Source organism: Paroedura picta, chromosome 4 (genome assembly GCF_049243985.1).
Source record: "Paroedura picta isolate Pp20150507F chromosome 4, Ppicta_v3.0, whole genome shotgun sequence".
NCBI lineage: Eukaryota > Metazoa > Chordata > Lepidosauria > Squamata > Gekkonidae > Paroedura > Paroedura picta.
This window is the reverse complement of record NC_135372.1, coordinates 116578906-116867263: the sequence shown is the minus strand read 5'-3', so window position 1 is coordinate 116867263 and position 288358 is coordinate 116578906. Positions and strand designations below refer to the sequence as shown.

The 288358-nt window shown below is 43.5% G+C and overlaps 6 protein-coding genes and 1 long non-coding RNA gene across 10 annotated transcripts; 3 read left to right on the top strand and 4 right to left on the bottom strand.

The window, feature by feature from the left end:
• Positions 1–30068: 30068 nt before the first annotated feature.
• Positions 30069–37576, bottom strand: LOC143836257 (trace amine-associated receptor 1-like). Its single transcript, XM_077335315.1, has 2 exons — positions 37254–37576; positions 30069–35562 (listed from the first exon to the last, which is right to left on the bottom strand). Exon 2 carries the CDS (start codon positions 35360–35362, stop codon positions 34286–34288), a length of 1077 nt encoding a protein of 358 aa, XP_077191430.1. The 5' UTR covers positions 35363–35562; positions 37254–37576; the 3' UTR covers positions 30069–34285.
• Positions 37577–60435: 22859 nt separating this feature from the next.
• On the top strand, positions 60436–98491 carry PIGU (phosphatidylinositol glycan anchor biosynthesis class U). The gene is made up of 12 exons (XM_077335314.1): positions 60436–60648; positions 62933–62997; positions 65963–66022; positions 68379–68441; positions 71407–71516; positions 72519–72619; positions 73851–73948; positions 78355–78509; positions 79982–80125; positions 84303–84427; positions 87892–88034; positions 96610–98491. The coding sequence occupies exons 1-12, from the start codon at positions 60519–60521 to the stop codon at positions 96721–96723; spliced, it is 1308 nt and encodes a 435-aa protein (XP_077191429.1). The 5' UTR covers positions 60436–60518; the 3' UTR covers positions 96724–98491.
• A 9474-nt stretch (positions 98492–107965) lies between these two features.
• MAP1LC3A (microtubule associated protein 1 light chain 3 alpha) lies at positions 107966–144416 on the bottom strand. Its single transcript, XM_077335312.1, has 4 exons — positions 144078–144416; positions 124397–124452; positions 110319–110425; positions 107966–109184 (listed from the first exon to the last, which is right to left on the bottom strand). Exons 1-4 carry the CDS (start codon positions 144382–144384, stop codon positions 109022–109024), a joined length of 633 nt encoding a protein of 210 aa, XP_077191427.1. The 5' UTR covers positions 144385–144416; the 3' UTR covers positions 107966–109021.
• A 2966-nt stretch (positions 144417–147382) lies between these two features.
• DYNLRB1 (dynein light chain roadblock-type 1) lies at positions 147383–155020 on the bottom strand. The gene is made up of 4 exons (XM_077335313.1): positions 154836–155020; positions 153742–153817; positions 151307–151474; positions 147383–147773 (listed from the first exon to the last, which is right to left on the bottom strand). The coding sequence occupies exons 1-4, from the start codon at positions 154836–154838 to the stop codon at positions 147730–147732; spliced, it is 291 nt and encodes a 96-aa protein (XP_077191428.1). The 5' UTR covers positions 154839–155020; the 3' UTR covers positions 147383–147729.
• A 2613-nt stretch (positions 155021–157633) lies between these two features.
• ITCH (itchy E3 ubiquitin protein ligase) lies at positions 157634–223145 on the bottom strand. Of its 4 annotated transcripts, XM_077335308.1 has the most exons (25): positions 223027–223140; positions 214146–214230; positions 209784–209874; positions 204086–204227; positions 202592–202716; positions 199334–199462; positions 193822–193864; positions 192540–192709; positions 191436–191670; positions 189924–190019; positions 188892–189066; positions 186996–187056; positions 183404–183488; positions 181187–181315; positions 179686–179758; positions 176817–176888; positions 175577–175665; positions 172546–172705; positions 171585–171718; positions 169656–169796; positions 167705–167825; positions 167216–167320; positions 165365–165461; positions 163164–163236; positions 157634–161126 (listed from the first exon to the last, which is right to left on the bottom strand). In XM_077335308.1, the coding sequence occupies exons 2-25, from the start codon at positions 214209–214211 to the stop codon at positions 161027–161029; spliced, it is 2712 nt and encodes a 903-aa protein (XP_077191423.1). In that variant the 5' UTR covers positions 214212–214230; positions 223027–223140; the 3' UTR covers positions 157634–161026. The 4 variants fall into 4 exon arrangements, with proteins under 4 accessions (XP_077191423.1, XP_077191424.1, XP_077191425.1 ...); XM_077335309.1 differs by lacking the exon at positions 214146–214230 and having other exon boundaries at positions 223027–223145; XM_077335310.1 differs by lacking the exon at positions 214146–214230 and having other exon boundaries at positions 223020–223072.
• LOC143836252 (uncharacterized) lies at positions 222353–234000 on the top strand. The gene is made up of 3 exons (XR_013230560.1): positions 222353–223468; positions 227589–227743; positions 232374–234000. It is a non-coding gene; the product is annotated as an uncharacterized LOC143836252 (long non-coding RNA).
• Positions 234001–241336: 7336 nt separating this feature from the next.
• Positions 241337–273942, top strand: AHCY (adenosylhomocysteinase). Its single transcript, XM_077335306.1, has 10 exons — positions 241337–241516; positions 245688–245878; positions 247033–247108; positions 251853–252005; positions 258333–258445; positions 260074–260281; positions 261437–261524; positions 263245–263362; positions 269298–269492; positions 273310–273942. Exons 1-10 carry the CDS (start codon positions 241489–241491, stop codon positions 273439–273441), a joined length of 1302 nt encoding a protein of 433 aa, XP_077191421.1. The 5' UTR covers positions 241337–241488; the 3' UTR covers positions 273442–273942.
• The last annotated feature ends 14416 nt before the right edge of the window (positions 273943–288358 follow it).

Sequence of the window (288358 nt, the reverse complement as noted above, 5' to 3'; positions counted from 1 at the left end):
CTGCCTTACCACCCTGCGCCACAAGAGGCCCTACTGATACTGATGACTAATTTTAAAGTACATTACTAGGAAACAAAAACTCTAATAATTGAGTCGGTCACCAGGTTTCTACAACTGGAAATACAGTAATGAGACTTGAAGAGAGTCCCATGAGAGGCAAACCATGAAAAGGAATGTAAATGAAATAGTTTATTCAGACCAAAACGTCTTAACAGAAAAGCTTCAAGTATGTTCCAATTAATGGATCCTTCCAAAATAATGCTTTGAATAGCTATCGATTAAAACTATCTAGTACACCTAGAGGGAGGAGAAGCATTGACTCTAATTCAACTCTTCAGGTGTGATGAAATATTTCTGAAGAAAGGAATAATTTTCCCTCTGTCTCCTGCTGGCATCTCAAAGGTTGGTGTGGGTGAGACATGCCGGTGTTGTGCTTGCACATGATATCATTTCCAGCTAGGGCTGCCAGCAGAGGGACAAGGAAATAAAATGGACTCTTGTGGGCCCCTACATATCAGGCCCCAACTAGCTGCACTCCCATGGAAACTCTTTGCTTTCTGCCAACCAAAAAAGAACAAAGTCAATAGAATGATGTCCCTTTTGTTCCAAACATTGCTTCTAGTTGCCCCATCAAAATGTTGTAAACCATATCAAATGCTGTTGTAATATCTAATATTGTCTGCTTCAGTGGAACACCTATATCCATTTGTAGCTGGAGGTCATTGATTGAGTGCCTGGTCTGAAGGCAAATTAAAAAGGGGCAAGGGAATGTGTTTCATCAGGACATGCATGCCCTTGCTCTGCCACAACCTGCTCCATCACCTTGCCCAGAATAAATTACAAGAAAAAATACCTGGCCATCAGGATGTTGTACTTTGTGTTATACCTATGTGAGTCAGGGATCTAATAGATCTTGAAGTTCTTCTTCAGTTACTTAGGGGAAAGATGCCAGAAGAATTGCAGTGAATTTGGTTAACTTGTATTGGGGCTATCCTTGCATGGTTGTGCCACATCCAGGTTTCCTGCTGCCTGTTTACCTTTTCTTTTCCAGCATCCCATAGGAAGCTGCCTTCTTCTGAGTCAGACTCCTGGTTTAGCAAAGTCAGGGCCATTCCGCACAAAGTTAAAAGTGGCTATTTGGTTGCCGTTTCAGAAATCGCTACTTAAAGTAGCGAAAATTGGCCATTTTTTGCGGAATTTGCCACTTTCACTTTGCGGCACTTTCGTTACCCACAGGTTTCCGGTCTTGGTCTTGTCACCACAAAGGACGTCCCTTTTTAGCGCTTCTGGCTTCCCATGGCCATCAATCAAACTGCAGGGACACCTTTGACCTCCACCCAGAAGCCGAAATCAGGGGGGTTCCCTAAGCTATGGGCATATTTTGGGGCCGTGACAGTGTGTGCTACTGTGCTTTTCAAATACTATTGTGCTTTTCAGGTACAATTTCCGAAAGTGATCGTGCTGGAAAGCCAGGTGCTTCCTCGCTTATTCGTTGGTATCAGTGCCCGCAAAGAAAAAAAAATGGCGAACAGTTCACCGGAAGTTTGGAGAAGAGAGCCAGGGGGGAGGGACTTTGTTGGAACCGCAACAATGTTAACGCACAGGTCTTTTTCGCTACTGTTGCAGATTGCTTGCAAGAGTGTAGTGCTTTTCGGAGGCTAAATCCACTTTTCCCGATTTCCGTAGAAGCGCTTCAACGAATTGCTTTTTGCGGGACTGTTTCAGGAGTGTGGCAGATTGTGTGCGACGTCATGCGTAACTGCATATTAATAGCGATTACAATTTGCAACCCTTGTGCAACTTTGAAATTTTGCGGAATGGCCCTCAGTATTGCCAGTCCTGACCAGCAGTGACTTTTCAGGGTCTCAGATAAAGATCTTTCAGGTCATTTTCTACCAGATCCTTTTAACTGGGAGGGCCAGGGATCAGACTTAGAAGCTTCTGCACACAGAGCCGATGCTGTACCAAAGAGCCACAGTGCCTCTCAATTACGAGCTCCATCTTCAATATGGATCTTCATCCTGCCTTCTTCCATTTCAATAACAGCTAATTTCTTTCCCATAACAGTTAATTGTTACTGTCACTCCCCCAACTACAAGCAGAGGGTTTTTTTCTCTTTGAAAATATAGTTTTGGGCACAAAGTGTCATTATCAAAATCTGCTTATTTTTTTTAATTAAAAAAAATGCTCTGGGTGAGGAGGGGGTGGCTGAAGGTCACCCAGTTACCATTCTGCACAGCATAGGATAGGCTCTGTGATTGTCACAATAAGCAGCCAATCAGCATTCTTCAGAGCAAGATTCTCCTTGAAGCAGGAAGAGCTGTTTGTTCCCAGGTTCTATTAACTCAGGAAGATCGGTATCTATCTAACGAGATATGACTAAGCCTTCATGCAGCCTCATTTCTGTTGGCTCTGACAAACCAAAGCTTGATGATATCTACGGCCCTATTTAAAATGATAACCTCCTTGGGGCAGGGACCTGTCTCGTTGCTCTTGTTGACTCCAGTTTTTGCTTATGCAGTAATTGCCATGTAGATTAATGACCTCTGTACATAATAATGACAAGTATTATTATGATAGATTATATAATCACAATATACATGTGGCTCCAACCCAGATGGAAGGACTTTTTAGTTCAGTGTTTTCCAGATGGCTCACTTAGGGCACTCATCTGCACAAAAACTGCTTTTGCTTAAGACCCTTCTACTGTTGGTGTTAGGGCTATGCTAACTGTTACGTTATGGTGTTGGTGATTATGTACTACCACCCTACCCAGAAGACCGGCTCAGGGCAGTGTACAACATTAAATACAGCAGTATAAATTAAAAACCAATACATTAAATTAAATCAAAAGTTAAAACTGAGCATAATTTAAACACTATCAGACAGCATCCTCTGGGATGTTTGGGGCAGCTTAGCATAGGAAACCGATAAGAGAGACACAGCTGGATGTACATGTGTGGTGGAACAGAGTATGCCAAGCAAGAAAATGTCCCAGTGCTCTCTGCACTGTTACCAGGGCTGCAGGAAGTTGGCTCCAGTATCCAAAATTCATCAGGACTGGCTCTCGTTTGCAGCTGGCCCTGACATGGCTGAATCCCGAATTGGCTGAGTACCAGAAGGGTAGTGCTGACTCTTGAAGGTGATTTCTTACACATCCAGGGTTAGAATCTGCCTGATCCAAATGCCCTTTAGTACCCTCCTAGATCTACCCACACACTGTTGGATGATGCTGCAGTGTTGCTGTGCTAAAAGCAATCATTTCCCACTGGAGTGACATTTCCACACAGGAAAATCCAATTGTGAATTATTGCTATAACATAGTCTGGTGTTGCTATGCAGAGAAAGCAACAGCAAACTACCTCTGCTCTTGTCTTGCCTTGAACACCCCATGGGTGGGTTGCAACTTGCCAGCACATTATTAATGCATGGCTGTTTCATGAAAGAACCTCACTCAGGAAACATTTCACCAATATGGCTTGTATGATCTCTTGGTGGATTTTGACCCATCAGTTAAGAACCACGGTTGGCTAAGTCTTGAAAGAGCTACAGTGACTTTGTACCACCACAGCAGTTTCAGCATCATATTCTTAGCAAAGTTGGAATATGCAAGGTCTGCAGTATGCATGATTGAACAGAATATAAAGAATGTCTTGCAGGGGGCATTGGAGGAGGTGTGTATTTAGAATCGTCAGATCAGAAACCACTGGAGACTTCTCACTCCTTTGAGTACACTTCCTCCCTGCTTGCCTCCACAATAGATGGAGACAGACTGTAGAACTCTCCTTTCTCTTTTTGTACAAAGTTGTTTCTCTCTTCGCAATAAAACTATTTTATTATTTTAAGCATGGTGATGCTGCACTTCTCTTTGCACATTTAAACTTTCTCTTTGCACATTCTCTTTGCACATTTAAACTTTGCCAGCAGGCAAGTAATACAGAACCATCCAACTCTGCTGTACTTGCCAGATGTAACAACTTGGAGGCTAAGGTTTAGTAGAAAGTAAAGCAGGATTAAGATTATTTTTGTTTTTGATATATTGGGGCTCTGTTTCTTACCTGCAGCATTACAATAGTGATAAACCACTTACCTTGCCTGTTCTTTGACTTGTCCTTTTCTTAGGCTTCCTTGGTGTAGTCACAATGGTTGCATCCTATCATCACCTACAGTGAAGAGCGGCACATTCTGTCAGTACAAGGGGTATTCCATTGGCATAAGAGGTTTTTATGTCACAAGGATGCCTCTTGCATTGACGGAACTGCCACTCTCAGCTCTGATCAGTCGTACTACAACCTAATAATTCTTTAAAAATAGAATTATTAAACAAACACTGGGGTTTTCCTAAAGTGGCTTGATTTCTTGGACAGGAGCAAAGTCTGTTGACTGATGAATCATTGGTTGAATCTTGCCAATTATGTTTCCCAGCTTTGAGCCAACTCAAATTTTGATTTCATCTTTGTCTACTCTAAGTGACACGTGACCCATCAGTTTTGGAAGGCTCAGCTAACTCAGTGGTAGCAACAGTAAATGCTCAGGGAGCAATCCACCAAGCCTTGCAAGCTCTCCTGAGATGAATTAGGTTGCCTGGCAACAGTGCTTGGGCCTTCAGATGACAGCTTCTAAGGCCCCAAACTTCTCTGGGAGTTCTTATGTAACTTTCAGGCAATTCCATTTGCTCCTATCAAAACTTCATTAGCCAACACAATGCTTACATACTTGTGTCAGAGACACACCTCAGCCTTCCTCATCAACACAGGAGCACTTGGCAATTTTAAGAGAGCCACATGAGGAACATGAAAAGCTGCCAGCAGCTGTTGTGGTCTGCCAAACAGGTTCCCATTGTCACTTTAGGAGCTCACAGAACTACATTGTGCACACAAGTGGATTGTTGTTCAGCTGCAACAAAGTTATGATACGTAGTTGGCAAATGAACAAAAGGCACAAGTGAGGAGTTCGGAAAGGCTATAGAGGGGATGTTTTAATTGCTTGAGAAATAAGGTGAAAAAATATCTTCATAACAATGTGGAGAGATGCCTTGGGCAGATTTTAACCTCCAATGAAGTAAAAAGACTCCTCGGAGACTTGGAGTAAATTTTTACTTTGTTTTGTCATTGCAAGGGCTGCCGCAGCTGGATGGTTTTTTCCCATGCTGTTGAGGCAAACACTAGGCCTCATGGGAGGAGAGCACACTCCACAGCTCCTTCTCACAGCCGCATTCCTGAGAGTCCAGAAAGCTGATGCTGGTGTGGGGAGAAGGTAGAAGGAACTGCAATGAGGGTTCCTGGTAGATGGTTTGGGGTTCGTCATGTTTTTCTGGAGGTGGGGGGCTGAGGCTGTTCCTTGAAGGGAAAGATCTGGCTGCAGTTATACATGAGTCTCTGTGAGAAAAAGCAGACTGTAAGCACAGTAAGTAAAGCATGCTGCAGTATAGGATTGCCAAACTCCAGGACGTGCCAGGAGATCTCCTAGAATTACAACTCATCTGCAGCTGAAAGAGATCTGTTTCCCTTCCCTAAGCCTCACCCTTCCAAGGTTTCACCCTCAAATCTCCAGGAATTTCCCAGCCCAAAGCTGGCAACCCTACAAAGTAGCATCCCAATTATATGATTGTACCAAAGGCTGCCTTTGAATGATTTCCAGAAACTGCAGTTGGCTCAAAATACCACAGTATGAATCTTAATGGTCACACCTTATGTAACCCCAATCAGTTTGATAGTTTGCACGCAAATGATTTGTTCCTCCCTGGTAATCTTACAGCAGCATCCACATGATGCTGTTGTCTATTCATACTGCCTCTGTGTTTCCTTCCACTTTGCTGTGATCTTTCCCAACCTTGCTTTGGTGTGATTCTTTTTGGAAAGCATGTTTTATTCCACATCATTGGGAAAGTGTGCATTTTTGCTGTTCCCACCAATATTGGAGCCATTTTCCTTTCTCCAGCCTCCTCTGGCTGCCATTTCCCTGCCACTAAACTACGAGAGGGCTCTTTTAATAAAGTGATTGACACAATAGAGCTGTTTAGGGTGCTAGGGTAGCCAGGTCTGTTGGACAAGCTGGTGGGGGATGGGGAAAACACTGCAGGAGCTCTAAGAAGCCTATTTGGATGAACAGAGAACTTCAAGAGGAACTAAGAAAGAAAAGGAAAATGTTCAGGAAATGGAGGGAAGGACAGAGCTCTAAAGAAGAGTACCTACAGGTTACTAGGCACTGTAGATCAATCATCAGAAAGGCCAAAGCTGAGAGTGAGCTAAGATTGGCCAGGGAAGCCCATTGTAACAAGAAAAGATTTTTCAGTTACGTGAGGAGCAAACGTAAAGTAAAGGAGGCAATAGGCCCGCTGTTGGGTGCGGATGGACAAACTCTAACGAAAGATGCAGAGAAAGCAGAAAGGCTTAGTGCCTATTTTACATCTGTTTTTTCCCACAGGTCAAAGTGTTTAGGCACATCTAGAGATGGCTGTAGCCAAAGGATAGTGTCTGGGTGGCAGGTTAACATGGATAGAGAGGTGGTCGAGAGGCATTTAGCTGCACTGGATGAGTTCAAATCCCCTGGTCCAGATGAAATGCACCCGAGAGTACTCAAAGAACTTTCCAGAGAACTTGCACAGCCCTTGTCCATCATCTTCGGAACCTCTTTAAGGACTGGAGATGTCCCGGAGGACTGGAAAAGAGCAAACGTTATTCCGATCTTCAAAAAAGGGAGGAAGGATGACCCGGGAAACTACAGACCAGTGAGTCTGACCTCTGTTGTGGGGAAGATAATGGAGCAGATATTAAAGGGAGCGATCTGCAAACATCTGGAGGACAATTTGGTGATCCAAGGAAGTCAGCATGGATTTGTCTCCAACAGGTCCTGCCAGACCAACCTGGTTTCCCTTTTTTGACCAAGTAACAGGTTTGCTGGATCGGGGAAATTCAGTTGATGTCATTTACTTGGATTTTAGTAAAGCTTTTGACAAGGTTCCCCATGATGTTCTGATGGATAAGTTGAAGGACTGCAATCTGGATTTTCAGATCGTTAGGTGGATAGGGAATTGGTTAGAGAACCGCAGTCAAAGAGTTGTTGTCAATGGTGTTTCATCAGACTGGAGAGGTGAGTAGCGGGGTACCTCAGGGTTCGGTGCTCGGCCCGGTACTTTTTAACATATTTATTAATGATCTAGATGAGGGGGTGGAGGGACTACTCATCAAGTTTGCAGATGACACCAAATTGGGAGGACTGGCAAATACTCCGGAAGATAGAGACAGAGTTCAACGAGATCTGAACACAATGGAAAAATGGGCAAATGAGAACAAGATGCAATTTAATAAAGATAAGTGTAAAGTTCTGCATCTGGGTCAGAAAAATGAAAAGCATGCCTACTGGATGGGGGATACGCTTTTAGGTAGCACTGTGTGTGAACGAGACCTTGGGGTACTTGTGGATTGTAAACTAAACATGAGCAGGCAGTGTGATGCAGCGGTAAAAAAGGCAAATGCCATTTTGGGCTGTATCAACAGAGGCATCACATCAAAATCACAAGATGTCATAGTCCCATTGTATACGGCACTGGTCAGACCACACCTGGAGTACTGTGTGCAGTTCTGGAGGCCTCACTTCAAGAAGGACATCGATAAAATTGAAAGGGTACAGAGGAGAGCGAGGAAGATGATCTGGGGCCAAGGGACCAAGCCCTATGAAGATAGGTTGAGGGACTTGGGAATGTTCAGCCTGGAGAAAAGGAGGTTGAGAGGGGACACGATAGCCCTCTTTAAGTATTTGAAAGGTTGTCACTTGGAGGAGGGCAGGATGCTGTTTCTGCTGGCTGCAGAGGAAAGGACACGCAGTAATGGGTTTAAACTTCAAGTACAACGATATAGGCTAGATATCAGGAAAAAGTTTTTCTCAGTCAGAGTCGTTCAGCAGTGGAATAGGCTGCCTAAGGAGGTGGTGAGTGCCCCCTCACTGGAAGTCTTCAAGCAAAGGTTGAATACACACTTTTCTTGGATGCTTTAGGATGCTTAGGGCTAATCCTGCGTTGAGCAGGGGGTTGGACTAGATGGCCTGTATGGCCCCTTCCAACTCTATGATTCTATGATTCTATGATTCTATGAGAGTGGGGAGGGTCCAGAGGAAAGAAATCTGGAAAAAAAAGTGATGTTTCTACATGACCCAGAAGTGACATAGGGTCGTTGGTGACAAGGGGAGACACTCTGGTTTGGGGGCAAAACTCTATGGTAGAATTAGCTTCTTACCATAGAGTTTTGTCCCCAAACCAGAGTGTCTCCACACACACACACACACACACACACACACACACATATTACCAGAATCTCTATGTCACCTCTGGGTAGCGTAGAAATGTCATTTTTTCCAAGCCTCTTCATTCTAGATCCTCCCTGCTCCTGGCAAGTCACTTCCGCTGCATTTTCCCTTTCATTCAAAGGTGGAGCTCAAGAGCTGTTTTTCTACTTTGTAGTAAGTCAAAACCAACATTCATTTTTAAAAAATTTGCTATCATAATAATGCAATCCCAAAATGAGTTGGGTGTGTATGACGTGGCTTGTTGCAAAGGGAGGAGAGACTGGCCTTGCCCACAAGAGTTGATAATTAACCATCTATTCTTGTGCCAATTGCAAAGAATAGGAAGTAACTAGTTAGGCGGAAAAGAGGATTATGGAAACAGGAGTCGTGGGACACCTCAATACCCCATGTGCAACAGCCTAGTGCAGTGTTTGTATCTTCATTAAAAAGAAAATCATCACAAGTGTGAAAAAATAAGAACAAAACCACAGAAAATACACAGGCTGACTGGAATGCAAGGTCCTTTGGATTGTACAAACAACCTTTAGCAATTCCAGATTAAGTATCCAGTGGGCAACCAGGCTGTTATCATCAATGGAGGGGAGGATCATTCATGCATGACCAACAGAAATTATTTTCACATGTATATGAGATGATAGAGGAAAGAAACAGGACTGTGTGCTCAGGTTACACTTCTGGCTTCAGTGCACTCAGCTGAAATTCAGAGGTTATGATGCTACAACTGTACCCCATAATCCTTTCAATATACATGATGAGGGGCCTTGCTCAAAGACAGTTGTGCATTCTAATCTGTCCTTCAGCTAGGAGTGGTTTAAGGGTTTGCAGTGCCCTAGCACTAGGGTCAGTTTAAGGATTCATGGGGTCCTAGATTAGCAATCATTCCACCAGCAGAGAATTTTGGTAGTATCCATGCCATTGTTTGCTCTTTCATTCCCTTCCTTCAGCCTCTATATTTCTGTGGCCACTTTCAACTCTACTGTGTTAGCCTCGTTGACGGGCAGGCAGCAGACAATACCTAGTTTCTGGACCATTGCATAGGAGAAGGCGTTTTGCACAACCACCATTAGTCATCCAGAGACTTCATAAGTACTCCTGAAGAATCTTCACCACAACTAGATGTATAGTATTGAATGTGGCTAATTGTAGAAACTCTGGGTGGTGGTTAGCCTGGATTCTGTGATTGTGTATGAAACTGAAACCAAGGACTTACTTGTGTGTTTATTGCTGGATATATTTGAGCTTTGTTTTGTATTTGAACTTGTTGAGCCTTGGGTGGGTTTTCATGGGGGATTTTTTTTTTTTTTTTGGCTTAGAATCCACTTTTTCTGGAGGTTCCCAGAAGCATTCTATTTAGGGCCTTACTTGATGATTTAAAGAGAGAAGCAGTTTAGAGTGGCATGGATGCTCATTCCAGCCCAGCAATAACAACATGAAAACATGTTCGAACATAGTGGATGGTAGTGTGACTTTTCTTTTAAAAATAGGGCTAGAATAAGGGTTACCGACTTAAGCTTGAGAAATTTTTGGCCATTTGTGGGCAGTGCCTGGGAATGCTGGACTTTGAGAGGGGAGCCCAGCAGGGATATGATGCCATAGAATCCACCCTCTGAAGCTTCCATTTTCTCCAGGGAAATTGATCTCTCTAACCTGGAGATCCACTGTAGCTCTGAGAGGACTTCAAGCCCTACCTAGAGGTTGGTAACTCCAAGCTAGATGAGCAACTCTGCTTGTATGGCTTTACATAGTGGAAGATCATACCATTCAAATCATACCATGCATCTGAAATATGGAAACCAAACAGTTGGGGTGGAACACTTTGTTGGTTTTCAAAGCAGCAAGTTCTGAGGGAGCTTTCCTGTGCTACATTAGCACTAGGAAAAGGGACAATGCTACCCAAGACATAACGTTTATTAATTTTTAAATGTTTACAAAACTGTACAGACATGAGTATTGGTGATGAGGCCACATTTCTTGTGACAAGCGATATTTTACCAGCATGGTGTAATGGTTAGAGTTCTAGAACAGGATCGGAGAGAAACAGATTTTAATCCTCACTGTACCATGGAAAGCTCATGAGTCAATTACACTTCCTCATTGTAACATATCTCATGGAGTTGGTGTTATGAAGATAAAATGGAAACAGGATAGTGATGTTGTAAGCTGCTTTGGGTTCATACAAAAGAAAGGTTATTGTGAGAAGAGACATTTGGACCTTTTGCAACAAATGAGTAAAATGGCATACGACAAATTGACTGATAATTCCCCTTGCAGTTTATAAGATACATTCTATTTTTTTTTTGGTTATTATTTTTTTAGATTGTCAGAACATAAAAATAAAGAGAAAACAATTAGAGAAAAATAAAATATGAGTATACATCATAACTGTCCAACCCTTACTCTACCTTCTATCCTTAATAAATGCGCCCCATCTAATACATTTCATAAAAGACTACCTATTGATATATTCCATATAATAATGCCAATGGTCATCGAATTCTTCAAGTGGCCTTCAATTAACCAAGCTGGTTAGTTTTGCCATCTTACACATGGCATTCCTTCTGGAATTACACTCAATAGCATACACTGAGGATACATTGGAAGTTTACAGCCCAACATCTCTTCCATCAATCTTTTTCTGCTTTTTGACATCTCTACCATACATGAAAAAGGAAACAATTGTTTCATTACATCTCCAATATTTTCAGTCATACATATTAAACATTTTACTTATTTCCTTTGGAATTATACAACATGCATTCTAGAAGAGAGCTCAGAAATCAAGACACACAGAGTAGCCACAAGGTTGCCCAAATGGCTGCATGTGCCATGGATGAATGCTGGAAACACAGGTAGGAGTTTTAGTTTGTAAATCATGTGTTGGATCCAACTAGCTTTTCTGCTAATGAAAACCAGAAAGTCTATGCTGGGGATCAAGGGAACTGCATGGATGAAAGTCATGTTGGACAAGGGAGGATTAGTTGAGACTGTATGAAAACTCTGCTTGGATCCAACAAGATTCATTTTCCATCACTTGCCCATCTCTCCATCTCCATGTCTGCACATTGTCATGAACCCCAGTTCCTGACCCACTATACATGCCCAGTAGGTGGTTTTGCCTTCCAAAAGCTCCTGAAACTCCCGCTGAGTTGTGGCATCTCCACTGGTCCTCTGAGTGGGGCACCTCCCAATCTTCCCGTTTACCTTTCAAAGGCTCATCTTACTTTCAACATCTTGCTATCTCACTTCAAGGGTAGCTTCCCCTGCTAGGCAAAACCCCAGATGGCTGGCCTGTTTTGGCACCATATCAAAGAACGCTATTGCCCCTTTCCTGTGTTAATAACAGGTTCCCACCATAAGTCAATCCCCTGCCCCTTTCACGCAGCCTAGGTATATATTCCGTGCAACCCCCTCCTTCTATGTCTCTGTCAAGATTCCTGTCTGGGAGCATATGTGATGTGTAGATCCTGAATCCTAATTCTTCCAATAAAGACTTTTGCTTAAACCTTCATCCGGAAGTCCATGAGTGATGTCGATGGAATGAGTCTGTGGGGTCACAACCGCTTGGTTCCTGACACACATTCCATTTCTTGGGAGACGATTCACAAGTACTGGGATCAGTTTGGCTGGGTCCTTCTGCAATTCTGGAAGGAATAGAGCTTTACATTCTGTTTTTCTTAGTCCTCGGAGGCTGCAAGGCAGGTCTAGCAATGCATTATTGTTATTCATAAACCAACACTTCCTCCTTCTCTTAAGCCCAGTAACTCCCAGGCCTTTTCATATGGGACCTAGAGCTGGAAAAGTTCCAGAAGAGGGCTACACCAACCAAGATGATTAGGGGGTTGGGGCACCTTTCCTATGAAGAAAGGCTGAAGAGTCTGAGACTGTTCAAATTAGGAAAAAATACCATTTAGGGAAGGCATACTAGATGTTTATACAATCATGCATGGAGAAGAGAAAGGAGATAAAGATAATTTTTTTCTCCCATAAAACTAGCAGTTGCAGGCACCCAATGAAGTTGGTGGCCAATAGATAGGGGAGCCAATGTCCAGGTGGGTCCTGAGGACCTCATGTGATTGCAAGTGCTCTCCAGACTACAGAGATCAATTCCCCTTGTGAAAAGGACTGCTTTGGAGAACAGCAGATGTTGCAGAGGCCCCTGTCCTCCTCAAGCTCTGCCCTCCACACACTCCACCCCCAGAATCTCCAGGAATTTCCCCACTAAGTTCAGATCCCTTCTCTGGTGAAAAAGATATCCCACAAAAAAACCACTTGCTGGTTCCTACAAACTTACAGTCACGCAAGTAGTGAATCAATCCTGCTTCTAACCCTGTGACACCAAAGGTTTATAAAATGTCTATGAAGAAGAAGGAGGGAAGAATATACAGAATTCTGGCTTGTGTTTCATTTTGTTTTCACTTACTCCTCCTCTACAGATACATACTGCCAAGTGACGCAAGGAATAGCTTTCGTCACAGCTGTCAGAGATCTGACAGTATTGCCAAGTGAACATGACTTGAGCAATTCCAGATTTCATCAACAATGGGTAAGGCGAGTGACATACACCCTTTATTTTCTTGTTTTAATTGGGAAATCCATTGATCTCTGCCTACTGGGAGAAGTCAACTCTCTGCCCTGGCAGGGGAGTGGCAAAATCTGGTGGAAGGCACTGGCTTTGATTGGTGGTGCACATCATAAACTGGTGATACACTATTAATGTTATGCCTGGTCCAACAAGGGTCCTTTTCTTCTTCCTCTGAAGTGTAGAGAAGCAGGCACATGGAGCCCTGACTGTTCCTTAGAAGGCCAGATCCTGAAGATGAAACTCAAACATTTTGGCCACCTCATGAGAAGGAAGGACTCCCTGGAGAAGAGCCTAATGCTGGGAGCGATGGAGGGCAAAACAAGAAGGGGACGACAGAGAATGAGGTGGCTGGAGTATATAATACTGGAATAATTATGACAGTATCAGTCAACTGAGGGATGCTGTGCTCTTCATTAAGTATCAGTGAAACATTGCCTTTATTGAAAGAGAAGAATTATTTTGATCTGCAAATTAATCTATTAACTGAATTAGAGCAAGTCAGTTTAATAGATAGAAACAATTTTAAAGAGATTTGCAGCAGCTTGAATACACACATACGTAAGTGTAGAAATGAGGAAACTTCCTGGAATGTTAACAGCTCTGATTACTGTAAGTTTTATAACATGTGGTTGAGGCTTGGACCATTGCAACATCCAGTGCGGTGGGAGGAGAAGGCCTCATACTGAGATGCACTTGAAGCTGACTGTGACTGGCCCCAGGCCACCTAGCAAGGTTCCATGTAATGCTGCCATCCTTATAGGGGCAACAGACAAGCTCTTGCCCTCAAGCCCCACCAGACCACTTTGTTTAGTGGATCCAAGGGCAGGGAGTAACAGTGCTTCTTGCCCCACAAATGCAGAAATGTATTTATGGAAAATAGCATCTCTGTCAAGCACCCCCTTGTTGTGTATGTGGATCCGCCAAGGACCGAGCTTGAGGCCCAAGGCAGGATCCAAACAGATGCAAAAGCAGCCAATGTGCTATGAGGCTTCCCACTGCGGGAGCCTATCTGTTTACATCAATCAGGTACAGCTGAGCCTATTGGGAGATCCTTTTGTGTAAAAATTGTGTATAAGTTGGAGTTTTCTCAGGGGATTTCAATCTTGTTCTTGCTTCCTTCACCATGTACACACTGCTGAGATCAATAAAGAGCTGTTTGTTTGCCTAGTAGCCCCATGTTCTTTCCTATGAACCCACATATTTTACACTCCCTGATGACATCCATGTGCCAATGTCACTTCCAGGTGACATCAGCATGTTGAGTTACATTCCAGAGTCCTTCTGGCTTTGCTGTCAGTTCAAGTCAAGCTCATTAATCTTTTAAGTAACAAATTACGGCACTACGTGAAAATTTTATTTGCACCTTCCTTGCTTTCACTGATGCAAATTGGCCTATGATTTGATCAAAGCCAGTTTCTTCTCTTTCTGGTTTGAAAATGAAAGGCAGAACACACATTGGAAGAAGATGCATTTTTCATTACTAAGGATGGCATGTCTGATTTTAATAGAAATTGCTCAGTGGCGCCCCATTCAAGTGGTGCCCAGGGCATGTGCCATACTTACATAATGATTGGTGTTGGCTTTCATGTTGCACCACAGACAGAGCCGTTGTGTCACAGGACTGCCCTGGAGGAGTGGAGAGCCACTAGAGCCATTTCTGCACTGGGAACTTTGCTGCTACAGCTCCCTTTATGGGAGCACAAATCCAGGGCAGATGTGATACATTGGGCCAAATGCTCCCCCAAGTGGAAGCAGGAAGCGGCAGGGCAGCCTCTCCCAGCTAAACTCCAGCCTGCAGCCTGGTGCAGAGCCTCCAGTGCAGAAACAGTCTAGGAGAGACATAAGAGAATCAGAATATGTAACTCTAGAAGTCTGAGGCTTTGAATTAGTGGTTAAGTCTATGGAAATGTGCAGAAATAGCAGGGCTGCCTTGTTTCTAGTTCCAGTTATATTACACCTGTAGTAGTTTCCAAATTATTTGATATATGCTTTACTTTTGGAACAATAATAGCTGCTTAATTCCCATCCTTTAAAACATTTGGCCAGACCCAGATAGCCCAGAATAGCCTGATATCATCAGATCTTAAAAGCTAAACAAGATTGGTCTTGGTTCATTTTTGGATGGGAGACCACCAAGGAATTCTAGGGCCTCCGTGCCGAGGGAGGCAAACTACCTGTGGACATCTCCTTGTCTTAAAACCCTATGGAGGAAAAAAGATTTTAAGCTATTTTACAGGAAAAGCTAAGAAACAATTCAGGTTTCTTGTTGTTGCGGGTTTCTTATTAACACTTCAAAGTACTGAATAACTATGCTGCCTCCATGTGACCGTTTATGCACTGGAGGTTTCATGCTGGGCTGCAGGCTGGAGGTTTAGTCATGGCAGGTTGCCCCACCTCCTCCTATACTCACACAGGGGAGCATTTGGCCCGGTGCGCCTCATCTGCCCCCGATTTGTGCTCCTGCAAGGGAGCTGGGGCAGTGAAGTTCCCAGTGAATAAATGGTCTGTGTTGGTGTTCATAACTGAAATGACTATCCATCTTCCATTCCCTTCCATCTTTGCTGCTTAGCGAGATTTTTTGGTATTTCATTAACCAGAAGATCAAAATGCACTTTGAAGATGAAATTATTGCTGTGCATCACTACTGAAGAAGGGGATGGAAGACTCCCCTTAATGACTGCTGCCAACTAGAATTCTTAAATTTTTTATTGATATTTAAAGTAGTTTTAAAGATCTTTTTAAAAACAGGAATACTTTTCTATGCCTCTTATTACAACTAAATATCATATCAGGTACTTTATCAACAGAACAATGGAGACTTTAACAGCAGCGTCCTGAAATGAGTTTCCTCTTTCTAAGTCTATTGAAGTCAGCAGGAGGAGGAGGAGGAGGAGAGTTGGCTCTTATATACTGCTTTTCTCTACCTGAAGGAGTCTCAAAGCAGCTTACAATCTCCTCCCAGGAACAGCCAGCTGACTGCATGTGAAGGAGTGGAAAAACCCCTATTTAATCTCTAATCCAAGACTTGGTCTGAGGGTTAACCCTTCATTGTAAACGATAAACAAAGTAAATGAAGAACTGGAGTTTCTGCTTTGGATCAGTGCTACTTTTGGAACTCTAGAAATTTATAACAACCTTTTGCCTACCTGCCAATTCCAGGCTCCATATGTTCAATGTTTTTGTAGACAAGTGGGGATCATTCCAAGAACAAAACCTAATTGTCTATTGACTAGCACAGAATGTTGAGCTGAGACCAGTCAGTGCTTGAAATTCTTTGCTGGGAGGAAGGAGATATTGTGCCTGGTCCAAGAACAATTTCTTGATACCAGTTTCCTCCTGCAGCATTGACAGCAAAAGAGCTGGTGACTGTAGTTGCTCTTGACCAAGTCTTATTGAGGACTGCATCTGAAATCAAGAAGAACAGACTCTCTTGGCTCTTTAGCAAATGGGTTCTGAAATACAAATTCTATTCTAAGGAAAATGAAATGATCAGTATCACAGGCTACTCCCACATGGCGGTGCTTTGGCTGCCTTACAGCAGCACTGTTTTCAAGAGCATTTGCATGACGTCAGCTATTTGTCACATTTCAGTATTTCCCCTGGCTTTTATTGCAATATTTCCTATACCTGGTTTGATACAATATTTTAGGAAAGATTGCAGCCAAAGTGCATTTAACACCATTAGGACGGGAAGACATGCATTTCTGGAGGCTCCGCCCACCTGTGCACCATTTTTCTTCTCCCAGTCCCATCATTTCCCCCCCCCCCCCACCACTAGAGGTATGGAGAGGTTTTAAAAATATCAGTTAGCGATGAATTGCTATAGTGCAATAATGTTACAATGATCTGTTGCAACAATGTACTCGTTGCCAGCTTTCCTTTTAAAAAAAAGATATATTGCACAAAAAGATATATTGCACAAAGAGCCAGTTTGGTGTAGTGGTTAGGAGTGCGGACTTCTAATCTGGCATGCCAGGTTCGATTCTGCACTCCCCCACATGCAACCAGCTGGGTGACCTTGGGCTCACCACGGCACTGATAAAACTGTTCTGACCGAGCAGTGATATCAGCGCTCTCTCAGCCTCACCCACCCCACAGGGTGTCTGTTGTGGGGAGAGGAATGGGAAGGCGACTGTAAGCCGCTTTGAGCCTCCTTCGGGTAGGGAAAAGCGGCATATAAGAACCAACTCTTCTTCTTCTTCTTCTGTTTAAACTCCACAATAAAGAGTTGGAGACATACTTTAAACAAATGAAAAGTGAGAGAACAAATACATTGTTGCAATGACTAATTTCAGTGCCATGGTTCTCTAGCTATTGCGGATTTCTTTTAAAGTCCTCTGGTGGTGCAGAAAGAAAAGGCAGAGGGATTAATCAATGTGAGGGAATTGCAGAGGAAACTGTTGTGTGAGTTTCCATTGTTACCATTGCTGTTACCATTGCTCTCTATATCTGTAACAGCAGGAAGAGTGACTATGACGACCTTCTAGACAGCTGCGGTCACTGCCTCTCAAGAATTTTATTGTCAAGATGGAAAAAGTGCAGAACTAAAAAATTCAAGAGACAGGGATATCTTCTTCTTAGGCTCACCACGGCACTGATAAAGCTGTTTTGACCGAGCAGTGATATCAGGGCTCTCTCAGACTCACCTCCCTCACAGGGTGTCTGCTGTGAGGAGAGGAACGGGAAGGCGACTGTAAGCCGCTTTAAAACTTCTTCAGGTAGAAAAAAGTGGCATATAAGAACCAACTCTTCTTCTTCTTTAGAGAGTTTTTGTTTGAAGAAAAGAAAATTAAGAGGAAAAATGCAAAGAGGTTTCTAAAACTGTGCAAGATGTGCAGAAATTGGATAAAGCGCATATTTTTCCTGCCTTTCATATAATGCTAGGACTCGGGATACACAATGAGGCTGATGGGATGTAGATACAGGACAAACAAACATAAAGATTATTTTACTCAAGATTCATTAACATCTGAGATTCACTGCTACAGGTGTTAATTGGCTTTAAAAGGAGAAATTTATGATGACTAAATGGATCCTCCATGCTCAGTACACTTCTGAATACTAGTTACTGGAGGGCAACAAGTACAAGATTTTACTTCTGACCTCTGCTTGCGGGTCTCTGAGGGCATCTAGTTCCCAGACTAACTGGCCCACTGGTCTTATCCAACATGGGTGCTGTTATTTTCAAAGGATCCTGAACTCCATGTAAAAACTGAAATTGCTTAGATGTTGACACACCTGTCTTTAGATAGTCACTTTCGCCTCATAGTTAACATAACTAACCACATGTGAGTTTGCTGGGTATAATATTTAATTTTGATAAGGAAGCTCAGGTCGAAAGGTCAGGCACAGCCCTTTTGGATGACAAGGTGCTACACAATATGACTCAAAGCCCCCTTAAAGAAGGAAGGAATACAGCTTTACATTCTGTTTTTCTTAGTCCTCGGAGGCTGAAAGGCAGGTCTAGCAAAGCATTATTTTTATTCATAAACACTTCCTCCTTCTCTTAAGCCCAGTAACTCCCTGACCTTTTCATAAGAGACCTAGAGCTGGAAAAGTTCCAGAAGAGGGCTACACCAGCCAAGATGATTAAGGGTTTGGGGCACCTTTCCTATGAAGAAAGGCTGAAGAGTCTGAGACTGTTCAGAATAGGAAAAAATACCATTTAGAGTGGGCATACTAGATGTTTATAAAATCATGCATTTGAGAGAGAAACGGGATAAGGAGAATTTTTTTCTCCTTCTCCCATAACACTAGCAGTTGCAGGCACCCAATGAAGTTGGTGGCCAATAGATAGGGGAGCCAATGTCCAGGTGGGTCCTGGGGAATTCCTGTGATTACAAGTACTCTACAGACTACAGAGATTGATTCCCCTTGTGAAAAAGACTGCTTTGGGGAAGAGTAGATGTTGCTGAGGCCCCTGTCCTCCTCAAGCTCTGGCCTCCCCACACTCCACCCCCAAAATCTCTAGGCATTTCCCAACCCAGATAGACAGAGGACAGGTCCATCAGTGGCTACTAACCATGGTGGATAAAGAGAAGTTTCATATTCAGAGGCAGTGCTAGGAGGCACCATCAATGGAAGGCTCAGCCTCTACATCCCATTTGTTCATCCTACAAGGTAAGTGTTTGGTTGCTGTGTGAATCAGGACTGTGAGCTAGATGGACCATTAGTCTGATCCAGCTGAGTTCTTCTAATATTCTTGTTTAGTAAGAATTTTGATTTATTATTCACCAGTGGTGTCCATTAACTAGTTTTGAACCATATTTTTTAGAGTGCTTTATACTGACTGAGACCATCCATAGGATTGTCAACGCTTGCCCAGCAATCTCTGGGAGACAGGGGTGGAGAGCAGAGACTCACGTGAATGGTATCTGGTTATGCCACAATCATCCATTCCAGCTTTCCATTTCTGGAATACCAGAAATGTTGTCCCTGCATCACTGGACACTCTAGCATTTCCCACAAACTCTTTAAGGGAACCTACCCAGAATGGTTCTTGGCAGCTGCTGTTTGTGCCATTAGAGAAAATGATTTGCAACCCAACAGTAAGCTAGAAGTCTTTGTTCAATAAACACGTTGCAACTCACTTTTTTGTTGTTGTTGCTCTTGCAGCCCTCAAAATGTCTTGGTGTTCATCTTTGGCTTGGGATTCCTGCTAGCCTTGTCCAGGAAGTATTGCTCTATACAGTAGTGCAGAGGGAAATGAACTGTGCAGGCATATTCAGAGACGATTTCCATCTTAAGAGAATGTTGATGCAGTTACTGATTTGGGGAGCTGAGGGTAGGAATTGATATGATCATCCCTATATAAGGAAAGCATGTTTCACTTATTTTAGATTATACTCCACTTTCCCCCAAAATGAGGACCCAAGGATGCTTACAGCATTGTTGTCTCTTCCTCCCTGTTCTCCTCCCAACCACTGCCCTGTGAGATCGGTTAGGCTGTGGGTATGCAATTGACTTTCTAGAGTCAAGCGGGGCTTTGAATCTGGGTCTCTCAGATCCTAGTGTAGCGTTCTAACCACTATACCATGGGTGGCCAAACTGTGGCTCTCCAGATGTTGATAAACTATAATTCCCAAGAGCTACTGTCAGCAGCAGGGGCTCATGGGAATTGTATTCCACAGACCTTTGGTGAGTCATGGTTTGACCACCTCTACATTATACCATGCTGGCTTGTATCAAGATGGAACTGGACTTGCAGAGACATCTTGGGCTACCACAGGAGGCTATAAAAGTCATGCTTCTTGAATGTAAGTCCTTGCATCTACAGAGATGGATCCAACCCTGGGTGTTCTAGAAACATTCTCCTTGTTGGTGATCACTTCAAATGCCACTAAGACATAACATTGTTCCTACAGAGGTAAGACACATGTGAGAATGGGGAGTGTCATCAGATGCATGTAGGGAGGAGTGAGTGAATGTTTTGAATTCCATCATTCATGACAGAATAAATAGTTGTGTCACACTTAGCAATGATGGGTTATCTGCCTAGAATGTTTTTCTTACACCTTTCCTCCAAGGGCTCTCCCTTCCTCATTTTATCCCCACCATAATTCTGAGAGATTTTCAGATGGAAAGAGAGGACTGGTGCAGAGAGGTTTAGACAGAGCCAGTTTATCCATGTAGCACACACCGTTTATCCATGTAGCCCTGCATTTCCAAGGGCCTTTCCCCCCCCCTCCACATGATGTCACCCACACCCAGCATCTGGCCCACTGACTGCTCGCTACATCCTCCATTTAAAGCGCGTGTTCGGGAATCACATAAAGTGTATTCACCAACCCCAAAAGCAGTAGATACCAGAAAGCAACCAGCAGGCCCCCAGCAGAAGAAAGGCATGGAGGCTCAAATATGCTAAAGTCACCTGCTTTGTCCCTCCCTCATACCTGCCTCCCTCTCCCTTGTTCCCGGGTATGGGAATTTCTTTTTTAAAATGATGATGTGCCTGGAGCAACAAATAGGTGACCATGCATGCAGGCAATGCCAGAAATAAAAGATTTTTTTTTCAAAGTTGTAACATAAAGTAAGCCACTGAAAAGTTTTCTCTCCTCCCCTAAAAATCTCTCCCCCCTGCTCCTTTCCCGCCCCAGGTCCCTTCCTCACGAGCCTTCTGCGAAGGAGCACCTGGGCCCGGCAGAAGCCTCCGCCGCCCGCCGCCATCGATTTCAGGCTTCTGCCGGGCCCAGGCGCTCCCTCCGCCACCCGCCGCCATCCTTCTTAGGCTTCTGTCGGGCCCCGGATGCCCCTACGCCCGGCAGAAGTCCACCCAACACACACACACACCCTGGTCTTCCCCCTGCCCACCCCACCTCTCCTCTCCCTTAACCCTCCCCTCCAGACCCACACAAACGCACGCACACACCTTCTACCCACACAAATGCATGCACACACACACACACACACACACACACTGCCATCTCCTTCCCACTTGCCCCCGCACCCACCTGCCCCTTCACATATACCCCTCTCCCATCCCATTCTATCTCCCTCTCTGCCTGCCTTCTTCCCTTCCTTCTTTCCTTCCTCTCTTTCTCCATCTACTTCCTGTCTCTCTGTCTCTCCCTCTCACTTACTTCCTCTCTTACTTAATGATCCCTTCCTGTTCTTCTCCCTTCTATCCATCCCTGCAAAATCCTCTTCCCCTCCTTTCTCCCTCCCACTCCTCCTCCCCTCTTCTACCTTCCTTCACGATATTCTTCCTCCCCTGTATTTCCCTTCACAGCGGGCTTTATTTCTAGTTACAAAATAAATGAAGTAAAGGGTTCTTCATTCTTGTTTGTTTATTCTTGTATAGGATCCAAAAAAAAGGGGGGGAAAGTTAGATCCTATACAAGAATAAACAAACAAGAATGAAGAACCCTTTACTTCATTTATTTTGTAATAATTTTAGTAACATTTATAGTAGCCTTGGGATGGATTGATTGACAGCAGAAGCGCAACGTGTATAAGGCACATTGCTCTCTTCTGCCACTTCCAGCAGCAGATGTGGAGGGTGAGACATGTGAAAAAGCAGCAGACAAAGGCAAGACAGCAGAAACAGTGAGGAGGGACTGGGAAGCATAATAAAATTTAGCACATAGCCATTCAGCTGGTGTAACGCTATTTTTATTGATGTGTGGAAATTGCCCAACTCTTCTTCTTCTGTTTGTCTCTTGCCTTTAAAACCCTACATTGTCACCGTAAGTTTGCTGTGACTTGATGGCATCTTATGTACACAACAACCACCTATGCATTCTTACATTTAAAGTGGTTATAAGGCATTTGATTTTGTGTGCAGTAAATTCCCAAAATCACATGTTTTTCTGATTCATCACAAGAGATCTCACCAACAAACATGATATAGGTGTTAGCTGTCTGAGTGGAGCAGATATGTTTCCCCATGAACTGCAAACTGTCAACACTCATAAGGTTAAGTAAATAGGCACCTCATCATCATCATCATCATCTTGTTATTGAACATGTAACTGTCATCAAAGACCTATGCTTCAGGAAACAAAATGTGTGACTCAACATTTAATTATGGAAATCACCAGCTTTAAGGGCTTTCTATCTTAACATCGATCAAGGGCATTGATCACTTTATTATCAGCAGGAACTGTCTGGCAAATCAATGAGACTCCAAATTGATTGGAGAAGGAAATGAAAACCCATATGCATACCTTTACAGCATAAAGGTAAGGAGCCTGGTTACCTGCAGCTTTTTGCCCTTTGGCTATTCTGATTTCACAAATAATAGAGAACATTGCTGTAGAATGGGACCAACTGCTGTGACACACAGAAGATTTCACAACACTTTATATACAATCTGCCTTATGTAAATATGCCAGATTGAAATTATGATAGACAGAAGGCTGCCCCACCCCCAAAGGAGAAAACAGGCACCCACTTGAGCCAATGGGGAATGCTTATGCCAGCATCCAACCACCTTTGAGAAGGGGAACAGAAGGTTGGAAGGAAACCCAATAGGAGCTGACTTTGTTCTATCCCAGGAAGAAAGCAGTGAAATCTCAGTGCTGGCTCAGGAGGCAGACAGAGTGAAGGGTAGCCCTGCTTGGGATAGTGCCAGAGTGGTTTGGCTCAGCTTCCAACAGAGAATAGAGTTCCCAGTTGTTAGGTTGTCTCTGGCAATTAGCAGACCTTGTACCATTAAGTCTGACTCTTGGGAAAGCGCAGGCTAGTGTGGGTGGAACCCATTGTGCATGTTAGGATCCAATTTAGTCGCTAATCGGTAGAAGCCTGTTTATACTTATGGTGGAATAGTCCTGCTCCAGCCTGCAGGCCCTGTTCTACACTGCCCTCCACGGTTTTTACAACACATGGAGAGTAATGGATTTAAACTACAAGTACAACGATATAGGCTAGATATCAGGACAAAATTTTTCACAGTCAGAGTAGTTCAGCAGTGGAATAGGCTGCCTAAGGAGGTGGTGAGCTCCACCTCAATGGCAGTCTTCAAGCAAAGGTTGGATACACACTTTTCTTTGATGCTTTAGGATGCTCTGGGCTGATCTTGCGTTGAGCAGGGGGCTGGACTAGATGGCCTGTATGGCCCCTTCCAATATTATTCTATGATTCTATGAACACATGGAGAGGCTTTTCCCTCTCTCAAGTAACCACTGCCACCACCTGGCTTTTGTAAGGAATTACCTGTGGGGAAGGTCAGGACTCCAAGCTTCCCTTCCAAATGTGTCTCTAACTGCCCAACACCTGGACATCACGAGGATCATTTATTGCCTTGTGCACCACTGTAGGAACAGCCACTTACCAACTGCCTGCCTTCCTCCTTTTAAAGCTGTGTAACCAAGAGGGTGGAGGTCTATGTGTTATGGAGAACTATTACCAGGATCAAAAGTTATAAAATATTTATCAAAAAGAAAAAATTTAGAAGAATACTCATAGCACAGCACCAGATTGAGCAATGAATTCAAAAGAAGAGAAGAGTTGTTTTTATATCTCGCCTTTCACTAGCCAAAGGAGTCTCAAAGCTGTTTGCAGTCGCCTTCCCTTCTCCCCACAACAGACACCCTGTAAGTTAGGTGGGGCTGCAAGAGCTCTGTCAGCACTGCTCTGTGAGAACAGCATTATCAGCCCAAGGTCACTTAGCTGGCTGCATGTGGAGGAGTAAGGAATCAAATCCAGCTCTACAGATTAGAGGTCGCCTCTCTTAACCCCTACACTAAGCTGGCTCTTTCACCAAGCTGTCTGTGCCTCTCTATATACATGCCCTATCAGATGTTAAAATACAGGACAGGCTCCTTGAATTAGAACAGCCTTTCTCAATTTTTTTACCATTGAGAAACCCCTGAAATAGTCTTCAGAAGTAGCATGATTGTGCAGAATGTGGTTGTGAACCACAGCTGTATGTATGCCCACCCAGGTTCCATCCTTTCCCACCCCCTCCAGGCCCATCATTGACTATTGGGGGGTCATGATGACCATATATGGTCATATCACCTGATAAATGTTTAACACACACATACAAAATTAACTCCCACCCATCCAGGAAACCTTTCAAGGCCATGAAGAAACCCCAGTTGAGAAAGCAAGGCTTTTGTTGGTCTCTACAGAATTTCCATTACCTTGAAGCTTCCTCCAGCTGTCCAGGCCAGCACATGGTAATGGCCACCTCCTCCAGGCCTCAGTTAAGAGATCTTTCTGTTCTAATGGACTCAGTACAAAACAACCCTTCCTCCTCGTTCTCTTGAGTTGTATCACCTCTCTCTTCCCCATCCACTGACCAGGTGGGCATGTCAGAGAAGCATTGCCTGGAGATTCTTTCTGGAGCCTTTCTACTCTAATGTCCTTCAAAACTGTTACCTGCAATATAAGTTTCTGTTATATGTATGTACAATTTTTATGCATCCATTCAAAAGCAATCAGTGAATCTTCTTGCAATAAAGCATGCAATACTAGCAATGAACATGAGATGGTGCCATTGGACAAACCTGATTTAAAGCTTCACAGGTTAGGCTGTCTATCGTTCCCAGTCTCACATCTCACTCCCAGCACCTTCAGTGCATTGAACATTGACTCCCCTCTCAGTGGGCCTTTGCTTTACCCCAGTTGTAGCATGAACACCCAGTGGATGCCACTGCAGTGGAGAGAAATATAGGTGGCTCTTGCACTCAGGCCTATTTATGGCAACTGTGTAGGGCAGGGGCGGGCAAAAAGTGTCCCTCCAGATGTCCATGGACTACAATTCCCATAAACCCCTGCCAGCAAATGCTGGCAGGGGCTCATGGGAATTGTAGTCCATGGACATCTGGAGGGACACAGTTTGCCCACCCCTGGCGTAGGGTTTTCAAGGCAAAAGATAAACAGAGGCCTATCTACCCCTAGCTCCCTTGGTGGTCTTCCTCCCAAGAACTAACCAAGCCCAGCCCTGCTGAGCTTCCAAGTGCTGAGAAGAGCAGACCTTCCCAGCCTCCTCCCCCACTTGAAGGTTATGTTTCCAAATATAGCAGGCGAAAACCTGGATATGCTTAGAATGAGAAGCCCACGGAGGCTGTTTCTAAGCAGTTTATTGTTTTTAAGCTAATGAACAAGTTCCTTTCTATTATTACTTTGAATCTCTGACCCTGGAAGGCAACAAAATGTCAGTCCTATACTGATTTGTTTTTGCATCGTTGCAAAAACATTGTTTTTGCATCGATTTTTAACGAATTCTGGCTACGTGCTTCTCCCCAGACTCATGGGTGTCTTTCTATTTCTTTTTTTGCTATGTCCTTGCATAGCTAGGCTAATTCTGATCCAATTTCCATCTTTGGCTTGTTAGTTTCTTTTGACAAGCATCAGATGGGAAGAGAAGAGTGAGAAGTATGAAAAAAGAAAAGATTTTTACAAGGATCAGGAAGTTGTCACTAAGTGACTGATCCAGCTTGGGTTCTGACAAGCAGCATTATGCTGGGTGTTTTATTTTCATTCCTAATAATAGCTGCGAACACCATAGTGGGCGCTGTTAACTTTTAGAAGATGTTCTGTCAGTGTGATTTTTTCAAAGGCAAGAAAAAAAGGGCTCAAGGGACCTTGGAAGGCAACTGGTGAGTTTGCAGGGCAGGACGGAGATGTGACCTGACCATTCCCAGTGCAGCCAGCTGCCTGTTTTTTAGTGCTTTGGCCAGATCTAATGGCAGCATTACTCCAACGCGTCATTTCCCTGCAGATCCTCAAATGCCATCCCTCCTAACAGCCAGCAATTTCCTTCCTGTGGTTTTGATTGTCCAAACAAGACAGTCCCTGTGTAGGATGGATGATGTGAGCAGACATAAATCAGGCCTGAAACTGGAAACATCTTGAAGCCAGCGAGGGAGCATTGAAATCTCCCTTTGGTAGTAGCCGAACAAACGCAATGAAATCAAAAAGGAAGCTGGAGAGAGTGACGCTAGGGCTGGAATTCATTAGCAACGAAGAATGACGAATGATGCTAGGAATAGGTGTGGGCCAAAGGTATCTTTCATCCATTTAAAAAAGTCCAACAACAGCCTTATGAAAGTGTTACTCAGAGGCCATGTGATTTCTGCAGACATTCAGGATTCTCCCTACCCAGAGCAGTCCTGTCGCTTCATGATCATGAAGGAGAAACTGTGAAAGTTGGATGTTCGCATATATGTGGTTGCCTGAGAGGCCTCCCACACACACTTTCAGAAGGAGTGGAATCATGTTTGCATGCTCAGGCATCACCATGGACTAGGGCAGTGGTTCTCAACCTGGGGATCAGGGCCCCTTTGGGGGTCAAACGACTCTTTCACAGGGGTTGCGGAAGGGCAACGGCTTGGCTGGGGGTGTGGTCGCTATCCACACAACAGCCTTGCAGGGTAGGTCAAGATAGAGTGTTGATCCGTCTGGAGCAGCAGAAAAGAGCGAGATCTGCATGGTGGGACAAGAGGCAGACTGAGAAACACCCCCCGCCCCCAAAAAAACAATTTATATGCAATCATGAACTATGGATCTTCACACCATTGGTCAATTTCAGTTTAATTTTTGTGAAAGAACACTTGCATAATTTTATGGCTGGGGGTCAACACAACATGAGGAACTTTATTAAAGGGTCGCGGTATTAGGAAGGTTGAGAACCACTGGACTAGGGTCATTAAGAGGCTTACCCTTTGCCTGGTTCATCCAGGCAAATTCCTACCCATGCGGCTCAATCTCCACCAGTCCTCAAAGGACCAAAGCGGTGACTGGGGGGAAAGGATCTTGACTGATGTCACTTCTGGGGGAAGAGGGTGGTTGAAGTAACAGCTTGGAGTAGAGTGACTCCAAGGCTGGAATTTTGCATCTTGACTCTACCTAGTCCTTCCTGGTAACTAACACCTGCCCTGCTCCCCACCATATAAGGCTTGCGGAAAGCTCTTTGAATGTATCTGATGACACCTGCACACACACAAAAGTTTATCCTTTGTTGGTGTAAAAGTTGCCACTGGACTCAAACTTTGTTTTAATGCTCATGGTTCCTGTATATATGGGCATCAAGACAGGGGGAAATAAACAGTGCCATAGCACAAGATCTTCAACCCCTCCTCCTAAAAGCCACTTGGTATAGTTGTTGGAGTGCGGACCTCTAATATGGCAAGCCAGGTTTGATTCCCCACTGGGTGACCTTGGGCTCACCACAGCATTGATAAAGCTGTTCTGACCAAGCAGTAATATCAGGGCTCTCTCAGCCTCACCCACTTCACAGGGTGTCTGTTGTGGGGAGAGGAAAGGGAAGGTGAATGTAAGCCGCCACTTTGAGACTCCTTCTGGTAGAGAAAAGCAGCATGTAAGAACCAACTCTTCTTCTAAGCGTTCTTTCGCAACTACAATTTCTGCCAGGTCTTTGGTGCTGCCCAAAATGTTTCAAAGGACTTGCTTATCAGAATTCTTCACTGAAGGAGTGCCTTTTCTTTTAACCATTTCTTAAGCTGCCGACAATGGCTTTTCAATGTCACACCTATCAGTTTGTTCTGTGAACAAACCCAAATATTTGCATTCCGTGGATAGGTTTTCACCTGGCCTTTCCCAAATTTGAGTCTTTGTATTCCTTTGCTGCTTTCCTCCTTACTGAAATGTGAGTTCAGGAATTGTTGTAATGCCTTCCACGCTATCTCCATTTGCATATCACAACTTTGAAACATTTCAAGGTTTCTGTCCCTTTCACTTACTAGGAAACAGAAGTTATCCCATAACCTCCATGTTGAGAAATGACTTTGTCATGGGAAAAGGGACTGCCTTATTCTGACAGGCTGGATTCAGGGACTTGATTTGGGTCCCACTGTGTCCCCATGGGTAAGCCTGTTCTTCCTTCCCCCCCCCATTGGGGAGCCAATCCAGTTCGCCCCAACATGTGATCAAGATTATTTTCACAACTTTGATTAAAGAGCTTTCCTCCCTGTCTTTTCCCATGATGTTCAAGAGCAATATAGATTTCAAAAGCATGACAGCAAACAATTTAACAATAAAAACAAGTTACATTAAAATCAAAAGTTGCTTAATGGTTTTATTGCTGATCTTGGTTTGGTTTGGTTTGGTTGTTTCTCACCTTGGGCCTAGTGTAGCGGCTAGAGCAGGGGTGGTCAAACTGCGGCCCTCCAGATGTCCATGGACTACAATTCCCAGGAGCCCCTGCCAGCGAATGCTGGCAGGGGCTCCTGGGAATTGTAGTCCATGGACATCTGGAGGGCCGCAGTTTGACCACCCCTGGGCTAGAGCGTCAGACTAGGAACTGGGAGGCCCAGATTCCGATCCCCCACCTGCCATAGAAGCTCACTGGGTGAGAGCCAGTCATGCTCTCTCAACCTCATCTACCTCATAGGATTGTTGGGATGATAAAACATAGGAAGGTAGAATGATGTTGGAAGCTGCTTGCAGTAAATATTGAAATGTGAATTTCCTAAATAAAAAGAAGTGGGCAGTTTCAGATTTCAGTCAGCCCCAGGTTTCACCTGCATTAACTCAAGGTTAAGTCAAATGTCAGGAAACGCTTCCCTAATTTAATTGCATTCAGCAATCTAATAAGCAGCAAACAGAGATTCTGCTAGTGCCTTTGGCTGTTTTCAAGGAAAGGTTCAAAGGGCATCAGTCCCTTCTCAGCCATATATTTCCTGGCAATGCACACCCAGCTTCCTCAGGGAAGAATTCCAAGGCACAATGATGGATGTATAAGGCTTGAATAGTGAGCCTCATGAGTGTAGCAGCCATGTTTCATGAATGCCAAGTCTGTGTGCTTAAGGCAGCCTTTTTCAACCTTTTGACTGTTGAGGAGCCCTTGAAGTAAATTTTCAGACTTTAAGGACCCCCTGAAGTGATGTCAGCTGGCCATGCCTCCCTGTCAGAACCCCAGAAGTGACAGAACAACCCATATCCTTTGCCTTCCTTTTGTTTTCTTCCCCCGCCTTTACTACTACTATGGTGGCTCCGCCTCATGTAGGACGGAAAGGGCAGGAGCTGAGAAGACAGTCTGACCCCCCCCCATCATGCCGCAATCAACTCCCCCCCCCTTTGATTTTTACACCCATGGCCTACCCATCAAGCCCTCTGGGCAGCCAGCACCCTTATTTGTGGCCAAGTCTATTAAGGCAGGAAGGGAAAGGCCACAGACCCCCTCTGGGGTTCCCACAGACCCCTGGGGGTCCACAGACCCCTGGTCCATGGTTTAGGATCATGCACAGCCCTGAGCTCTGATTGGTTGAAACCAGTAAGCCATGTCATAAACTAGATAAGTTTTTCAAGTATTGTTTAGCTGACTCTGTTTTACATTAGACAAATGTAAGTTTATTTTAATAAATATACATGCCATATTTTTTTAAAATGATGGTAACAGCAATTGGCAGAATCGGTGTTCCTACTCTAATTATTATGCATGTCATTTTCATTTTTAATGCAAAATGCTGGCAGGTCCAGGTGCCTTTCTTCAGTGTTCATGCAAAATGGCTCCATTTTTGTTCATGATTCTGGAAAATCTTTCTTTAGTGGAACTTCTTTGGTCTAAAACCTAATGCATGATTCCAGGAAAATGTTTTCTAGGAAAAAAAAATTATTTCCAGTACAGTCTATTCAAAGTAGTGTTCATGTTGCAGATGCCTCTTGATTAGTATGCAATGGAACCTTCTGCAGATAATTCAAAGTTAGATCATCCCCTCTGTTTTCTCCCTTTCGCAAAAAGTGCAAAAATTCAGGTTACCTTAAGCAGATTAAGTTCTGTTAGAGGAAAGTGCATCAGAGCCTTTATTTGTAAAATCTGCTTATTTACCTATTTAGATACTGGAATGATTGCAATTCAACAACCAGCATAAAACCACGATAATACCAGACCTACATAATTCAAAAAGTTTCGAATGTTAAGAGATTTCCTTCTGCTCAGCTTGGGTTTCCATATTTTAACCCAACCAATATAAGATTGCTTCAAAACAGAACAAACCTTGTCATCTTGCATAAGGCTTCATTGCTGATGGTATTATTGAAAATGAACTGTATTCATATTTTCATCAGGGCAATGTGTTAAAGATGATTATCTAAACAATAATGATTGTTTTTGTGCTGTTAATTTATCAAGAGAAAACTTATCTGCATTGTATACATTCAGAGTGGAATTTGTTATCGAGATTACCTCATACAATAAACACACCAGCTATTTTAAGCCAACCAAATAGGGAGAAAAAAAAGAAGGTAAGCCTTTGCAAATACCCAACAAATGAAAGCTCTGTCAACAAAACAGTGGCTCAGTCTAGAATTTAATTCACATCTTACAGCTTCCCATAACATTCCTTTCTTATCTGGTACACTGCCTCTCCAGAGACTTGCTACAGGTGACTTGGCCGATTTACACATGCATCACCTAAGAGAATCTCATCCCTGAATCTCTTGAAAGAAACCTTTTGAGCATACATTCCGGACAGCTGCCTGATAAAACAGCATTTCTCAGTTGCTATCAGTACCTGTATGACAATATAGTTAGTCAGGATCATGCAATGGTATTTATTTTAGTCCTAGTTTAATAAACCCCAAATACAAGAAGAGCTTGTTCCACTAATACTGAAAGCTCAGCTTTCCTATTTTTGCACATATGAAGCTACCTTCTACTGAATCAGACCACTGGTCTCTCAAGGTTGGGACTAGCTACTCTGTTTCACCAGTGGATCTCCAGAGTCACAGGAAGTTACATCAGTTCCTATTGATTCCATTTAACCGAAGGTGGGAGGGACTATGACCTTCTGCATGCACAGCAAGTGCTCTAGTAGTCTACCCCCTTCCTGTAGCAGCATTTTAAGAGCCTGCAATATCCTTTTCATTGAGTTTAAATCATGGGTATGGCTTAAGGGAGGTTAGCAAGGGCATCTGGATCCTGTTCTTAACCATTATCCAAAGCATATGTCTTGAGCAAGTTATAACCTTAACCATATTCATGATATTACCATGTCATAATGAAGAAGGAAAGCTGGGTTTTATACCCTGCTTTTCTCTATGCTAAGGAGTTGCCAAGTGGTTTACGATCACTTTCCCTTCCTCTCCCTACAACAGAACACAAAAACATAAGAAAAGCCCTGCTGGATCAGATCAGTGGTACATCTAATACAGTATCCTGTCATACAGAGGTCAGTCAGTTCCTCTGCAAGGCCAACAACAGGGCACAGAAGATAAGACCTCTAACCAGTGTTGCCTCCTGGCTCTGGGATTCAGAGGTTTAGTGCCTCTGAAAATGGAGGCTCACCAGAGTTAGCAGCCACTGATAGCCCTCTCCTCCATGAATCTGTCTAATGCCCTTATAAATCTGTTTATTCCTGTGGCCTTCACTACATCTCCTGGAAGCAAATCCCACATTTTAATCAGTCTCAGTGTTAAGAAGTGAACAGTGAGGTAGGTGGGGCAAGGAGAGTCCCGAGAGAACTGTGACTGACCCAAGGTCGGCCAACAGACTTCATGTCAAGGAATGGGGTATCAAACCCATTTCCCCAGGTTAGAGTCCATCGCTCTTAACCTATACAGCACGCTGGCTCTCTCAAGGTATTGTGATAAGAGGATGTAAAACCTTATATATTAGACAATTCTGTAGTTTCCTTGCAAGTTTCCTTGCAAGTTTGTATAGTGAAGAAATGCTCTTAGTACTAATGGCATTTAGAGTTGGGAGATCTTTTTTTTAAATCATGGCCTATTTTCCTTTGAGAGAATAGACACCTGAGTCTTGGACATTTTGGTACAGACTCATTTTGCTGTTTTGTATTGAAAATAATGAGTTGGATACAAAGTGGACTCTTCCACTGCTGGAACAGCATTTACAGTACTTCCACTGACATAAGAAGGGACAATTTTGCCAGTTCTTCTCGAGCATTGCAGACCCTTTTTACTTTGCCCTCCATACACTGGAAGACTTCTCTGATCCCTAGGAATAGAATATGAGACGGAGGACTCAGTAGGTAAAAAGTGGGAGAGGGGAGGAAGCAAAATACTTCATGCACAAACTTCTATCCACTTATTTACGTCATTTATACCCCGCTTTCCTCCCCAATGGGAGCCCAAACCTGCTGAGAGCATTCTCCTCCCCTCCATTTTAACTCAGAACAACCCTGCCAGGCCAATTAAGGTGAGAGTGTGTGTGACTGGCTCAAGCTCACCCCAGGAAACTTCCATGGCAGAGTGGGGATTCAGACCTGGGTCTCCTAGGTCCTCGGCTGGCTAGCACAGCCCTTCTCAACCTTCTGACCATGGAGGAGCTCAGGCTTGGAGAAGCCCCAGAACCAGGGTGGAAGTGATGTCAGCTAGCCATACCTCCCTGCCATGCCCAAGGAGGACCGAGGAGAAGGCAGGAATAAGCATCCAGGCTCCACCCTCTTTCCCAGGCATGGTAACCATGCAAGACCACCCCTAGGTCCATGGACGTGGCTGGTTCCCTGCCTTCACAGCAATGCTGGGAATAGCTTGTGATTGAGTCTACTAAGGCAAGATAAAGAGGAAAGGCCCGGGAACCCCTGCGGAGCCCTCATGGAGCTCCAGGAGGCCTGGTTGAGAATCTCTGCTCTAACTAGTTACCATGCAGGCTCTCATGCAGTAATTTGTGTCCAGTTCACTGTTATTAAGGATTAATGTTCATGTGAAAGAAATTATTTGCAGGATCCTGAGATTATAGAATGAGTGGTACCACTTCAGAGTGCAGGTAAGGAGTTATCTGCTCTCCCTCCACAAAAACTCTCTGATCATGGAAAACGGAACAGATCAAGGAGAAAGGTTCTAGCCTATGTATGCATGCTTGCTACGGTAATTTATCATTCATAGGGATTAAAGGTAAAGGTATCCCCTGTGCAAGCACTGGGTCATGTCTGACCCTTGGGGTGACGCCCTCTAGTGTTTTCTTGGCAGATTCAATACGGGGTGGTTTGCCAGTGCCTTCCCCAGTCATTACCGTTTACCCCTCAGCAAGCTGGGTACTCATTTTACCGACCTCGGAAGGATGGAAGGCTGAGTCAACCTTGAGCCGGCTGCTGGGATTGAACTCCCAGCCTCATGTTCAGAGCTTCAGACAGCATGTCGGCTGCCTTACCACCCTGCGCCACGAGAGGCTCTTATAGGGATTACATATGAATAAATATTTGAAAACTTCAAAAATGTTGCAATCTCTTGCAATCTGCAGTGGTGCAGCCCATTCTACCACTTCATCCCTCTGCTACATCTAGGCCTTTCTCCTCCAGGATCAAAGTACAGCAAGTGGTCCAGGAATACCTGATGCTGTGGCACACATGATGCTAAGTAGTATGGGCTACATTGGTCCTTCGGATGACAAACGATTGCACATCTCATATAAGAGCAAGATACAAGCGTAATGCATGTTTTAAAAAGCCTTTAGGAATCCACATTTGTCTGTCTGGTGTCCTTTCACACTATGCATTAGAATTCATCTCCGCAAGTCCCTTTAGACTGCATTTGGACTATGTAGATCAAGAAACTGTAATTCAGTTTATGCAAGGACAAACCTAGCACTTTAAGAAGACAAAGACAACAGACTCATGACAGCCCCCTCCACAGGGCGTTCTAGAAGAGAGCTGAGCAGAAGCAGTTTGCCATCGCCTTCCTCTCCATAGCAACCCTAGTCTTCCTCGGTGGTCTCTCTTTCGAGGACTAGCCAAGGCTAAGGCTCCTTAGCTTCCAAGCTCTAATGAGCTCAGGCAAAGCTGAGCTATTAGGGCACTTTGTAAGAAGTACACCTCTTTGCACAGGTTCAACAGCCAGAACCCAAATCACAGTGCAGCAACTGGCCTACCAGCATTGTAAGCTAAGTAGTGTGGACCTCATTCATCCATTGGGTGGGAGACCACTGCAAATTCCATGTAGGAGCAAGATATTTGTCTGGCTAAACCTCCAGAATAGCCTAAAGGAATAACTGAGCAGCCTCCACTGATAAGTGGCAGAAAAAAAGTTGTGCTGTCAAGTATTGTCCAGGCAGAACATGTCCTTGAGGATCACCACACGGGCCATAGATGTACTGTCCACCTCCACAGAGTGACTAGGGCCCTGGGAGTCTGATTTCAACACCTTCTTGCAGAACAGCTCCTTTAGGCCCTGCCGGAACTTGGGGTCCCAGATGCTATAGATGGCCACATTCCAGCAGCTGTTGGAAGTGAGGATCCAGAAAGCATAGAAGGAAAAACGGCACCACTTGTAACCTATCACGGAACCCACCACAAATACAGCAATGGGGCTGAAGGCAGATGTAAAAGCAAAGGTCAAGATGCCTATGGTCTTGGCTGCATTAATGTCTGAGAAGGAGAGCTGGCTGCCACCCTGTGTCTCTACCCCTAGTTGTTTCCGGGCCTTGCAGTACTGGCGAAGGGCGGCAAAAGTGACAAAGTTGATGATTAAAGTGCTACCCAAGAGGGAGAAATCAAAGACTGGATACAGCAGCATGATATTCCAGTGGGATTGAGCTGTCTTATTCATTGGAAACTCATAGGTGCAAAGTTTGCTGCAGGAATTGTACTGGAGAGCAATATCCGGGGAGACGAGCAAGGGGATCACTGCAATGGAGAAGCTCAAGGCCCAGGTGACAAGGATGAGCCAAACAGTCCGCCGTTTGGTGATCACTGCTTTCTTGTGCAAAGGCTTCAGCACCGCTATGCTTCTCTCCACAGAGAGCAGGAAGATGGTGGTGATGGAGACAAAGGTGGAGCCTGCAAAGAGGGGCCCGATGACCTGGCAGGTCAGCTCACCAGACTCTGCAGCCTCTTGCTCCATCCCATAAACCAATCTGTCCACCTCCCTGTATACAGAGTAAGGCACCACAATGACTCCTACGATGAAGTCAGCCAGGGCTAAAGAGGCCTTCAGGTATCCTTGGGGGCTTCGGAACTGCCTGACACAAAGGAAAACCAGGAGGCTCACCGCATTGCCAAGGCTGATGGCAACGATCAAGAGGACCATGAGGAGGATCTTGCAGACACCAATGGCAAAATCTTGGCTGCAGAGGGTGCAATTGGGGCTGCTGCCGCTGCTATTTCCCAACATTGACCACGTTGTCTCTGCTTCCCAAAGCAAACTGGGTGTGTGGCACAGTGGCAAGCCAGGCTTTCTCCCCCTAGAGTCCCATGGCAGGAATCCACAGGCTGTTTCTCAGGGCAGGTACCAGCTGATTCTTCAGAACTGGTGCTCCAAGAAGGCACGGAAGCAGCTGTGCAAATCATCCAGATGGGATCATGTGTATCAATCTGAAAGCAGTCCACAAAATTACATCATCAAGCTGATTAAGTCTCAATTTAAGAGCCATAAATCCTAAGGACACAACCTGCTGCTTTGGCAAAACAGGGCGATCTAGCTCCTTATTCCACTTGTTCCTGAGATTCTGCATAGCAAAGTGATTATTTGACATCAAATATTTATATATCAATATTGCGGTTTTTGTTTTCTGCCTTCAGTTCAGGTTTCCAGGAGCAAAGAGGACTTTGAGACAATGTTTCAGGGCTATATTTAGTTACCAAAAAGTATTGCCATTGTAAACATTGCCATTCTACTGAAGGCGACAAATTGTGCTTAGGCCTCCATTGAGAAAATAATAAAAACTCATCTTCGGGCTATCAGCTGGTATCATGTAAAAAAACCCTTATCAGTCCAAGCCTTCCATCAAAAAGATTGCTTCTCAATTGTTAGGTCTGGATTGGCCAATAATGTTAATTTAGCATGTTAGAATGGATCAAATGGATATTGTCATACCAATATATACCTTTGTTCTCTGCTGTAGCTCACAGGATGTGGCCCTTAAACATATACTTAAGCTGTGTCCACTTATTTGGTTTTTCTGGGAAGAAGTTCTTACTCATATCAGTTATGTATTAGAATACCCATTGATCTTTGACGATTCTTATGTACTTTTAAACTCTTTTGCTATCTCTTGATGGTTAACTGATAGTCAATGAAAATGGACACTTCATGCCCTTACTAAAAGACACACATTACATCACTGGAGAGATAAAAGCCAACCTCTATTTAGATGCTTTTAGATATTTGAAAACTGTTTATAGAAACTTATGTAAAGATCTACCACCACAGTTATTATATTTTTGTCTTGTCAATATGTATTTTTTAAAATCTTATTTATTTGCTGGACTTAAGTGTTTTTTGCCATTTTGTTGAACTAAATCAGCCTGGGCTGGCACATAAGTTTAGCCTGCAAGGATGCCAAGTATATGTGAGTATGGAAGGTCCCATCAGCAGAGACTCTGCCTTGAATACAAACAGTCCCAAGTTCAATTCCCAGCATCCCCAGTTAAAAAGGCCAGGCTGTAGGTGATGCGAAAGACCTCTGCCTGAAGTGCTGCAGAGCTGCTGCCAGTCTGAATAGACCATACTGAGCCTGATGGACCAAGGGAGGGATTCAGTTTAAGGCAGCTCCCTGCGCCTTGGAAGCAGAACCAACATCCAAGAAGCTCCTGCCCATGTGGTCCGACTGGTCTCAGATCTCTCTCACGCTCAGAGGGAAGGAGAACCACCACGTAGCCAAACTCCACAGAGTAGGGGTACAGATACTGTCCTGTTTTACATCACTGTTTGCTAAACAGGGGGTGTTTTACCAGAATCTCAAAGCCTTGAAATGTTGTAGAAGGGGAGGGGAGGCAGGCTCACTCTCTGTCTCAAAGGGAGGTTCGGGGGGGGGGGGGGAGCCATGTTGGTCTGAAGCAGCAGAACGAAGTTTGAGTCCAGGGGCACCTTGGAGCCCAACCAAGTTTTAGTCAAGGTGTGAGCTTCCCCGCGCATGCCCACTTTTCATTGTCTGTGTGCATGTACACAAAAGGTTACACCTCGAATAAAGCTTTGCTTGTGCCACTGGACACAAACTTTGTTCTCTTTCTTAAACACTTTCTTAACAGGAATTTATTGGAGGGAGGGGGGGAATGATGCTCACCAATCCCACGACAGGGGCGTCTGGAATACGTCGGGTCCGGGTGAAGTTTCTGTCCCAGGCCGGGAGCCACTTGGTGCCCTTATCCCAGGAGTGAGTCGCCACAGCCCGGGCTCCGGGTGCAGCCGTCGAGTGAGCAACGCGGGTTACCTCTGGAGCGGCCGAGCGGCGGGGTGGGCGCGAACTCGAGCGTGCGCTGCACGGACTTGCCACGGCGTCGTCCCCCGAGCCATAGCTGGAAAGACTTTTGGGTGCAGCGCTGGCCGGTGCCAAATGCGGGTGATCGCCTTCCGCGCCGCGGAGCTACATTGTGCAAGTGCTCGCGCCTTCGTTTCAAAGGAGCCGCCCCCGCCCCCCCCCCCCATCACCCCGCACGCCCCATGCCGTCTCTCTGCGGCGCCGCACGAAGTTCCCGACTCTTGGCCCCCTCGGGGGCTGCCAGCATCGCGCTTGCTCTCCAAAGCCCCCTGCCGTGCAAATCCCGCTCTGCCTGCCCTGCGGCCGTGCAGTCGTGGAGCTCGACGGGTGGCGAAAGAGACGCGGCGTCCCGCAGAGGCCCCCTCCTGCAGCCAGCCGAGTGGCCAAACCCGTCCAACACGGTGCAGCAGAGCGCGGAGGGGCCTCCGGCTGCTCGGCTCAAGGCAACGTGCGCTCCTGCAGCCACCCCACCCGTCTGCCCTGCAGCTCTTCCCACCAGCGCCGCGGAGGGCCACCTCCCAGGACTCCTTGGCCGGAGCCTCTCCCCAAACGGGCCACGCCCTCCAGCCCGGGGGCTCAAGGCGGGGAGGGGCCATCAGAGGATCCAGCCATTATGCATTCTTGACTGTACATCCCAGAGCAATAGCTGCATCAGTCCTTTGTCACACAAATAAAAAGAAGTCTGGTGGCACCTTCAAGATTCAGAGATTTATCGTGGCATAAACTGCTTTTGTAGATTACAGCCCACTGCATCAGATGTACCTGGACGGACAGTGCCCTTGACACTCTCCTCCCAGGAGGCTGTTCCCCAAATATATAAGGGAGCGAAATGGTGTTAACGATTTAAAAACCTACTTGGAAGAGGAATCCCAACTCAGTGGCAAAGCACGAAATGTCAGGCAACTGACTGGAGTACCACAAAATTTGGCACAAATCTTGGGCGGATGAGGTGCACCTGGGCCAAATGCTCCCCTGTGCGGGAACAGGAAGAAGCAGGGCAATCTGCCCCAGCTCAAACTCCAGCCTGCAGCACAGCATGGAGCCTCCAGTGTGGAAAAGGTGTTCTATCAAGACAGGAGACACAAGAAGATTTTGTGCTGATAGGTTAGCATGTAAGTGTGAAATGCATCAACTGGTCTTATTGGTGACACATCCTGCTCCCCTCCCACATTCCTAACACTTTGTGAATTTTATTTCTCCCCTACGAGTCCAGTCCCGTTTAGAAATGCTTGGACACTGGAGATTTCAACCAGTGCCATGTCATTTAAAAAAAATAATAAAATGGGTATTTTCCTTGGGGGGGGGGGGGGCTTTTAAAACTGCAGTATTTGAAATATTTATGGAATTTAAGAGTTACAAATGTCTTCATTTTCTACAAGCAAAATTGCAAATATAACCATTGTTTAAGAGGACACTATAAATGGATGTACCCTACAATACCGTAGCCCATATACCTATCTGAAAAGTAGGAAAATATAGGAGATAAAACAGAAAATACAAACTTTGTGCTAAATAACATAAAATATATTATTTAGTCAGAAGATACATTATTTGGTCAGAAGAATGGGCGACACAAAGGGTCAATAATAATATCGGTGTAACTAGATATATTTCCAGCTACATGCTATCTTTTCCCTGAGTTTTCCACTGAGACTTTAGTGCTACATCTGCCCTGCCTCCTTCTGCTCTTTTCCCCCTCCAGCCAGGTAAGCTATTTGATACCCAGTCTGTGGGTATCTAGGTCATATCGGTTTGAGGGAGAGGTGAAAAGGTCAACCACAGGGTCATGTCAAAAGGGCCATAGAAGGCATGGAAGCTCTGCATGCTGCCCTCATGAAGATCAGGCACCCTTCTACGTGCTGAAATGCATCTTGTATTTAAGAGCTGTTTACATCTACAGCATGCCCACCTTCACTATAAAAGCATTTCCCCTATTCTAAATGACAAAATATTTCATAAGAGTTTTTTTCAGCACTCCTCTACATTTTCCAATTCTCTATCAGAAAAAGTGGGGGTAAAGGCCTCAAAGGGGGGAGGGATGAGAAAATTTGTCTCCCATCCCTGAATTTTTCCATCTTCCCCTCAGGCCTTCGCATCCACACATGGCCTTTTCCTTTTCCTGAACTTGTGTCAGCATCCTGAACTTGTCTCAGAATAGGCTGCCTAAGGAGGTGGTGAGCTCCCCCTCACTGGCAGTCTTCAAGCAAAGGTTGGATACACACTTTTCTTGGATGCTTTAGGATGCTCTGGGCTGATCCTGCGTTGAGCAGGGGGTTGGACTAGATGGCCTGTATGACCCCTTCCAACTCTATGATTCTATGATCCTGCCCCTCTTTGTTCTCCTGTAGCTGCTCCACCCTCCTTCTCTACTTGCATAGTCCATGTTCCATCTCATCCTACTGCTAGATTGACTATAAAACAACGTCACCTTGCCCCTATGCTTCTTTTTTATCATCCTCTCTATGCTTCTAAGCCAGAATGCATTCTCTGAAAGAAAACAGTTCTATAAACTTGGGGGAATCCCCCCCAAAGTTTGCATAAAAACCTGAAAACATTGGGGGGGGGGGTTAAATCATTTCCACAAAGGAGTTGTCTGCACCTGGGCTGACAGTGAAGCTGAAGGCAGGCAGATGGGGGAATCACTGCCACCATCACCATGTGGGCAGGAGAAGCTGCTGGGCGGGTGAACAGAAGGGTTGCTGTTGCCATTGGGGGCGGGGCAGCATTGGCAGGTAGGCTGGAGATTTGCCCATGCTGTTTCCTTTGGTGGGGGGGGAGGGGAAGTGCATGGGTCACACTGCTATTACTTGGGGGTGATGTTGGTGGGGTGGTGGTGGCTGAGACTTCCCCAAGACTACCAATGGGAAGGAACACATCCTTTTGCTTTTATGTAACAAGCAAAGCAAATTCTCCAAAGCTACTGCTGTTTACTCCTACCAGTTCTTCACATTTTAAAATAATGGACAATGGCCAGTGTGGTGCCTGCTTTTCACTTAGGTAGAAAAGTAGTGGTGGTGAAGGGAGGAGGACCTGTGTTACAGGGGGAGGAGGAATGAAAGCGGAAATTTCCCTGTGAGTTTTTCACAGGTTCCCCCTTGTAATTTACTGTTCTACTCTATTCCTGAAACATCCAGTGCTAGTGAAGTGCCCCCTGTAGAGACGCTCTGCTCAAAATCCATTAGGCGAAATTAGAGGCCCTGAAGTGGGGACCAGTGGATTCTCAGCAGTTGCTTCAGCAGGTCCCAGTGGGATCCCTTCCTTGCAATCAGTATGGTCGAAAGAAAAGGAAGGGGAACTGTTCTGATGAGTGGTGTGGGAACCAGGGTGTAAGCTGCATAGAGCTTTTATTCCAACCCCAGATAGATTCAGTCCCTGCCCTCTACACAGAATGCAATTTCCGTTTGCATTTTGGGCGATTTAAAATTTCCTTCTGCAGCAAGAACTATTGATCTGGAGTGACCCTACCTTTATAGTGCAATATCCTGGAGTGCTTTTAATGCTCAATATATTTTAAAATCTGGATTGGGAAACCAAGCTCCATGGTAGAGAACCTCTGATAGGCCACACCTGGTCACGTGACACGCTTGCCTTAAAGGAGAAGCCCCTAATTTCTCTCAATTTCTGTCGGTCCTGGATTTTTCCTCCCTCCTCTGCCTTTTTCAATCTTCTCCCCCGCCCCCCCTCCAAGAAAACAAAGAGTTGTTGGCTCCTCTCCCCCCACCCTTCAAGAAAAGAAAGAAAGAGGCTTGGCTCCCCCCCCCTTCTGAACTACCCTAACCACGTGCAGAACACTTTCCTGTTTCAATGGGGAGGGGGGGGGAAGAGGAAGACCCGAGTTCAAAGTGATCTGAATTCAACAGGATTGACAATGGAATAAACAAAGTAAGTGCAGACTCTGCCCAGGACAGCAGTGTGTTGGTAAGGAAACTGATACTGAAGTACATTAAGCAGGGCTCAATATACACATAAAGGATATACTCAAATGCCTTTGAGATACAGTTAGCAGGAAGTTCTGTAACATTTTCTAAAGTCCAGAAAGGATTGCTGGTGTTTTTAAAGTTTCTTTCTGAATGAGGGACAATAGGGTTTTTTTTCTATTTGTAACTTCAGCACATCCAAATGAGTCATTTTTTCTCCATATTGTTTCACTACCCCCCTCCAATTTAGAGATAGGTAGAGTGAACCCAAATGTGAAATTATACAGGCATCTGACCGATATCTTTCTTTATGACTGTTTACACACTGGGAACTTCACTGTCCCATGTTCTGTGCAGGAGCACAAATCGGGGGCAGATGAGGCGCACCGGGCCAAATGCTCCCCCGTGTGGGTGCAGGAAGAGGTGGGGCAGCCTGCCATGACTAAAACTCCAGCCTGCAGCCCGGCATGAAATCTCCAGTGCATAAATGTTCTATAATAACTTCATGATTCACTCATTGTTCATGCTGTGAATTATGTTCTATCCCCTGGAAACTTTGATATCACTATAGCTTTTGTTAAATGCCATTCAACAGTACTTGTTCAGGGTTTTAAAAGTAACCTCGTAAATCTAGGATGACTTACCTGCAATTAGAAGTTGAAAAGGAATCAGTTAGTGCAGAAGTGCCCATTTGTTGACTGTGTTGCATGATATTAGCCTATTACATTTATGGTGAAATAAACCCATTGGTTGCCTGTTCACCTCCAAGTGTAATTCAAGGTGTTCATTGTTACCTTTAAAGCTCTTCATGAACTACACAGGTATCAGTGTCTTTGTGTATAAAAACATGCCCCAGTTCTGCTCCTCTAGTCCAGGGGTAGTCAACCTGTGGTCCTCCAGATGTTCATGGATTACAATTCCCATGAGCCCCTGTCCATGGACATCTGGAGGACCACAGGTTGACTAACACTGCTATTTACTGTCCTGATCCCTAGGATTGCACAGTTTCCCTCTGCTGGAGTATAGCTCTTTTTGGTTATGGCCCTAGCTGGTCACCCAGGGCTGACAATTTTCAGGAAAAGTAAAACAGCTTTTTAAAAGACCACTCTGCAGATGTTGAAGGCCTCTTAATATGGGTTGTATATAAGCTAAGCCTTGTGAAATTCTGGGATAGCTAAACTATTTCCTAATCTGTTACTAGTTTTTAAACTGCATATTAATTTTGTTATTGGGACATTTTGAGTTAACTTGGGATCTCCAGGACACAGGTGGATTCCAAAATTTTACTATTCCAAAAAAATAAATATCAACTTTAGGGTCTAGCTAAATTGTTTTGAGTATAAGCTATTAAGACAGAGGCAGGAGAGTAAATGCTTTCTTTTTCTCTAACAAAGTAAGAAACCTTCAGAAACCAGTTCAATAACAGCTGTTTTTTTCAAGGTCTGTATCAGCAGGGGATAAACCGTGAGGGTTTCTAGATACGGGTTGGGAAGTACCAGGAGCTTTGGTGGTGGACCCTGGGAAGGACAGGGACCTCAGTGGGACAAAATGCCACAGAGATCATGCTCCAATACATCCATTTTCTCCAGACGAACTGATTTCTCTAAGCCTGGGAATCCCCAGGTCCCACCTGGGGGCTGGCATCTCTATCCACATCACACCATATAGAGGTCTGTCTTATTTGTGAGCTCTAGATCTTTACCGAAGTACAAAGTTTGTCAAACACGATATGCAAAAGTTAAATTGGGCTTTTTATCTTGCACTTCTGTAATGTGAAAATGCCTTGACCTGAATGGCCCAGACTAGTTTTATCTTGCCAGAAGTTATACTAGGTGGGCCCTGATTAGTACGGGGATGGGAGACCATCAGGAATGTCTAGGGTTGCTATGCAGAAGCAAGCAGTGCCAAAACACCTCTGTTTGTTTCTTGCCTTGAGAATGCTGTGGTTGCATTTGGCCCACTGAGAAAGTGAAGCCCACACTCTTTATAGCACACTCTCGATTTAATATTGGCTCTTTCCCACTTTCTGTCATGAATCCACAGTGTTCATATAATCCCATTTATATGTGTGCAGATTCTCATTCTCTCTCTCTCTCTCTCTCTCTCATATTTACATGACATAAGGGAACATGTATGTCTGTTGGTCCCTTAGGATGTATTCAAAGACCTCCCATTTTAGGGGATCAGACATAGTTGTGTGTGTGTCTGGTCACTGTAGACTAGACTTACAGCGTATTTCCACACTTATTCATATTTGTACTTGTCAAGTGTATGAATCATCAGGAGATTAGTGTAGGCTGAAACCTAGACTATACATCCTATGGAGGTATGAAGGGTTCTGTGGGAAAGATTCCCACATAGCTGGTTGCATTCTCCAGTTCTGGCCAAGAGCCTAAGAGGCTGGCATCTAAAAGAGTCTTCCTTCTCAGCAAGAACATTGTAGCAATCTTGTACAAGCAGACATGGCATGTGGTTCAGGTCATGCTGGTGGCCATTGTTGTTCAAAGCAAAATGAAGGTATAGAAAGGGAGGGAAGCCAATGGAACTTTCCTGCTTCTGCCACTAAACTTATATCCTTTTTGTTTAGGCTCAGAATTTCAAGCTAGCTACAGGTTTGAACTGCTTTTGAACTGGGTCTATCTCACTATGAACTGGGTCTATCTCACAGCTCTTAAGCATATACAGCATGCATCTTAAAAAGTTTGCCTGACAGCCTCCTAAATCAATTTCCCAGGTCTTCAGAAGGCTCTAATCAGATTCTCATATTAAAATGGCACAGAGTACTGGAGTGCTTGGCTGCTGCCAATGTAAGCTTCTATTTTTGACTTTTCGTTAAGTCATGGGAGAATTGGGGCCTTGTTGCCTTAGAAAAGGTATGACCCTATACAAAGGCCCAGTACTTTTATCTTTGCTTTGAAGAGCTTGCTATTCTCTGTTTCATTATTCAGATCAGTTACTTTGACCTCTCCAACAGAATTTGACCAGTGATTCAGTATTTAGGAGGGGTTTACTTTGTGCTTCCCGTAACAAAGAGTAAGCTGATTTTATGCTCTCTACATGCCATGGACCATATATATTCCATAACATACAAAAGGAACGAACTAGCCAGTTGGAAGTTTGTGCAGGCCCTTTTGAACAATGAGACATTTCTCTAATGAAATACAGAATGATGCACTCCACTGTGAGCAAAGAACTGACTATTCTACTTAGTCACCATACAGAAGAGTCTTTAGTGGGCTCCTGCTTTGCTGTTGCCTGGGCTGCCACTCCTAAGACCCTTCTGATATTATTAGTTTGCATCAACTCCAGAGGTCTTCTTATTAACAATAGGATAGGATCGGATCCAGTGGAGGATTTGTGGGTAATTGTTGCCAATTTCCGTATTCTGTTGTGGGCCTCTGACTTCCACCTCATGCTGTTCTTGGTGCCCCATCTCCCCAAAGCAGAATTTCAGGGGGGAGTTTGGCACGCAGTGTGTGGGAGGGGGAGGCGAGGAAGTCATACGCTGGGTGAAAATCTGTTCTGTGCACAGAAACTGGAGGCTGATTCAAGCCATTATGTGCCACACTCCAGCAGGTCATGAAGTGGTCAGTCAATAGTGTTCTCAAGCCAAGGAATACTAGAAGAAGTTATAGAAGACTCATTTTGAATCCAACAGAGAACCCCATGTAGCATTGTCGGGCTAGGATCTGGAAGGCTGTGGTGCAAATCCCACCATGCCATGGACCTTTTCTGGGTGACCTTGGGCCAGTCACGCATGATGTTTTGGTTCCCCACTGAGGATAAAGGGTATAAATGAAATAAACAAAAATAAATAAAACAGATCATCAAGTAGAAGTGTCTAAAGCACCATCTGGTCATGTCACTACTGATGGTTTCAGCTAGGTGTCTCTGGACAATGTTGATGGGATTTTGTGAAAGCCACTATGCTTGGGCTTCCTGCTTTCTGGCAGGTAACATCTTAAGGTAAGGTGAGGGAGACCATCTATGTTTCCCTGCCAGAAGGCAACTTCCAGAGATCTTTTTTGGACAAAGCACTTTAGTCAAGTTCCTAGTGTGCTTTTTCTAGGTAAAATTATTGAGTGGGTGGTGGTAGAGCATCTTTAGAGTTTCCTGGATGATTCATCTACTCTTGACTCCTTTCAGTTGGGCTTCAGGCCCATTTATGGGACAGAGACAGGGTTCATCACCCTGGGAGATTATTTTGGTAGGAAGACTGCTAAAGGGAAAACTTCTCTTTTCAACTTGCTCCTTCTCTTGGCTGCCTTTGATAGAGTTTACTGTGCCATAGCCTTGAAACATTTGGAGGACAGCAGTCATAACAAATGGTGCTTAGATTACTTTTCTCTCAAATCAGGTGGCCCTCCAGATGCTCATGGACTACAATTCCCATGAGCCCATGCTGGCAGGGGCTCATGGGAATTGTAGTCCATGGACATCTGGAGGGTCACAGTTGCCCATCCTTGGTGTAGACAAGTTAGTGGCCAAGTGAAGAATTGTTGAAAATGCTCACCTTGCACTGTTATCTCTACGTTCAAGAGTCAGCTTCATTCTTTGCCTTGTGTAAGCAAAGTAGCCCTTATAATCTATATATTTTGTTTTCTTAAACATATGAGTCAGCAGTTCTTGTTGTTTCCATAGCATGAAATACATAACGTATTCGTTAACGTATGTTAAGAAAGCAGTATAGTTTGTTTTCTTAGACCGAACTTCACTGCCCCAACTCCTGTGCAAGAGCACAAATCAGGGCAGATGAGGTACACTGGGCCAAGTGCTCCCCTGTGTGGGTACAGGAAGAGGTGGGGCAACCTGCCACGACTAAAACTCCAGCCTGCAGCCCGGCATGAAATCTCCAGTGCATAAATGGTCTTATTGTCTAAGATTTGGTGTAGTGTTGAATTGGCAAATATTCGTTGGCTATATGTTACTACATTTTTGTAATGTGAACTAACAGTGAGTGTCTTGAACTCTTGTAGGGGTAGATCTTTTGATCATGATCTACGAATAAAGAATTTGCTTCTTCTGGTTAGGTGCTTATTTATTTGGACCCCTTTGACTGTACCCAGTCAAAATTATGTTTCCCTGAGCAGCAATCAATCCTGCCATCCCCACCCACCAGCCCACCCACTACCTGCTCACAGCACAGGACTCTGCTGCAGCAAGCAAGAGGCGTCCTCAGCCCTAGGGACAGCCCGCACCAGCCAAAGGGTTGGCAGGGTCATCTCCTCTGGTGTGGAAATACCTGGAGATTTGCAGAGTGGATCCTGAGGGGGAAGGGATTTAAGGCCAGCTCCAGGTAAGGAAATACCTGGAGATTTTGGGGCTGGAGCTTGAGGAGGGGAAGGACTGAGGAGGGGAAAGAGCTTGAGTAGGGGAAGAGGTTTAATGTCATAGTGGTGATTTTCTAATGATCAGGAGGTTGGCAACTCTATAACAGAGGCAGTGAATTTCTGAATCCCGGTTCTGGGAAGCAGCATCAGGGGAAGGCCTTGGCCTTTATGTTCCACCTGCTGGCCCTTCAAGGCAACTGGTTGGCTGCTGCATGCAATGGAATGCTGGACGAAAGGAACCCCTGGTCTGTTCCAGCAGGTGTCTTGTTATCATAGAATCATAGAGTTGGATGGGGCCATACAGGCCATCTAGTCCAACCCCCTGCTCAACGCAGGATCAGCCCAAAGCATCCTAAAGCATCCAAGAAAAGTGTGTATCCAGCCTTTGCTTGAAGACTGCCAGTGAGGGGCAGCTCACCACCTCCTTAGGCAGCCTATTCCACTGCTGAACTACTCTGACTGTGAAATTTTTTCCCCTGATATCTAGCCTATATCATTGTACTTGTAGTTTAAACCCATTACTGTGTGTCCTCTCCTCTGCAGCCAACGGGAACAGCATCCTGCCCTCCTCCAAATGACAACCTTTCAAATACTTAAAGAGGCTATCATGTCCCCTCTCAACCTCCTTTTCTCCAGGCTGAACATTCCCAAGTCCCTCAACCTATCTTCATAGGGCTTGGTCCCTTATGTTTGAAGGATATTGTTATATAATTAATGAGTGCTGGCAACTAATTTTAAACCATATGTATGAGGCACCTGCAGACAAAGCACTGGGATGCCTCTCATGCTCAGAAGCAATCAGCTTCTGAATCCCAGAACCAGGAAGCAACATCAAGAGAAGGACGTGGCCCCCATGCCGTTTTGGGCCTCCAGCAGAACTGGATGGATCCTTTGTGCTACAGGATGCTGGACTAGATGGACCATTGGTCTGATCCAGCAGGGCTGTTCTTGAGTTCTCATATCTCCTGCTCTAGGCAGAGATTTGACAGCCCTATATTTACATGCATAATGTGTGCTATATTACTAAGCTATGGTTCTTCTCTCCTGCCCCATGGAGGGGGTACAAGTATGTTTTCCCATGCTTATATTTGTCCACATTGGAAGGTTTGCAGTGCAATCCTGTGCAGAGTTACTCCCATCTAATCACACTGAAACCAATGGGCTTAGACTGGAGTAACTCTGCATACAATCTTGGAGGCCAGTGTGTACAATCTACAAGCAGCCCAACTCCACTGACGCAAAGTTCTGTTGATTTACACCTCCCTTTGATTACACCCTCCTTTGATTGGTAGCAAGCAAGTGCCCTTTTATGGCTGATGTTTGTGCCTAGCTTTATTTTATTTAATTTTAATAGAAGGCTCAATTATGAATAATTCCAATTACATTTGCTGTTCTGAAAATATTCAAAACTATCATTCAATGGGAACAATAAATTCTTTTTTTTAAAGAAAGAAATGGCTTGAGAGGTTTGCATAATGGGAGGAAATGAGAAGGGAAGAAGCCTCTTCACATTTGAATAGTTGTTCAATGATAGCTTTTCTGCTGTTGCGGGGACAACTACTTCATTGTCATGGAAACACCCTTGCAGTGACGGCTGTTGGTTTCCGAGCTAGCCAGAGAGACATAAACAGTGTATTTGAAGAAACGTGGTATTATTGAACCATTTCCTGATTTTCACCCTGACCTGTTCATTGAGCAAGCAGCTTGCTAACAGAAAGTAGAGCTGAATGAAAAGACTGGTGCTCTTCCCGTGATGACTTGTTTGATAGTGCTCAGTGTTGCCTGGGTGGGCACGATTGTTCAGCTGTTGCAGATATGTGCTCATCTGCAGCCCTCCAGTGGTCAAATAAGTAGGGTTGCCAAGCTCCAGGTGGTGGCTTGAGATCTCCTAGGATTACAACTCTGATCAGACCCCTTGGAGATCAGTGGCTGCTTTGGAAGATGGACTCTATGGTATTATACCACACTGAAGTCCGTCCCCTCCCCAAAGCCCACTCTCTTCAGGCTCCACCCCTCCCCACTCTCCAGAGTTGACAACCCTATGAATTACACCGGCCGTGCTCTTGAGGGTCTGAAAAATGGCTAAAGTTCATGCACTTCCCTGCATCATGGGCCCCTACAGCACTTTGGGGATTAATTCCTCTCAGCCGCTGTCTGACTGAGGTGAATGAGAGTTGGTGGGTTAGGGGAACTGGAGCCAGCTCATGGGGAAAATATCACTTCTAGTTTGGTCTTTCCACAGTCAGTAACAGATGGCATAGTGTTGCAAGCTCTAGAATGGGAAATACCTGGAGACTTTGGGGGATGGAGCCAGGAGTAGAGTATAATGCTATAGAGTCCACCCCCCAAAGCAGCCATTTTCTCAAGGAGAACTGACCTCTGTTGCCTGGAGATGAGCTGTAAACCCCTGGATCCCCAGGTCTGGCATCCCTGCTTTGGCACCCCCTCTGTGGCTTCAGCCTGCTGTTGTTTGAGTATTCAGCTGTTTTGAGTGTTCAGCTGGTTGAGTGTTCAACCTGGTTTGAGTGTTCAGCTAGGAATAGGTAACCCTGGGTTCAAATCCTTGCCTGTTGTCAAACTTCCTGGGAGACGCTGGATAGGCATGTTTTCTCAACTAACTTACCTCAGAATTGTTGCAAGGAGAAAATGGAGAAGGGGAGATCCAGTTACACTGCTCTGGGCTACCTGGGGGAAGGACGGGATAAAAATCCACTGAACAATTAAAACAGCTGTCTTTCAGTCTGTTTCTTCTTGGGCTTTGTGATGTGCCATAGCATTCCTTAGCTGAGTAACCATGCTTCAAAACACATCATAGCAGAAATTTAACATCCTGCTTGCAAATCTTTCCTGTTGAGAAACATTGCTTCATATACAAATAAAACTTGCACGCACTTGATGTGTCAGAGTGAGGCATGACCTAAATGTCCTGTGGTGGCCATTTTGTGGAGTGCCCACCATCCTGGGTCAGAATGTCAAAGGTGCCTGTATGCTGATACAGGCTGGAGACCCTGGGTTACCCTCACCAATAGTGGCTCTCCAGGGTCTTAAGCAGAGATAATTTCAGAAGCCTCTCTGGGCAAATGCCCCACTAACCTCGTCCCACTTTCTAAAAAAACAAAACTTTAAGGGCTAAAAAAATTAGCCCTTATTTCCCCTAAGGATCTCAGGATGGCATACTTTGCACTCCTATCTTCTGTCCTCACAATAACCCTCTAAGGCAAATGGGGGGGGGGGGGAGGAGAGAGAGAGAGAGAGAGAGAGAGAGAGAGAGAGAGAGAGAGAGAGAGAGAGAACATTACTGGCCCTCGGTTGCCCATCAAATTTCCTATCAGAAACTTCAAGATCCTAGTCCATCACTTTAACTACTGCATCACACTGGGTCAGTTGCTCAGAAGTAAGGGGAAGATACTATGGATATTTTCCAGGAGGCTTTATTATATAACTAAGGAGGTGGTGAGCTCCCCTTCACTGGCAGTCTTCAAACAAAGGTTGGATACACACTTTTCTTGGATGCTTAGGATGCTTTGGGCTGATCCTGCGTTGAGCAGGGGTTTGGACTAGATGGCCTGTATGGCCCCTTCCAACTCTATGATTCTATGATTCTGTGATTCTAACTAGCAGTAATTAGCAGTATATAACGCAGTAAATCCCATTGCGCAAAAAAAAAAATACAACAGGCTCTAGAAAACTGTTGTTGGTCATTTCTTTCATGCTTTGGGGCATGGTGTTGGTGGGGCAAGGCTGCAGCCCTCTCTTCCAGCTCCCACTCACTGGCTGGCTTATCTCATTAAGGCAGACCAGTAGAGCGGGCCGGCACTTCTCTGTGGTGGAAGAAGTTGGAGGGGGAAACAGCCAGGGGCTGGACAGCTTACCTGATTGGCCTCTCATTGGACAAATGCCAATCAGGTAGGCATTGAGTCAGTTGCAGAACTCCTCCCACAACCCAATCATGGTTTATTATATGTTATAATAGTGCTCTGCCAATTTTGTTTGTTTTTAAGAACATGGCCACCATTGGGAAGTGCTGGTGCTAATAGATATGGTTAAAAGAGTGGCATTGTGGCTACTAGTACGCTAAGTATACTGTTACTCTCCATATGAAAATAACGTGATACAGTTGACAAGCACAAACTGTCCAGTCTCAAGAAAAAATAACAGAGTAGTGCTTGGGCAGTAACTATGTATATAGTTTTGAATGCTGTGTTTGCTTTGATGAGGTCAATCTTACTCTGTTTTGTTCTTCCAGTTTTAGTAGATTAACAGAATGAAGAAATAAAAAACTATATTTAGATGCAGATATGACCTCAGGGGTTAAGTGGCATATCCATGGTATCCTTGATCCCCCATTTATACACTATGATAAAAATATGGTCCACGGATAACATTCACCATCAAACAGTTTATCTTGCAGAGGTTTCCAGTATATACAAACACTATAGAGAAAAGGTTAGGAACAGTATGTTTTTTGCAAAGGTAATTCAAACTGACAGCCAGAAGGAACTTAAATTGAGCTCTGTGGGAAGAGGGGAATTTTAAATGTAATGTTATAATCTTAAAGGTTTATAAATCATACTCAAAAGCTTACAAAATTAAACTCATAGCTCATTTAAAACCAACTATTAATACATTTTCAGGAGGTAGCCGTGTTGGTCTGCCTGAGAACACCTAGATCCAGCAAAACAGCTATGTTTAGTAGCACCATCAAGATTTTGAATGTTCCAAGAGTCAAAGCTCGTATCTGATGAAGTGGCTCTCGAAGGCTTATATTAGCCTTTCTCGACTTTTTTACCATTGAGAAACCCCTGAAACATGCTTCAGGCTTCAAGAAATCCCAGAAGTGGCAGGATCATGCAGAATATGGTTGGTAAGCGTAGCTATGTACATGCCCACCTGGGGCACCTCCCCTCCCCACCCGCTCTAGGCCCATCACTGGCCATTGGAGGGTGGCAGATAGACATGACCATATCTGCTCATATCATCCAATAAATGTTTAACAATTTTTTAAAAAATATATTAAAAATTAATTAACTCCCACCCATTTGAAAAGCCCTCCCAGGGCCATTAAGAAATCCCAGGAGTTCATGAAACCCTGGATGAGAAAGCCTGGCTTATAGCCTGAACATCTCATTTGTCTCTAAGCCACTACTTGTCTCAAATCTTGGTTATTAACATTTTCTAGTAGTTTTCCATGGACATGCATTTACAGTAAATATTTGCAAACATTTCTGTTGTACAGGCTTGGCTTAAAGTGGTATTGTTTACTGGTCAGTTTGGAAGAAATGACCCTCCAGTGGAAGGAGGGGATCAGGCCTGCCTGTGTGAAAAGAAAAGGCATTTTGAGTTTGGGGGAAAACAAGAAGCAAGCTGTAAGATTGACAGCTTACTGACAAGGAAATCCTTTGGGGGATACAAATGGTTAGCATTGCAAGTCTGTCTGTAGTAGTAGAAAAGAGTGATAATTCAGTAGCACCTTAAAGTAGGGATTCTCAACCAAAAACTCTTACCCTGCCACAAATTTTGTTAACTCTCTCTCTCTAGCTGATGAAAGAAGTAAACTTGCTTTTAGATATCTCCATCTGTGCTTTACTTGTAGGTTTGTAAATAAAACAACTATTATAATACATCATAAGACTTGCAGTAGACTATCACACAAAAGAAACCAAACCAGACAGCTCTGCCTCTGGAATTTCTCACTGCTGGGAAATGGGGAAAGAGAATGCAGTCTTATGTTGTAAAATCCAGCATTTCTCAAGCATTGCAATGAGTGATCAAAGGATTCTGACTCATTGTAAAACACTGTCCATTAGTGGTGCAAAAACATGCCCCCCCCTTCACTTTATCTCATGATATGGGGCAACATGTTGAGAGTACAGAATGGCTGACAGAACCCACTGACACTGACATTGCAAGCTGTGATCCTTGGCAACATGTGTGCGTGTGCATGTGTATGTGCATGTGTACAGTTGGCTGCACCATGCTTTGCACAGGGCTGCAATTTGCAAGGGGGAGGAGTCCTCTGGCGGAAGCTCTGGAGAGCTTTCTTAGCGCTACTAAACTGGGGGGGAAATTGCAAGGGTATTTTTGCCAATGTTAACATAGCTGCAACACAATCCTTATGTCCTGCCCTTCCTTGCAAATTAGCATGGTTTTCTTTTTGTGTTTCTCTTTATTTGGACCTGCATACTGGTTGTGATCCTGCACACCGGTTGACATTTTTCAAAGGCTGTCCTGTATGGATTGCACATCTCCACAAAATTGATTGATCCCTAGTAATTCTTAAGTTTGGGGTTTTGCAGAAGGTCTGTGTGGCTCAGCTGCCATATTCATGTTAGGCTTCCAGACTGACAAAATGCCTCCCCCCCACCCAAAAAAACCTTGTTCACCAAAGCATCGAAGGGGAAAAGATTTTCAAAGCTTTAGGCTTCCCATCCCAGGGCCTCTCCCTCTTTACTTCACATGTCAATTTCATTCTGTGCTGATGATCCCCTCTTTTTGGGGGGTTTGTATGCTGCATGAAAATCCTTTTTATATTTTTTGCACTAGGGATACTGCCATTTGCCTCCTCTCCAATCTCCCTTTCAAGTCAATACCAGCAAGGAACTCAGCCATGTGCAGCTCCTTTTAGACTCCCAACATCTTCTTGTTCTTTTTTTAAATTGCTAGAGTCACACAGCTCATTTTAAAAGGTATTTATTTATTAAATTTATATCCCACCATTCACGGCAAGATGTCTCATGGCACGTTACAAAGGTACATGATTAAAAAAACCCACATTAAAACAATTACAGCTCTTCGGTTCCTGGTGGCAAAACTATCACCCTCTCCCACAACCCATATGGCTACCATTCGGTGTGCCGGGGGGACTTCTCCAGCTGACAAACACCAGCAAATCGTATAAAAAGTGATAGCAGTATCTTGCAGGAGGAGCCCATCCAATTTACAGATTTAAATAAGAGCAGAAAATTGTGCTTGTACACTGATTAAAGGGGGGGATGGCAGCAGGTGCAGGGTGGGTGGAATGTCCTTGATGTGGGCAAGGGGGTGACCATGGATGGAAAGCAAAAAGGCAGGAGGGGGGAGAATCTATGTATACTTTTAAATTACCTTCGGCTTGGAAGTGTAACAAGAGGAAAATCAGCACAAAAGCACTCTCAGAAGACCCTGGGAAACCGTGAACAGAAAGTAAAGTGAGTGCTGAAGGGAGGAAAAATAAATGCAGTGCAGAAGAACAAAGAAGACCCAACAGATATGCACAGTGAAAACGAAGGAATAGGATGCACTCCCCAGAAAGAACCAGGGGTCTGGAATTCATATAGCAACATCTCTTTTGCTCTTTCCCTCTTCCACTTATCTTTTGCATCCTAGCAATTGCACCACACAATTCTACAGCATTTTGAATATCCCCCATTTATATTTTTGAACTTATATCACATAACAAAACAGTTTTATGAGATCAAACTCCAACTTTCTTTCCCCATCATTATAAGCACTTTGTATTTTGTCAATGTTTGTCGATTCTTTATGCCAATAAAAGAATAAAAGTATTCTATTCTAATAAAAGTAAAATAAAAGTATTCTATTCTAATCTCAGTTTGCATTTGCACGTTCACTTCTAAGCCCTACACTCACTGGATGCCAGTTTTGGAACCTTAGCTTCTGATTTCTGTTGAGCAGAACTTGGAATGACTTTTGAAATCATTCAATGAGAATAAAACATAATTTTTCATTTAGCATCATATCATGGAGCAAAAACACAGAACTTTGTAACACAACAGAGCAACAATCCTTTAAAGTCTAAACACTTTTCCTCCTTATAGCTTGCTACCCCCAAAGTTCATCTCTTTCTTCTTGTTGGTGGCCCAGGAAGTCTCCAGATGAATACTGGGCACCAGCTTCAAAGATGAGGGTCCCAAATGAACTCCCCAGTAGATAACACAGCTCTGAAACAATAATTCTAAAATTTACAATTTAGAATAAAAGTCTCCCTCCCATAGTTTCCATACATAAATCATAGTTACCTTACGCAAGCTGTTAATAATCTATGATTAAGATTTAAACTCTCCAAGACTGTTTATGCACTAGAGGTTTCATGCTGGGTTGCAGTCTGGAGTTTTAGTCGTGGCAGGTTGCCCAACTTCTTCCTGCACCCACATGGGCGAGCACTTGGCCTGGTGCAACTCATCCGCCCCTCATTTGTGCTCCTGCATGGGAGCTGGGGCAGTGAAGTTCCCAGTGCATAAATGGTCCAACAGGGCAATCTTGCTTCTCTCTCTTTTGTTTTCCACATTCTGCCCCCTCCTTCGTCTACAGCCCCTACTCCTTCCTGGTTCATTCTATTCCTAGCTAGTGGTCACATTAACAGCTTGTGAATATGGATACCTGACTATTTGTTAATGGCTAAATCACTGATGTTTAAGGGCCTGGACAGATACATTCACCTACAGATAAAGTGACTGTAAAAAGCCAAGTCAATATGGTCAGATCTGTGCATTACGTGGCAGTAAATGCACACACTTTATCCAAAAGCTATTAATCTGATTGGCATGATAGCTGCAGAGAAATGCAAGGTGGCACAGGCGACATAACCAGTCAGGAGTACAGCAAAGCGGATCCTTTCCGTATGGAAAGCAGGAAGGATCTATGGCAACCTGGCTTATTATTTTTTCATTAGCTGATTTGTGCAATGTTGAAATGGAAGCAAAGTCCTGTCCAGATGTTTGAGTTCTCTATCTGTTGAACATTCATAATTGGAATGCCTAACTATAGCTCTGTTTTAATGCAGGAGCAAAATGATAGTTATGTTTAACATTTCATCAAGATAATTACAAGCACTTGCGAGCTCTTAAGAAGGTCACGTACATCACATCCAGAGGTCAATGGCAGAGGAACTGTTCAATAGCAACGGGAAAGAAAAGGAACAGAAAAGGATTCTGATCCAGCAAAAGTCATTCTTGAAACCTGGAACAAGCATCATTTTAAAGCTCTTTGTGTTGCTTTACTGCTTACACAACCCAAAATGTACTGAGTACTTTTTCCTTACCATTCAGTGTAAAAATCTGCCTTCCACACTTGGACCTAAGTTCAATTAAATAGACTGAGTCAATGCAATCGACAGGTGGGACATTCAATAACCAATGCACTAGGTTTAGTGTGGTAGAACCAATCAGAAGTCTAAAAGCAGATTTGAAGCAAAACATGAGTATTAACATGACATATTAAATGTTGCAATATTCCATAGAAGAATCCTCATTCCAGCAAGCTGCAGACAGTAGAAGAACAGCTGTTTTTTATATCCTACTTTTTACTACTCAAAGGAGTGCCAAAGTGGCTTACAAACCCCTTTCCCTTCCTCTCCCCACAACAGACACCCTGTGAGGTAGGCGAGGCTGAGAGTCTCTGACAGAATTGCTCTGTGAGAACAGCTCTAACAGGACTGTGACTAGCCTAAGGTCACTCAGCTGGCTGCATGTGAAGGAGCAGGGAATCAAATCCAGATCTCCAGATTAGAGGCCACTGATCTTAATTATTTATTTATTTATTTATTCATATTTTTATACCGCCCTCCCCGAAGGCTCAGAGCGGTTTACATATAACTGAAACTATACATGAAACCACTACACCAAGGTCTAAAACAGATTAAAACCAGGAGAACACATATGACTGGGATTGCAAATTTTCATCAGACTGCAAAAAAGAAATTGAGCATTCATGCAGATGTTGTTGGGATTGGGTAGATGCGGGAAAAAGGAGAGTGATTTAACTTTTCGTTTTGCTAATGGAGACTAGGATCCTGGTGCACTTAAAAGGGGGAAAAGATGGAGTTTTAATGGATGGACCTTGTATACTAGAGAAGTTCCCTATGTGCCGAAATGCACTGTAATTCCAACACTGCTGTCAGGAATCTGTTTAATGCGAAAGAGGCTGCTTTATTTGCCTTTCATTAGGAGACTGCTCCATATGAGGCACAATATACCCAACACAAGAGTTCAGTAGTATGAACAAAATCCTTAAAAAAAAAAAAAGTATGTCCAGAAACTGTTCCAACACAATTCAGAAGCTTTGGAAAGTTTGGTTGATTTGCCACGTAAATATTTATTTTAAAATGACACTTAAGAGAGATGCACAGAGCTCGGAATCATGGCTCTTTGGCAGTGCTGCTGATGATTCAGTTGAATGTGTCTTGTAAACTGCTTTGTTGTAAAACTTGAGTTCTCACAGTCATAAGAGAAGAATCTGAGCAAATCTCACCCTGGGTAGCTTTGGCAACTGCACTTTTCATATATTACTCCTTTTGCATGTTTTTTTTCTGATTGGAAGGTTTCCAGGCTGGATATTCACCCTGAACAATGTCTATTCCCTACTTAAATCCAAGGTGAATGCAGCCCCAAGATCCGGCACGAGAAGGGGCACTGTGAAAATGGTCCACCCACAGAGATCTATGAAGCCTACTGGATTCCAGAACACTTTGGGAGATTTCTAAACATGTGTTCTATTCAAGGAACTTGCAGTTCCTTGAAGCTATTGACAAGGTTGTCCCCGACTGATCTCTTCTGACCTAGGGTGGGCTAAAAATGAGTGGGAGAGGTCTAGGTGGCGAATTTGTACTGAGTCTGACAGATCATACTGTAGAGCCTATTGTAAGACCCATAAAAGCACAGTGACAGTGGCAAAGACGGGTTACTGCTCTACTATTGTAGCATCAGCAAGTTCACTTTCATCCCAATTGTTCCAGGTAGCTCAACATTTGTTGCTACTTAAATCTGAGCCTCTAATGCCCCAGCGATAGACAATTAACTGTGACACTTTTACCTAGATTATTTTGCAGATAAAATATCTGGATGTCAGTGACCATAGGTACACCAGAAGAAAAGCCTAATACAGCTCCTGGACTACTTACAGATCATTATGATCCAGTTTCTACAATGGATGAGGCTAAGATCCTGTGAAGGCCAGTATTTGTAATCTGGTTTTAAAAAATCCCTACAGAAAACATGATTTGGCCAATTATTGCCTGGTTTCTGACCTACCATTTCTGGACAAAGCGTTTGAGAGAGCAATAACATGACATTTTATCTGAGGAAGTGTGTGTGCACACAAAAGCTCATACCCTGAATAAAACTTTGTTGGTCTTACAGGTGCCACTGGACTCTAAATTTCTTCTATTGTAGATAAAGATTACTCATCTCCTTTGTTCCTTAAGCTTCCTGATTTAATACTGGGACAAGTGTCGTGCTATCTGTAAATTACGTTTTCTTTTGTTTATGCCTTAATAACATAAAGATTATGCCTTTTTCACATTACAGATAAACTCACAATCTGAGAATCACTGGTTAGCACGATCCTACTAATTGACTGATAGTGAAGTACTAACTAGCTTTTTATTATAGACCAGTAAATTACATAGAAATGGCTTCTTTAGATCAGTAAGAACCAAGTAGATTTTTTAAAAAGTCAGGCCTGGGCTAGGCTGTGCAGCATTTGGTCAACGAGGAGGTGTTTGTCATGGCAAAATATGCAGTTTTTAAAATGTGGTGACTTTTGCTTCCAGATCTGTGCAACAAAGAGATCATGCCACCTGCAGTCAAAGCAGACATATTACATGCAGCTCTGGTCCCTTGTTAATTTAGACCAGGAGTCAGAGGTCCGGGGACTCCCAGGGGTCCGGGGGAGCTCTGTAGGGGTCCACAGCCTTTCCCCTCATGCCTTAATAGACTTGACCACAAGCTAGGGAACCAGTCCCTTCCATTGCTCCCCTGCCCCGTCCAAGCATGAATGAGTTATCTCGTGGTTTCTATGGCTGGGAGGCGGTGGAGCCTGAACACCTACTCCCACCTTAAACCATCTCCTGTCTATCCCCCCTCCAGTCCTCCTTGAGGGTGCCTGTTAATATAGTTGGTGATGTCATTTCCAGTGACATGGCACTTCTAGGGGCGTGGCAAGGAGGTGTGGCCAGCTGACCACTTCCAGGGCTCTGTAAAACCTGAAAAATTATTTCAAGGGCTCTTTCATGGTCAAAAGGTTGAAAAAATGCTGATTTAGACATTAGCTAAAGCCATGAATACGAATAACTGGTCTGTATGTATCTCATGGCACCTGACAAACTGACAGATTTATTGTAACGTACTTTGTAATTTACCTAAAACATCTCATCCTATGGTTGTTTTTCTAGGCCATTTGTTTCCAGTTTTGTTTTTGTAAAACCATACATCTATGACAACTGAAGATTGGCTTCATGCTTCTGATGAAGTGGGCATCTGTTCCACATAATATATTTCTGGTAAGGGCTTGGAGAAGTGGGTCTCATGGCTCAGCGCTTAACAACTACTCAGGGTGGCTGTCCCACCTCTGAGTGCCTCCTCCTCCAACTAGCTTGCCTGTCTGTCCAGCAGACAGCCAACTGCCTTTCGTCCCTCACCCCAACCACCCTCTCCTCCTTCCACTTGCCTCTGAGGTTGAAGGATGCAGATCTCGGCCACATGAGAGCTGCCCCTGCTGGTGAGTTCCCTAACAGCTGCCTGCAGCCTTTTCAGGTCCTGGGGGGAGGGGGATGCCATCCGCAGAGTTCTTCCACTCCACCCCCTCTAATCTAGCGCCCATTGTATTCCTGAATGCAATGGGCTTGGCCCCTAGTAAATCCATAAAAATTTATGTCACAATAAACTGGCTAGTTAAAAAAAAACAACCCTGCTGACTTCCATCATTTCCTCCCCTCAGGGCTTGGGAGTTGTCCATATAAAGGTCCCAGTAAGGGTGCCTACCATCACCAAAGCGATAAACAAACCCAGGCTAAGACTGAGAAATACATGGATAATTAAGCAGATAGATCAGGAGGAAGGCATCTCTAGCTGGGCACAGGAATGCAACCTTAGGAACATGCCCTTACATGAATTTTGAGTTGGTCCTGAAGCAAAGTTCACTGCAGAAGAAAGCAGAATGGTGTTCCAGTGGTTACACATACTTAGGGATGCACATAATTCTAGAGGAGCAACTTGTTGCTGGAAAAAAAAATTAACTTCATTTATAGTTCACCTTTCTCCCTGAAACTCAAGGTGGTTTACACAGTGAAAAAGAAGAGAAAAAAAAAGGATTGCAAAAATACAGAACACACCAAAAGCACTGTATAGGATAATGAAAGCAGGACTGCAAAATTTGAGAGCCCATTAAAAATTGTAGATTCAAATGAGTAGCCGTGTTGGTCTGAAGTAGCACAATAAAATCAGAGTCCAGTAGCACCTTTAATTAAAAATTGTATAATATAAACAACACACGGTGCAATAAAAACTGCCTAACACGGCACAGACTAAGTGCTCCCCGATTTCACCATAAGCTGCTGAGTCTCTCTGACTCGCGCAAAATTCTGACCGAATACGTTCTGACAGCCAGTTTATAGCGACGCCGGACTCCAATTTAATTTTGGTAAGCAGAACTCTTGTCGGAGCTCTGGAAAGCAACTGGCTGCTGGCCAAGGAATGGGCGATTAAAATAAGCGATTGAGTAGCAAAATACCAACCGCCTCCTAACAAGATGCCCGCTATGTGTGGATCTGAAACCAAAGCCGCTCGCTCTATCTTTAACCTTCTGATAACCTTCTGATGGAACAGCCTTTGAGAAACAAGCGGAGGACAGGGGGTAGCGCTTCGCCAAACAGTTTTTCCTTATTTTGACCCGCTCACCACGCCGTAGCCCTCAGGAAACACAGGCGTCCGTAACGCAAGGCTATCTGGGAGTTGCAGTTTTCCTGCCTATCCCGTGCAGTAGACGCCCGGCTCTACAGCCTGGCCCGCGAACTACTGCTGGCTTCAGGCCGGTGCCCTACTGTTAAGATGGCGGCTCCCTTGGTCCTGGTGTTACTGGTGGCCGTTACCATTCGGGCCGTGCTGTACCGGTCCAGCCTGGCCGGCCTCATCTCCGAGAGGGTGGAGGTGGCGTCCCCTTTAAATGCTTGGAAACGAGGTGAAGACCTGGGTCCTGGTTGCAAAAACGCAGGTCGTGCTCCGGGGGGGGGGGGGCTGCACAGGTGCAGGTTTCTTGGTTGGCCTCTGAAGGAGCCCCCGCTGGTAGTCCCACATGTGGGTCTGTCATCCTACCCCGAGGAACAAGTCCTGGAACTGTCAGTGGGGTTGCTCTTTAGCTCTGCATGCTTATGTCTTAATGATCTCTCTCTCTCTCCTTGATCTGCCTGCCTGCCTGTCTCATTCTCATCTACAGCCTTTTACCTGACAGGATTGCTGTGCCTTTAACAACTACATTATTTGCAAAATTTAAGAGTCCCAACTTTTTCCTCCCCTGGAAATACCCTAATCAGTGCAAAAGCTCTCTTTATGGAAGCTTTGCCAATTTGATGAGTGTGCAGGACAGACAAGCCTTATCAGAAAAAGATACTGGCGACTCTGATTTCTTGCTGCCTGTTTGCTGCCCGCTTGCCGTGTTGGAAGGGACTGTGAATCAGTGGTAGAGTATCTGCTTTAGGCATGTGCACTTAAAATAATCAGGTTGCAGATGATATGAAAGACTTGAGCCCCTAGACAGCCACTGTCAGTCACAGTAGACGACACTGACCTCGCTAGATCAATGTGTGTTTTGAGAAAGGGGGCTGTACAGAAAAAGTGTTGTAAGGAAGAGACACAGGAATTTGAGCCAGTGGACTAACATGTTGGGCTGACAGTTAAAATTAAGGCATTTTGAATTATTTCCATTACTCCCTTATCTGGTAATCAAGCTGCATAAGATATCCAGATGATCAATAAATATAAAGTACTAAGGAAGTATCCCTTATGCAAAATATCCCTTATATGTAATCCAGCCAACCCAGCTTGTCTCCTTATGCTCCCCGCCAGACTCTTCGCTCGGTGGGTACTAATCTGTTAGAGGTCCCTGGCCACAGAGAAGTATGCCTGCCCTTGACCTGGGCCAGTGCCTTTTCACTCTTCCGCCAAGTCTTCAGTTGAGGATGGGTTAAGATCAATGGGCCCTCCTCAGGCTCTGCTATACCATCGGGAGAACCCCTTGATGGATGTCTGTTAGAGGTAGGAGGTTTTTGCCATCTTGGTATGTAGGAGATAGACGGTTTTAGGGGATTGAGGTTTTTATGGGGATTGTTTTATGTGAACTGCCTTCAGTCAGTGGAGGAAGGTGTCCTATAAATCTAGTAGTAGTAATAATAATAATAATAATAATAATAATAATAATAATAATAATAATAATAATAATAGATTGACATCAAGTGACTTTTTGGGAGGTTTGGGGTTGGAAACAAATCCCTTGAAACCCAGTACAAAATACCTTTTGCCTACTTCTGGTCTATGTCTACAGCTGAATGTATCTGGTTGTGCTGATTTTATCATAAATAATCATGGGGCTTGTGATGCTGAGATGATACAAAACTTGTAACTAGGGCACAGATCTACAGTCTATTGATCTTTCAAAGTCAACATGCTGATCACATCTGGCTTTGGTGAAGATATTTTCAAATATCACTGGTGCAATGTATCTGGGCATTCTTATGGAACAAAACTGCATATATGCAGATTGGCACAGATACTCCTATTTTAAAAAAAGACATTAAATCATCCTTCATTTCAGCTCACATTTATTTTTTCTCACTATATTTTGCTAGTTTTGGAGTAGAAGTCGCCTGATAATGCAGGACACAAAATGTTTAGGTTGTGTAAAACCATCTCTCCGTTCGTATATAAAGCAATTTTGACGGCCTACATGGTGAATTTAGATCATGATTTTGTCGCAATCATGTACAGTTAGGAACCTTTGTTTCCTAGGTATGTTTTTGTGCTTTTGTGGTACCATAAAGTGTTGGGAGGGATGCTGTTTTGTACTGTCATTTGAGGCAAGAAAAATGAAATTTGTGCTTCAAAAAAAGTACAAGGATTGCTCATGATTTATGTATAAGACATGAATTTTGGGGGGTTGCATTTAAACTGTTTTATTGCATCCTTGAAATGTGAGATTTGCAGAATACATGGGCAGTTGGAATGCCTTTTGCTTGGGGATGTATGTATAAATCTTCAGGCTTCTTGGGAGCGTATTTGCTAAAATTTTATGCCACTGTGGGTTCATGGGATGCTAGATCCATGATTTTCTAACAGGCAATCAAAGCAGTTATCAATAAGATACAATTGTGTATGTTTTTTCTTTAAAAATTATAAGACCCTATGAAAATCAAACCCTGTGCATTACTATAACTTGTATTAATTTTGGATACCATGTGTGTGTTTTTCAGTGGTAGAGGGGCTAGCCTTGCTTGACTTGGGTGTGTCCCCATATTCTGGAGATGTCTTTCATGAAGTAAGTGTAAAGTGTTTTGGTTTGCAAAAATGCATGTGATGAAGGGCCGTCTTAACAGCATTATGGGCCCCTGGGCAAACCAGTGTGGCCCTACGACAACCACTCAAAGGAATAAAAAGTAAATGGTCAATAATTTGAAACATATTTATTTTATTGGCACTTCGACTAAACTGGTGTTAAAACATTAAAAACATGCTGTATAGCAGCAAATAATCAACATGACAAACATTTGAACAATACACAAGGCTTGAAAAACACAATAATAGTAAGCCACAATGTCCATTTGTAACATAATAACATTGCAGCAAATATTATTTTATAGTTTAGTATAGTCTAGACCAGGGTAGTCAAACTGCGGCCCTCCAGATGTCCATGGACTACAATTCCCAGGAGCCCCCTGCCAGCGTTTGCTGGCAGGGGGCTCCTGGGAATTGTAGTCCATGGACATCTGGAGGGCCGCAGTTTGACTACCCCTGGTCTAGACTACTGCATAGTTGTATTTATTTATGGCAAGTCACTTAATATACACAAATTAGCATGGGGCCCCTATGCTCATGGCCCCCCCGGGCAAGTGCCTATCGAGCTCATGCATTAAGACAGCCCAGATGTGATTTTCTATTTCCCCAATGCCTTTTTATCATAAAATTATAATAATTGTTGGGAAAATCTGTTTGCATGCAAGGACATGTCCAGTTCTGAGCTACTGTGGTGTATTGGTTAAGATTGCAGGTTTAGTGGTGCCATGGAACCCCGTCATATTCTCTCAACCTAACCTGTCTCACAGGGTTCTTATGAGGATAAAATGGAGGAGCAGAGAACAATGTAAGATGTCTCATTATTGTATTGTTGAAAGGTAGGCAGTACAGACCAGTGACTTGATACAGTACAAGGAAACTGCATGTGATGGTACAGTTGGAGTTAGCAGTATAGCTGCCTAGAATGACCCCCGTGCTTTGTACTCATGGGAATTTGCTGGGATACCTAGGGAGCTTTCATTCCTTGAGAGAACAATCAGTGGATGCTTATTTATTTGGATTTTAACCCCACTTTTCAGTGGTTAGTTGGCTTCAAGAGGAGTTCACAGGTGTCAGAACCTAATGCAAATAATGATTAAAGTGCTATGCAAAATGCTTCTTATGGAGAGAATTCTCAGTCAGGATGGACCAAGGCATGATCAAGGGGTGCCTGGCTGCTCTCCCACTCCATGGTCTTAGCAGTGACACTTGGGTTGAGGAAAGGGGACTTCATCTTCAGAATGTGCTGTCAGACCTCTAGGTACACCTGTTGTACTGCAGCTCTTTTAGAGAACTGAGACTATAGTGAGAACTAATCTGGGTGTCAAAATAAACGAGTAGTTCAATGGTACCTTAAAGAGTAGCAGAATTTATTCCAGCATAAAACTTCTTGAATCAGAACCCATGTCAGTTGCATGAACTGTTGGGGAGCGACCCCCCACCCACACTTACCAGGGAGGCTTTGCATCCTGGTGTGACTTCTGTCCCCTGATGGCAGCCTGATGCAGCTTTGGGCCTCCCTCAGCTACCAGAGATGTGAAAAGGACTAGGCAATCCAGTTGACAGGCCCACAAGGAAGCTGCTAGACAAACAGCAGGTCGTCCATTTCAGGCATGGACACATCCAGCTGTCAACTAGAGGCAGGAGGGGATGGATAAAGGGAAGCTTCTCCTGAGGAGCAGTTCTCCTTGTGAGGAGTCAAGGAGCCCTGACTGAGCCAGTGCACACTTGGGGGCCTTTAGCTGAAGATAGTGCAATGCCGCCTGCATAGATGAGATCTTGGAACAGGTGGAGTCTAACTTGGGGCAGTGTTGCTGCACTGCGACAGACCAGCTGGTGGGTGAAGCTGGGGGTAGGGGTGGGGTTGAGGACATGGCTGTCATGGAGATGAACCTGCAGGGAGGGCACAGGTGGGGAAAGTCAGAAAGCTGCCCAAACTGGGTGGATCTGTGGACTCTTTGCAATAACTGCAGTACCTCAGAGGTCCCTGGATGTGAACCGTTATCTGAACACCGCCCGTGGCGCCACGGGCGCCACGGACTAAATAAAAGAGTAAGGCGTTCTGGGGCGGGATGTGTCCGGGATGAGGAAGGGTCCGGATTGGACCCTTCCTCATGACAGACAATCGGAGGGAACAATCGGCAGGCGCGAAGCGCCTGCCGATTGCTCCCTCTGATTCCCAGCCCCAGCAACTGCGAGCCGCGCGCAGCGCGGCTCGCAGTTGCTCCTGGCCTGACGCCCGAGGGAACCCACGCAGGCCGCAGCCCCCGCGCACCACCCCCTCGCCCCCAACTTACAATGGTCTCCGCCGTCCTCGCAGCCGCTCCCGGTTCCAGGAAGAAACAGTCCACCAGCGGCCCTGCCAGCAAGCGGCCCGATGTGCGGGCGCGGCTCGCGGGCGCGGCTCAGGCGCGGCTCGCGGGCGCGGCCCGGGCGCGGCTCGCGGGCGCGGCTCGCGGGTGCGGCTCGCGGGCGCGGCCCGGGCGCGGCTCGCGGGCGCGGCCCGGGCGCGGCTCGCGGGCGCGGCCCGGGCGCGGCCCGTGCCGGTCCCCAGCCTCAGAAAGGTTGGGGACCACTACTTAGGCAGAGAGCCGCCGCCCGACAAGGTCAGTTTCTAGCGCCCGCTGTATTCGGCATACAGCGGGCTTAATTACTAGTACAAGAATAAAATGTGTTTAAGGTGCCACAAGTCTCCTATTTATTTTTACTTCCTGTATAGACTTTTCCCCAGGTAACTTAACTGCCTTGAGAGAATATTGTGAAAGATACATGAGTGAGTGGGTATCGATTTATACGTTGCTCTATACTTTTAGAAAGCAAACAGAAGTGCACTCTTTTTTTGTCATTTCCAGCTTATAGGATTTAAAAAATAAATGTAACGATAAGCTGTTTTCATTAGAAAGCACGTTGCCAAGGTTAATGGTTCTTTTATCTTTATTTGTTTTTCTTAGACACCACTAGTAATATACCTCTTTCATTTCCTGATTGATTATGCTGAACTGGTATTTATGGTAAGTGTTGCTTCTGCTTACATCTGTTTCAGAATTGCATCTTTTCCAGAGTCCAATCCTTGATTTTGTAATCATATAATGGCAGTAATGGGTTTAAAATACACATGGGATGGTACTGGCTAGTAACAGGATTCCTCCCCCCAGTCAGCATCGTTGAGCAGTGGAATAGGTTGCCAAAGGAGGTGGTGAGCAGTGGTGGTTCAGATACTTATCGTGAATGCTTTAGGATGATCCTACATTGAGCAGGGGGGAACTAGATGGCCGGTATGACCCCTTCCAACTCTATGATTCTACGATTTCTATGGTTTTGTGAAGTGTAGTGCAGTAAAGCTTCTTGAACAATGTCTTCAGTTTTGGGAACCACAGTTGAAGAGGGATTTAGACAAACTGGAGCATATCCAGAGGAGGGCAACAAAGATGGTGAGGTGTTTGGAGACCAAGATGTATGAAGAAAGGTTGGGGGAGCTTGGTCTGTTTAGCCTGGAGCGGAGATGACTTAGAGGAAATCCGATCACCATCTCCAAGTATGTAAAAGGCTGTCATGTAGAGGTGGGGGGTTCTCCATCTTTGGAAATTTTTAAACAGAGGCTGATGGAGAGGCTGATTCTGTGAAGACTTAAGGGGGTGGCAGGTTACAATGTATGAGTGAAAGGGTTGTGAGTGTCCTGCACTGTGCAGGGGTGTTGGACCAGATGACCCAGGAGACCCAACTCTGTTATTCTATTCTAAGTACTGTGCAGAATTCTTGTGATTGTGCCTGTTGTACAAAATGGATGCTGTTTGTGTGATTCTCAGGTGGCAAATGGTTTATGTGAACCATTTTCATAATGTATTTGAATGTGCATTTGGCTTGAAAATGGCTTCCTGTATCATCAGGAAACACAAATCTGAATGAGGCTGCAATTTTAAGCATATTTACTAGCAAGAAAGTACCATTGAACTTAGCAAGATTTACTAATTTAGCATACACTGTTGCTGTACACAGGGGAGGGGGAAATGAAATATTTGGACTTAGTATAGAAAGACACCTGGGCACTAGTAAACAATGTTGCTTCAGTGTAATTAAGGGATCTTGTTTTAACAATTGTGCTGTAGTTCTATAGTGACAACAACCCTGCCCCTTTAATCTTTATTTATGCGATGATCTCTTTACAGACATCACATTATGGCATACATTAAATTAGTTGACATCATCGGTTTTAACAGAATTGCTTTCAGCTACCATGGGTTGCTTGCCAGGAAAAACATGGGGAGGATTTTAGCAAAGCGAATGCATGTACCTCAGTTGTTTATAGAGTGCATACAAGAAGACATCTGCACAGTGGATGACCCCTTGATAGTTTATTAAAGCTCAGTTTGCTGTGGTGTGGGACTGTGATCCAAAGCTTCATCAGTGCTGATTGTTGTACTATGTGTATTTAGGCTGGAGTTCAGTGCTGTTAGTTGAAGTAGTATTTAACCATGATGTTGAGAGGATTTATCAATTGATATACCTGGCAAGAATTAGGATATTTTTATATTAAGAGAACCTACCTATAACCCCTTAATAATTGTATTAGCTATGCTTATTATTAATTAACACGAATCAGCTCTGGATCACAGTTTTTCCTGCTCCCTGAGGTAGGGAGTGACTTTTATGGTAAATCAGTTTTCAAGTGTTCTATCTAAAATCTTCTAAGAGCCTGCTTGTTGTAATGGCTGGGAGAGCCAACCTCTAATCTGGAGAGCCATATTTGATGCCCTGCTCCTCCTCTACATGCAGCCTGCTGGGTGACCTTGGGCTCATCAAAGCACTGATAAACCTGTTTTGACCAAGCAGTAATATCAGGGCTCTCTCAGCCTCACCTACCTCATGGGGTATGTGTTGTGGGGAGAGGAAAGGGAAGGTCTTTGTAAGCCATTTTGAGACTCCTGGTAGAGAAAAGCAGCATATAAAATCCAACTCTTCTTCTTTTCCTTCTCCAAATGCCCCAGGTGGCTCTCAATAAAACGTAAAATATAATGACAAAACATTAGTAAAATCCAGAAATACCAGTCACGCAAAAATCGAGCTTTTCCTAAGACCTGAGAGAAACACATGTTCAAGATTAATGCCTATTCTCAAAAGGTTCAGTCTTCTAGGTCTTCTCATAGGAGTCTTATGAAATGTTGATAATTCACGTGTCATGATTTTAATTTTAAAACTAAAAAAAAAAAAATCTGAAAACATTTCTGGTTGAGCATGCTCTGTTTGTTGGCCCAGGGGCTGAATTTAATTTAAAATGTTATTTTTACATTGCATCATGTTTAAAAAAACAAAACAAAAATGCTTTCTATTGTTTTTCTTTAATCAACGTGTTGATGATCCATTCTCTAGATAACAGATATGTTGACTGCTGTAGCCCTCTACTTGGCCATTCAAGACTACAACAAAGTTTTGGTAAGTCAGAAAGCATCCTTTGTGCATGTTGCTGACAGTGCATTTACTGTGCACTGTCTGCTCCTTCCCTGTCTTGATCTCTGACAAACCATTCCTTTCTCTGGTATCTTTAGGTTCTATGGGTGTCAGTTTCACATGTCATGCACAAGTGCTTCCTCTCTGCATTTTAGGGTTCCATCATAAGAAGATCCCTGCTGGATCAAACCAGTAGTCCATCTAGTCTAGCATCCTGGCTAACTTGGTGGCCAACCAGTTCCTCTGGAGGGCCCAAGACCTTCCACTGATGTCACCTCCCAGCTCTAGGAATCAGCGATTAACTGCCTCTGAACATAAAGGTTTCCTTAGTCATCATGGCTAGTTGCCACTGAAAGATCTATCCTCCATCAATTTGTCTAATCCCTCTTTGTCTGTGGCTCTCACTACAACCTCTGGCAGTGAATGCTACAGAGTCTGAGTCAGCTGAAGAAGGGTGTCAATCTGGGACTGCATTGTTAGTCTTTCACAGAATGATTTCACACTACTGGGTTTTTGGGTTGCTGGGGTTATTTTGCACGGTTGAAGGATTTCTTTTGTGCACTTAACTGCAGATAGAATTGAAGAAGTGGTTCCACACAGTGTTTAATATTGTATATCTAATTCTGAACCTGGGCTCTGTGTGGAAAGCAAAACCCAGAGAACAGAGTCACAGAATCACAGAGTTGGAAGGGGCCATACAGGCCATCTAGTCCAACCCCCTGCTCAACGCAGGATCAGCCCTAAGCATCCTAAAGTCAGTTACATCCATCAGACAATCAGGTGTGCAGACCATTTCCTCCCCCTCCCACATTTTGGTTAAAATATCTTACAGAAGCAAGGACTAGCTGCCCTCCCTCACATGAGCCAGGCTGATAGGGGTGGAGGAGAACAGGTGAGGGAGGAGGGGCAGGATCCATGACTACTATCTCCCCCACCTGCCAGCACCATAGTTAACCAGTTGAGCCAGATGGAGTGGGAGTTTCCACCACTCTTTGCTCCCAGTGTGTGAGCAAGAAGGAGGCAGGGGCATGGAAATTGCCACCACCACTTGAGCCAGTTAAGCAGAGGCCATAGTGCTGAAAGTGGACACGCAGGCAGGGCATGGATTTGGAAGCAACCCCCCCCCCCGCACAGTCCTTTCCCCCCTAGCCACATGAGAAAGACAAGTGGTGGTGGTGGTGCTGCAGGTGGGTGGGCTAGACCATGAATGGTTGGCCTAGCAAGTGAGTGGGGGGAGAGAATGGGATTCCCCCTTTCTAGTGAGCCTCGACGATCCCCTGCTTGTCACACTGAATTTCTCATAAACATCTGGCAATGCTCATCCCAATGGCAAGATCATACCCTTATGTTTAGTTGGGTCCCATCATACCCAGCAATTGTCCCTGCAAACATGTTACTTTCCAGTCACATCTAGAAATGGGAAGCTGGGTTGGGGGTGGGAAGTGGAAAAAATGGGGGGGGGGTATCTGTTATTTCCCCCTAATGTCTTTTTTTCAGTTTTGCTGATGGAAAAATAGGAAAATTCGGGGGGACACTGAAAAGATTTCTATGAAATATGTTTTTAGAATGATTGAAAGTCTTATTCAGGCAATCTTGTCCACATAAATATCTGAGGATGTCTTCAGTTTTTCCAGTTGATAAATTAGGAAGTTTTAGAGAGCACTGGGGAAGAAAAAAGAAATATACTGAAATATTTTCTCTTTTTGAATGAGGAAAAACTTTGTTATAAAAGGTATTTTGAAGATTTTCAAAGTATAGCATGAAAAAATATGAGGACTTCCTCGTTTTTCAGCAGAAATATTGGAAATTTGGGTTGAATGTTGAAAAAAAATGAAACATTACTTTAGAATGAGTGAAATACTTCTTAAGGCTAGGTAGCTAGAAGTCTAAAAACTTCTTTCAATTTTTCCAATAAAAAAGGGGAAATTTGGTAGAACATTGAAAAACATACTTTCTTCCACCCCCCCTTTTAATCAATAAAATGAAATACAAGGTTTTATTCAAGATACATAGTATGAACATTTTAATTTTTATTTAAGAAAATCTACTGAATAATAGAATAATACACTTTTTTTCTATTTACTACAGAAGCTGCTTTAAAACAGCACAGTCAAGGAGAATTTAAAAGCATGGGAGGAGATGCTTTCATTACTGCTTTTCTCTGTGACTGCAAATGCTGTCATTAATATTTAATTGCAATCATTATGAAAAGAAAAATGAACAATTACTTTTTGCTGCAAAAGATCAGGGAGTAATGAAAGTCATATGGACACTTGAAGCTGCCTTATAATGAATCTGACACTTAGACCATCAGAGTCAATATTGTCGACGCAGCCGGACAGCAGCTCTTCAGGGCCTCAGGCTGAGTCTTTCACATCACCTCCTACCTGATCCTTTTGACTGGAGATACCGGGGATTTATGCTTGGATGCCAAGCAGATGCTGTGCCAGTGAACCACACCTCATAGCCCCCTCCATTTCAAGAAAAAGATCCACTGAGGAAGGCTGGGCTTCCAGCATAGGAAGTAATTTAAGTGCTAGACAGCCAAAGAAGATTTTAAGGGACTGTAGCTCTGGCAAAACTAAGTAGAGTTTTGTCTAAATGTGGATGGATGGTTTCAAATCAGGTTTGAAAACAGATGGGAAAACAAAACAGAAAACTATGGTATTATCTGTATTTCCTGTCAAAGTAGCATGAATGTATTGTGGCAATTTTATACTAAGGAATAGTGTGGCCTTGGAGTATAGACTATTTGCTTTTTGGTCAGGAGAGAAGGTGAATGGGGGTTGGACTGTATTGTTGATTTAAGTATTTCTGTCCCACTTTTCTCCCTAAAAATACAATATAGACTTCAAAATGGATCAGCATTTCCCCCACCACTATACTGATAGACAAACTGTATGCAGATGCAAAGAGTTTTCTGACGCCAATGTTTTTCTCTCACGTTCAGTTCAAAAAACAGAAACTTCTCATAGAACTGGATAAATATGCTCCAGACGTGACAGAGCTTATTCGAACTCCAATGGAAATGCACTATATCCCTCTTAAAGTAGCCCTGTTGTAAGTATTGTCTGATACGCAGACAGTTTAGTTCTATTTTTCTTGCTCCTTATCCTGTTTTAGACATTTTATGTTTATATCCAAACATGATTTTACAAACAAGTGGTTTAAAATATGAGACAGAATAAAAAGATCAAAGAGTATTGCTATTTTGTTTTTATATACTGAAAAACCTCTCATGGACTCCCACAGTGAAACTGTATGAAAACACTTCCACATCTAAAATCATATTTGTTCAAAAACAAAAGTTAGTAAAGCCCTCTGGCCTCTTGTTTGTTTTGGATTTCTGGATAAGGTTCCATTTTTTTTACCCTTCACATTTTTAAAACTGGAGCTGAATTAACATAAATAGAAATTAGAAATTGAAGGGAGTATTGATGTTTGGAACTTGATATGTGTTAACTGCCCTGAGGCAGCGGGGGGGGGGGGCAGTATATAAATCCCTAAATAAATAAATAATAAACAAACAAATAAATATTCATTTAAAAAAGAAATGGTTATGTTGAACTGAGTGATTTGTCCACCAGATTCAAGCTAACTAAATAAGGTGCTCCTCCACTAAACAAGTTTCAGTATCTCTTCCCTCCAACAAGCAGGAAAAGAATAGAGCTTGAGGAAATACCCTGGATCAAAGAATTGGCCTAACTGCTAGGTACTGATGATTCTGCGCACCTGATCCCCTTGCTTCAACTTCTAGGGGACAATCCAAAGTTATCCTCCCCAAGTGGGGAATTTCCAGATGCTTAAAAGAAATCCCTAGATTGACCATACTGGATCTGGGATATGATTACTGATGCCAAATAAGAGTTTATTAAAATAGTAATAATAAATCCAACCTCTTGCTGGCAGAGAAATTGTCCATCGGTGTGTTGCTGTTCCTTAGATCCTGCTGAATGGAGATTGTGGAATTATTACACTTGTAATAACCCTCAGCTTGGAAAAGAGCCTCTGAGACATATTTTAAAATATATATTCTCCGCTTGACTGTTGCTTCTTTTTCAGCTATCTCTTGAATCCGTATACTGTGATGTCTTGCATTGCAAAGTCTACTTGTGCCATCAACAACGCGGTAATTGCACTCTTCATTTTGGCAACAATAAAAGGTAATGCTCTTGGGAAAACATGCACCTCTCTCTTTTGCTTTTTAATACACATGAAGGATGTGCCACTGGGTAGGATTGTGACTTCCAGGCCAGAGAGGAGTGTGGTGCCCAAACTCTCATCTGTTGCAACCATTTTTCTAGACTTAGTAAGTCTTCCTTGTTCCCCGTTGTTGGAAGGGCCCATTCCAGTTCCACTGGAGTTGAACCACAACAAAGTCTTGTGTTCTGAACAGTGGTCAGCAATACACCATCTGGCTGCATTGGATCACCACAGTTGACATAGTTTGAAGTTTCCTAATCTCAAAGTACTTGATAACAGTTTTGAATATTCTCGGTGAAGACGCAGTTATCCGATCTGCATTAAGACACATACTGTTCTGGTATACACAATGCTTTGGATCCTGAGCAACATAAATGACCCTTGCTCTTGAGGAAGGCAGCTTCCCTGCTTTCCTCATTCCCTCTGCAGACTTCTGGGCCTTTGAGATTGTGCTTCTGGAGGTCAGCTGATTCCCAGGAACAATGAAGAAGAACGACAAATGGAATTATCATTCCATCTAAGGAACTGCTGTGAGGCTGGCAGGAGGACACTTCAGGATCAAAACCTCTGTTCACACATAGACTTAATGATCTGTTTAGAAGTAGGTTAATGATATGTTGTGTATTATATGCCCAGAGGTTAGCTGAACATTTCAGAAACCTACATTTTTCTTATGCCGGAGTAGATGTTTTTCTTTTTAATTATTTTTTATTCTAGACACCTACCAGAAAGAGGGCTTTTTTGTTTTGTTTTGTTTTGCATGTGCTTGCCTGTCCTTGCTGTGTAATTCTTGCATTCTTCTACAATCCATTTCCAAGTCGACATGCATTTGCAACAAGACCCTTTGCCCTCTGTTTGAAGCTAAAATGAACTGATAGGACAGTGAAGCAAATACGTTGAAAATCTTGGGTAGCCTCCCTTTTTTAGTTATTATGGTGCTGCTGCATTCAGATATGTGAGTGACCCATGCTGGGACTGGAAAGGATTAGATGTATGTTGAAAATCATGGGGTGCAGGTGTGCCCAGAAAACTTCTACCCGAATGTGTTCTTAATTTCTGTATGTCAGAAATAATTCTCTGAGATTATAGTGTTGATGTTAACTGAAAGCTCCCATTTTTAAAGTGCTTTTGGCTTTGAAATTCTGGATTAGTCATAGTTGTATTATCCCTTTTTTTCCTCCTGTTTTGCAGGCAGTACCTTCCTGAGTGCTGTATTCCTGGCTTTAGCAACATACCAGTCCCTGTATCCTCTCACTTTGTTTGCACCAGCCCTTCTGTATTTACTGCAGGTAAATATATCCTAGAGGAGTGAGCACTTCTTTTTCATGTGGCTTTTCTATCAGGAGATGGAAAGGCTAACAAACAAGCGCTTGATGGGTACCACGGTGGCAGGGTTGCTAACATTTTGCAAGGCTTGTGGGTGGGGCGGATGGCTGGAATTGGAAAGCAATCTGCAAAAACCACGGAGCATATTCATAGAATCATCATAGAATCATAGAATCATAGAGTTGGAAGGGGCCATACAGGCCATCTAGTCTAACCCCCTGCTCAACGCAGGATCAGCCCTAATATTGTGAGTGCTAGACTTGTGTCTGTGCTGATCTGGCTCAAGAGAGGTGCCCTTTTCCCTGAGATGCCCCTCCTAAAACAATGCTATTTGCAGTGATTCCATCTGGCTTATCCTTCTGTAGCAAAAGACAAATGTGGTCACTGAAAGGATCTGGTTTCTCTTTCTTTCCAAATGTTGAGCAGAATCCTTCGGAGAGCAGGATGCCGATTGGAGTACTTAATTATTCATGTATACACAAAGCCCTGTAAAGAGCAAGCAAATGTGATCTTCCGAGGGCACGAGACACTTTCCCAAGATCTTAGGACTGATAAGTTAGACAAGTTCATGCTTTTGTTAGTCTGCAGGAGGCTGGAGCATCTGATTGCGCCCTATCACCCTAGCTGTACAGAGTTGTATACTGATAGCTCTGGCACACTGTACTCCACTATGCTGAATAGGTCACAGTGCCCAGAGTCCTTTTCTGGATTCTTGTGAGATGTAAAGACAAGTCACAAACACACTACTGGTTAGATCTGTGAATAAAATGCTGGTCCTAGCATATCATATTAAACTGCATTCAGAACGCATTATATTACCTCCCCTACAGGCTTCAGTGTTACCAACTGAAAGTTCCTCCATGGTGGCTAATCCATGTCTGTGGTAAGGATGTGCACACACACAAAAATTGTATCGTTTCAGATTTGGCCGGAAATGATTCAGACCAAATCCGGATTGCATGAATACCCTTCACCTTTTTGGATTCGGACAGATCTATTCATCTGAATCTGAAATTTTGGGGTGTTTTTTTGTGTGTGTGTGCATGTCCTCCCCCCCCCCCCCCACTTCTCGCGCAACAGAAAGCATCTGCTGGCTGAGAAAGGGAGGAGGGGAATACCTGCCAAACAACTGATAATGACAGGTGGGCCACTCCCTTTAAATACCTCCTAAGCTTGGGAAGGGATTTAAAGCGAGTGGGCCTTTCATCAGCTATTAGGCACTCTGGCCACACTGTAAATGCTTGTCCTTCGTAGGCACCTTTGTTTAAATGTATCCCCCCACTTTCTCAGGCAGCCACTGAGAAGGTGGGGGGGAGTGCATGCCAAACAGCTGACAATGTCATTATCACCTGTTCAGTGTTTATCCCCCCCCCCCCTTTGCCTTCTCAGGCATGGGCTGAATTGCAATTTAGCCACTCTGATGCAGATGGTTCGAATGCATGGAATGGTTAGGTCGGCTCAGATGAGCAAAAAAAGTACCCATATCGGCATTGATTAGTGTACTTTTCATCTTATCCAATTCAGACCGCTCATGGCTATAATATGGTAGAGGACATGGTTAGGTTTTTGCAGATGACAAAGAAGCAGCAGTTATCCACAGTCAAGTTTCGCTTTGGTTCCACTGTGTTAAAACCTATAGAAGCAAGGCACCCATGGAGGGCTCTTGATATTTTCCGGGCTGTATCTTTCTGAGTCTTTCCTGCCCTGGAGTGCTGTGAGCTTCCATTTGGATCCATTAACAAAAAGACCTCTGCTACTTTCAATAAGCCTGTTAAAAACTCAGCTACATCATCTTCCTTCAGCTTGTTCCAGTTCTGGCCATCTGATCAAGACAAACTTACTTTCATAGGTTCATGTTGGCAGTATGTTCAGTGCTCCATTGCCCCTACTGGCAACTCCTAAGCTATGCAATTGCTCAAGATGAATCTGCATTTTGCCTGGGTTTTGACCAGGGCCAGGGCTGGCCTTGACCAGGGCCAGGGCTTTTTCAGTCCTGGCCCCTACCTGGTGGAATGAGCTCCCCGAAGAGCTGTGGGCCCTAACGGAGATTTCTGCAGGGCCTGCAAAATTCTACAGGGCCTGCAAAATGGAGCTCTTCCACCAAGTGTTTGGTTGAGGCTGGTTGGAGGCCCCAGGGTATATGATGGGGTCATCTCCCTCTCCTTGTGCCTAGGCCTGGTATTAGACCAGGCCTGGATGGACATTATCCCTTATCCTCTTTCCTTTTGTGGTGCTATGACCCTACCAATGCCTGGGAGGAATTGGCTTTTACTATCGCCATCCTAATTGTTGATTGTTACTTGTTAATTGTTTAAATGCCAACTGTATTGTTGTTTTAGTTGTTGCTATAGGGGTTTGTAAGGGGTATGATTTTATGGGGATTTTATTGTATGTTGGGAATATTTGGAAATTTTATTGAATATTTTATATGGTATGAACTGCCACTAGCCAGCTTGCTGGGAGCAATAAATAAATACTAAAGTCAGTATTGCCTGCTGTGGCTACTGGCCTTTCACATAGAGTTCCCAACTCCAGACTTGGGATTCCTGAAGATGTGAGGGTGGAGCCTGGAAGAGTGGAGATTAGGGAAGTGAGGGGCCTTGGTAGGGTGTAATGCTATGCAGTCTGCCTTCCAAAGCAGCCATTGTTTCCATGAGAGGTGGGATACATTTTCAAATCAATAGTAAATAAATAAGCAAATGTATATATTTGGAGATCAGTTGTATCTCACGTGGCATCGTCCTAAAGCCAAAGCAGAGTGAGAATTTTTCATTCTTCCTTCTCTCTGACATCCTGGCAAAAAAAAAGAAAAGAAAAGATGATGAGCAGCATCAGGCAGCCCAGCCACAGACTTTCCTAAATTGCTGAGGAGTGGATAACCAGTCTGCAAACAGAGTGGGTGAATGAGAAGGTTTTTTTATAGCCTGCTTTTCACTACCTGAAGGAGCCTCAAAGCAGCTTACAGTCGCCTTCCCTTCCTCTCTCCACCACAGACACCCTGTGAGATAGGTGAGGCTGAGAGAGCTCTGAGAGAATGGTAACTAGCCCAAGGTCACCCAGTTGGCTGCATGTGGAGGAGGACTGGGGAATCAAACCCAGCCCACCAGAAGAAGCCACTGCTCTTAACCACTACGCCAAGCTGAATCAAACTGTTCAGGATCGATTTGTTTGTAGCTTTTCTCCCGAAATAATTTTGGAATGCCATTGTTGACTTTAGGTGCTTGTGGTAAGGATGCCTGTGCAAATAGTGAAAACTATTGGTTCAATCTAAATTAAGCTTCTGCTGCTGGAAAGCTGTCGCTTTCTTCCCTCCCAGCTCCGTGCTGAGGCTTTGATTTTTAATCCCGACATCTGTGCAGATGTAGCCCAGTTTCTGCTTTGGGCTAATAGCAAGCATTCCAAAAGCTTGAGAACTGCTGGCAGACCTTCTGCATCTTTTAATTATCAAGGAGCTTCATAATTTATTTGGGAAATATTTTTGCAGATTTCTTTTTTAAAGTACCCCCTTGCCTTTGTCATATTCATCCTGCCAGATTTTTGTTCAAAACGGAGGTGTAAAACTCACTGTGGTACTTAATCCTGCTCTCAGGAGAGTATGCCTGAGGCACCCCCATTTTATCCTCACAACAGCCCTGTGAAGTAGGCTAAGAGTTAGGGACTGGGCCAGGGTCACCCAGTTAAGTCCATGACTGAGCTGGGATTTGATTTCGGATCTCCCTGGTACTACTGAAACATTCTACCCAGCAAACTTAGTTTTTTAGAGACTATTGTATGCACATATATTGCTAACACCTAAAGGGTTTTAATTAAAAGCGGATTTGCTGTGTGTGTGTGTATACACACACACACACACACACACACACACACACTGATCTGAAACAACTTCTGCTATTTCTGGTGTGTATATTATCCTTCCTAATTTATTCTTTAACTCTGACAAATAAATTGCAAGAGTCAAGATCTGAACTGGGTATTTCTTGTCCTCTAGTTAAAAGTTATCATTTCTGTTACTGTTAGCCCAGAATCAGTGTAATATAGTGGTTAAGAGCAGTGGCCTCTAATTTGGAGAACTGGGCTTGATTCCCCATTCCTCTGTTGGATGACCTTGGGCCAGTCACAGTTCTCTCAGAGCTCTCTCAGCCCTGCCTACCTCCAAGGGTGTCTATTGTGGGGAGAGGAAGGGAAAGCGATTACAAGTAACTTTAAAACTCCTTTGGGTAGTGAAAAGCAGGTTACCAAAACCTGCTCTGTTCTTCTTCTTTGCCTTCACTTAGCAGTATGGGAAGTAGAGGGGTTAGATCATAAAATTAAGAGTCTCCTGGTTTTTAACTGGCAGTGAATTTTTAATGTATTTTTCCCCTCCTCCTAGCGCCAGTTCATACTAGTGAAAATGAAGAACAAAGACTTCTGGTTTTACACCCTGCAGTATGCAGGGCTGTATTTGGGAAGCCTGGTGGTGATCGTTTGCCTCTCCTTCTTCCTTCTCAACTCTTGGGATTTTATTCCATCTGTTTATGGTTTCATGTGAGTAGAACTTCCTTTTGTGCACCGGGTGTGCCCACAAATGAAACCGCTGTCACTTTCCCTAATGGCTTTTAGACAGTCGTCGTAACTCCAACAAACACTGACTCAAGCCCTCGACAGGTGACTGATCTTTTGCCTGGGTGCAGTTCCTTGTTAGTTAGGAGAGATTCACTGCTGGACATTGAGTGGGTTGAGAAAAGCTATTTTCAGTGACTGCGGATAAGCAGCTTATAAATAGAATAGACTACCTGTAAAAGTTGATCTATGGTAGCTTTTCAGAAAAAAAAAAATATTAGAGTGGTTTCTATTGGGGACTGCTCTTCCAAGGCATCCTACTTTGGGTAGCTTGTTGAACTCAGTGATCCATTTGGTGTGTTTAAACTCTGAGAACGGTCCTTGACATTTGCCTGCCCCAGCAGTGGTAGTATCAAAAGAGTTTTCTGCTGATCCTGGGAATTTCAAATAATTGTTACTTGAAGCTGACACCTGGCATAGTCGGCACCTGGTCTATGAGTAATGATGGTCCCCGGAGAAGCTAATGTCTGCAAACAACCTTAGAAAGCATACCGGTTAAACAGGACAAAAGGGTGCCATGAAAGGAAACGCCGTAAGAAACAAGAGGCTGGTTCTGTTAGAACTCTGCAATCAGAATTTATTCTGTGTTATAAATAAATGTCAGAACTGTTGTCACAAAAACATTCTGGGCATATCTTAGTCACAGATTCCTTGTCCCTTTGGGGCACACCCTTATGAATGTCTGTATGTCAAGGGAAGGTGACTTTCCGATTGCAAATGACAGGGAAGGGCCAAAAATATGCAGGGTGCAGTCATCAGGTTGACAGTCCTCCTTCTGTGCCTGTCCTCCTCTAAATTAGATCCGAATTCAGCTTGGTCCCCTCCTCCTTCTTCTAATACCTGGAGTCACAGTGGCCAGAGGGTTCATGTGTTCATGATGAATCCTTTTTCTGAGGTAATTTTAAATTTTGAGTGAGAGCAACAAAAACAAACATACCTCATCTGCTGTTTTAAAAACTTTGAGTTTATGAGAAACTAGAGGAAGGCCCAGAATTTTAATCTGACATATTAGTGCAAAAGTGGTGCCAAACAAATGAAGCATCATGTCATATCTTAATAGTTTTCCAGGCAGCCATTTCCGTCTTCCAGCAGCTACAGTCTCTCTTGTCCCATAACATGACGATATATTCCTTGGATCTGCTCTTTTGACCAGTAGGTGTCACTGTACTGCTTTTAGGAAAGAATACACAATCAATGTCATAGTGGCATAGGGACAGTTATAAGAAAGCTTCTTTAATTCGCTTGTACATGGAGTGTAGGATTTATCTAATCGTGTTTGAGAGTGTGTTGATACGTGTGCATATTCCAGCCCAGTTATGAGCTTGCTGTTACAGAACACTTTGTTACATATATATGTAGCTCAATCAGTAATTTCAATATTGCTGTATCCTTTGCAGCCTTTCTGTACCTGATCTGACCCCCAATGTTGGCCTCTTCTGGTACTTCTTTGCTGAGATGTTTGAGCACTTCAGCCTCTTCTTTGTGTGCGTCTTTCAGATCAACGTCTTCTTCTACACCATTCCCTTGGCAGTGAAACTCAAGTAAGTAGGTGCTTTATTTGGCGAAGCAACCTTTTGTTTTCCGGTGATGCCTTGATGGCACATAACCAACTCCAAGAGGATTATTTTCTGGAGAGCTGGATTGTTCCCATTGTTTTAGGTGAGCTGCACCCTGATTGACTTTGCTCTGTTTCTCTTAAGTAACAAGTCTTAAGGCTCGATTTTGACAGAGGGTTGCTGACCCTGGTTTAAGAAATACCTGGAGATTTTGGGGGTTGCTCCTGTGTAGGGCAAGGTTTGGAGAGGGAAAAGCCTTCAGTAGGTTATAATACCATAGAGCCCACCTCCCTAAAAAGCAGTCGTTTTCTCCAGGTGAAGTGATCCCTGTCTCCTGGAGCTCAGTTGAAATCCCAGGAGATCGCTATGTTTTGATGCTGGTCAGTGACTGTAAACAGAGAAACAGACAAAAAAATCCCAGGAGATCTCCAGCTACCTCCTGGAGGTTGGGAATCCTAAGCATTGATTTCTTATTTTAGAGAGGGGGATTTTTAATTTTGATTTTTATTACCTTGATGTACAGACTAAAAGTGTCCCTGGCCCCAAAAAGGTGAAACTGACCCTGGTCCCAGCCTAGTGGAATGCGCTCCCGAGGGAGACCAGGGCCTTGTGGAGCCTCAGTCAGTTCTGCAGGGCCTGCAAGTCGGAGCTATTCTGCCAAACCTATGGTCAGGGCCCAAAAAAACACCCACCAATGATGCTGGCCCCCCTGCTGGAGGAGGAGGAGGAGAGAGATGGGAAATCAGCTCCTGACTCCAACACCCCCTGCCTGGAATTTTAGTGGAGAGCACTAGCTTAGTTTTAACTGATAATGTTTTAACTTTTATTATGCTTTGTTATGATATTTTATGATGGTTTATTCTGCTGTTACCTGCCCTGAACAACAGGGAAGGGTGGGCTAAAAATAGAGTATTAATGTTGTTGTTATTAGCCTGTTTTTCGTGAATTTAATTTCAATTAGATAGCCCTTCAAATGCAATTTATGGGAACAAATTAGAACTAGTAATGAACTTAGTAGTGCAAGTCAGCACAGAAGAAGAGTTGGTTTTTATACCCCACTTTTCATCCCCTGAAGTCATCTCAAAGAGGCTTACAATCGCCTTCCCCTCCTCTCCCCACCACAGATTCCCTGTGAGGTAGGTGGGGCTGAGAGAGCTCTGACAGAACTGCTTTATAAGAACAGCTCTAACAGGACTGTGACTAGCCCAAGGTCACCCAGCTGACTGCATGTGGAGAAGCGAGGGAATCAAACCCGACTCTCCAGATTAGAAGCTGCTGCTCTTAACCACCCTACCAAGCTGACTCTTAAAAGCCAGTTGATTATATTGGATACATGGAGACTCAGCTCAGTCCACAGCAAATAAAGCTAGTAAGTTGTTCTGAAAGATGAATTCAAAGGACGTGACCTCATCAGTGAGTTCTCCATGACCAACGTTTATAAGAGCTTGTTATGGAGAGGCTCTGGGCCCTGTATTATTCTGAAATTCCCCCTCAGAGGGTTGGGTGTGTTTCATTTTTTTGTTTTTTAAAAAAATCAAGGAAACCAGTAGAATGTTTTTGCAAGTAGAGTAGTGTGAAAGCAGTCCTTCAAATCTGAACATTCCAACCTTCAGGCAAACAGGCAGAATGGCCCACGGCCAATCATGCTGGCCTCAGGTCAGGCTGCTGAAGTGGCACAAGATTAGCTTCTTGGAAGCTGACAAATCCTGCCTTTTTGCCCTCTGAGTCTGAAGGCTGTTTCCTTGTGCGGCACCATTATTTTTCTGGCATCTCAGCACTTTGTACCGGAAGCCGTGGGTTAGAAAGGGTGCCTCAGCGTGTCTCCAGAAAGACAGGCGAAGCTTCAGGGTACTGAGACTGGCGGAATAGATATCTGGACCAGCAGTGGCTCTAAAAATAAACAATAGAAGATGAGCATTTTTATTTTAGCAATACTGCCTGGGATGAATGCTTTTCTGAACTTCAGGTGCTCATTGTAGCCCTTAACAGCAATGCCATATAACTGGATAACATGGACAGTGCTTTCCCGCTTCGTAGAAATGCCTTGCCGTGCCATATTGAGTTGGAGCTGAATTACCGTGTCCAGACTGAATCATACAGAACAGAACTCTTCCTCCCCTAACCCCCCCCCCCCCTCAGTAATGTTCCGGATGTACCAAAGAACCCTCACAAAACTGTGGGTACACAGAAAGTGTGCATCTTCAGTGGGATGAGTGAAATCAGTAAACAGCCCTCACCCCCTCCACTAATTCCACTAATAGACATGCCACCCTGCCAACAGGAAAACAAATTTGGATCCAGCAGTATTATTTATTTTGAAAGATATTAATTTTATTCCACATTAGGGATGGGCATGAAGCCGCATATGAATGTAAATTACTGCTGAATTTATGGGTCGTAAACTGTTTGTTCACAGAAATACGTATCTGTCTTGGGCAATTTTCAAGATGTGGGTAGACAGTCTCAGTCAATGGCGCTTTAGTTTTTCATGTCTGAGTCCACAGAAGGAGTTGGGCAGGACTCTGTGAACAATTTTGATAGCCTGAATTTCTTTCTTCCCAACGAGGGATCTCCTTTCAGCCTCATGTAATAAGTGCCAGAAGGTTTTCATCCTTCCACAAGCTTCGAACGTTTTCTCTCGCTTTCAGAGTTGCAGTCTTAGAAGATAACAGGTGTCTGTTTGGGCCCCATGCTCTCCTGGAGTGGTGCCACATCCTCTGCCTGTCCCATGTGTTTGGAAAGCTAAGAATAGTGTGAGAGGGACACATGACCCTGCCCTGTGACTGGAGCATGATAACACCTTAGCATCCTGCAGCATGAAGGTGTCGTTCTACTTCTGTCTCGGGCCATGTTTACAAGAGCCTTCTGGGCTCGATGAGATATTCCGCAGGCTTGTTTCTGCCCCCTGCCCTTTCCTCCTTTTATTACGATCAGGACACGTGCTCGTAGACACAGCTTCACGTGAAGCGGTGCTCAAGGGGAATACAGCCGCCCACTTTCAGGATATCATCTTTGCTGTGTCAGGAGAAGAAGTTAGCCTTGTGTGTAAAATGTGGGCAGCTGGCATGGTGGGTAGGGGACCGAGTGCTGAATCTGCAGCAGGGAAGTCATAGCTATGAAGCACAGTGGGCGACCTGGGGCCAAATTACTATCTCTCCACCTGGCGTACCTCAAAGAGGTGCTGTGAGGATAAATTGAGATAACTCGTGTATTCCACTACGAGCTCCTTAGCAGAAGTGTGTGCGTGTATGCATATTGGGAGAGGTACAAAGGTAGCAGATGCCCCTAAAAAACCCCTTCAGAAAACCCAAGACCATTCAGCCCACACTGTGGTGCAGTGACAACTTTACTGCTGGAGCAAAGGCTTCAGTCTGTTCCATTTAGCCATATAGGAAATATGAAAACTGCCCCTGTGGCCACTATAGCTCGACTTTTATAATTGAGGTAATGGTGGACCAGAATTGCTCATCACTGAGGTGATGTGGATCTCTTCCGGAAGTGTTCTTGAGAACTAGGCATTGCAAAGCAATTTAGTAGATTAGTACAGAGCTGGGGTGTGCTGACTTTCCTTGGTGTGGTGGTTAGGAGTGTGGACTTCTAATCTGATGAGCCGGTTTGATTCTCTGCTCCTTCTCCATGTGCAGCCAGCTGGGTGACCTTGGGCTTGCCATGGCACTGATAAAACTGTTCTGATTGAGCAGTCATATCAGGGCTTTCTCAGCCTCACCTACCTCACAGGGTTCTGTTGTGGGGAGAGGAAAGGTAAGGTAACTGTAAGCCCCATTGAGACGCCTTTGGGTAGAGAAAAGCGGCATATAAGAACCAGCTCTTCTTTTTCTTTATTCTGGATCATAGCCCTCTTGGGTCTGTAATACTTTTACTGGAGGAGGAGCAGGGGGAAGAAAGATCTCGTTTTTACGTGATTCATGTAGTTGAATAGGAAAAAACTGTCCAGAGCACATTTGCACATTGGGCACCTTGGCAAGGTAACTTGGGAAGTAATCAAACATATGATCACCACCACAGTCTTAAGTGGCATAGGCTTCAGTTTAGCTGGAGAAGTTGGGGGTCTGTTTATGTTTTCATTGTAAAACAGCCTCAGGCATTCCAGTGGCATCAATACCATCCCATTAACGTAACAATCTTTTCATTACTTTTGTAGGGAGCACCCTATTTTCTTCATGTTTGTTCAGCTTGCCATCATTTCCATCTTCAAGTCCTATCCAACAGTGGGAGACATCGCCCTGTACATGGCCTTTCTGCCACTCTGGAACCACCTGTATCGATGTAAGTTCTTCGCAAACTGTTTCTTCTCCTTCCAGCTACTCCTGGCTCAGCCACTCTCCACTCAGAAGTTCACGGTCCCTTCCGTGCCAAGCACAGCCCAGTTTTAATTGCAGAAGACCTTTCTGGACATCCAGGGCAGTGTTTGCTCATATTCCCAGGATTCACAGTATGCTAACCATGTTGAAATGTTTGGGTCCCAGCCATCTGGTGGTTTGTTATCCTTCGGGAGTTCTCAAAGCACAGAGGGAGTCCGTTCTGTTCCCAGCAGGGGGTTCCTTACAATTTCTCAGCGTGTTGAAACAAGAGATGATTTGGGCAATGACTTGCTCTTCCCATCATGGGTCAGGAGACCAAGGGTTGCTTACTGTTGATAGCATGCCTAACAGAACAGTTATGGGCTTCTGTCCAAAAGGTATTTGTGTGTGAGTGGGATTGCTGTTGCATTAAAAGAAAGTTTCAGAGGAGAGATTCTGGTTTAGCATCCCCACAGGTTCTTCTGAATTGGGATCCAGGGCCTAATGTCATAGAGCTACACCTGCACATCATAGGGGAGCTGTTTCCTAAGAACTGGGTCATAGATGCTATTTCTTGGTGGTTCAGGTGCCCCTTTGGGAGCTCACCAGCCTCTCTGCAGAAAAAACCTGCAGATCTCATCATACATCAGGCGTAATTCTTTGAATGTATGAGCCAGTTCAGGTTGTTAGCTGGTAGAAGGTAATACCTTGCTGGAACTTCTCCCTGGCATTTTCAGGGAGCAGTCCTATGCACAACTACTCAGATGTAAGTACTTTGTTATTTAGAAAGGTGCATTCCCAGGAAAGTTCATTCTTTAGGATTGCAGCCTTTAAAAGCATTCCTCCTCCAGATCACACTGGAGCATGTTTTGCTGCAGCCCCAAACTATAACATCTCTCCAGCTGATTCAACTTCACTTTAGCTGTGTGCACTTCTTCTGCCTCTTTCTAGGTGTGCAGACTGACGATAAATCATACTTCTGGATGACTTTAACCACCTGCTGTGAGGCTATTTGCAGAGGCAAGCCATCCAGAAGCATTCAGCTGGAGAAGGCTTTTTGCTTTGCATCCAGGAGTGATTTGCCTGAGGGGCAGCCTTTGTAATAAGAGCCAGCCGGCTGTGCCCAACTGCATTTTTGCTTACGTTAGCCCATTTCTAAGGGCCAAACAACACAGGATGCTTGGCCACAAATCGAGTAGGAGTTATATGAGCCAGCTTGGTGTAGTAGTTAGGAGCATGGACTTCTAATCTGGCATGCCGGGTTCGATTCTGCGCTCCCCCACATGCAGCCAGCTGGGTGACCTTGGGCTCGCCACGGCATTGATAAAGCTGTTCTGACTGAGCAGTGATATCAGGGCTCTCTCAGCCCCACCTCCCTCACAGGGTGTCTGTTGTGGGGAGAGGAAAGGGAAGGCAACTGTAAGCCGCTTTGAGCCTCCTTCAGGTAGGGAAAAGCGGCATATAAGAACCAACTCTTCTTCTTCTCCTCCCCCCCCCCCCACTCAATTATTTCGCTTTGGAAAAACAATGGTGGATCCTAGTGTTATGGTTCTGATCCAAACCAAGTTTTGCAATATTAGGGTGACCAAGTTCTCCTTAGATATGCATAGAAAGCCATGTTGGGTCACAGTTCTCTCAATCCGACTTGTAGCTGAATGTGTCATTTAGCTTGGCCCTAATAGTGTATCTAGGTTTATTTCATTCTGAAGTGCAACCTCGATTTGCAAAGCAATTGTGTCAGTTGTGTGAAATATAATAGAATCATAGAGTTGGAAGGGACTTTTAGAGTCATCTAGTCCAACCCCCTGCACAGTGTAGGAACTCACAACTACCTGCCTACCCACAGTGACCCCAGTTTCATGCCCGATTCCCCCCCCCAAAATAAATATATAAAAAAGCACCATGTTGCTGTATTTTGAATTCTGTATTTTGAATTGTAGGTTGAATTCTGGATCAGGCTTAAGGTGTTGGTGATCACCTTTAACGCCATACGTGATCTGGGCCCAGTATACCTGAGGGACCGCCTCTCCACCTACACTCCTCAGAGAGCCTTGCGCTCTACTACATCCAACCTCCTGGTGGTCCCTGGCCCCAAGGAAGCCCGCTTGACCTCAACCAGGGCCAGAGCTTTTTCCATTCTGGCCCCTACCTGGTGGAACGAGCTCCCAGCAGAGAACCTAAACAGTTCCACAGGGCCTGCAAAAGGGAGCTCCTCCGTCAGGCATTTGGTTGAGGTCGACCAAACCACCGCTTCCAGTTGGCCGTCAAGCTCCCCGCCTCTACGACCAACATTAATCAGTTGCCCATGGGGTCCAGGAAGAGTTGAGCTGAGGCTCCCACAATTTCTATTTTATGGTGTTATTGCTATGATCTTGTTATGATTGTTATAATATTATTGCTGTTACTGTTGCCTGCTACCATGTGTTAATTGTATCCTTCCCTGTTTTCTATAAACTGCCCTGAGCCCTCGGGGAGAGCGGTATATAAATATAATAATAAATAAATAAATTTTCTTTGAGGCCATATTTAGGCTATTTTGTAATAGTGGTGTTTCATAGCAAAATTTGCTAATATATGGCGTGTTCTCATTTTGGATAGCTGGCCTGTTCCCTTAAAAAGAGGGCATATGAACAGATAAGCAATAACTGTCTTAATGGCAATTCCTAAGCTATAAGACACTGGAAGCAAAAGGAGATTTTAGAACCATAATTAATCTCAGGAAGCTGATTGAGGTAGGAAGAGGTTCTGTAATACAATTGGGGGGGGGGGGCTTTAATGAGAAAAGAAGGTCTTGGATGATTACATAGCCAGAGCCAGCATGGATACCACCTCAGGGGAGTGAGATTGACAGAGGACTCGATGGAAAAGGCTAGGCATAGAAACATCAATGAATGAATGAAGTTTTGAGAAAGTCAATTTTCCAGTTCTGGAACAGAACATTTCACAACAGAATCCTTTATCTGAATGGATTTTTACCCACACATCTAAACAGAATGCTTTACCAGTACCAGATATTTACTTGATTCTGTTGTCTTTTCATGCTCAAGAAAAAGAAAATGCCTTGCATAAACTACAAAAAAAGCACTAACATTTTGTTGCAGTTTAAACTGGGAAAAAACACAGTCCCAAAATAGCTTTCCATTCAGTTCCCCTCACAACTCCCCACCCTTACTGGGGGTACGGCTTGTGCTTTTGTCTCTTGCACCTGCCTAAATCCAAGAAGCGGGGGCTGAGGAATAGGCTCAGAATAATCCTGTCAATGCTCTTGTTGCACCCAGGAATTGCCGTTAATTATTGGTTCTCGCCAGAAAGATTTCTATAGCTGCTGTCTCTAGAACCACCCTTTAAATTACTATCTGCCACCCCTTTATAGCTGGTATGGTACAAAGGCCAGGACTCATCAGCATATCACTAAACCTATTTTAATGACGCCTCTGCTTTCTGTTGCAGTCCTCCGGAACATCTTCATCCTCTCCTGTGTACTCATCGTCTGCTCCCTGCTCTTTCCTGTTTTATGGCATCTCTGGATCTATGCAGGAAGTGCCAACTCCAATTTCTACTACGCCATCACGTTGACATTCAACGTAGGTCAGGTTAGTAAAACAAGGCGAGGAATAAGGCTTGAGAAATCTTCTTGAGTTCCTGGCCATATGGGGTGTCCCATGATGCCCCACAAGCACAAACAAACAAACAAAAGCATTGAATTCAGTATCTAATACAGAAATCAATATAATTGGAATCTGAGCTTTGATTTATATTTATTCGTACTTTACAGTCCACCTTTCTTGCTGAGACTTAAAGCAGATTGCATTTTCGAAGGGTGGCTACAAAGTGTTTCTATAATGACGGGTAAGGTTTCCAAAGGATGTGGCAGAGTTCTGATATCTGGTGCTTATATCCCTGCCCTCTGTCATGGCTAGTGGGTATGGGATGCTGGCAAAAATGTGTACACGTTGCGCATTTGGGATTTCGTTTCTCCTTTTTGGGTCCAGTTTGGCACGCACAGCAAGGAGGGGTTTGGTTTGGTCAGGGGTGGGCAAATGCTGGCAGGGGCTCTTGGGAATTGTAGTCCATGGACATCTGGAGGGCCACAGTTTGCCCACCCCTGGGTTTGGTTTGTATTTTTGGAGAACTGAGCACAACAATGGGAGGAATGCGTGATGAACTTATTATTTCAACTTGGCAAGTTAGGAGAGAAGTTGCTTTCTCTGTCATGGTGGTGTTTAGTATGCTTGACTAGTAGAGCTTTTTTGTCGGCTTCACCATCTATCTAGATCAGGGGTAGTCAAACTGCAGCCCTCCAGATGTCCATGGACTTCAATTCCCAGGAGCCCCTGCCAGCAAATGCTGGCAGGGGCTCATGGGAATTGTAGTCCATGGACATCTGGAGGGCCGCGGTTTGACTACTCCTAATCTAGATTCTTCTGCTGTTATCCAGCTCAAAACCAGGATGCATCTTAACATTGGCTTCTGTGGCCAAATTATAGATCCAAAGGAAAGAGAGGTGACCGCCCAAAAGAACACCTGAAAGGCCCTGCTGGATCAGACCAAAGGTCCCCTGAACCCAGCAATTTGTAACCCTTTATTTATACTCTGCCTTTCTGCCCAGTGGAGACACAAAACAGCTTCTCACATCATTCTGCTCTCTGTCATTTTATCCTCACAATAGCTCTGTTAGGTCAGAGTTAGGCTATGGGCCAAAAAGTCACCGACTAAGCTTCCACGGCAGAGTGAGGATTCAAACCTGAGTCTCCCATATTCTAGGTTGACCCTCTAACCATTATGACACACTAGTCAGCCAGATGACCCAGAGGGCCCACAAATACCACCAGAGGCCAAACGTTCCCTCTGTCATTTATTTATTTGTTTGTTTGTTGTGTTTTTATCCCGCCACTCCCACAAAGGCTTGTGGCAGCTAATAATAAGCCTCCCAGGAACCAATATTCACTACTGTATGCTATTTAGAAAAGAATAAGAACCCAGTAGCACCTTAAAGACTGACAAAAATTGTGACATTGATGAGCTTTCATGAGTTACTCCTCTCTTCTTCAGACATCCGTTAGTCTTTAAGACTCTCAGTCTTTTCCACGGCTACAGACAGACTAACACGGCTGCCCCATCTTGATGCGTACCATTTGGTTCTAGCCAATAACCATGAATGAACCTATCCCAGTAGCCATTGTACAGTTGTGGCCAGTTGTCTGCTTGGAAGACAGAGTATGTTGAGCCAGATCGTGTTGCATCCCAAGGTCAGGATTTCCTTTGAATTAAGCGCTCTCTTTTTATGGGAAACCCATTGGGTGTGTACAGTGCTGTCAAGTCCTGCCTGACTTACGGCAACCCCAGCAAGGGGCTTTCAAGGCAAATGAGAAGCAGAGGTGGTCTGCCATTGTCTTCCTCTGCAGAGTCCTCCTTGGTGGTTCCCCTTCCAAATATTTACCCTGCTTAGCTTCTGAAAATTAACAAGATCAGGTTATACCATGCCACCTTCCTGCCTGGGAACCAATTACAGTTACAGAAATAAGGAGGTGTGGATGTGATCATGGTCCTGTCAAATGTTGCTATCCCTGCCATATCTGAACTATCTGCAGCCAGTGTAGGATTAGGATGCGCTTCATTTGTTCTTCTTTAATTTCAGCACTTCAAGGTAGTCATCCGCTTAAGTAGCAGTGGAAATTTTGGCTCCTAAACTAGGTCCCCTATGCCTAGTTAGCTCCCATCTGTCAACTCTAATAAATGCTGTTAATTCCATGAAGCAACTCCCCTTTCCAAATTCCATCCCTACTTCGATTTCTGCCCTGTTTCAAGCAACAGCAATTATTTCTCTTCCTATTGCCAACTGCCCATTTGTTTTCAAGGTATGTCCCTGCCAAATGGTTTGCATTTTCTCCTGAAAATAACCGAGGGCTTCTTTTAATGTGAAAAAGATTGCACAAGGACTTTTATCTTGACAGTGAGCAACGTGATTAACATATTTTTAAAGGGCATCGTGCTTTGAGGCTGGAGTTAACCATGTACTGAACATATTGAGATACCTTAGAAAGAATCTCATGTGTCCTGAAAGAATAAAGAATTGCTATAAGTGCTCAGCATGAAACCAGAGAAGACAGTTGTAGGACCATGGCTCAAACACAGTGGTCCACAGCTAGAAGTGATGGGTGCTCTAGGTTTCATATCCAGTGTGCACCTTGGAAAGCATGGATTATGCAGCAAAACAAGCATTTCCTATAGACATTCATAGCAAAATAAATGCACAGAGGTTTATAGATATCTTTGACAAACCAGAATCTGTTTCTTGTTAGTTTAATGTCAGTGACCTGTTTGTCATTTAAAAGAACATGGGAGATGTCAGTGTCAGCAGATGAGTGGAATTTATGGTATGATATACAGTGCAATCCTAAAGAATTACATGCTTTTAAGGCTACTGACTTCAGTAGATTTAGAAGTTGTAACTGTTTGAAACGGCACTGCTGGAATCTGGAATCTGGAACAAAAGTGGCCAGGTTCCCCAGCATTTAAAACAGCGTCCTGTAGGCTTAGAAACGATAAGAATCTGAAAATCATGGCTAATTTTGAATTTGTTTGACCTCTCTGTCCTTAACTTGCTTGCAAATGCCATTGCTGTTATCATATATTACCACCTAAGTTTGTCCTGAGGGCTTGCAGTTTAAACAAAGAACCCCCCCCCACACACACACACACACAAACTAAAATGCTTTAGAGGGCCACCTAGAGCTGTAGGCTAGGCAAAATGTTCTGTGAAATGTTCTCAAACTGTGTTGGCAAGAGCCACCATTGTCCTTGCCTCTGTTCTGCTTGTTTACCTGCAGAAGCAAGTCCCATCAAGTTCAGTGAGGCATGCTCCCAGAATACCTTGCAGTGGACTTCAGCCTGAGTCGCAGCTGTCTACTTTATCTAGTATTTTATAAGGAAGTAGAAGGTTGGCATTGGCCTTGTCCCATCCAAGTTCACAGCAGGGAAGATACATGCAAATTCACACACACACACACACACACACACACAGAATCCCACTATAACTTTGCTAGTCCACGTCCTCGCTGCCATGTACAATCTGCTGAGCATTTTGCTTCTTTACCTTTTCTCATGAATGGTTGTGCCCTCTGGGTACAAAACCTATTGTGCTATGTCACATTGTCAGCAGGAGAGTCCTGGAGAGCTTGTCTTGCAGAGTTCCTTATTGTTGTTTGCGTCAACCCTGCTCGGCCATCAGGAAGCCAGGAACCAAACAGATGGTTTGGGTGATGTCACGTTCCTCCTCATGAGAGAGGCAGCAGTTTCCTCCTGTCTCACCTTTCAAGCTTTCCCAGTCCTCTTTCAAAACTGGCCGGGCTGGTCCATCTGTCTTCACCAGAGTGTCCTTAAATAACACCCTGAATGCCTTAAGGAAAGTGCTGAGCCCTCATTGAGCAGCCGTTAGACTCCCTGTGCTTATATTTGTTCTAAGTCACATTGATTCTGAGAACAGACCTCTTTCTTCTGACAAAATAACACGAAATGAGGAAATTACTTCTGTATCTCTTTGATGAACTAGTACATTAGGATTGATTAAATGAAGCTTCCCTGTTGCCTGTTGCTGAGAATTGTGCTTGATGGCACATTCTTGAGAGTGGATGTGCCCACTGAATAGAAAATATGATATGAATGTTGTTAGTCTCACAAATGCCGGGATAGCCCTACAAAGTGGGTTGATAAAGAGTTGGGTGAATGAGTTCATCCAAGGCCATTAAGAGAGCCCAGAGCTGTTGGGCTTTGAATGGGTGAGGTTAGTGCTACAGCCCTTTGAGCGCCACATTTTCCTTTGCTCACAGCAGCACAGTTTTGAGGAATTCAAAATCTGTCTTTGATCAAGAGGTTGTTCGCGTGTGAATTGCAGCTCCAAGGTGAGCATTCATGCAACCCTTCTTTGTGCTGGGGCAATTTGTAGTTGTCATCTTGGTTGCCACATTCTGAGACCCAGCTGCCTTGAATCACAAAGTGACCCAGAGATTCCCATGATGGTGAGTCACTTTCCAGGAAACAACAGCAAGCTGTCTCACTGCATTATCCCTTCAGTCGGAATACAGTGCTTTCCAAATGGATAAGTGCCCAGCTAAGTTAAGCTACTTCCCCCCCCCCAAATTTCCTTTAATAATTAACAGGATATCAGGTTTAGCTTCAAAGCTAATATAGTCATTGGTTGTGCCCGAATCTGCAAGTGACGGTAATTCCTGGACCACATATGAGAATCCCAAAGGAATTTCTGCCTTCAAGAGTACTTGGGAGAGGGAAGGCTTTTTCTATGAAAGCATGTTAGAAATCACCCATCTAGAGAAAATACTGCCCATCATAGTTCTAGCCCTGCTGTATTTGAATACTGACTCTTAGTCTTGAAACCTGAAATATAAAGCACAAGCCCAACAAACTGCCATCCATGCAGAAGCAGAATAGATGTTAGAATTATTTTAATTCCTTGGTCCCTTTTTTATTTGTATTAATATTTATTTCTCTGTTTCCATTCATTGAAGTGATCTACAGAGTATCGATCTGCATACTTAGGGACCAAAGGCTTAGATACTCATGTAATGTCAATGATTTGAAGAAAGATTGAGTGAGAGGGGGGCTCACAGACCTGTACTTAGTGTGTGCCCTCCAAAGCAAACTCTCATTGATCAGTCCTTGCTCTGAGAGTAGAAGAGCTGGGAATAAGGTGTCCAGGTCCCCCCTGACCACTGGTAGGGGATGGAGGATGGGGTTGCCAGCTCCAGGAAGCAGGAACTCCTGGAGATTTGTGGGTGGAGCCTGGAGCAAACAGGGGCCTCAGTAGGGGTACAATGCCATAGAGTCCAAAGCAGCCATTTTCTCCAGAGGAACGAATCTGACCATGAAGTGTAATTCTGGGGGATCCCTGTGTCCCACCTGGAGGCTGGCATCCCCAGTTAGGAGTGTTCTAGCAGGAGAGTATCGCAATGGAGGAGGAATTTTCAGCCAGAATTTGGTTGGTAGACTGCCCCCAGATGAGCAGGGTCAGGATCTTACCTTACGTAAAATGGAATGTTTGTTTATCAATGAAAGTTCTTTTAAGTACTATACAAAGAGTCAAACATGGGCAAGCCACTGCAGGGATTGCTGACAATTTAAGAGACTCTGCAGAACAGGAAATAAGAATCAGTGGAAGCTTGGAAGCCATTTTAGACGCAGTGAGATGGAGTGTCCATAATGGAATCTGCTGTAGGAGAGAGGAGTCCAGCAGTGGCCGCTGCAGTCTGCAAGGCTGATGGGGGATGGCCAAGCAGTTTCCGGAATGGCCACTGGTGAGGTCTGCTTAGCCGTTAACAGAAGGTTGGGGTGGGGGTGGAATAGCTACAGCATCAAGAGATGAAGCAGAAATATAGCAGGGAAAATGTAACCGTTAGAGGGAGTGAAATACAAAACAAGGGAGGAAGACAGATGAAGGGTGGATTGAAAAACATTAGTTTCCCGAGATTAAACCCTGCATGGATCATACCGCTGCAGATCAAGAGTAATTATAGACAGTTTGAAATGTGCATATAAATGAAATGGAAGTTGTAGTTATAAAATCTACTTTGAAGGAAACGTTACTGGGAAACCTATTTTCTCTTCCAGAAGTGAATGTAATTATGCCTTTTTATCGTTGTCATGGTTGTCTGAGTTTGTAGAGATTTGGCAACAAATCTAACCTTTAGCTGATTTTATTTGCAACATCAAAACTCCCAGTTTTGTAATGATGCTTATGTTTATGGTTATTCTCTCAGCTCCTACTAGCGTATGTGTCGTCGTCTCCCTATTTCTCTTAGCTTCAGAATGTTAATGTGTATGCCCCTCGGTCTGCTTTTCGTTTTGTGCCATCATGGGGTTTCTTTTAGCCACTTTTGCACAGGAGAGGTGTGGCTTTCGGATATTAACTGTAAGAGGAAAAACCAGGTCAAGTGCAGAGCTAAAACCCCAGAGAATAAATGCAGCGTGCTGGAAACCATTAAACCATTTGCTGCTCCACTGGAGAAGGAGAGGGTGCCTATAGTCTGCATGCAAATAAACATGAACACGGGAGGCCTGGCCCTCCCAGTGCTACTTGTATTCAGCCTGCTGTTGCTGAGTATAAACAGTATATGCTAACAATGGGGGGAAAGGACTAGTGAAAAGGAGCAGGGGAAAATAGTCTCTGTACACAGGGTAGTAGAAGGCCCTGGCTGTATGCATCTGTGTTTTGTACGGAGGCCCTGCAGCTTCATCAGATGGCGTTGTATGGTTTTTCATTTGCCCCTCCTTTGGACGCAGAGGCTCCTTTGTGCGTCTGAAGTCTTTCACCTTCACTGCAAAGAGGCTTGCCTTGACTATTTGTAGATGAACAGATTGTGGATGGAGTGTTGCTTTAGAACTAGGAGCACTGCAAGTGAAGGATCCCCTAGAATAACTATACTCAATGTACCTTGTCATATACATGTGAGACAGACTGCTAGAACATCCAACCAAGAGAAGCATGTGCGTTCATTTGTTCCCTCTTGAATGTACTGATTCAAGCACACACAAAGGAGAGGATTATATTTCCTTTTCTTGCCCTTGACAAAGGTCAAACTTTCTAGCAATTAATAATGCCTTAGCGATCCCCAACCTGTGGGCTGCGGACCACATGTGGTCCTTCGACTCATTGGAGGTGGGCCCCGAAGGACGCCTCCCCCCCCCGGCCCTTTACTTCATCCCCCCCGGCCCTTTACAACATTGTCTCCCATCCCTTGTCATTGTCTCCCATCACTCCCAGATGGGACTATCTCGTTGCAGAGAAACAAGCTCAGGGTTCCCATTGATTTGTCATTGTCCTTATGTTCATTGTTGTGGCGTGTCTGTATCTTGTTTTGAAGGGATGTTTAAACATTACCATAGCGATCAGAGAGCGTTAGGGCAGTGGTTGAGAGTAGAGGAGTAAACTACCCCCCCCCACCGGGCCTCAGTAAAAGGCGTTGAGTGGTCCCCGGTGAATGGTCCCCAGCGTTGAGTGGTCCCTGCTGATAAAAAGGTTGGGGACCACTGCCATACCTGACAAAACGGGTATTTCATTGGTTCAGTTACCAGGATCCCCCATAAACCCTTTGGGCTATCCTTCTCACATTTTTTAGTCTCTGACCCCCTTCAATTGTGCCAGGGCCCCACTGGGAGCCATATGCCCCCTGTTGAGAATGGCTGTTCCACTCTTAGCTTAGGCCGTTTTTAACCTAGTTCATAGCACAAGTGGCCAGCCTACTGCAGGGGGCCCTGAAACCTGGGAAGAGCTCCTAAAGGGGACGTGGGCAAAAAAAGGTTGACAATGGCTGACCTAAATCAACTCCCAGATCAGTCCACCGTTTCCATACAGTGGTACTTTAAGTTTTTTCTCTCGGCTTCCGTCACTGATGCCCACCTTGAATTTTGCCTCACCCCCCATCTCTTGCTTCTCCTGGCAAGAGATTGTGCAGGAAGGGCATTTTGTGTTGCTCACACACTGTTTAAAAACAGGCAGACGACTGTGCCCTTGATTTTGCTTCAGGACAGTTAGGTTTTTCAGAAGTCATATGGTGATATGCCGGTGTTGTTAGTTCTGCTTTCTGGAGAAAGAAGGCAGACTCCTTGTGGTGGAGGTCAAAGGCACACCCTAGCTGGACAGAATGGTAAATGAGGGAAGTGTTTTAAAAACACAGCTATTCTTTCTGGGTGTTTGCTGTCTTTTCAGAGCTGAGCTACATGAATAACAAAATCACCTCACACACCTTTTCTTCTGGAAGGCCTACAGGAGGCAGGGCAATTAATGCCTTGGAATGCTTCTCCATGTAAACAGTCCCATGTAAGAGCTCTTGAGTGGTCTGAGCATTGTGGGGTAGATATGAAACAACACAACATCCTTTGTTTTTTTTGCTGCGCCACACTAACAATGGCCGTTCCTCTGGAATTAGGTTAATGGCTTTGTCATATTTATGGTAGGAGTCATAGTTTAAAAGAGAACCTTTGTGGGTTTGAGGGAGTGTTTGTGATTGTAACCATAGACTTTGGTCTCTGGATATGTTTTGGATAGAAGACATCAAACATTGCCAGAGTTATGACATGGGCAGCCTTGGTTTGTACATGTATTCATTTTGTTTTGAAAGGGCTGATGCAACTAACGCTTGGCTTCTTCTGCAGATTTTGCTCATCTCGGACTACTTCTATGCCTTCCTGCAGAGGGAGTACTACCTCACTCATGGACTCTACTTAACAAGAAAAGATGGGACAGAGGTCATGCTGGTTCTCAAATAATCCCGGTATCCAACACAACCTGGAGAACAGACAGAACATGCTTGGGGTGGGCGAGCAGTTCTGACTGCTGGGAAAGTACCTTTTGCAAGTGAAGAAAGGGCTGCAGTTTGTGTGGGAATAACCTAATTTATACACTGGAACAAAGAGTTTGATGCAAAGACAAGAAGTCTGCTTCTGTGGATCACGGTCTCTTTTGAAGCTTCTACTTCTAACCATATTTTTGCAGAATCCAAGTCATCAGCTATGAGTGATTCATCAAGAGTTGGAGAAAAGCATTTGGGCTGCAGCAAAGCCTGTATCTTATATACAGGGACAGACAAGGCCATAGATGAATATTTGTACAATTTTTGGGAATGCTGTTGGAATTGCTATTCCTCTTTCCAGAAAGGAATAGCCTCAAAAAGTAATTATATGGTTCGTCCTACCACTCTTCTTTCTTTTCTTGGACTGGAGGCTCGCCTGCCTGATATTACAGGGTTCCTTGGGCACTTGAAGAAAGGGCATTGGGCTTCATAGACTGGAACACTCCACTCACACTGGAAAACTGGAAGCCTCAAATGTTCTTCTGTTTGTGATAAGTGTGGTTGATTCAGGGTAGCAATTCGGAATGGAGCTGCTGTCTGGACCATCCTTGGAGACGTGGTGTCAACTACCAAACCTTAGATGCAGTCAACAGAAAAGAGTTGGGTGGAGTTTCCAGATAGATGGAGCTTACTCAGTGCTCTTTCACACCATTTAGAAAGACATTTGTGGGAGGTCTTGGAGAACAGAAATCTGAGTAACACACAAGAGGCCCATATGATGTGCGTCGACCAGAGAGGCAACAAGCAGACTGTGTAATCATTTTCGTTTTCAAGTATCATAGGAGAGTTTCTCCAGCCTTCCCAACTCCCCACCACCACCATTTTGGAAGTCTATTATGTGTTGTCTGATCTCTGGGATTTGTTGCGAGGTGCTGGAATGTACAGAAGTTTGGGCCTTTATAAGGGGAGCACCAGCTTTCCCTGGGCTCCTTGGAAAGGTTTTGTGGCAATAGACCATTGCAAATACATACCCAAAGTGAAACAAGTCTATTGGCACCCTTAAGGCCAACGAGGTTTTAGTCTGGGTAAAAACCTGTGTCCAGGAAAGTTTATACCCTAAATAAAACACGGTTCATCTTAAAGGGGCCACTGGATTCAAACTGTGTTCTGCTGTTTCAGACCAACACAGCTACCTTACCTGAATCTATCTACTCAAAAGTGTTACTCGCACAGCAGGATAAGCATTCATTTAAACATGATTGTATTAGAAAAGTGGTTCTGCAAAAATGGCTGTCCCATCCCACCTGCTTTCAGTGCAGTGCAGTCAGTCAGATCTTTCTTCAGTAACCAAGACACAGATATTTTTGTTTGTTTGGTAATTGCTGCTATTTTTAACTTCTTCTGACCCAGCACAGCTCCAATTGGCTTCTTTCTCCGACTTCTGTTTTGCCAACCCCTGTGTTTCCCTTGCAGGGAAGCCGAATGGGATCCAGCCAGGCTCCCAAAGCCCTGAAGACTTTTACAAGGCTCAGCATTGTAAAACACGTCACCCTTTTATCCGATAGCCGAAAAGGTTGGACGTAGGCCCACTGTACATATAATGCGTCCTTGCCTCATTGCCATTTTTGCAAAGCCATTCTGCAGGGCACAATCTCCTTTCTCTTCCAATGAATTTCTGATTCAGAAATTGTTTATAAGGGATTTTTTTTTAAGAAAAATAAAATATTCTCGCCTTATTGCACTAAGTGATTTCTAATCCAGTGTCCAGGCCAGAGGGGGGAGGGGAGCTTTTAAATAAGTAGTAGGGATGGGCTGGGCTCATCCTTCTCCAATAACAATATGAACACAGGGCCAACCACCTTCACCCCGGCCTGGGAGCCACCTCGGTGGCTGTAGTGCATTGCAGTACAGTGCACAGCAGGACATGACCAGCTTTCCCTCCGGGACTGAGAGCCACCCACATGGTTGCAGGTGGCTGTGTATCCCCATGCCCACCCTCCCTCTGCACAGAGACAACATGATTAAGGGGCAGGTCCAACCCACCTTCCCAGCGTCCAGGAGCCACTAGCACAGTAGGTGGCTGCATCTCCCCAGGCCCATCCTCCCTCCATGGATGGACAATGTAACTGCAGGTTCAACCCTCCTGCTCTGACCAAGCAGGCAGGGCAGCAGGTGGACATGCACAGATCGATGGCGCCTCAGAGGAGAAGCAAGGCAGTTGAGGGGAGGCTTAAAACTAGATGTGGAGACTGGGGCACTAAAATCACCCCCAGTCACTCCCTGAGACTGGAACAAGTCCCCCAAGGCAGGCTGAGAAACAGAGTTCACCTCCCAAGGAGAAGCAGTGCGGGAGGAGTTCAAATAGAGAGCAGTGGACAGTAAAGGCAAACACAGATCACCCCTAAACAAAAAACAGCCCAGTCTTTGTGTGGATAAAATGGCAGAGAACTAAGTTGAAGCTCCCACCCCAAATTCCCAAAGAGCAATCTCTTGTTTTATTGCAACCCAAAGTGTATGTGTGTGTGTGGAACAGACTGAAAAGAAAAAGGGAAACCACCAGGGAATCAGACAGGAGGAAAATCCTGTTCCACGCAAATGCTATGTGACGGAGGAATTCAATCCTGATTTTTCTCCCCTTTGCTACAAACAAACAAAAGCCGAATCACAACAAAGAGGGCAAAGGAAAGTCCCCTGACTGAGTAAGCTAGCTGAGCAACCCCCCCTCCCCATTCCTGGAAACCAAACTCTTTCACAAGTACACCCTCTCCATCCAAAACCACAACATCACCAAAGGGAACGCACACTTGATCTATATTTATAGTCTAGCATTTTCACGCCACAGTTTTTTCGGGGTGGGTTTTCTTTCCCAAGCTGTTCTCAAAAGAGATTTCTTCGGTGGCCACGTGTATGCCGAACGTCTCCTGACAATTTTAGGCCCAAATGATAGCCTTGGAGATCCACACAATTCATTTGTATTTAATTATAAATATTTTATCCTGGACTGTGAGGGCTCTTGAGTGGTCTGAGCCTCCCGAGCCTGGATCTGGCCAGAATTTGGCACTTGTTTTGACCTGTCATGTGGTTTGTGCCCATCCCCAATAAGGTGAGCTTCCGGTAGCCAAGAGCCCTGTTGCAAGATACTGTAGCAAGGACACTGCTCTCCAGGTAATTCTAAAGGGCTGCTGGAGTCAGGCGTCTTCTCAGGTTATGCCGTGGAGGATGGATGGGTGGGTATCATTGCAGCACGAGTAGTAAATTATGCATGCTCTTTATTTTCTTCTGTGTCCTATTTGAAGTTGTGGCATTTACTTTGGGACTAGAGCCTGTTAACACTACAAAGCTTTAGCTGGAAGTTATTTCTTTGTTGTGTAGCCCAACGGTTTTTGTCTCAAAAAGAAACCTGCAGGTGCTTGCATGTATTTGTTATTCAAAATATTTACATCCCATTTTGCTACGATGGCTGCATTCAGAGGTAAGCTTTGCTTTGGTCACTGAGTGCCAGAATTTAGTTCTTTTCTAAAGCCCAGTTGGCATCCCCTTTACATCAGACTTCTCAAGGTAAGCCATTAGGCAATTCTTTTGTGAATAATCTTCCAGACTGCAGGCACCCAAAGGCCATTTACCTCGCTACCACCCCAAGGCAAATCTGCCATGGTCCCATCCCACGTTGATAACATTTCTGCAATTCAGAAGCCAGCATGAACTGTTCAAAAGATGTCTTCAGGGCAAATACTTTCAAGATCACTCAAGTGATTCAGCAGAGTCTTAATACTGGGTGGGGAAGAGATGCTTTTCTAGCACCAAGTGAAAAAGAAACTTATTGGCAGTTCTGAGAACCACACAAGGAGTCTACTAGGATCCAGGTGTATGTGGGATAGTATTGCTATTGTCCTTTGGCAGCCTGACATCTCATAAATGAGATGGAACTCCTGCCAAAAAAAAAAGTGTGCTGGGTACCTAACTTTTCCCTATGGCATCAAGGAATACCAAGGGCATAATGTGATAGCCATCTTGGGAGTTTCCTGTCTCAACTCACATCTTTCCTATGAGTGTCAGCCTGTGAACTGGAGCAGATATAAGGAAACTTGTAATCTGGCCACCCCTGGTCACACATCAAATATCCCTAGATGTTAGTGGGAGAGACAGCAGAGGCGGTAGTCTAATTGCCAACATATCTAGTTCTACCCAGTTTGACAGAGTATATTAGCAAAGTTAAAGGTAAAGGTATCCCCTGTGCAAGCACCGAGTCATGTCTGACCCTTGGGGTGACGCCCTCTAGCGTTTTCTTGGCAGACTCAATACGGGGTGGTTTGCCAGTGCCTTCCCCAGTCATTACCGTTTACCCCCCAGCAAGCTGGGTACTCATTTTACCGACCTCGGAAGGATGGAAGGCTGAGTCAACCTTGAGCCGGCTGCTGGGATTGAACTCCCAGCCTTATGGGCAAAGCTGTCAGACGGCTGCCTTACCACTCTGCGCCACAAGAGGCTCATTAGGCATCTCTTATTGTGAAGAGTAGCAATTAAACACGGCAGTCTGTTAAAACACAGTAGGTGCCCTTCATTTGAAGCAAGATGTTTCCTGTTTCTGTGGGTAGCCATGTAGCATAAGCCCGGTTTTGGCACGGTCTAATAACAAAGTCTAACAAAATGGCAGCCTTGTCTGTAAGTCAGCATTTTGTTGAGTAGCAGCTGGATTACATGAAGATGATGCAAGACTTGTAGAAAGTTCATTTTCTCCCCAAAAGATCCCTCTTTCAGAAATGGAATGGTGGTGAAGCATGCTACCCTGTTGCATCTGACTTGTGGTGACCCATAGGATTGTCAAGGCAAATATCATTCCAGCGTGGTTTGCCATAGCCTGCCTCTTCCTTGGTGGTCTCCCATTCAAATACTGACCGAGGCTGATCCTTTTTAACCTTCAGGATCTTATGAGACCAGGCTAGCCTAGGCCATGCAAATGGAATAGTCACTGATTATTTTTCTCTTTGAGAATCAGAAAATGCTAGGGGGAGGGGGGTTGTGTGTGTGTGCGTGTGTGTGTAATTGCACTAATGTGTATCAACCGATAATTAGAGTGGATGTCTTCATGACAGGAGGAATGAATGCTATGCCAAGTGTCCTATATGGATGTTGTTCATTTACTGGATCTGGGGAAATTAGAAGGTTGCCTTGGGTATCTATGTACTGGCTAGTGGAGAGTGCAATGCTCCACTGAGTGCCTTAAAACCTTTGAGTTAAATGTAATTAATAATATTTGCCCTGACTACCACAGCTGTGTCCTGATTCTATGATTTTGCCCCCTACATTTTCTTCCTATTATTTTCCCCCTTCATTTCTATCCTCTTACATCCTAATCTGGACTGGCATGCAGGAGGCCTGCATGCTACAGTGTCCTGGTACTGAGCAGTTGCCATAGCATCAGCCATTTTCTTTCCCATGTGTCTGAAGGGCTTCTGTGTGTGCAACAACAAAAAGCAAAGTGCCCTTCTTTGGTGGCCATTTTGAAGTGGGATGTATATATGCTAGAAATAAATCTGAAATGCCCTGCTCTGTCCTCTTTATTTCCTTCCAGTTAATTTCTTCTAGGTTTATGTCCCCCTCCCCTTCAATCTTTTTTATTTTAGTATAAGGAATAAGGATAAAATTATATATTGATTACTCAGTCCTGTGAGGTAGGGTAGCTAGTCACAACTGGCCTAGTGGGCTTCATAGCTGAGGAGGGATTTGAACCTTGATCTTCCTGGTCTCAAGTATGATATCCTCCCCACATATTTTATTTATTTAGTATATTTTTATCCAGGCCTTCCTTCAAGGAGCTCAGGGTGATATATGTTGGTTTCTCCTCACTCCCCTGATTTTTCCTATGAGGTCATTAGGTTAGGAGAATGTGACTAGCCCAAGACCACCCAGTGGACTTCATGGCACAGTGAAGATTTGAAGGGGTGTGGGGATGTCTCCTAGTCCAGTATGCTAACCAACCCCAATGAACTGGCACCATTGCACCACAGTGTCTATGTCGATATGTCTACTGAGGAAACCCTCAGTGTCTTAAGAACATAAGAAGAGCTCTGTGGGCTTATCCTAAGGGTCCCTCAACTGCAACAACTTGCTTGTGAACAAGGAAAGCCAGCTGTTTCCATGAACCTCAAGAGCAGGATGGGGCTCATATCCTCCAATATTCTCGCATTTGAAAATGGGGAAAAGCAAATTGTCTTTATTCTCTTACTCAAAGAACATTATGCATGCTCTTGATCCCTGGCTTGTTGAAGGCCATAGTCCACATAAAGTATTAACTTACTCTATGCCAATTTAACAACAAAAGGGAACATATGTTTTATGGAAGATAAACTAGAAATATGTAAGCGTCTGATATTATCAGCTAGTCAAAACAGACCTCAGTAGCTGTGCTGCACTTAGCACTGGACTGGTGTCTTCGAGTTCATGTATATGTATTTATGTTTGGCGTCTTCTGGAGATATGATATTCAGATGGTTAGACTGGGGCAGGGCTGAACACTGAAGAACAGCAACCCAGCAGTTTGTGTTCCGGTGTTTATATATTTTAAATGCTTTTACGTCTGAACTTTATGTTTGCCACCTTGGTGACCCTGAATTGGGAGGCAATGCAGCACAGAAATGTTCTTGTGCGATAATTAACAACTCAAGAATCTGCAATAACAAATTTTGAACAAGGCAGCTCCCCAAATGCAAAGATAACCATGAAATAGGGCAGGGACCAGGCAGTATGGACTATCCCTGGTAAAAAGGGACCATAGGAACATAAAAAGGGTCAGAGGATTATAGTGCTTGTTTCAAGGTCAGTTCAGGGTGTGTGTGCGGGGGGAGGGGATTGATATGTGGCCTCACTATTGCCCAGCATGAATAGATAAGAAAGCTGAAAATGCACCTAGCACTTCCCTGTGGGGCAAGATAGGCTAGTTTTCAAACAACTCTGGCTGTCATTACTGATCCCATGGAGGAATGCTATCCACCCCCCCCCCCCCCAGCATAGCTTCCCACAATTCTCAACTTGAAAATTACCATCCCAAGGCAGGGCAGGATTTTGTGGTGTCTGCCATCAACCTACCACACTATCCAAAATGCATTTGGAGTCACATATCTATGACTGGAGTTGTGCAACTTATGTCGATTCTTGCCAAAGGTGATAAATCTGCTATATTCTGCCTGGGATGGAGCTGGGAAGGAGCAATGCTGGGAGGGGAATACAAATAAATAAAAGGTTTCCCTGAATATGAACCTTCCTGCAGAAAACAGGGCATGTAAGGAAGCCAGTTCAACTGGCAGAGTTAAAGTTAATAAGGCCTTGTACCCACAGCAGAAATTGAGGCTTTGTAAAGGAGATGTTACCTGGCTCGGGAGCAGTTTTGAATAGCAGCCCTCTCGTACAGCTAGCTATACTGCTGGCATGGATTGATACATCACTGCTCTCAAGATTCTGCAATCAAATGGAGGCCTCATAATGTCGTTCAGTAATTTCCCTTTGCTTGTGGTTATGATCTCATTGGGGCTTGTGTGCCTTCTAAAAAGCTGTTGAAATGGGGGGGGGGGGACCATGGAATCTGGTATTGATGCAGAATCCATCTTAAATTTTTTATTTAAGACAGACCCTCACTCCAGGCTTTCCTCTTTCACAAGCCAGCTACCAGCTCTTATTATTGCAAACGGATTTTTACAGAAGTGCGTAGGCAAGCTAGGAGAAAGCTGGCCTGCCAGTAGGATTTGCAAAGCCCAGTGCTCCTGCAGAGTTTGGTGCCCGTCCCTGTAATTAGCTGAAGCACAATAAATTGTGTCAGCTTACAATGCAATTTTGCATTCTGAAAATAGGTCACAGGTCTAACTCACAAGCTGGTCTCTGGCTCGCTAGGCAAACTCGGCCTGTGGCAGCCCCCCCCCCCCTTGCATACCCCGCCCCCTCCAAGCAGAGACATGTTTTATGAGGAAAATACGGTCAGGAATAACCTTTCCTTAATATTAATATTTCTTTACGAGAGAAAAAATCCACTTTTGCCTAATCTGAGGCCTATTAAAGCCAACATGCCTTGCTAATTTTCAAGAAATAAGAACAGCCCTGCAGGATGAAAGCAAAGATGCATTTAGATCAGCAGTTTTCCCACAATGGCTGTGTCTTGGAAGCCCAGAATCAAGACCTGCCTTCCACTACTCACCCACACACCTGTGGTTTTCAGAGTCACAGCACCTCTAAATTAGTCATAATGACTAACAGCCATGGACAAACCTATCCTCCATGCATGCATGCCTGCCTGCCTGCCTTTGATCACCCAATGAAAGCCTTCCATGTTGCAGGCCATGTGGTGGAAGTTAATTCCACACCCAATCTAACATTGCATGAAGATGTGTGTTCTTGACTTTTTTGTATTGACTGTGCCTCAATGTCATTGGGTGACCCTGAGTTCTAGATTTACGTTATACATAATTTTATAAATCTACGTCCTGTTCTTCCTCTTTTGTCTTTCTCCTAAGCTGAAAAAGGCCCCAACATATCAGTGTTTCTTGTTTCATGCTCATTTTGGTCACCCCTTTTGTGCGCATTTATGAATTAGGCCCCATTTTCTCCAAAGGGGCTCTTTTATGACCATTTTACTATTGCTTGACTGGTCAACTGTTAGGTGGGGCATGGAACCCCATGTTACAACTGGGGTTGTATGCAGAGATCAGTATCCTTGGAGGACATGGAAGTCTCAGAGAGTCAATGGCATAACACATCCCTTTGAGCTCCTCCCCCTCTTCCGACACCACTCCCATATCTCCAAGAATTTTCCAAGCCAGAGTTGGCTGGCTGCCTTAGCTCCTGTGTTTAAGCAGATGAGACATTTACTGCTATTTGGCTGCATCCCCCCTTTTACAGTTTCACAAAGATACTGCTGCTGTCAACAAAAGAAGTGGGCTGTTCCTCTTCAGTCCAAACATCAACATAGCATTTTAATCTCCTCCTTCCTCACTATTGGCACAGCAGCTAGCTCCTGGTCGGGGTTGGTTGGCTGGGCAAGTTCTTGATCAAGTGTGGAAAAATTTGCAGAGGAACATTCTAATTAACACCACAACTTTCAAGGGTATCTTCTAAAATAATGACACTTAGACCCATTATGCACGGGGGTTTTAGCGCACATTCGGGGTGGAATGGCGGCGACTAAAATCACCGATAACGCACGGTGCCGGCTGCAACCAGCCGCAGCTTCAGTGCATGCCGCCGAAAAAGTCGCGTTCGCGAAACGCGGAAGAAAGCGCAGCTTCTGGGTGATCGGGGCGCAACCAGAAGCGGCGCCTGGATCGCCGCGTGCATAATCGGTTACTCTGGGTTTTGCCGCCGTCTCGCCCCACCCCGTGCATAACCAGTGTGCATCGCGTCTTCCCCCTCCGCGTTTTCCATGTGACCCGAAATCGCCGTTTCGGCGGCCGTGCATAATGGGCCTATGGGAAGCCTTGTTAAAGGTAAGAATTAGTAGCAATGATACCACTGAAAAAGAGAATAGAAGGCCATCATTTCCACATAGATTTCTGCAGCTGCTCTTCAAGAATCTTTGCACCGTTCAAGAGAGAGATTCTGCTTTTCCCACCAATCACTGGCTGTATGTTTCCGTTACCATTCCTTGTAATTAGGACATTTCAAAACACGGAGATGCTAGCTCACAGGGCAGAATGTCACATGCTTACATCTCACTACTGCTGCTCGTTAGAATACCACTGTTGGAGAAAATGTTTTATTTATGATATATGCCATACTCGATTGCCCTGCATGTTGCTAACATTCTGCCAAAGCTTTGTGTTCCCTAGAGGCTCAGTCCTACCTGGGATTGAACTAGTAGGGACCAGTGGCTTTATAGTAGAACTAATAGGAAAAGATGTTTCCCGGTTTACCACACAAGCTTCTTTTCTGCAGGAAAGAAGGGTGTGTGAAGGGAACACAAACCAATCCCTATGGCAAGGAAGCCCATAGTCTCAGAGCAAAGAGCATTAGTTAAGGAAGGAGATGAAATTGTGAGTAGGCTGGCTGCTAATAGGGCAGGATGGGTCATGACAAGCAGGCAAAAGCAATAGGGACCAACAGGATCTGGGGCAGGGAGTAATCACTGATGGATTTGCCTAAGCCCTACACGCTGGCTATTTGGCTCAAGGGAAATCACAAGCCTTTTATGAGCCTTGGTCAGGCATTTTTATGAGCCTTGGTCAGGCCTTTCTCATACACTGTTAAAAGGAAGCCGTGAATGAGTTGATTTGCTTCTCAGATTTAAATCTTCCTGATTTAAATAGACAAAACACAGCCATGTTCATTTGTTGCTTTAGGTAAGGAGGCGCGGTACACATAACTGCTGAAAGCTTTCACTGCCTTGAGACTTCTTCCTGTGTGAACAGGCCCAAGTACAATGTCAGATGCTACCCCTGAACTGTTCAAACAAAAATCATGGTTTTATCAGCCCAATCCACAGTTCAGGGCTGCGCAAACATGTTGGACAAACATCTAACTTGCCCCCCCCCCCCCGATGCTGTTAAATTCCAGTTATTCAGAGCACTGAATGCTGATGATCATATCCATTTTCCTGTAGCAGTACAGGGTATGGTGCAATGCTGGCACAGGAGTGCCCAGGAGAAGAACGAGCAGTGCTTAGAAGCGTTTTAGCAACACAAAGTCTCTGGAGGACCGCCTTCTCCCATACAACCTTGCCCATGATCCATAACAATAATATGCCATTGCCTTTCTCTACATGGTAACCCTTGTCTTCCTTGGTGGTCTGCCATACCAGTGCTAGCCATGGCCAATCCTGCTTAAATTCCAAACGGTGACACGGTCAAGTTAATCCGGATTATTCAGGCTGTTTGGCTATCAATATATTCAAATAAGACCTTTTTAAATAGATGGATCTGCCACTCCATATCCTCCCACGAGTAACCCCATCATGGCTACTTTTTAAGGCCTAGTTTCACCTCGGGAGATCCAATCACAGGACTTCAACATGTGTTGAGTTTCACTTTGTGGGTCATTCCAAAACAGCATCAATCTTTCTCTGTATCTGCCTGTAGGACCAACTTTGTGAGAACAGAAATTAACGTCGGGAACTGGTGAGTTAACGGTTTCACTATCCCTCCTATTTACAACAGTAGCAAAATCTTCCAAAGAGATCAGGCGTGCATGATCAAAAGGCCATGGCTGGGGGAGAGATATCCACTGCTTTTTACAACACCCAATTTTAATTTATCTTTATTTATATAGATATTTGCAGAGACTCAACTGGGTGTATTTCGTTCTCCTGTCATACACACTTTTTTGGTATCGTAATTTCTTTTAAAAAGGGGGTGGGTGGGAAGGAACAATATACATCAGTACATTCCTTGAGCGAATGTTCTGTTTGCCACAAGGAACAAAAGAAAATACAGGGTTATGAGGAAGATAAAAATCTCCGCATGCAAGACTGTAAGAAAGAAAAAGAGGCTGGCATTTTTTTTTCGTTAAAAAACAACAACAAAATACCCAAACTAATCAAAGACAAAAGGACAAATATCAACAAAGAAACAACACAGGGTTCAGCAGACCCGTGAAAAACACGCTAATTCCACTCTCACCTCTACTACATTTTAAAGTGCAAAGAAGCTTGGGTTGTTTTGTTGCTGTTCTTTCAAAACCTACATAATACAAGCAAATTATATCTCCCCCCATCCTGCTGAAAAATAATAAAATAACTCTAAGAGATATACATTATACACAGCCCTGTAGAGACGCCTAATTCTACTTCGTAGCACCAAGAATTGATATGCATGTCATTAAAATCAATTAAAACTCAAGAGCAATACTTATGGATTGTTCTGCAGACTTCCTGCTTTTTAATAAAGGTTCAGCAGACAAGTCCCTCTTCCTCCTCCCTAGGCAGGCAAGGAAATGTTTCATTTCTTCCTCTGCCTGCCAGAAGCCATGTTGATTTGGCATTGGACTAAGAAAAAGGACATTATGACAACAGAGAAAAGAGAGAGCGAGAGCACACAGTATGAGAAGTGAAACAGCGTTGAGTGTCATACACAAGGGGTGGAGCAACGGCGAGGAAAAAGTTGAGACTGGGAAGTCACATGTTCACATACACACCGAACTATCTTGGTCTGTTGCACTGCGAGGGGTAGAGGAGCACAAGTCGCTTTTGTGCTGCTCCTGGGCCACAAGCCTCTCTCAGCACTGTTTGCTGAAGTGGGGGGAGTTGGGGGTATTATTTATGCAACAGTTTGGAGTCAGTCCTCTGGTGGCTTAAGAGCTCAGAAGCCAAAGGTCTCCTGCGAGGCATAGACCATGTAGAGGAAGCCGTCTTCATCCTTCTCTTGCTCGTAGATCTCAGAGATGGGAGTGGAAACGCTCACCATGCTGTGCTGGTTCACCAACAGGAAGAATGCCTGAGTAGGATTCAGCTGCAGCCGGCGCCTGGCAGAAGGGGACAAAGGATGTCATTGCAGCGGAGATAAACACACAGGCCCAACTCTCTCCAGCAACAATTAAGATGTGGGTGGCAAAGAGGCTAAAAATAGTAGGGCTCTGTGCCATTATTAGGCAGAATCTGGAATGCTGACCGTCTTGATAATGGCATAGACACAGGGAAGGAATCCGGTCTTTCCAGTTCAATAGTCCAAGGCAGTGGACTTCAGCCTTCCCTGAACTGGGACCTACTAAGCTGCAAGCACATAACAGGAAGTCATGTGCCATCAGGCTTACAAGACAGGAAGAGAGGCAACATGAAAGGAAGAGGGGCATTACGGTATATCCCGTAATGAGGAGCAAGCCAAGAGTCAACATTGTAGAGGAATCTTCTCCAACTTATGGATGGTTTTCCCTCAACATACTGCTGCTCTTCTCAGTATTGCGTTCAAAGAACAGCAGGAGGTACAGCTTAATGTCTCTGTGTACACACTACTAGTAGTATATACTATCAGCAGATCTTTCCAAAGGGAAGGACAATGTCAGTGTCTATGGAGAAGCGGGTTGGGTTTTTCGACTCAGCTAAGGATCCTGACCCTTATGTTGAAGACCACTGGTCTAGAGTAGAGCTAAAATCAACCCAAGCACAGGGGGAAGTCCATGCACTGTAATGAGTGCCACAAAGACAATCTTAATTAACTCTGAATTTAGGCCAAGAGCAAAGTACATGTTTTAAATAAATACATTCAATTAATCCTTTATACTTGGTGACACACTTTTGCAAACCAACAAGATTCCTTTGCTGCTGCTTCTTTACCTGTTGCATTTTTCTCTCTTCCTACTCCCAATGGCATTCTTGACAACAGCCCTGTGAGCCAGGGCTCTGGCCCTGGTCGAGGCCAGATGGGCTTCTCTGGGGCCGGGAATGACCAGCAGATTGGTGTCTGCAGAGTGCAAAGCCCTGAGAGGGGCATAGAACGACAAGCGGTCCCACAGACACATGGGTCCCAGACCATGAAGGGCCTTAAAGGTCAAAACCAAAACCTTATACATTATTCCTTTCAACCCATAAACCCCATCCCTATGGTACTTTGGCTGTAGGGGTAGATCACTAAGGGTTTGCTTAGAGGCATATCCACTTACCGAATTATTTTTACCAGTTCACTCATGTTGACATGGTCAGGGACTAGAAATTTGGTCTTATCCAGCACTGGCAGCTGCTTCTCTCCCTTGTATCTTTCAATAATGACCTGGTGTGAAAGAGAAACAATTGGGTGAGTTTTTTTGTGCTGCCTTATAAAGGCAACTCTCATTAATGGGTTGAATCCAGTGGAAGAAGACTACAGAAGGAAACAGTTAGAGTGGACTTTCCCTTCCTCACACAACATGCTGTTTGTCTTCAAACTCTGCTTTGAGCATGGGAAGACCTCTGCAAACCAAATATGCAACAAGACAGTGCTATAGCAATGAGAGGAAACCAGGCAGGCCCCTTCTTTGCCCCCTTCACTGACCCAACCTGTGAGTAGAAGAGGAGGAAGGAGGCAATTTTTCCCAATTTGCTTTGTGACTTGATTCACCCCATCCTGTGGCATGCACTGCTTGTGAGGTTCTGTACATCCTCAGGGAGAAGTTTCAAGGGGTAGTCAAACTGCGGCCCTCCAGATGTCCAAATGCTGGCAGGGGCTCATGGGAATTGTAGTCCATGGACATCTGGAGGGCCTCAGTTTGACTACCCCTGAAGGTGGAAAGGAAAGATCAGCTCCATCAGCTCCTTCTGCAAATTCCTTTGCCAGATCCAGCCCATTGTCTTCTGAAAATCTGGTTGCAAACACAAGCACTAATAGGTTACAAATGCGGCTGGCAGATTAATACAAATGAAGGCACAAACGTTTTTGCTGTTCTTTACCTCCCCATTCCAAACTGACCCCCACCACGTACCAGCAATGCCATGAATCAAACCATGGTAAATAAGAGGTTTTTGTCTTTGGTTGGCAGCATGCACAGGTTGCTTATTTATTTTAAAGACAGTTGTGTTTTTTCCCCCTGTTGCCTCTGTACTTTCTTACTGGTTTCCTGAATTGCTTTGAATCGCTGGCTTCATAACAGAAGCTGCATTAAAGCCTTGGCTGAGATGCATGGTATACATTTAAAAACCCCCATCAGTTATTTGTCACAATGCAGCATGCCTGTATCCTCCAAACGCTCTTGTAGGAACACAGAATGGAGGCCACTCCCTTACAATGAGTGGGGAACCTTCTAAGCCAACATAAACAAACAATTCAGCCAATGACGCACCATCTTCACTGTGCTGACTGACAAACAGGAAATGGAGAACTCTGAGATTGCCAGATGAAAGCTAAGGCTCCAACACAACTCACCCCCCCACACACATTTCCTAAATCACAGGAATCACAAAGATTACCTCAGCCCTGCTGAACCTCCATCTCTCCTTCTGCACTATTATTTTATTTACTAGATTAAAATCCCATTTCATATTCAAATGAAATGGGCGCTAGATGTGAAAGGGGAACCCCCCTCCCAAACCCCAAAGGGCCAGCCCCCACCCGTGGCTCGGTGGAGCCTTCTCCCGGCCGCTGGAGCGGCCGGGAGAAGGCGGCGTGGCCCAGTCCCCACCCGTGGCTGTCTTGAGCAGCCGGCCAGATTCCCTGCCCAGGTGAAGCAGCCAATGGGGAGCCGCGCGAATTGGCTGCTTGGGCCGGGATGGACACTCGGAGGAGCCAATCAGGAGCCGCTTTGCGGCTCCTGATTGGCCCCTCCGAGTTTTTATCCCGGACAGGGCCCGCCCTAACTCCTCCCACACAGCCCTTACTCCTTTATTCAGTCCGCGGTGCTCTGCGCCGCGGGGCTGTTTAAAGATATGCTGCCCTTCCCTACAGCTCAGGGCAACTTACAAATTAAAGTGCACCAGATATAAACAGTATAAAACTCAACAAAATCCAATTACATTAATTAAAATAAATTAAAATAAATGTGCCTGCTCCATCTAAAATCCCTCCTGTGTCTGAAAGGTGGGGGGTAGCACTGTAGGTGTCCGTAGGTGGGTTTAGGCAAGGAGGCCAGTAGATGTTCTAATGGTCCTTGGCCTCAGTCATAGGCTTGGCGTAACAGCCTTGTCTGGCAAGCTCTGCTGAACATTTTCAATCACTAACTTCCTTCCTGCCACCCATGGCTTTCAGAATGAAAGTCTCAGGTATCAAAAGAAGCTGCACATATATATGGAAATGGGGCCTCTCCCATAATTAAATTATCTAATCAAAATGATGCAAATTAGGTCCCAAAGCTGCTGATTCTTCTTTCTTCATAGAGTTATCACTCCTGAAGTATCTAGAACAGGGGTAGTCAAACTGCGGGCTCCAGATGTCCATGGACTACAATTTCCATGAGCCCCTGCCAGCAATTGCTGGCAGGGGCTCATGGGAATTGTAGTCCATGGACATCTGGAGGGCCGCAGTTTGACTACCCCTGATCTAGAAGAACAAAGCCTTTTCCCACTGAAGTTTTAGAAAAGTGGAAGAAGCATCTTAATCTGTCTGGCTGGATCTTGTTCACTTCAACATGGGGACAATTCCAGTTCCCTCTGGCTGTAACTGCAAAGGAACTATGGCAGGCACCTGACAGTGACCTAGTCTGAAGGGGGGTAGGCCGCACCCCTGGGCCCAGCCGGAAAACTCACAACAGAAGGAGGCAGCTGTGGTAGCTGCAGCAACAAGACAGCTTTGGCAGTCTGCCCCAGGGAAGCTCAAAAGGTATGAAAACAATAAGCAAGCCTAGATGGGTGAACAATCTCTTGGCCCAGTGTTTTAAAGCAGGGCATGGATGAGGGAGCAAGGGAACAGAGAAGAGGAAGGTGGAGCTTAGCTCAAGGGCCAGATGTGAATTATAAAGACAAAGGAAATGGAAATGATAAAGGATTATAAAGACAAAGGAAATGGAAACGGAAAGAGGAGGCACAGGAGCAGAAAAGAATGCCAAAACAGCCAGGGGAAGAAGGGGGAAGAAGAACAAGCCAGAGGGGGAAAGAATTGTGTCAGAGAGGTCCCTAGGCAAAGTGGTATGCTGCTGTATTGTGGCTCTTCTCCTTTATAATATATTGTAACCATGAGGTAAGTGAAGATAACCACACTGTCAGGTAACTGGAGCTTCCAACTGGAAATAAAACCATCTATGCAAGAAAGCAGTGACTGGGCTGGTGTTTTCAAGATCCTACAGACCCCTGGTATGATGTTCCTTTGTCCCCAGAGGGTACCATAGCAATGGTACTTTTGCATGGAGATTTATCCCATACTTTCTCGTGCAACCTACAATTCTCCACATACCCCTCTCTATAACTCCAACATGCTGTTTTGCTATTTTTTAAAAAAAACATTATTGGTAGTCAGTATACAAGTAAAGTGTTTATAAAATTTTATGACAATTATCCTTGAAAGGAAAGGGGATAACAAGCAGGAGACGAATTGACACCTAATTTGGCACAACTCCCCTTTCGTACTTTCCCAAGCTCACTTTAGGTGCAGGAAAGCATGGGGAAAACTGCAGATGACCATGGGAAATCCTGGAAGACCGATGGAAGCACAGTAAGGTCATGCAGAAGCAAACATGAAACACACTTTGTGCATGTGTGTGTGAAGTAAGAACTCCATGTGGTAGCAACCCATATTTTATCCATGAACTCCTGGCTCTTTTCTCGGAATGCTCCTATGAACATTTATCTCATGCTCCAAGACATACTACTGTAGTTCTATTGAAGTGATACAAAATAAATGTCTCTCTCCTCATGACATACTCACAAGTAGAACAGGACAATTTTCTAGGATGATCAGACTACTGTCCCATCCATCCAACAGAGCTACTCAGATACCACTACAAGCTCACTACCAGGTAGGGTTACCAACTCTGGGTTGGGAAATACCTGGAGATTTTTTTGGGGGGGTGAAGCCTGGGAAGGGTGGGATTGGGGAGAGGGAACCTTAGCAGGGTACAATGCCATGGAATCAAACTTTCAAGGCAGCCATTTTCTCTAGGGGAACTGGTAATCTGGAGATCAACTGTAATAGAAGGAGATCTCCAGGTGCCACCTGGAGGTTGGCAGCTCTACTACCAAGTCACGAGGAACTAGTTATCTGCTGATGGTTGCTTCCAGTTACTGGCAATCAGAAGTATCCTGCCACTGAAGGTTCCATTCTTTACTATGGCTATTAATATACATCTCCCTCTGTAAATACATTTTAAAGCCTTCTCTGAAAATGGCCATCATAACATGCTGTGACCATGGAACCATGTTAACTGCAGAAACGCTTCCTCTTGTCTGCCACTGAGTGACTTCCAAGGGCTGTTTCTTTGAACTGAATTACTGTCTGGTCTTCTCTAGACAAAATCAGTTGTGGTCCAGAAAGTGAGCACCTGCTAGCCATTGTGGGAGATACAGTACTATGGATTATTTAGTCCTTGCGTGTGTAAAAACTATGCCTCTGGTCAACCAGGAAAGAGGCAAAGATTCACTAAAGGATACATGCACACTGTGAGTGGATCCATTGCATTACCAATCCACGTACCAGACAGCACTAGCTACAAACAGAGCTCAGTGAGTGGTCAAGCCATCACAACAAGCCAGATATCTTTCTTAGTGAGGGTACCACCTTCCCACCCGCAGGCTGGAACATCTAGAAATAAAAACAAAGCTGAAAAGTGAAAGTACCACTTTAGAAGGTACAGAAAGGTACAGAACCACTTTTAGTTTGTACACGCTTTCCAGGTTTTTCTTGCTTTGCTGAATGAACAGGAAGGTGAACATTCTTCTCTCCTCATTTTCTCTTTACAACAGCTTGTGAGGTAGGTTAGTCTAAGTGTGTTTGACTGGCCCCAAGGTAACCCAGTGTGCTTCCATGGCAGACTGGGGATTCAGACTTGGGTCTCCTGATCCTAGTCTGACAGCCTAACCACTGCACTAAGCTGGATGTCATGCTGATCTTGCAGATCAGATGGATGGAAAATCTACTCCCCAGCCACTACTCTGACAACATCTGAGCATCTCTTGGAAGGAACTTGCAGAGAATGTAAAATTCCCAGTATAAAAATCTCGATGGAAATTAGATTTTCAAGAGATCTGGAGCAGAATACACAAACAATGGTATATATACAAGCAATGAATACACAAGCAATGGTGAATTCACAAGCAAATGTGCCTTTTTGACCCTGGTGACAGCCTGGTGGAACACTCTTCCACAGGCGATCAGGGCCCTGCACAACCTACAACAGTTCCGCAGGTTCTGCAACACAGAATTATTTGACTGGGCCTATGATGAGGACCTAAAAAATCTACCAACAAACTGGCCTCCTTATGCATCTGTTCATCTGTACATACACTTGTAATGTCAAAACCAAGTTAAACATTGGGCTTAGTATTTTCTCCCCACTTCAGTTGTTGAGAAAGACAAACCGTTCCTGAAGGACATTTGTACACTACCATTATTTGTTGGATTATGGTTTTGTAAATCGTGTGAATTTAGTAGCTGGCTTGGAGCCATCTTTTAATAATCATTATCAGACTACTCCTGAACAATAATGGCACAGGAAATATGACCAGTGATTGTAACCATTTATTATTTTTAGATTGCTGTGCTTTAGTATGGTAATTTTAATTTATTTGAAACTGTATTGTTTTGCTGTGATGTAAAGCACCCTGAGCCTTTTGAAAGTGTGGTATGAAAAAGCAATAATAAATAAATATAATTCTGCTTGTCCCATCTCAAATTATATAGCTGAGAAGGATGCAGAAAAGGGCAACCAAATTAATGATCAAAGGGTTGGAGCACATTTCCTTAGAGAAAACACTAAAGAGTTTAAGGGTTTTTCAGTTTAGGGAAGGCAGCTTGTTGTTGTTAGGTGCGAAGTCGTGTCCGACCCATCGCGACCCGATGGATAATGATCCTCCAGGCCTTCCTGTCCACTACCATTCCCCGGAGTCCATTTAAGTTTGCACCTACTGCTTCAGTGACTCCATCCAGCCACCTCATTCTCTGTCGTCCTCTTCTTCTTTTGCCCTCGATCGCTCCCAGCATTAGGCTCTTCTCCAGGGAGTCCTTCTCATGAGGTGGCCAAAGTATTTGAGTTTCATCTTCAGCGGTGGTCCTAAACCTTTTTATCACCGGGGACTGGTCAACACTTGACAATTTTACTGAGGCCTGGGGGGGGTAGTCTTTTGCCAAGGGACGTCGCTGCCTGAGCCCCTGCTCCGCTTGCTTTCCTGCTGGTGCCCCTGACTTCCCACCACCCACTGGGGGGCGCTGCCAGCAGCAGCTGCGCAGTGCCATGCCGAGGGGGAGCCCCAGCCATGGCAGCCACCGGAGAGCACCAAAGGTGAGCTGGCGGCAGAGCAGTCCCCGAGGCAGCAGCCGGGGAGGAGGACAAGGAGGAGCCGCGGCCCGGTACCAACTGATCCATGGACCGCTACCGGTCCCACTGATCTTCAGGATCTTCAGGAGCAGGCAGGGCTGATCTCCTCTAGCACTGACCGGGACTCGCAGGAGTCAAGGCAGCTACTAAAGGCATAAAGGTTTCTACACTAATGCATGGATCCTCACTTAAAATGCTAGAACATTGAATGTATTTCGGGACAAACAACAGAAAGCATTTTTTCATAGCGTGCAATTCACTTGAGGAGCTCACTGTTACAGCATGTGGTTATGGCCACTATCTTAGATGACTTTAAAAGTGGATGAGAAAAATTATGGATGAACTGTGACTATTAGCAATAGCAACTGAATGAGAGCTCCATGGAAGGAAGCAATCTGTCACTGAATACCAGATGCTGGTGTGGCCAAGAGGCAGGAAAGGGTGATGTCCATGTTCCTACAGTAAACTTCTGGGGAATCTTAACAGACACTGTCATATTTAGGAAACAGGAACAGATGGGCTGTTGGTTTGAAGGAGCAGGTTACATCTTATGTCCCTACTAAAAAGTCAAGGTTAACATTGAAATGCAACTGTTGCAGACAATTTTATTATGGATTAAATGACTGGCATTTATATTTTTTGTTTCAATAGTAAGGAATGATAATACTGTGCAATTGTATTTGGTAATCACCACTAACAGCGTTGAGTGACCTAGGTTAAAATATCTAGCGCCTTTTAACTAAACACCATGGACTTGGCACTTAAAGAAGGTTACAGAAGTGATCTTGGATTAGGTCATAAGACTTTGGCCTTAACAGCATGACCTGAAGGACTTGCAAAATGGTTTATCAAGGCCAAATATACAAAATATATTACACAGCTCTTTTTTTTGAGGGGGGGGGTAGTTTGCTATGGACTACTGTGGCTACCTACATTCTTTGCCCTGGAGAAAGTAATATCCTTTCGGCTAAGGGTGGCCAGCTGGCCAAAGCCAGTTCTGAGCTACCTCTACTAATCAGCTAGGAAACAATTCTGAGAGCTTTTTTCAGTGCAAACAAGGCTTCCCTTCCAGCGTCCCTACCTCACTCCATAGCAAATGACAGGAAGTCCCACAAGCCTCCAGTTACTGTAGTAATTTATATATTCAGGCATCCTCTTATTTTGTGCCAAGCACCTGCTGGGCAAGAACTGACACCTCACATAATGCAAGGAAATGTCACAACTGATCAAATGAACACCTTGCATAAGCAGTAGTATTTTGCAGTCAATTAGGCACCAGGAAAGCCGTACACAAGGGGTAGTCAAACTGCGGCCCTCCAGATGTCTATGGACTACAATTCCCAGGAGCCCCTGCCAGCATTCGCAGGCAGGGACTCCTGGGAATTGTAGTCCATGGACATCTGGAGGGCCACAGTTTGACTACCCCTGCTGTACACTATTGGAGTGACGCTGTGGTGGCTCCTAGAAACAGTCCAAAGTGGTAACTTTGGCTGAAGGCCAAATGAGGATGGAAACGTGTTACATACAATGAGTTGTCAACAACTTGGCTCTACAGAAACTTTAAGGGCCTCCACAAGAACATCACCATTATGTGTTCCAGCCATATTTTGCCAGTACCAGAAGTCCTACACAAAGTATTGTCCAGACCATAAATCACATCATAAATTGATGAGGCAGGGAGGGAGAGCGACACCACTGTTTCCCTTCTTGTATTTTTTTGGAGGAAAGCAAATGCTACATTAAGACAGCAAGGGGGTCTTCCATGTGTTAGTGATTGCCTGCCAGCAATAGGACTCCCAGTTGAGTGGCCCCCTCACCCATTTTTCCTTTCCTATTCTTTCCCTTTACTATCTCCAAACTCCTGCCCCCGCCCCCACGGCCTCTTCCACTATACATATTGATAGTAATAGAACAGTGGCATTATAACCATCTATTATCAGGTCCCCCAACATCACAGCTTTCATTTTTTTTGCAAAAGAGCCACTGCCCTCTATATGCACTGAAATTGAAGGGAAAAAGTTCATCTCAGCTAGAGGCATTAAAAAAATGAAACTGAATTCAGAGGCCCTAATGGATGCAGGTCCTCTGCTTAGCATTCCCTGTATTAAAAAGTAGAATGGCATTAAGTGCGCAAACCAGAGATCCAAATGGGGGGGGGAGGAGAAGGTGTTTATCAATGATAAAAATCTACCACTCCTGTAAGAAAAATAGCAGGGGAAAGGACCTCCCCCCGCAAATCTGGCTCTAGATGTAAATTAGCGCATTACTCCAGGCACTATGCCAGGCTCCAGAGGGGATGAAAGCCTGGAGCCCATGGTGGAGTTTTTTAAAGGCTGAATGGAGTACTCAGCCCACAGAACGGTCTGTCCAGGAAAAACAACTCTGGGTCATCCTGCCTGCCAGCTCCCTGCCAGAGGACCCTTTTTTGGAGTTTGGGAGGGTGGTAGTTCTGAGTCCTTCTGTGCCCTGAAGGGGAACTCAGCTCCCAAGATCCAAATCCCCCCCCTTGCTCTCCCTCAATAAAAATACATCCATCCTGTGGGCACAAAAAGGGAAAGGAAGTGAGTTTCAGGCATTTGCACCAATTGGTGGGAATTTGGGAATAAAAAACATCCTCAAACATTCATTTATCCTTTGCCACTGAAAACATCAAGGAGAAAGGGGAAGGAGCCGAATTCAGCATCAACGAGACCAAGTCAGAATGAACCCTGGCAATTTTAATTTCATTTTAAAGCCATATTTGAATGGCAGAAAAGCAGTCAGAAGCTTGCAGCCAGAGATGATGCTCAGGTCCTTTCAGAAACATAACTGGTGCTGGATTACGGCTGATCTTTCTAAGCTAGAAAATCCATCTGCACCACTAACAAAAAAATAGAAACACAAACAACAGAACAGCATAAACCCCGGATGGCTTCAGGAGTGCTCCCTCTGTGAATTTGTTCCCTTCATCAAGTTCGCGGACAGCACCTGCTGATGTCTGACAGAAACGCCAGAAGACATTTCTCTGCCCCCTCCCTCCAAAAAGCAAACATTTGCAATGGAAGGAGAGGAGGCCGCCCTGGACCCCTCACTGTTAGGCAGCAGCTGGCAAATATCTGGAGCTGACACTGACAGGGCTGACTTCTCAGGGATTTCTGTCAAGGCTCTGTATCAGCTGCCCGGGATTGAAAGACACCTGGGAGAAGCAAACGGGATGCTGTTACTACAGCAAGTTATTTAACTCCAGCAGCCTCCTAGAGCTGACACAACTCTGGCCCGGTAGATTTGCAGCTGAAATAAAGCATACTGTAACAAAACAGGGAATGGGCCTGATGCCGGAGTTGCCAGAACAAACTAATTCAAGTCTGTAAAAGAGCTGCTGGCAAATAAGAATCTTCTCCAGAGAGTCAGTGCTGTGGAGGTTTCAGGTCTCCCCCCTGTCCCCCTCTTCTGCCCCTGCTCTTCAGGTCATAAACAATGTGCTCTAGATCTTATCCAAGAAAATGATAGCCCAGATTATTCACAAGTGAATGCCTGCTGAGGAGTCATAAGATTAAGTTGATCCAGCAGGGACAAAAGACACTGTAGACAGGAGGCACGTGAAGAAAAAGTCAAGAATAGGTTGGTGAAGTCGGAGAAGGCAGGCAGCTGTGGAAAGGTAAATTATTCTTCCCTGTCCTTGCAGGTTTTTAAGAAGTAGTTTCTCAAAGTAGTATTGTTTGTTTCAAACTAGATAGGCCAGAAGGTGGGTATACACAGTAGGAGCATAGTCAGGACCTTAGAATGGTTACTTACTTTCAGCTTAAACTACGATGTGTTTCTTTGTGTTCACATCCCATTTTTCTCCCCACAGATGGGTTCCAACACAACTTAGAACACTGATCTCCCCTCCTCCATTTTCTCACAGCAACTCTGTAAGGTAGGCTAGGACACGAATTTCTGATGAGCCCAAGGTCACGCGGTGAACTTCCATGGTAGAAATGGGAATTTCAACTTGGGTCACTCAGGATCCTAGTATACCCCTTTATCCACTATACATACTACCTCACAGGACTGTTAATGGAGGAGGAGAGAACCATATGGGCTGTTCTGAGAAAAGGCAGGATAAATATGCTACAGACTACCAGATGTGGAACAGACAAGAATGTATTAAGACTGCCAGATGTGGAATAGTCAAATACTATGATAAAAGAAAGTTTTCAAGTATGCTTGTTAAATTGAAGATACCCATTTTATCACAATAAAATCCGTTACTGCTTGTAAAGGTGCTTTCTGGAATCCATTAATCTATCTGGTAGATCCTTTTACTTTCCTTTCAAATTTATGCTTTTGACATACTTAGCCAGGAAATACAAAATGACTCAAGCCAAAATATTCTTTTCTATTGCATAAAACATTAAGACACAAAGTCTGCAAGCTTTCATTAATAAATTAGTGGATGTGACAGATGTAAATGTTTTTTACCTACAGCAGTGTGTTACTGACTAAAGAAAATCTCAAAGACACATTTGACAAAATACATGGCTGTTCGATGTGCCAGAAACTAGCCACGATCATACACTTCATGTACAGTATGTGCTTGCCTCTCTTTAAAGAAGTCTAGGGTGACATTTTGGTGACACAAAACTGAGATAGCTGTTAGTTTAGATGGGGGGCGGGGAATCTAAGAGCTGCAAGGGCGAGACCCCAAGAATACTCTGAGAGAGGCTACATATGTTTGCAGACATTTACAGCTGTAAAAGGAAACCTGTGTCCTGACTTACAGGAACTATTCTACAGGAACAGGACAAAGTATGAGTCCACTGTCACCTTTAAGACCAACAAGGATTAATCCTGGGTATAAACTTTAGCATGAGGCCATTTGTGATGAAGCTGGTCTGAGCTCCAAAGTTCATTCTTGGGAATCATTCTACAGGAATTGTCCGGACACTATATTGATCTGCTCAGTAAGTCAACACTAGTTGAGTAGCATACTCAAGACAGGAATAGGTGATGTACTAAAAAGTCACATGGGGGTGAGGCAGAATTGCCTAAGCTCCTTCTTCACCCATTCATGTGAATGAGGATCTTATTGACGGTTCATGCACAACAGACTGTCTCCAAGAACCAATGACAGATATTGGGGTGGGGGGAAACTCAAATAAAAAGGGAAAGATGCTATGCTGTCCAATGCAGCAGAGGCAATACTAGACGTGACTGTCGTGACCAGGCTTCCCCCTCACCATGTACAAGAGCATCCAGCCTGATTCAGTAAATTGTAGTTGAAGATAAAAGTCTGGTTAGACTCACTGAGGCACCGCATGATACCCCAGCTATTACAATCAAAACTTCTGATTACACACAGTATTCTAGCAACAGCAAATAACTAAGTTAAGTGCATACATGTACACACACACACACACACACAATTTATTATCTCAGCCAACCATCAAATTAATAGAACATATTAATGTTCTTTATGAGGTTACTTGCATTCCCTAGAATAGTGTACATGATAAGCTAGTTTGATGCTAACCAGTAGAAGGTGCCTTGATCCCACTGGAATCCTGAAAAGAACTTGGTGCCATGCACACTACAAGGAGGAGCTGAGTGCAGTAGAACAAAAACGAGCAGGCAGAGCTAGAACACTGCCACTCAGAAGAATGTGTATTCCAGGAATACACCATATACATCTGGATATCACTTTTGTAGGAGAGCGAAAATGAATTCTTAACTCCTGTAGCTGCAAGGAGAATCTTAAAAGTATGCAGTTATGACTGGTAAAGTCTGAGGCAGATAATGCTCCTTGCCTCCATCATTTGGATGCCATCAAAATATTTTTGTGGATGATGCCCAGGGCACATTCCTCCCTGGTGCTGCTATGAAGATTCTCCAGTGATCACAGGTCACCACATGGATGGGCTCAAATGTTATGGCCTTTCATGCCATTCCCTTAGACAATAACAAGAACCCAAGAATCACATGACACGAACACAGACTTGGAAGGGGCCATATAGGCCATCTAGTCCAACCCCCTGCTCAGGATCACTAAATGAAGCTGGTATGACTGTCAAACAAATATTTTCTATTTATTTATCCAGCATATTATCTTATCCTGCCTCCAATGTTCACCAGTAAACATGATGGCAGAATGAGGATTTGAACCCAGGCCTCCTGGGTCCTAAGATTGACATTCTAACCACTAGGCAAATCTATCTTGTTGGTTTTTTTTTTACAACACTTGTGTTGCTTTAAGTTCTTGCCATTATCTCACTCCTTCCATGTACTAGGTTATTCTTAGCCATCTGGCTGATGTACCTAGAATTATTCCAGAGAGTAGCTTCATTTGAATTACTTTTTCAAGTGAAGGCAAGAGAGAGAGAGAGCGAGAGAGAAGGACAGACAGGCAGGCAGTCAGACAGAAGATGATCACATTATTCAGGAAAAAAATACATTGGGTTGTTTCCTGGGCATTAAGAAGTCTTTGTTTTCCGAACAGGCTATGGCTGAGGCAAATGTTAGTCACATCAGAGAACCAGACACAATTTTATTATGGCATAACTAAAATTGGCTATAATAATATTTGTACCAGAGATAACCAAATCACAGAAATGATTTTTTCTTCACCATTCACTCAAATCATCCTCCAAGGTTAAAGGCTTCAGCTATGAGTAGCTGTAACAAGCCAGAGGAGAGAAAGGCTTTTTATGGTGCTGTGATTAGCGGCCAAATAACTGTTCTGAAAGGTAAATGCCAGGCAAGTGAGGTATGATAGGATGCAGGCTGGAAGAGAGCTACAAACCCAGCTGGCCAGGCTCAGTCCCCTATCTAAGGACAAGAAATAGACTTTCCTATGCCTCCAGTGTGGATGGAAATCAGGGCTGGTCAGAACTTCCATCATTTGTCAGGGCCTGGGGCATTAAGGGACACAACCAAGAATCAGTATGCTCCTCTTTGCTTTTGGTTGCCAAGAGGCTTTGCCACCAAGCTCAGAGAGCAGGCAAGAGCTGACTTTCCCACACACCCTCTCACTGATGGTGTTCCCCTACCCCAAAACAATTTGTCCTCATCTCCCTTTATATGTCCCAAGAGCTCACAGAAACCTGGAACCAGCCTGGATGGGAATCTGCCTGAAGCCAGCCAACTCACGAACATAGAAGAGAACTGAGCAGAGAACTAAGGGCCAAACCAAACATGATGCTGTGAGTTCCAATTCTGTGAAAAACAAGCAGTTTTTCTCATTAAAAACCAGATATTTATTGCAGGGATGAGATAGCAGTGTGAGTAGGGAAGGGGGCAACGATTTGCCAAACTGTGAAAATGCATCTTTACCCAGTTCATGCCAGATGCGTCAAGCATAAGGTATTCGGACAGCATCCAGCACCCCCTATGAAACAAGCCCTGTCCTCACCATCTCAGCGTCTGCCACCACCCTGGCCACAGGCTCAGGAGAAGCAAGGATAGATTCAAGTGGGTAGCCATGTTGGTCTGAAGTAGCACAACAAAAATTGAGTCCAATTGCACCTTTAAGACCAACAAAGATTTATTCAAGGTGTGAGCTTGCGAGTGCATGCGCTCTTCTTCACACCAAGTGAACAACTATCTTAACTGTAGAGATAAGGCAAAAATTGTGGCAAATTAGTAAACTGTGTCATAATATCCAAAGTAAGCCATAAGATGCCATATGATAATTCTTTGCTAAAACAGCTAATCAGTCCTTTTTTCAGTTGTCGTTCACAAAAAACATTGGAGAAATAGAACTGTCCACCCTATACAATTCTGCCCAAGAATTCACAGAAGAGGCACTCATGTGCACACACCCATACCCTCCGAGGAAGTACAGTACTCACTGGAATTTTGTTTGGATGCTGCTCCCGGATCTGCTGCACCTCTTTACAACGATCCGCTGTGAAAAGGGGAGGGAAATGCAGATTAGTTTTTGAAAAGACACTTTAATTTGCAGTCTCAGGGGGTACTTGCAATGGTGACCTCAGTGTTCTATTTTTACGAGAAACATTGGTTCCAGGGTTATCTGGGCTGGCTGGAAAAAATCCAAGCAACCAAGCATCTAATAATTTACTACTGATACTAACAAGAGCTACCACAGATTCTCAGACAAATATTCTCCAAAAGTCCCCTACCCCAGGGGTAGTCAACCTGTGGTCCTCCAGATGTTCATGAACTACAATTCCCATGAGCCCCTGCCAGCAAACACTGTTCCTCACACAGGGCTGACCAGTCCTCAAAAATCAGAAGCTGAAGACAAGCACCTCAACCTTGTTCAGAGACAGGCACAATTTTGAGATGCTCTTGAGGTGTTTGGCACAGCAGCACAATATGAACAAATGACTCTGTTCTACCAAACATCATTTGCTGTGGTGATACTCTTTCGGCATTATTTCATGGATTTTTAAGGGTCACGCAATTCTGACAGGAAGGCAACCGCACAATGCAATTTTAGGCTCCCTTTCCCTGCCTCCCAAAACCATGTGTTCCCACTTTCACTTCCCACAACACTTCTGGTTTCTAGGTGATGTATTATGACATCTGACACAAAGGATTAGCCACGTAGATAACACAACATATGGAAACACTGGGGCAAGGAGGTGGTTGACTCATATATAACTAAACTAGGGATTATCTACATCAGAGGTAGTCAACCTGTGGTCCTCCAGATGTCCATGGACTACAATTCCCATGAGCCCCTACCAGCATTTGCTGGCAGGGGCTCATGGGAATTGTAGTCCATGGACATCTGGAGGACCACAGGTTGACTACTCTTGATCTACATTGTCAAGCTGTAATTAATGTGTAAGGCTCTGTCTTTTGGTAGGAAAACTTTGGTCACTGTGGGATCCAGAAGGGTCTCAGTAAAAGAAGCCTTCTGAGAAGGTTTGAGATGTGATTTTTTTAACCTATTTATTACCAAGACCAATTCCCTGCACATTTGTATAATCAAGGAAACCTGTAACTTCTGTTCTTCGCGGGAAGGTGCTGTCACAAGTCAGGCATCTAAATATGGGTAACCAGAATAATCTTTAGAATTCAGATGTGCTATTACAACCACAATACATTTAGTAAATACCCAGTCACTGACCCAAGTGAGACGGCCATGTACTGGTAAGAAATATGATTGTATTTAAAGTCAGTCCTTGAGCAGCTGGAACAGAGAGCTGTGATTTCTAAGACTCAGCACGGCTTTGCAAGAACAAATTATATCAGACCAACCTTATCTCTTTTTTTGAGAAAGTGACTACCTTGCTGGATCAGGGGAATGCTGTGGACATAGTTTATCTGGATTTCAGTAAAGCATTTGATAAGGTTTCGCATTATATTCTTGTTGACAAATTGGTAAATTGCGGTATGGATCCTAATTCTGTTAGGTGGATCGATATCTGGTTGACATTGTACCCAACGGGTACTTGTTAATGGTTCAGCATCCTCTTGGAGAAGAGTGATAAGTGGAGTTCCCCAGGGATCTGTCCTGGGGCCTGTGTTGTTCAACATATTTATAAATGATTTGGATGAGGGTTTAGAGGGGATACTTATTAAATTTGCAGGCGATACTAAACTGGGAGGGGTAGCAAACACAACCGAAGACAGAATCAGAATACAGGATGATCTTGATAGGCTCGAGAAGTGGGGTAAACTGCATAAAATGAAGTTCGACAGGGACAAGTGTAAAGTTCTGCATTTAGGTAGGAAAAACCAAACACACCAATATAGGATGGGAGAGACTTCTCTCGGCAGTAGCATGTATGAAAAGGATACAGTAGTCTTAGCAGGCCATACATTGAACACGAGTCAACAGTGTGACTCGGTGGCTAAAAAGACAAATGAGATTTTGGGCTGTATCAAACGGAGTATCATGTCCAGATCATGGGAGGTGATGGTACCGTTTTACTTAATTACATTTTAATGGGCTTTTATGGGATTTTATTGTTCTTATAAATCTCTAAACCGCCGCAAGACTTTTGAGAGCAGTGGTATATAAATATAAAGATAAATATATAGATAAAGGTAAAGATATCCCCTGTGCAAACACCGAGTCATGTCTGACCCTTGGGGTGACGCCCTCTAGTGTTTTCATGGCAGACTCAGTACGGGGTGGTTTGCCAGTGCCTTCCCCAGTCATAGCCCTCTTTAAGTATTTGAAAGGTTGTCACTTGGAGGAGGGCAGGATGCTGTTCCCATTGGCTGCAGAGGAAAGGACATGCAGTAATGGGTTTAAACCTGAGCCTTCGGGGAGGGCGGTATATAAATCTAAATAAATAAATAAAATAAAAAACTACAAGTACAATGATATAGGCTAGATATCAGGAAAAAAATTTCACAGAGTAGTTCAGCAGTGGAATAGGTTGCCTAAGGAGGTGGTGAGCTCCCCCTCACTGGCAGTCTTCAAGCAAAGGTTGGATACACACTTTTCTTGGATGCTTTAGGATGCTTTGGGCTGATCCTGCGTTGAGCAGGGGATTGGATTAGATGGCCTGTATGGCCCCTTCCAACTCTATGATTCATTACCGTTTACCCCCCAGCAGTAAGCTGGGTACTCATTTTACCGACCTCGGAAGGATGGAAGGCTGAGTCAACCTTGAGCCGGCTGCTGGGATTGAACTCCCAGCCTCATGGGCTGAGGCAGCATGTCTGCTGCTTTACCACTATGCGCCACAAGAGGCCCTTAAATATATAGATAGATAAATAAATAAAATACTCTGCTCTGGTTCGGCCTCACTTGGAGTACTGTGTTCAGTTTTGGGTACCACAGTTGAAGAGGGATGTAGATAAACTGGAGCATATCCAGAGGAGGGCAACAAAGATGCTGAGGGGTTTGGAGACCAAGACATATGAAGAAAGGTTGGGGGCACTTGGTCTGTTTAGCCTGGAGAGGAGACGACTGAGAGGGGATTTGATAATCATTTTCAAATATTTAAAAGGCTGCCCTATAGAGGATGGAGCTGAGTTGCCCCGGAGGGACGGACCAGAACAATGGGATGAAATTAATTCAAAAGAAATTCCATCGAAACATCCGGAAGAAGTTCCTGACAGTTAGAGCGATTTCTCAGTGGAACAGGCTTCCTCAGGAGGTGGTGGGTTCTCCATCTTTGGAAACTTTTAAACAAAGGCTGGATAGCCATCTGATGGAGAGGCTGATTTTGTGAACGCTTAAGGGGGTGGCAGGTTACAGTGGATGAGCGATAGGGTTGTGAGCGTCCTGCATAGTGCAGGGGGTTGGACTAGATGATCCATGAGATCTCTTCCAACTCTATGATTCTGAAGTGCAGGAATCCTGTGATAACATGGGTGGATAGCTATGTGGAAGTAAGCATCCTGAAAGTCAAGTACACAAAACCATTAGTTTAATGTTAACAATTGTAGGACTAACACCAAAGCCAACATTTTGAACTTTCAAACTTTCAGGGTTAGAGGACAGGAAAGCCTGGAGGATCATTGTCCATGAGGTCGCGATGGGTCGGACACAACTTCGCACCTAACAACAACAAAAACTTTAGGGGGGGGGGGGAATCAGACCTGGCCAAAGCCTCATATCTTTCTTGGGTACCAAGAAAAAAAAGAGTAGAAACCTGTCATTGGGGTCTAAGTCAGGAACTCTCTGTAATGCCCCCTTCTGGATAAGGGATGACAGATCCTGTTCCAACTCAGGCATGGAGTCTGATCAGGATTTTGGAGGAATGGTCAGCACCAGAACTCCATAACCTAAAGTAGCAATTGCCTAAACCCGAGCACCAAAGCCTCTTCCAAGTATGCCAGGAGCTGGTCTGTTGCAGTCTTTTCAACTACCTTGCCCAGAAACATATGGAGTGGTGGGACCTGCTGTGGGGCCAAATGAATAAGCTGTTTGCTTGCTGTTCTTCATTTGGGATAAATAGTGCCATTGTCTCAAATGGCAGGTCTTCCATCCTCTGCCCAGTGTCAGGAGGAGAGTTGTGGAGCACAGCCAAGCATGCCTTCTCAGCACAAGCACTGAAGCCATGGCTCTGAAGGAAGAGACAGCATTGTGTCTGCCTGCATTAATCTGTTGCTTGGATAGGTGCTAGGCTTCCACCTGGAGGAGTTTAGCCAGATGCTTCTTGCCTTCATGCAGAAGCTCTATAAAAGTAGCCATCTTTTCCCAGAGGAACAAGTGGTACCCTCCCATTATTGCACTAGAGTAATTGTGCAATGTGCAATGGTATAGTACCTGGTAATGCGCAGGTTGAGTGTGGCGAAAGAATCAAATTTTCTACGAAGTGTATCAGTTCTTTGCTCAATGTGCATCTGCACAGAAGACTGAAGATTAATCTGTGCATCATTCATGTGTGCATGGTAAACACATACTTTGCTGTTCATGTCATACCATAAGCATGCCAGAAATTCCTCTGCCCAAACTATATGCATGACTATTTTATAAACAAAGGATCAATCTAGTTATTCTATTATATAAATAATAACTAGGGACCAAGCCTGTTGTACTTGTAAATACAACAGGCGCTAGCTAGGTGTGCTTTTGGGGCCAGCAACTGCGCGGACTTCCCCCCCGGGCCCAAAAGTGCACCTGCGGCCTCCTCGAAGGCTGGACTCTGAGACATTGTACGATTTTGAACGAGACCTTGGGGTACTTGTGGGTGAACGAGACCTTGGGGTACTTGTGGGTGAACGAGACCTTGGGGTACTTGTGGGTGAACGAGACCTTGGGGTACTTGTGGATTGTAAACTAAACATGAGCAGGCAGTGTGATGCAGCGGTAAAAAAGGCAAATGCCATTTTGGGCTGTATCAACAGAGGCATCACATCAAAATCACAAGATGTCATAGTCCCATTGTATACGGCACTGGTCAGACCACACTTTGAGAACTGTGTGCAGTTCTGGAGGCCTCACTTCAAGAAGGACGTCGATAAAATTGAAAGGGTACAGAGGAGAGCGACGAAGATGATCTGGGGCCAAGGGACCAAGCCCTATGAAGATAGGTTGAGGGACTTGGGAATGTTCAGCCTGGAGAAAAGGAGGTTGAGAGGGGACATGATAGCCCTCTTTAAGTATTTGAAAGGTTGTCACTTGGAGGAGGGCAGGATGCTGTTTCTGCTGGCTGCAGAGGAGAGGACACACAGTAATGGGTTTAAACTTCAAGTACAACGATATAGGCTAGATATCAGGAAAAAGTTTTTCACAGAGTAGTTCAGCAGTGGAATAGGCTGCCTAAGGAGGTGGTGAGCTCCCCCTCACTGGCAGTCTTCAAGCAAAGGTTGGATACACACTTTTCTTGGATGCTTTAGGATGCTTAGGGGTAATCCTGCGTTGAGAGGGGGTTGGACTAGATGGCCTGTATGGCCCCTTCCAACTCTATGATTCTATGATTTTGAAGTCCCACCTACAAACTTCAGGAATATTTCCAACCCAGGGGTAGCCAACCTCCAGATGGGGCCTGGAGAGGTCCTGGAATTACAGCTCATCTTCATAGTACAAAGATCAGCCCCCCAGGCAGAAAGGGCTACTTTGGACAGGGTTGTAGTAGAGAAGAAACATTTAAGGCCTCCCACACAGGTTGTTGTTGAATTGAAATACTTGAGACCTACTGAACAGGGTTGTTGTACAGATGAAACAGGAGACAAAAGAACCTCCACAACAGCATTCAGTTTTGTCTGTGGGATCGCTTGGTTGCTTATGCCCCCTGCAGAGCACTTCGCTCTGCGGGTATGAATTTACTGGTTGTCTCGGGCCCAAGGGATGTTCGTCTGGCCTTGACCCGGGCCGGGGCCTTTTCGGTCCTGGTCCCAACATGGTGTAATGAGCTTCCAGAAGAGCTAAGGGCCCTATTGGAGTTACCAGCTTTCCGCAGGGCCTGCAAGACGGAGTTCTTCCGCAAGGCGTATGGTTGAGGACAGGGCAGTCTCCCGATAGTTCAATCAAGGATCGCCTCCAATATTGAGTTTGCCAATTAAGACCTATTAGATTGGCTCCCACTCTCATTAAATGTCATCTTCCCACCATGCTGAACAAGGGGAGGGATTAGAGTTATTATTGCCACTGCAAGATGTTAAACTGGGATTTTTATTGGGTGTTTTATTGTGTTTTATATGATGTAAACTGCCGTGAGCCCAAATTGGGGAACGCCGGTCTATAAATCAGTCAATCAAAATCAATCAATCAATCACGCTGTTCAGTGGCAGCCTTGGGGTGAAAAGGGCTGGTGTAGCCTGTCCGAGCCTCTATTCTCATCCTCCTTGGCAGCCCTACTGATCTCCTCTCCCTGCGGTGGTCAGGAGCAGAAATCTCCAGATTGCTCCTGGCTGGGCGAGTTGGAAGGCGCTTCGTGCTTCCTGACTGGATGGAACTGTGGTCTGTCTGTCCTGGTGAGGGCCCAAACGGAAGGCGCATTGCGCCTTCCAATTGGCCTCTCACCCGACTGGCTGGAATGCCTGTCAGTCCGGGCAAGAGGCCAATCAGCGCCTTCCACTATCCTGGACTGGCCCCGCCCCTTTCTCCTCCCACTTAGGCCTTAACCAATTATTTATATCACTTCTAGCAGTTTACAGATAAAGACTCCAGAGTTTTAAAAGCACTTTGGGGTCCAGGCAATTGAAGAAACATGATATTCTGGCTTTGCCACATCCCTGAAAACAAAAGCTATCCTGTAACTTAAACAATTTTCAAGTAACTTTCAACCAGGAAAAGAACAGAGGGCTAAGTACCCATAAAACCTATGTAAAAATACTTAGAATCTACATTTTTTTTAAAAAGTCAGCAAAAATTAGCATAGGTTCCTATTAAAAACATAGCAGATGATAAACCAGATCTTGGATGGTAAAAGATACTGAAACAATTGCCATTTCTGCCTAATGTACTGGACAAAAAGAAGTAGTAAGGAAAGACTGAATAAAGAAAGAGAAGGAGATAGAATAGAGAAGACAAAGTCTGCTTAATTCCTAACAGATACTCCTTCAATTCCAGCATATTAGGAAAAGGAACAATGTTTATGATTACAACAGATGAAAGGAAATAGCTAAGGGGTAAAAGAGAGACATCTTCAGTTCACAATTTTTCACTGTGCTTTTACTGGACCCAGAGGCTAAGGACCAGCTTAACTTACTTGGCTTAAGACTCTGAGAACTTGGGAGATTCATCTTTAAAGTGTCACACAAATTCTGTTTGGCTACCTCATTCTTATTGAGGCTGAAACACAATTGATGTCCTTCAAAACAGATACTCTAGTAAGAAGAGAGGGATCGGAGGCAGTACCAAAGTTTATATATCAAACAGAAAGATGTCATCCAGTTACATGATGCCCTCAAGTTTCACAGAAAATGTTGTTTCAATCCACATGAAGTAGGAGCAGCAGCATTCAACAGGAATAACAGGAAGCCTGGGGGGGAGGCAATGTGGGTACAGGATTCCAGATGTGATTACCCCCTGCCTACCTACATACGCAGAGAGGGCAAGGTTCATTTGGCTTATCTCATTGCTTAAAGGAAGGCTTTTTCCTTCTTGGTGCTTGACAGAAAAGGACCAGCATCTCAGACTGAGGAATTCCTGGTCAAATTCAGCAGAACACATCTTACAAGGCCTACTTTACATTTAATGCTACAAAACCATTCTGTGCATATGCAAGCCATCAGGTTGTAAACAATCACCACCAGACCAGGGTGAGCTAGCAGAACTCAGAACTGCATTTATAATGGGATTTCAGTACTGACAGCAATGGAAATAACACATTAACTTCCTTTTGAAATTTGTTATGGTTCCCCCGTGTTCTCAGTCAAGAATAGCAAGTTCCCAGGAGAAACAAGCTGGAAGATTGTTTCCATTTGCAAGTAGCAGGTGAGCAAGACTGGGAACAAGGGCATCACCTGGCCACAAAATATTTTAGTATCAAACTAACTGGCCACCTCTGTAACAGGCTGCTGTAATAAGACACAAAAGTACCAGAACAGAGTCACACAACTTTGTAAAGTGTTTTGGAATAAGTTAGGGCACATTTTACAAATGCAACTGAGTCACGGTCTGAAGATTAACCAAATTATTCTGTCAACACAAACATGGCATCCTGTCTGTTTCCAGATCCCTGTAATCTGGATGATGCAAGGCACAATTAAGGAGGATGCCAGGATATGCAAATCCATCTCACTTTGAAGACATCCAGTGGTGGGGAGCCCCACATTTCTGATAGCTGCCTTAATCTCATTAAAATATTTTAGATGGGAGGAAGGGTTTATAATTCATGAGCAAAGAGAAAGTTCAAAAACATTATCAGGTTATGCGGGTTTCAAAGTTTCTCCCTATTCAAAGCAAGACACGGAATGAAGGCTGAACTCGTAGCATCACAAGAAATGCTGACAGGCTTTTGAGATCTACATAGAGCCATGAAAGGATCCCCCCGCAAGGCATTTAAAGTGCAAAAACAACTGCGGGTGGGCGGGGAGAACTGAGTTTGATTCCCCATTCCTCTGCATGCAGCCAACTGGATGACCTTGGACTAGTCACAGTTCACTTACACCTATTCTCACAGGACAGTTCTCTTAGAGCTCTCTCAGCTCCAACTACCTCACAGAGTTCTGTTGTGGGGAAAGGAAAGGAAGGCAATTATAAGCTGCTTTGAGACTCCTTCAGGTAGTAAAAAGTGGGGTACAAAAACCCAGCTCTTCTTCTTCTTCTACTATTGGTTGACAGACATGTTTTATCACTGGGTGTCTGTCTATTTTCTCTTAAACAGGAGACAATACATCACTGCAAACTACTTCTAGTTTCAAGAGGAAACTAAATGCATCTCAAACCCAGCTCTTCCACTCCCAGTGCATTACAAGCTGCACAGCAGTTTTGTTATACAGTACATTTAAAAAGCATTTGACATTTTCTCAGCCACAGGTATGTTTTAAGACTGTCACCCTCAGTATAATCCTAGTAAGGGTAGCTGCTCTCATTTCAATGGACAGTCTTATTCCCCATTAAGCTTGGAAAGGAATTTAAAAAATACAAAACTGTTTTTGTAAGCACATTGACAATTCTTCCAGATACATTTTTAACAAGTCTGCGAATTAACATCACTGTCTTACAGTCATGTCATAAAGCATGCCACTAACATAACTAACCACCTACAGCCTATTATGCTTTGTAATTGTATGGCTGGTGAGGAGCTGACATTAATCACCTCCAAAATACCAACAACAGCCTGTGGACCTGTATGCTTTATGTCTTCTCTTGGGACAACAGCTTCCTGAATACCTCCTGTCTTCCAAGTTATCTCAGTGGGAGAAACAGAACTTTATGCATGTAGATCCACTGGCAAAAATCAGGGGCTCTCAACTTCACCCTTCTTTCACTCCAAGATGAAAATAACAGAAACAGGTTGCCATATCTGATGTGGCTGGCTCCAGGGAACACAGTGAACTGTAAACAAGCCAAGATAAGCAAGAGGATGAGACTGGGGCACCTTAGAATCTCTTAATCTTGGAAACCTGATTGTGTAATCCCTAAAGCCAGGAGTTCAATAAAAGTGGGAGTTGGCTGGGCACACACAAACAGAATGAATAGCTGCACCTGCTAACAGTGCACTTGATCTCTGTGTGCTCAGCGTCTCATTTGCATCAGCTCTTATCCCTCAATGCTTCTGACTTACGATCTACATCTTTCATTTTGCAGCGTTTTTTGGAACCTAACAGGCTTCCAGGCAAATGAGACCCTGAGAACTGAATGCATGGAAATTACACACAGCAGGCACAATCCAGATTCTCCTTCTGCACAGTCAGCTATACACTTCTGAATGCTTGCACAGGAACAGAAGTCAAAACAGAAGTCAAAGAGAGAAGCCAAAAGTTAGGGCAAAGGCTCCGTGGCAGAGCATCTGCTCGCCAGGCAAAGGGTTTCAGCTTTGGTCCACGCTATCTCTAGTCAACAGGAACATGTACCAGATGGGAAAAACCCTGGAGAGCCAATGCCAGTCAGAGAAGACAACAATGACCTTGATAGACCAGTAGAGTCTCTCAGAGTGAGGCAGCTTCATGTATAGGAGGACATAAGGAATCTGGGTGCAAGTCAAGGATGATCAGCACTTTGGAGGTCTGGGGAACTCTTACAATAGTGCTCATCAAAACAAAACAAAATTATTCAGGGTGGTGAAAGCAGATTGGGAAAAGCTGGGTGAGCAGATAATAAAACTGGCCAATGAGCTTTAATGTAAGTATTAGGGCAAAAATTCATAACTCCACATATACTGAAGGGATTCGCAGATGAAGTGACCATCTTTAGGCTAAAAATGTCAGCAGCAGCAATATAAAGGCAGATTCTGTGTTAGGCATACAGGGAAGGCACTGAAAAACAGAATAGTCAATATCAGCCTTGAGGCAAAATGAAAGTCAGGTTTTAACAGATAAATAAGTTTGATAAATCATTTATTTTACTTTATTCCCAACCTTTCTCTCCAATGGAGACCCAAAGAAGCTTGCATTGTTCCCCCATCTCCATTTTATCTTCACAGAATCCCTAGGCTGAAAGACAACAATTGGGAATTCAAACCTGGTCTCCTGGATCCTAGTCTGACACTCTTAACCACTACACTAAATTGATTCTCCATCATAGCTTCATGGAACAGTGCTGTGCTTTCACATATCAGCAGATATCGTGGGACTAGACTCTCCCAGCTTCCACCTCCTACTGAAGCCCACTGAGCAAACATTTTGTTTTGGGAGATGAAGTCACTGGCCCCTTAGAAACAGGCTAGGGGTCAGCTGTGGAAGATGAAAACTAATGAAAATCACCAGCAGCCTTTCCCCAAAAGAGGAACTGCATGGTTAGACACATGCCACTGTGTACAATGATGCCTTCCCTGTTTCAAAACAGGTACCATGGCAATGATATTGAAAAAGGTAGCCAAAATGATCAAAGAGGTAGAACACTTTCCCTATGAAGAACAACTCAAGTATTAGGGTATTTTTGGTTTAGGACAAGGGAAAAGATGACTAAGTGGATCAACAAAAACGTTTTTTAAAAGTTATTAATGGCATGGGAAAGTATATACAAAAAACATATGACACTAGAACTGGTGTGCGTGGGAAGGTTCAATTAAATTTACTGGCAGACTTAGGACTGACAAAAGAAAGTACTTCTCACTGCGATCTGGAATTGATCTGAAGAACCTATTTTCACAAGATATTATCATCATGACTGACTCAGAAGGCTTTAAAGGGGGATTAGACATATAAAATGGAGTCTATTGACCTGACAGTGGTCAGCTACCAACCATCACAGCTAAATGGAATCTCCTGTCACTGAAGACCTGTTGCTATGGGCCAAAGGGTCAGGAGGCAGTTCAAGGCCTGCTTCTGCTCACAGTCACCTGTACCGGCTAGATAGGGGGGGGGGAAATTCAGTCAGAGTAGTTCAGCAGTGGAATCAGCTGCCTAAGGAGATGGTGGCAGTCTTTAAGCAGCAGCTGGACAGATACTTATCTTGGATGCTTTAGGCTGATCCTGCATTGAGCAGGGGGTTGGACTAGATGCCCTCTAGGGACATTCCAATCTATGATTTTATGACTACAACATTTACGATATTAGTAATGATTATTTTGGAGGTGAAATAATTGTATAAGTAGAAGAATATTAAACCATTTCCAAATGTTTCTTCTCAATTAGGATTTAGTTTCACAAGTACCTCAGACCTCCACAAGGTCCTCTGTATGTTTTTTCCCTTTTGAAAATATTTATTTGACCTAAAATAATGGGCACAGCTATTTGCACAGAATTCCCACTGCAACCAGATTACGTGAAAGTAACTGCCAGTTCACTAACTCCTGGAGGCCAGGAGAAAAGAACTCAAGAGAAGAAAAAGAACACCTTCTGACTTCCAAGAGGATGTTATGAAATAATAGGTTATAATTATATATTAACAGAATTCTTTTTTTTAAGTTCTAAAACTCATTCAAGTCCTTTCTCTCCCAGTGAAAAACAACTATCTCCAGGCATTCCTTTGCTGAAAATTACACAAGTCTAATTGCTAAAGTCTGCTGCTACTGAGCTCATGTAGTGGTTAGGAGAGTTGGCTGTGAACCAGAGAACCCCCTGCTTAAATTTCACCACAAACAAGAATTCACTGGGAGGAGGCCATCAGCTAAGACATAGTTTCAGTCTCATATCTAAAACATGAGAATAGTAATACTGGTTTAGTCTACAGATCTGTTATAAAGGTTGATATGTGTGAAATATGAGGGAAAGCACTATATACATGGAAGTTATTTATTATTTTGTTAAGCCCTGCCCACATGACCTCAATCTATTATGCACCATGAACAAGAACTGTGATCATGTGTCCTTTGGTCCTGACATCACCTGCATCCAGGCTGGGCAAAACAAGATGAGTGGAAAGAACGGGTTTTGCAAGATTCTGCCTTTGTTTTCATGTTCTTGAACTGTATTTTTCAGGCTTGATTTACAAACACAGAGCATATGTTTTACACAGCAGCACCAGTAAAAACGCAAAACAGAGAGACAGCTCTCTGCCTTCAAGGAGCTTACAATGGATTCTAAGCCTGACAAGTGTAGTAGTATTCATGACAGCAGAATTCTCCTTCCACCTGTATGCAGTTTGAGATCCTCTCCACATACCTGCCTTTCCAATAAGAGGAACGGGTAGAAAGCCTACACTTCACACTTGTGAGCAGAGATATGACTTGAGAAGACACACACAAAAAACTTAAGATCCAATATAACAGGACAAAAAAAATTAGTTTAGCCAATGGAAGCGAAGAATAAATAACAGCTAATCTTGACCTATGGATGGATGTTGTAATTGGAGGTGAAAACCTGGGGGTGGGGAGACACTTAAGGGCTTTGTGAAAACAGAGATTTCAAGGACTATTTAGTATCTGTAGATTGAAACTAGAAGTCCCTCCCCCACAAACGTTGTGGGTGATCACAATAGTTTCTTTTAGTTTTGTACATATCATTAAAGAAACATTTATGACTCACTACTAATCTTTCCAATAAAACGTTTATTTTCTGAAACCAACTCCAAACATTTCAAGTATACTGTTCTTTATCAGGGGAAAAATAAAATAAACACACGTCTGTATGATGGAGGGGGGAGGGAAATGTTATCCCAAACTGCCTTCATAACTAGGGCAATTATTTAATATCTACATATCTATATTACAAAATATATTACTATGAAGCCATGGTTTGAAAAAGTCTGGTCAAACCACAGGAGACGAAATGGCTGGATCTCCAAGGGTATGAGTTAAATTTAAAGGAGCTGTGTGGGTTGTGTATGATTGGATTTGGCCTCTAGTACTGGAAAGGGAGAGTCAACTCATCCCCCAGTAGAAATCCTCTCTCTGGTAGGGAAGACAAACAGGTACTTCAAGATAGATGCCTTCTTTTCCCCCCCACTGGAGACCTCTCTCCCCTCACAACCCTCTCTGCTAGGACAACCTGAGAGTTACTGTCTCAAGATCACCCAGCCAACTGCCATGACAGAGTGGGGTTTCACATCTGGGTCTCCTAATCAGACAAAGACCTTGAATTTCAGGCACAATAGGATGCCTTTTTTGTTTTTCCCTCCTATTAATAATAGCAGGGATTTTTCTTAATCTTTGGTTTTAATGTGTTGGGTCAACCTCACAACCCAAATAATTTTTCTACAGCACCTGGGGAGATTTTTTGTGCATCACTGGATCTAGGGCCCTTGCTAATCTCTGCGGCATCTTCCTTCCTCCTGTCTGAGTCAGCTGTGCATCTTCTCTGGATGACAGCAAGCAAAATGGAACAACACAATCTGTAGTGAGTCAGGCCTGGGAGGCAGGGACGATGCTATACCACCTTGGCAGCTCTGGTGCTGGAACAAAATAAACATGACCAAAGGTTGTCGAGCTGCTTTTTTTTTTTTTTAAGCACAGAATTAAAAACAGGCAAACAAAAGGTTTATGGACTACATCCAAAAGTCTGCCATAAATGAACAGAAACAAAAAACTGTGGCAAAACAATAAATCTGAACTACGAAGTTTTAAAAAATGGTGGGAGCAGAAGTATGTCAGACTAGGATGTTTTGCAACATCGCATGGTGCTCTTTCTAGGAACTCAGCACCACAGGCAAGGCTGGGCTTAACATGTGACATGTGAGGAGACAGAAAGGCAGCTACAAGCATTCTGCAAACAGAAGTCCTTTGACAACCCTTTGCTTGCTTTTCAGGCCTACCCCAGTGCTGTAAGCTTTGTGTTGACTGAAAGGAACCTGGCTGACCTCCCCACACTCTGTTTTGCTTCCTGATCCTTACTTTGGCCAGCAAAGCAAAACAACAACAACTCTGGTCCCAGCGCAAGAGAAATGGCTGGCTGACACCCCTCTCTTTCTCAGAAAGTATTTAGCAAAGCAGTCAGCTGAGGGAGTAAAAAGGGCATGTGGAAAATAAGCTGGGAGAAATACGTAACCGGCACAGCTGCCTTGCCTGACCTCGCCATCCCAGCTCCCTGCCCGTCCCAGGCTATTTAAATCCTGCTTGCTTTCAAACAAGATGCCTGGGAAAAGAGGCTGAGCCAGCTGCCCTCCGCCATTTCTCTACATCTGAAGCAGCTGCCCTAACGAGAGAAGCCCACATGAGGCCTCTGTGAGGGAGAACTCCAACTTCAGGCCTTGCTTATTTCATGCTGGGTTGGGAAGGCAGGGATTCAAACCCTCACCCTGGCACGAGGGTGTCTTTGGGAGAGTCACTTTTTCTCAGCCTAACTTACTCACAAGATTGTTGAGAGGGGAAGGCAAAGACCCACAAGCATCACCCTTTCATCCCTGAAGGGCAGGCTAAAAAAAGTACGAAAATCAATGAAAAATGTAATAAGATCTCCCAGAATATCCTACCATTGAAGAGCAGCCAATGATACTACAGCCAGGATGTGGCTGAGTGACGGGAAAGTGAAGCATTATGTGTTTTATTGTGTTTTAACTAGAATTTTAACATATTATAAACCAGTGGTCCCCAACCCACAGTCTGGGAGCTGGCCTGAGAAAAGGGGCCCTTCACAGAATCAAAAGAAAGAGACAGTGAATAGCTTAGGTCCAGTTCAGGTGTTTGTACAGGCCAATCTGCTGTATGACACTGGCTCAGATGAGGAACTGCATTCTCAAATGTTCTTGCACAACAGTCAGAATACAAAACACACAGGATCAAGCTCTCCCTCCACCTGTACCAATTCTATGGACTAGTTTACAAGTAAATTACCTCTCAAACAGCAGCACTCAGAAACATTCAGACATTCTGAAGGTCACTTCAGAGCCACCATAGTTAAGAGTGGTGGACTGTAATCTGGACAACTGAGTTTGATTCCCTACTTCTCCTCCACATGCTGCCAGCAGGGTGGCCTTGGGCTTGTCACGGTTCTCTTAAGAGTTGTTCTCCTAGAATAGTTCTCTTAGACTTCTCTCGGCCCCCACCTACCTCACAGGGTGTCTGTTGTGGGGAGAGGAAGGACAAGGCGTTTGTACACCACTTTGAAACACCTTTGGGTAGTGAAAAGTGGTGTATAAAACCTCAGCTCTTTCTCTTCTTCTTATAGGGTTGGCCCTTGGTGGTGTCTGAATTTGATGGGACTGTACCATACCAACAAAGGTTATTTTACAATTAGTACAGTTGGACACCACAGCATTTCAGAAATGCCAACCTAGTGTGGATTAATTGACACAGCAAGGAGTCCACACAAAATGCACATTTGGATACCACAACACATCTAGTGGTGCAATTCTACAGAGTTACTACATTCTGAACCTCCTGGAATCAATAGACTCTTAGATTGAAGTAAGTCTCCACAGGTGACTGCACTGCACTGTAAGAGGGGACTAGTATATGCATTGCTGAGGTGCTTCTCTGTCCAGGTTTGCTTACATATGGTATGGACACCAATCCAATTTCAGGTTAAATTGATTGGATATCTTTAGTCTAATCATTCATTTCCTTTGGGTCTCATATTCTCCATTTTCATAACAACGATGGTGTGAAGTAAAAAAAAATGTCAGATCTTTTCCCTAGATGTCTGTGGAAGGTATGGACTGCCCTTGAGAAGGAAAGCTTCTGAACTCTAATAAAATACCACAAATGATTAAAACAAGGAAGTAAGCCAATAATGTTGTTTTTGTGGACCAGTTCACCTATACTGATTGATTAGAAAGTTTGTTTTAAAGCATTCCACAGTTCCCCAAAGGAATATGTAATTAAATCACATTCATCATCAGTATCTTCTCAAAACGAGACCTATCAAAGAGCCAGAAAAGGATTCAAGAGACACCACCTGAAAGGTATGTAGGCAGAAAGAATATGACAGCTGTATAGACACAAAGCATCAGCACCCCCATGCAAGTCCTTAAAAAACATAAATGTAAACAGGAAATGAGCAAATAAGTCAGTGAGTCAAACCTGGCTAATGACATATTCCTAACTACACGCTGGCATCGGAAATAAGGGGTCATTTTTCCACAACAAAAGTGTTTTCAACTAAGATGCAATCCCTTAAAATGAAAGATGTTCTTTTAGAATACAAGTGTCTTGGCTTGAGTGCCACGGAACCCCTTACTTGGAAGGAAGTTTAAAGAAAACAGAGGTCCAAAAGAGAGCAGAGAAGGGCGGGGTTGAAGGACTGAAATCAAAGAAATGCACAAAAGCAATCTGTTTTTTTGGGGGGGGGGAGGGGAAGTGTCCCTTCACCAACTAAAACTTAACAAGTTCCTTTTGTAGGCCTATTTCTTTAAAAGAAAGAGCTGAAATGAGAACCTAAAGTACAACAGTATTAGGACACAGTTGATCTTTGTGGTCTGAAAAACTCCTTTGCTCAAATATTTGTAACATAAATACAACATTACTAGTCTGTAACATAAATAAAATATTACTGGGGTTGTGGGAGGAGTTGCAACCAACTCAACACCCATTTGATTGGCCAGCCAGTCAACGAATGGCCAATCAGGTAGGCTGTCTCCCCCCTGCCCCCTCTTCCAACTTCTTCCAGCAGGTAGAAGCTCCAGCCTGCTGGCCTGAGCCAGCCAGTGAGATAGAGCTGGGAGGGATGGAAGCCCTGGGATGCCAGTCAGTCCCTATCATAGTGCATCCCCACTGTGGCCTTGCCATGCCTTGGAAGAACCTACCTGGGTCAGGGGAAGATGAGAACACCCCAACAGCGATCCCCCCCCACATCAAACAGCCTGGTAAGACAACAGCAGAGCCTGCCCAGGTGAGGGGGCTGCTAGACCCCATTGTAATTTTTTTGCAATGGGTTTTTTTTTTTGCTAGTATTCAAAATAAAAACTGCATGAGCACAACATTTATGAAAAAAAGAAAACCATTACTTGGAATTTTCTTTGATGATAGGAGTATCTGCCTGATACTAAGAGAATGATATAAGTTATGGAATGGAACCCTAAAGAAGTTAGGAAGTTGTGCTGAAAGGCATCGAGTCCCACCTCCTGTTCATTCTCTCTAGCTCCTATCACCTGATGTTGTCGACTTTCCCCCAAACATGCTTTTGCATTCATAAGGACCAGAAACTTCAACTTTTAAAAAAAGATTCCCAATTAAATTCTCAGGATGCTGTTCTCTGTGCCGATTCTGCATTCATTTAACAATCTGGATCGAGAAGTGAAAAATACATTTGGCTCACTACACCACAAAAGGTCATCACAGAAAGGAGGTCTCTCAAACTTGGCCGACCAAATGAAAAACAATGTGAAAGGAAGTGATAGGGCATTCACGCACAAGCACACACCCCAACTATATTTCTATAAAATGTGCACAGTACTCAAGATAATTAAGGATAAAAAGATAGGATGAAGACAGCTATAACCTTAGTGTGATGAGAAACATTTCAGAACACGCATTCTGCAAAGTGTTGATGTTCAGGAATGTGTCTTCAGTCCAGCAATGATATGAGCACGTCATTTCTTTCCTGTGTGTTCTCTGCTCCACTACATACTGACTCTGCATTAAGCCTCACTACATTCCATGGGAACAGTACAACTCTGAAAAGTGTTACACCTAGATTAATTGCTGTCAGTGAGTTCAGATGGATCTAACTCCGCTTAGGACTGCATTAGTCAATTCAGCCATGGGTGCACAGGATTGCAGTCTTAGGTAACTTCCTCCTGACAACATTGGGGGTGTGACATTACAGGCCTACCTATTTAAGAAAGGCACCTATCCTAGGATCATCATCATCCAAGCAGTTGAACTGTTGAGCAAACAAGCTGTTGTAGAGACCTTCCCTTGGCATTCTGTATTACCTTAGTCTGGATTCTCTTTGCAAGTGAGGAGGAGCAATAATTCCAAAAATAGCATTGCTTGTAAAACATGGTAGCCAATCATACCTGCAGAGAGATTTTTTTTGGCCCCCACACTACATAAAAACGACCCTTGTGAAGACTTCGGAGCATAACAAAGCTTTCAGAAGAGGAGGTGGCCTGTGCTTACCAGCTCAGACCCAATCAGAAGCAAGCAAGGTTTCCACCGGAGGGGAGGGAAGCGCCTCTGTCGCAGCAGAGCTCCTTTCTTAAATGCACAAAACATTCGGCTTTTTCTAGGCAGGGCGCTGGGGTGCCTGGCTCCCTAAATCTCAGTAACCGGACGACATGAGCACCTTATTGCACCGTCCTCCCCCCCCCCCCGCCGCACATACACACATTTGCAGGCATGACATCACCAGCAGGGCAAGGCTGCTGCAGCTGCTAATTCCCTTTGGCTCCCTGCCTGGCCGCCTGCCCTTCCTGGCGCACCAGCAGCGAACTTGAGCGCCGAGGCAAAACAAAGAGCCTCCCTTCCTGGGCCAGCTCCAGAGAGAGCGAGCGGCGGCGGCGGCGACCCCCCCCCTCCCCCGGTCCCAACGCGACTCTTATCTCCGGGCCTAGAGCGGGGACCCTGGGCGCGGGAGGGGGCGGGCTGCACCAATTGGGAGGGAGCCTTCCCAAATGCCAGCGGAGGGGGCCCGGGCAGAACGGGGCGGCTTCTGGCGCTAGGGGGACTGCTCCTCCCCCCCCCCCCACTTAGACGGCCGAGGAGGAGGGCCGGTCCCTCGGCGCAGCGGGGTGGGGCGACGATTGACCCCGCAAACCAAAGCAACACTCTCCTCCCCCCCCCCTCACCCTCCCTATCTTGCCTTGTGGGCACCTTGGCGTCGCCAGACAAAGGGCGCCCTCGGTGACTCCCCCCTCCCCTCGGCCAAGCACGCCCGCCCGCAGATGCGCCCTTGCCAGCCTCTGCCAACGCGGCCCGGCCAAAGAGACGCTGCCAGCCGTCGGAAGGGGACGCTGGAGGCGGGGGAGCCCCTGCCCTCCCCGCATGCCAGGGCGAAGCTCCTGCGCGGGAGTCCTCTCGGGAAACCTGCCAGGAGCGGGGGGGGGGGGGGCTGACACTTGGCCGGGAGTCAAGTCTCTCCCCCCCCCCCCGAGGGAGCCCTCGTAGCAAAGCGCTCCGACTGGGAGGGTCGCACAGGCAGCCCCCTCGGGAGCGCCTGCCCGCGTCGCCGGCCCCTGGTTTTCCACGGAGGAGGCGACTCCGGTGCTGCTTCCCGCCGGGGACTTACAGAAGCTCCGCCGCTGTTTGAAAGGCCGGTCCGAAGGCATCTCGGCCGCGGCACTCGTGCCCGGGAAGCGCCGCGGGTCGGCGGGGACTCCAAAGGCCGCGGAACCGCTACGAGAGCCCGACGGGGGGGGGGGGCGCCGCCTGGGCAGCAGGTGCCCCTCGAGAGCGTCGCGCGATGCTGCTGCTGCCTCCTCTGCTGCTGCTGCTGCTGCTGCTGCTGCTGTCGGCGCCTCCTCCTCTTCCTCCTCCTTCCGCGGCCAGCCGAGCGAGCGCGATTCCCGGAGCTGGCCCAGCGACGGTGACTTCATCGGCAGCCTCCTTAAAGGGGAGGCGCGCGGTCCCGCCCCCTTCTGCAGTGCGGCCTCTTCGCCAAGGGCGCTCCGCCGGGCCGAGGACTTCGGGCAAGGTGCCGTTGAACATACACAGAGCGCGCATATGCCCTGGCCCAGGGAGCCTTTGCGCAAAACATGGACTTGGCCAGGGGAGTTTCCCTGCTTTCTCTTGGGCTCTAGGCAATGTCCAGACGATCTTTTTTTGTTTTTAAAACCCTTTGAAAAGAAGGAGCGGGGAGAATTCAGCTGCGGACCTCAAATCACCCAGCGGGACGACCCCAAATCCTTGCCCACTCCTAACCCCACACCGATGAAACCGTCCACGATCAGAAATGTGCCTTCACGTCGGCTCAGAATCAGCCATGCAATGTTCCTGAGCTCAAACAGAGTGCTCTTGTTAGTGGCAAATCACTCGCACTAACCTCGGCCTGCAACCAGCTCTCTTGGGGAAGACGTGCTTCCTCCTTCCCCACGCAGCTGGCAGGTTCAAGCCCGCAGGCCTCCCGAGCCTTTGACGCAACGGCCTCTTTTCGCAAGAGCTGTCTTCCGCCAGGGGGCGCCGGCTCCCGCCCGCCTGCCGCTAGGGCTCCCCCTGCTGGGCTTGGCTTTCTGTTGCCTGCCGACCTCCTCCTGCGGGGGACCACCCTTGAGGCTGAACTGCCAGTTGCTGTCTGGGTCTCTCTTCCCCAGTGTCACCCTGCAGGTTTCACCTGAGACTCCCTGTGCTGGAGAGTGTCTGCTTAGAGAGGTTCTCTCCTCCGGCCTAAAGCAAGTGGGAACCCATGGCTCAAGGATGAGGTGGTGAGCTCCTCCTCACTGGCAGTCTTCAAGCAAAGGTTGGATACACACTTTTCTTGGATGCTTTAGGATGCTTTGGGCTGATCCTGCGTTGAGCACGGGGTTGGACTAGATGGCCTGTATGGCCCCTTCCAACTCTATGATTCTATGATATGTGCCCCACAGAGATTGGTTCAGGCCTTACATAGGCTGCTTCCAGATTAGACGTCTAGCATGAAACTGACACTAGTTGTCCCCTGACTGCTTCCGGAGAATCCCGACATCACTGGCAAGCTTGCCTTTCAGCTCCCTGAAGAGATCAGTGCCCTAACTGAACTCCCACAATTCCGCAGGGCCTGCAAAAAGGAGCTCTTCAGCCAGGCATTTAGTTGACGATGACCGGTTCAACAATATCCACTGGACCCTCAGACGCCCTTCCCCACAATCAGAACCCAATCTGACCTCCTATGGGAACATGGTTAGAAAGTTACGTGAAATGTTTTAATACTGTTGTCTTCAGTTATGAACGTCACTGTAATAGTTGCTGTTCTTATGAATTGCGCTGTATTCATTTTATGTAAACTGCCCTGAGCCTCAATGGGAAGGCAGCATAGAAATTAAATAGATAAATTTGCCATTTCTTTTTCCATTTTTCCCAGTTCTCCTTTCTTGTAATTCATTATATAGAGTCGTAACAGAACAAGACCAGGAGATGGGCAGTGGGATTCACAGACACTCAGAAACCTGTTATATGTTATCAAAGCTGTACTGAATATCTGGGATTACCTTAGTCATCTTCATTCTCCCTTTAAACATGATTTTGTACCAGAGTTTAGGTCCTAAGCCTGGTTGTTAGCACCAGACCTTACCCTGACATACATTAAATTAATAAGCAGTTAGGAGAAGCTAAAAGATTTCCCAATGCTTGAGTGCTTCAGCTGCAGCACGCCTTTTTAGCAGCACTTAAGTGCACACCCAAACATGCCAAGTAGGAATGTGACTCATTGTTTGCAAGTACATGCATCACATAAATAAATTCAGCAGGAAACCATCACAGAGTCCAGCTTCCTGTGGTGTATGCCTGAAAATAAACTGGGATTTTACAGCAAAGGAATATTTTAAATGGACACACAGATCCTGTCAGAGCTGATGCCATCTCATTCTCTTTAATGGCAATAAATATGATTATTAAATTACTCAAACATACATTTTATCAATGAAATAAACCTTTCAGAATTATCCATATATTACATTATTAATCCCCAAACTGATTTATAATCTTTATTCAATATCCTGTCAACCCCAGGAGACAGGCTACTAGTTGTAGGGACTGTGAAGTTCGGGGGCCATTCATGAGATTTCATGGCCCATTGTCACAACAGCCACATGTTCAAGATCTGGTCTTTGATTCACTGCTCAGATAGGATAAGCAGGAACCTGAATCCAACTTTCCCCTCACCTGCAATTTCCTCTTTCCTGAAAGCCTCCATAGTATCCCCTTTCCCTTTCTCTCCTACAGTTGCCAACCTTCAGGTGGGGGCTAGAGATCTGGAATCACAGATCTCCCAGCAACAGATCAATTTGTCCCAATTTAGGTTAGCAGATTGAGGTGGGATGTAGAAATATCCCAGAATTACAACTGGACTACTCTTTTCCTGCTAAAATATACCATGATATTTTCGTGCAAAATCACACAGATTTTTTAAGGGAGATTTCACTTGCACAGAAAATGCTTTATTGTACTCTGAAGTATCCATTTACCAGTATTATCAGTTGTGTGTGTGCACATTGTGAGGGTGGTATAAAAATTTAATAACAACACAAGGATTATTTGACCTCTGAGTCCCTCTTTGTGTCTTTCCTGGAGGCACCTGGTTGGCTATTGTGGGAAAGAAACAGGATGTTGGACTAGATGGGCCTCTGGTGTGATCCAGCCAGTCTGTTCTTATGGTCAGTGATTAATAGGTTATTTTAACTGAGATACCCAATAAGGCCCAAAAAAGGCAACATTGCCTTAGCCAATAGTAAGTAGATAGTAATACAAAGTACCGATTGGCCATTAAAAGACTTTTTAAAGGAACACTGTGACAGTGTGATCAATCGAAAGGAGAATTAACATCCCACATTATTTTACTAAAACCAAGTAAGCCAAAGCCAATTTAATGTGTAAAAATGAAAGAAGTAATACATACCAAAGTAATTTTGATTACATTTTAATTCATTTTAGAAGAAAAGCCTCTTTGTATTTAAATAAGTGAGAAAATAAAGGGGACAAAAAGAAACAAAAACCTATTTAGGGATTACAAATATACAGAAAATAGCAATGTTAATTAGGTTGCAATCTTAACAAACCTATCTATTTTTGACATTTAAGTCATCAGTCATCAGGCTTCTCCAGGGTTATATTAATATGCTTACAATAAAAAAGAATCTCAAATACATTATTAAGGTGGCACAAGCAGTAAAATACTAATGGCTGTTTTAGATATTAAATAAAAAGATGCATTTGTGGTATAAGGAGTTTTATATCATCTCAGGAAGCTTTCATTCTGTTGGGTTCTGAACAACAATCAGGAAATAGTCCTTATCTGCAAGGAAACAAATAATCATTATTAAGCCATCTATTGTTAATTCACACATAAGATTGTATATTGATAGTAATGGCAATGTTGATTTATGTTTATTTAATTACTTGCAATAACAAATTCTCTTCATGTTGTCTTCCATTTATTTGTGGGGTTTTTTTAAGTCTGGGAAAAATATCTGCCATTTAGATTACAGTAACTGACTGAAAAAGGATAGATTCAAGTGGGTAGTCATGTTGGTCTGAAGCAGCACAACAAAACAAAATCAGAGTCCAGTGGCAACTTTAAGACCAACAAAAATTCATTCAAAGAGTGAGCTTTCAAGTGCAAGCCTGAGAGTCTGAGGGCTTGCACTCGAAAGCTCACGCCTTGAATAAATCTTTGTTGGTCTTAAAGGTGCCACGGGACTCTGATTTTGTTTTGTTGACTGAAAAAGAGGCATGGCTGGGATGGCAAAGGGGCTAAGGAACTCTGGTCTGCTGTTTTTGGGATGCTGGACTCATTAAAGTAGTATTAAAGTAGTACTTTAATGAGTCCATCATCCCAAAATACCCCTGCATTGAGCAGGGGGTTGGACTAGATGGCCTGCGTGGCCCCTTCCAACTCTATGATTCTACTTTGGCAATGACAGCCAAGTATTGATATCAGATTACTCTGAGAAGCTTGCAGACTGCTGTCAGTTGGCTGAAACACCTTGGGGTATTGCATCTCTCTGTCTCAGGGCATCTGACACAGGGTAGTGAACTTGGTACCTTTCAGGTGTGCCCGTTCACCTCTATCTGTGCTCACATGATGCTGAGTCAGACCCCCAGTCCTTCAAAGTCAGTATTACCTACTCAGACTGACTTTCCAGGGCTTCAGGCAGAGGTCTTTCCATTCATCTACTGCCTGGTCCTTTTAAGTAGAGATGCCTGGGGTTACACCTGGCCTTTCTTCATGCCAAGTGGAAGCCCACCACTGAGCCATAGCCTCTCTTCACAACTTTCCCGGTCTTAGGCAGAGGTCTTTCACATTACCTAACACTTGAGCCTTTCCACAGGAGATGCCGGGGATTGAACCGGAGACATTCTGCATGACAAGCAAATGCTCTATCACTGAGCCAGGGCCCCTTACTTTGCCGATAAGGAAAGCAAATGTTACAAAAATGCCAAAACTTAATATTGATTTCACTGTTCTGTTTATATCCCATGTTTCTCTATAGCAGACACCCAAAGTGCCTTATCACAGTGGTCTCCCCTTTCTCCTCACAATAACAACCTTGTGTAGTACGTTAGACTGAGAAATTGGGATAGGCCCAAGGTCATCCAGTGAGTTTCTACAACACAGTGGGGACTTGGATCTCACTGTCTCAGTTCCTCGTCTGATACTCTAACCACTTTACCATGCTGGCTATCATGTTTTCAGTATCTTATCACTCACAGGGAAACAAAGTGGACAGTGCTGTCCCTGGAACTTCCTGCCAGTTCGTGGGTAACGGTATGACATTTGTTGTTTGTCTTGCAGAAAACATGTGTGGTAGCACTAAATGTTGAGAATCACTGCAAGAGCAAGGCCACAGCCCTATGTCAAAGCTGTAAAACAGTTACCATGTAATGGTTGTGCCCTGCCCTGGATAACCCAATCTCCAGGTGGTGACTGGAATCTCCTGGGATTACAATTAACCAGGTGACAGAGATCAATTTGGAAAGTAGGTTCTATATCATTATACTGCATTGAAGTCCACCCCCTCCCCAAAGCTCTCCAAATCCTTGCCCCCCCCCACGAAATAAATAAATAAAAATCTCCAGGTATTTCCCAACCCAGAGCTGGCAATCCTACTATCTCATTATTTGGATGGGAGGCCACCAAGAAACAGCAGGGTCACTAGGCAGAGTCATGCAATGGGAAACCACCTCTGAATGTTGCTTGCCTTGAAAACCCAACAGGGTTACAGTTGGCTGTAACTCGATAGCAAAACAACACAAAACCTGTGACAATGATGTTCAAAGCATTTCTTGGTTTTGTGATGCAATAACCAGGAAAACAGTCAAAGGCTGAAGCTCTTGATTTCGGCTCAATGTTACATTTGAGCAAACCACAGTCACAGTATCTTGGGACAGTATGATCTCTTGCAATCAAAATCAGCTCTAGCATTTTAGTCTCTGCACTGTAGACTGCAACAGTGTGTGTTCTTTAAGAAACGTGAAGAGTTAGCCTTAATGGAGTGATATCATATTGGGAACTATAACAAGGGGAGGGATGCTCTCAAGACCCTGTCCACGTGTTATCTGTTCACCTGTTCCCATGGTCTTCCCATGAGTCTTGCTAAGCACAAAACTTTCCCAGACAGGTTTTCCCACGCAAAGTGCATGCTGGGACTACACTCTATAAAGCATTCCTCCCCAAGGTCACAAGAATAAAAACAAACTCTGGGGAGAGAAGAGGCCCTCAAGCCTGTGGGCTGTGAAAAATTACTGGAACAGGAAAACAGGGAAGAGGTAAGACAAACAGGCTGAACAGATAACATGTGAGCATGGCATGACTCAGGGCAAGACTACGGGAACAGGTGAACAAATAATGGTCTTAATTTAGATTATTGTTACTGTGAATGTTGTATACTGCCCTGAGCTGGCTTGCCAGAAAGGCAGTATATTAATTATTCATTGAATAAATAAAACATAAAAATAAGGCCTTGACGTATGCTAGCCTAGGAACCAAAAACCTTCAGCAACTGAGACATTTCTGTCTCCCCTTTCTATAGAAAAATGTTTACTGTTGATCTGGAGTATTAATGAAGAGATTTTGTCAAAAAAAATTGCAGCTTAATATGCAATACCCAGCTTGCTGGGGGGTAAACGGTAATGACTGGGGAAGGCACTGGCAAGGCCACCCTGTATTGAGTTTGCCATGAAAACGCTGGAGGGCGTCACCCCAAGGATCAGACATGACCCGGTGCTTGCGCAGGGGATACCTTTACCTTTACCTTTTTATGCAATAGATTGGTGTTGATAAAACTGATGTAAATGAGGAACATTATTATAATGCTAATTTATATCACTGTCCGAATTAAGGAGGATCAGTGTAGTGTGGTGGTCAGAGGTCTGTTCTAGTATCTGGGAGGCCTACAAAGGAATCCCTGCTCAGTCAAAAAAACTCAATGGGTAACCTTGGGCCAGTCAGCTTAACATACCTCATAGAGTTGTTGTGAGGTTACAATGGAGAGAATGATGCTGTAAACCAGTGTGGGTTCCCATTGTTGAGAAAATACGGTATAAATATCCAAATAAATAAATATGAATGGATTCAAGGACATATGAATTCAACATAGCCTCATTTCTAGCACTCTAGGAATATGGTAGCCCCCCCCCCCAAAAAAATCAACCCAGTCTAAATGTTCTATAGCTTTAGTAAAGCTAAGCACACTTGGGCCTGGCAGGTATCTGGATCTTCCCTCCTTGAAGAATGGGCACAGTCCAAAGAACGGACACAGAGTGACAACATACATACAAGGGGATCCAACTTCAAGATTTTAAAGCTTAAGCTGCCTCCTGCTTTACCTGGTGCAACCATGATCTCATTTTTCTTGGAACGAATCCGCAAGAAGGTGAGGTCATTCTGGGGGTCAATGTCTCGCACGGTGCCCCTGGCCTTCATGATTAAGCTGTGCATCAAGCCTGCATACTGCACAGTGGTGGAGTTGTCCATGGTGCTTTTAATGGGAATGCCTACAGAGTTCAAAAAGGATGCAGGGGTAAATTAGGCAAGGACATTCTTTCCTACCAATGACTGCTGGTGAACTGCCACAAGCCAGCTGAGTCCAGGAGTGGCGGTTAACAAATACAAATATAAAATAAATAAAAATATAAATAAAATAAACCCAAGCGATAGGTTAAACACTGTGCATGTTTCATAAAATGTTAATGTCAATGTAAAAGTTATGGTTTTGTTGATTCTTTATGCCTATAAAGGTATTCTGATTCTGACTGTGCAGGTTAAATGCCCTTGCCTCGTGTCTCTTGGTTGTGTGAACACAGCTATCAGAATGGCATTCTTCCCATGAGAATATGACACCCATCAAAAGGAAGTCTCATAACAGCCTCCAGATCAATCAACTTCCCTTTCCTCTCCCTGCAACAGACACCCTGTGAAGGTGGGTGAGGCTGAGAGAGCCCTGATATCAGTGCTGTGGTGAGCCCAAAGTCACCCAGTGGGGGAGCGGGGAATCAAATCCAGCTCGCCAGATTAAAAGTTGGCGCTCCTAACCACCACACTAAGCTGGCTCTGTTGTTGTCTTTGTTTTATAAATTTATCTGATACTGGTATTTGCAACAACCTTACAAAGAACACGAGAAGCTACCTAAAATCTTGATTGGTAGACAATCTTGATGAACATCAACACCTAAAGGAACTCAGGCTACACTGAGTACACTGATACATACTAACTTGGAAGTAAGCCCCAGTGAACTCAGTGAGGTTTACTAGTAAGTAAACATGCAAAGTATTGAGCTGTCAGTCATGCATGGACAAGTCCTTTATTTGTTGTGCAAAGTAATAAACTGTTATTTTTTAAAATGCCATTCATTTTTAAACAACCAGTAGTCTAGCATATCCTTACAGATTAAGAAATGTATTGCCTGCAGCACACTGGCTTGAGTACTCCTGTTTATTTTTAAGAATGGAAACTGTATTTCTTTCAAGTGAACTAAAGCGTAGGCAGGCTCTGGTCCATGGAACCAGAAATCTTACAATGTAATAAAAACGTAAGATGCCAGAAGACACCTGTTTATTTTTTGCTGCAGATTAAGGGAGCTACTGCACTGGAAACTTGGAATAGCTGATGCAATGCATTCTGGTCGGGCTATTGCTTACAAAGTTTCCAAGACACACACACATACACACACACACTTCAGCTTAGCTTCTCACATTCACCCACATTAGTGGTAGTCAAACTGCGGCCTTCCAGATGTCCATGGACTACAATTACCATGAGCCCCTGCCAGCTCATGGGAATTGTAGTCCATGGACATCTGGAGGGCCACAGTTTGACTATCCCTGATCCACATCAACCAATTTCTACAGAAGTTCAAGAGCAGAAACTGTTTCATATTGGCTTGAAACAGTAACAAAATCCTAAACTGCCCAAGGGTCAGGGTATTTGGGGAAAGGGTGTGTTTCACTGTTGACATTTCTGGTATCCGGAACTACCTTGCACACTTGTTATTTTAAACGCCTGTTCCCCACAATACATTTATTCAATAAATAGAGGTCCCCCCCCACCCCACACAAGCCTTACCCAGGAGAATATCTTTGTCAAAAATAATCTCTTAATAATTATTAGGTATATATATAGGCCATGCCGTTATAAACAGGCATAGTTTCAATTTATTTTTAAAAATTTATACCCCACCTATCGGTCCAAATAAGAGCCACCAAGATAGCTAGCAAATTAAAAACACACAAATAATAAAAAAAAAAACATTAAAACCAACAACACATCACTAAAACAATTAAATCCTGAGTAAAATACATACAAAAGCCACAAAAACAGGTGTAAATCTTAAGCCTGCAGTTCATTCTGGAACAGGAGTAAGAAGTGGGAGGCAGGTTTTCTTTCTCTTTGGGAGGGAATGAGGACCAGAATGGAAAGTGAGCCTTATTTATAAAAGTAAATTCATGTAGGCATTCACTTGTATCCAATACACGTATTTCCAACCGCATGCAGCACAGCACAGCACAGCACAAAAATCAAGATATGGCTTTCAGTTACTGTTTCAGGAATGAGAACTAGACTCTTTACTTTTACCTTAAAAAAAATGATGCCCAAACGAACCAGAGATTCATAATCCTATTATTTTGGCTTTTTTTTTTAAGCTGAAAAGTACCAGCAACTTCCAGCCTTTACTTTTGTGCTGTTTTTCTAATCTCAATTGCTCTTTCCCAGGATAGGCTGTTTTCCAGAATGGACAATCAAAAAGTTCTAAAGGAACAGTACCTTCTGAATTAACAACAATGATTCCCTGGACTCCCTTCTGACTCTGAATTCGCTTCAGGGTTTCTTCCACCTCAGCCTGGGGGGGAAAAATATGCTAGTTTGTCATGGAAGTTGCCATTTGTTTTCAGATAATGTTCTGCTATAAGACATCTCACAACAGTGCATCTCTGTAAGCATAACCATGCTAAAGCTTCACCTAAAAGCTGTAACTTTCCTCCCAGAATCAGAAACTAAGCCCTTGGAAGCCAGAAATTTGTTTCTTACCTTTTCCAATAGCTTTTCTTACAAAGTTCAAACATAACACAAGGTGCAGCCCACTATGCAAATGAAAATGTTTCTAGAAAGGGAGCACTTTTTCATAACCTGAAATTTGGCATGGAGGACCCCAAGTATGGTTACAGTCTGTAGGAACGTAAATGCAATGGGATCTGAAGGATGTAACTCTGTTATGACTGCACAGCACACTGCATCAAGATGAGAACAAGAGACCTGAAAACAAGTCCATTGAGGAAAGGCTGATGAGAAGACTAAGGGAAGACATGATCTTTACACAAAAGTTAGAGCAGGCTTGTTCTCACTGGTTCAGTGTGGCAGGACTAGAACTAATGGGTGGAGGCTGAAAGGAAGGAGACTTCAGTTGGGAGAAACCTCCTAACAATAAGCTGTTCAGCAGTGGAAGAGAGTGCTCCAGCAGATGGTGCATTCTCCCCCTTTAGTGAAAGCGCTTAAGGCAGAGTTTGAATGGCTTAACTGCCAGGGATGCTGCAATTGTGCATTTTTACACAGGGCAAACAGTTTGCCAGATTAACTCCAAGGTCTCTTACAATGTTATCGCATATGACAGCACGCTAATCCCAGACAGGTAGTGGGGACAACCGGCCGTAACGATGGTCATGGCCCCAATAAGAAAATACCTGCCCGAAGTGGTCAGTCAAATCGCAGAGGGTGCTAACGGTGCCCGGCCAGGACTGCTCAGCCCTCCGGCCCGTAGGCCTTGCTCATTCCCCCCCCCCCTTCGACCCCCAGACCTGGCCTGGCCCCTCCCCACCCAATCTGCACCCCGGAGGGTAGAGAAGCTGCCCGCTTTTACGCACCATGTTGCACCGCCACGCCTCAGGGAGCCCCAGCTGGCACCACAATCCCCGTCTGCGCGGCTGTGAGCGCACGCGCGCTGTCCGCCGCCGGCCGGGCTGGCTGAGAGCGGAGCCACTCGTCAAAGGCGGAAGGCGGGCTCTCCGCGTTGGGCAGCCGGGGCCATTTCCTGCACCTCCCCGGAACCGGAAGCTCTCTGCACAGAAAGGAGGCTGCTGGGAAACCTCTTGCGAGACCCGGGCGGCTCTTTAAAGCTGAGCTAATGGAAGTTTTTATTCCCTTGGGGAGAGACATGTTGGGAAGTCTGACGTGCATTTCTTCTTCGTGAGGATAATTAACTGAGTCCCACCCGTCTTCTCATTACTTCTTCCCACAACTGGGAAAGCGGCTGCCTTTAAGCTCTCCCTTAACGTTTTGATATCGCCCATGTTGTGAACGCCAGCTGAACCCAAAGGACAGATTTTGTTCCTTTAGCAAGGAGCCAGTCACTCTTCGCCATCATGATATTTGTTGTGGCGCTGTTTACTAATTTCCTCTCTTTATCTCTCTGCTCTTATGATCCCCGTTCCACTGTCTGAGTAAGTGTGCGTGCACTCGAAAGCAGCTTTGGGAGGTGGTATAACCCAACCCCCCCCCTCCCCCCTTCCAGGAATTTCCTAACCCACAGCTGGCAATGCAGTTATGTAACCAATTAAGCTCGTTTTCTCTTGTGGTTTCTTCATGTCTCTAAAATCCCGTGTGGAAAATGGTTTTGACTATGTTATATCCCTAAACACTGGCAAGGTGGCAAAAAGTGGGGTCGTTCAAAGGAATTCGCTCAATTCCTCTTTGCATTTTCTCCCTGAAATCCAACAGTATTTTGTAGAAGCATGTTGGCAGGCAATGTCTTCCACATCTTCCTACACTTCTATTAGAGCACCACCGTGTGGTAAAAACTGCATCCTGAAGAGGGTGCATTGAAAAGAGAAGAGTAAGGTGGATCAATGACTATAACTAAAAAGTGAATCTCAAAAAGCAGGTCTCCCCTTAGCAGGCACACTACATCTCAGAAAATGGACAGATATTCAAAGTCCTTGGTTGACTAGCTTGAAGAACCTCAAGACTTCTAGATTGTCTATGAAAAACTACTCAATGCTAGTGAAGAGAGCGCGCTTTCCCATTTGCCTATTGGAAAAATAGTGAATTGATCTGTTGAGTTGTAAAATTTGTATCAAGCTACACAGCTGTTGGCTTTGTTTTGTCCCTATTTGTGAAGGAAGAAAATTGAATTTCAAGAGTTTAAATCCTCAGCCACAAGGTATTTCAAGCACTGGAAAATGTGTTTAATTAGTCTGATATGTTTATGCTTTTATTTTTCTTTGCTTTTTACCCAAACCCAGTAACATTCCAGTTAAATTCATGAAGGCTTATGCCAAGAAAAAAGTGACACTGAACTAAAGCTTTGGTTCTCGAGTGTCCCCCCCCCCACAATAATTCTGCTTGGCAATTTCCCAAGACTGAGAACAAAAAGCCAATCTTCCAGTGGTGGCAGTAGGGATCCTCCCTCCCAGCTTAGGGGTCTCCTAGCCCTTTCCATCCCTCCAACCAACGGTACTTCCCCTTAGGTCACCACACTCCAGTTCCAAATCATTTCTATATGAATCCCAGAAAAATTCTGTGGTCAAGGTGAGGTTTGAAGCAAGGCACTCTGTTCTATTCGATAGCCAAACTAGCTTGTACTGTCTTACGTGGCAACCCAGTCACGGTATTCCTGTTGGCAGAGATGGGAGGGATGAACCCTCTGCTGGATTCAGAAAAGGACTAGTTTCAGGGATCCAGCACTATGCAAGAGGATTTCAACTTTCTAGAAAACTTCAAAGTATCTTGGTTCGAGCCCAACCTCATATAAGAGGAAAAATCATTGACCCAGAGCTTTCCCCCCCTCTTACACACATTTTGCATATGTTCTTAATTCCAAACCCTGTTACATCCACTGAATATGTCACATCTTTGCACTCCGATCACAGCAGATCATTACAGCTGTCTCCCCATCTGAACAAAAGCAATGATCAGGTGAACGAGGATCAGAAAGCCTGCTGTGCTGTTCAAGGCTCTTAAGAGAAACTTTTCACACAGTACAAGGAATGACAACAAATATCAGATTTTCAGAACTTTTATAAAAGTTTGACTTGGTGAGAGATTTGACAGTTACCTGAGTATTTGAAGTTACAGTTCAAGGAAAATTCAACAATGGGATTTTAGTACAGTATTTTACAGTCCAGTGCCTCAGATTCCAGTTTGTGTACTAATTAGTTAGGGCACATATACATAAAACAATGATTCTGGAAAAAAATGCATCAGACCACCTGACAAAAAGGGGCTGGAAATACCAATGCATTGAGAGCAGCTTTGGTTTCAAACCTATTGCAGCATATGTGTATGATGGTCATGAACCAGGATTTGTCTGCAATAAAATGGCGATGGTCATAAACTGTTATGCACTGAATTGGAAATATAGATTTCATACAAGAGATCCTGAGCTTTTTAGAAAGATAAGGCTTAAAGAAAATTAACATCAGTATACTGAAGTGTGTCTTTTTAAGGCAGTTTCAAATCAGTGTGTTAAATCAGACTGTGACAATCTTATGCCTGTGCAACAGCATGTGGCAGTTACTGCTGTCCATAAACTGTTGAATCTGATTTATGCAGACAAGTCCTAATCTTGTGGTAAATGTTCAGTCCAATTTACCCAGCCAGCCTCCCAGCAAAACAGCACAGTATTTCTGCAAGTCTCCCAGGTTATGACAATGAGAAGAGTGCGTCAATTGCTCAAATTACTTTTTTATTATTGCAACATAACATGGCATAAACAGAATTTACAAGGCAAAGGGGACTTTAAAAGCAAACTTTCATTCTGATTTTAGAGATATTGCTAGCATAATGCTTACACTGTATGCATTTGAAACAACACTTCATGGTCAATATTTCATTTGCTAAATATCCTCTGCTTTGAGTGCTTAAAATACTTTCCTGTGCTTGGGATATCCAGCCCCCATTTCCCCTGGAATACAGCAGTCAAGACAAACATAGTTTGCTGTTTAAATTAAAAGAAATTGAACAAGCTACACCCCGGACTGCAAAAATATATACAAGCATTTACCTATTTCTGAACTAAACATTTGAACCATAAAAATATTAAACAGCCATGCCCTATAGAACTAGGGCTTCAGCAGTTTCAATTAGCACTATTCCTTTATTTAAAAATATATAGGGCAGAAAGCCTTTTGAGTGATATTTGTACATTAACATTATTCTAGGTTCCTAGACAAATCATGAAACATTATGCAGAACATGAACTATTTGCCACAGTTACTCATTACCTCACTTAATTTAGTTCCATTTCTGTCATAAATGTTAGATCGCTAAGATTTATTAAAATCAATACACAAAGTATTTCTAAGGCTTTTTCTTCCCCCACCAGCCATATTTCTAATACACCTATAGCTGGTGCTCCAGCAAGTGCCATAAGCAAACATAGCCCTAGAATTCACACATGTGCCCTGTAACATCCTCTACTAATGGGGAAAGGGGGTCATTATTGGGAGATAACAACTTTTGCATGTGTTCCTTAGAATGCACTGTGGAAGGCAGGAAAACACTGGCCTTGCTTCTCATCCCCCTTTCTTGCAAGTATCAAATGAAGAAAAATAGACAACAGATTACCTCACAGAAAAGTCCTCAAAGTCAATCAGTTACAAAAAATGTCTTTCAATAGCCTGGAACACCCTCCCCCCTGCCTTCCCCTCCAAGTCTGTTTGGGTAGATAATATTTGCTATCCAAAGGAAGAGTCCACTATTTGACCACCTTGGCCTGTTTTCAAAGAATTTTGCTCCCCTCACACAATGGAGCAATAGAGCAATGCTGGCACAAAAGCATGCACTACTGCAGTTTCAAATGTCACCATCTCTCCTATAAAGGTTCAGAGCAGCATGCACACCTTTAAAATACAACAACCTGGAGGAAAGGGTACAAGGCAGTCAACTGGGGACAAGAACAAAGTGCTTTCAATCAAAAATGAGAGCATATTTAAAATACTGTCATAAGTGGCAATGGAAGAAAGGGGATTGTAATAAATAAAGAGATTGTAGAATGAGATTTAAAATGTCAACATGGGCTTAAAGGAAACAGCTCTAGGGAGCAAGTTTTCAGAATGCATGATTACTTTCTGGTAGGTTACTCAATATTCTCAAATAACATTTGGAAGTCTTCAGGAACTGTCTTTGCAAGGACTAGGCCTCTGAATTACTGCACTTCAGTTTGTCAAAAAAGTTCAAGTGATAATTTTATAGTCTTGTTTAGGACACACTGGGAACAAATTTCAGAGAAGGGTTGTGTCATTCAGCTGAAGCAATGAACAGGAATATAGTGGCACTTTAAGGCTAACAAATTTTTGTTCCAGACAAAACTTTAGTGCATAGGAACCCACACAAGACAGATATGAAGACAAAAGCTGTGAACAGTAGGGCTGTGTGTTCAGAACTAGCTGAAAATATACCTGGAAAATACCTTATTGGTCATTATTGGGTATATTCCAACTTCCCAGATAGATCCAGGTTTTCTTGGGGAAACTGAGGGGAAAATTCCAGTCTCTCAGCTGTTCATTGGGCTTCTACTGTAGAAGACAGACTGAGGATCAGCTGTGTTGACAGAGCAGACTGTTCCTGCTAGCTTGTGGCTGGCTTCCTGCAGAGCCCACCAAGCCTGGATTTGCATGCCACGGGGAGCGATCTGCTTCCCATGGCACAGCAGATCCTAGAGCTGACTTCTCCTGAAGCTTGATTTTAAAAAGTCTAGGATTGGGCTGGCTTAAAAATTTTAAAAATTATTTTTCCTCTCGCGTCTATTGAACCCCCAAAACTGGGATTTCCAAAAAATCAGATTCAGATTCAAATACCATACCACATTGGGATCCAGAATTTTGCAAAAATCTCGAAACCTTTTCTGGTCCAATAGACCTGAACCGAAATACACTGGTAAACCCCCCACACCCATCCCTAGTGAAGAGCTGGTCAAAAACGCTGTAAGAAAGAATACCTTAAGTAGTTTGGACACCATCTTCCAAGATGAACCATGACAGGTGTCAAAAGAGTTTAGCAAAACTAGGGAAGACTGCATTATCATCAATTATCCTTCTTATAATTTTGATACTTTTCTTAATTACATCTGATGTTTACATAATTATATCATACTCATATTCTTGTCTTCCAATTCTGCTATTTATAACCTTTTTCTCCAACAACACCACCTATCCCAGGAAAGCTTACGCTGGCATTAAAACATGTTAGTCATTAAAGAGCCACAAGTCTCTAATTTTCACTAGGAACTAGTAAGCCATATTCCTTATATTAAAAAGGTCTAGCACTGACAGCTAAGTCTAGTCCAATGGCCATTTCTGTTAACTATTAATCTACAAATGAATTCAGTGAAGCAACCCAGGGTTTTGTTCATCCTGGTGTGCCATACACAAACTGAAGCTGAAATGGCCAGATTAGATGGGAACAGACACAAATATAAGGAAATTTGAGGAATGGGATCCCTGTGCTAAAATTAACAACAGTACTGAGTCTTGGATGTGTATGCATGCTCCACATGCCTCCCTACAGAACTAGTTCTGAGATGGCATGGGAATAAACTTTGAAAGAGAAGAAACAGTCAAGCCACACTTGGATAAGAAACAGTTAACACAAGCAAGGGATCTGCTTGCAGTATCCCTAGGCTGATTGCAAGCAAGTGCTATTAGAAATAAGGATGCTGCAGCACTGCAGCTACCAGTGGACTTTCCAGTGCATCAGCAGCAAAGAGATGCTACTAAAATGGAAAGACAAAAGGAGTAGGTTTTCTTAAAAAATAATAATTTCAATTAATGAGCACAACCCAAGATCAAAAAACACAGTAAGGGTTAGGGTTGTTTTTTAAAAACAAAAAACAAAATAAAACTGATGTATCATTTTGGATTTCTCAAATGACAAGAGAGAAATCATTAATTAGTAGGCATAACATTGCAGGGTAACATCCATTTACTTACACACTAGCAATTATTAAATAAAATCAAGGTCAAGTCTTCTTTACTGTAAGATGTGCAACAAGCAGAGGCAGAGAAGAATGAACACCCTATATGAATTCACGTTCTTTGGGTGCAAACCCCATCAAGGGTTACTCTTGCCCAAATCCTTCGGTCTCTTCTATGGCAAACAAAAGCTTCTCCTTCATTTGTTCATAGCTCTTGTATGGTGGCAAGTCCAAGCGGTTGAAACTGAAAATAAACAAGGGTTAGTTTGAATTCTTAGCACACACACACATCGATCAACATTCCTAAGAATACCATTAACAAGTTAAAAAATGGGAGATCTATTGTCCTAGCTTTAAAATGCCTCAGTTTTGTCTCACAACTGCAGTCTGGTTAAAAGGTACTATACTTATGCCTACCTTCTATATTAACCTGCTTCACTTCCCCCTCTAATTTCAGGAATATATTATTCATTAATGTTTATATGTTTTATCATATTTTTGACCTATTCTTCCTGCAAGAGTAAGAATGGGGAGGGCTGGCTGGAAAATGGGGTGGAGCTGAGGGGTTGATATTTTTTGCCGCCAGGACTTGACTGTAAAGGGGGGAGGGGTGATAATGTTTTTAATTTTTATATGGGTTTTTAATTTTTACCTAACCCGCTGCAAGATGGCTTGCCGACAGTGGAGGGGAAGAAATCCAAATATAAATAAAATAAAATAAATATAAAGATGGTGTATATGCTACCCAAACAGTCTCCTAATAAATTGGAGGAATTAGAAAAGGGAACCGAGCAAGGTGAGTAATTGGAATGTCATCCTATGTATATCAAGGAAGGGCAATGGGTAAATGAATAGATGTATGTGTTGGTTAATTGTCACTTAATCAAGGGGCAATGGGTGAAGGAAAGCAATGCTGGGGCGATGATGGGATTATGCTGAACATATCAATAGGTCTGGGGCAACCCATCATTCTGAAATTCATGCATCTCCCCAGGGCAAGGAGGAGGCAGCAGCCAGCCAGACCCTCTAACTAGTGTTTTGAAATTACTTTGAAATTTGCTAAGGCATGCCTGGCATCCTTTCTGGTCTCTTTTGGCTCAAGCAGTGCCCTGCGCTAGGATAGTAGTTGGTGATTTCCCCCCCCCCTTTACACCCCCCCTCCTCCCCAGAAGCTCAGGGCAGCTTACAGAAGGTTTAAAATACAATGTCTGATATTTATTTAATTTTTAACATTCTAAAAAGCAATAATTAAAATTAAATAATCAGCCCAATTAATTCAAAACCCATGGCCCCTTTATCTATGAGGAACTTTTAGGTGTTTACCAAACTGGGGAAGCTTATGAAGTGTGATGTATGTGTGATGTATGGAGAGAAGCTTCTGCCTTTATGCTATAAACTGCCGCTCTGCAAGAGGAGGGGTCTGACTGGTAACACACACAGCTGCTTCCTTCATCCACTTTAGTCTCACAAGATCCCTCTGCATTCCATAACTGAACACATTCTTTGTCCAGCAATACAGCACAGAGGTTATACTATCTTTGGTGCTGTTAGTATGATGCAACCTTTGTAACTATCTAACAACAAACGGTGCAAGCTTTCAGTCCTGGATTTTGGAAAATTGTCATTTTACTGCATTATATACTGCTAGTTAGAGCCTCTTGTGGCAGAGGGTGGTAAGGCAGCCGACATGCTGTCTTAAGCTCTGACCATGAGGTTGGGAGTTCGATCCCAGCAGCCGGCTCAAGGTTGACTCAGCCTTCCACCCTTCCAAGGTCGGTAAAATGAGTGCCCAACTTACTGGGGGGTAAACAGTAATGACTGGGGAAAGGACTGGCAAACCACCCTTTATTGAGTCTGCCAAGAAAATGATGGAGGGCACCACCCCAAGGGTCAGAAATGACTCGGTGCTTGCACAGGGGATACCTTTACCTTTAGTAGAGGAAATATTTAGAAAACTAGAAAGGAAATTAATTGAAACCATTAGCTAAAGGAAGTATAGGTCCTCTGCTGTCTGTGTTAGGGACACAGATCTTAATATATATTCTCATTATCAAGTATTAATCTGATTCTAATTGATCATTTCATACATCAAAACACAGGCAAACCCACATTTACAAAGTATGCCCTCAACAAGAAGCTGCACTAAGTCACAGCTCTGTGATGAATGTTCATGCTAAGATAAACTTGTGGCATATTCATATACATCTATTGTGCATGTTAGAACAGCAATAGTAAAAACTGATGAAGACTACCATTTTCTCATCTAATGCATTTTACTCACCAAGTATGGCTTCTAGGTAACCAGTTCTCTTTACCAACTTTTTCAACACAAAATTTTTGGGGTCCATTACTACCTATAATTTAAAAAAAACAACAACAACTCACATTTCAGATTTAAGACATTAGACCAACATGAAAACCATATCCAGTTTCCCATCGCATGATTCATGTTGTAAACACAGTGGTTGGGAATGAATATCCAAATCTCATAAGTTGCATCCATAGAAAAGCTTCTTGGTTTCAGTTAGTCAGGTGCAATGTATTATATTTATTTATTATTACATTTGTATGCTGCCCTCCTTTAAGGCTCAGGGCAGCACTAGAAGGCACTGACTGTGCTATTCAAGCCACTAAGTCCTTTCCAGAAAGGAACTGGTATTGCCATCATAGACACAGGTGGCAAAATAGAGAGCCAGTTTGGTGCAGTGGTTAAGAGCTTGGTTTGATTCCCCGCTACTCCACATACAGTTGGGCTGGGTGACCTTGGCCTGCTCACAGTCCTGATAGAATTCTGCTCATAGAGCAGTTTCTCTCAGAGCTCTCTCAGCTTCATATACCTCAGAGAATGTTTCTTGTGGGGAGAGGAAGGGAAGGTGATTGTAAGCTGCTTTGAGACTCCTTTGGGCAATGAACTGAAAAGCAGGGTATAAAAAAACAACCCTTCTTCATCTTCTAGTTATCATAGCAAGAAGAGCTGGTTTGTATCCCACTTTTTACTACCTGATGGAGTTTTAAAGTGGCTTACAGTCCCCTTGCCTTCCTCTCTCCACAACAGACACCCTGTGAGGTAGGTGAGGCTGAGAGAGCTCTGAGAGAACTGTGACTGGCCCATAGTCACCCAGCTGGCTGCATGTGGAGGAGGACTGGGGAATCAAACATGGTTCTCGAGATTACAGGCCACCGCTATTAACCATTACACCAAACTGGCTCTCAAGGACAACACAGGGGATGACTAAAGGAACTCCACATAATTACAGTTACACAGGCATTATGTACTCCACAATGGACACAATTCCAAAAGTGTAGCCATTATAGCCTGTTGCAGCAAAAATAAACAGGAGTGACACCTTGAAGACTACTGCAGATTTTATCACGTTCTTTAACAAGCCAACAGACTCCTCATTATTGGGCAGCAACCTTTTATAACAGGAATGCAACAGACAGCTTGGGAGGACAGACTCAATTAGCAAAATACATGAAATTGCTGTGCTACATCAATACAACTTTGCTCTGTGTTGTTGGCAATTCACATATAGGTCTTTCTAGGGCAGGCATTCGCAACTAGGGTTTCTTGATGGCTCTGGAAGGGTTTCCTGAATGGGTGGGAGTTAATTCATTTAATTTTATTCTTAAATTTGTTAAGCATTTATCAGGTGATATGACCATATGTGGTCATTTTGACCTGCTCCTTCCTCCCAAAATGGCCAGTGATGGGCCTGGTGGGGGTGGGGAGGGGAGAGGCCCTGGGTGGGCATGTACCCAGCTATGCTTCTCAACCTGCATGATTGTGCTTCTTCTAAGGTTTCTAAAAGTCTGAAGAAGGTTTCAGGGGTTTCTCAATGGTGAAAAGGTAGAGAAAGGCTGTCTTAGAGCTTGAGGGGAAGCAACAAGTGGTCCAGAATTTAACAGGCAGCAGTGGAAGGAATACATGTTCAGCACTGATTAAAAGGGCCAGCATCCTGTTGAAAGAACTCTCAGTAACATTCATTGTATAAGCATTGATGGAAGCAGACGCACCAAATTCTCTGAAGCTCTGTTATATTCAATTCAGGATACTGAATTAGACTATTTCCAAACCGAAGTAGTCAATCAGGGCAAAAGATACAGACCATTTGAGATAGTTTTCTGGCACCTCTGCTTTGACCAACTCTATGTACAAAGGAGGGCAGGAAAACAACCTTTGAAAACACGTATCCCCTTCAAAGCACAAAAGAAACAATTCCAAAGCAAGCCCATCTATCAGCAGATCAACAGAAAAATGCAGGCTGTGGTTCTTCAAAGTGGTGAAGCTCTTAATCTCATTCCATAGACAGGAGACGTGTGCTAAGGTATCCCACTGTCTCTGAATCATAAGGTGTTGAACCCAGATCTGACAGACCGCAGGATACACTCGCTCTCAAGCATTGCATATGATTGTTGTGAACTGTCCTGAGCCGACGCTGGGAGGGCAGTACAGAAATCATCAAGCAAATAAATAAATACCCATGAGATCAGCAAATCCTCCAACTGGTAATCGGCATGTTCCAGTAACGAACTGTAGCAGTCTCATTCTCTTCTCATTATCGATTTCCTTCACAAACTGAAAGAGAATGCATTTTAAAAAGCTGTACACAAACATATTCTACCTCTAGTTCCCCTGAATGGGCACATGCAAGCAAGAGCATGGGAAGACAGAAAGCTCAATCAGGAATTACTTGTTTACAACTGCATTATTGCAGGCTTCTTTTTTTAAAAAAGAGATACAGCCGGGAAGTACTTACGTTTACTCATGCTAAGTTTAATAAATGCTAAAGATTAGCACAGAAGATTGCATCTATGCGCTTAAGTGTTACATGACTATCTTCTGCTAAAATAGCATCAGTCTTAAAAATGAACTCATTCTTGAAGCCCTGAGCTTTGGTTATAGTTTTAAATAGCAGAGACAACTGCAGAGATGGGGAGAAGGCAGAAAAGGCAACTGGAGATAATTGGAGGAATCTATTCAGGAAGTCTCTTTGAAATCTTTGCCTGACTAAAATTTTGAAGAACTTACACAACACAAGAGAGGTTTGATGCTACTCACTATAATGTGCCCCCAAAAGGTAGAAGACTGACTATGCATAACTATGTAACTAAATACTCCTGTATCTGTTTTTTACTGCAATCCTGGCTACAGAAAATAATTCCAGATTCCTTTGTACCTTAATACAGCAGTCCCCAACCTTTTTCAGGCGGGGGGGGAGAGAGAGTGGGAGGCGTGGGCGCTGCAACCAAGCAGGTGCACATCCCACTCCCAAAGTGCGGCGCTCACTGCACCGGGAGCATGCTGCGGGGAGGGAAGCGGGGAGGGGGGGGCTTCCCTCCCCGCAGCACGCTCCCCAAGGCACAGGATATGTTTAGTGTAGTGGTTGGGAGTGTGGACTTCTAATCTGGCATGTTGGGTTCGACTCTATAGTCCCCCACATGCAGCCAGCTGGGTGACCTTGGGCTTGCCACAGCACTGATGAAACTGTTCTGACCAAGCAATGATATCAGGTCTCTCTCAGCCTCATCCACCTCACAGGGTGTCTGTTGTGGGGAGAGGAAAGGGAAGGTGACTGTAAGCCGCTTTGAGCCTCTTTCAGGTAGAGAAAAGTGGCATATAAGAACCAACTCTTCTTATTCTATGGAGAGGGGGCTGTTGAGTCTGGGTGGTGGGTGGGGGCTTTGGAATTGGATTGCTGCCACTGCAGTTAATTTTAAGGTTTGGTTTTTTTTAATGTTTTATTGTGGGGATCCTTTTATTGTGCCCCACCATGAGCCAGCAAGTCTGGGAGTGCCGGGTAATAAATCAAATAATCCAGTAAGTAATAGGTAACTACAAAGCAACCACCATATTAACAGTACTTCAAAACATTTTTTCCAAAGGATATTTTGCTTTGGTGATTATCTGTCAACAGTTATTATGGTAATTTTTAATCTGATCACATAAAGCTTACTTGTCTAGATTTGGCTGCATCACATCACATAATTCTGATGGGGAAGCCACTACTGTTCTCATTTTACAGTTTAGCAATTTGAGGCTAATAGATTGTGACATGCACAAAGGCCCCCAGGAAAGCGTATAGCTGGAAAAGGAAAGAACTCGCCTAGGGCCCACACCCATCATCAACAAGTCATACTGGCTTGACACTAAGTAGGTAGTGCAGTCAGGTGATCATCTGTAATCCAAATATAAAAGGATAATATTTGGGCAATTTTTCAAATGGGAACCACAGGGAAGGGGGTCAGTAGTTCTCCAGAGATGACTCAGTAGTAAAGTTTGGCTGCTAACAAAACTTGTATACAAATTTTCCATGTTCAAGCAACACAAACCTGCCAAAACCACACAATTTGTTTGCTTGTTCTGGTGTAATGCCGGTAGATGGTATGCCTTTGCCAGTCAGTTAAATCAATCTCCTGCATGCCACACAAAAGCACCTATGTAAACAGAAAAGCAAACATCAGTCAGGTTAAGAAATGATGGCAAAAGGTTAAGAAATGATGGCACAATACCTCAGAATTATTTGTTTTTAGAAGAGCCTTTAAGATGTATTTGTTCTTGTTTAAGGAAAGCTACTTTTGACCACCCAAGTCCAAAAAAGTATTAATAATAGTATTCTAAGTTTGGATGAGTTTTATACATAGCACAAGAACAGATTTCTAACTTAATACATGCCTGGTTGAGGCAGCAGGCCAACCCCTCTGCAACTGCCTTTGTTAATTTGTATCTTTATGGTATGTCAAGCAGCTGCCATTTCTTTATGTGCCTGCCCCTGCAAAATATGCTACTTCTTGGTTAACACACCTTATGGACAATCTTACCTCTACTTCCTTGGCATCAAAGTACTGCAAGTACGTTTGTGGTAAAATCTCATTGAAGCCTTCAAAGAAAGCTTGAGTCTGTTCTTCAACACCTCGGGAAAGTCTCCATTCTGCTACTAGCCTACAGCAACAAAAGCCAGTTATCCATTCAAAAACTGCTCCATTTCACTTACACTGCTAACTCTTTGTAATGATACTCTAATCCAGTGATCCCCAACCTGTGGGCTCTGGACCACATGTGGTCCTTCGACTAATTGGAGGTGGGCCCCAAAGGACGCCTCCCCCCCCGGCCCTTTACTTCATCCCCTCCAGCCCTTTACAACACACTTCATTGTTGTGGCGTGTCTGTATCTTATTTTGAAGAGATGTTTAAACATTACCATAGCGATCAGAGAGCGCTAGGACAGTGGTTGAGAGTAGAGGAGTAAACTACCCCCCCCCACCGGGCCTCAGTAAAAGGCGTTGAGTGGTCCCCGGTGAGTTGTCCCCGGTGATAAAAAGGTTGGGGACCACTGCTCTAATCCATTAAAACAGTACTGGATACTGCGGTACTTTCCTTTTGCACAAGGAGCCTTTTCCTGATACAAGAGGATCTTTAGTCAGCAGAAGAATGTCTTGCATCAGGGAAGGCTCTTCATATGAGAGGAAAGCATCACTAAGAACAACTTCGCCAATGACAGCACTAGGTGCACAAATTGCTTTGGGAAGTATCTCTTAAGATATAAAATGGGTAATGATTCACACTGTTCTGTGCTGAGATCTAGAATGAATAGTCCTTTGGGAAAGACATCTGGAATCAAGGGCCTCCTGACACTTTTATTCATTTCTATGATTACAAACATTGGTGGCTCTCTCCGCTGTAAAAGTTGGGTAACCTCTGGATAATCTCTCCATTTTGAGGAGAAAGGCTTGTAGGAATAATGTGCCTTTGAAATAAAGAACATATATAGGCTATAGTCCCCCCCAGAAATATCCTTATCTGTATAGTAACACAACATAGTTGTATTATACAACATAGGCAAAGTTGCCTATGGGTTGTTGATGGCCTCTATCAGTAAGCTCAGCCTCATATGCTGCATTCTACAATAATATCTTAATGCATTTTGAGGAAGGTTAAATGGGGAATAAGGCTTCAGCAGTCACTCTTGCAGAACTGCTGTGATGCCAACTTTACACTCCAATCATTCATACAATCATGCACTCAAACAAGACGGAACTTTCCCTAGGAATCATATACTGGCAAACAGTGCTGTAGGTACAGCAACCAGTGGATTATCTTCAACAACAACAAGGAAGGCTGAAATGTATGTGTATTTTTAAGGATGGACATTTAAATTTTTAAAAAGTATGTGAATTATTGGAATACTTGTTCTGTGCCAAATGCTACATTGATTTTTTTCAGTAAAGGGATGAAGTAAAGTGATCTATAGCAGGGGTAGTCAACCTGTGGTCCTCCAGATGTCCATGGACTACAATTCCCATGAGCCCCTGCCAGAAAACACTGGCAGGGGCTCATGGGAATTGTAGCCCATGGACATTTGGAGGACCACAGGTTGACTAGCCCTGATGTGTAGTCAGTTGTGCAACTTCACCCCAAACCTTTTGGAATTGTTCCATTTTAGAAGCTGAATCCTAGAAATCAACTGCATCCTGTAGCTGAATGACATTCCAGCATTTACCCCAAGTATTCAAGAACAGTACCTTAAACAAACAGTCTTACATTTTAAAGGCAGGAGCCCTTTGGCTCTTAACCCATGGCTCCAAGCTGATGGCTTTGGATGAACCAGATACTGAATCTTGTACCTTTTTTTTGGTTTGTTTATAGTTTTCTTTTCTTTTTGGGTAGTTATGAGCTAATGTAAGTCCCCTCGGGAAGAAAATCAGACTTGAACTATTTAAGATTTAAATTTTTATAAGACTAACTGCACCAGAAAATCACATTTGCACTTACCTAATATATTCTTCCTTGTTCTCCTCAGTAACTAAGATACTACTTCCATTGGGCTTCAAATCATGGCTCTTAATTTCACCCAGAATTTCTTTATCCACTGAGAAATACATTTCCAGGCCACATTCCTCAATATCGTTTTCCCTACGAGAAACAAAATTTATATGTTGTCACCAATGGAAATATCTTCCCTGTAAGACAGAACCATGCAAACTTGGAAATAAGTCTCTTTAATTTTATTGTCAGAACAGATTTAATTTCTTAATTTAGGGATGGGCCTTTGTAGATAGCTTTTTGTACATTGCCTTTTGCCGCTAATATCGGTTATATGTATTGGGTTTTATGTGGATTTTAATGCTCTTATTGTAAACCACCACAAGCTGGCCGGAAGTGGTGGTCAAGAAATGCAATTATAAAATTTATTATTATTATTAGATTTCTAGCCTGCCGCTTCCCTAAGGCTCCCCTATTAATTAAATAAATACATGAATACATTTGTTTCTTCATTGACACAGGGAGCTAGAGTGTTCAGCTGTGAGATTTCCCATTTTAAAAATCCATTTGTACAAAATTTGCGTCACAACACATCCCATTGCTGAGGTGAGAAACAGTTCATGCGATTACTCTGGAGTCTTCCTCTTCAATATGCAGAGAAGTATGCCAATACTACTACTGGCACTTCCCCAAATCACAACATGGCTTCTTTCATCCGCTATGATCGTAGACCTGTTGGCTGTTTGGGGGTATTACTCCAGATGCTATAAGCAATCTGAGGTATGGCTCATACTTCTGTTTCACTATGACAGCATGCTCGATAACAGGGTGTGTCTAAAAGGCACTGGAAAAGGCTTTCAATCTTCTTCTGCATTTCCTTCATACTATGGACACTACCCTATACCCTCTGCTGCTCAGTAATATTCTCTACTTTGCATGGAGTAAGCTTGCAGAATTTGTCTTTCAAAAAAGTAAGATGTTTGCATGTGGGGCACACACAACCTTGTTTTAATTTTTTAAAGTGATCCAGCACTCAAGCTAACGACTGAACAGTGTACTGTACCATGTTTAGATTGTGCATAAATCATTCACATTTCTCCTTCCATTCTTTCTGTACAGTTAAAATGAAGCTGTTTGTTCATCTGCTTTTACCTGAGCTTGATATTTTAATGTATTAGAGTCCTCTGTGAGGCAGTCTGATTACAAATAGGGCCCCACTTGCCAGTTTGTGTGTACATAGTCTTACTTCAGTTATCAGACAAGGTTTATAGAAAGTATTTTAATATACTTAGTAATTAAAGCACATAAAAACCAATTTGGATTGATTCAAATTATGAAGGGCCACTTTAATTAAATTATATAACTTGGCAGAAGCAGAATACAGGGCACTGGATCCATAGCCTGCCTTTGGTAAATGAGGAGCCTTTCTCCTGTGGGAGATCCCTGGACCTAAATTTTCACAGAATGATCAACCTGAAACTCATTTTCTTCTGAAAATTCTTCTCTATGCCAGACTGTGGATGTTAAACATATCATAGCTGAAGGAACTCTTGGTCAGTGTATAGCAGATGAACCATCAAATCATAGATGAGAGTAGGAAAAATGAACAGGCAATTTAACTGTATTTGCTCAATATCAACACAGCTGCCTAATGATAGTCACAATGTTTGATAACTTGACGGGTAACTGCATTTGATGTTAGCATTTGTCTCTGATGCAGCACAAAATTTAAAAGGTGCTTATAGCACCCATATTTTGAGATAAAGCTGTCTATGAAAATGTACATTCAAATGCAAGCATTGCAACTAGAAATGTTGATAAATATCAAATATTAGTTTCTGCTCCCATCCACGAGCCACACGGTGCTTGTATTGCTTGAGAATGCATTGATCAATTTCTGGATAGTTTCAAGGATGAAGAAGTTAGTCAGAAACTCACTTTACCCAGATGAGTGAGTTGTAAAACTCTGGATCTATGGATTCTAAATCTTTTAGTCCCACGGGCTTGTTGAGGATACGTTTGTAGAATGGTAGAGAAAAACCTGTGTCTATAAATTTCCCGTGGAACAATGCCTGCAAAAGATGGAAAATATTTTATATAGCAGCTTCACTGTATAAGCAGGAAATGCCAAACAATGGGACAAAGTCTTAACGCATTTTTTAAAAATCTCTTCAAAGCTAATCGCTCTTTTTAGGTAACATTGCCGGCTCTACAGGTACTTATGGTGAGATGAAAAAGAGGTAACACGGAAAAGTATGATGGTATAATTCTACCCTCAGCCCATGAGGGGTAAGGTTAGAAATCTCAGTTGCATATACTGTAAATAGGAGACAGCACTCAATCCTCATGAAGTCCCTGGCTGAACTACAATTTGAATCTATTTCTTTCCAACATCCTCCATACTGGCTTTGTGCAATGAAAGTCTACTTAAAACCCCCTGCTTGTATACATACATATTTGATAAATACTAAGGATATTATTCAATTTATACCCCATTGGTCCATTTCAGATGGAGAAAATATATTCCAAAAAATGTGTGCAATTGTCACATTTAAATGGTGAGAGGAACAGTATTAAAAGCTTGCTAAGGGATGCAGTAGAACGACCATTGAATCACTTACCATGAATGGTCTTTCTCCTTGAAGTCAGGAGGACACCTCCCAGTTAAAGTGGTGGGAAACACCCACCGAGGCATCCTCCTGAATATCAAGGGAGAAGAGGGTTCATACTAAGAGAGCTTATAATCTCCCATACAAATATGAAGACCTTCTGTCTGAGGATTAGAAATCAGAGAATGACTCTGACCATTCAAGCAGTTCCTCAAACTTCTCAGCCATGACTCTCAACTTGCCCCTAGTACTGGCCCCCTCACAACCCCCCCAACCAGCTATGAACTCACCATGGCAATAAATCTGCCAATAAAACGGAAGTATTTCAGATGGTCTGGATTGATGTAAGATGCGGGGTTTATCTGTAGACAGTAGTTATCCTTTCCTGCATATTCAAACAGGCAATACATTGGATTCAGCACTTCATGCGACAACAGAAAGAACCATTCCCTGGAACCACACAAAGAACTCACGGTCAACACCACAAAAAACAAACAAGTTTAGACACTGCTCAGAAAGCACAACACAACTGTTTTTTTTTTAACAGAACTTCTACAATCTCTGATGAGAGTGAAATTACCCTGGGCTTCAGGTATAGTTAACTACTTCTTTGCATATGGCCAGTTTAAGCATTGGTATCTGTTATATAGGTTGAACACAGTGCAATACTTCACAAAAGGTCATAGACACAGTGGACCTTCCTCTGCCACACCCAAGAAAGCTGGCCATTGCCCAGAACCTCTGGAGCAAAGTGTTCTATAGGTAGGGGGCACCTCAAGATCAAGGAAGGATCAGGTAAATACTGCCTTTTACAACCCATGGCTTCTATCAGAAAAGCACAAAAGAGGTGAGGCTACCAAATTCCTTTTTGAACACTGCAGAGCCATGTCCTGTAGCACAGTGGTCCCCAACCCCCGGTCCAGGGACCGGGACTGGTTCGTTGACCAGTCGGTACTGGGCCGCCTCCTTGTTTTCCCTGGCTGCTGCCTCGGGAGCTGCCCTGCCATTCTGCCACCGGCTAACCTTTGGTGCTCTCCAGCAGCTGCCATAGCTGGGGCTCCGCACTGTGCAGCTGCTGCTGGCAGCGCCCCCCAGCAGGTGGCGGGAAGTCAGGGGCGCCAGGGGGGAAAGCACAGTGACGTCCCTCAGCAGAAGACTACCCCCCCCCCCCGGGCCTCAGTAAAATCATCAAGCATTGACCGGTCCCCGGTAATAAAAAGGTTGGGGACCACTGCTGTAGCACATTTTGTTTGCAAGGCTCCCCCCAACTGCAAGCTGTTTGGTAAAGGCAGGGAAAGAGTAATTCTGCCAACGCTTTCTATGAATTATTCCACTGTACTTCTGACACCCTATTAGACTTTTGGTTTCTAAGTATTACATTTTTGATGATGATTATCCAGTGTTTTAGCTTTAAACAGTTCCGCAGGGCCTGCAAAAAGGAGACCAGACGTAATCAATCAGCGACCAAGGGCCCCTGCTCCCCCCCTCAGAATCTCATCAATAAGCCCTGGACCTGTTTGTATTACTATATTGTTTACTGTTATACTGTGTTGTTATTTGGTTACAATTATTAATTATCAGTTATACATGTTTTACAGACTGTTTTATGTATTGTTCTCTATTATAATGTAAACCGCCCTGAGCCTCCGGGGAGGGCGGTATAGAAGTATGATAAATAAATAAATAAATAAATAAATAAATAATACAAAATAAATAAAAAAAACTAAAGAGCATACTGACTAATGGCATTTGGTTGTGAAGACTTTGCCAATGAGAGGGCCAGAGCAGACAATGGCATTTTAAAAGTTCTGTATTTGCAATATCAAGGACAGCACAAAAATGATGCTTGTTCAAATGCTGTTAAAGAGTACTACAGTTGAAGACTGGTATTAGAGATTATTAAAGTTCCTTTTTGCTACCTCAGCTGAAAATCACGTATTTGTGCCTTATTATTTTGCCTCAATCGGCTGCAGCACACCTTCGTTTATCAAATATGAGTAAGAAATTGTACTGGCTATTTAAGTCTAGGATAACTGCGCAGATCTACATAAACCACCTACAGCTCTACATTCAATTCCCCCCCTTTTTATCTATTGGTCAATTCCCCCCTCCTTTGTATCTATTGGTCAATCAGGAGCAAAACTACAGAAATGTTTTGATTTTTTTAAAAATATATATTTTCTAATAAGGTGCATGCAGGAATTAAAAGCTGTGAAACATGTAACCTGACAAGTTTTCTAAAAATCCTTCTGTGATGGACTGCACTTTTTAAAAACATAGATGTGCTGTGCAAACAACTGAAAATCGGTGAAGGGTTAATTCTTCACAGAAAAAGATTTTTGAGAGAGACGCTGCTCCAAGCAATCTGATTGGTTAACATCTGCTGAGCAGAAAATGCTGAAGAGGAGATTTCATTCATAATTCAGCCATTACTGAGAGCAGTTTAGCACAGAGAGCATAACTGGGGAAAGTTGGCAAGGACAAGTGGGTAGATGGTGACTCACATTCAGGCCCAAAAAAGCGGTAGATCTTCTAAAGAGACCAAAAATTCTCTAACCAGTCAAACGGAGTTAACTCTAAAGAGTGAAGAGATCCTTGGTCTGATATGTTTAGAAACTGCCTTTAAAGGTTTTGTCAGTTAAAAACTCAAGACAAGTACTAGTGAGAAGGAATTCGAGTACTAGAAAGAGTATACTGGTGTTCTGGAACCCAAAAGAGTCAGGGAATAGTCAAAGATAGTGTACTGAAGTATTTGGGGAAAACACTGGAACAAAAGCCTCTTAACATAAAGATTTAAGTCACTGTGAAAAGCTTAAGAAACTTTCATTAACCTGAAGCAGAAATTTTACCCGATTTCACTTGTCCTTTCCCCTAGTTTGTTATCGTTGAATTTTAAAACACCTTGAGTGCCATTTAAGTTGTTTTAAGTTAAAGCAGACTCCTGATCCTTTCATCATGGTTCTGGGCTGAGCCAACAACCAAAATTTTGTACTATGACTGGGTGGGACAGCCAGAGTTCTTCCAACAAAGAAGAAAATATTACAAGGGCAGTTCAGTCAGCAAAGGGAAAGAAAAATGGAGAGAAAACTTTTTCTCTGAGGGGAGAAAGTGGATGAGGCCATCATACCTTCCTACCTAGTATTTTCAGTGAATAGTGAAGTTGGTCTGCAGAAGAACAGTTAGATGTTATTCAGTAGCACCTTGGAGACCAGCAAGACTTTGACTGCTGAAAGCTTATACTCCCAAAAACTTGTTGGCTCTGGTGTTACTGGATTCAAATATTTCTGGGTGTGTATATTTTATGAAATAAGCCAACCTTACCGTGCAACACCACCATAATCTAATCCTTCTTCTCCGGGGAAGATGACCCACAAGCGTCTTCGTAAGTCCTGAGGGCTGAGACTCATTATCTTAATGGGAAAAAAGTTAGGCAATTAATATTTTCACAACTGTTAGATAGAATTTAGTTAATGTGTCAATACCATTAAGGATGTGAAAAACAAAAATAAAAGGATCTTTTTAAAAAGAAAGTTTTCAAAAGAAAATGTTCAGATAACCCCAAAATCTTCTTGAGATTTGCACAAATTGAATTTAAAAAAAATCAGTATTTCATGATATTCCTGAATCTCAAAACCAGTAATATTCAGGAATCTCATTTTTTGCCTCTGTTATACCCAATCGTCAGTGATCTCAATAGGACATAAAGGAGAATTGATCCTGAAGTATCAGGGGGCTGTTTTTTAAGGTAGAGGTATCAAATTTGCAGCATAGCTGCTGGTGTTTCTCCTCAAATAACCTGGAGGTTTTTTGACTGAACCAGGGATGCAAATATTTATTTGTTTGTTTATTTATTCACATTTATATACTGCCCTCCCCGAAGGCTCAGGGCCCCCAAAGAAAGTGCCCCCACTCTGCACTGTTCCCAATGGGGAAAGAGGATCACAGTCCTTTCATTGCTACCTCCAAACAGCAACTTCAGCAATGAGTGGCCTCTGAAGATATTCAAAGGGCTTGCAGTCCTTTTAAATGCCCTCCCCAAGTTGAGAGTTCACCTGGAAAGCATTTAAAAGGACTGCAATCCCTTTAAAATGTTTTTCAACTTTAGCTATCTGGCAATCCCACAAAATCCCAAATATTTTTGGATTTTTTTGGGTTTGGTATTTTAGATAGCCAAAACTCAGCTTGATCTATATCTGGCTGAAATAACATCCAAAAAATACCAATAAAGATTCGCTGAATGCACAGCCCAACGTGCCACCCTACAGTTCATAACATTCCCAGCTATATAAACTAATCTGAATAGAGTTGTTCAGATTTTTTTGTTTTATTTGTTCTTTCTGGAACATGATTTTCAATATAATTGAGGAGGAGATAGCAGAGTTGCTCCCTGCCATTAGCTTTCTGTATAATTTGACTGAGCCATTTATAGGAGTGGACTGGAAGTAGAAGCAAAGACCTAGTGGTCAGGTACATTTCAGAGTGAGCTGAGGGTCAAACAAAGTTAACTGCAAATACCTTCCCTGCACAGTTTCATAGTAAGTATTCAAGTATAGTTCAGTACCTGTTGAAAGGAATCTTCAAATAATGTCTTTCTGCTCACTGTGATTTTTATGTGCTGTGGCATAGCCAGTTGCTGAAATGCAAGAAACAGGTTTAACCACACACACAAGCTATTCAAGCACCCACAGCGGGAGTTATGGGAACAGCATACCACAAACAGGAGGAATAGTTGATTTATAAAGCATAATCTGCTTTTTAAGAATGTTGACATTAGGTACATTTGGATTATGGACTTACAATTGAATAGTCCCTTTAGATGGTATCACATATTCAAACACAAAGCACAGAATAGAATTCAACAAGCTCATTTCATCCTCTGCTCTTCACAGAAAGACATGCAAAAGCAAGTCCCACTGTGCTTAAAAGGGTTTTCCAACTACAACCTGTATTTGAAGCTCTCCCTGCTGAACCTATAAAAGTTAGGATTCTGCTCTTCTATCCCCAAATCTAGCTCATGAGGAGCCATTGATAATTAATTTTATATGGAGGCATCTCAAGGCTACTTCACACATACAGAGTGTCCTTTTAAGATTAGCGATCCTATTCTGTATGTGCAAGAAACCTAAATATTCAAAAGATAATTTACTTTGGCTGTAGGTATACTGCATTGTGTCTCCCTTGGGGGGAGGGGGTCCCATGGCCAACTGCCTGCCTGCCCTCAAACACACATGCAGGCATATAAAATACACACAGAAAAAGGCAGCTCTTTTTCCCCGCATAGTAAGGTTTAACTGTGAAAAGAGTAGATTTCATAATGCTTATAGAAATCTGCGAGTCCTAGAAAGCAGCATTGGGGGAAAGCCCAGGCCTTTGTGCCTTGCTTGTTGGCCCTCTATGGCAACTGGCTTGCTATTGTTGGGGTCCCAGGACACCCTTCACTGTGTGCACTAGAACGGTGGCCCCCAACCACTGGGCCGTGGCTCCCTCTCCCTCCCCCACAGTAAAAAACTTCCCAGGTTGCAAGCTTCTTACTGTGGGGGGAGAAAGAGGGAAGCAGGGCCGCACATGCGCGGAAGTGCCGCGCATGCATGTTTTTGGCTACGCATGGTGCATTGTGCGTGTGTGGCGGGGCAATCGCCATCTCTGCTGCCGCCGGTCCCCAGCCTGAAAAAGGTTGGGGACCACTGCACTAGAAGAAATGTAGCTACAAACCTCTATTAATTAATACTTCTAGTACGCTTTAAGCAAGGATGATTAGGTCAGGGGAATCTACCCAGAAATCCTTGACTATCAGAAATAGATTAATGCTGGCTCTATGCGAGGTCAGTCTCATCCAAGAGAATTTCTAGCTATCAAAGGAGTGATTCAATTAATCAAAAGGAAGGAAGAGCTGGACCAGTTACTCTTTCTTTCACCCCAGGACAATGTGCACAAAGAAATCATCAGAAAACTGGCAGTTAACTAATCCCCTCAATGACGCCCCCCCCCACCTGGATGTATTATTTTCCCTTAATAATGTCCTTTCCTGACAAAAGTCATCCTTCCAGCAATTTCCCCATCCTTAATTCCTGAGTTGTCAATCTCCCACTGATTAGGTGATTTGTGACACCTAAGACACGCATTCAAGCCAAAATGCCAATACCTGAGGAAGTCCTTTTTTGCTATATCAACACTGGAGATTTCCCAATAAACCAACTGAGGTTGTTTTGTCAAGGACTAGGCTCATCAGCAAGAGTTTTCACTTCTTTATTTCACAACCAGCAGCTAATTCAAACACATTGTCTTAGAAACTAATCACCCAGACCTGGCCTCAGGATACATTTTTGGTTCGAAAAACTACACAATTGGCTTAATCCAGGGTGGTGTGCTGTCTAAACCTGACATTCATCCAGCATAATGCGCCAACTTGTTATTTGCTGCTTCTCTACACAGATCCCAGTTAGACTTCTACAAGTAGTATGTTAAATATTAAAATCTTTGCTGACCCAAAAACTTAATCTTCTTTTGTACCACCTCAACCCTTTACTTTCTTCTGAAAAAAAAAAACAAAACAACCGTCCCTATCTAATTTCTAAATACTTCCTCTGGCTGAGATATCTGGCAAGATCCTCCCCCCCATGTACACAGATGGAATATTCTTACTTGTTACTGCCTCTCGCAAAGCAATGTCTCCAAGAACTCCCCCATCATAAATTCAGGAGACAGGTCTATTTTAGATAACTCTACTGTGCAAAACAAGTTGGACTAGATGAACCATCGGTCTGATCCAACAGGGCTCTTCTTATATGAGAGTTAGTTTTACATCATCAGCTAAAAATGAAGAAATGCCTTCTATACTATGTTTCTCTTGCTGAATAATAGAAAACTAAATTGGAATTTTAAAACAAACTTGTCTGCAATTTATTCCTGGTCAAATGAGCAGGAATGATATTGAGGATGGAAAATATGAGATTCAAGCATGTCTAACAAATTTTATCTTGAAACATGAAGTGATGGAGGGATTGTATTTTTTAGTTGTAGACTTCTTCTATTGAAAAGAAATCTTACTTGTTTGGATTGGATAGTCATCCAGTAACTATTTATTTTGCTATTCACAATGCCTTTCAATCATGAAAATTGTTCAGGAATTGCACACAAGATACACTTTAAAGTAAAAAAAATCATTGGTATCAAATGGATCAAAAATTTTGTGATAACCGGTGACAGAGGGAACAAGAGGGAGAATGGTATATTAATGCCCTTGCCTTAACTGGTGATCTGTGAGCTGCCACTACAACAAAAACCACTCTGCTATAAGAGCAGAGGGCTCCCCTGGCATCAGCAATCATGCATGTATTCTATAACCCTTACTCCTAAGATTATAGTTAAAACACTTTGGATGCTATTAAGAACCTGTATCTTCATAAATATATTTCCAAAATAAAATTTACCTGGCACCAAAACCGGAAATATTGGACTTTTGCTTTGAAATCACGAACATAGGCTATCTGAGGTCCATTGTCTCTGAAAATAAAAAGCAAAATTACATCTGTGGAACATAACTGTGCCACCTAAATTGGAGTGTCTTGCTCAAGTTAATTAGCTAGCAGTTATAAAACCAGAAAGCATGATTATAGGAAGGAACATATTTAAATACTTAGCAAGTAGAGAAAAAGCCACTGAAAGCTGAAGGCAACTCCTTAGGCTAGAGAAAAGCTCCAAATTTGGCTGAGCAGATAAGTGGTAGGCAACATGCCCACCAATAGGGCCCACATGTTCACAAGCAAGGGGAGTCAAAAATCTCCTACTAGAGCTACAACCTCCACTGCACCCCATCGTGTTCCCAAGGGAGTCCTCTGCCTAACAAGAACTGTTTTTGAGTGGTGTGGGGCATGGTAGAAGACAGGAAAGATTAATTCTGCAAGCAGCACTGTGCTTACAGTTTTTCAGATTGCATTTGTTTTGATTTATAGATGCAGATATAACACAGTGAACAGAAGGGAGACAGATCCTGAAGAGTCAAGGATAAATTCATTTTGAAAGACAGCATTTCCAAGAAAATATAAATCACTTTTCTCACTTCTTAAACTAATCAGTGCTACAGTTTATTATAAACTAGAAATATAGCCCGCTGTATGAGGGATACAGTGGGCGCTAGGAACTCACAGTTTGGTGTGTCCCGCAGCGACGGCTCTCCGCGGCGGCTCCCTATGGCGTCGGCTCTCGGCGGAGGCAGGGAGGCCCTGGCAGCCGCGCTCTGCGCGACTGTTGGAGGCTCCGTCTGGTGGCGGCCTGACGGAACGAGAGGCGCTTTGCGCCTCTCGCCGCATCAGGCCACTGGGCAGGGAGCCCCCGGTAGCCGCGTTCTGCGCGGCTGCCGGGGGCTCCCTCCGGCAGCAGCCTGAAGCGGCGAGAGGCGCTTTGCGCCTCTCACCGCGTCAGGCCGGGACCAACTGCGAGCCGCGCTGTGTGCAGCTCGCAGTTGCTGGGGATGGGAATCAGGGACCAATCGGCAGGCGCAAAGCGCCTGCCGATTGGTCCCTCCGATTGTCTGTCCAGAGGAAGGGTCCAATCCGGACCCTTCCTCATCATGGACACATCCCGCCCCAGAAGGCCTTAACGAATTATTTAGTCCACGGCGTCCGCGGCGCCGCGGGCGGTGTTTAGATAAGTGCATTGGTAACATGGCTTAGCTGACAGCTACCTAAGCATTAGTGTTCACTTGAGTTAGTTTATCCTTCAGTGTTTAAAATCAAATCAAAACAACTATCTCAAAAATGACCTGCCAAACATATTGCCTAATATAATCAACATTTTAAAATTATGCACTTCAATAGGTATGAAACACTGCTGCTGAAAGTAACACAATTAAAATATCTACTATAAATAATACTAGAATCCTGGAATACAACAGAACCCAAAAGAAGCTTATTTTACTGAAAGGAAGCTTACAGAGCAGACTTTCCAGTACGAGGATCTATATAGGTTGTTGTTCTTCTATTGTGATCAACAAAATACGGAATTCCATCCACAGTGAATCTCATCTCCCAGCCCTCTGGTAAAGGTTTTTCATTCAACTGACTGCAGAAATTAATATAAAGATATGAAACCACATTATACTTACTGTTGACAAAGAATACAATAAGCTACTTGTTATTTTTATTCACACTATTTCAGTAGCATGCCTATTCAAACTGAAAATTTAGTCATAGCAACAGGCAAAGGAGGCAAAACTAACACCACAAAAACTGTTTGCCAGCTTATGATTTTTCCCCTTTTTCCCATCTACAAAATGTTACTATATTTATTTATATATATACTTCTAAGTATAATTATAACTATATATATAATGTTAATATATCTATAAGTATGTCATATACTTATTTAATCCGTTGTGATTAGAATAGGAAAATTAAACCAGACAGGTTAGTCAACATAGTTATTTGTCAGGTTCCACTATAGTACTCTTCCATCATCTTTGTCTCTTTGATGGCCACACATACTGGGAGGCTGTTTTGCAGATGAAAAAGCAAATGGTTCCCAGAGCATAGAGGGTTTTTTTTTTGGGGGGGGGGGGAGAATGACCCAGAAAACCTTATCAAAGTTATAGGAATTATGTTCACATGATCTTAAGTGTCATAGATTTGGGAGGTGCAGAGACAGCAAGATGGGTGCAAAGTACCATGCATGCCAATTCATGGACAAAAAGTTAAAATTAGTTCATTGCCTTGCCTAGATGCTGTGTAGCTTACAGTTGTATCACTGGCTAGGAATTTAGAATTGATTCTTGATTTCTCCTTATCCATGGAGGCTCAGATCACTACAGTAGCTCAGATGGCATTCTACCACTTCGGCCAGGCCAAGGTACTAGTGCCCTACCTGGCCCAAGAACACCTAGCCACAGTGATCCATGCAATGGTCACCTCCAGATTAGATTTCTGTAACTCACTCTACATGGACCTGGAAACTACAACTGGTTCAAAATGCTGCAGCACGGGTCCTCACGAGAACATCTTGGAGGACCTATATTCAGTTAATTCTTAGGCAACTGCACTGGCTCCTAGTCATAATCTGGATCAAGCTGGAGATTTTGGTTTTGACCTTCAAGACCAAACACAGTCTGAGCCTGGCACACCCGAGAGATCCGCCTAGCTGACTATGCTCCCTGCAGAGCACTCCACTCAACCAATACAAATTGGCTGGTGATCCCTGGCCCTAGACATCTGGCCTCAAACAGGGCTAGGGCCTTTTTGGTCCTGGCCCCTACTTGGTGGGGTGAGCTCCTGGAAGAGCTGCAGGCCCTACTGGAACTTTGTCAGTTTTGTAGGCCTGCAAAATGGAGTTTTTCCACCAAGCTTTTGGTTGGGGGTAGTGAACAATGGAAACTGATACCATCATATGGGACCCTCCTTAAAGTAATGCCCCCCTGACCCCAAGTGGGAGATGGGAATGTCAAAACCAAGACTCACTGCTGGGGTAATTATGGAATTGTTTAACTGGTTTAAATTGTAATTTATACATGGTTGTGAACCACCCGAGTCAGTAACTCTGAAGAAACCAATTTCCACTCTCCACCTCTGATACCTATTTGGCAGAAAATGGGGAGCACTGTTATTTTCAGGCTACAGCCTCCTAACAATACTGTTGTTTCCAGTAGCCTGTTTCTTCCTTCTATTCTACCCAGTTCCATAATTTTGTCTGCTCAGTCACATCATGTAATGGGGTAGGGGTGTGCATGGTAGCAAATTAAAAAATCCTTCCACTTTTTCAGACGTTCTTTCTCCTTCATTTTGCTCTCTTCCTTTCATGACTAGCCTCCATTTTTTTCCTTCCTTCTATATGACTTTTTACATGTCATATTAAGATGCAAATATGCAGATTTCCTTTATTGATTTTATTATTTCTGTAAACATTCATAGTTTTAGCAAGAAGTCTGAAAAACCTGACCAAGACTGTTGATGATAGGACACAGGGTTGACGTAAGCCAAAAGCAACTTGATGGCAATTCACACACACATGCCCCAACTGTAAAAGTAGTCATCTCTTGTATGCTACTACTCCTTACTGTTTGAACACACACAAATCCTATTTTAGTAATCAATGTTGTCTTGGTTTTCCTTTTGTTTTGGGAAAGATTAAGAGGTTTAAGCATGAAGAGAAAACTCTTACCCTTGATTTCTAGGATCTTCCCACTGCGTAATACGAGTATTATGGTTTACAAAATACACCCTGCCATTGTTGTCCGTTCTCTTTTCTGACAGAAAATAAAAGTAATGTTAGTACTCAGTTCCTATCAATTGAAAAAAATCAATTCAACTGCATGTTGGACACTCTTTAAATGTAAATCCAGTACAAGTCAATCAGGAACCATCTACATGTGATATCTTCCCAGTATTCAGACACAGAGAAATAACAATTCTGAGCCTCCTGACTATGGTTTGGAAGATCTTGAATGAGCTTGCACACTCCTTAGTATCTCTGTCTACTGTGATTCCTTCCCAGCAAGCCATTAAGCATGACCCAGGCAAGCTGTAGTTTGAGCAAAACAGTTTACTTGAAAACTCAAACAGCAAACCATGATCAAACTACTGCTCACAATTCTAGTTTAAATACACATAAAAGGTAGGATCTTATCAAGCTACAGAACTCTTAAATAGGACAGGCAGCAGCTCTCCAGGATCTCAGGTAATGATCCTTCACATCACCTGAAACCTTATATTTTTAGCTAAATGCAGAAAATCTCATGTTCAAGGCAGACGTTCTACCATGGGACTATAGCCCTTCCCCAGTTTCTAGGCAAACTATGTTTTACTCAAACTACTATTTGCCCAATTATAAAGGAAGCACAGGGTTTGCTGAAAATGATGGGGGGGGGGGGAATCGCTAAAGTTCAGGTATGTAGACTTAAGCCACAATTCACTGCTATGTCTGAATGTGTTAATGGAAAGGCACACTGCAATTTATGTCCTTTCCCTTGTTGTCTTCCAGTGCCCCAAAGAAAGGCCAGACTTGAAGTTTATTCAGATAAAATTCAACAACTGCTTGTTGATTGTATCAAAATTCATTTTAAAAAATAGATCAGATAATTAACCTTAGCAGTCTTCTTCTAATCCATTTATGAAACCCAATTTCTACTTAAATTGAGGAAATCGTATTAAAAGATGCTGCTCAGATGATGTCAGAATTTAAAATGTGATTTATCTATAAATCAATAAATTGCATATATTTTCAATTGTATCTTGGGAAATATTCAAATGTGTGGAGGGACTAACAGCCATCATTAATATTGAAACACGTGCAACTCTTGTGTCTTCATCCAGCCACAATCCAGTCTGTGCTCATTTATGAGCACAAGAGAGCAACGAGGAAGAAGATACAGGAGTCACAAAAAAAGACTAAATTTCTGATTAATGCTCAGAATACTACTGTGCATAACAGAAGGAGAGAGAATAGAGCTGTATACCAATCCTTAGACTGTGTCCTGTCTGGATTCGAGCTCTCCTGGCAAAACTGACTTTCCTGCTATCTAGCGAAATCTGCACTACCAAAAAAGCCACTCTTGAAGGTCAGGAAACCCTCAAAAAGACATGGGCTGCAGCCTGCATGCACAACTTGAAAAAAAGCAAGTATTTTCTTGCAAGTGTGGGTATATCTTCCACTCGTATCTTCCAACAGTATCTTTGGATCCAACCCACTGTATTTAATTATGCTTAGTAAGACATGTCCCTGAATATCCAGTATTCCATAGCCCTGATCTGCAAAATCGGCAAGAAAAGAGAAAATGTGTCTGACATCAATTAGCTCCTGTATCAGACTTCTTCAGGAGAATGAATATTCAGTATTTAGAACTTTAAGGAGGACTTAACATAGGAAACTGAACTTCTGCAATTTTGTAATAAATACACTCTGGTCTTATAAACTATACAAGAGAAGAGTACCTATCTTTACACATTTTTTAAATTTTCTATGCTAAATACACTTGTTTTAACATCTCTTAAACGTATTTTGCCTTACCTATAGATACATTCAAACTATGGACAGAGCTTGACAGTTAAGCATGCTGAACTGGAAGCTATACTGGATTGTGCATAGACTAAGGTAAACTCTCCAGATGTCCAGAGAACAAGTCTGATGGTGGTGTCATGGACTGCCCCAGTGTAGCATGGGAGGATGCACGCTCACCAGAAGAGAACCTACTACTGCAACCCCTTCCAGTGAGGCTGGTGTCTCAGGGCCACTCCAAAGCATTGGTACCAGCCCTTGAATCAGCATGTTCTCACTCTTAACCAGATCCTCCAATATCTCCTAAAGCTACCCCAGGAGCAGGAGGAGACTAAGGCATGGACCAAACACAGGACTTTGCATCTGGTAGCCTAACACAGTGATCCCCAACCCGCGGGCCGCAGCCGGGCGCCGGGCCGCAAAGGCCGCAGCGCCAGGCCGCGGCTCCGTCTTCCCTCCCCCCCCAAAGCGAGAAGCTCGCCAGTCCCCGAGCAAATCGGCCGGCAAAGCGGCCGATTAGCTTGCGGCCCGGCAAGCTTCTCACTTCGGGAGGGGAGGGAAGAGAAGCTTGCTGAGAAGCTTGCTTTAGCGGCCGATTTGCTCGTGGCCCGGAGGGGCCGGGAGGGGAAGCCGCAGCCGCCGGCATGGTGGCGGCGCAAACGCGCGTGCGCGGACTGCCAAGTACGCGCGTTTGCGCCCCTGCCGGGCGCAAACGCGCGTGCGCGGCAGTCCGCGCACGCGCGTTTGCGCTGGGGCTGCCGCGCATGCGCGGGCCCCCGGGCCACCCTCTCCACCCACAACTCCACAGCAGTCCGCGGCAAGCGGAAGCTTGCGGACCGTTGGCCTAAGGCCTCCCGTCTCATATGGAGATGCTAGGAGAGAATAAGTTATCACAGGATCTGGATTCCATATTCCTCATGAGTAGAGGTGCTGTGGGGGGGGAGCTTGTGGGGAAGAACCTAACATGAGACCCAGAAAAGCCTGTAGGAAAGCACCCTATATAAAGCTGCTGAGAGGCTGCAAACAAGAGTAGGATCAACTTGTCAGCAGTCTTCCTGACTACCTTCCCAGTTGCCTGACTTGCCTTGCATCTATTCTCATTACTTGACTTTTGGACTACTTTTGAACTTTGCTTACATGACCTGACCTTGGACTGAGACCTTAGAATGCCTTCTGTCTTTGCCTTTGGATTATAATTTTGGACCTTGGACTGGGACCTAAGAACTCCTGTTGTGAGACCCAGTGCTTATTAAGACATGCAACTGGTAGCCAAGAAAGTAGCCAAGCAAACAGTTTTACTATTTATTAGCCTATTTATAACCTGTGTTTCCCATCTGACTCAAGTTCTATTATAATTCTGTTGAAACCATTTTGTTTTGGGTCCTTATGTGTACCTCACAAGGGTAGTTAATGTGATACCGATAACTTTCTAACAAAATATAAGTTTGTTTCAGATAAAAATCTTCTCAACTAGCCTAACAAAACATTAAAAAATTATTGAAATACTTATACTCTGTCTTACCTCTTGGCCCAAGAAAAAATAGAATATTTATATTATCCTGTAAGTCACATGCAAACATTCATTATTTAGATATTTCATAACTTGTTTTTAAGAAATCTTGTTTCATACTACATGTACTCTTGGTTGGGACTTAAGCAGCTAATTACAAAAATGAACCCACATCTTCATTATCTTTTTCAAAGAAAATTAATCAATTAAGTGATCCTGAGGACCAGTACCCATACAGAAAACCCTTACCCCATCCATGTGGCAGAGGACCAAGAGGATCAAATTCTTTGTTCTGTGTCAAGTCTTGATTCTACAATCACAAGATGATCGGTTACAACAGCCATTGACTGACTGGAAAATCTAAGATATCAAATCAACATTAGAAATCTCAAGAAAAGCACATGTCTTCAGATTACTCATTTAGACGGTAGGCACATCATCATTTGTTTCAATATGTGCACTGCTTAAAGAACAAAACTTCTTCAGGTAGAATGAAGGCAGAATCCAAGAGATTCATTCTGACAATGGCGGAACCTTCCTCTAGTGTAAGAATCATTCATGCTGACTGAAGGGACTCTTCTGCCCAAGGCACTTGCATTAGAAGATAGATCAGGGTGTTAACATTTTTAACAAAGAAAAGTGAGCCTATTACAATCTATGATTTTGTGAAGATGGCTTGTTTCTGATCAGATGGATGAATCATGTCCCTTGTGGGGGAGAGGCCCCACTCACAGGCATTACACAAAGTAGGGACCACACATTGTATTACAAGATTCATTGAAATCTGTTGCTAGAGAGTTTAATAGATTGGCTCTGGAGCATGTTAACCAATTTTGAGTCTGCAAACAAGGTTCCCAGGCCAGAACATAATGAGCCTCAAATTAAACTTTGACTATGGGAAGCTATATAAAAAAATCTTTGTAATAGCCTAGTGCTTATCTAGATTTGGCTTGTTTTCCTGCTTAACACATGAGAATGCACTTTTGAATGAGAGCTGGGCAACACTGAGAATTGTGTTTTTTAAAAAATAATATTTCAGAACTTGGGCCCCATATTAGACAACATTTATACAACATATAATAATTGGAGCATCATCTTATAGATCTTTTTTACCACAGAGCAAACCCAAATGTTATTTTATTGTATAAATTAAATTTGACCACTGAGGAAGACCCTTAGGGTCCAAATGCATCTGGCCTCACTTCCATGTGTTATTGTTGATTGTATGTAATGGAAATTTTATCAATATTCTTTAAAATTATGTGCACCTGATTCTAATTAATATTTGATTTTTAAACAAACCTTTTTCTGCAGCTCAACCTTTAGGTTCCTAACTTGTTTTGATTCAAAACCACCAGTAATGTTTATTTGCAACTGACACTAAGAAGCCATATCTTTCTAGGTTCTTCAAGGTAAGATACTTTGATTGACACAGTTTAAGGCAGTGGTCCCCAACCTTTTTATCACTGGGGACCACTCAACGCTTGACAATTTTAACTGAGGCCCGCGGGGGGGGGGGGGGTTGTTTACTCCTCTACTCTCAACCACTGCCCTAACGCTCTCTGACTCTGGTCGCTATGGTAATGTATAAACATCCCTTCAGCCGTCTGCAATCAAGTGAGCGCTCCTAAGCGCTGGGACTCCGGGGGGCGGGGCAGGGAAGCCGAGGCAGCGCTTCTGCTCAGGGAGGCGGGGTGGCTAGGGCGGGGGAGGGAGGCATGCCACCGAGCGCAGGCGTGGAGCTCTGAGCCTGCACATGTGCGCCTGCCAGATCGGATCGTTGATGAAGTAAAGGGCCGGGGGGGGGGGGGAGGCGTCCTTCACGGCCCACCTCCAATTAGTCGACGGACCACATGTGGTCCGCAGCCCACAGGTTGGGGATCACTAGTTTAAGGTATAAGTAACATCAATATTTTTACTTTGTATAAGGATATTTTAGATAAAACTTTCCATGTATGGCAAAGAATCAGAATTGCTGCAAATAGATTTTACACCACTTCTTTTTGGTTCAAGGATCTTAGCAAGTTCCTGCTTAGATTTTGAGGTCAAGGGCAAAGAAAGCATTGTTGAACTGAAATAACCAATTTCTCACCCACGCACATAGAACGTGGATGTAAATTTCAATCCAATCATCAGTGTTCTCACCCCATATATGAATCTCTGATTAAACTGTTGCATAGCTCCTTGAAGCTGGCTGCGTTGAAGTTGCCATTGTTCATAATTCCGGACAGATTCCAAAGTTGGCCGCTGCCAGGTTGTCGTTCTGGTAAAGTGGTCGACATAATAAATCCTTCCCATGTTGTCAACTCTGCGTTCCCAGCTAATAAACACAGACAAGATATTCAAGTGTATGCAATAACCTCATAATACCTTACCTATACACTACAATAGGAATGGACTCAGATAGCTTGTTCTACATAAATGAGAAAGTAGATCAGCATAATAGCTCGGCTATCTTGCTGGAAGAATGAGAGGAAAATGGTTGAATTTTAAATGCCATTATGGTTAACTTATCATATTACAGTTTCTATAATTTGATTATTTTTATTTTGAGTTAAGCCTTCAGTAACTAAGCCTTGAATGTCTATAGCCAGAAATCTATAGCCAGAAAACTTATTTTGCTGTGCTGAAGAAAGGTAGCATATAAGTATTTTAATTTTAATATTTCAATACAATTATTATTTGAACATCCCTTACTAAGAATTCTTGATAAGCACTTAACATAGTAGTCCATCATTTCAGCAAGATAGGCATATTCTCACACTTGGAAATGACAACCTACTTGCATGCAAACTTGGCAGAGACCTGCTAGAGGCAGCTCACAAAGCAAAACACAGTAAAATTATAAAAGCAGCATAAAATCTTAATTAAAACATAAAACCAGTCCTAGCTATAACATTAGCATATACCCACAAGCTTTGGGGTAATTTCAGTTTTTTGAAACAGGCAGCAATAAGCAATGCAACAGGCCTGCCTATACTGGATCCTTTCCCATGGCTCCCTTAGCCTCTGGGGCTCTTCAGCAATTGTTCATCCATTTGCCCAAATTAACTAGACATAAGGGTCACAATACAAAAGGGTCAAATTCAGAAGTCATGTTCCCCATATGTCATATTTAAAAAATAATCCCAAGTCTACTAGTACATTAATTGTTTCTCATCTCACTGAGTGACTCACCCTGGAGGAAGAGGCTCTGGCCTGTCCCACGTAGTTCTTTTTTCAACATGATCTACATAATACACTCTGCCATGTTGGTCCACTCTTTGCTCCCAACTAGAAATAGACAAATAGTTCAGATCTAGCATTGTTCAAATCTATTCAGCTCTGCATCCTTGCTATCACACAGTTTTGCAACTGATTCCTGGTTCATAATCACCCTGTAAGCTCTATTGTTCACTTAGGATTTGAAGACCATCTATGGGGTCCATGTATTCCAGCAAAGACTACAAAGCTGATGGTTCCAAAGATGACATAATATTTCAGCTACATGACTTTATCTAATCCTGAAAAGCAATTTTTATCTCATTGAGCTCAAGAAGGCTTTTTTGTTTAAATAGCTAGGGCATAAGTTACTTGTTTTAAATATGTTCTCCAACTTTGCAAAGTTCAGGTATAGAGCTTCTTAAGCCATACAAGCTAGAATTCAACACAAGGCAATAACAGCCATGTTGGCTCACTAGAATATTCATCCTACTGTTTAGAAGCTGCATATCTTCTCATTGACCGCAATACCCCTTTTCCTCCTTATGCACACTCAAGCAGTACTGTATTTGGTTAGCACTTTGTTGCTAAGAAGTCAGCTCTGATGTTTTGGGTTGTGGCAGCAAATGAAGGTGAAGTCTCCAAAACTGTTATAATACTGTGTTGCATACATGACCTCCCAGAAACATCTTGTTCATGATGATTACCTACTACTACTGTACTATATGCTACTCTTCCGCAGTATGAACACATGCACCTATTTTCATGTATCAAATGCTATACTTGATGGCTACAGGATGAGTGGCCAGACAAGTAGAAGAAAATAAATACACAGCCATATCAACAAATTGTTCATCATAATAATCAAACCAGTGAGAAAGTTTTGTATTAGGCAATTAAGTCTGATTAGAATAAAAAATGTATTGCAGAATCACAGAACTGGAAGGTGGTACATCCAGGGTCATCTAGTCCAACTACCTGCACAATGCAGGAACTGACAACTACCGACTACCCACAGTGACCACAATTTCATGCCCAAGTGATCCCCCCCCCCCACACACACACGCCAAAAATCTCCATAATCCAGCCTGGTTTGGAGGAAATTCACCTACCATCCCACAGTATTGATTAGCAATTCCCTGGGTATGCAAGGAAGGACCACGAGAGACAAACCCTGGCACATCTCTTCCTGCCCACCCACTCATAATCTGCCTAACTTCATAAAATCAGCATTTATGTCAGATGACTATCTAGCCTCTGCTTAAAAACTTCCAAAAGGAGAACCCACCACCTCCCAAGGAAGCCTGTTCCATTGAGAAACGACTTTCAGGAACTTCTTCTGGATGCTTAGCCGAAAATTCTTTTGCATTAATTTCAACACATTGGTTCTGGTCTGACTCTCTGGGACAAAAGAAAACAACTGCGCTCCATCTTCTATATAACAACTCTTTAAATATTTGTAAGATATAAAGAACATCAAGCTCTTACCCAGGTGGGAGAGGACCTTGACTGACTGTATGATGCGGCTGTGATGCAGGAGTCACTGGCTGAACTTGTCTGGATATTGGCGGTGTGGTCAAAGCAGCTGATGCAGGTATGGTTGCTCCTGATGTTGTCACTTCAAAGTTTTGTTCTGCTGCAACATTTGCAGTTGAGGTTGGCACCAATCCTGTACCAGCTCCTTCTGGTTCTGTGGATGCAGGTGATGGGCCATTGGTACATGCTGCAAAAGAACACAATCAGGAGGGTTTATGTTTCATATTGTTCTAACTGTAGTAGTCAGTCAGTAACCTTTTATTGGCATAAAATATGTATAAGACATATAAAAATAGGGTTTAAAATGTCAACAAAATAATAAAATAGGCCATGTACTGTACTGTAGTAGTACAAAACATGAATAGAGAAGCTTTTGAATATATAACTAGAACAAAAAAATTAAATAGTGAGACTTAACAAAAGCAATTAATATCTCAGGCAAAATGTTGTCTGGGTAATATATGTACAAACTTCACATTAAGCACTACATGGTCTTCGCTCACTTCTTCCCTGAGCTGGGGAGTCATGTAAAGTAGGAGGTGGAAGGTAAGCGAAAAATCAGATGTAGAGTAGAAAGAGTAGATGTAAAGTAGAAAGAAATATTGGAGAAATATAATAATAAAGGTTAGAATAGATACAGGACAGCGTACTCTCAACTACTGTCCATGATGAGGCATAAACAGCACTGAGAGGAGAGGCAGGAGAAAAAAGTCATTCCTGCCTCACTGAATGGATTGTGGGAATCACCCACCAAGATGTCCCCTTTCCTTCCATCAAGTCTTTTACTTAATGGCAGACAAAAATATTAGACTACACTAATGCTAAAGCATACATTTTAGGATTTAAGCCACAGCAGTTCAGATAAACCAATATTCAAGAAATCGATTTCTTAAAATAATCTCTGGAAATGGGACAGGTTCTTCAAAATACATAACAATAAAGGGAGCAGTAACATAATAACTTGGAAGTGGCAGTGAATAAATGCAATCATAAATAAATGATTTACAGGTAATGGATTTGAAGAAAAAAAACCACACTTCACATTGGTATACATACCAGATGGAGCAGAGGGCCTTCGTGGAGTGGGTGGAGGTGGCCGAGAGGGTCTGGGAGGTCTAGCAGGCTTAAATCCTCCGTTTGCAATTAATGGGCAATCAGTACCATTAGCTACCTGGCTTTCTTTAGACCCAGAAGCCTCAGTGCCTTCGGAACTGTGTGTGTTACTCCTAGAGAAGAAATAAAGCCAAAAGTATTATAAAGACCGAAAGGCTATGGTAGTCCAGTGCTTCTGCCCACTCTTGGCTGATGTGCCAGCTGTGCCCATTTCTGGCTCAATCTGTTCCATGTCTACTCTACTATGTACTCTACTTGGGGCAACTTTAAAAAGTGTTCAAAAGCTGCAGCTAGACTGCAGGTTGGGACGAGCTACTGGAAGCATATGACCTCAATACTACAGAAAACACACTGGCCACCAATCCACTCTTTGGCTTGGAACAGGGGTATCTGAAGGACCATCTTCTCCCATGTGCTCCTGCATAAGAATTACAATCACAGGGAGAGGTCCTCCTGACTGTCCCCACCAATCAAAGCAACTAATGTGGTGCATCGTTTGGTGGCGGTTCCGCAATTATGGAACAACTTAATTAATAACAAGGGAAGTTTTAAAGAGGGAATAATGGATTTTGAAAGGGGTTTTAAAATGCTACTATTTCATGAAATTACCTCATGAGACCTTTTTGCATTGCCCAGACAATAACATAGCAGCAATGCTGTCTTCAGTTGCCTAGTTAATCCAACTACCACAATTTCACATTGAATGAGGGAAGCAGTGGTCTGGATAAGAAGGAAGAATGGAGTGAGGATGAAATAGAAGTGGAGGGGGGTTAGTCGTGAGAAGGAGAGAAGGACATATAGGAGGGAAAGCAGCAGAGGCAAGAGAGGTAGGCAGAAGGGATGAAAGAGGGAAAGAAGCTGCAGGGCCATTAAGCTGCAGGACCAGCTGAGCAACCTTGGGCTCTTGCAGACTTTTCATGCATGTCCAAGGAAATGCCAATTGCCACTTTGGGGTTGGGAGGCAAATTGGTCACTATGGTTGGGCAGGTAGTTGTGAATTTCCTGCTTTCTGCAGGGGGTTGGACTAGATGACCCTGGAGATGCCTTCCAACGTTATGATTCTAAGATGTTTGTTATGGGGAGGAAGGCTAGTGATCGTAAACTGCTTTGAGACTCTTTCAAGCAGTTAAAAGCAGAATACAAAACCCCCCAGTTTTTAACTCTCTTCAAACTGACAAACACAAATTGCAACTTCAGAAGGAACTATCTCAGCTCAAATACTTACCTTGTTTCATTTTTTGCTCTGGAGCCATCGTTCTGTGTGGGACCTTTAATATTAAGAAAATGTGACAAATTATTTAAAACTTATGTAGGCTCCTAAAAAGCTACAAGATGACAAAACCTGTCTCTTCCAATAATTGTGTGTACAAGAAGATACCCCTTCATTCATTTTTAAGATACTATAAATAGCATCACATGCATGATAATCTTTCTAGAAAATATTCTGCTAAATAAATCCAATGATAGCATTTCTTGTTCATCAGTTTTGAAAATTCTGAAGCCTAGTGTCTCAGAGTCTACACCACACTTTCTCAACCAGGGCTGTGTGAAACTCTGGGGCTTCCTGACAACCTGGAAGGGTTTCCCAAATGGGTGGGAGTTAATTATGTTTAATTATTAAACATTTATCAGGTGATATGATCATATATGGTTATGTTGATCCACCTCTCCCAAAATGGCCAACAATGGACCTGGAAGGAGGGAAGAGGAGGGCTCCAGGTGGGTGTGTACACAGCTACACCTCCCAGCTGTATTGTGCATAATCATGTCACTTCTGGGGTTTCTCAAAGTCTGAAGAATTGTTTTAGGGGTTTCTCAATAGTAAAAAAAACTTGAGAAATGCTGATCTAGACAGCTATGAAATATACAGTATTGTTCAGTATATTGTTGTTAAAGGTGACTGGTAGCACACCTACAAAAGTGACATCAACCTATTTATGATGGTAAACCTACCTATGACAATATTAAAATCATAGTTAAGAGCTGCAGTGAACCTCTATTTCTATAGTATTAATAACATATAGATATCTGCAGAAGAATGAACACTGCAGAAGGAAGTGTTCCATGCAAACCCAGGAAAGAATTAATAGCATAAAGACAGGAAAGTATAGTACAAAGTAAAATGCAGTACAAGTAGTTGATATTTGAATTGGTGATTTTATAACATAACTAGGAAAAGAGCCCAGTGTAAAAAAAATACAATGGGCGCTAGAAGGTGGGGGCAGAGGGAGAGATAGGGGAGGGAAGGGAAGGGCAGCGAGCGGGAAGGAAACAGACCTTAAAGAGGAGGCGGCGTCGAGGGCGGGCGGTGGTGGCGGGGCGTCCTTGGCTCCTCGGCGGGTCCTGGGCGGCCATCTTCGACTGCGGGCGGGTATTGCGGAGCTCCGTTGTCGCTAGGCAAGGAAGTCCCCGTCAGGAGCCAGGAGCGGGGACTCCCTTGCCGGCAGCCTGACGCTGTGGGAGGCGCTTTGCGCCTTCCACGGCGTCAGGCCGCCGGCCAAGGAGCAACTGTGAGCCGGGCTGTGCGCGGCTCGCAGTCGCTCTGGCGGGGAATCGGAGGGACCAATCGGCAGGCGCAAAGCGCCTGCCGATTGGTCCCTCCGATAGTCTGTCCGGAGGAAGGGGCCAATCGGCACCCTTCCTCATCCCGGACACAGCCTGCCTTCCAAGGGCTTACTGTTTTATTTAGTCCGCGGCGCCTGTGGCGCCGCGGGCTTGTGTTAAGATGTTTAAAAAGATTCTAATGAAGTCTGTGAATGTCTGATGTGAAGGAGAAAAACTAAAAAGCGTTCAAGGTTAGCTTCTCCAAAGCGTTACCTGGCGCACAAGGTAAAAAGATACTGTTGCAACTTGAAAAGAAGCCTAAAAGGAGAACAAAATTTCTAGTCAAGAAATATTTGATGATCCAAAGAAGCAGGTTACCAAAACCAAAGCTTGCTGAAAGGATAAAAACAAAAGCCTAAAATGGCAGTTTAGAGATGAAAACTGGGAAGATAAAGGGCCCAATAAGGAACAAGCAAGGAGCCTCTTGTGGCGCAGAGTTGTAAGGCAGCCGTCTGAAAGCTTTGCCCATGAGGCTGGGAGTTCAATCCCAGCAGCCGGCTCAAGGTTGACTCAGCCTTCCATCCTTCCGAGGTCGGTAAAATGAGTACCCAGCTTGCTGGGGGGTAAACGGTAATGACTGGGGAAGGCACTGGCAAACCACCCCGTATTGAGTCTGCCATGAAAACGCTGGAGGGCGTCACCCCAAGGGTCAGACATGACTCGGTGCTTGCACAGGGGATACCTTTACCTTTACCTTTAAGGAACAAGCAACCAAAAAATAAAAGAGGAACACAGGCAGATACAAGAGAATAGTCATATGATGAGAAAAACAGCAGAGGCATGAAATCCCTTTTTCATCTCAATGTCACACAAAGGTTTGGAATCTCAAAACTATCAATGGAGTAAATTAAGATAAAGGATTCCTGCTGATTATCCTTTCAACTGATCACCCCATTTTGGTCACTCCCATCTTTTGGTGCTAGCCATGGAGAATTCATGACATTCCCTCTCCATTTTTCATACTACTCCAGACAGCCCTCTAGAGCAGCTCTTCAAAAGCTGCAGCACATAGGAGAAACTGGCAAAAATCCTTACAATGAGCTCCATCTATTGGCAGTTCTTTAGGGTTCAACTGTACAGCTAATACACTTGACAAAAACAATGAGGTATACAATTTAGTCCCCAGATGAACTCTACCGCTTCATCTGCATTTGAACAATTTTGTGTGGTTGTTCTAATAATCAGCTAAGTCATCTATCTATCAAGATATTTTTATACCACCACTCTTAGGCTTGTGCCACCTCAGGGAGGTTGACAACCAATTAATGATGTACAGCCAGTTAATGAAAAACTAAGGAAAGTGCATAGGGTGCCGCCTGCTTTGAAAAGGTGGACAATCCCTTTTTCTGTAGTGAACTTCGGCTGTAGTGAACTTCGGCTATCAGTCTCCCTTTAATAATAGATAAGTACTCATACAATATAAAAGGTCTGTAAGAAGTGAGCAAGATTCTGATGAAATTTTAGTAAGGATATCTTCCAGGACAATCTAAAATATTTATGTTTTAAAATATTTATATCTTACTTTCAGCTGCATTTTTAGTTGGCCTACATTAGCCTTTCTCAACTTTTTCGCCATTGAGAAATCCCTGAAATATTTTTCAGTCTCCAAGAAACCCCAGAAGTGGCACAATCATGCAGGAATATAGTTGCGAAACATAGCTTGTATACACCCACCCAAGGCCCCTCCTGTTCCCCTCCCTCCAGGCCCACCATTGGCCTTTTTTTGGGGGGGGGGGTCAACATGACCATATATAGTTATATCACACAATGAATGTTTCACATATTTTAAAAAATATATTAAAAACTAATTAGCCCCCACCCATTTGGGAAACCCTTCCAGGACCATTAAGAAACCCCAGGGTTTCACAGAACCCTGTCCTACATGAACAAAATACTTACAGTAATAGTCAATCACAAGTTTAAAAAGAGCAGTTTGGTGCCTGTAGGTAGACACTTTCATAGGTCATTCCAAACTCCAGACTAATTTAGGTTAAACTAACAGAAAAATTTCCTACAATAAACTAATTATAATGAGCAAGAGCCAAGGAAGAAAGCAAGAGCTTTTGAGCTGCTTCCCCATTATTGCAAAAAGACTTCTGTCTTTGTTCTGTTGCCCTTAAGGGAACCCATGGCCTGATGCATGAGGCAGTCACTCCTCTTTGCCTCATAACAGGGCCACCTTGGGAGTTGTCAAAAGTGATTGTGTCAAATTGAATCTCCTTCCATGAACAGACAGAGTGTTGACAACTGAGGGGAAGGGGATATGCAGCTCTAGAAAGAAATTGGAAGTTTTCACTGGTCTTGCTCCTGTACAAATTTTATAAATGTACAGAAGACAGTGTGGCTATAAGGTAAGTGAATAACTGGCTGAGGAACTGTATACCAAGAGTGGTTGTAAACAGTTCAGCAGGTGCTTGGAGGACTTTGATGACTGGCACTCTAAAAGGTCCATATGTGTTATACTTATAATATTAAAAGATCAAGGAGACAATAAAAACAGACTTCAGGATCATAATTCAAAGTGATGGGGAAGTTGTAAAGACTGGGCAAGAAATGGATGTAATACAGAACAAAGGTACATTGTACTAAGAACACGGAGATGTACAGCACATACCATGGCAATATCTAACAAATAGTAGTACAAGGAAAAAGGCCCAGGGTCATAACTGAAAAGTTGCATTTGAATCAGCCATTGCAAAGCAAGCAAGCACCATATAGCTTATACATGGGGCATTTTGCACACTCCACTCTGCATTTCAGGCAATTGTTGTTGTTATGTGCGAAGTCGTGTCCGACCCATCGCGACCCCATGGACAATGATCCTCCAGGCCTTCCTGTCCTCTACCATTCCTCTACCATTTCAGGCAATACATTATTCCAATAACATTAAATTCTGGTCACTCCACAGCAAGATGAAAATGGAAAAACTTGAAAATTCCAACAATAATAAGAAGGCTGGACAATGGGAGAAACGAAGGAAAGATTTGGAGCTACTTTGTGATCAGATACAAGCAGCTGAATATAGAAACACAAAAGCCCTGCCAAACATTAAGTATATTATTATCATCATTTTCCTCATTAATGTACACTGCAATCAGGCCTCATTTTTATGAGTAAAGGACAAACAGGGATAGAAATATGCAGAGATAAGCTACACATTTGACAAACACAAAGGAACAAAAATATCTTGCAGAGAGACAAAAACATGAAAAAATGTATTGCAAAAGCTGCATTTTACTCATGCACATGTATATTTTGTTAGCTGCCTCTAGTGGATCTTGAGAGGGTAGAAAGGAAGGATATAAAATTAGTAAAATAAAAATATAACAGGATCAAGCTCCAACGTAAGTTGTGTGCTTGGACTTTTAGCAATGCAGCCCTCTTTAGAATTTCCAGGGAGTTTGCTTTGACCTGGTTAGCATTGTCCTGTAAAGCAGTTTTCTAGCAATAGAAGAGGCAGAGTGGATTCTGTTTTCCAGAAAACTACACAGCAAGTTAAACAAGCATTAAACTGATTGGTCTAGAGATGGACTCAAACCATCATGTAGGGAGATTGACCACATGACCGTTTGAAGACTGCAGTCCCATTTTTAGAGATGAAGATTCACTGTCCTGTGACAGAGATAGTTAAGGTAGGATTCCTACTTCTGATGGCCCATGAGATCTTTTCAGCTCAGTTATCCGAATTAGGGCACTCTTGTGGACAAATCTACAGTTAGTAGCCTGTTATGCCCACTTCCAGATGCATACCTACATTAGCACATGTTGCACACTAAGTCTACAAGAAAGGGGGAAACCAACCCTAATTTACAAAAGGTTCCCTATCAATCAGGGCATTAAAGTAAGCTGCTACTGACAATTGTTCAGAAAGAACTTAAAATGGGACTTCCTATCTTCTGCTCTGAGCCCCACCCCAGCCTGGGAGACAGCAGCAATAATAAATTTACTTTCACCCCAAGAGATGCTTTCTTACTCTTCTTGAAGCTGATGATTGAGTAAAATAGCTCAAAGAGTGCTTTCCTTATAACATATGTTTTCAGCCCTAAGCCCTTGAGAGAAAGTTCATAAGAAGTTAACAACTATTTATTCAATGTAGCCACAATAAACACATATGATACACAAATGTTACTCACTTGGAGCATCCCCATTGGTTAGCAGCTCAGGATCTACTTGCATGCCATCTAAACAAACAGACAAGTCTCCAATCACTTCAGCTGGTTCTTTGTCACCGACAAGAAGCAAGTTCACGATCACTTCTTCCACTATTGAGAATGCAAAAAGATTTACCATTCTTAGCGTTTAATATAATTGAGTACAATTAGCTACCATTAAGAAAAGATCTTATAAAAGTTCTGTAACAAACAATACTGCAATTCAATTTCTTTTGAAAAGCTTATCAAACATGATTCCCTTCTTGAGAACAGTATTCCAGAGCTCTAGCTCTTCAGTTTTACACTAAAGACCACATTCAGTTATAACCAACATCACAGTTCTACTGACTGATTAAAATGTTTGACTGCCTTTCCTATATAATAGGCCAAGGTATCTCATATTTACATTCATGAGAGGCACTTGGGAAGTAGATAAGCTAGCCAGAACACTGCTATGGTCTTGGATGAGCTAGCACACTAGATCTACAACCAGTTCGAGATACAACTTTTTTTTTGTTACGTAAGTTATATTGTAGATTTGTACTGCCCATCCCTAATCAGAAAGAAAAGTGAAATATAAACAAGTGCCTTAAAAACAGAAATTGAATGCCTTGATCTTTATACAGTACATACATTTTAAAGGTCACCAAGAACATGTGAAATAGTAGAAAAATGAATGAGAAATACAGAAGCATTGTACAGTACTGCATGAAGTAAAGAGGACAATTATTAAGTGTGCTTCCTATAAATCAGTAAACAGAATAAATATTTTGTTACATATACTGTCCAATATACAGATACTATCTTAAAAAGTATCACTAACACATTTACAGTTTTACCCAAAAATATGCCCCCCCCAACAAAACAACTAAATATCTGAAAATTATTTTTGACTTCAAGATGCGGGGGGAGCCAGAATGGATGTGCTGAAGTTATTTCTGTACAGTATGAAAACCTATTCCAATGCTGATAAAAAGTAAAATTAATTATTGTAAAGAAAATTAGGAAGTGGTAACAGAAAGCTATTACACACCACCCCAACAACTGAAATAAATAGCTGAAGACTAAATTAACAGATGCTACTTCCAGGATATTTGAAGAACTGATGACTTCTATCTCATGGTGGATATAAAAAGCAACACAAAAATGAACTTCAGCATGGATTTCTGTTCCCCACAAGCAAGGACATTTTATATGAATTACATTACAACAGAAACATTTTTTAACATACAACAGTTTATATGTGCACCCATGTATTCAAACCAGCTGCACTGGGAATATTCAAAATCACAACCCTAAGCTGTTTGAAGTGAACTAGGGGAAAGCTGATCACTTTCACAATATACAATTTCAAAGCTAGTGGATCCTTTATGTTTGCTGAAATATATTACGTACTTAAAACAGCACATTTGGATTGCTACGTTAAAACACTGTGGTTCCACAAAATAATTTCCAGATTTATGCCATATTGTTTATTAGGACCAAGAAAATTATACAGTATTGCACATTTTTTGCTACTTCGGTTGGTTTTATTAAAACATACTTTACAATTTTTATTTCGGTACAATAAAAACATGTAGCCGCTGTCCAGAATGTGATACAATTCAGAAGTCACAACCTCCAGCGCAGTCTCCTCTACACTAAGCCAAGACTGAAAATTTCCTGATTTGAAAAAATCTATTAAAGATAACAGAAGTACAGATCCAGAAGTAAAGTTCCAGAAGTACAGGCAGGATTTTGAAGAGGCAGAGGAACTAGAGATCAAATTGCCAACATACGCTGGAGAAAGCTAGGGAGTTCCAGAACAACATCTACTTCTGCTTCATTGACTATGCTAAAGCCTTTGATTGTGTGGAGCACAACAAACTGTGGCAAGTTCTTAAAGAGATGGGAATACCAGAGCATCTTATTTGTTTCTTGAGAAATGTATATACAGGTTAAGAAGCAACAGTGAGAACTGAACATGGAATCACTGATTGGTTCAAAATTGAGAAAGGAGTTCGGCAACTGTCGCCTTGCCTATTTAACTTGTATGCGGAGCACATCATGAGAAAGGCGGGATTACAGGAGTCACAAATTGGGATGAAGATTGCAAGGAGAAATATCAACAACCTCAGATATGCAGATGATACCACTCTAATGGCAGAAAGTGAAGAGGAACTAAAGAGCCTGTTGATGCTGGTGAAGGAGAAGAGTGCAAAAGTTGGCTTGAAATTCAACATCAAGAATGTCAATTCCTCTCAATTCCTGGCAAATAGATGGGGAAGAAATGGAGATAGTGACAGATTTTATTTTCCTGGGCTCCAAGATCACTGCAGATGGGGACTGCAGCAAAGAAATTAAAAGACGCTTGCTCCTGGGGAGGAAAGCTATGGCAAATCTAGACAGGATCCTAAAAAGCAGAGACATCACCCTGCCAACAAAAGTGCGTTTAGTCAAGGCTATGGTATTCCCAGTTGCAATGTATGGCTGCGAAAGTTGGACCATAAGGAAGGCTGAGCGTCAAAGAATTGAGGCTTTTGAACTCTGGTGCTGGAGAAGACTCTTGCGAGTCCCTTGGACTGCAAGGCGAACAAACCGGTCAGTCCTAGAGGAGATCAGCCCTGACTGCTCCTTAGAAGGCCAGATCCTTCTAAGAAGATGAAACTCAAATACTTTGGCCACCTCATGAGAAGGAAGGACTTCCTGGAGAAGAGCCTAATGGTGGGAGCAATTGAGGGCAAAAGAAGAAGGGGACGACAGAGAATGAGGTGGCTGGATGGAGTCACTGAAGCAGTGAGTGTGAACTTAAATGGACTCCGGGGAATGGCAGAGGACAGGAAGGGTCGGACACAATTTTGCACCTAACAACAACAGTTAAAGATAAGGTTGTTAACACTATCAGCTTGAAGATTCATCCAAAGGTATAATTAATGCATGCCTAAATGCTTATTTGCATACAGGAACTCTTTTTGCACTGAACTGGAAAAAATCTATGGCTTGTTCTGGAGCACTATCATTCAAACCAGGAAAGCTTCAGTTTTAGTTTCATGCATGAGAAAAAGAAGAGGATTACCCATGCTTGTCTGAGTTTGTGATATTTGAATACAATTAGTCAAGCTATAACATACTACCAGAAGCAGTCTTAAAAGGGATGCGAAAAAATATATTATTAAATTACAATTGGTTCAATTAAGCTATTCTTTAAATGGGACTGCATATGTACACAAAATTCTCAGGTATGTGATACTATACACTTACGTTTCATATTGTTTGCTTTGAGCGTTTCATGAACATCTAGAGTGGCACTTCCCAATAAGACATCAGACTTCAACGTTTGGTGACTCCATACGTGGAAATTTAGTTTGCTGAATGGAGTGACAATTCTAGAAATAAAAAACATAATGCAAACTTTGAAAGGAGCACTCTAGTTTATCTACATCCTTCTTCAATTGTGATGCCCACTTCAATTGTGGTGAGGTCTAACTAGAGCAGAGTAAAGTGGTACCATCACCTTGCAAGATCTGGACACTAAACTTTTTTTTTGATACAGTCCCAAATCCCATTTGCTTTTTTAGCCACCAACTGCTGACTCATGTTCAGTGTATGACCTACTAAGACCCTTAGATCTTTTTCACACATACTACTGCCAAGACAGGTCTCTCCAATCCTATAGTGATGCATTTGATTTTTCCTACCTAAATGCAGAACTTTACATTTATCACTACTGAAATTCATATTAGCCCAGTTTTCCACCCTGTCAAGAGAATCCTGTATTCTGATTCCATCTTCTGCAATGTTCCTACCCCACCCAGTTTAGTATCACCTGCAAATTTAATAAGCACCCCCTCTATTCCTTCATCCAAATCATTTATGAATATGTTGAACAACACAGGGCCCAGAACAGTTCCCTGAGGCTTTATAGGCTTTATTATAGCATTAATTGTTGCTAAAATTATTTACATTTGAACAAATAAATCTGTATGGTTTAAGGTTGCCACTCCCCAGCCTCTCTCCCATTTCAGGGCTCTCAGGAACTGGAGAAATTTGCCCATAAACCAGAGTGTTGCCCCCCCCCCCACCCCAAGTCCTGATGTGCCAATGTCACTTCTGGATGATGTAGCATCATCATGTTTATTTCCTACTTTTTCTCTCCTGGCTTACAGTAATTCCCCCACCACATCCCCCACCAGCTGGTCCAACTGATCTAGCAACCCTTCTATGGTTACAGCTTAATCCCCCCCCCCCATCTACCACAGGAAAAAACTCAAAGCTCACTTTTTATGATATAACAAGCATTTTATCTATTCTATAAAAGACAAAATATTTCAGTGTTCCCCAAATTTTAAAGTCTAAAAATGGGAGGGGGGGGATCTTGAAAAAACTTTTTTTCTGAATTGTTTTTCTTCAGATCCCTCACATTTCTAAAGCACCAGTTCATTTAAATCTGAATTTCACAGTTAAAGGTAAAGGTATCCCCTGTGTAAGCACCGAGTCATGTCTGACCCTTGGGGTGACGCCCTCCAGCGTTTTCATGGCAGACTCAATACGGGGTGGTTTGCCAGTGCCTTCCCCAGTCATGACCGTTTACCCCCCAGCAAGCTGGGTACTCATTTTACCGACCTCAGAAGGATGGAAGGCTGAGTCAACCTTGAGCCGGCTGCTGGGATTGAACTCCCAGCCTCATGGACAGACAGCTTCAGACAGTTAATGCCCTTAATAACCAAAGAAAGCAAAATGTGTTTCCAAACCTACACAGTAAGATGTTGTTTCCATTTCGGACTATTTGTATTGTTGCATTTTTCTGTCTTCTTTGACTGTCTATCTACAGATACTTCCACATAAGGGCTAGGTCCAAACCATTTGTTTTTGTTCTCCTTCAACTTTGCAGAAATAACTATTAAAGACAAACAAGAATAAAGTCTTAGTTTTTTCAGGAGTCAGCACAACTACCTAGTGTAGTAGAACTAGATTTTTAAGCAAAATGTATCTTATACATTTAAAGAAAAACAGTATGATGCAAAATTTGTTTCCAGACGCAGGAATGACATTGTATAAAAGATGTATATTTTCACTCAATCCACTGGATTAGATTCTACCAGCATTTCAATGGGCATAAAAGGGGACCATTTTGATGCCAAAAAGCTATGCTTGGGATCATAGAATCCACGTGGATAAAAAAGCCAAAATCCTGGTGGAAGACCTCCATCTTGCAGGCCCTGCAGAACTGAATCAGCTCCAGCAGGGCCCTCAGCTATCCTGGGAGCTTATTCCACCAGGCAAAGGCCAAGGCTCATCGAGGCCAGGCACTCTTCCTGTGGGCCAAGCATTTCTCACTCATTCACACCCACAGAGCGTAAAGTCCTGTGGGGGGAGGGATAAGGAGTAAGATGGTTCCTCAAATATATTGGGCCAAGACCACATATGGCCTTGAAGGTCAAAACCAAAACCATAAACCTGAAATGGTAATTCAACTGGTAACCAATGCAGCTTCCTCACTGGTGGCTAGATGTGGGCTCTCCATGGTGTTCCAGTGAGAATCCTAGCAGCTGCATTTTCTCTGTTTTAAGCAGAATCTGAACATGCCTGTCTTAGTTGTGTACTGCCTTTCCATACACACAGGCATCCCACTACACCATACCATCTGACCCACCATCCTTCCTAACAATGACATCTGCAGCACTCACTCAGAATCTTTACACCGCCCGTGGCGCCGCGGGCGCCACGGACTAAATAAAACAGTAAGCCCTTGGAAGGCGGGCTGTGTCCGGGATGAGGAAGGGTGCCGATTGGCCCCTTCCTCATGACAGACTATTGGAGGGACCAATCGGCAGGCGCGAAGCGCCTGCCGATTGGTCCCTCCGATTCCTTGCCGGAGCAACTGCGAGCCGCGCGTAGCGCAGCTCGCAGTTGCTCCAAGCCAGCCGGCCTCTAAGAACCTCTAAGCCAGTGGTCCCCAACCTTTATTAGGCTGGGGACCGGCAGGGCATCGGGCCGCGCCCGTGGGGGCCGCCCCCGCGGGGGCCGCGCCCACGCATCGGGCCGCGCCCGCGGATCGGGCCGCGCCCGCCGGCCGCGCCCGCGGATCGGGCCGCGCCCGCCGGCCGCGCCCGCGGATCGGGCCGCGCCCGCCGGCCGCACCCGCGGGCCACGCCCGCCGCCGCCCAGGGAGCCCCCGGCCTCTACAAACGCATCGCCGGCACAAGAAGATGGCCGCCGGCAAGAAGACCGCGCCAGGGAGCCGCCCGCCGAAGGAGCTGCCCACCGCAAAGGAGCTGCCTGCCGAGAAGGAGCCACCCAAGGAGCTGCCCGCCGCGAAGGAGCTGCCCGACGTCGCTACAGCCCTCTCACCGGTAAGCTACCTTTCCTCACCCTGCCCTCGCCAGTCCCTCGCTCTCCACCCCCCTGCTAGGGCCCATTGTATTTGGAATACAATGGGCTTTTTTACTAGTTAGATAATAAAGCCAACACTGTATGACTGTTTTACTAATATAGCTTCATCAGCATGACTTAATGCCAGTGGAAGTGCTGAGTCTCTCACTCTCAAAAGTGTTTGAGAAAATGGATTTCTACCACCCATGCCAGATTTAGTATCATGAAGTATGCGCTCTTGCTTACAGTTTATGGTGCAAGAAAAAAAAAACAATCCTTATCATTTAATTTCTCTTTCCAAAATACCACAGTTTTAACACTTCAGTTTTAACACTGTGGGGTAAAGTTTATTGATATAAACTGCCCCAAGCCCAATTGCAGTGAGGAACTGTTTATCGATTAAATAATAAAGTACAGGAAGGTAAGTCGCTAAGCTTAACTGTCCTCTAATTCCTCATTAGGATAATCTGCACCTGTGGATAAAGGCCAAGAAATCTTCCCATTCACACACTAGAAATGTCTTCTGCTCAGGCAAAGGGTGGTGGTGCCTTTTTACAGTATGGCCCCACAACATTCCCAAAGATACTGAACCCTGCCTCCCAGCAGAATTAGGAATTTGCAACAGGAAAAGTAGAAGTGAGAAGAAATCCAAGATTCAACCCCAGCACTCAGTCAATCACATTGCTTAATTACAGCACACACTGAAAGGCCAGTAGCACCTTAAAAACTAAGGCTGTATTAAGATAACAGGTTCATGATACTCATATGAACTAGAAATCCTCAGGCTCTCATGACCTGGCTGCAGAGCTTCAACTGAAGACTTCCTGACTTAAAGTGTTAGCTTTAGCTTCAAGTTGATGTGATGTCTTAATTTGGAATTTGTCTCATGCAGAATACCCAGCAGTTCCAAATCAGTTTAATCCTGCTTTAAAATATCAGTTACCCCAGGCATGGGGAGGGGCATCCACATTTTTAAGGTGCCCAATTTCAGATGTCACAACAAATGTTAAACTGAAGATCTCCCAAACCAGGAATTCTTCATTTCTGGCTCTGCACAGAAAGGGAAGATGGAGGTTTTTGGATCATGAACAAATTAGTTTGTTTATGATGTGTGAATACAGACTTGCTGTGACATAAGCTTTCACAGACTAAACTTGAGTTAATCAGATGTATAAACCATGTCTTCACACATACACTTCATGCAGTGGAGCCAGGAACACTTGTAACACAAAAAATCTTATTTTTTTAAAGTAAAACTAGGCTTTAGAGCAGTGGTCCCCAACCTTTTTATCACCGGGGACCACTCAACGCTTGACAATTTTACTGAGGCCCGGGGGGGGCATAGTTTACTCCTCTACTCTCAACCACTGCCCTAACGCTCTCTGATCACTATGGTAATGTTTAAACATCCCTTCAAAATAAGATACAGACACGCCACAACAATGAACATAAGGAACATTTTATTTTCATGGAAATTTTAACTCATGACAATGACAAATCAATGGGAACCCTAAGCTTGTTTCTCTGCAACGAGATAGTCCCATCTGGGAGTGATGGGAGACAATGACACTCGAAGTGTGTTGTAAAGGGCCGTGGGGGATGGAGAAGGTGTACTTCGCGGCCCACCTCCAATTAGTCGAGGGAGCACATGTGGTCCGCAGCCCACAGGTTGGAGATCGCTACTTTAGAGGGTTTTTCCCAGATGAAGACACTCCTGATCATATGCATAGCATCAAACCAAGAAAACCAGGAAAGTGCAGATACTCAGTAGGACAAAAGCAAGTTTATGCATTCTGGACCCTATATAGTTGAAATGGCCTACTGAATGCAGTTAGGGGAATTGTCATCTCCCCCCCCCCACCCGTTTCATCCACATCTCTGTCCTTAGCCAATGGGTTAGTCGAAGTAGATTTGCCTGTTCAAAATGATATAGGATTCTTCATCAATTTTTCATTAATCTGCCACTCACCACCTGATGGGTAAAAGCATTTGCTTAACTTAGTTATACAATTTTATTTTCATCCATGAATGGTTGGCTTTATCTTAACCTAGTGAGCCATTTCTCGATCTTTGTTCTGAAGTAACACTCATGTACATCACAGTAAGTCTAAAGTCTAACATGAATGATAGGAAGTAGGCTTCAATTTGTTTATTAACTATTTAACTATGGCAGTGCCTAATGGAAAAATTTCTTGCAAAGCAAGCCAGCTTTGTTTTTTTATTTCTGTGTTTAAAATTTCTATTTATTTGATTTCAATTTTTTACCTTTTAGAATTCATGCCTGCAAACAACTTCACCATTTAAATGCAGGTAGAAAAATGGCTAATGAATATTTTAAATAAATAATACAGGGCATGACTATAATTCCCTTCAAAATATATATGTCTTTATATTGACTATATACACTAAGCTAACTTCATACTTGCTATCCCCCTCGGCTTATAACACGGACGGATAGCTTCAAAGCAATTCTTATTCCTCCGCCCATTAAGCCTCCCTGCTGAAATAACACTGGATTCCAGTCTTTGCTTTAAATTCTAACATGATCTGCTGCTAACAAAACCAAATCAGTAATAACTATATCCAGTCCACAATGAACCATTATTTCATGGCATGACTGACAGCACTAATTGCTCAAGTGTCAAATGAAGTGGTCTTTTGTTAGTGTTACATGGAAGAGAGGCACTAAGGTACAGAAACAAAAAACAAATTGTGTAAATCTCTAGTTATTTTTCTTGTTTGTTATAGGTTAAGGAAAACTGCTGTGGACAGCTTTTTAAAAACATACTGTAAAAGCAATAAATAGCAGTTTGTACAATATATACTCTGAAATACATCAGGGATTAAATCACTTGGCTGTTTGCTGTTCTTCTTTGATATGTTTTAATCATCAATGTAATATCATTAATCTACAAATAGTAATACTACATTTTATAATAAGTACATTTTTATCAATGTATAAAACACTATTATACATCTCTTGGTTATTTCTAAATGAAAACAAAAATTCAGCCATTTTTTCCTAAAGGGGCCATATAAAAATGCCAATCAGCAAAATACATTGTTCTTCAATACAAAATATTTCAGCTCTTTCTCTATAACAGTAAAAGGTTTCTCTGGACACCACTTAATCTTTATATTCTCTGGCCTGACAACATTTTTTCTTTGCACTCTTCTTTGTTGTTGTTGTTAGGTGCGAAGTCGTGTCCGACCCATTGCGACCTCATGGACAATGATCCTCCAGGCCTTCCTGTCCTCTACCATTCCCCGGAGTCCATTTAAGCTCGCACCGACTGCTTCAGTGACTCCATCCAGCCACCTCATTCTCTGTCGTCACCTTCTTCTTCTGCCCTCAATCGCTCCCAGCATTAGGCTCTTCTCCAGGGAGTCCTTCCTTCTCATGAGGTGGCCGTTAAGACGTCTCTACCTATAAACCTCTCTGAAAATCCAAGTCTTACTGACACCACCACTTTTCTTTCTATGCTCTATAGTTTCTCTACACCCTTTACACTTTTTGCACCAGCCCAACTTTCTAAAAAACCCATGTTAATACCTGTCTTTTCCCACTCACAAATTTCTCTGTTACCCATCACGCAGTTTTTTCTGTGGATTGAATCACCTATTTTTTGTTCTATTTTTGCCCTCTTACCCTATTTTCTGAGGTCAGTGATAATAGCACAAGTAAATTCACAGGGACAAATGTCAACATACATATGGAATTTTAGAAGAAGGAACCATGAAAACATACAACAATGCAAATAACACTGCCTCTCTGCTGGGAGTGGGGAGAACAACAGTTTATGAGTAGATAACATTCTCTGTATGCAGGTCCCAGATCGAGCTCATAGTACCTCCAGTTAAGAAGCAGCTTAGGTAGCAAGAATGGGAAATGTCTCTGCCTAAAGTATAAATAATTTAATTCAGCATACTTGTATGCTTACCTCTCCTTCTGATAGGCCTCTGAAATTCCAATGAAGAGGTAGGAATGGGGTGTGTGTGTGTGCATGCATGCAATTCCTCCATGGACCAAAAACAGTTAAGTGTCCTGTGGGCCTTATATTATGCTATTCTAGGCACTTACCAGTGACCTGAAGTTGTGATTTCATAGTTAGTCCACTGACAGACTCTGATCTTGATCCATTGCCAGCCATACCACAGGAAGGTTCATGAACCTGAATGAAGCAATAAGAATGTCACTCTTGCTGAAGAGAGTAAAATTAAGAACAGTGACTGCATACCTTAATACAGTAACACCATTCCACATGACATCCAAACTGTATATTAAACAATTATCTGTTTCTTCAAGGAGCCCTGCTGGCACACATAATTCTCAACTACCCATTTACACAACAGCCCTTCTAAGGATTGGGAATTAACTTCTCTCCATAAGGGATTCCTGAATACACACTCAGATGTAGAAGATCCAAATCCCATTAATTATGTTGGGCTGGAATGGTTTCAGAAGGAATCCTAGAGAAGAAACCATGTACATTTGCTTTCAATCCTGGGCGGGTCCACACTGGCAGAGCTCCAGCCAACCAGTGACAAGTAAAGGCAGCTTTATTTCAAATAGACTGCAATTTTGGCAACAAAAGAATCAATGCTATGGATTATAATCTGCCCCAAATTTTCAGAGCAAACAGCCAGATTGCTGTCTCCATTTCTTAATCAGGACAACATCTCTTCAGAAGCTAAGACATCTGAGATAAATAAATTCTGTGTGTGGCAACATTTCTGGCAGCTATTGTTAAATTACATGATAACTTTTGTAGTAATTTTTAGGCTTTCATTTTGTGGGGTGAGGGTCTGCTGTTTATCACTCTGGTTGTTAAAACAGTAATCAAGAAGTAATCTGGACACAAACACTGTCATACGGGCACACAATAAGAAATTGAAGAGTTGGTTTTCATACCCTGCTTTTCACTACCTAAACAAATAAAGCAGCTTACAATTGCCTTCCCTTGCTCTCCCCACAACAGACAGCCTATGAGATACAGAGCTCTTACAGAGCTGTGAGATACAGAGAGCTCTTACAGAATTGCTCTATGAGAACAGCTATAACAGGACTGTGACAACCAAGGTCACCCAGCTGGCTGCATGTGGAGGAGTGGGCAATTAAACCTGGCTCACCAGATTAGAAGCAGTCCCTCTTACCACTACACCAAGGAGGACTACCAGCATATTTGGATTACAAGTTACAAACTTAACACTGAAGCAACTACTGGACTAAAGTGCTAATGCATTCAAATTTTGTTCTACCAAAAACACTGCATTCTTTAATAATATATCGTTAAACACATTATAGCACATTACTTGCCAATATATTCATACTTAAGCAGTAAATATTCATGAAAATATGCTGTATATATCTATACTAAACACAGGAATTACCATTATCAAATGCTATAAACATGTTTTATATAAAAAAATTCACACTATACATTTTAATTTAAGCCCTGCTGTAAAAAAGTAATTCATTCCAATAGGCGGGAAAATCAGCATTATTTTTCAATGCTCCTCCATATTTCTCAATTTTCTCAGAATTTTTCAAATTATACATTTGGAGTAGGTAAAACTTTCTTTGTCTCTTAAGGTATTATACTTGCATCAAAAGTTTCTTTGTTCAATGTTTGCCTAACTGTCCCAACTGGAAAAACAAAAAGAAACCTCCCACAAAGTTCCCCTACCCCCTCAAACATTTCTGGCCTGTTAGTTTTTATACCCTACTTTTCACTACCCAAGGGAATCCAAAAGTGGCTTACAACTGCTGTCCCTTCCTCTCCTCACAACCCCTGAAGTAGCAGGAGCTAAAAGAGCTCTAACAGAACTGCTCTGTGAGAACAGTTGACTGCATGTGGAGGGGTGGGGAATCAAACCTGGCTTTCCAGGGCTGAATCTGCACAGAGCTTTTATTCCAATCCCAGGTCAATTCAATCCCTGCTGTCTCCACTGAATATGATTTCCAATTTCATTTTGTTCAATTTAAATTTTTCCTCTGCAACAAGCATGATAGATCCAGATACCTTTTCCTTGCGATATCCTAGAGTGGATATAACCCTCAATATTTGAAAGAAAAAAAAAGCATGAGAAAACATGCAATTCTCTGCTTGCTGATGAGCTTCCATGGTAGAAAAACCCTGATTGGCCAAGGCTTCAGTTCAAAGGCTTCCTCCTTCCCAGGCTACAAGCTTGCCTTAAAGGGGAAGCCCTAAGTTCTCTGCTGTCTCCAACCCTCTCCCCCCCCTTCAAGAAAAGAAAGAGGCTCCTGCTGCGATTGCCCCCCTTCTGAGCTTCCCTAACCACGTGCAAAACACTTTTATGTTTCAATGGGGGGGGGGGGGAGGAAGACCGTTCAAATCGATCTGGATTCAGCAGGATCCACAACAGAATAAACAAAGTAAGTACAGATTCATCCCAGGTTAGAACCTGCTGTTCTTAACCACTACACCAAGCTAATCACTATCCAAGTCTATTAACCGATGATATTCAATTAATTTGATACCAGATGCATGTTTTTTTATTCCAAATAATCCAACGGTCTTGGAAAGCATAAAACATAAAACTGACCTTTAATTCCACCCTGAAACCATTGCATCCCACAGCCAGCTTTATGAATTTGATACCAACTTCTGGTTGCCCCCTCCCCCACAGTCTCATTTTTTCCATTATAAGCTTTTCTAAAAAGAAAACCAACAAAACCCCAACTTGTTCTGCATTCTGGATATTCTTCAAGTTTTGAGAGAGTAAATAAAACAGATTTTGCATTAAATATAATCAGCATAGTTGTGAAACAAGTTACTCACTACAGAAAACCAGCTCATGTGACTGAAGCACTTCATAGTGCACAAATTGACACTTGATAGCATTTGACAGGGTTTTTCCAAAACGACATATGTGAGAATTCTTGCAAACCACACAGTCTGCACATTTAACCAAAATGTTGAATAGGTCCCAAATAACTAGTACTGTTCACAAACAATTAGACTGGAACACCTGAAATCTGGATGGAAGATAACTAGAATTCTTTCTAGTTCAAGGTAATTCACATGCATTTCTATAGGATTGCCAACATGCAGCTGGTAGCTAAAAGTCTCCCACTATTACATTTGGGCTCCAGACAGCAGAGATCAGCTCACATGGAGAAAACAGCTGCTTTGGAAAATAGATTCTATGGCATTATAGCCCACTGAAGTCCATTCCCTCTCCAAGCCCTACCTTTCCCCAAGACCTCGGACTCTACCTCCCAGGTCTTTCTTGGCAATTCTAATTTCTTACAAAGTGAAGAACAGGGCTTGTAATAGACTTTCCAATTTTATAATTATCACAGTGGGATCAATAAGCAGCTAGCACTTTCAGGCAGACAAGAATTAATAATTCAAACATTTTTCTAGGTGAGGTCAGCAGTGGTTTTATTCCTTCTGGAAATCTTTAACTTTAGGAAGTATGCTTTATGACCAGGAACCTCTCAGAACCCGGTATATCAGCTGTATGCACTTTCATCTCAGTATGCACTTTCATCTCAGTATGTACTTCCTTCCTCACTGGAAGGGAAAATGCTAACTCCTTGAATTATGAAAATTATAAATTATGTGGAAGGGGAGTAGAGGAAGCTCAATGTCAGAAATTCACTACTTTTCTTCATCACTTTAGCGTCTACATGAAAATAAACTCAGAGCTCATATACACGAAGTAACTATTGTTTCAACAGATGTTCTGACAACATTTAGACTGAAATTTCTTCTCCCTGTATCTGGAGATTACAATAAAATTTCTGTCAGTAAAGAACTGCAGATCCAATCTATACTACAAACTAATACAGGAGTAAAGAGCATTGAGTAACAGGTAATCCTGTGAACTTTTGGTATGAGAAACCAGTGTCACTAATTATTTTACAGAAATGTACTACATATATCCTAAGGCTCTAAAACAGAAGGGAAATGACTTAACACATGAGGCTGCCCAAGGTCAATACTATCCAGTCATACTGACAGCAGTTCTCCAGGATCTCAGTCTGAGAAGTCTTTCATATAGTCTATTAAATCCCTCTTTTAACTGGTCATGCCGGGGATTGAACTTGGAAACTTCTGCATGCCAAGCAGATGCTCTACCACTTAATCATGGCTTCTACTGAAGGCAGCAGAGGACCAAGTGAGAAATAGAGACTTTCCCTAATCCAGCAGAAAAACTAACCCTTTTTATCTCCACTAGGGTTGGGTGCTTCGGTGTCTGAAGTGGCGCTCGAAGCAGCCAGCATTACGGCATGGGGGGTGGGGGAGTGGAGGTGCGGGTGCCAGTGCACCAGTCAGTGTACACACGCAGGCACAGAGCGCACGACCAGTGCGCCGCCGCCTCCTCTTCCATGCTGCAATGCTGGCTGCCTCGGGCATGAACAGCTGCTTTGGATGTCAAAGTGCCCAACCCTAACCTCATCACAGAAACTAACCTTGTCCATAGGACCTCGTTCCTCCACAGAACTCAAAGCAGGGTAAACAGTACTCTTCTCCTCCATTTTTATCTTCCCAACAGCCCTGTCGACACAAGAACATGAATGGCCTCAAGTTATCCAGCAAACTTCATGGCAACATGGAGATTACAAGAAACTAATGTTTTTTGTCAGTTGTTGACTCTTAGCCAGTCTCCCCACAAGTGCAGTATAGAGGCCAAATATCAAATTAGAAACTCCTTGCACATATATTATTTCTATAAGGAACTTGCTTGATGACGTCTGGAAAAAACACTCCCCCCCCCCCAAACTGTAAACCTTCACTCACCCCTGGAATAACAGGGTTGCTGTGAAGATTACAAGATAGAAATCCCCTGTGAAGCACTTCAAACACCCTAAAATGCTATATAAAAGTTTTTATTTTCTTGACAGTCCCCTTTCAAGTATATTCTTGCTTCTGTTCACTTGGAAAGACTTTTAAGCACTACCAAGCCACAAAGAAATGTGGCCAATCTGAATTACTACATGATACAATGTCTACTTTGAAATGCTATAAACAAACCAGAATATGCATCAAGCATCTATTTTAGAGGCAGAAAAAGAGATTCCCTTGTATTTTAGTGTTTCTTCCAAACACAATATCCTAGGTTTTATGTTTATAGTAAATACCAAAGGCTGAGGGAAAAAGTAATTAACATTCTGCTTCTTATATATTATTGAAGAATTTGCAAGTAGAAAATACCCATTTACTGTATTAACACCAAAGCTGCATTTAAAGGCTATGTACAAGTTTTTGCACATGTACTAGAAGCTCCTCTACCCCCTCAAATCCACCCCTGAAAGTCTTGATAGTGTCCAGATCAGCATCTGATCCTGGAAGAAGGAATGTTCACAGACCCTGGGTGGATACATGGCTCTTGGGATTATGATCTAACTGTGTATAAAGAAACAGTGTGGGAGAGGGGAGAGAAGACCTGTGCACACTAGAGGTTTTATACACCATAACAACTTACACTGTCAAAACAAACAAAAGTTAGCCTCTTCAGCACTGGGTGTGGCTGCACTATCAATATCAAAGCAAGCTCCTGATGCACTCATAGTTCTTCCTCCCATACTCATTGCTTTGAATCAATATTCAAACTGAATAAGCTCTTACGCTGAAAACCTAGATGAGTCAAGATGTAAAATATATCCTCATGTAACAGTATCCAAGGTAGAATCTTGAATGCTTAATTGCTCGAGGCAATTTAAACTGTATTTGTAATGCTGCCGAGTTGTAACCCTTTAATCTTATAAATTAAGATTAAAAATATTGTTTTGCTGTTTGGTCATTATCTTTCTCTTCAAGTCAGTTTTATCAAGAGTCTTTGTAATTTAGGGCAACTTTCTGTGTAGAACATATGGAAATGTGCACAAGGCTTTAATGAACAAAATCATATGCTCTAGAGAAATATATACCTTTTTAAATTTAAATTTGGTGTCAGTACAAATACTACACAGTTGTGTAGAAGAGTTAAATGGCACAGAGTAGTAGGTGACTAAGATGCAAAGCAGCTGATAAATACCTATTAACCTACAAGCACTTATCATTACTGGCTAAGTTTCTGTGATCTCATGGAAGCATATAGGAAAGATTGTGGACTTCAACACATTGAAATAAATTCACCGTAACTGTTACTTGAGTTGCTGCGATATTAAGGTGTATCTTCTAACACTGTAAATTGCTAATACACTGCCAGTCACAAAAGCCTAAGGAGAAAAAATGTAAAAGAGAGGCATGAAAGGCAATATTTCCCATTAATTCTGCTTCCTTGGGAAGATCATTATGTTTTTATTGCCTAACTGGAAGAAAAGGAGGGTGCAGTTTATGATAGTGGGATGGCTCAAACCATTTTCCATTTACCATGTTTAGCTGTACCTAGAAAAGACTAGAAAACATCCCAAGTGCTCAGAGGACAGAAAGCATTTTAGCCATGCAATGGAAGTATATGCAACAGGCACAGCTATCTCAATGTATAAGAAAGAGAAAAGGAAATTAATCAGTTTGGAAGGGCGGTATAAAAATCAAATAAACAAACAGAACACTAAGAACAAGAAGTCTTCCAGCAACAAGACTCCCATGTTTCATTGGACAAGCAGGGTGCACATAAAAGTTAAAAGAAAAACATGAAATAAATCAAGCTTAAGAGTATCTGTAACATTGCTATGAACAGATGTTTGATTCCACTGTGGAAGCCAAGCAGGTGAAGCTCTGGGCACTGTATCATCTCAGAACACATAAACTGCTCTGCGCTACTAGCAAGAAGAATGGGGTACAACTGTAACAAATAATACACTATCTGCTCCTAGATCACTATAACTGCACTGAAATTATTTTGTTTTTCTAAACACAGAGACTATCAAAAATGCAGATAACTTTTATTAACTACAGTGAACATAACTGGAAAGCCTGCACATACAGGCAGAACTACATTTTTCCTCATAATCACAATGAGAATTATGTAATGTTGCTCTAAAAGTTGACTTTGCATCCAAGCCTGGAGAGAGCAAGCTTCCATTGTTCTTAAGTACCCTTTGTATTTAAGGTGCTATCACTTATTTAAAGCTCTGAATTTAAAGAAACATGATAATTACTCCCAGTTCATTTACAACAAAATGCTCTCCAAAACATACAATTTTAGCCAAATGCAGACTGAGTTCTTCATCAAAAGACAATTCTGCAATCTAATGGCCTTAGGTGAATTCTCATATGATGCTTGAGAATTTAACGGTACTCAGCATGGGCATAGTCTTTTCTCCTACAATTATATTATTGAAAGCCAAGAAGCTATTTTGATTATGACACACTAGATTGCAGTCCAAAGACCACTGCTCTTTGGCAACTGGAACTGCATTTAGCATTTTTAGACATACAAATAGTAAATGCATTCCATATCTGATATAAGCACCAACAGGTGCTCTATTTAGGTTGGCATATAATTACAAGTCCTTTGTACATTCTGTGGGTCTATAATGAGCATGAGAATGTAAACTTGGCAATGATTTGATTGTTCTGGACAAGTTCCTAGTGACAAAACCTATTATTGTAACTAGCATCTCCTGGCAGTTTCTGGAGCAGGGCTAAATACTTCATTAATTAAAAATATCCACAGTATTAGAAGAAATTAAACCAAGTTTCACAAGATTTTACCTAAAAGTTAAGACACTCTCATGTTTCAAAAAAAGACACCTTTTCAATATAATATAGAACATGTTATGGCATATAAACTTTTCTGTACCTTGCCCTCAAGGACCCATTTCCAATATATCAATATGAGCATACAATTATAAAAATTAAACTGGGAGATCAGTTTGCAATTCGTGATACCACAACTGAAAAATTAAAAACCTCAACTTGGAAGCTAATTTTCTAAAGCAGTCCCAATTATCATTAATTTACTTGAAACATTCTAGTCTTTAGCCAACCTACTGTGGTTATCAGGCACAGAACCACTAACATATACAGCTACAGACAGCTGGCTCTTCACTCTGAGGAAATTCAAAGAACTCACTGACTCCTAATTCAGTATAGGCTGCTTCAATGTAACACATTACTTTCTTTATTTTGCCTATCTTATTGATAAATGCAACTGAAATTCCAAAAGTTTATCTCAAAAGGTAAGATTTCAGCCACACACCTGATAGATACTCACTTTCCACAGTTAACAGATGTTTCGTGCCTGATCATCACTGTCATCTCAAATATATCTAGGCACCTAGTTTTGCTATAATTTACAGGGATGAGGACACCTCTTACTGCCTGCTCCACTCACCAATGTAATAAGAGCAGAGCCCTGAGTGGAAAGCCAGCACAGAAATATTTTTAAAATACAGTAAACATTATTTAAAATATCTATGAGTCTTCTTTTCTAAGAATATCAATTGTGAATTATTTAAGCCTGAGTTACTGAATAAAAGAAAGATTTCAGTTCTTCAGTTTCCTAACTATACACTCACTGTTTCATACTGCATATAACTCCTTTTACTGTTATTTAATCCAGACCATTAATTCTTCTTAAAATTGTTACTTTATGTATAAACATATACTGTAGAAGTGAAGAAAACCCATTCTTCTACCCTGTCTCAGAAATACTTCAAGAGATTAAAGGTATTAAGGGGTAACAATTATGTTAATTTAGGCACTTAGCTACCGCACTTGTAATCTTTTAATGCAGAAGCAATGTGCATGCAAGCCTGAGATGGTGCTGCAGGTCACAACACTAACATTTTCAAGCTATATTCTGTTTCACTAGGAAAGGAGTTCCCAGTGCTGATAAAAGGCTTTTCCATTCACAGAATGGAATACGGAAGCAAACTGATACACATATTTAGCAAGAGCTAGTGACTTATCTTTAAAAGTGAGTTTAAAGTCTCTCCGCAAACATCAATTAATAAACATCCACACAACTATAAAATCCTAAACTCTTTAGTCACATTTTGCAGACTAGGAATGATTCTCCCACTTTTACCATCAAACAAAAATTTCCTTGTTCCTATAATGGAGAAAGTGCACATGGGTCAAAGCTTCAGAATTTTGTTATAGAACTGCATACCTATTATGTCATGCCCTAGATTGAACATGAAGAAATGTACATTTGTCAGGTTATCTGCAAACTCTGAATTTACCGTATTTGCCGGCGTATAAGACGACCCCCCAACATTTTCACTCAAAATATAAAGTTTGTTACATAACAGTACAGTACTATGGGCAGCTATGTCTATCCCAGCTGAAGTGCACCCGGCGTATAAGACGACCCCCCCATTTGGAGGCATATTTTTCAGGGGGAAAAAGTAGTCTTATACGCCAGCAAATACTGTAGATTTAAAAATAACAGCTTGTACTTCAAACTGTGTGTTTCAGCATCCTAAGTATACAGAACAAGCAAATGTTCAAGAAAACCCTTAAACGTTATACTTCACCAAAAATGAATAATATATCCACATTATAAATAGACTAGCAAGCTGTTTCCTTAAAGTCTCAGTATACTAATATATATATATACACACTAATATATTATCATAGTACAGATGTTCTTTCCCATAACAATATGCAAAATCACTCACTGCTTTCTTATTTTGTGTATGTAAACAAATTTAACAAATCCTGACAGTTGCTGCCTTCTTTCACAAAGAATTGTGTTCTCTCTTGAAGAGCTTCACCTTGAAAAGTAGTGTTTCAACCTTTGTTAATAAAAGATTAAGAACTGACATTAAAGTCAAGGGAGGACTCCCCCATTTAATACATCTGGAAACAATCTTCTCAAAAATATTAGTATATCTACTGAATGTTGGCATTCACATGTGTTCAACAATTAGAGAAAAACAAATGAGGGGGAACCATGTACTCAAAGTTGGGGGGGGAGGAAATCTTGCTTTTCAGCATACTTCATTTAGGAACATTTTAGAAAGGCTCCCTGAAGGTAAATGCAAAACAACTCCAAGTGGAGAAAGGCCCTCCTATTCCCACTCATTCATATATATATATATAGAGAGAGAGAGAGCCCTACTTAATAAGGGATTCATAGATACCCTTCACATGCGTAATATTTCTTGCTAGAGTTTCTAAATGAAGACAACAGACAACCCCCAAATTCACGCCAAAGCTTTTCATAATGTGATCACACCATGGTTATGCAACAGTGCACAGCTAACATTTTAGTGACCCGAGCCTTCGTAGAGGAAGTAACTGTTGCAGTAATGAAAGTGGCAAACAGGTATGTATAGTCTCTATTTGTCAGACAACATGCAACTTTTACAGTCTAACATTTCTATGCCCAGCAAACTTGAATGTATGCTACACTCTACATAGTGCTTTGTAAACCTTTATATCCTTGGCCTATCCAGTCAACTACCCCTAAAGTAGTGTTTCACTAATTTACCTATGCTACTTTCCCCCTAATAAACAGCTGCTGCTCATATGGAGCACAGCAATACAGCATACAGTATTTCGTATCAATTTGCTACTTGTCAGCTCTCGGCCAGAGGTCTTTCTCTCCTCTGATCCCACAATTGTTGAACAGAGGTGCTGGGAATTGCTACAGTATGTTCTTGAAATATAATTTGATAATGTCCACCTCCATATGTGTAATGAACTACTGTACTGTTTTATTAGTGTAAGACATATTGCTTTTATCAGATGTCTTCCTCTGACAGAAATAAGAAAACACTTAGAACTGCAGTATAAACCTAGAACTTAAATAAACAAAAATGGAAGCCACTTGAGAACCCACTTTCATACACAAATGAGACTTTAATTTGTACTAGCACTTAATTTTAATGCATCTAGAAACAAATAACACAAAATAAGGCTTTCCCTGCAATCCTAAACAAAGTCAATATCAATGGACTTACGATGGCTACAGTGGCATTCTTATGGCTTAACAAATTAACTTGTAGGAAAACAATTTATTTTTATTATTTATTTACTAGACCTTTATACCATCCATCCTGGCAAACCAGCTCTGGGAAGCACACAACATAAGATAAAAATACATAAGAATAACATTTTAAAATTATGTCATAACATTAAATTAACAGTAAACGCCTTGTAGTTGTAAAATAACTTGCATAATCTTCTCTGCATTTAAGCCACGTGCTGCTTAATCTCCAGAATGCTTCAGAAATACCTCTTTGTTGTTTTCCACTATATCTCCTCCCATTTGTTCACATTTTCAAGCAGAAATACTAAGTAACAAACCACCTGAAATACAGTTCAATTTCTTAATAGCCAACATTGTTAAGAAGTTGTTTTTGCCCAGGCTATCATTGTGCAAGTTGCAAGAAAGCAAACAGCCACTAACACCAGATTTGTTTTTAACCTATGCTGTTCAGGTACAAACATTTCTCCAAGATAAAAAAGAAGCTGCAAAGATAATCTCACTTCTTCATAACCTCCTTAGTTCTGAGATCCACCAGCTCTCACAATTATTTTCCAGACACTTATGGATGGAACTACAATTTATCACCTCAGGATATTTCACACATGGACTTGCAATACTCTCTCTTTCCAACAGCATTTGCAGTTTCTGGGGTCCTAGGAGACCAAGGCAGCAATGTTCACAACAACCGTGAGTGCATGAGTGGCACAAATTCACCCAGCTAGTTTCATGCCAAAGTGGAGATGTGAACCTGTGTCTTTTAACTCATCTTACTACTACACCACACTGGCTCTGTTAAAAAAAAAACAAAAACAAAAAACCACACCTCTTGAAGCTCAATTACATACTAATCAAATGGAATGGGAAAGGAACAGAACAAACTGTAAAGAGAATATTTCAAATAGTCTACTTGAATACACATATCCTTGGAAATTAAATTCTACTGTGTTGGGGTCTTTCTTTTGAGTACACAGGCCTACAGCCTTACAGCCCAGTATGAACTAGGCAAGATAAGATCTGTGATTTAACAGAGCTTATGCACCCTTAAACTCAGGTTAAAGTCGGCTCTACTGAGATCAATGATATCAATGTTTTTCTGTTGCTGCAGCCATGGATAATAAATAAAACATACATACATATAATACTAGAGTATAAATTCACCCCCACAGAGGGCTGTTTCTTCTCCAATCCAATTGCTGTTTTTACATAATTTTCAAGTTTTAGACAGTTAAAATAATTTCACAAAGCATTTAAGCATTTTCATAAGTCTCAAAAGAAGGGGAGTAAGCAATTCAAGGGCTTTGAGAACAAGGACTGACCCTGCCCTAAAAAGTTCTCCTTGGTGGGAATTTTGAGGGGGCGGGGGGAATCCAAAGGAACCATAGCTTTGAAATACCTTTCTTAACACTTTCACAACAATCTAGAGGTAGAATCACCCTTCAAATCACAGTCTCACACCAGCCACATGTACTCTTTTACAGGAGCAAAGACCCCCCCCCACCCTGAAGTATTTGTAAATACACAGATCTACAGGCAAACAAGTGACAGAATCCACTTATCTGCACATACATAGTTTCATAGCTTTCCGCTGAACCTCCCACCATCTACTCTTTGTGCCTACCTGGCCCCTTTCCAAACAAAGGAAAGTGGCTTCCCAGTAACAAACAAAAACAGTTGCCAATTACTCCATCACACAAAGCGGCACAAATAAAGGCAACCTCACTGAGGGATGACATTCCGCTAGACAAAACACACCTTGAAACTTCGACGACGTCAGATTTAGTAAGACCTCAACGGACTGCAACATGTACAAGAACGGGCCCTAAACGCTGGGAAACAAGTCGAATGGTGGGGAAACCTCAGGGCCACACCCTTTCCCCTCGACGCTAAAAGAACCACCAGACGGCCGAGCACGACCGATACGGAGCAGGAGGATACCCCGCTCGAGCCATCCTTTAACCACCTGGCTGCGGGCACCTGGAAGACTCCTGCTGTAGCCAAACCGTCTTCTATTCTCTGGGTCTTCAATGCCTTCAGGGGCGGAATTAACGGCCACCCGACCCGACCCAACCCTCCCCTGGGGTGAGGCCAAGGAGGGCATCAGAAGGAGGCGAACCCCCCGCCGCCGCCGCCGCTCAGTCCGACGGCACAAAGTCAAGGAACCCCAAGGCAAGTTGGAAGGAGGCTGGCAGGCGGCGGGAAGCCAGCAAGAGACCCTCCCCTGCCCGGGTTGCCTTTCCCCACCGCCCCTCCATCACGTACTCTTCCCCCGATGGTGACGGCACCTGCTGCGAGCTCTCCTCTCTGCCCCCCCCCCCGTCGCCGGAGGAGCAGTCAGGCCTAGCTCAGACCCTCCGCCCAACGCCCGAAGGAAGCACCTCACAGGGGAACGAGAACAGCCGTCATCCCCAAGGCCCACCCACCTCCTCGCCCGACCCCAGAAGGCGCCTCGACATACTTCTTACCAGCCAGAAAGGCGACGACTCCTCGCCTAAGATGGCACCCGGTCCGAGTCCAACGGAAGCAACGACAAGCCGAAGCGGGGTCCGGACAACGCATGCGCTAAAGAAAGCCGCGAGGGGGCGGAGAGGACGGGTGGGACTACGACTCCCGGCACACCGCTTGAGAGCTCGGTCACGTGCTGATTGGTGAATCGGGGGCGCTCCGAAAGGCCCTCGCTTTCTGATTGGGTCTGACGTTGTTGCGATTATCTTGTCAGGAGAGAGCGCTGATAGTACGCGGGGAGGGTTTCGTCGCGAAAGATGTGTTTCGTCCCGCGTCCGCGAAGAGCGGCGGGAGGGGGTCGGCTGGATGGAACGGGAACGCCAGTTTTCGTGGAATAAAATCAAAACGTGTTAGTTTTTAAAGGGGCCACGCTGAAGGGCAAGCTATCTCAGGTACTTTCAGGTGAGACGCTGGTTTCGGGCAGGAAGCGCGGCAAAAGATATGAGTTCAAATTATAGCGAGGGGCGGTATACAAATTGGATGACTAAATTTATCCTCATTCTCACATAGGGTTAGATCAAGTCGGGTCGCTGTGTCTGTAGCAGTAGAAACGAATAAGAGTCCAATGGCAGCACCTTGAAGGGTAACTCAATTTGAGGCAGGGCACGAGATTTTGCGAGTCACTGCTTGCTTCTCCAGATACAGCGTGTAGGGTTGTCACTCTGGTTTGGGACGCTCCGGAGGTTTGGGGCCAGTGTCTAGGGAGGGAAGGAGCTCAGCAGTGTTGTGATGCCCCATAGATTTCACTCTCCAAGGCTGTCATTGCATCCAGAGTAACAGATTGCTATACTTTACAGACAGGGTTGCCAACCTCGAGTTGAGGACTGGAGATTTCCCAGAATTCCAACTGATCCCCTGACTACAGAGATCAGTCTCCCTGGAGGAAGTAGCTGCATTGGAGAGTGGCCCCTGAGGCATCATACCCTGTTGAGGTCCCTTTCTTTCCCAAGCTCCATCTTCCTCAGGCTCCCAAATCTCCAGGAGTTTCCTAACGCAGAGCTGGCAGCCCTGTTTGCAGGTTTTTGTTTTGTATTTATATGCTGCCCTTCCCTTTGGACTCAGAGCTGTTTACATAATTTTGATACAATTGTACACTATTATAAATATATAGCATTAAGATTAAAATTGGCAGAGGTGGTAAAATGCCAGCCGCACTACCTTTGTGACCTGGGCTTCCATTCTAAAGGAAGCATCCAGAATCATGCCCAGGTTCCTGGCGGAGTGTGTCTCTGAGAGCTGCACACCATCCAGGGTGGGCAGACGTGCTTCCTCTCATGGTCCCTTCCTACCTAACCACAGGACCTCTGTCTTTGCAGAGTTGAGCTTCAGACAACTCTGCTTGATCCATTTCATCACTGCTTCCAGGCATCTGGCTAAGGATTCTGGGGGAGAGTCAGGGCAGTCATCCATCAAGAGGAAGAGCTGGGTGTCATTCACATATTGATGGCAACCCAGCCCAAACCAAACCAGGCCTCAACCACATGCCTGGTGGAACACCTCAGTTTTAGGCCTGGTTGAACACCCTGTGGAACAATTTAAAGACTCAATTTAAGGTCATATTTAATTCTAGGGAATTTCCAGGCCCCACCTGGAGGTTAGTAGCCCTAGGATGACATGAATCCCACTGGGTAACCCTGAGCTCATCACTGATCTGGCCACAGTGATACATGCTCTGGTTACAACCAGGTTATATTAGATTAATACACTTCATGTGGGATTGCCTTTCAAAACTGTCTGGAAACCACTGCTTATCCAAAACGAGGTAGCAAGTCTGTTGTCAGGGGGAAAATACAGGGACTATATTACCTCGGTGCTGAATGGTCTCCACTGGCTACCCATTTGTTTCCAGGCTCCAAATGGCTTGAGGATACCTGGACAACTTCCTCTTTCCAAATTCTCCAGCCCACCAGTTTAAGAACTGTTTCCTTTCTATGCCTGCTAAAGACAGGATGTTTTCAGTGGTGGCACCTTATATGTAGTTTGCCCTTCCTTTTGTGGCCTGCCTAGCACCTAGGCTGTTTTCTTTTAGCCACCAGCCCAAAATATTTCAACTCCTCCAGACTTTTAATTAAGGAGGTGATTTTTATACACCATTTTAGCCCAGAAACGGCTGTTTTAAATTATTTGTGATCTGGTTTTATGATCTATGTTTTTATTATGCTGGGCTGGGGCTTTTTAAGTACTAGATTTTAATTAATATCTTTATATATTAAAATTATTTTTAGGTTCTGAGTTGCTATAGGAAGGTTCCTAGAGAAGTGGCATACAAATGTTCGAAATAAACAAAACTCCCGACACAACGGTAGTAATCAAAGGAAATAAAGCTTGCATTGTGTAACCTTTACAGCAAAAATTGGTGCTGAAAGATAACAGTGCCTTCCAGGTTCAGACACAGTGTTGTAATGGAAGCTGAAAAACAGTTCTGCAGAATGAATTGATGAATTGGCAGCAGAGGCAAGTCCAACAAACAACATACTGCAAAGCAGCAGCAGTTAAGCCGAGCCAATCTGGTCTTGCAGTTGTTGTCTTCCTCCTCTCGAACAATGTATTGCCTTAGTAGTACATTTCATTCATGCGCCATATTTTTTGTAATCCTTTCGTAAGATTCATGCAAATATACTAGACCAGACTTTGAACTTGACCTTTATGTATTTATGTCTGTAATATTTCACCAATGAATTCTTAAAAGCTTCCTGGTAGCCCTCCTGTTTTAATCCACTGTTTTTCTTTTTATTAAAAGAGACAGAGAGAGAGAAAGAACATTCATAAGATAACCTAATTGAGTTCTTTTCAGAACACACATTCATCTCAGCCCAATCATGAATATATTTATTCACATGTTTTATTTCAATTATGCCTTTCCAACATGGCACCCATGGATACTATGGCACCTGTTACCCCCTTTCCTGGTGCCCACCAAGTGCTTTTAGAAAGTGGGCAGGACCAGACAGAGCCTTTGCCCTGCAGAACTCAAATGCCACCAGAAATCTGATTGGGCATGCAGATTTTTAAGACTGCTTCAGTAGCAGCTGCCCCAACAGGAGAAAGATGCTCCCTGTATTGCTGGAAGTAAGCCATGCATGCAAGAAAATATTTTTTTTACAATAGATCACTGCTGTACTCAACACCTTTTCCTGCAGCAGGAGCATCCACAACACGGTATATTCTCCATTTAGTCCATCCTCATCATGACCATCAACTGACATTAGGGTTGCCAACGTCCTGGTGGCACCTGAAGATCTCCTGCCATTATAATTGATCTCCAGACAACCAAGATTAGTTTCCCTGGAGAAAATGGCTGCTTTAGAGCGGTGGTCCCCAACCACCGGGCCGTGGCTCCCCCCCCCCCCCGCAGTAAGAAACTTCCCAGGCCGCAAGCTTGCTGCCCGGCAAGCTTCTTACTGTGGGAGGGGGGGAGAGGGAAGTAGGGCTGCACACGCGCAATGTGTGGCAGAAACATGCATGCACGCACTTTCGCACATGCGCCAAAGTGCCACACATGCACATTTTGGCTGCGCATGCGCACATGCACGGGTGTGCATGCGCAGCGTGCGTGGCCAGGCAATTGCCCTCCCTGCTGCCGCCGGTCCCCAGCCTGAACATGGTTGGGGACCACTACTTTATAGGGTGGGCTCTATGGCAAGGGCAGCCAAACTGTGGCTTTCCAGATGTCCATGGACTGCAATTACCAGAAGCCCCTGCTGGCATGCTGGCAGGGGCTCATAGTAATTGTAGTTCATTGACATCTGGCCATGCCTTCTCTATGGAATCATACCTTGCTGGTAGTTCTCCCCTCCCCAGGCTCCCCCACCCCCTCCAAAAAGAAACCTCCAGGAATTTCCCAACCCAGAGTTGGCAACTCTAGCTGCTGCGAGTCCTATAATCTGGGTTTGTAGCCAGTCTTGCCTCATCCAGGGAGCAGCTCTGCCTGTTGGTCTCTACTCCCTGGTCCTCTTGGTCTCCAGTCCTGGGGCCCACACTTTCAGTGACAGCTGTCTCTACTCTTCCCTTGAACAAGCCCCTTTGCCAGCCTCCTTTCCTTGCAGGCCTTTCCTTCCTCTCTCAGCCAGGCCTGCCTTTTCATCTGGCTCCAACCTTGTGTGTGTGTGTGTGTGGGGGGGGGGGGAAGCCGTCCCATCCATTGAAGACCTGCCCCTGCCCCTGGCCCTGCCGTTTTAAAACTGATAGCAGTGCAGGCCTCAGGGGTGGTTCTTCCCTGTCTCACTTGTGTTTATTTTTAAAAGGCATTCTGTTACACAGAGCATCTGACTGAAATATTGGGGAGTTACTATTAAGAATTTTGCATAGCTTCATTCCCTGATATTTGCAGGCTGACTCTACAGCCATTTTTGTGGTTGTACCCACCACCCTGTGTCAGAATGCTAAAAGTGCCTGCAGGTTTGAAAAGGTAGAGGACCTCTGGCATATTGGTTCATTGCTTAGAATGACTACCTAAATTTTCAGCAGACATCCGTAGCAGGGGCATGAAGCTTAATGGGATTACTTATCTCTAAATTTAAAGGATCAAGGAGCTGGTGTTGGAGCCCTCAGACTCATGACTGCCTTAAGGTCACCATGATGGGGATCTGAACTAGAGTCTCACAAATCCACATCCAACACCCTAACTGCACACCACAAAACTCTAACTACAGCTTCACTACCACCATCACACCACCAGTGAGTCATTTAATCATTATCTCAGCAGTATATAGGGTTGCCTGTGCTGAGCTGGGAAATCCTTGGAGACTTGGGGAGTGGAGCCAGTAGTGGGCAGGATCTGGGGCTGGGAGGGACATTAGTGGAATAGGATGCTATAGAGTCTACCTTCCAAAGCAGCTATTCTCTCCAGAGGAACTGATCTCTTTAGTTTGGAGATACACTATCACTCCAGGGGAAGCCAAGGGTCCCACCTGGAGGCTGGCATCCCTAGGAGTATGGGGCAAATTCATTAAAATATTTCCCAATGTCGCTTAGATAATGCCTAAAGGAGTCCAGGGAAGTTTATTCTGTCAAAAATCGGGGTCTCAAAATGCTTGTATTGTCTGTACATTTGGACTTCATTTGGCTCTCTAGTTTTAACCTCTTTTTTGGCAAGGTGGGTCATGTGGGTGGAGTAAGATTACTCAGGATGAGCTGGGTGCTGTAGCAGTGGCGTGGTGAGAAGCATCTTTAAAAAAATCTGATTAAAAATTTGATGCAGAGAAGAAATGGAAGCTTGTTTTCAAATAAGAGTACTCCTAACTTAGGTCTATCATGTTGTGATTCATGCTTCTGCATTCCCTTTGTGGATTCTCTATTTGTCTGGGTCCTTTATACATTTCAGAGGGCTTTTTAATAATGTTTTGACTCATTTAAATAATCTGCAGCATAATACACAACACATCAACCAAGGAGCTTGTGAGCCGCTGACACCCATGAAAGACAGAGACCAAGGACTGGCCTATTCTTGGGCACCATTCCATGGGGGAAAACAACGTTGAGAGAAAAATGACTTCCCACAACCATGTGGGGTGCTGACCTTGACCGCAACCCCTATATTTATTTATTTATTTATTTATTTAGATTTCTACGCTGTCCTTTCCTATGGATCTGGGTGGTTTATACTGCGAGGTCGTGCTAAAAGCATCCCAGCCACTGTGCAGTTTCCACACAAATGAGTACCCACACTGTACCACATTCTGTTAGTTACCATACCATAAATGTAGCATACAAATCAGAATCTTGCATCTTAAATGTGCTGCCTTTATGTTTTTTGACTGAGCCCTCTGTGTTTTTAAGAAGCAATCGGTAACAAAGGAAGATGTTCCACCATTGGCCTGTAACATTTCTTGAGATCTGAGACAGGTGTCTCAGGGAAGTGGAGGGAGCTCAGGGGGGAGATGATGCCATAGGGCAGGGGTAGTCAACCTGTGGTCCTCCAGATGTTCATGGACTACAATTCCCATGAGCCCCTGCCAGCAAACACTGGCAGGGGCTCATGGGAATTGTAGTCCATGAACATCTGGAGGATCACAGGTTTGACTACCCCTGCTTTAGAGGGTGGACTCCATGGCACTGAGGTCCCTGCTCTCCTTGAGCTCCATTTTCAAATCTCCGGGAGTTTCTCAGTCTGGATCTGGCAACTTTACCCATCACCCATCTCCAGTGGCCAGCAAGAAACCTGGGAACCCCAGGCTGAGGACCCCCTGGTGCCAGATACCAATATACAGATTTTAAATTACAGTGTAGTTTGGGGGACTTAAGAATTTTATATGTTGCCACCACTGTCTGTTTATATTGCAGCTTCAGCCTCAAATTAAATAAATTAATTAAGTGTTCTATCAACTCCCTTTCTCTTGCCTGTAGTCTCTGTAGCCTGCGATGCAAGCTGCAGTGGTATGAGAATGCTATAGCCCCCCACCCCTTTAGTTGGCAGCAATCCTGTGGACTTAGAAGCATGGATACATTTATGTGGTTATTTTCAGAGGGTCCACCTCCCAAAGCTGCTTTTCCTTGAGTGGAACTGGTCTCCATTGTCTGGAGATCAGCTGTAATTCCAGGAAAAGTGCAGGCCTCACGTACTTTTCTTTTTCTAAATCATGTAGCAGAGGGGAACACATAACTAGCATCTTCAGCAGGAATGCAATTAGCATGCAATGTGACATTGTTACCCTTGAATGTTGCCCTCCTATGGGACTGGTCCATGTGAATGGCACTGTAACAATCATCACAAAGACTGCAGTCATCGAGTTGCTTATCAGATGTAGAATGGGTGGAAGTGGGCAACCACATAATAACACCCCAGCTTTGATGTGGAGGACGAATTGTGCATTTGTGGTTGTACCTGTGCTTCCAACTGTGTTTGGAATTGCCAAGTACCCTTGTGAAATTGTTTGGACTTTAGGTTTGCACAGTTGCAAGTTTAATATCTAAAGCACTTCCTGAACCAAGAACTTAACTTGAGCCAGCAGCACAGCAAAATCACTGGCCTTGAAGCCAAGAGACTCGGGACCAAAATATATGACATGAGTCAGTTCATGGGTACCCAACCCAACTTGTAGCCATTTGTTTGTTTAGTGCTCTGGCCTCAGGCTTCTCAGTCTGTTGGTCTCCTTGAGAAACAGGACTTACCCTGCAGATTATTACTTGGCAGGTTAAGAGCAGGATCTAGCACCCAAGGGGTACAGTCTGAGATGTGATTGGGCCCAGATGCCCTTAAGGTAGGTGGTAGAGTTCCGGAGGCTGCACTGTACTCTGAACAAGACCGTGCAAGGAACTACCACCACCCAGGCATTGTTTTGGTTGTCTTCTGGTGCTGGTGACTCATGTGTGGAGGCTTCTGCAGTGCTGGTCCCTCCCTGTTCCCTCTAATCCTCTCCAGACACTGACTTTCCTCCCTTGAGGACTCAAGTCAGAGTCACTGAACTGGTCAGAGGGGGTTACTGCAACTGGAGGAACTCACACTCAAAGTGTTCTGTTGTGTCCTTTGGCCCAGGAATGTTTCAAAGGGGAGGAGAGGCTTCAGGCTTCCCCCCAGTGCCATTTTTTGCCACTGAGGGATGGAGGGTGGGCTGTTTGCTTATAGGTCATATTGAGCATTTTGGCCTTCAGGATACCATTCAGCCTTTGTGCATTTTGGCTTTCCGGTTACCATGCTTACTTGGATACCACATTAAAGCAGGGGACTTATTTCATAGTTTCTGTTTAACATTCGAAACTGACCTAACTCATAGTAGTAAAAGGGCAAATGAGGTCAAGACTGCAATTACTTTCGACATGAAAATATGGTATAATTGTTTAATAATAGAATTTGCATTTGCAATGAGACTTGCTTTTGTTCCTTCTTCTCCAACTTAGCCCATACATGCATAGCTCATTCCTGACCCAAAAGAGTGGGCAGATGCTAATTAGAAATCATATTTGAAATTCCACTTCAGCTACTCCTACTCACTGCTTGAAGAGTCAACAGGGAACAAATAACAGACTTCCTGAGATATGATATCAACAAAGTTTTTTGTATCTAAGGTAAATGCTATAATCACTTCCTGAAGACCAGTATGATGAATCAAAAATACAGACTAAGTTTTGATCTGACAGTTAAAAATGCAGTAACAGTATCAGCTCCTTGTGTGAAAGCAATTTGGGTAACATAATGGACAACTGGAAGATGGGCAAGGAGATTTCCAGTTGCTTTGGAAATGAAATAGGTTGGATCCAGCACAGTGTTTCCATGGGCACAAGGCCTTTTTGCCTGTTAACTATGACTTTCTTTGAGTTCTCCATTTATGGGGCAGTGTGATTGTGCCCAATTTTAGGATATGAGAAAGTTTCACTACATAAGTGGATGTCCTTGTACCTGTTGTATACTTCACTGAATCCAGCCTGCTATCTAGAAAGTCAAATCCGAAACCTGTAGCCAAGTAATACACTTCAACTGGACAAGACCAAATGACACTGAACTGCAAGCTTTCATGTTCTTCAGAACGCTTAACCAGGCTGGATGCTTTAAGGAGGAAAGAAATAGAAGGGGAAGGAACGTGTTGTGGCCCCTGATCTTGAAACCTGTTTTTTTTATATTGTATGTAGAATGTCAGACAAATTTGAACAGATCAAGCATCTTTTCTTCGGCTGGTTGCTATTTTCATTGGTCATTATCACATGACATTTGTTGCTGGATTATGCTTTCAACCAGTATAGACACCAGGAATCTTTATCCGGAGTGTATGAATTTTATACCAATAGGTGGATCATACCATCTATTTCTCATAAGAGGGGATCATTATGACTATCCAGCCTAGATGGTACTTGGCTTAGACTAGTGATTACCATGCCAGACCTTCAGTCTTTGTTAGCAAACAGAAGCAGGATGAGAAGCTGTTTGTCCCCCCATAGACTTCTGGGAAGTGGAGATGAAAGGAAACATGTGGGAGGCAGGAAACACCCAGCAACTACTTGAGATTCCAAAGCAGAGCTTTGCACTGATGTAAGCTGCAAGAACAATCAGACAACAAGTTCCTCTTGAGCACTGTTATAGGAGTGGATACACATGTAGAAGATAGGAAGTAGATGGGGAAATACAAATAAGTTTCTCCTTCCCAATTTTCTTAGAGCCACTTCAAGGACTATGGGACCTTCTGTTAAAAAAAATATCAGGCAAAATTTCAAAGAAACAGGATTATATTAAACAGTGGTTTGTATATAAGTAACCTCATGCTATTCCCTGTATGCCTCAAAAATGTACAGCACATTAGGACAATTGATCTCCATACTCATCTTCCAGATCCTGGCATTTTATTTGTTGGTTTGTTTTCCTCCTTTCTCCCCAAAGGCAAACCAAAGCAGCATACTTCATTCTCCTCTCCTCCATTTTGTCCTCACAACAACCCTGCAAGGTCGGTTAAGCTGAGAAGAGTGTGACTGACCCAAGCTTGTGACCGGCCCAAGCTTCCATGGAGTGTGACTGGCCTGAGTGTCCACAGAATGAGACCTGGGTCTCCCAGATACCAGCCCAACTCTCTTAACCACCACACCACACTAGCTCTCATGAAGCCTCATACATTAATTGCACATCACAAAGTCCATGTATCCCCTACTTCTCTGCCTGTCCTGACAACAGACATGCTCTGTGTTCTGTGCCTGGGACTTAAATGTCCAGGTGCAGAGAGCCTTTCAATTTGAATTGGGACCCTGGTGCTTGGGGAGAGAGGATTGAAGTCCCTCCCCCCACTGATGTCATTTTCCTGACCTAAAACAGCACCCGTGAGATGCTCTGTCTTGTTGGGGAAGCTCATGAATCTGGAGAGTGTGCATGTAAGTTTCAGCGACTGCTGGCAGGGGGGCTCATGGGAATTGTAGTCCATGGACATCTGGAGGGCCGCAGTTTGACTACCCCTGCGCTAGAGTCATTGCAGTAGTTGGAGCATGGGAGTAGGCTTAAGCCCACCCCCCAAAATACCTGCAAGATGTTTCAAGCATGGACCTGAATTCCCAGAACCTGTCTGTTGACTGCTGGGAAACACAAGAGCTCAGTAATGTGTGATTAAGATTGAATCAGCCTGATTGGGAGACTGCTTCTCTTTGAATGAGTCCTCCTAGCAGCTGCAGATGTCATTTAGCAAGTCAGGCTCTGCAATAAATGCCTTTGTTCATAGAAATAAGCATGTGGGCAGTAAGCAGCAGTGTCTAATGTGCAGAGTTGCTCCGCTCTCATCTCCATCAGGACAGGAGGTTTGGTGCTAGAGGGCATTTGGCTGTTGAGATCTGCTGAGTAGTTACTTGGTTGTTTCTTGTTTGTATAGTGCCTGTTCTTCTGAAGATCGCTTTTTCAGATGAGATTGTTCCATTTTATCTGGGGGGGGGGTTCCTAGTAGGGGGAGGCTCAACTTAAGATATGGAAAAGTAAGTATTTTAAAGAGAATGTTTAGGCCGCAGTCCCTTGAAACAGGAAATCTGCACTCGGACATCTCTACCTGCTAGTCACAAGTATCTGTATCAGTTTCCTGTTCCCTGTAAACCGCCCTGAGCCTTCGGGGGAGGGCGGTATATAAATATAAATAAATAAATAAATCCAAAGCACTCTTAATGGCGTTTAATTTTTCAAATCATTTTCTAGATGCTTTATTTAATTAGCATTCTGTACATTTTCTTAGTAAGGAAAATAGTTTAGCAATTCAGGTAAGCAGATATTCGTTCCTTGCTCCTTCCCAATTTAATCAGCCAGGGGAAAAATCCCCATGCTCAGTTAGCTATATTTCTGCCACCACTCAAGGCTCTTTGACAGATTAGGTCTTGCAAACATTTACTATGCCACCTCAGTCCTGCAAGCACCAAAACCAGTGCTGTCTGAGAATGTAAGAAGAATATAACATGAGCCCTGCTGGATCAGATCTGTGGTCAATCTAGCTCAGAGTATTGTTTTACACAGTGGCCAACCAGTTGCTGTGGAGGGTCAACAAACATATTATGACTAAAACACCATAGAAAGAAGCTATGATGAAACAGCCCCCACACCGCCACTACTAGGTGTGAGTAGACTGACTAGAACTCTGTCATGAGAACCTTGGGACTATTCTGCTGAATTTTCACTTTTATCTTGATTCCTCCAAACCTATCAAACTCATTTAAGATCCTTTTTACTAACAGCTCTTTTACCAATTGAGGCAATGCTGTCTGATCTTCACGGACCAATCACCTCTTGCTCTGTTGACATTTACTGTCACACCTACCTACAGTCTGAACTGAACAGAAAATTGTGTTTTCACTTCTACAGGTATCAGATCTTATAGCAAAACAGATCTTATGTATTTGAAATTTGCATTTCCATGCCCCATAATGTTTCTTTCATATTTGACCATACCAGTCCAGCAGCCCAATAACTTTAGAAATCATTTAAGTGGGGAGCCAAGATGGTATGAAGCAGTGGAATGAAAAATAAACAATGAGATGGTGCTGGGCTGTAGCAGCGTGTTTTGTTAGAGTAGCAGAATAAAGTTTAACTCCAGTGGCACCTTTAAGACCAACAAGGTTTCATTCAACGTACTGATTAATTGTATTTGTTGACTGCCACTCCTGGGCCATTCTGGCTCATGTCGGTTTACTATAAAATGATAAAACAGAAGAAAAAATGTACAATCCTGTACCCTGGCGATATAACTATCTAATCCCCTTGTCCCTTCTTTGCAGCCACCTATGGTCCCCAACCACCATCTTAAGAGGTAACTCCTGCCCAGCTGCCCAGCAAATAGGGTGTATCTGAAGAAGTGTGTATGCACCTGAAAGCTCATACCTTGAATAAAGCTTTGTTGGTCAGAATACCATTAAAACACACAGGATAACGTCCCAAAATCTGTATAAGTTTACGTCTTTATAGAAAAATACAAGTAGAAGATAGAACTGAGATGAACTAACTAGAGATAAAACCAAGAGATAAAATAAGTCTCTTACCTTTTCAAACTGACCCTTTATGATAAGGAAATCCATTCTAGACAGAATAGTAAAGAGAGAGAAAGAGAGAGATCTAACTAACTAGGATGGATGGAGATGCAGGGTTCCATGTCCTGTTCTCATGGTACCAAGACGGAGAAGTGTGGCAAAGCACGGAGAGAAGGTGCCAAAAGCAGAAGGAAGATTCCTTAAGAGTACCATTCTACACGTCAAAGGGATAGCCACAGAGCATAGAGTGAAAGGATGTTCTGTATCCAAACCTATCTATCTCTATTATAAGGATAGATACAAATGGGTAGCCATGTTGGTCTGAAGTAGCACAATAAAATCAGAGTCCAGTAGCAACTTTATGACCAACAAAGATTTATTCAGGGCATGAGCTTTGAAGTGCAAGCACTCTTCGTCACAGTCTACTGATGTAACAGAATTGATTTTTGCTATATATCCCCTGTCGTGTAAGAAGATCATAGTCTGACGAAGGGTGCTTGCACTCGAAAGCTCACGCCCTGAATAAATCTTTGTTGGTCTTAAAGGTGCTACTGGACTCTGATTTTATTGTATCTCTATTATAGACCCTCTCTGAAACCTGTGGCTAAGACACAGCATAAAGTCCTTCACTTCCAACATGAACCATGAAAGACACTTTTCCTGGGATCTTTCCAAACAATCTTATCAAAACTGGATATGGGAAAGATTGCAGCAAAGTAAGCATCAACCTGGAAAATGGAAAGTCAGTGGATACTCTGAAAACAACCCCTCCTGCTTTGATGAATTCATGTGGAAGTATCTGTGAAAAAGAACAGGTGGTCAGAGTGGGCTTCGGTCTGTCTGCATGGCAAAAGGAAACATGGGTGCATGAAGGAAATGGAACCTACATCTGGAGAGTTATCTAGAGTATGTCCATTCCAAAGTTCCTACTGGAGAGTTACCTAGAGTATGTTCATTCCAAGGTTCCTACTGGTCATGCCATGGCTGCCCAATAGCTGGAAGCTGGAAGTGCTGCCTTTCCTTTATTCCCTCCCATATTATAATGAGTGTGTGGCTGGTGATAACCTGACATCAGGGAGGCATCAGTGTATTGGCTGGTTGATTCCATCTATTGCAGGGATACAGCTAAACACTATTTCATGATAGGTGGATTGCAGCAGGCTTGCTATGGTCTCCAGTGCAATTTGTATGTATTCTGCTGCCCTTTGGAGTTGGATCTTTGAAATAAATACTTCCCTTTTACTAAACAAATATAGGATAACTAGTAATCAAGCCCACTGTATGATTAATACAGCGGGCGCTAGGGACTTACTGTGGGTGGGGGCTCCGTGTCCTCCCCCAGGCGGCCGGCTTTCGGCGGCGGTAGCGGCGGGCTGCCCCGGGTGGCGGTCTGTCTTCGGCGGCGTCCTGATGGGGCGGGGGCTGCCCTGGGTGGCGGTCTTTCGGCAGCGGCAGCCTGATGCGGCGAGAGGCTCTTCGCGCCTCTCGCCGCATCAGGCCACCAGGCAGGGAGCCCCCAGCAGCCGCGCTCCGTGCGACTGCCGGGGGCTCCTTCGGGCGGCGGCCTGACGCGGCAAGAGGCGCTTCGTGCCTCTCGCCGCGTCAGGCTGGGAGCACTTGCGAGCCGCGCTCTGCGCGGCTCACAGTTGCTGGGGCTGGGAATCGGAGAGACCAATCGGCAGGCGCTTCGCGCCTGCCGATTGGTCCCTCCAATTGTCTGTCCTGAGGAAGGGTCCAATCCGGACCCTTCCTCATCACGGACAAATCCCACCTTAGAAGCCCTTAACCATTTATTTAGTCCGTGGCACCCACGGCACCACGGGCGGTTTAAAGATGAATGGTGGCCAAGCTGCTTAATGCTTAGCTTTTTTAATATTTGACAAAGCCAGGTTTAAAAACACGAACCTCTTGATTTTGGGAGACTATGTTGAACTTGGTGCAGTTGATTTTCCTGGTTTTCCTGGAACAGCGTGACTGAATTTGCACCTCTGCCTTTCCCAAGTGTTATATAAAAATAACAGGAGTATTTACCAAACAAGCTGAAATAATAATCTCAGCAGTTCTATGGGATCTGAGCCAAGTCACAAGTTCTTCTTTGGTTAGTCATTAAGGTTGTTCCTGTTGCTGTATAAACATTAGCCCTTTTGTCTGAAGGTTTTGAAGTATCCCAGTTTGTTAGTGCCACATATTTATACTTGAGGACCATAATTTCTTCACATATTTGAAATCTGAAAGGTTTCTAAATATGTAACCCAATCTATTAAAGTAAGAAGATTAGCTACGATAGCAGTATCTTCTTTCCAGTGCTGCTTTAAAAATTGACAAATGAAGGCTAGTCGAATCACCAATCCAAAACAAAGAAACTTTTGATGTGACAGCTTATCTAGAATTCTTTATTTAGATATGATGTGTAGTGTAATCACTGTATTGTAAATAAAGTTCAAGATAAATCATAAATTAATTTTTGCATAATTTGCCATTTATGAAAACTCAAAAAAAAAAACAACCACCTCAAAACAGGGTCCTGATCTTTCAATATCCCGTTTTCAAAAATACCTTACTCAGTGGCTAAACCGCTTAAATGAAAGTTCAATTCATGCGTTCCTCAATTAACATATACATGTCCTGGAGGCTCGCACTCTCCAGGAAGATTCTTTCGCTCTCAGCTAAAATGGGCATTTCAATTCCAGACACATTTATTCCAGCTTAAGTTTTTGTGACTTAGAACTTGGTTTAATGAAAGCCAATAGTCTGTAAAATGACACTGGATTTGTTTTATTTCGGTGCTACAGACCAACATGGCTAACCCGTCTAGTATTACATTAATTAGAAATCCAGTCTGGTTTCCTATAGAATAAACCTTCTCTGCCCTCTGCTGGAGTGAAATTTAATGAGACTAAACCAACACACATCGCTTTGAGAGAAACTGGTAATCTGGAGGGAAATACTGAAGGTGAAGTCCCTCTGTTATGTTGTACATTTATGCAGGTGGGGAAGAGGACAGGCAAGGGAAGCAGTGTGGGGGGGTGGAGGGGGGGAGAAACAGTCATTACTGGAACATTTAAAGAACTCCTGGACATAATTTGGCATCCTTCTCAAAACAGAAGAGTGCTATAACAAAATCAGAGTCCAGTGGCACCTTTAAGACCAACAAAGATTCGAGGCGTGAGTTTTCTAGTGCAAACACTCTTCCTCAGACTATGAACTACCATCATGACAGTGGGAATATAAAGCAAAAGTTAATCCTGTTAAATTAGTAAACTGTGTCACATCATCCAAATACAGCCATATGACAATTCTTTCCTAAAACAATCAATCAGTCCCCTCGATAGATTCTGAATGAAGAAACCAATTTAATCAAAAGGCTGATAAATACTTCAAAATTCAAAACATTCTCGCTAAGACTGTTTCATGTATCGTTGACTAGTTTTAATGTAAACCGCCCTGAGCCTTTGGGGAGGGCGGTATATAAATCTAAATAAATAAATAAAATAATAAATAAGATTTATTCCAATATATAGAGTAATCAAAATGAGGTCCTAGGTAATCGGGTCCCAGGAGCTTTCTCAGTGATTACTCCTCAGTATATGGATGGCTTATCACATTAATAATTAGCTTCATAGTATCACAGAGGCAATTGCTCAAGCATCCTATCCCTTTATTGTAGGTTTAATAGGATGCTATTTATTTAATAGGATGCTATTTATCTATTTATGTCATGAGAAGATTTAGCTGCTCATTTCCACATGAGGAATTAAAGGAATTGGACATTTCCCCCCAGGACAGCTGCCAGTCATGAACCCCAAATTTGCCCTTGTAGTGCAAAAACTATGCAGTAGCTCAGTTTGCTACTTGGTCAGTTTGTACTGAATGCTATCTTTAACCACTCCTAGCGGGGTGCGGATTAAATAAAGCAGTAAGGGCCCTGAGGGCGGGCCCTGTCCGGGATGAGGAAGGGTGCCAGGCCCCTTCCGCCGGACTGACTAATCGGGAGGCACGATCTGCCCCCCTTCCAGGTCGCACGCATGCGGCCGCCCGCCGCGATTACCTCGCTCATCTTCCAGGCGGCTGGTCACAGCCTCGCCACACGCCCAGGAAGGGCCAGCCGCTGCAGCCCTGGCTCCGCCTCCAGGACACCTTGCCCCCGGCCCACACAGCCGAAAGTGGCCCGTGCCACCACCCGGCGCAGCAGGACACGGCGGCGGCAGTGCTGCCGCCGGCCCCCACCCCACATGCACACGTCCCGCCCAGCCAAGGAGCCTTGGAAACCAGTTGCGGGGCCGTGGCCAGCGCCGACGACGACCGATACGCAAGCTCCGCCACCAAAGACCTGGCCCCTCAACTGCAGCCTCATCTCCTGCTCCACCACCGACTTCCACCGTTGCCCGCACACTCCGAGGTAGGCTGCGCCGCGGGAGCGGGGGCCCAGGACAACCCACCGCCGGATCACATGCCACCCAACGCCCGCCCTCAGGTCCGGCCCCTGCCCCAGCACAACCCGCCAGACTCCTGAGCCCCGCTAGCGCCCGCTGTATTTAAAGTACAGCGGGCTTATTTTCTAGTCTTTTGATAAAGGGATAGGACATTTTTTCCAGGCTAGGTAGCAACTCAGCCGGGAGCTCTTTCCACAAGGTCAGGGCCAGGACCAAAAAGGCCCTGGTCAAGGCTAGGTGTGCTTCCCTGGGGCTGGGTGTGGTGACAGGGTTTTAGTTCATTGTATCTATCCACTGCCATTTCCCTCCCCATCCCATTATCTTACCTCAGCTTAATAGTCCTGCTGCCTAACAATTTCCTTTCTATTTCTTGACAGCTGTAACAACCCTGCCCCCCCCTTCTGCCTTTCTTCCCTCACACCAGCTGCTCGTAGGTTGGATAAGAGCCCTAAGAGTTATGTGTCTGACATCCCTGGTCTAAACCATCCCTAGCAAGTGTTTGTCCAGCTGCTGCTTGAAGACTGCCAGTGAGAAGGTACTCATCCCCTCCCATGGCAGCTGATCCCACTGCTGAACTACTCTTGCTGTAAAATTTCCCCAAGCTCATAGGTTGAACCAATAATTGCAAGCTCTGTTCTCTGCTACCATCAGGAATGTCTCCCTGCCCTCTTCTAAGTGACCTTTCAAATACTTATAAAAAGAACAACCCTCCCCTCTCCACCGCCAGCCTTTTCTTCTCCATACTGAGAATTCCCCAGACTCTCAGCCTTCCCTCGGAGGGCTTGGTCTCCAGGCCCAGGCCCATCTTCATTATGCTCTTCTGTACCTGTTCCAGTCTAACCACATCATTTTTGAGGTAGGCCACCAGAATGGCAGACAGTACTCCAGGTACAACTTGGCCAATGCAGTATACAGTGACACTATGACATCTTGTCATTTGGATGTTATACCTCTGTTGATGCATCCCAACATCACTTTAGCCTTTTTTGTGTGTAGCGCTCTATCACACTTACTTATATTTAGACTACAGTCCACCTTAAAAATTACTGTGCGCACACACACTGCTATCCTGAAGTATATCCCTCATCCAGTATGTTTCTCATGTTCTGTTACTCAGAATGCAGAACTTCACACTTGTAGATTTGCATCTTGTTCACATCAGCCCACTTTTCCACTGTTCATCTAATTGAATTTTACAACTTCTGGGGAGATTGATACCCCTCCAAATCTGGCGTCATCTGCAAATTCAGTGAGTACACCTTCCACCTCCTCATCCTTATCAAGTACCTGGCCAGAACTGAGCCCTGTGGCAGCCACGATCCCTCCCTCCAGTCAGATGAAATGTCATTGGCAACTACTCTTTGGGTGCAGTTCTCCAATCTCACCTTCTATCCCTGTCCTAGAGTCCAGTCCACAGTCCTCCCAATTGATCCATCAAAATATCATGGGGGAACCCTGTCAAAAACTGTCCCAAGAAAATACTTATTTCCTCAACAAGTACTTAAATTGTGGGGTTCACTAATCTGATCCAGCAGGGCTCTTCTTATAGCCTTGTGGCACAGTAATCTTGATTTAAGGACAATGTTAGTTTGATATACAAACACTTTAAAATAACCCAAGTTGCTTTTTGCTGGAAACAGAAAGCTGGAGATCCTTGCTCATCCAGGAATTCCTGGGTTTAAAATAAATAAATAAATAAAAACTATGACTTCCTCTCCAGAGGACTCAGCCTTGATCACTCAGGAGGTGCACATGGGGGTGGGGGGTGCGGCAAGCGCTGCCTGAACGAGAAAGCCGCTGATGCAAGGCTTCCCAGCAAGACGGTGGGACACCTGCCCAGGCACCGCCCCCCGACGTCAGAGGCGCCAATGCTCCGCGAGAGCCTCCGCCGGGCTTCTGCGCATTCCAGGGCCACGCCCACCCCTGCCCCACACGGGGATTGGTGGAGACAGCCTCCCGCATCAGCGGAAAGGGGGCGAGTCTATTTAAAGCCCGTTTTTTGCCGCCCGCCGGCTCCCGCCACCTCGCGCCCCTCCTCTTACGCAAGCGCTGCTGTGCACCAGCCGCAAACGCCCCAGCATGTCGGACAAGCTGCCCTACAAAGTTGGTAAGCGGGCTTCTGCCTCTCCTGCCGGGAGCTGCCTCCGTGCGAGGCCTGTGCAGGTCGCTTGGTCCCTTTGCAGCCTCCATGGCGGCGGTATGCCTGGGCTGGCTCGCTCGCTTCCCCGCAATTTCGTTGCACCTCTGCGAAGCGTGCTTCTCTGTGCCTGAAGGCTTCGTGTTGATTCATTCCCCTCCCTCTTAGGAACCACGTGCGCGCGCAGAACTGCCTCTCTTACGCGCCGGATTTGGCCGTTCAACGTAGCTATTAATGCTATAGTCTGCAGATGGGTTTATTTTGGCCTTTTTAAATCCCAAACGGACTTCAGCGCGACTGGCGGGCGTGGAAGCCTCCGAGCAAACTCCATGTGGCCTTCGGCGGCAGCAGTGGCTTCTGGTAGTTGTAGTACTTCGGGTTCACCGATAGAAGGAGCGAGATGTAGTCTAGCAGACGCGGAGACTACATTTCCCAACATCCTTCCAGGGACCGCGCTGTCAAGCAGCTGCTGGCTCCTTAACGTGTTAAGCGCGCTGGAGGTGTCTGTCAGTAGTCAGTGTTAGAGATAAGGCTGTTAGAAAGAAATGAGTTTCAGGGCACACGTCAGAGTTGAGAGTTGCCCTTTAAAAAAATAAATAAAACAGGACACAGCTTGCAAAGTTGTGTAAGAGCAAGTATTTTGCAAAGTCATGGCCACATTGGCCTTTTGCACTCTCAGACAAAGGGCAGCAACTATGAGGAAAACTCAGTGGACTGTACCTCAGTTGGAAAAAGTATTCATGCCCTAACTGGTATGTTCAAAGTTCCTGCATCATTAATAAAGAGCTATATTTGCATGTTAGGGACCAGAAATGGAATAAACATAGGCATCTTCTGTTCTATGTGTGTTGAATGTAGTTTCATAATTAAGAAGACAAAGGTGCCTTCAAATTACAGCTGACATGTGGCAACCCTATCTGTGGGGCAAATAATTAGCAGAGGTGGTTTGCCCTTATCCAGGTGACAACTCCACTGATCCTTGATGTCTTTCACTGAACGACTAACCATGGCTGATCTAACTTAGCTTCCAGGTTCTAGCTCCTATGTAAAGAAAAAAAAATCAAGTGTCCACTGTATGCTGGCTGTATGTGCATCCACTTTAACTTGTGAACAGGGCTACTGTATTGATCCATTGCCATTTCTTGAAAGAGTACTTGTTGGGGGTCCTGTTCTGTTTTATTCTCCAGTATTCTTGTGTAGTAGCATGCTGACAGGGAATGATTGACTAATTATTCACTGGCAATGGAAGTTTGATCCTGTTTCTGTTGGATTCTAGTCTGACACTTAAAATGGCTTAGAGACCAAATAGCTTGCATCAGCACTTCTGCTTCTGTGCCTGTTCAGAAGCCCTGTAAAATTAACCAGAGATGGCCCTCTCTTAGGCTTATTCCTAAGAAACTCTCCCATGAAGCTGGAAAATAAGTTTCTGGAAGAACTTCAGTTCTAAACCCTAGGATATTTCTTTGCTTTTGAGTCTGTCTAGCAGAAATGGCAACTGAGGGAACTGTCTGAACCACAAAAGGCAGCAGAAGTTGCTGATGAAACAAATTACTTGGGTTAATGAAATACTAGTGTAAGCTATAAGGGGATCAAGAGAATTAACCATTAAATTGTTAGCTAGATTGGGCTCCTGTGGTGGTTAGAATAAGTTTTTATATGTTGCTTTTCTCTACTTAAAATCACCTTCCATTCCTCTCCCCACATCTGACACCATGTGAGATTGGTGGGGCTGAGAGTCCTGAGTGAACTGTGACTAGCCCAAGGTCACCCAGCAGGCTTCATGTGGAGTGGAGAATCAAACCTGGTTTCCCAGACAGGAGTCCGCTGTTCTTAACCATTACAACCATGCTGGATCTTTGGTTGATTCTGGTATGGTCATGTTTCTCTTCCCCCTCCCCTCCCCACATGTACCTAAAGTTCATGTGTCCTCCACATTTGAGTACTTGAAATATTCTTTTTTTCCTTTGTTGAACATAAAGCCATCAGGATCTGCATAAGATCTGACTTAAGACAGCCAAATCTTCTGTTCCAGTGATCAGCCAAATGCATCTGGGAATTTCACCAGGAAGGTATCTTTAATCTAGTACCTGTATGCCAGGCAGATCCACAATAAGGGAAGATAAATGTGGGGTCTTAGAACAATAGCTCCCTGATAAGAGCTGTAAGGATAGTTGTGTGAGAATCAGGTACACCTCACACTCTGTTCAAATGTCATACTGGGTCCAAATGCATCCTTGAACAAAGGTTCTCTGCAGAAGAGTTTTAAAGGAGATCTGGATAGTATGTAAAATTCAAGCACCCTTCACATTTAAGTATTTGAAAATTGGGCCATAACCAACAAAATGAAGTTTAATAGGGAAAGGTATTACATTTGGATAATAAAAATGTGATACATAAATATAAGATGGGGGTACCTGGCTTGAAAGGGACTTAAGGAGTTCTGGTGGACAATAAGTTGAATATGAGCCAACAGTACAATATGGTAGCTAAGAAGGCTAGCATGATATTGGGTTGCATTACTATGACCTTAGAATCTAGAGTAAGAGCAGTTATAATACCACTGTATTACACTTTATATACCTCATTTGGAATATTATGTCCTGTTCTGGGTACTGCAGTTCAAGAAGGATATCAGCAATTTGGAACATTTTCTGAGAAGGGTGACTAGTATGGTTGAGGGGTTGAATCCATACCTTTGAAGGAGAGATTGAGAGAGTAGGGTATGTGTAGCTTGGAGAAGAGGAGGGCAAAGGGTGATAAGATAGTTGTGTTTAATTATATAAAAGGTACACATGTTGAAGAAGGGGCCAACATGTTTATTTTAGAGACAAGGTCTAGGAGCAATGGATTCAAATTACAGAAGAAGAGGTTCCACTTAAACATTAGAAAGCATTTTCTGACATGGATGCTTCAGGATGCTTTGGGCTGATCCCACGTTGAGCAGGGGGTTGGACTAGATGGCCTGTATGGCCCCTTCCAACTCTGATTCTGTGATTCTGTGACATTGAGAGCTGTTTGTAGGTGGAATATGCTGCCTCAAGAGGGTGGTGGACTCTCCTTTGTTGGAAGTTTTTAGGTGGAGATTGGATGAGCACCTGTCAGGAGTATGTGTGTTTAAAGTGCATGAGAAGATGGTGGGCTTGGACTTGATGGCCTCTGGTGGTCTCTTCCAGGTCTGTATGATTCTGATTCTGAAAGAGAAGATCTTGTAGCTGTAAAGTTTTTTGTAGCACTTCAGAAACGTATGACACGAGCAACAATGGTGCTATCAAATCTCCTGCAGCTTTTTGGAGGGGGGGGATAATTGAGGTGAGGAACAAACCTGAGACCTCCTTTAGGAGACAGAAGCTTGTAGTAGGACATAAACTATTTTTATTTTAATTACTGCCCTGTCTTTCTCCCCAGTGGGCCCCCAAAGTGGTTTATATTGGTATAATTCTCTTCTCCTCTCTTTTATGCTCACAAAAATAACTGTGGGTTTCCCAGACCTAGTCTGAGCCACTAATCACTATGCCACACTGGTATTTGTGAAGCTTATCCTTCAAATACTTCTCCAGGCTTTAGAGAATTGTTGAAAAGGTTTTTTCAATGTATAGAACTAAAACATATAAGCTATATTAAGAGTGTTCGTTGTAAAAAAAAGGCTTCAGCCACTGAATGTTGCAAATCTGACAAATATTCTGTATCTTTAAAAATATCTATTTTGGAATGTGATAATTCTACCTAATATGTATAAGCTATACCTTGGTAGACACTCAGCAAAACAAATATTCTTTTGTGCAGGCTTAGGGATTTCTACACATAATGTGGGATGATATCCCAAGTAAAGTTATGCCTTTTGAAATCCTTTGATAGTGAATTTGAAAGGATACAACTATTGCGGCTTGCAGTGCTGTGGTCACCTCTACGTCGAAAATATGGCTGTGTAAATTTATTCAGAATGTAGAAACGCTTCATTGGAAGCATAATCCTTTGGGTAATCATCTTTAAGAGGGAACCAGGAGGGTCTTCTCCTCTTTCTTCCAGCTCCTGTATGGGATGTTTATGATAGCTTGTAACAGTTGTGCTGTCAGTGTTAATAAGGATGCCTGAATGAACATTCGTCTGTGTGTCAACCACCTGTTTCCCTCTCTCCCTACAGCTGACATCAGCCTCGCAGACTGGGGTCGCAAAGCCCTTGAGATTGCTGAGAATGAGATGCCAGGGTTGATGAAAATGCGGGAGATGTATTCTGCATCAAAGCCGCTGAAAGGAGCTCGAATTGCTGGCTGCCTACACATGACTGTGCAGACTGCAGTTCTGATTGAAACTCTGGTGGCCTTGGGGGCTGAGGTAAAGTTACAGGTTCCCTAGATACATTTGTGAGATATAAGCCCTCGAATATTGTGGGTCAGACATTGCATAGCCATAACGGCCAAGTGAAGGGCCTCTCAAAAAATAAATATATAATACATAATAAACGGTAATGACTGGGGAAGGCACTGGCAAACCACCCCGTATTGAGTCTGCCATGAAAACGCTGGAGGGTGTCACCCCAAGGGTCAGACATGACAGGGGATACCTTTACCTTTAATACATTGGTTCATCAAGCTCCTTATTGTCCACTCAGACCGGCAGTGGTTATCCAGGATCTCAGGGAGAGGTCTTTTGCGTCCCCCAGTTCCTACTTTTAGCTGGAACTGCTAGGGATTGAACCTGGGAACTTCTACGTGTCAAGCAGATGCTCTGCTGCAGAGCCATGGCCCCTCCCCTGAAGAGCTGTCCTGTTCAGTACAAGTGTGTAGAAACCTTTTAAACATAAAACTAGTTACTAAGCGTGCTTGAGATCAAAGGTGGTAGACTCACCAAGGTGCTATTTTATGAGCCATCATGGTATAGTTGCCAGAATGCAATGTGATGGGAGATTTGAGTTCAAATCAAGTGGGCAAAGCCAAAAAGAATATTTTCCCACAAAGCATGCCTCTCTAGAGTCCCTCCCAAAAATCAGGAACGAGATTAATTTTTTAAAGATTCCAGACTCATGATTCCATAAGGGGTGGCATTATAAAAAGTGCTATGCATCTATGATTAGATGCATAGGAGTTTCAATGGAGAAGTTTTGCTTTAAAAAAAAAAACAATAGTGGCAGGCCCTTTAAAACATTGCAAAAGGGGATTGGCTGCCTAGCTTGATTGGCAGGTGGAAGAATCGCGTTTAAATCGCGTTGCTCTCTTTCGCCATTTCAAACAGCGCTTACGGAGTGTAAGAAGCGTGAGAAGCTGGCAGATGAAAGCAAGAGAGATGGAAGGTGAGGAAGGAATAGCTGGAGGCGTGATAATTTTTAGTGCTACAGCATTTCGCTGGTGTAATAGTATTTTTTCAATGTGTGGAAATGCCCTAGTTATGAGTGACTTCCTGATTTGTTTTCCTAAGCTGTTTCTTTTTATGTTCTGGAAGGAAAATTAATGCTTAATTTTTATGGACGTGCTTGTGGTTGTTTGTTCCAGGTGCAGTGGTCAAGTTGCAACATTTTCTCCACTCAAGATCATGCTGCTGCAGCTATTGCCAAAACTGGAGTTCCTGGTAATATTTTGGGGTTTTGCATTAATAATTGAATTTCCTGGTAACTTTTTTTGCTTAGTCCACTGACTATCAAATGACATGAAGGAGCAGGCTGTCCAGCTTGCATCAGAGTAGAAGAAATGTTTTTGCTTCCCTTTGGGGAAAGAGTTCTTAGCCTGAATGTGGTACTGACCAGACAAAATTCTGTAGATCCATCTCCCTAGCAAGAAGTGCTGGAGTTACAGGGGTTAACAGGTCATGCAAACTTTTCAGGTTAGTTTAGAATGAAAACATAGATCTTAAGAGCAGGTTTTATTTATTTATATGTGGATTTTATCCACTACCACTCCTGAAGCCAGTCCAGCTCGTGGTGGTTTACAATAAAATAATAAAACAATACAGCCCCATAAAACAGGAACGACAATAATCCTTGATGGTGGGAAAACCAATGTAAAACCCTCCCCCTACCTTGGTCCATCCCCAGTAGCCACTATTGCCCTCAGGAGAAGAATCCATGCCCATTTGACCAAAGGCAATGCCTCTACATCAGAGGTAGTCAACCTGTGGTCCTCCAGATGTTCATGGACTACAATTCCCATGAGCCCCTGCCAGCAATTGCTGGCAGGAGCTCATGGGAATTGTAGTCCATGAACATCTGGAGGACCACAGGTTGACTACCCCTGCTCTACATGCCACTACAGGGGCCTATATAGGGAGGGACCTGATCTTCCTGGTCGGGCCTCAACCAAATGCCTGTTACAGAATGAACATACAAGGGACAACCTTGTGTAGTGCAGGAAGATACATTCTGATACTGCTAAATGTTGTAGATTTAGAATGTACTAGAAAAGTTGTTCCTTGGGTATGGTGCATTGCTGTCCCAAAGAAGCCACTATTGGCAGGGGCTAGGTGAGCGCTCAGGCTGTGCTTTCAGCTCCAAAAGTATAACTTTTATAAAAAGCAGCCGTGTAAAATCAGTAACATCAAATGATTCACTTGCTCAGTTGATTGTGCCATCTGATGAAATTATTTGCATATAATACTGGTGTTGTGGAACAGGCCTGCACAGTCTTGCAGGTCCTATTCCACCCTGCCCATTCCCAGGGTTCCCAGTTCCTAGAAATTCTTGTCTCTCTCTGTCTAAGGGTAATCACTGACATCACCTGACCATTGTATGGAATTGCCCATTGAAAGGGTCAGAATTCCCAGTTCCCTGTTACCATTCTGAGGCCTTTCCCAGTGTCTGGCCAGACCACGAATTCTGATGCTCCCGTTTTTCAATAGTGTTTTCCTCGGGTAGTGGTTTCCTCAGAAGAGAAAGAAATTGTATTTGTTTGTCTGATCGTCCAACAAAATAATAATGGTTGGTAGGCTTAATTCAGCCTTCATAGGGTTTTGCTGATCATCCATGTGTTGAATCAGATGTTCCCACATCACAAAACAGGGAAGCAAAGTGGAATATGCAATATATAAATGAAGTTTTGAAAGTTTCAGAAAAGGCAAACTACATTAGTTAAGAAGAAGAAGAAGAGTTGGTTCTTATATGCCGCTTTTCTCTACCCGAAGGAGGCTCAAAGCGGCTTACAGTTGCCTTCCCATTCCTCTCCCCACAACAGACACCCTGTGGGGTGGGTGAGGCTGAGAGAGCCCTGATATTCCTGCTCGGTCAGAACAGCTTTATCAGTGCCGTGGCGAGCCCAAGGTCACCCAGCTGGTTACATGTGGGGGAGTGCAGAATCGAACCTGGCATGCTAGATTAGAAGTCCGCACTCCTAACCACTACACCAAACTGGCTCTCTAGAGAATTAAATAATTCTAAATAATTCTCTCTAGAGAATTAAATAATTCTAAACTAAGCAAGTTCTCTACAAAAGGAATTTAGAACAATATGAGGGCAGAAGACATTTGAATAAATAGAGATTGTTAAATTAAGTAATGTTTTTATGTTTAAAGTGTATTGCTAGAAATGGATCAGAAAAATTTTTCTTTGTCAAAAAATTGACATTTTTTGCATAGCTATGGGGAGGTAAAAGAATATAAATAGACTGTATAACTGCAGGAAGACTAGTGTGTCAAGGCCAGTGCTTAACTTCTTGGGATGTTAAGGTTCTGTAGTAAGACATCCTTATAATCAGATTACTTGCAGGTTTTTTTAATTCCAAAATACCAAGGTCTTTGTGTGTTGCATTATGTTTCTTGTGCTACGCAGTGATTATTGTAGGATTTCTGCTGATGGAAATAGGTGTTTTTTGCTGCTTTCCCCCATCCCCTAGCATACCTCTGACCCCTCCTTGGTGCTGTTCCGGTATATGTGTGTGTCTCCTGTTGCCTGTGAGCAACACTGAAGTTCATTGGGACTACAATGGAAAGGGAAAGCGAGGAAGTTATACTCCACAGATGGAAATCCCTTCTATCCATTGGAAAGTACTGGTGGATCCTGTTGATAAGAGTTTAAATATGCAAAATCTGAAGAACCATCTGCTTAAATTATAAATAGCTATATTAAGAAGTGTGATTGGGAAAGATAAACCTGTCTAACTGATGTGCTGTTCTTCATCTGAAAGCAACAGGGAGGAAGTGTGCTCAAAGGAGCAGAAAGTTTCTGATTGAGCCATAAAGGTAAAGGTAAAGGTATCCCCTGTGCAAGCACCGAGTCATGTCTGACCCTTGGGGTGACGCCCTCTAGCGTTTTCATGGCAGACTCAATACGGGGTGGTTTGCCAGTGCCTTCCCCGGTCATTACCGTTTACCCCCCAGCAAGCTGGGTACTCATTTTACCGACCTCGGAAGGATGGAAGGCTGAGTCAACCTTGAGCCGGCTGCTGGGATTGAACTCCCAGCCTCATGGGCAAAGCTTTCAGGCGGCTGCCTTGCCACTCTGCGCCACAAGAGGCGATTGAGCCATAGGAGGAGATTATTTGAAAATACCAGGAAGCTCCTAGTCTAAATGTGCTAATTACATATCTTCTCTGATGCCCCATGTAGAATATTCTCCATATATGCTGTTGAATCATGCACACTACAGATCTTGCATGCCCCAATAGATCCAAGCTTGTCTTAAGTTTAGAATAAGTGTTAAGGATTTTGTTTTGTAAGTCTTGGCATAAACAAAAGGTCATTATAATACCAACCAAACCTGTAGTGGGAATTACTCTTCTGAATATGTTAAATATACTATGGGAGGCCACTGTAGAAGCTGAAGGCAGAATTATCCTCTGTGTTAGCTCTCTGAGTAAAAAGGAAACACACAGTGTTAGTTTGTAGTGCCCCTCAAAATGTGGACCTACCTGTCTAGATATGCTGCAGTTTGATGAAAGGCTACTTCAGGTACCTGAGGAGTGTGAAGAACAAGATGCCACTGGAGTTCTCTGTACTTCCTTAAGTCACTTGCCTGAAAAAGCCAAGGCCTGAAGTTGTTTTGATTTTAAAACAAGGCAACATAGCCTTGCCGCCACAACCTTCCATCATATCTCTGCTCACAACCTTTGTCTGCAAGATCTCAGGCACCAATACTTCAGTTCTGAATCTTTTTTTTTGAAACAATATTTAACTGGATGCAAACATTCTTGTTTCTATTTAGATCTTCCTTCATTTCCTTCTTTCTCTCCCCAATGTCAAATTTCAGATGTTAAGTCCCTCGGGGCAAAGATATGCATGTTTGTAATGCTCATTATAAAAGTTATTTGATTTGCATCCAAGAGAAGCTGGTGGATTTTAATTAAGGTCTTTAGCATTGAGGCATAATATCCTTTTCTCCTCAGATGTGACGGGACTACTTTGATTTTTAGCTGTTATGAAAAACTAGAGACAAAGCCCGTTGCACTAGGAAGGCAACAGTGCTAGCCCACAGGCCTGCAGTCTGACTTTCCAAGATGCCTTTCATCTTGGCTTATCTTCCTGGTCCATCAAAGGCAATTCATCAGGGTGTCAAAGACCCCACTATCAGATCCTCTTAACTGGGCATGCCTTGGAGTGAACCTGGGACCTTCTACATGCCAAACAAGGCCGCCAAGCAATGCCACCAAGTAGGGCCAACCCTCCTCCCTGCATTTTCCAGTAGACAGCAGGGTGTAACAGAAGCCCAACCAGGTGGGCATGGCTGTTGGGGCAGGCCCCCCATCTGTGGCACTGCCTGACAGCTGATGGCTTGCATTGGGGCTGCCATGTGGGCCCGGTGCTCCTCTCCCCACTCTCTGATGGGTGTGAGGATTCAGCAGAGCGGAGTCCCTGCTTGCCAGTGCAGGGCTGTTGAGCAGGCTAGATCCTCCTTTCTCTGCTCTTGGGTGAAAGGTCTTGGCCGTAGCAGAGTGGCCCAGCTTGGCAAGTTGGGCAGCTGGAGCCAGCTTTCTTGTTCCCCTTGCTTTCTGGTGAGGCCTCAGCTATAATGGGGCAGTTAAGCCAGGCTGCTGGGTCTGATGCCCAGCCAGGTGGATGTCTTGCCGCAGAATGTGGCTGGCTCTTCTCCTGCTCTGCTAACAGTCCGGAAGCAGGAAGGAAGAGCGCAGGAACACTTGCAATTGGTCTTGAGTGGAGGAATGCCATCTCCCTGTTGGGCACATAGCCCCTCTGATGGCCAATCAGGGTGAGTTTTATCTGGTGTCTCATCAGGGTCACAATCCGGGTATTATTTGGGAGAAGATGAGTCTCTTCTTATTGCCTGAAGGAAGATAGCTGCTCACTATCAGGATAGTCTCTTCATTTGTTTAGCTCTAAAACTGCTCTAAGGCTTGAGTTTAATTAACTTCTCTGTTTATTTTGGATCTAGTATATGCATGGAAAGGGGAAACAGATGAAGAGTATGTATGGTGCATTGAGCAGACCCTCCATTTTAAGGATGGACAGCCCTTGAATATGATTCTAGATGATGGTGGCGACCTCACCAACTTGGTTCATACCAAATATCCGCAGCTCTTGAAAGGTAACTGTGCCTTATCTTCCTTAAGGGTCCAAGTTTGCAAAGATTCCCTCCAGTTACCCAGAGATTCTGAGTAAATCCTTAGGGGGATACTAATTTACATATACATCTAAGGCCTAGTCCATTTGGGTTATGGTGGTAGTTAATCAGGTGTGCGCCCTTGACATTAAGCTTAATCTAGGTATACTATGCTGAGGCTTTATATATGATTGACCAGTTCATCATTCTCCAACCGGGGGAAAGATTGGGTGCATTGGGGCATCACACCATTGGGTGCCTGTATTGTTTGTATGTGGTAGAGGGAAGTTTTTCAAAAGGGTTAATGAGAATTTTTCTTTTACAATGATGCTTGGTTAGTATAATAAGTGTTGAGACTGTTATGATAAGTCGAAATGTTGCTGTTTTTCTGTCTTGAAATTAACATATGTAATCCTAAAGCTCTTGGACAGAACGTTAAGGCTCTTAACTGGATGCTGTCACCCCCTTCAGCCACCACTGATTGGCAGCGATAAGCAAATGGCTCCTTAAATAATAATGGGTGGATCCTATCTAGGGCAAATGGACCAGGGTTTCTAGAAGTAACCATCCTTTCTCCCCATCCTACTGCTATGGTCCCTTGGGTTTGTTGGCCTCTGGGATTACCATGGTGACTAAAGTGAGGTTCTGCATTAAGAGGGGAGATGATGACTCTTTTCTGCTGGTAGAATTGTCTTTGTTATGTGGGAAACATTATTAGAATTGTATCTATCTAAATCTTGTCATCAAAATTTATAATATGAAATTTATTCCTCAAATGCTATGACATTCCAACCTGGATCATGGATTTTAACAGTCATCTTGAGTCTCTTCTCTTTATGTTCCTAAGATCTTTACTCGAGGTACCCGGTCAGCAACATTTAGCCTTAAAAGCCTGGCTACTAACCTTTAAGTACTGGTTGATTATTCACTTCTCAGCCAAGTCTGGAAGCTTGAGAGTCAGTGATCATTATATCTCTATCTGGTATAGCAACATTTTATCTAAGCTTGAAAGCATTGGTTTAGATATTGAGTGGCTCTTGGGCAGGATGAAAAATATGTATTTAAAATTATTTCTCAGAGGGTAGAGGATGTGGAATTTCTAATGTTAAATGCTATTCCATGTAATACTTGCCCCCCCTCCCTTCTGGGATATTTGGCCAACATATAAAGCCTTGCCAGTTTACTTATATTTGTTGGACTCCTATTTATCAATGAGAGCTTTTTTATTAGCAAGAATAAACTCTTTGTGTCATAGGGTAGGTTTCGCCAAATTCCTGGACTAAAGAGGTACTGTTTGCATGCTTGTAAAGTTCCAGACACATTAATCCATATTGTGCTAGATTGTCCAGCCATTTCAAACCAACGAGCTGTAATTCAGGATTATCTGTCAGATCTAATTTTAAGATGTAGGTCTAAATTCCTTATTATAAAAATCTATGCTATGTGAAAGGGATCTTGCAAAGCTTGTTAAAACTGCTGATGTACTTCGGACTATTTTGAGAGTAAACACTTCTTGTTTGTTAACTCAGAAGGGACAAATTTAGTTATGCATGGAATAAATCAGTTTTTTGTTACTTAGTCATGTCTTTCTTGATCTATGTAATTTGTTATGACAATCAAGGTATCTTGAGTCTTTCTGGCCCTCGTGGCAGTGGAGGGGATGGGACTAGAGTTAGAGGGAGAAGGAATCAATCTGTGAATGTCATGGGTCCCCATTTGTCAATACATCTATTTTTCATTGTAGTCAAAAACCACAAAACTAGGCATGGCCCAGGGCCAGTACTGCAACTCAGCCAGAATTTTCTCGGGAAGAGGCTGCTAATGGTGGGGAAGGAGAGAGACCTGGATAAAGGGCATGTAAAGGTAAATAGGCTGATGGGTGGGAAAGGAAGAAAGGAAATAGGAAAGGAGAAAGTCTATTGGGGCTTTCAGGGAAGAGAAAGAAGAAACAGTGGGGGAGAAGAAAATGAGATCCCCCCCTCCCCAAGTCCTTGCAGATGTATAATTATCAACTTTATATTAATTGGCAAATTTCCATTCATGGGGGACTGAGGGACATGACTTCAACAATTAAAACTTAAAAAAAACATGAATAGCAAGAACACTCAGATACTAGCATAGAAATCAAGGGAAATTTAGCACTCTTGAAAACTGAATTTACAGAATGACCACTAGAGGGGGACAGAACACTTTGTGTTGTATATTTCTTAAGGGTAAAGAAAGAAATGAACTGCAAAGAGGATATCATCTAGCATGGAGTTTCAGCTGCAGGAGCCAAGTGGGTTAGGGAATGAAGAGGAACTTGGCTAGAAATTTCTGCTCCATAATCTGCACTTACCAAGTTGCGTCCAGACTTTTCTAGGTTCTACTAATAGTTGGCATGTTGTGTGGCATACTGTGATTTGTTGAGCAGTGTTCCCATTCCATACTTCTAGGTCTGACTGTGTGAAACTGGTTATCACTGGAAGTGGATCTGTTCACAGATCAATCTAGCATGCAGTTGATTTCTACCTTGGATAGATACCTTTGAGAAGCTCTCAGAATGGGGTTCAATATATACTCTTTATAGAGGGAAGCACAGTTTTCTGCGTTTAGCCTTGCTTCTCTGTGATGTTGCTCTGATTAGGTTTTGCCCCACTATACATTTTCACCTTTTCTTCTAAACTGAATTTATACCATTCCACATATGCATGCCTTCATCATAAATTCCTGAAGTTATTTGACTTGCCACAGACAAAAATCAATTATGCCTGCCTGCCTGCTGATTTTACCTTTACCTGGATAGCCCAGGCCAGCTGGAGCATGAAAGTTAAGCAGATGTTAGTCCTGGTTAGTACTTGAATGGAAGACCACCAAAGAAGCTCTGATTACTATTCAGAGATAGGCATTGGCAAAATCCTCTCTGAACTGGGGGTGTGCTAAAAAAAAAAAAAAAGTTTTTCCTGGTTTGGGTCTATTGGACCTGAAAGAATTTTGGTATTTCTGAAAAATCCCATGGCCGAAAACCTGGGTTTGTTTGAAAACACAAAAATTGGGGGGGTCCAATAGACTCAAGAAGAAGAAAGCTGATTTTAAAAAACTTACCTATCCTCGGGCTGGCTTGGCTTTCTCCTGTAGGGGGTTTAACCTGTGCTGCAGGAGAAGTTGTCTTGTGTGGGGCCAAGTGCTTCTACAGCTGTGCTGTGCGACAGAAGTTGTTCCCAGGATTTGCATGCAGTAGGGAGATGTCTCGCTATGGCATGGAAATCTGAAAGGATCTGCTGAAGCAGCAGGAGTTGAGAGCTCCTGCCACATTGGCTGAATGGTATAGCTTAATCTCATCACATTTTAATACAATTTTTGAACTGTTTCTCAGTCTTCTCTGCCTTTGTAAAAAGCAGCTTCAACTATCTATTAGCTCCCCCTTTTTTATTTAGCACTGCATGGAATGAAAACAGAGTTGTATCCAACTCAATGAGTGCTCTCTCAGTAAATGAGAAAATGGGATGTTTTTGAAAAACAGTTTATCATCTCCCACTGCAGACACCCATGTTGTTTCTGGAAGTCTTCTGAACTCTATGTGCAACATTTCAGAACAGAGAATGTCATGGTTGGTAGCAGAAGCATGAAAGTTCTCAATTGTAAACTCTGTTCATTGGGTGCAATTAATAATCTCCATGTACAGTATTTTTTTTAAGTTCTGGTGAAAATTTAATTATGTTTGAAGTCTTATTTTTACTGCAGTGGGAAACCAGATGCCTGGGGAGTGTGAAACCGCTGGTACAAGCTTTAACCTCCCTCCCCCTGTGGGATTCCTATCTTAATACTCCCTCCTCTCTCCCAGTTCCTAAGCACAAGGTTTGATCTAATATCATGTTCCATAAGAGGAGAAAGGTTTGCTCTTATGAAAGAAGAGCTCTGTAATGTAAATGTGCATGGCAGTATACATTCCAAGCTTTTATCTTTTGAATTTGAAGAAGTACGATGGGTAGTCTCTACAAATTTTCCAGCAGCATAACTGTGAACTTGGGACATGCTCAAAGTCTGTCAGGAAAGCTGCTCTGCTTGTTAAATCGGGTCCCATAAATTTTCTTTCACAAGCTTGAAAATGTGCTTCACTGTGACTGTAAGAACTGGCAGTAATTTATGCCGCAGCCAGTGATCTTTGTAATGCTCCCTTTCAATTTGACCCCCCCCCCGTGTTTTCTGTCTTTGTCACAGTAAACTACATAGTGTTGGTGTTTCACATTATAAGATGTTGAGAGTCCTTATGCAAGAGATATACCACCACAGCAATGCAGGTGCTGGCCAGCTGACAGTCCCTAAAAGGCACACGGACAGGTGGAGGGGGGAACCCTCTTGAGGTCCTTCTCCTACCACCTAGATGTAACCCAAACATCCTATGATGAATACAAATCACCTGATATATGTGGCTTTATGGCTCCCTCTAGGTACTTTCTGCTTCTCTTGGTGGCTCAATATGTATGTGACATCCTCAGTTCCGCTGGCATTGACTCCACCACCCTGATGACTCTAAACTTTATTGTACTTTTGCAGTAGCCAGGTAGTTGAGCACTTTTTGCTTGCCAGTTGCCAAGTCTATTTGGTGTGGTTGAGGAATCTGATCCATGCTCTTAGCTAATGGTGTTTGTGGCTTCCCCTGTTGCTCCCCTCCCCTCTAAATTTCAGGGGAGTTTCTCTGTTCCTGAACCTTATTATTTATTTTTACTAAATACCTTTTGTTTAAAAAAGCAACATAATATATAATGGATACAAAGAAAATGGGGCTGCATAGCAAATCAGATAGGTAGTTTATAATATTTTTAAATATATATATATGATTTGCTATCAAATACAGAACAGGAATAAATTTTTTTCCCAACATCCCATTCATTGTAATCCCCAAAACATTCTCTTACAAACTGTGTTTCATGTTTAGGGATTTTAAATTTCGGATTTAAACTAATTTCATAACCAATATGCTTTGCAGCTATATTATTTCATCATTATTACGCATTTCTTGTCTACATATTTGCCATAACTTCCCGTAGACGCAGTAAAAAAAAAAGAATCTGTTATTTAATCTCGCTTTGAACATAAGGATGTTTTTGCTGAAAATCTATTTTTCTTGTACTTTTATATTCAAAACTGATTCTGATTTTGTTACAAGGTATTTTTTTACACTAAAAGAAGTGGTGCAAGATTGGAAATTGTGGCAGCAGTTGTGCCATAGGATCAATAAGAATCAGACTCAACTTGAATGACTAGTGTCATCATCACATTTTAATATAATTTTTGAACAGTTTCTCAGTCTAGGCTTATCTTCTGCTTGCATAATAAACACCATCTCTCCTTGAATTTTGAAACTGATCTGTTTATCAAATAAGTTATTAATTTTTCCATTATAGCATAGTCTGCACGTTTTTCCCCCCATTCTTCTAAACTTGGACAGACATTTGATTTCCAATTTGCTATATAGATAATTTTAGCCATTCTTATGTCTCTGCCCAAACTTTTTGGTAATTTATCTGGCAACATTCTTAATCATTTATCCTTAACTGCCACAGGGGATCTAAATTTCTAATATATTCTGCATTTCCCCATGATTTTCTTCCAGTATTCTTTCGCTTTTTTTTAAAGAAGCCCACTACATATGATAAGATTCCATTTATATTGACATTTATTTATTATTTATTTATTCTTTCAGCTTACATACCGCCCCTTACTGTGATGTCTTGGGGTGGTGTACATAGAACAGAGAGAAGAAAATACATTAAACATTTGCAGCCATTTGAAACTAAGAAATATAACAGTCATAGATAACCAATGAATAGCATATAACAGATGAGTAGGGATTGAGTGTTGGTGTCAAAGTTTTCTAGCGATTGGGTTGATTATGGGAGTCCTCGTTGCATTTCCAATATTTTCCTTTAGCATTTTTGTCTACTTTTTCAATAACCATTTGAGTAATATGCCATCTGTAAAACATTTTCTACCGATTTTCTTTTACTGCCTGACTTGCTGCAAACTTAATTTCTTTCTTCATAGCCATTTCTATGGATGCATAGGTATTTGCTCCCTAAAATTCTGCATCCATTTCATCATACATTTTTTCCTTTGTTGAACCTTGTGCTTTGATGTCCTCTGTTTAAAAGGTTTGTCCTGAGAGGAGCACTCAAACAAATGGAAATACTTTAAGCTACATTAGATGTCAAGGTCATACTACTCTTTTCACTTCACCAAAGAATTCTTCTAAATAAACTTAGGAAAGTTTGCATAACATTTTGGGGTATGTGGTTACAATCTGTCACACTGTTGAATTCTTTCTTACAGGAATCCGAGGAGTCTCTGAGGAGACTACTACTGGGGTCCATAACCTCTATAAAATGCATGCCAATGGGACTCTGAAGTTGCCAGCTATCAATGTTAACGACTCTGTTACCAAAGTAAGGTGTCAAATTTTTCCTCCTTTCCCTCCGTCTAGTACTCCCCACAAATGTTGTCTTCTGTGGGAATGTGAAATCATGACAGGAAACTGTAGTGTGCGCAGCAGTGATTCTCCCTAAGTGATGCCTGTGGATACCCTGCTGTCCACTGATGTGCTTCGTAGTACCCCCTGACTTCTTCCCCAAAGCAAAGAGCCATCCTTGGCTTTCTTCCACCTCAGTGAAGCAGGAGGTGCTTCAGAAAATCCCTGGAGGCATCTCCTTCTCTTCTGTAGGGAGCACCCATTTGAATACAGGTGCCCACAACATTGTGTGATTGCTGCCCATAGCAGCCATTTTGTGGTGGCACTCAATAGACTTTCTCAAAAGTCCAAAAGTGCCCACTAGGGATGCCAGCTTCCAGGTGGGATCTGGGAATCTACTGGAATTACAGCTAATTTTCAGACTGCAGAGATCAGTTCCCCTGAAGAGAACAGATGCTTTAGAGCAGGGGTAGTCAACCTGTGGTCCTCCAGATGTCCATGGACTACAATCCCCATGAGCCTCTGCCAGTGTTTGCTGGCAGGAGCTCATGGGAATTGTAGTCCATGAACATCTGGAGGATCACAGGTTTGACTACCCCTGCTTTAGAGGGTGGACTCCATGGCACTGAGGTCCCTGCTCTCCTTGAGCTCAATTTTCAAATCTCTGGGAGTTTCTCAGTCTGGATCTGGCAACTTTACCCATCACCCATCTCCAGTGGCCAGCAAGAAACCTGGGAACCCCAGGCTGAGGACCCCCTGGTGCCAGATACCAATATACAGATTTTAAATTACAGTGTAGTTTGGGGGACTTAAGAATTTTATATGTTGCCACCAGCTGCAGCCTCAAATTAAGTGTTCTATCAACTCCCTTTTCTGTTGCCTGTAGTCTCTTTAGCCTGCGATGTAAGCTGCAGGGGTATGAGAATGCTATAGCCCGCCCCCTTTAGTTGGCAGCAATCCTGTGGATACATTTATGTGGTTATTTTCAGAGAGCAAGTCTTGTTCAACCTATTCATCAGTCACAAATTTGTAATGTTAGTTTAAATTGAACAGCCTCATATCACTGAGTTCCATGCTTTGGTTCAGAAAAAGGCCTGTCTGCTTTTACCATTAGAAATTTGTATTGAGAAAGCTATATTCTTCCCTCGCTCTGTATACCTCACTTTCTTGGGTGCAAGCTAACATAAGAGTATAGCATTGTACCAGGTTCTTTATAAGTTTCTTCTGGAAAGTGAGAGATTCTGAGTAGGTATGTATGGATTGAATAACTTCTCTAATTTTCTGTTTAGAACGTAGCATGCTATTAACTCACTGAAACCTTTTAAGCACCCAAATTGGGAATGTAGAGCTGCATCCAGCCAGCTTTTGTATTAATCTTGCTTAAATCACCTCCTTACAGTACAGTCTCTGTCCCACATGGCTTTGTCCAGACAAATCCTGTGATCCTCTGTCAAATGGGACCTCTCCTTCCTTTCTCACCTGGAGGAAAGCTGGTTGGCTTAATGTACAGACAGCATTTTTACATTGACTTTCTGAAAATAATCATCATATAAACTACTTAAAGGACGTATTCTACTTTCCTCAAAATTCTGTTTCCTTTCCTAGAGTAAGTTTGATAACCTTTATGGGTGCAGAGAATCCCTCATCGACGGCATAAAGCGTGCCACAGATGTCATGATTGCAGGGAAAGTGGCTGTCGTGGCAGGCTACGGCGATGTGGGCAAGGGCTGTGCTCAGGCCCTGAGAAACTTTGGGGCCAGGGTCATCATCACAGAAATCGATCCCATCAATGCACTGCAAGCAGCCATGGAAGGTGAGAACCAGAAGTCTGCATTCACTGAAGTGGCTGCTTTACGTGGTCATAGGAAGCTGGTTGGAGAGACAAGAAAGTGTGCGCTGCATCCCTCTGGCTTTCCTTCTAGTACTGTGACCCGGATTGAAAGTGAAGGGTCAGCAAAAGCACAACCAGCATATATATTAGGTCCTGGAAGCCTAGTTTTTAGTCCTTAGTACATAGAAGGAAGGCATAAGTTGATGGCAATAGCAAGGCATTGCTGAAAGGGAGTTGGTTTCTGCTAAGCGTTATAAGTACACATGCTGAGGTTCTCTACAACGCTGTCCCAGTTTAGCTTGTCTTTTAGGGATGTTGAGATAAAACTGTGTGACTGCCGTTAGAAGTCTGCAGTATATTTAAATGTTTATATTCAAGCACTGATGGAAGAGAGGGCAAGAACCTTAAGGTCCAATGGGTTGTGAAAGGCAATTGTGAAAGAGGGTATAATTATCAGAATAAATAAACCCCAAACACAGGATAAACCTGAATCAATGCATTGTAAACAACATAATATCATGAATATTGTATATATGTATGTTTGAGAAAGGGCACAGGAGTTTCATAGGGCCACTTCACACATTTTACAAGACGGCTGATAATGTCAACCGATCCCAATTTCCCTGGTTAGTATTTTATTTATCATTTATTATATACTGCCTTTGCTTGTGGTTCAGAGTGAACATGAAAACCATATGACAGATACAACATAAGCTCAATAACTGCATCAATTAACAATAACAACATCATTAACAATTGAACATTGATTGCTTACTGTTTGACCGTTAACGTTTTGACAATGTTGTTGCTTTAAAAAAATGATGTTTTCTTGTAGATAGCTGGGACAACCTGGATGTTAAAATTGCCCAAAGCTGTTAACTCAGGCATGAAATGCCATTAGACCACTTGTACATTATCAAGTATAGTAGCAAGTAGTATTTAGAACCTAGGAGTGGGTATATATTGGCTATTTTAAAAACATTTTATATCAATATATATTAATAGCCATAAAAAGACATAACTTTTAGAAATCTATCTGCCTTTGGTATGGATATTGCCTTCCATTAGGCATGCACACAGCTGCACAAATGTACCAAAGGACCCATGGAATATTGCACATTTCCTTTACCCCTTCAGGTTACGAAGTTACAACAATGGAAGAGGCTTGCAAAGAAGGCAACATTTTCGTTACAACCACTGGATGTACTGACATTGTGCAGGGAAGGTACTAAATATCTTTTTTTTAAGTATAAAGCTAAGTGCTGTTGTCCCTATGTTGCATCTACGTAAGAGATATGTAGGGGAATTGTGGAAGTTAGTTAACTGAGAACGTTTCTGATGGCCATTCAGTACAGTGTTTGACTGCAAATGCAAGGCATAAACTTGTCAGTCCTAACAGCTGGCCTCAATAACAGATTTCAAATATTGCATAGTGTGTGAGAATGAGAACTGAGCTGGCTTTAATATATTTTTTTACATGTATCTTCCCAGAGTCCTTTAATTAGCAGATAGTATTCTGGAGCGTAGCATGAAGAACTACCGTATGGCTCCTCTTCTCATTCTGAATCCCTTAAAATCACATCACAATGTATATAAAATTCCAGAGGCTGTTTAAAAAAAAACTATTTCATAGGCTGCCTTACTCCGACATGGTCTCGGGGTGGCTGACCTCATTAAAGCGATATACAAATTTTTCTAAAATTATTAAAAGCAGTGTACAAGTTATTTGAAAGCTCCTAGCAAGTAAGATAAACTGCTCTGTCATAAAGCTCCCCATGAACCTGGGGCCTAATAGATCCAATTACGCTCATAATTCCCAGTATTCAGATGGAGGTGTAAGATACAGGCCATTGTTATGATGTCATTGTCCTTATTGCAAAACAAGCAGTGATCATGTGACTAAGCAGGAAGTCTCATGAAGTTCCATTCACTGGTAGAGCAGGAGCTTGCAGAATAAATGTTTGTTAACCTAATAAGCATGTGGTGACATTTGGGGCAAATCTGGCCCAAGTAGGATTGCAAGCCTACCATTTATTGAGTACAAATATATTTAAAAATGAGCCTTGAACTAGAATGAACCTGAAACTCTTTCCATAGGGTTGTGCGCTTTGAATGTTGAAATGGCCGTTTCAGCCCGAAGCAGCCAGCAACGTGGGGGAGGGGCAGCGCCAGTACTGGTGCGCCAGGCAGCGCTGGCTGCTTCGGGCTGGAATAGCCGCTTTGACGGCCGAAGCGCACAACCCTACTCTTGCAGGATTCATCTCATGGATGAAAGTATAGAATTCAGATAGGCACTGGCAACTTAAAGATAGGCTGATTTAAAAGATGATGACGGGAAGAAATACCTGTCATATGTGGGGTAACATAACCTCATCTTCTCAATTCCATGAATATATAGGGTTCTGAGTGATATTCTGTTGGGAATAATGGACCATATGGAGATTTTTCCTGGTTTGATCACAACTTGGAAGAGCTGCATTGGGGCAGTTCCAACAGATATGGATCTCTGGCAGAGTGTCGACATAGTGTTAGTGATTAAGAGCCTCTAATCTGGAGAACCAGGTTTGATTCCACTCCTCTGCATAAAATATTCTGGGTGACCTTGGGCCAGTCCCTCAGAACCCTCTCAGTACTACTTACCTTGCAAGCTGCCTGTTGTGGGGGGTGAGGAGAAGGAAAGGAAATTATAAGCCACTTTGAGATTCCTTAAAGTAATGAACAGTGGAATATAAAAACCAACTCTGCATGGTACAGTAAATTTTATCCCCAGAACAGGCTTGGTATTAGTTTGCAATGAAATCACTAACTAGAGTAGGTGGGGTCACAGGGTTGTGGGTCCCTCCCCACTTGAATTGTAGTGTTTTTTAGGAAAACAGTTCTAATTCCTTTACTGTAAGATAAAATGAATGACTGTTCCAGAAAAAGAGCTTTTTATTTTATTCTAGGCATTTTGAGCAGATGAAAGATGATAGCATTGTATGTAACATTGGGCACTTTGATGTGGAAATTGATGTGAAGTGGCTGAATGAAAATGCAGCGGAGACTGTGAACATCAAACCTCAGGTGAGTCATTCTGTTCTAAGCCAGGTTTTCTCAGCCAGGCTTTTCTGAAACTCTGGGGGTTCTTGATGGCCTGGAAGGGTTTCCTGAATGGGTGGGAGTTAATTAATTTTAAATATATATTTTTAAGTTTTTAACCATTCATCAGATATACAGTCATGTCAAACTCCCTCCCCTCCCAAAATGGCCAGTGATGGGCCTGGAGAGGGTGGGAAGGGGAGGAGCATGGGTGAGTGGGTATACAGCTATGCCTCCCAACCCTGTTCTGCATGATTATGCCATTTCTGGGGTTTCTCAAAGCCTAAAGAACATTTCAGGGGTTTCCTAACGATAGAAAAGTTAAGAAAGGCTGTTTTAAGCATTATGCATTTGGTTCATGGGAGTCATAGAAGAGGGTGTCTGATCACCATCACAGTTAAAGGGGCTATACCTATATGTAGTTTGTTGTAGAGAGATGTCTTATATTTTCTGCCCCCTGTTCAAGGGAAGGGGTAAAGAGAAGGGTGGGGTTCCATGTTTAAGAGTGTCCAAAGGTGTGTAAGCCTGTGTAATTGGGAACTGGCACAACCACTTAAAAGCTGGCACAAGATAGCCCCATCTGGCCCCTTCTCCTTATGCCAACCTCCTGGATGGTAGAGAAATACAGTGTACACAGTACAAAGTCAGGCTCATAAAATTACTATCTCCTTCAGATCAGAAAGGAGGGAATAAATTCAGGTGGGTAGCCATGTTGGTCTGAAGTGACAGAACAGAGTTTGAGCCCAGTAGCACCTTTAAGCATAGCTAAATGTGTTAATCCCCATACCTTCAGTTAAATGGTCTCAGCCCTTGAATGAAGTTTTATTCAAGGTATAAGCTTTTGTGTGCAAACACTTCTTCAGATACAATGAAACAGAATTTCCTCAGTCATTACATATAGCTAGGGGGATGCAGCTGTCAGGAAGGGCTAGTTAGAATCAAGATGCATAAGTGACTGGGTAATTATAGCTGAGATTGAATTTAGGGAGCTGGTAAGGTCTGAATGGCAGTAATTCAGCATTACAAATACAAAGAGTTAGCAGAGGTGGGAACAAAATCCAGTGGCACCTCCAAGTTAAATTCTTGATATAAGGGAGGACTGAGAGACTTAGCACATGTAAAGTAGTAAAAAATAATATTTATAATTCTGGAGTTGCAATAACTAATTCATCTTTGGTGAAGTAAATGACAATAGGAACACTTGTCTTCTTAATTTCACATGAACAGATCCCTGGGTAAACAACATTTTCAGGAAAATGAATGTAATATATTTAGATAATCCTGTTTCTTGTACAACTGCACACCTATTAAAAGAGGCACCCGCTGCCTTTTCTCAGCGTTTGAAGCTCCAGGAGCGGAGCACATGCTTGCAACCTTTTTCCATGGGGCCCGTAACTTAGTGGTTAGCAGTTTCGGTAGAAACGCAACCTCTGACTTTTCACTGGAAATTCCATCTGCTTGATTTTGTGTTAGAAATGGTTGCTGTTCCCTTTCCTGGCTGTTCCCTTTCCTTCCTGTTGGGAAGGGGTGGCTGTCAGGAACCCAGATTCCCGGCTGGAAAGACCAGTTGTCCGACTACTTGTTTAACTGAAAGAAAGTGCTGGTGCTTGTTGGGCTTTTCAGGCGGGTGGAAATATAAACCATCAAAGCCCCTGTTTATTGCTCCTGGCACAGACTGAAGCACTAAGCGGTGCAGATCAAGCCCTGTGGCAGCATAGCTAAACGTGTTAATCCCCACACCTTCAGTTAAATGGTCTCAGCCCTTGTCATTTGAAGCATTGGTCTAACTTATTCACTTGGGGGATGGGGGACAGAAGTCTCTCGAGAATGCTCTGTCTGGCATATATTATTGTCTGTCTGAAACCAGCCTGCCCAACAATTATGGCTTGTTGCAGCTGTTCTCGATTGTCTTGCTTTTTTAGCACATTCACAGTCATGGTTGCTCTGTCCTGTAATGGCAAAAGCCTCTGAATTTTTATGGGGTGAGTCTGTATTTCCACCTTGTCCCTTTCTGATGTGCAACAGCTACTGGTTTTCATTTGATTGTAGGTGGCTGCTAGTCTGGGGCTTCTCAGGGACACCCTGTCATAGTTTGTTGAGGGGAATGTGTGGGATTCCCCTCCCCCAAGGCAAAAAGTACTAATCATTTTTGAAACTTTCCAGGTGCTGGGGACATGGTAAAGATAAAAGCCTGCCAGAAACAGCTCTACCCCCTTCATGCAGCCTATTAAAAACTGCCCTGCCACTTTTGAAACCCTGATGTTCAGTGTCAGTAATCAAGAGTCATCAGTGTAACAGTATCTGAGTGGAACCAGCAGCATAGAATTCCTAAGAAATGACCATACTCTGATGGGAGTCTTCTCCTTATTCACTTAAAAATGCCCTTTAAACTGCTTTTTATGGTTGCAAGTTGTCCAGTGCTGAGCTTGACCCCAATAGATTCCTTTCTCCAGGGTAAAAGGGAGGGGAGGTAAGGTGGGCTGGGAAGCCTGAAAAGGGCCCTGTACATCCCTGTTGCTTTTTGCCGACAGAAACCAAGGTTTGAAGGATGGCAAGATTGTTATGGTTGCCTTACAATCATCCGGCCACTGAGATCTACTTCTATTATTTGGGAGATCAGCCCTTGTGTTTTTGTGTAGATAGGTTCATTTAGATTGAGATTTCAGAATCTTCTGCAAATCTGGGGCTTTGATTTGTAGACAGTCCTCCTTTTTATGGCTCTGGTTTCTGGATTTATTTTATTGCATTTATGTAATATATGTATGTATCCGCAGATGGAGCCAAGTTGAAAATCAGTGCTATTGATGGAGTAAAGACTAGTATAGTGTACAGTTCTGTCACAAAATAATCCTGCAAGCTCAATTTGGTTTTGGTCCTCTGAGGTATCTAGGCACTCAGCAATTGTCATGAGCCTCTGCTCAGGGATGTGTTGTTCTCTTAGTCCATATTACTTCTCTCTGGTATTTCTGTTACCTGGGGGAGCTTGAGTGTAACTGATTGCTTTCCTGTTTCTGGTCCTTATCCCAATACGCAATCTCAGTAAAATGAAAGTGGGGTTTTTGTAGACCCAAAATGTAGACCCATAAAATTAAAGAGCAATGAAATAAAGATGGTATGATATAACAATGAACAATGCAATATAAAGGAGAAGGAAAAGGACAGCTTACGTTTTCAGAGGGAAGTAACTACAACCCTGTTCCTTTCTGAGAAGTTAATTAATTAGTGGTTATAACATATATACATGATGTGGGATAAGAAATCTGTTAGTCAGCACCAGCACCTTGTATTGGGTAAGGTTCAATCTGGAAACTAGATCTTTAAGCACAGGGATAACCTGGTCAGGTTATGACTGAGTGAGTAGTTCGGCCTCTTTTGCAAGGCAGACCGTTGTAATTTACCAGGAAATTTAGTAAATATTGGGTATACTGCAGCATGGTCTGCTTTTCCCAAAGGGCATTACTGATGCATCAACAAAAATTGATCAAAATAATTGGGGCCACAGATGGCATCCAGCTGCAAAGCCGAAGTGGATGGATCCTATTAATAACCTCATGTAACTTTTTTTAGGTGGGTTACCAATCTCATTGCTGCATATTGCCATTTTTCTTGCCTTCTATTGGCTGATTCAGGAGAATAACTGTAACTGTATCTTCAATGGAAATACGTTTGCTTCCAGAGGCTGAATAGAAAGTGAAACTCTGTTGGGTCAACTCCCTCCCCTTAATCTGCTAAACCTGCTTGTCTGCTCAGTTTCAATGATTTAATTTGCTTTTGCCATTTGTGTTTTTTCCTGCTTCATCTGTTCTGCTGGCATCCATTACTGTTTTGCAACCCCCCTGCTAAGATTACATCTACTTTTCCATCTCTGAACACATCTAACTGAGCAAGCAACTCTAAAGAATTCCCCACAGCACCTGCTAGGGACAGATTTGTTCAGTTTATCTTTAATCAGAATCTCTGGACTTTTATCAGTGCTTTAAAAAAATCTTTTATAATGCAAAATTAACAGGAATAGATAAACAAGAGTAACAGGAATTGTTCTCACTTCCTAGGGGGATGTACATGGCTTACCTTGCTTGCGTGCCTTAGTGCAGTGGTCCCCAACCTTTTTATCACTGGGGACCACTCAACGCCTTTTACTGAGGCCCGGTGGGGGGGGTAGTTTACTCCTCTACTCTCAACCACTGCCCTAACGCTCTCTGATCGCTATGGTAATGTTTAAACATCCCTTCAAAATAAGATACAGACATGACACAACAATGAACATAAGGAACATTTTATTTTCATGGAAATTTTAACTCATGACAATGACAAATCAATGGGAACCCTGAGCTTGTTTCTCTGCAATGAGATAGTCCCATCTGGGAGTGATGGGAGACAATGACACCCGAAGTGTGTTGTAAAGGGCTGGGGGGGGGGTGAAGTAAAGGGCCGGGGGGGGGGGGGAAGGCGTCCTTCGGGGCCCACCTCCAATTAGTCGAAGGACCACATGTGGTCCACGGCCCACAGATTGGGGATCGCTACCTTAGTGTCATCTTTTTGATTGGGTGGTGGAAGGTGTCATCAAGTCACAGCTGACTTATGGCAACTCTGTAGGGCAGGGGTGGTCAGACTGCGGCCCTCCAGATGTCCATGGACTACAGTCGCCATGAACGAATGCTGGCAGGGGCTCATGGGAATTGTAGTCCATGGACATCTGGAGGGTAGGGTTTCCAAGGCAAAAAAACAGCTTAAAAATTATGAACTACAACACCTTATCGTCTATATTACCACATGGGGCAACTGTTGTTTGCTGAGACATGGCAGAAATGGTAGCCATCCACATTCCATATTTAATTTGAAACTGTCCATCTGTGTTACAGTTCAATCCTGAGGGCTGTTCTATCTTCTAAGTTAATTGTAGTGGTGACGGGCTCTTTTTTTGAACTGAGGGGACTCACACAGCTCCTTATGGGTTTTGGGGACTAGGTTTGTTTAGAACTGTAAGCGTTCCTCTCAGTGACGTTATTGGGGAAGTAAGTATAAAGACTTTGGGTTCCCTGATGTGAGATAACTTTTGCAGTGGGCAAGAAGGACACAGACCACTGAGGCAAGAGATAAATGCCAGTAACAAACATGATTTATGTTCAGGATGTTTATGAAAAACAGATCAGCATAGGTCTTTGGACAGTGAAAGGAGAAAGCAGGCCGAGGCATGTAAATTAAGGCTAGTTATTGTTTTCAGAGTATCCTTTTACACACACAGGGTTCTACCTATACCAGCTTGCCCTTTCCCAAGGGTCAAACTAAATGGCATTAGGTCTCTCATTACCAAAAATAGGCCTCTTCTACAGATATAAAGTCAAGGGGCCAGACAAGACAGGCGTTTCTTTCTATAAGCCTGAAAAAAACCCAGATTTGAATATAAAATCTAAAAACCCACGGGAGGCTGGCCCCTGCAAAAATAAAAGAAGCAGAGCATTTTTAAAGAAACAAATGCCATTTCAGTGACCCTTGCTAGGCAATCAAGAATATTGCCAGCTTCAAACCTCAGTTCTGTCAGTAAAAGTCAGGGGCAGAAGGCCTACTCTGTGTGTGTGTATATGTGTGCGTGTGTACATACACCAATGTAGCGAAGTGATTAGTGTTAGATTTACTTCACAGTTTTGTCCTACGAGAAAAATTGATGAAAGGTCTGACATGAAAATTCCTTGGAAGAAAGGTGGGGTAAGGAAGTTTTCCAGGTATTTGTTTCAAATATTACTGTAGTTTTAAAAACTTTTACTAAAAGATTCTACCTGCTAAACCCACAGTTATCCTCAGGAGTTACCTCTTTTGTCTTTATCATGCCGCCTTCCGCAGTCTGCTTGCTCTTATACAGGTTTCGTCCCTCTCTTTAAAAATCACAAAGGTCTTATATATTGTTTATATTTCCATTCAGGTGGACCGCTACACACTGAAAAATGGGCACCACATTATACTTCTTGCAGAAGGCAGGCTGGTGAACTTAGGGTGTGCCATGGGCCATCCTAGCTTTGTCATGAGCAACTCATTTACCAACCAAGTGCTGGCTCAGATAGAGCTTTGGACAAATCCTGGCAAATATGCAGTAGGAGTCCATATCTTGCCAAAGAAGGTGAGTTGCACTAAGGGACTGGGGAACAAATGTGGTGTAGTGCAGGGGTAGCTAACCTGTAGTCCTCCAGATGTTCATGGACTACAATTCCCACGAGCCCCTGCCAGCGTTTGCTGGCAGGGGCTCATGGGAATTGTAGTCCATGAACATCTGGAGGACCACAGGTTGACTACCCCTGGTGTAGTGGTTAGAATGCTGGGCTAGGATCTACAAGACCCAGGTTCAAATCCCCACTGCCATGGAAGCATGCTGAATGATCTGGACCTTTCACACATACTCAGCCTTCCTCAGTTCATTTGGTTGTCATGAGGATGAAATGCAGGAGAGAACAATGTAAACCATTTTTGGTTGTTGTGGAGGAGAAAAGCAAAGTATCAATGAAGTAAGTAAAGTAAAAATTAACTTGTCACTCTTGCCAGTTCTTCTTTGAAAATTACCTGTCCCCCTGAGATTTCTGAGTAGGTTGTTCTTTAGCACTATGCTGTGCCTTTTAAAATGCAGTACTGTGCAGCATCTTAGAGACTAATATTTCAAATTTGGAAACAATGTGGTGGGAGGATATGGTCCTCTTTCTCCCATTTCATAGTACCACCATGCAGATCCTTATGCGCTCCTATTGGTTCCTTATTCAGGCTAAATTGCACATTGGGGCATCCAACCATGATGTCTAGCATAGAGTACAGAGAGAATTATTTGATAAATCGTGTAACAAGAACATTGTTGCAGCTAACCTGTGGTCCAGGATGTAGACTTATGGATGGATTAATTGTGGCCTCTCTAGCCTTGAAGTCACTTTCAAGTTTTATTTTTTGCTTTCTTGAGACTCAGAACACTTCCATGGTTCATGCTTCCATGGAGAATTTGTTTCCAGGAGCATTGTTCTGACATACTTCAATGGAAGAGGGGAGTGGTGGCTTCAGTGTGCCCCTTCCATCAGCAATTTTTTAAGGACCTCATTGAGGCTTGCCCCCAGCACAAGGACCTAAGAGGGATCATACAAGTCCTTGAACTTCTAAGCAAAGCCAGTCACAATCTGGTCCTAATTGTCCAGGTGTCTACTATGTATCTGCGAAATCTCTAAACCTGACTGATTTTCCTGTTTATTTCCCTTGAGGTTTTCCTTAATTATGAGAATTAAAATTGAATTCTTTGTTCTGAAAATAAAGAGTAAGATGAGAAATGTCATCTTTTTTTTTATGTCATCTGGTCTCAATTTTCCCAAACCAGCCAGATAGTAATTGTTTGATGCTCAGGCTGAACTTCATTATTCTTTGAAATTTGGCCAGGTTCAGAAATGATAATAAGAAAAGGTTTTTCTTCTGATCACTAGGATATATTACATGTACTTGCTTGGACCATCTTCTGTTTAATTTTTTAAAGAAAGGGCAGGAAGCATTTTTGGTCCATAGTAGGAATTGATAAAGAGTTGGTGCAGCATCCCCAGATGTGTATCTCTGTGTGTGCTCAGTTTGAGTTGTTATATGATGGCAGCCATTTATTGATGTGTATGTGTAGGAAAGTTCCACATATTGAGGCATGGGGCTCTTTCTCCTGCAGCAGGGACAAAATCAACCACAGTGGTTAAGTCACACCTCTGTTCTCTTAGGTAGGGCAGTTGTTATGCAATCTTTTTGCAGCTACCTATCTGGTGGCCAGAGCCTGACCTCCCAGTTTGGATTGCCCTACTGCCTAGGTAGGAGATCCTGAGCTCTGCTCTTGATCAGCAAATAATTACAACCCCCCCCCCAAAAAAAAACAATTTATATATCATTTCAAAACGTAAAAGGAAGAACAGAAGAAATTCAACTTCCATTGCTACTGGACAGAACAATTGTTGTGGGAGTTTTCCCACAAAGGACTTACACACCAATGGGCTAGAGATTCGCTGTCCACCGACAGGGAAACGAGCGCAGAATGGGGTCCAGGCATCCATCAGAGATCCCGAGGAGCAGCCTGGAGCTCCGGGCTTCAACTCTTCCACTGGATCCTGGGTGGAGGCACAGGACACAGCAGCAATCTCTCCACCCCCAAGGAAGGCAGGCGAGTAAAACAAGGATGGAAAAGGTAGAGACGTGCCCAAAGGCAGCAGCTCTCATGAAGCAGTCCTGAAGCCATCACGCCCTGGGTGCCACCTACACACTTGCTAGCCAGCGCGCATTTCCCCCCTTTGTCCAGTTTTGCCCTGGAATTCAGCAAGGAAGAAGGGGGCAGTGGCAGGCCCCTTTACCCCCTTCTGGTTCTACCATCAAGAGATGCAGTTCCATTACACCGCTGTACTATTTGTTCTATTGTTCCCTCCTCGTGTTTTCTCAAAAGGTGATGGTGGCAAGACTATGCCAAAATGGAATTCATATCTATCCATACTTAGACCTGCTGCTGAGGGCCAGGGATTGAAGAACAGTGAAATTGGCCACCCAGCACCCTATCTCATTCCTGCAGGAACACAGATTCCTGATCCACAGCAACAAAAGCCACTTGGCACAGACATCAGACCTCATGCACCTAGGAGTGAGGCTATGCATGTGCAGAACAATAGTGTTCCTACCTCGCAACAAACACAAAAGAAAATTCCGGAACTCATCGCGAAGAGCATAACAAGCAGGATGGTCAGTCTTCATCAGACACTATCACATCGATCAGACAGACTCCATGGAGGCCAATTTTGGATGTCACGTGCTGCGACAATTCACACAGGATTGAAAAAGAGAAAAGACTATAATCTCCCACCTCGAGTACAGTTTGAGCACAGCTAACCACTCTGGATGACTTCGGCCCTACTACAGGAGAATGAAACATTGGACTCACCCAAAGGCTTCTTCTCTGTAGTGGGGCGAAGTCTTCCACATCCTACCCAAGGGATGAATTGCTCGCACGTGACACAATCAACAACAATGGCAAACATATGTCCAACACTACCATGATGGGCAGTCTGACATGAAGAACTGGGAGATCAAGCTCTGGTCACTAGATAGGGGGCTGCAAAAATTTGCATAATAACTGCCCTGCCTAGGCAAGCAGAGGCGTGACCTAACTGTTCTAGATCAGGGGTAGTCAACCTGTGGTCCTCCAGCTGTCCATGGACTACAATTCCCACGAGCCCCTGCTAGCAAACACTGGCAGGGGTTCATGGGAATTGTAGTCTATGGACATCTGAAGGACCACAGGTTGACTATGCCTGTTCTAGATTACTTTTCCCACTGTAAAGAAGAAAACTTCAGGTGAGTTCAATATTTCAATGTGCAGTGTGTGATTCCAGAGCTGAGTTTTCAGATTGCTTTTTGTTCATAGAATTATAGAATCATAGAGTTGGAAGGGGCCATACAGGCCATCTAGTCCAACCCCCTGCTCAACACAGGATCAGCCCTAAGCTTTTTACCATGAAGCAGTGGGAAGACATAACAGCTTTACTCCACTCACCTGCTTAACATTTCCACTTATTTTCCCCTTCTGAGATTTCTCTTGGGTATTACTTATATGGATGACTTTTTAGGAAGCTGGATTGTAAAGAAATTTAGGAAAACTGTTTATAGTTATTATATTCAAAGTTCATCTTTTTATTTAAAAGCAAGCTGATATTCCCAGGATACTGAACTTTGCATCAAGTGATGTTTTATGAAATTGTGCAGGGCTGTTGTAGAATGCATGCAGACTAGGTCTGTAGATCACAGCTACAAATCAGTTTTGTTGGCTCTTTTGCTTAACTGTTAATATCTGAAAATCAGTGTTTAGTTGCTTGCACCACATGTGTCTAATGGACTATGATTTCTTCGGTCAGGTAATGGTTCTAATTTTTCTTCCCCTCCATTCTTTCTTTCAGCTGGATGAAGCTGTAGCTGCTGCTCATCTTGATAAACTATGTGTAAAACTGACAAAGCTGAGTGATAAGCAGGCCAAGTACTTGGGCTTGTCGAAGGATGGTCCCTTCAAACCCGAGCATTACAGATACTGAGCAGCTAGTGGAGGCCCAAAGATCTCAAGATGCAGAGATATAAATCCAAAGTGCTTGCTTCCCTGCTGGGATTCAGAGAATAGCTCTTCCCCCTGTCATACATAGACACACTTCATGCCGTTTTGATTTGTCAAAGGTCCATCCCTCTCGTTCCTGTAGCCCACAAGACAGGTTCTTCTCATCATGGTGCCAGATGAACAGTGCCTCTATTAGGGTCATCCTACAGTAGATTTAACATAAGTATCATGTTGGATCACTGTTTCTGCCTAGACATTTCATTCCGGGTTTTGTTGTAATACGGTTCCATTTTTGGTTGCACACCCTTTAAGAGCATGTGAAAAAATAATCTCCAGAAGCAGCTTCCCAAAAGCCAGGGGGCAGTTTGGGGGTGGGGGGATCACTTAGTTCTCTGACCATACCAGTGGGGAGTGTCTGTTGTGGCCTAGCTTTTGTATCTCGTGCCTGTACTGGTGTCACCATAAACTGAGTTTGTTAAAAATCTGCACTGGTAACCTTGTCTTTATTATGGGAAGAAGTGGGCTATTGTTATAACGTTTTTATTGTCATACAGCTGTTCAAGTACTCTTAGCTAGTGGATATGCCCTGACTGATTAATATAACATTCTGTGAATATATACTTAGCTTTGCAACCATTTTATCTGTTAATTTATTCTGTTACCTTAGTTTTTACCATATGAATATGAATTCTAAAACATGACCTTGTGGGAATAACTCAATTTTAAATAGCTCAAGCCAAGTGGTGGCAAATTTTGCAGGAACTAGGTGTTCTGTTCTCTTGGGAGAGAGTGCTGACACCCACAAAATATGGATTTGAACCACAAACCTACAGATTCATTTTAACTGCTAGATTCCCACTAACATAATCTGGCAGCACATTTTATGGTAATCTTGCTAAAACCAAAGAAGTCTTGGTCAGATTGGTTTCTGGATGGAAGACTATCTGGAAAAATTATATATGTCACCTTCAGTTCCGCAGAAGAAAGGCAAGATATGAAAAAATAAAATAGAACCAAAGGATGTGAATGCTCAGGATTTGATTGCAGGCTATTTTGTTTAATACTCAATTTCTCTCTTGCAGCTTTGGCACCTCCCAATACAATTGCAAAATTCACTTTATGCACCTATCCTCTGGTTCTCAGGTGTCCACACATATGTCAAGAACCTTTATGTGATTCAGCCATGCGTGCATAACAGATTCCTGTGATGTCTACCATTCATGGCAGCCAACTCCTACAATGGTTGTGGGGAATCCTTGCTGCAGATTCCTGTGGACGGTTAACTTTGGTCAATATGATGACTATTTTTGTTGTCAGAGGCACCCACAAGCCCAAAGAAGGGAGCTGAAAAAATTGGCAGTATCCTGCATATGTACACCTTCTTTGTGGTCTTCGAGCAGATACCAGAATAAGATGTTCTTAGACTACCTTACAAAGTTCTCAAAGAGGTGGGACACAGGAGTCATGGGTGATTTCAATCACTCAGATAATTGTTTGAAGACCAATGCTGCTAAAAATGAAAAGTCCAATAAATTCTTGATTTGTCTTGCTGACAACTGCATTTCTCAGGAATTTGAGTGGCCAGCTAGGGACTCCATGATTTTAGACTTTATGCACACCATTAAGGAAGAACTAATTGATGACATGAAAGTAGTGAACACACTTGATAGTACTGATCACATGATTTTGGAATTTATAATCCTGGAGGAGAGAAAAGCTGTATGTAGTTGGGCATATGGGCTGGACTTCAAGAATGCAAACTTTAATGAAGTTATGCTGGGTAAAATCCCCTGCTCAGAAAAACTTAAGGAGATGGGAGAGGGGTGTGAGATTCTTAAAAGTGAAATACTGAAGGCACAATCAACAAACAATTCCCTTGAGATGGAAAAACAGGAGGAGCCTTAAAAAACCAGGGGGGCTCCATAAGCAGCTTTCAACAGATATGAATAATAACTAATTTAGGAAATGGAAGGAGGGCCTTATAACTAAGGATAAATATAAACAAATAACCAATGTGTGTAGAGAAGGTGTTAGAAAAGCTAAAGTTGAGTATGAGCTTAGGCTAGTGAGAAATGCCAAACGTAACAGAAGATTCTTTTGCTTCATTCAAAATAGGAACAAGAGTAAAGACGTGGTCGGACTTAGGGTTGTGTGCGGCGGTGTCCGCATTAGCCATTCCAGGCCGATGCGGCCAGTGCCATGCTGCGGTGGGGGGGAGGCCTGGGCACCGTTGCATCGGTCAGCGTACACTGCAACCCCCTGTGTCCAGTTCTACAGGAAGGAGAGCAGCCACTGGAGGGCTGTCCCACGTATTCCTGTCCTGGTGAAACGCAGTGGACCAAAAACTTGTGGTCGGCCCCATGAAACGCGACTGACAGATGTAACATCACAAGAATGGCTGAACCACCGCTATCGAGCTTGCGTCAAAGATCATCCATCAGGGCGACCAACACTGTTCCATCCCATGGCCAGGACAGAAGCCCAACTGGTAATTAACTGTTGATATGACTACATATGTTGACCCTTCCCCCATTCCAAAATGGCCAATGATGGGCCGGGAGGGGTCCTGGGTGGCTATGCTCCCCAACCATGTTCTGCACAACTGCACCACTTTCTGGAGTTTCTTGAAGCCTGAAGAATGTTTCAGGGGTTTCTCCATGGTAAAAAGAAAGTTGAGAAAGGTTGCTCTAATGTATAACATTCATTATATATTCTTTTTATATAACCAAATGATAATATTTGCTTAAAAGAACTGATAATACTTAATCTATATTTGTAATGCATTCAGTCAATGATGATTTGCCAGTGTTTGAGAGGTAGGCTTTAATTGTCTTGTGTTTCTCAGATGTACAAGTTCTTTTTATTTGATTTAATGTTCAGATTATTCACCCTTGGCCAATTAGTAGCAATAATCCTTTTAACTAGTGTTAAAATATCATGAATCATTTTTATGAATTGATGGTACTAGTTTCCTAAGAAGACCAAAGAGAAGTATTTTGGGGGTCTCTTAGTATCTCATAACCAGTTCTATGGTTGTCAGAAATGCAGAAGAGCTCTACACCCTGCCACCTCCAACTGGCTACGGATCCCTGGCCCTAAAGAGGCACATTGGGCCTCAACAAGGGCCAGGGCCTTTTAATTCCTGGCCCCCACCTGGTGGAATGAGCTCCCCGAAGAGATCAGGGCCCTGCTAGAACTTCCACAATTCCGCAGGGCCTGCAAGGGAAGGGCAGTATAAATAAATAAACAGACAGACAGACAGACAAATCTTCCAAAACCTTTCTATAAATGGATAGGACTACCACATCTATCTTAAGTCTGCAGGATTTATATAGCAGCCCCAATAAATGGGTGGAACAGTTCTACAACTTCAGTTAGGTTGTTATTAGATTAATACGTGGCTGCTATGTTGAGATAAAGGTAAAGGTAAAGGTAAAGGTATCCCCTGTGCAAGCACCGAGTCATGTCTGACCCTTGGGGTGACGCCCTCTAGCGTTTTCATGGCAGACTCAATACGGGGTGGTTTGCCAGTGCCTTCCCCAGTCATTACCGTTTACCCTCCAGCAAGCTGGGTACTCATTTTACCGACCTCGGAAGGATGGAAGGCTGAGTCAACCTTGAGCCGGCTGCTGGGATTGAACTCCCAACCTCATGGGCAAAGATTTCAGGCGGCTGCCTTACCACTCTGCGCCACAAGAGGCTCTTTATGTTGAGATGTTTGATGTAAATGATTGGGTACTGTAACACATTATGGTACTAAGTATTTATAGACAGGTGTTGGCTTTCTGTGAAGACTGGTCACGTGGGTCTGATTTGCAATTTCTCTCTTACCTGGAGGCTAAGGATGATGTAACTGCTCACTTCATATATGACATCTGTATGGGGGAAGAGGATGGAAGGCTGAGTCAACCTTGAGCCGGCTACTGGGACTGAACTCCCAGTCTCATGGGTACCCAGCTTGCTGGGGGGTAAAGGGTAATGACTGGGGAAGGCACTGGCAAAACACCCCGTATTGCCATGAGAATGCTAAAGGGCGTCACCCCAAGGGTCAGACATGACCCAGTGCTTGCACATGGGATACCTTTACCTTTATGGGGGAAGAGTGTGTGACTATTCCCCACCATTCTCTGTGGTCTGCTAACTGTCTGAACCAGATCTATGTAGAAGAGTCCCTTTCATTCAATGAGTCTCTTCAACTGAGGGGCAGCTCTGGCTGGGGCTCAGCCTGCAGGGAGTGGGTGGATGCATCCATGTCCAGGCTGGCTGGCTGGAGGGGGGGACAGTTGTTGGCAATGACTCACTGCTTCCAAGTAGAAGCAAGCCCCACCTACCCACCCCTGCATTACCAAACCCTGCCCACCCGGGCTTCAAAGAGCTAGGAAGGACACTGCGTATATGATAAGTGGTGACTACCACATGCTAGTTTTGTGCAATCAGTACTACAGCTCAACTGAATTTTTAAAACTTGGAGTGGTTGCCTTGGCTGTGCTTTAAACTGCTGCCTATTTATCAGAGTGTCGTCCTAGCTGGATTCTTAGGTTTTATGTTAGCCAGATTAACTGCTAGGTTTCTCTGCGCAGCAAACTCAAAGCCTTTATGAAGTAATGGATCTAGGTCTGGGAGCAATTTTAAAATACTTGGATGAAATTAATCCTTAGTTTGAGGAGCTGCAGTGAGAGCGACCGGCTTGCATCTTCAAAGAGGATGGTGATTTGCAAGTCGCACCTCATTGGGATGCTATGAAATTAGTGGAAAGAAAAAAGAAAAGCCCAAGAAAGACGGAAGGTTCTGAAAGCACACATTTTACTGGGGGGGGGGGAGAGCAAGGGGCATCTAATGGAGTTAAAAATTCAGTATCAAAGGCTAGTTTAGAATCAATATAACACATGAAAGCAATATAGATTCAGGTGGGTAACCATGTTGGGATGAAGCAGAAGAGCAAAGTTTGAGTCCAATGGCACCTTACAGGCCAATAACGTTTTATTCAAAGTCTCCAACTGAGCCAAAGAGGAGACAAGAGGAGCATAATTGAAAACATCAGGAAGTTTCTAATTAAAAATGCTTCCTACGAATCTTCTCCAATGCCCCGTAGGATGTTCTTCTCAGGAGCACTACAAATCTTGCATGTTACAGCAGCTCTCAATGATATTATTCTCTTTGAACTGTCAAAAGTTTTCATGGACGGAGTCAACTGGTTGTTGTGGGTTTTCCAGGCTGTGGTGCCATGGTCTGGTAGTTTTCATTCCTGATGTTTTGCCATTAACTGATTGGTATCTTCAGAGGTAGGATATGGCATAATGGTAATCTCTCCATGCCAAAGTGTGGAGTGTGTGAACAGTTGCTGAACATTTATTTACTTTGTGGTGTCTGTGTGTAACGCATCATATTCTTATCTTATCTGGGTGGCTCCCTGGGGATGGGCTGGAACTAGGAAGCACATTTCCTGTTTCTGCGTGCGGTTCATAGAAAATCCATTAGTCAAGGTCTTACCTGTCTTGTCCAGTGAACCATTGCAAGGTGCTTTTAGAGTCCCATTTTAAAAATTAGTCTATTTTTATTTTAGTTTTATACACTATCAACCTGGAGACTTCCATGTAAGACAGGAATGTGATGTTCCCCCCTCCCCCTCAAAAAAGAAGTAAAAATGTCCAGCAACTGTTCATACACTCCACACTTTGGCATGGAGAGATTTCCATTTTGCTGTGCCCTACCATGGAAGATGTCAGCCATGGTTACTGGTAAAATATCAGGGATTAAAACCATGGCCACACAGCCTCAAAAACCCACAATGACCAGATATTCTCTTTGTCCTGTGAACGTTGTGATCAGTGTATCTGGCCAAGATGCCTTTTGTTTGGGGAATGCCTTCTCTTTTTAGGCCAATTACCCTGGTTGATTTCTTTCTTGGATTGCTGGCCAGATGCTTAGATTCTTGTTCTCAGATATGCTTGGAAAGGTTGGCTGAATTTCCAAGGATTGTAGACTGTGATACGTAGTAAAAACAACCGTTCTAGGGATCAGTAAGGCTCTATCAATGTGCTTGCCCTGATACTACAAGGTGGGTGAAAACTCTTGAGATGGGGGAATGAGCTATATTATCTAAAATGCAGGAATGGAGGGATTTCTAGCTTGCTCAAACTTTTGTTTGTGCCGAGAGTGCAGTATTGGAAGGCTGTAAAGGCTAAATAGCATCAGCGTTAAGTTTTCTTTAAGAAATGCCATGGTTTCTGGAGCAGCGTGTAATGTTTGAGCAATAATTGCTTGACATGTGCTCACATTTCTGAGTGCTCTAATTAAACTGAAGTTCCCAGGCTGCATGTTTATGTATGTCCAAGGATGGTCATTTGCCATCCACATGCCATCCCATATTTGCTATGGGAAACAGAGTTGTAGCTACAGCCGCCCTGGTGTAGTTGCAGCAAACATAGTTACCAAGTTAAAGTATGGGCCAGTTCCAAAAGCTGGTGAATGCGTGGCTAAAATCGTAGCTCAGTGTCAGAGCAGCCCTTACATACTAAACCACATTTATCACAAAGGAAAGCAAGACTGTTGAGGATTAAGCCACAGAAGTCCTTAATATTTCTGGTTCTTTCAATCTGATAGAAGAATTCTAAAAACAAAAACAAAATTAAGCCCTAATTCAATGAATTAGTCAAGGGGATGGTGTATTAAATCACTCATGTATGGCTTGCTGCTGCCTTGCAGTCTGCTTTTGAACAAGGAGGTAAGGAAACCATCAAATGAAGTACAGAGGCTTACTATTGATTTTCTCTGAATACATGAAAATTAATTTCCCCATGGATTACCTCCCGGACACTCTCTGAAATTGAAAGTTTTAGTTGGGCCATCTGTTAAAAGAGCAAAGTTTGAACAGCACTGCTTTTGTGCACATGGATCCTGTGAGAGCTGCGGTGAAGAGATTTTTAAGTCTTTCACTGGAGGCCAGCCATTGACTTAGGCCTTGGAAGGACCTTCCTCTTCTGTACATGACCTAAACCCAATTTATTAAATATGTCTTAAAACTGTTTTCCCAAATGTCATTGGTTCTGTGACACCCAGTATAGTGTGGGCATCCAATAAATCTGCAGCTCTGTGTTTTAATAGCAAAGTTTACCCTCTATTGGTTGCATCTGAGGACCTGTGTCCTATGGTGCCTTCCTTCAATGATCACCTCCCATTGAGGGGAAAGGAAACATTATACCCACAACAAAGACCTCCTGCAAGTCCCCCAGGGTTTCTCCGGTAACCCTCACACCACAAGAAGCAACTGCACTTCACTGTATGATTTCACCCTGATCTAGCCTAAGTGATTGCTTGTTTATCTAACACTCTAAATTTGCATACTGTGCCTCAGTCTTTATTGTAGGCTTGCCAAACTCCAGGTTTGTGGCTGGAGATCGTCTGGGATTACAACTGATCTCTGGGCAATTTATTATATTTATATACCGCCCTCTCCTGAGGCTCAGAGTGATTTACATAAACCAGGGAAACAATACAGGTGACTCAGTAGTTATAAACAGTAACAGTACAGTGATAACAATAGAACAATAGAATAATGGAACAGTAGAACAATGGTGAGAATATCAATTCAATAGAGAATTGATTCACCTGGAGAGAATGGCTACTTTTAAAGGTGCACTGTATGGTATTTACTCCGCTGGTAGTCCCTGCCCTACCCAAACCCTGCCCTCCTTGGGTTCTACCCCTCCCCTCATCTCCAGGTATTTCCAGCCCAGAGTGTCAACCCTACTTCATTTTACTTGCTGCCTCCTGACATAGAATTGTTCCCACTCAGCAGATGGGAAAGCGGAGGCTGAACGTGCTCATACTTTCAGGGCCTTTTCGCACGGGGATCTTTGTTGCAAATTGTTTGCGGAATGAAAAATCGCCATTTAAAATAGTGGAATTCGTCGTTATGCATACCTGCCTTTGTAGTGGAATCAGTTGCGTTTTTTAGCGTTTCCCACAGGCTTCCGGTCTCGGCAGAAATCGCTAGAAAGGAAGCGCTATTGCCAAGCTCGTCCCGCCCCTGGCCAACAAGCAGCCAATGGGCAGCCGTTAGCATGCTCCCAAACAGCCCCTTTCCCTTTAAGAAAGGTTTTTTTAAAAAAAAAACAGACCTATAGCAACGAATCTAGGTAGATTCGTTGCTACGGAGAGACCCATCCAGCTGCCTAATGTGAGCTGTCGTTTGATTGTATGATCGTTTGCACGCTGCCTCGAGTGATAAAAAAAAATTCCCCCCCTCCCTTCTCACGGGCCCGATTTTCGGCTGAATTTATGTGTAAAAAATAAAGGGACTTTATTTCAGCAAACGGGCTTTTAAGTGGTTTGTGCTTAGTGACTAAAGGTGAAGGACTGAAGCCAGGGAAGCCTCTAAACAGAAAGAGGCTCGCCGGTGCGTTTATCCCCGCTCGCTCGGAGAAAAAAAAATGGCAATCGCTTCGCCGGAAGTTTGGAGGAGAGAGCCAGGGGGAGGGACTTTGAAGAACCAGCAACAATGGTAACGCACAGGTCTTTAGCGCTACTGTTGCAGATTGGTTGCAGGAGTGTATCGCTATCCGGAGGGTGAATCCACTTTTCTGGGCCATTTCGCACGGCTTCAAAATAGCACAATGGTTGCTAATTGGAAACGCTACTAATTTGCCATAACCCACGACGTCGTAGACAATCTGCAACAATCCTGAAACCGACCCGCAAAAAGCGCTTCATTGTAGCGCTTTCAGGGGAATCCAGAAAAGTGGATTCACCCTCCGGATAGCGATACACTCCTGCAACCAATCTGCAACAGTAGCGCTAAAGACCTGTGCGTTACCATTGTTGCTGGTTCTTCAAAGTCCCTCCCCCTGGCTCTCTCCTCCAAACTTCCGGCGAAGCGATCGCCATTTTTTTTTCTCCGAGCGAGCAGGGATAAACGCACCGGCGAGCCTCTTTCTGTTTAGAGGCTTCCCTGGCTTCAGTCCTTCACCTTTAGTCACTAAGCACAAACCACATAAAAGCCCGTTTGCTGAAATAAAGTCCCTTTATTTTTTACACATAAATTCAGCCGAAAATCGGGCCCGTGAGGGGGGGGGGATATTTTTTTTATCACTCGAGGCAGCGTGCCAACGATCATACAATCAAACGACAGCTCACATTAGGCAGCTGGATGGGTCTCTCCGTAGCAACGAATCTACCTAGATTCGTTGCTATGGGTCTGTTTTTTTTTTTTTTAAAACCTTTCTTAAAGGGAAAGGGGCTGTTTGGGAGCATGCTAACGGCTGCCCATTGGCTGCTTGTTGGCCAGGGGCGGGACGAGCTTGGCAATAGCGCTTCCTTTCTAGCGATTTCTGCCGAGACCGGAAGCCTGTGGGAAACGCTAAAAAACGCAACTGATACAAAGGCAGGTATGCATAACGACGAATTCCACTATTTTAAATGGCGATTTTTCATTCCGCAAACAATTTGCAACAAAGATCCCCGTGCGAAAAGGCCCTTCTGGATTCCCCTGAAAGCGCCACAACGAAGCGCTTTTTGCGGGTCGGTTTCAGGATTGTTGCAGATTGTCTACGACGTCGTGGGTTATGGCAAATTAGTAGCGTTTCCAATTAGCAACCATTGTGCTATTTTGAAGCCGTGCGAAATGGCCCTGAGAAAAGCAGAAAATCTGATCAGAGTTCCACTTATCTGGATTATACTTGCTTCAAAAGGCCATTTCACACTTTGCATGGAAATACCCTGGCCCAAGCCAAACTCGTGCACAATAGTTAAGATATATATATAAATGTGCAAAAATGTTTTTTAAATATATACTTAAATCACCTTACATTTACACTCCACCTATCTCTCTAATGTGGGCTCAAAGTGTCTTACATAGTTCTTCTCTCCCACATTCTCTCTTCACAGCAATCCACTGAGGCCAGTGAGGCTGAATGTGTGTGTGACTGAGCCAATCTGGGCCAGAACATTCCAATTCCCTTCATTTTTGCCACTGCAACTCCTTAAGCCAACCTTTCTCTACTTTTTTACCATTGAGAAACCTCTGGAACATTCTTCAAGCTTCAAGAAACGCCATAAGTGGAGTGATCATGCAGAATATGGTTGAGGAACATAGCTGTGTACACACCCACCATATCTGGTCATTTCACCCGATAAATGTTTAACCAATTTAAACATATATTTAAAAATTAACTTCCACCCATTTTCTAAACCCCAGAGTCATCAAAGAATTCCAGTCAAAAAAGCTTGCCTTAAGTTTTGAGATGCCTAGTTTCATTTTGTAGTGAGTTACATTCAACTGTCACACTCTGGTAATTCTTCACCTGACTGTATGTTAAGAGGAGAAACAGCTTTGTATAGAAAGAGAGGAGAAAGAACTGTTTTTTATAGCCTGCTTTATCACAACCCCAAGCAGCTTGCAAACACCTTTCCCAACCTCCCCACAACAGAAACCTTGTAGGGTAGGCAGGGTTGAGAGAGCACTAACAAGAACTGGTCTGCAAGAACAGCCTTGAGAGGAGAGTGATTGACCCAGGGTTACCCAACTGGCTGCATGGGGAGGAGTGAGGTGTCAAACCTGGTTCTCCAGATTAAAGTCCACCACTCTTAACCACTACACCTTGCTGGGTTCCAGAGGCCTAACACAGTCCAATTGTTCTGTCTTCAGTCTGTGAGGCTAGCAGGGAGGAAGTCTCCAAATGAGCCAATCAGGACGCTGAAGGAGATCATTTGAAAAAACATCAGGAAGTTCCTTAGCTATGTGAAATATACATATCCAACAATGCCCCCTGCAGGATATTCTTCATATCCTTTTAAATTATGCACACTACAGATCTTGCATATAACAGAGGCAAGGTACAGTTCCACAGCATCTGGCCTACTAAGAGAAACATAAGCCTTTGGGCAGGAGAAGATGGATTTCTGAACCACAGCTAATGGTGCCCCAAGTCCATCTGTGGAAATAAATCTTGCTGACTGAGTTTTTTTGCTGATCTCATAACTTTTTAACTTGCAATAAGGGGAAAGTGAAAAATTCTTGACACTTGACTTGTGTTTAGCCGGCAAGAGTACATCTATCTTCATCAGCGCTTTCCTCATCTGTTGCTTCTGCTCAGTGATAAATCTTTGTTAAACTGTGTTTTGTGTTCCCTCCTGGTTATCACAGGGTGAATCCTTCAGTATTCCTGCCTGCATCCCATACCCAAAGGGTGATGTCATGCCAGCCATTTTGTCTTGAATCAACACTGTTTGGTCCCTCAGGCATCCTGCTGGTGTTGCTGTCGAAGTGTTCATTTGTCATATTTCTAATGCTCTTTAAAAACCTGGGCTGATTTGATACAGGGTGGTCCCGCCCCTGTGGTGGTCATGGTGTCAAGATTATTATTGCTCAATTTATACTTGCAGATAAGATTTTACTTGGTATGAACCTGAATCCCTATTTGGGCAGGGGGCAGAAAAACGTGGGGTGTTCCATTTATTAATTTAATTTATCATGGGATAGCCATTCTCAAAGACTCATGATGGATCATAATAAAACCCCATTCCCAACCCCCCCCAAAAAACCATTCCCAAACCCCATAAAACATAACAAGCGGTGGTAAAACTCTTTCCTAATCCTTCACCCGGTCCCATTAAGTAAGCAACTTGGGGATAGGGTAGACCAGATGTTAAGGTCAGCCTGGGGAGGGGCCCAGATCTTTTGGGCCCTGGCCTCAACCAAAGACCGGGCAGAAGATTTCTGTTTGACAGGCCCTGTGGAACTGCAAGAGTTCCATCAGGGCCCACAGCTCTGCCAGGAGCTCATTCCACTAGAATCATAGAGTTGGAAGGGGCCATACAGGCCATCTAATCCAACCCCCTGCTCAACGCAGGATCAGCCCTAAGCCCTTAACTAGGTTGGGCTAGGACCAAAAAGGCCCTGGCCCTGGCTGAGGCCAGACGCTCTTCTTTTGAATGAAGAGCCCTGTGGGGGACATAAGGAGGCAAGCGGTCTTTCGGGTATATAGGCCCAGGCTGCGCAGGGCCTTAAAACTTGATACCCGAACCTGATCTGGGCCGCAACTGGCACAGGCTGGATATGGGAGCCTAGCAGCTGCATTTTTCACTAGCTGCAGTTTCTGGGTCAGGGACAGGGGTAGGCCCCCGTAGAGTGAATTACAGAAGTTCAATCTGGAGGTGACAGTTGCATGGATCACTATGGCCAAGCAGTCCCACGACCAGTAAGGTGCTAGCAGCTGAGCGTGGCATAGATGGGAAAACACCATATGGGCTGCTCCCAAGATCTGGGCCTCCATCAATATGGAGGCATCCAAGGTCATGCCCAAGTTCCTGGCCGAGTGCGAGATGTTGAGCTGCGCCCTGGCCAAGGTGGGCAGATGCGCTTCTTGTCCTGCTGCCTTTCTGCTCAGCCACAGGATCTCCATCTTAGAGGGTTAAATTTCAGGTGATTCTCCATGAAAGAAACGAAAGGTGCAGTCTTCCCATAGGGATTGGAGGGCCTGAAGCTGCTGGTAGCTTACCTCAGAAGTACTCCAGCTTCTCTATAAAATTAATATTCTAGGTGGGATAATTGCTTAGACTGGTTGCTGAAAGGGAGTATTGTGTTTTTATGAACTGGCTGTCACTTTGTATTTTGATTGTTATTGTAAATCATGCAACAGATGTTACTAGGCTCTTCCCAGACTGAAGCTAGGGTTGCTAGGCAGCCTGCTAGACCTGGATGTGGCAACATCACTTCCAGCGCGCACTGGAATTGACACCATTGTGTCAGTGATGTCTCAGCAATGCTCTGGTATTTGGGCAAGAACTCTATGGTAGAAGCCATTTTTACCACAGAGCTTTTGCCCAAAAACCAGAATGTTACTGTGACTTCTCAACATGACATCATCAGTGATGTAGCCTGGGCTTCCCTTCTGCTTTTGGTAAATCCACTCTATCCTCACATGTTGTTAAGAGGGACCTGGCAACTCTACCTGAAGCTGTAGGTAGCTTGCCTCAGAAGGACTCTAGCTTTTCTATACTGCTGTGCATGTGCATGAGCTGAACAAAAAATGTGCATGAAGCAGAATCACTATGTAGGCTGGTGGTAGGACTATCCTCTCCTGGAGCCTGGGCTGTGTTCCAACAGTCTAGACAGAGAGATTCTCTGGTTGCCATAGTGAGTGATGAGGGAAAAGTAGCTGTACTGCTGGCTGCTCCAGATTATCCTCTCCTGGTTCTGCCTTGCACTCGGGAGAGCTGAGCCTTGACATCACTACTATGGAGTGGTGCATGGTGGGTGTTGCAGCAATTGTTAAAAGACTCTGCCTTCCTTGCCAGAGAAGGATTTGCCATCCACAGCAATAATCTTACCCATGAGGCAAGTGACTGCTTCCCGGACCCTCCACATAGTCCTTTGGGATGGAACTGTTGGCATCCCTGGGGGAACAGCCTTTTGGAAGGTGGCCTGCCTTGAGGTCCCACCCATGGCATCCTGAGTGCAGGGAGCCTTTCTTGGGAGTGTCTTCTGCTTCCCATCTGCTGAGAAGGATTGGGCCTCTTCTTTCTCCCACTGGCCGTGACCTTCTGGCTCTCTGCCACACAGGGATTACTAGGGAGGCTGAAGAAATGTTTGCAAAGTGTGGGCTTGAAATGGGACCCTAGGATTGGAGAAAGTGGAAGATACAGATGCTTTCTTGTGCTGAGCTGAGAGGGGCCATGGAGAGAGTACTCGAGGGAGAAGCAGCAGGGGGTTAGGATATGGAAGGGGAAGGTGATTCCTTCTCTCTCTCTGAATCACTGCCATCAGAGTCCTCCTCTCCAAAGAGTGGTAGCAACTGCTGGTGTTTCTGTTTTGCTTCTATGGAGAGCTCCAGGAACAGATCAGAGGAAGGAGGTTCTGAGGCCCCTGCTAAATCAGGTTCCAGTGAATTGGCAGGGATGGAGGCTTTTGCTACACAGGGGGTGGATGACAGGGTGTGAATGAAAGAGAAGAACGCAGGGAGAGGACATCTGCCTTGGGAAAATGGCACAAACTGATTTCTGAGGCTTTGATTTATTTCTTTTAAATCAGGGGTCCCCAACCTCTTTCTCTGCAGCCCTTGACTTGGACTTCAATGCCTTGGCTAACAGAAAACAGTCACAAAAATCACACTGACTAGGTAAGCAGGTGTAGCTAAATAAAAGGATTCCACAGTAAAATATTGTTTCAAAATGGATTGTATTAAAGTTAACATTTCTTCATTTACCTTTGGATGTTTACTTTTGATCTAAATAAGTAGGTTAATAACTTTGTTACATTTTGGTTTAAGATGTGGCCCTCTTTAGGCACTGGGTATGCTAATGCGGCCCCCAATTGCCAAAAAGTTGGGGACGCCTGTTTTAAATTAAAACAAGCATGACAAAGTTGCTGTAAGATTCCAGTGCTCTCTCAAGGAAACTAAAGCTTGTGATATGGCCCAGAAAATTCCTGCCACTTAAGGAAGTAAGGAACATATTATAGTACATAACTAGAACAAAGAATAAATATATTTATGCAACAGCAGATGAGTGGCTGTATCAGTGGTTCAAATCTGCCTGGAGTCTTCTTGGTAGGAACAATCTATGCACCTTTCATGTTGGATCCAGCAATGTTTTCCCTTGGTGAAAAAAGGTGAACATTTAAAAGACTATGCTGGGTGTGTCACGAGAAAAGCATGAGAAAAAACATGGGGGGTGGGGTGGGCTGCAGTTAATTCAGGATGGGTGAGATTGAATGAAAGAGCTCACAGGAGGCAATCCTTCACAGCCTTCTTAAAACTAAAAAGAAATTGAACGTGCCAGGCCTGTTGCCAGAGGACATTTGCTCAGGGTCTTATCACCAATAGGGTTTCCAGTTTGAATGCTTTTCATTTCCCTGACACAGCACTAGTGTTACCTAAAATGCACCTGTCTCTTGAATTTAT

Coding starts and splice junctions, on each gene's coding strand:
- MAP1LC3A (XM_077335312.1), bottom strand. CDS start 144,384: ATGAAGTCACCGTCGCTGGGCCAGCTCCGGGAATCGCGCTCGCTCGGC. Junction 110,426..124,396: donor AGCATCCAAACAAAATTCCA/GTGAGTACTGTA, acceptor CTTTCACACCAG/GTCATTATTGAAAGATACAA. Junction 109,185..110,318: donor GAACTGGTAAAAATAATTCG/GTAAGTGGATAT, acceptor CCCTTCTGCCAG/GCGCCGGCTGCAGCTGAATC.
- ITCH (XM_077335308.1), bottom strand. CDS start 214,211: ATGGAGGAGAAGAGTACTGTTTACCCTGCTTTGAGTTCTGTGGAGGAA. Junction 189,067..189,923: donor CCAGAGCCTCTTCCTCCAGG/GTGAGTCACTCA, acceptor TGTGTTTATTAG/CTGGGAACGCAGAGTTGACA. Junction 167,321..167,704: donor TTGATGCCAAGGAAGTAGAG/GTAAGATTGTCC, acceptor CTGTTTACATAG/GTGCTTTTGTGTGGCATGCA.
- DYNLRB1 (XM_077335313.1), bottom strand. Junction 151,475..153,741: donor CATTGTTGTTAATTCAGAAG/GTACTGTTCCTT, acceptor TGAACTCTGTAG/GCATTCCCATTAAAAGCACC. Junction 147,774..151,306: donor TGAGATCATGGTTGCACCAG/GTAAAGCAGGAG, acceptor GTTTCCTTGCAG/ATAAGGACTATTTCCTGATT.
- AHCY (XM_077335306.1), top strand. CDS start 241,489: ATGTCGGACAAGCTGCCCTACAAAGTTG. Junction 252,006..258,332: donor ATATCCGCAGCTCTTGAAAG/GTAACTGTGCCT, acceptor TCTTTCTTACAG/GAATCCGAGGAGTCTCTGAG. Junction 263,363..269,297: donor CTGTGAACATCAAACCTCAG/GTGAGTCATTCT, acceptor ATTTCCATTCAG/GTGGACCGCTACACACTGAA.
- LOC143836257 (XM_077335315.1), bottom strand. CDS start 35,362: ATGTTGGGAAATAGCAGCGGCAGCAGCCCCAATTGCACCCTCTGCAGC.
- PIGU (XM_077335314.1), top strand. CDS start 60,519: ATGGCGGCTCCCTTGGTCCTGGTGTTACTGGTGGCCGTTACCATTCGG. Junction 73,949..78,354: donor CCCTTCTGTATTTACTGCAG/GTAAATATATCC, acceptor CCCTCCTCCTAG/CGCCAGTTCATACTAGTGAA. Junction 80,126..84,302: donor CCCTTGGCAGTGAAACTCAA/GTAAGTAGGTGC, acceptor TTACTTTTGTAG/GGAGCACCCTATTTTCTTCA.